This window comes from Apis florea, unplaced genomic scaffold, assembly GCF_048593485.1.
Source record: "Apis florea isolate Af1SG1 unplaced genomic scaffold, ASM4859348v1 contig_3774_pilon, whole genome shotgun sequence".
In the NCBI taxonomy this organism is placed as follows: domain Eukaryota; kingdom Metazoa; phylum Arthropoda; class Insecta; order Hymenoptera; family Apidae; genus Apis; species Apis florea.
In genome coordinates this window covers 1-271,856 of record NW_028256847.1, presented here as the reverse complement: position 1 = coordinate 271,856, position 271,856 = coordinate 1, and the positions used below count along the sequence as shown (strand labels likewise).

At 37.6% G+C, this 271,856-nt stretch overlaps 7 protein-coding genes, 1 long non-coding RNA gene and 1 other non-coding gene across 36 annotated transcripts; 6 read left to right on the top strand and 3 right to left on the bottom strand.

The window, feature by feature from the left end:
• The first annotated feature begins 36,722 nt into the window (after positions 1 to 36,722).
• Positions 36,723 to 48,243, top strand: hrg (poly(A) polymerase hiiragi). 4 transcript variants are annotated; one of them, XR_001112316.2, is made up of 12 exons: positions 36,723 to 37,229; positions 37,944 to 38,179; positions 38,271 to 38,514; positions 38,988 to 39,092; positions 39,420 to 39,570; positions 39,656 to 39,867; positions 39,954 to 40,251; positions 40,886 to 41,062; positions 41,186 to 41,307; positions 41,400 to 41,577; positions 41,654 to 41,755; positions 42,045 to 48,243. XR_001112316.2 is itself a non-coding variant. In XM_003694913.4 (12 exons), exons 2-12 carry the CDS (start codon positions 37,959 to 37,961, stop codon positions 42,096 to 42,098), a joined length of 1,860 nt encoding a protein of 619 aa, XP_003694961.1. In that variant the 5' UTR covers positions 36,723 to 37,229; positions 37,944 to 37,958; the 3' UTR covers positions 42,099 to 48,243. The 4 variants fall into 4 exon arrangements, 2 of the variants coding, with proteins under 2 accessions (XP_003694961.1, XP_012343763.1); XR_001112317.2 differs by having other exon boundaries at positions 41,654 to 41,805; XM_003694913.4 differs by having other exon boundaries at positions 41,400 to 41,573.
• Positions 48,244 to 48,712: 469 nt separating this feature from the next.
• Positions 48,713 to 51,679, bottom strand: LOC100866388 (odorant receptor 9a). Its single transcript, XM_003694915.4, has 6 exons — positions 51,211 to 51,679; positions 49,825 to 50,110; positions 49,632 to 49,731; positions 49,397 to 49,507; positions 48,935 to 49,090; positions 48,713 to 48,854 (listed from the first exon to the last, which is right to left on the bottom strand). Exons 1-6 carry the CDS (start codon positions 51,677 to 51,679, stop codon positions 48,804 to 48,806), a joined length of 1,173 nt encoding a protein of 390 aa, XP_003694963.1. The 3' UTR covers positions 48,713 to 48,803.
• Lgr3 (Leucine-rich repeat-containing G protein-coupled receptor 3) lies at positions 50,180 to 59,550 on the top strand. 5 transcript variants are annotated; one of them, XM_086915403.1, is made up of 21 exons: positions 50,180 to 50,629; positions 53,403 to 53,516; positions 53,797 to 53,868; positions 54,013 to 54,115; positions 54,217 to 54,288; positions 54,366 to 54,437; positions 54,509 to 54,652; positions 54,715 to 54,783; positions 54,853 to 54,918; positions 55,167 to 55,238; positions 55,354 to 55,425; positions 55,749 to 55,820; positions 55,949 to 56,020; positions 56,092 to 56,162; positions 56,639 to 56,800; positions 57,111 to 57,256; positions 57,555 to 57,705; positions 58,269 to 58,398; positions 58,517 to 58,707; positions 58,832 to 58,987; positions 59,067 to 59,550. In XM_086915403.1, the coding sequence occupies exons 2-21, from the start codon at positions 53,414 to 53,416 to the stop codon at positions 59,210 to 59,212; spliced, it is 2,142 nt and encodes a 713-aa protein (XP_086771529.1). In that variant the 5' UTR covers positions 50,180 to 50,629; positions 53,403 to 53,413; the 3' UTR covers positions 59,213 to 59,550. The 5 variants fall into 5 exon arrangements, with proteins under 5 accessions (XP_086771529.1, XP_012343761.2, XP_012343762.2 ...); XM_012488307.3 differs by lacking the exon at positions 50,180 to 50,629 and adding an exon at positions 51,886 to 53,063 and having other exon boundaries at positions 55,170 to 55,238; XM_012488308.3 differs by lacking the exon at positions 50,180 to 50,629 and adding an exon at positions 51,886 to 53,063 and having other exon boundaries at positions 56,687 to 56,800.
• A 67,558-nt stretch (positions 59,551 to 127,108) lies between these two features.
• Positions 127,109 to 128,298, top strand: LOC105735856 (uncharacterized). Of its 2 annotated transcripts, none has more exons than XM_086915401.1 (3): positions 127,109 to 127,314; positions 127,412 to 127,605; positions 127,863 to 128,298. In XM_086915401.1, exons 1-3 carry the CDS (start codon positions 127,284 to 127,286, stop codon positions 128,007 to 128,009), a joined length of 372 nt encoding a protein of 123 aa, XP_086771527.1. In that variant the 5' UTR covers positions 127,109 to 127,283; the 3' UTR covers positions 128,010 to 128,298. The 2 variants fall into 2 exon arrangements, with proteins under 2 accessions (XP_086771527.1, XP_086771528.1); XM_086915402.1 differs by having other exon boundaries at positions 127,120 to 127,289.
• A 5,306-nt stretch (positions 128,299 to 133,604) lies between these two features.
• On the bottom strand, positions 133,605 to 133,676 carry TRNAM-CAU (transfer RNA methionine (anticodon CAU)). Its single transcript has one exon. It is a non-coding gene; the product is annotated as a tRNA-Met (tRNA).
• Positions 133,677 to 142,965: 9,289 nt separating this feature from the next.
• On the top strand, positions 142,966 to 255,179 carry smash (smallish). Of its 15 annotated transcripts, none has more exons than XM_086915382.1 (18): positions 142,995 to 143,352; positions 223,294 to 223,359; positions 237,852 to 238,000; positions 239,009 to 239,197; positions 239,298 to 239,585; positions 239,838 to 241,223; positions 241,715 to 242,725; positions 248,280 to 248,561; positions 248,896 to 249,123; positions 249,845 to 250,206; positions 250,953 to 251,301; positions 251,657 to 251,713; positions 251,892 to 252,214; positions 252,760 to 253,003; positions 253,102 to 253,304; positions 253,383 to 253,555; positions 253,685 to 253,849; positions 254,136 to 255,179. In XM_086915382.1, the coding sequence occupies exons 3-18, from the start codon at positions 237,953 to 237,955 to the stop codon at positions 254,156 to 254,158; spliced, it is 5,331 nt and encodes a 1,776-aa protein (XP_086771508.1). In that variant the 5' UTR covers positions 142,995 to 143,352; positions 223,294 to 223,359; positions 237,852 to 237,952; the 3' UTR covers positions 254,159 to 255,179. The 15 variants fall into 15 exon arrangements, with proteins under 15 accessions (XP_012343754.2, XP_012343758.1, XP_012343756.2 ...); XM_086915387.1 differs by lacking the exon at positions 142,995 to 143,352 and adding an exon at positions 200,065 to 200,441 and having other exon boundaries at positions 239,298 to 239,546; XM_086915380.1 differs by lacking the exon at positions 142,995 to 143,352 and adding an exon at positions 200,065 to 200,441.
• Positions 255,180 to 255,358: 179 nt separating this feature from the next.
• Positions 255,359 to 266,153, top strand: LOC100865738 (fibroblast growth factor 1). 6 transcript variants are annotated; one of them, XM_086915395.1, is made up of 8 exons: positions 255,359 to 255,491; positions 257,488 to 257,617; positions 257,737 to 258,020; positions 258,379 to 259,239; positions 260,970 to 261,222; positions 264,789 to 264,976; positions 265,048 to 265,151; positions 265,279 to 266,153. In XM_086915395.1, the coding sequence occupies exons 5-8, from the start codon at positions 261,005 to 261,007 to the stop codon at positions 265,465 to 265,467; spliced, it is 699 nt and encodes a 232-aa protein (XP_086771521.1). In that variant the 5' UTR covers positions 255,359 to 255,491; positions 257,488 to 257,617; positions 257,737 to 258,020; positions 258,379 to 259,239; positions 260,970 to 261,004; the 3' UTR covers positions 265,468 to 266,153. The 6 variants fall into 6 exon arrangements, with proteins under 6 accessions (XP_086771521.1, XP_086771522.1, XP_086771523.1 ...); XM_086915396.1 differs by lacking the exon at positions 255,359 to 255,491 and adding an exon at positions 255,896 to 257,041; XM_086915397.1 differs by lacking the exon at positions 255,359 to 255,491 and adding an exon at positions 256,938 to 257,041 and having other exon boundaries at positions 257,494 to 257,617.
• On the bottom strand, positions 265,716 to 268,506 carry LOC100865623 (uncharacterized). The gene is made up of 4 exons (XM_003694910.3): positions 267,821 to 268,506; positions 267,233 to 267,352; positions 267,069 to 267,155; positions 265,716 to 266,983 (listed from the first exon to the last, which is right to left on the bottom strand). The coding sequence occupies exons 1-4, from the start codon at positions 267,891 to 267,893 to the stop codon at positions 266,841 to 266,843; spliced, it is 423 nt and encodes a 140-aa protein (XP_003694958.1). The 5' UTR covers positions 267,894 to 268,506; the 3' UTR covers positions 265,716 to 266,840.
• On the top strand, positions 267,541 to 268,099 carry LOC147656401 (uncharacterized). Its single transcript, XR_015294504.1, has 2 exons — positions 267,541 to 267,729; positions 267,791 to 268,099. It is a non-coding gene; the product is annotated as an uncharacterized LOC147656401 (long non-coding RNA).
• Positions 268,507 to 271,856: the final 3,350 nt, after the last annotated feature.

The window sequence follows — 271,856 nt, the reverse complement described above, 5'->3', positions numbered from 1 at the left end:
TTTTTTAAAAAGATATTTACATAAATTTGTTTATTTTTTAAACTATTGGTTTTTTGCTATATAAAGCTTAATACTTTTTTATAGAGAATGCCAAGAGACATCAAGAGGAGTGTTAAAAAATGTATGGTTCCATTTAAGAAAACGACGTTCCTTCTTATAAGTCCTTCACTTTTCGATTTATAAAAAAATAAATGGTATCAGGATGTTCCTCTCTCGAAACCACGTAACTTTTATTCCAAACATTTTTTAATATCTCCACAAATAAGCGAGATACATCGAATTTTCGGTAAAAAGTTTCGATCGACCTCCTATCGTATCATGTTCTCCTAATACAAAGTCGCATTTTTGGACAAAAATTTTTCTTCGTCCCCCGGAATTTCGATAATCGTCTTATTTGTTAAATATCTCGCTTATTATTAACAATATCGAAAAAAGTTTCGAATAAAAGTTGCATGGTTTCGAAAGGGCTATATCATGGTTCTACCATTTTTTTAGTATGTGATCCCATAAAAAACTTCCCATGCACAACTTTATTTTTTTAAATGGCACCATATATTTTTTAAGGCATCAGTCGATGTACGGTGGTATTTTCTATAAAAAAGTATTAGATCACTTATAATGAAAAACTGTTTTTTAAAAAGATATTTACATAAATTTGTTTATTTTTTAAACTATTGGTTTTTTGCTATATAAAGCTTAATACTTTTTTATAGAGAATGCCAAGAGACATCAAGTGGAGTGTTAAAAAATGTATGGTTCCATTTAAGAAAACGACGTTCCTTCTTATAAGTCCTTCACTTTTCGATTTATAAAAAAATAAATGGTATCAGGATGTTCCTCTCTCGAAACCACGTAACTTTTATTCCAAACATTTTTTAATATCTCCACAAATAAGCGAGATACATCGAATTTTCGGTAAAAAGTTTCGATCGACCTCCTATCGCATCATGTTCTCCTAATACAAAGTCGCATTTTTGGACAAAAATTTTTCTTCGTCCCCCGGAATTTCGATAATCGTCTTATTTGTTAAATATCTCGCTTATTATTAACAATATCGAAAAAAGTTTCGAATAAAAGTTGCATGGTTTCGAAAGGGCTATATCATGGTTCTACCATTTTTTTAGTATGTGATCCCATAAAAAACTTCCCATGCACAACTTTATTTTTTTAAATGGCACCATATATTTTTTAAGGCATCAGTCGATGTACGGTGGTATTTTCTATAAAAAAGTATTAGATCACTTATAATGAAAAACTGTTTTTTAAAAAGATATTTACATAAATTTGTGTATTTTTTAAACTATTGGTTTTTTGCTATATAAAGCTTAATACTTTTTTATAGAGAATGCCAAGAGACATCAAGAGGAGTGTTAAAAAATGTATGGTTCCATTTAAGAAAACGACGTTCCTTCTTATAAGTCCTTCACTTTTCGATTTATAAAAAAATAAATGGTATCAGGATGTTCCTCTCTCGAAACCACGTAACTTTTATTCCAAACATTTTTTAATATCTCCACAAATAAGCGAGATACATCGAATTTTCGGTAAAAAGTTTCGATCGACCTCCTATCGCATCATGTTCTCCTAATACAAAGTCGCATTTTTGGACAAATATTTTTCTTCGTCCCCCGGAATTTCGATAATCGTCTTATTTGTTAAATATCTCGCTTATTATTAACAATATCGAAAAAAGTTTCGAATAAAAGTTGCATGGTTTCGAAAGGGCTATATCATGGTTCTACCATTTTTTTAGTATGTGATCCCATAAAAAACTTCCCATGCACAACTTTATTTTTTTAAATGGCACCATATATTTTTTAAGGCATCAGTCGATGTACGGTGGTATTTTCTATAAAAAAGTATTAGATCACTTATAATGAAAAACTGTTTTTTAAAAAGATATTTACATAAATTTGTTTATTTTTTAAACTATTGGTTTTTTGCTATATAAAGCTTAATACTTTTTTATAGAGAATGCCAAGAGACATCAAGTGGAGTGTTAAAAAATGTATGGTTCCATTTAAGAAAACGACGTTCCTTCTTATAAGTCCTTCACTTTTCGATTTATAAAAAAATAAATGGTATCAGGATGTTCCTCTCTCGAAACCACGTAACTTTTATTCCAAACATTTTTTAATATCTCCACAAATAAGCGAGATACATCGAATTTTCGGTAAAAAGTTTCGATCGACCTCCTATCGCATCATGTTCTCCTAATACAAAGTCGCATTTTTGGACAAAAATTTTTCTTCGTCCCCCGGAATTTCGATAATCGTCTTATTTGTTAAATATCTCGCTTATTATTAACAATATCGATAAAAGTTTCGAATAAGAGTTGCATGGTTTCGAAAGGGCTATATCATGGTTCTACCATTTTTTTAGTATGTGATCCCATAAAAAACTTCCCATGCACAACTTTATTTTTTTAAATGGCACCATATATTTTTTAAGGCATCAGTCGATGTACGGTGGTATTTTCTATAAAAAAGTATTAGATCACTTATAATGAAAAACTGTTTTTTAAAAAGATATTTACATAAATTTGTTTATTTTTTAAACTATTGGTTTTTTGCTATATAAAGCTTAATACTTTTTTATAGAGAATGCCAAGAGACATCAAGAGGAGTGTTAAAAAATGTATGGTTCCATTTAAGAAAACGACGTTCCTTCTTATAAGTCCTTCACTTTTCGATTTATAAAAAAATAAATGGTATCAGGATGTTCCTCTCTCGAAACCACGTAACTTTTATTCCAAACATTTTTTAATATCTCCACAAATAAGCGAGATACATCGAATTTTCGGTAAAAAGTTTCGATCGACCTCCTATCGCATCATGTTCTCCTAATACAAAGTCGCATTTTTGGACAAAAATTTTTCTTCGTCCCCCGGAATTTCGATAATCGTCTTATTTGTTAAATATCTCGCTTATTATTAACAATATCGAAAAAAGTTTCGAATAAAAGTTGCATGGTTTCGAAAGGGCTATATCATGGTTCTACCATTTTTTTAGTATGTGATCCCATAAAAAACTTCCCATGCACAACTTTATTTTTTTAAATGGCACCATATATTTTTTAAGGCATCAGTCGATGTACGGTGGTATTTTCTATAAAAAAGTATTAGATCACTTATAATGAAAAACTGTTTTTTAAAAAGATATTTACATAAATTTGTTTATTTTTTAAACTATTGGTTTTTTGCTATATAAAGCTTAATACTTTTTTATAGAGAATGCCAAGAGACATCAAGAGGAGTGTTAAAAAATGTATGGTTCCATTTAAGAAAACGACGTTCCTTCTTATAAGTCCTTCACTTTTCGATTTATAAAAAAATAAATGGTATCAGGATGTTCCTCTCTCGAAACCACGTAACTTTTATTCCAAACATTTTTTAATATCTCCACAAATAAGCGAGATACATCGAATTTTCGGTAAAAAGTTTCGATCGACCTCCTATCGCATCATGTTCTCCTAATACAAAGTCGCATTTTTGGACAAATATTTTTCTTCGTCCCCCGGAATTTCGATAATCGTCTTATTTGTTAAATATCTCGCTTATTATTAACAATATCGAAAAAAGTTTCGAATAAAAGTTGCATGGTTTCGAAAGGGCTATATCATGGTTCTACCATTTTTTTAGTATGTGATCCCATAAAAAACTTCCCATGCACAACTTTATTTTTTTAAATGGCACCATATATTTTTTAAGGCATCAGTCGATGTACGGTGGTATTTTCTATAAAAAAGTATTAGATCACTTATAATGAAAAACTGTTTTTTAAAAAGATATTTACATAAATTTGTTTATTTTTTAAACTATTGGTTTTTTGCTATATAAAGCTTAATACTTTTTTATAGAGAATGCCAAGAGACATCAAGAGGAGTGTTAAAAAATGTATGGTTCCATTTAAGAAAACGACGTTCCTTCTTATAAGTCCTTCACTTTTCGATTTATAAAAAAATAAATGGTATCAGGATGTTCCTCTCTCGAAACCACGTAACTTTTATTCCAAACATTTTTTAATATCTCCACAAATAAGCGAGATACATCGAATTTTCGGTAAAAAGTTTCGATCGACCTCCTATCGCATCATGTTCTCCTAATACAAAGTCGCATTTTTGGACAAATATTTTTCTTCGTCCCCCGGAATTTCGATAATCGTCTTATTTGTTAAATATCTCGCTTATTATTAACAATATCGAAAAAAGTTTCGAATAAAAGTTGCATGGTTTCGAAAGGGCTATATCATGGTTCTACCATTTTTTTAGTATGTGATCCCATAAAAAACTTCCCATGCACAACTTTATTTTTTTAAATGGCACCATATATTTTTTAAGGCATCAGTCGATGTACGGTGGTATTTTCTATAAAAAAGTATTAGATCACTTGTAATGAAAAACTGTTTTTTAAAAAGATATTTACATAAATTTGTTTATTTTTTAAACTATTGGTTTTTTGCTATATAAAGCTTAATACTTTTTTATAGAGAATGCCAAGAGACATCAAGAGGAGTGTTAAAAAATGTATGGTTCCATTTAAGAAAACGACGTTCCTTCTTATAAGTCCTTCACTTTTCGATTTATAAAAAAATAAATGGTATCAGGATGTTCCTCTCTCGAAACCACGTAACTTTTATTCCAAACATTTTTTAATATCTCCACAAATAAGCGAGATACATCGAATTTTCGGTAAAAAGTTTCGATCGACCTCCTATCGTATCATGTTCTCCTAATACAAAGTCGCATTTTTGGACAAAAATTTTTCTTCGTCCCCCGGAATTTCGATAATCGTCTTATTTGTTAAATATCTCGCTTATTATTAACAATATCGAAAAAAGTTTCGAATAAAAGTTGCATGGTTTCGAAAGGGCTATATCATGGTTCTACCATTTTTTTAGTATGTGATCCCATAAAAAACTTCCCATGCACAACTTTATTTTTTTAAATGGCACCATATATTTTTTAAGGCATCAGTCGATGTACGGTGGTATTTTCTATAAAAAAGTATTAGATCACTTGTAATGAAAAACTGTTTTTTAAAAAGATATTTACATAAATTTGTTTATTTTTTAAACTATTGGTTTTTTGCTATATAAAGCTTAATACTTTTTTATAGAGAATGCCAAGAGACATCAAGAGGAGTGTTAAAAAATGTATGGTTCCATTTAAGAAAACGACGTTCCTTCTTATAAGTCCTTCACTTTTCGATTTATAAAAAAATAAATGGCATCAGGATGTTCCTCTCTCGAAACCACGTAACTTTTATTCCAAACATTTTTTAATATCTCCACAAATAAGCGAGATACATCGAATTTTCGGTAAAAAGTTTCGATCGACCTCCTATCGTATCATGTTCTCCTAATACAAAGTCGCATTTTTGGACAAAAATTTTTCTTCGTCCCCCGGAATTTCGATAATCGTCTTATTTGTTAAATATCTCGCTTATTATTAACAATATCGAAAAAAGTTTCGAATAAAAGTTGCATGGTTTCGAAAGGGCTATATCATGGTTCTACCATTTTTTTAGTATGTGATCCCATAAAAAACTTCCCATGCACAACTTTATTTTTTTAAATGGCACCATATATTTTTTAAGGCATCAGTCGATGTACGGTGGTATTTTCTATAAAAAAGTATTAGATCACTTGTAATGAAAAACTGTTTTTTAAAAAGATATTTACATAAATTTGTTTATTTTTTAAACTATTGGTTTTTTGCTATATAAAGCTTAATACTTTTTTATAGAGAATGCCAAGAGACATCAAGAGGAGTGTTAAAAAATGTATGGTTCCATTTAAGAAAACGACGTTCCTTCTTATAAGTCCTTCACTTTTCGATTTATAAAAAAATAAATGGCATCAGGATGTTCCTCTCTCGAAACCACGTAACTTTTATTCCAAACATTTTTTAATATCTCCACAAATAAGCGAGATACATCGAATTTTCGGTAAAAAGTTTCGATCGACCTCCTATCGTATCATGTTCTCCTAATACAAAGTCGCATTTTTGGACAAAAATTTTTCTTCGTCCCCCGGAATTTCGATAATCGTCTTATTTGTTAAATATCTCGCTTATTATTAACAATATCGAAAAAAGTTTCGAATAAAAGTTGCATGGTTTCGAAAGGGCTATATCATGGTTCTACCATTTTTTTAGTATGTGATCCCATAAAAAACTTCCCATGCACAACTTTATTTTTTTAAATGGCACCATATATTTTTTAAGGCATCAGTCGATGTACGGTGGTATTTTCTATAAAAAAGTATTAGATCACTTGTAATGAAAAACTGTTTTTTAAAAAGATATTTACATAAATTTGTTTATTTTTTAAACTATTGGTTTTTTGCTATATAAAGCTTAATACTTTTTTATAGAGAATGCCAAGAGACATCAAGAGGAGTGTTAAAAAATGTATGGTTCCATTTAAGAAAACGACGTTCCTTCTTATAAGTCCTTCACTTTTCGATTTATAAAAAAATAAATGGCATCAGGATGTTCCTCTCTCGAAACCACGTAACTTTTATTCCAAACATTTTTTAATATCTCCACAAATAAGCGAGATACATCGAATTTTCGGTAAAAAGTTTCGATCGACCTCCTATCGTATCATGTTCTCCTAATACAAAGTCGCATTTTTGGACAAAAATTTTTCTTCGTCCCCCGGAATTTCGATAATCGTCTTATTTGTTAAATATCTCGCTTATTATTAACAATATCGAAAAAAGTTTCGAATAAAAGTTGCATGGTTTCGAAAGGGCTATATCATGGTTCTACCATTTTTTTAGTATGTGATCCCATAAAAAACTTCCCATGCACAACTTTATTTTTTTAAATGGCACCATATATTTTTTAAGGCATCAGTCGATGTACGGTGGTATTTTCTATAAAAAAGTATTAGATCACTTGTAATGAAAAACTGTTTTTTAAAAAGATATTTACATAAATTTGTTTATTTTTTAAACTATTGGTTTTTTGCTATATAAAGCTTAATACTTTTTTATAGAGAATGCCAAGAGACATCAAGAGGAGTGTTAAAAAATGTATGGTTCCATTTAAGAAAACGACGTTCCTTCTTATAAGTCCTTCACTTTTCGATTTATAAAAAAATAAATGGCATCAGGATGTTCCTCTCTCGAAACCACGTAACTTTTATTCCAAACATTTTTTAATATCTCCACAAATAAGCGAGATACATCGAATTTTCGGTAAAAAGTTTCGATCGACCTCCTATCGTATCATGTTCTCCTAATACAAAGTCGCATTTTTGGACAAATATTTTTCTTCGTCCCCCGGAATTCCGATAATCGTCTTATTTGTTAAATATCTCGCTTATTATTAACAATATCGAAAAAAGTTTCGAATAAAAGTTGCATGGTTTCGAAAGGGCTATATCATGGTTCTACCATTTTTTTAGTATGTGATCCCATAAAAAACTTCCCATGCACAACTTTATTTTTTTAAATGGCACCATATATTTTTTAAGGCATCAGTCGATGTACGGTGGTATTTTCTATAAAAAAGTATTAGATCACTTGTAATGAAAAACTGTTTTTTAAAAAGATATTTACATAAATTTGTTTATTTTTTAAACTATTGGTTTTTTGCTATATAAAGCTTAATACTTTTTTATAGAGAATGCCAAGAGACATCAAGAGGAGTGTTAAAAAATGTATGGTTCCATTTAAGAAAACGACGTTCCTTCTTATAAGTCCTTCACTTTTCGATTTATAAAAAAATAAATGGCATCAGGATGTTCCTCTCTCGAAACCACGTAACTTTTATTCCAAACATTTTTTAATATCTCCACAAATAAGCGAGATACATCGAATTTTCGGTAAAAAGTTTCGATCGACCTCCTATCGTATCATGTTCTCCTAATACAAAGTCGCATTTTTGGACAAAAATTTTTCTTCGTCCCCCGGAATTTCGATAATCGTCTTATTTGTTAAATATCTCGCTTATTATTAACAATATCGAAAAAAGTTTCGAATAAAAGTTGCATGGTTTCGAAAGGGCTATATCATGGTTCTACCATTTTTTTAGTATGTGATCCCATAAAAAACTTCCCATGCACAACTTTATTTTTTTAAATGGCACCATATATTTTTTAAGGCATCAGTCGATGTACGGTGGTATTTTCTATAAAAAAGTATTAGATCACTTGTAATGAAAAACTGTTTTTTAAAAAGATATTTACATAAATTTGTTTATTTTTTAAACTATTGGTTTTTTGCTATATAAAGCTTAATACTTTTTTATAGAGAATGCCAAGAGACATCAAGAGGAGTGTTAAAAAATGTATGGTTCCATTTAAGAAAACGACGTTCCTTCTTATAAGTCCTTCACTTTTCGATTTATAAAAAAATAAATGGCATCAGGATGTTCCTCTCTCGAAACCACGTAACTTTTATTCCAAACATTTTTTAATATCTCCACAAATAAGCGAGATACATCGAATTTTCGGTAAAAAGTTTCGATCGACCTCCTATCGTATCATGTTCTCCTAATACAAAGTCGCATTTTTGGACAAATATTTTTCTTCGTCCCCCGGAATTTCGATAATCGTCTTATTTGTTAAATATCTCGCTTATTATTAACAATATCGAAAAAAGTTTCGAATAAAAGTTGCATGGTTTCGAATGGTCTATATTCTGCTTCTTTCAGTTTTTTTGCAGGTGGACTAGTAAAAATGTTATCAACGTCAATTTAATTTTTTTAAATGGAATCGTTTAAGTTTTAAAGTATCAGTCGATGTATCACTGCATTCTCTATAAAAAAAGTTTAAGCCATATATGGTATAAAACTAATAGTTTAAGAGATATTTAATTAAAATTAATTATTTTCTGAACTATAAATTTTCTATATAAAATTTATTATTTTTTTATAGAGGATATATCTGTTGAAACATTTTAAAACGTATGATTTTATTTAATGAATCGATATTTCCTCTCACAAATTCTTCTTGTCTGGGTATATGAAAAATTAGTGACGAATGTTTCTCTCGAAATCGATGAACTTTTTTCTGTAGACGTTGCTGTGAATTTTAATAATTCCAACCGCCAAGTCGGCTCGCTGATTTATTGGCGAAATTTTTTATTTAAACACAGTGAAGTTTCCTATCGAGATACATGGTCATGAAGAATTTATGTAGACGGAATTCGGTGAAATTTCCAGGTGAGAGCCTGTTTGGCGGAAGGAAAACCTCGTGGTATTCGCAAGAACGGAACTTTAAAACATACATATGTATATCGATTCATGATTTACGAGATCGTGTCAACGTGAATTTCGTTTTCCCTATCGCGATATCGCAAAAGAAGTGGATAAAATTAATCTAAAAATCAATTTCGCCCAGAGATTAATCGAACAATGAATGGAAAACGTGATGGTATCGAGTTAATATCCCTCCATATGAAATTCGAAAATACGAACTTGTTTTTGATGAAATGTAATTTAATTAGAAAAAACAAAATTCGAGATAAATGAACGTGAATTTGGTTTTATCCATTCGGCAATCATTACGTGTGGTAGCATATTTCGAACGATAAATTGCTTTCTTGGGAAGATTAAATATTTTAAAATTATCTGAAATTTTTATAAATTTTTATATGTTGCCTTATTTTTTAAATTATGAATTTCAAAAGATTTCTTTAAAATGTCTAGTAGAAACAATATCTAAAATTTGATAAATAGATCGATATGAATTATTGTTAGAAAGTTTTGAATAGATAATTGAAATTTATTATTTATTGCTGTTATTATATCAAATTGTTTTATATTTAAAAATAATTATTTAGTTGATTATTAATTTATATATTTTAGTAATGTTTTTAAATATACACTATTGCATATCGATCAAAATTGAATACTTAAATAAAACTGATAAAATTGATGTTTGAAGGATTATTTTAATAATTTTTGTTTAGATTATTTAAATTAAAATATAGTATTAAGAAAATTATTTAAATTATTTCGTGTCATGAATAGAAAATTTATGTTTAACATCGAAATAAAAATACATCAATAAATTTCTTTAATATTTTATTAATTTAATAAAATATTGTAAATACATGAAATATTATAAATACAAAAGAAAATACAGAAAGAAAATACAAAAGAAAATACAGAGATTTTAATATTATCATTTTAATATTTTCAAATATCAATTTATTAAAATTACAAGAAAATATTTTATACTTTTATTGTTCAGAGATATTTAATTATCACTGATTTTCACAATATTTTTTACAATAAAATATATAAAACTTATGTTCCTTGAGAGAGATTAAAAAGAAACCGGTATTTCCATGCTTCAACATGTGCTTTCATGAAATTTGTCAGAAGAGAAATTATAAATCATTGTATTGAATTATCGAAAACGAAGCTTTTTATATATAAAATGCGAAGGGCAATGAAACGATAATACTAATTTTCACTCGCGGCAGTGGATCGCTTTGATGTCAGTGTTGGCATCGCATGAACATCCTGGGGGAAGTGCGGTCCACCAGAATCCTGTCCTCTTGCAACGTGAAAAGGATCTGTCAACCGCATACTGGCAGTCTCCAAGGCAAATAGATTATACACATTGTGTGCTTTTCGGTTTCCCTTGATTGTGTATCGTTACACCACCCATTTTGTTGGAAAATTAACAGCAATTCACTCTAAAACAAACGAGATATTGCTAGATTAATACCTCGAATCACGTTTTGAATACGTGGTAAAAATTCGTAAAGAAAAATATCGAAGGAAAGGTAAAAGTAAAATGAGATGAATTGAAATAGCATTTATCCAATTTATAAAATGTTGTTTAATGCTGTGAAAAAAAATTTTGAAACATTACATGGAAATTATACTTACATGAATGGAAATTTATACTTACACGAATTATTAAAAACTAAAAAATTAAGAACGATAGCTCTGTTAAAATAAAACAAATATGAAAAAGATTATCTACGAACTTTGAAAAAAACCATTTCTCACGTGTGCAGATAATGATCTTCGTACATCATTGCGAAATTGAAAATTCAAATTTCACTGCTTGATGCTGAAATATCAAAGAATTCAAGATCTTCGAGAAATGATTAAAATTACCTCCAAACTAATATTTAATTAATTGCAACGTCAAGATCAAACTCGTATGAAGATCGAAGCAATAAGATAAGAGCTTCAAGCCTCCATCCTATCTCTCGTTTGTGATAGAGCAACAAATTGAGCAAATACGAAGTGAAAAAAAAAAAAAAAAAGAGTAATCATTGCGCCGATATCGAACTTTCGTTTCGTTTTCAACTGCAGTAGTGGCTGCACTCTGACGAAAAAAATATGGGGATAAAAGCGGGCGCGTTTTTTGCCCCGACGAAAAATGTTCGAAGGGTTGCAGAGGGGTTGCGAGACGATATCGATCTCGATGCGATTTTACAGGTTGAACATTTACGTTATTCGACGAAGCCGAGACGCGAGTGTTCCCCGCTGGTTGCAAATACCATTTCCCCATTATGCGGAAATCCAGTGGAATCCCGTGTCGTTTCGTTTTATCCGTGGCACGCTGCGGACATCGTTACGTTCGATTTGCTTGCTCAGGGACTCTGTCGTTCCACCCTCTATGAAACCCACCCCCTCCTCCCTCTCTTCAGGTATCGTGGAATGCGCACCAGCATGCCCTTGATTTCACGGATAATGATATCCGCAACGAACGTTTCCGGTATTGTCAACATTCCGATCGAATTCTTCTCCACGTCGATCGCTGACTCTATCCAATCGACCTGATTCTGATCGGTTCAAAAGAGAAAGAGAGAGAAAAGAAAAAGAGTTTTTTTTATTTCATAGACGAAACGGATTTTTATTTCAAGGATTTGGATGGATATGTATCACTTTATGAAACATGCGACATTACAAAGATGGTAAACAATTATATTTTCTTAATTAAACAGAATTGAGCAAGTGATCATTCTATTGTATAGTTTTAAAAAAAATTCGAAGAGGATTATCCGAGGATATAGAATAATTTAAGATATTCGATATATCGTTTATTATTAAATCACCAAAAACGCGCGTGTTTTAAATAACATCGGCAGATATTTCAATGGAATTCGCATTACCGAAACGAGGTTCAAATTTGTTTTCAACGAAACGTTGAAACGTTCCTTTGGAAGGGAAAAGAGAAAAGAAAGAGAGAAAGAGGAAAAAGAAATAGGCCAGGGATGAGGATTTTCATAAGAAGGGCAAAACGCATATTTGAGAGCAATAATCCGTCCCGTTTTTTTTATGAAATTCGGTATACTCTCGGCTCTGTGCGGCGCACATCTGAAGAATTCATCTCGGTGATATATTGCAGACCACTGATTATCAACCAGATCAAAGAGCGACCTGATAAAACTGGATTTAATCTCTGATCTCTCCTCGCGATAGCTTCTTTTCCCGATTTCCTTTTACGTCTATTTTCCATGTCAAAGAATCGAATGGCGATCATCGAGACGGTATGACCGGTCACCAACGTAATCATTATATCGAGGATCGATGAAAATTTCCTTTTATATTAGTCTTCTTCGGCCAAGGAATTAATCGTAAGTGACGAATAAAATGTTACTTTTATTTCCAGTATTAAATCAAGCATATTATGAGAGAAGTTATAACAAAATAACAAAATAATCAAATTTCAAAATTCAGAATCGTTAATCACGAAGAAAATTATCATCCACAATTTAACCACAAGAGAGAGGGATAAATCATGCATGCCTTAAACCAATCTTGCCAATTTTAAAGTAAGTACCATTCTTATCAAATTTTAATATAACTAATCATTAGTTACTAAACTTTCGTTTTCATTTAAACAGTTACGAGAAACACGATATATAAGGGATTAAATCGAGCCAAGTTTAAAGCTACTTTTAACGTTAGCTTACCAAAAAAAGAGAAACAGAATAATTTCATCACCTGTCGATAGTAATTATACCAAGAAAACTATTATCACGTGTCGTCTCAATTTAATTCGAAACCAGCTCGTCGACTTAATTTCGCGAAGACGTTCCCTACCGATCCTGTAAATATTTATGAAAGTCTCGTAACAATTTTTAATCCACTTGGCGGACGGTAGCATCATTCCACCGGAAAACTTCTCCCATCGGATAGGAAACAGAGAGAGAGAGAGAGAGAGAGAGAGAGAGAGAGAGAGAGAGAGAGAGAGAGAGAGAGAGAGAGAGAGAGAGAGAGAGAGAGAGAGAGAGAGAGAGAGAGAGGGAGAAGTGGAGGAAGTGGAGGAACGAAGAGAAGGCGTAGAAGGAGCGGTTGATGCATAATTTATCACGGCCGGAACAAGAAGAAGGTGTTTCGCAGCTCGGACTGACCGGGCCGGAGATGGAAATCGCGAGGCGGAATTTCATTCGTCCTCGTACATTTTCACGCACGAATAGAACTTTGCATTGTCATCTCGTGTTTCACACGATATTCGTTGTTCAGGGTGGGCGATAACAATTTGATTATTCTTATATTTTAATACTTTGATGGTTTCATTCTTTATCCACGGAGAACGAAATAAAAATTTGCAAAATTCGTTTAATTCTTCACTTATATCATTCGTCTATTCGATGTAAAATTATATCATTAGATGTAGAGAAAAAAGACATCTTTATTCAATAAAGATCCTCGGTTTCTACATTTTTAGAAAAATAAGAGTTGGTTGGCAAAACGAACGTTTGTTGCTAACTTCATTAATTTTGAAGATACAACAATAAAATTTACAAGGTATTTGTAAAAGAATGTAATTAATTATTTTACTGTTAACTATTTCATTATTTTATTTATCGATTCATAGGTATTATTATTACAAAAAGAATTAGATTGTACAATTGTACAATTTACGTTCAATTATGGCTGGAAATAATTCAAAATTCTTTTAAAACAGTTGATCATTTTTCTTCTTTTACACACGTGAGGTTTTGTCCGATGAAAATATGATGTATGTTTTTTTGTAATATACGAAGTGTGAGCTCGCAAAACTTTTCGAGAGTTTCGAAACTTTTTTAACTGTTCAGAAGTTTATTGCTTCTGAAAGAGTGGGACGGTCTAAAAAGGATCAAAAATACTGTCAGTAAAGACTACGTCTGTCGTTCCAGATTTATGACACATCATAGATACTGAAATTTGGGCGTCAACAGGATGTGGGTACGCGCGTGACAAAAACTTTTATCAATATTCCTCACCTATTCTATAAATTTATTTCTCGATATTTAAAATTTTATTAATCTTTCTTTCGACAATTATCAAATTCACAAAACTTCAATAAAATAATAAAAATCTATATAAATATTTTGCCAAACTTGTAATTTTACATTCTCTCATATCATTTTAGAGGATTTGCTGAACACCTGACTAATTCTCTAAAAATAATTTCAAACCCTTCGTTTCCTCAATTTTCCTCCAATAACAGAAGTTTATCGTTTCAAGATTATCGTTCAATTAAAGTAAAAACACGAAATGAATTCGAAAAGTTTACGAAGGATTCTCTTCATTACATGTTTCGAAATTACTACTGTTCGATGAAGATAGAAAATAGAAAAATTGTTGTTGTTTCGAAGTATTGGAAAAAACAAAAGATGAAAATTAATGACAGAATCTTAATTTGAATAGTTTTTTTTAATTGAAAACTTTTTACTTTTACTCTTCGTTATTCTGCTCTCGAACTAACCACGAAACTTTCGAAATAAATATTGCAAGGATTTTCATGATCACCGTTTGCGAGATGCAACTACGAAGAAGCGTTGCGTTGCATTTTTCGTATACAGCGGAATTTCCAGCGAAAATAACGCTGGCCAAAAACTGGCGTTTGCATTCGTGCGAATAAAGAATAAATGAAAGTGCACTGGAGATCCTCTTTGTTAAGAGTTATCTAATTGAATTCTTTAATCGCTGTGCACCTCGAGTTATCCAACTTCATTCTAATGTCGTCATTTTCAATTTACCAACAAAATTTCGTATAAAATATTTCTTTTTAATATTGCACAACCGGCAGAAATACAAATATTGCATCTTCTAAATATAATTTTGGAATAAATTTCTTCCTTTTTAAATAAATTTATCCAAATATCCTCACGAGTCTTTAAATAAATTTCTCTAAATGCACACATTTTCTAATATCTAAATATCTAATTTCTCAAATCTTCATACTTAAAATACTCTAAATACCTCGATCATCGATCGTTGTAAAACACAAACCACCATCTGGAAGAGTACAACAAACAAGCGATCGATGGAAAATTCGTTCGATATCGATATTCATAAATCCTTCACGCATCGCGAAGAGACACACGAGCGATTTATCAACTCGGTTACCGATGCGCCTCGTTAATCGCCAATTATACAAGCCTGCGTGACGTTACGATAGAGCCAGAGTAAATACGCCATTTATGCATCCCCCTATCTCGAGTTATTGGCTGAATAATGCATATTAACCGATCTGCCGACGAGCTAGAACCCGATTTCCCTCGGGAACAGAGCAGTAGTATCCCGTGGATTCGCCTTCTTTCGATTGTTGAATCGACGACGATTTCCCGATGCAGGATTTCCTCTGGAATGGAAACTTCGGCCGAAACAATGCGGCCTGTATAGCCATTTTTTGGCCTCCAACGTGCAAACGCGATCCGTTAAATCGCTTCTTGGATACGTGGAATCGATCTCCAATTTCTATTTTCCTCGCTGCGAATTTCTGAAAACGATCTGCTGGAGAATGAACTTTTATCCTCGTCGACTTTTTTTGTAAAGTTTTTCCAAGATTTAGCCATGATAAATCGAATATATATCGGAAAAATACAAGATTGGATATAATTGTAGCGTTGTGAAAATTAAATTGTATTGATTGAAGATAGCAAAGAAAAAGGAAGAGGATGAAAGTGCAACATTTTGGGAATGAAAAAGTACCACTTCAAATTTATAAGTCGTTTAATTTAAAAGTATTCTTCTTCGATGTGAACTAGATGATGTAATCTAGATATAAAAATAATATAATAAGATAAATTCTCTTCCTTAGTTTGAAATGTTAATTGTCTTTCTACAATAATTTGAAACTCGAAAGAATCAGTGGATAATGTAAATAACAAATTTCTTTTTGTAGTTTGATAGTTTGATCGAGCACGACAAGGGATACTGAATATTACGTCATAGGAATCTGTGTACACAGAATCTCTCGAGACAATATCCTTTTGTTGGACGTCTTTTAATTCTCAAACTTTCACGGTAATTGTTTAACGCTTTCTCTCGATGCAAACTTTCGGAACATGTCGTGACTTTTGACATGGCGGTTACCCCCGATCCTGTTTCTTGAACTCCTCGATAATAAGGATAAACGCCTGGTTTCCCCTCTAATAAAGCCGAGTTTATGCTCGAGAATAAATAAATAACATGCAATTTTACGCGTGTGACAAGTTTCACAATAATCAATATATATTTCTATTCGATTTTTGAAATTTGTTACTGAGAAAATCTTTGGAATGAATACGGTGAAGTTGGATTGAAATCTGATGTTTAAGTTTTTTCAACTGGATAATTGCTCGATTGAAAAAGATAGAAAAGTATCTTTCTTCAAAGAGTTTTAATCGAAAGGGAAAATTGTGTATAAAAGTTGCAAATAGTGTTCCATGAATAAAGAAAATTTTACAATTCTTCCGACATAATTTTCCAATTATCCTTTTCGTTAACCAAACTCTCTTAACCAACTTCTTAACTAATTTTCCCCCGATATTCCAAGACTTTCGAAAAATTTCGAAATTTACACTTACTAAACTATATACACACTTCTACATCTAATACATTTTTCAGATCGTTTTAACAAACGTTTAAATAATAACGAACAAAAGAAGAAGAACTTTCGGATATGAAAATAAAAGATTTAACGACACACATCTTTCCTCTTGGCGACAACCAATTAGCAGCAACGTAATTGCACAGCATACAACACACGCATGCACGATTTCCTCAAAAGTTGCCTCGTCAAAAATTAAAAAAACAGTGGAGGAGGGAAGAAGAGTAGTGTCCCGGTTAAGGCACAACCTGAACATTAGGCGGGCTTTTCATACGGAAAATAATAACTGGGCTAAAAGGTGGCAGTGAGGGGAGAGGAAGAGAGTCGAGAGTATAAAAGATACATGGATTTCTTGGTGCGCTCGACGGTCCGACGAACGGGAAGCCAGACGGGCGGAGAGCGCAGCTCTTGAAAGTCCTGGATAAAGAAGGGCTCTGCATAATGGATCCTCTGAACAAAGAGCAACGGATGAAGACCTTCGTGAGCGTTTACGAGCTCCCTCGGCTGGAACGCGTTGCTTACCAATTCGAATAGAAACAGTTTTTTAATTAACAGGCTAAGCTCTCCTTTCAAGTTCTCGCGCTGGAACACCTGCCCCGCCGCTTAGCGAATCTTCCTCGCCCTTTGGAATTAGGCATGGCTCGGTGAACGGATGTTACTGCTGATTAGATGCAGTTACAGCTAATTGCTCGTTCTTATTCCTCCTCTCAGAGAAGGATTTTAATGTACGAACGTGTGACAGGGGAGGAATTTAGGGCGAATGTGGATTAAAATTCAGGGGAGGAGATTATTTTGTGTTCGGAGGTTTAAGTTTTGTATTTGAGAGATTGAAGTGTGTGAATGTTCGTGCAATTAAAGAAACTTGTTTTATTTAGTAAATGTATGATTCTTTTCTTGCTATTTGTAAAAAGTAATAAAATTGAATCTATCCTGAAAGAAACATGCTTCTCATAAACAAAAGCTAATACAAATTCGAAAAGATCATCATTCAAAGAGTACTAGTTTCACGATGATTTCCTGTAATTTTTTCATATTCAACAACTTTTTCGTAGTAAATTCCAGTTGGTTTTCGAAAGAATCCGATCCTCTTCGGAGGAAATTTCATCGATTCATCGTGTCGAGTCAGTGTTCGCAAAAATTTCGCGAAGTTCCGTCATGAAACGCGCGGTTCCTATGGCTATAGTTTGTCGTTAGGTTGGAAAAGGGCGAGTCCAACTTCCCGACGAATCGACGAAGAAGTTTTTTGGACCGAATGCAACTTTTTAAACATCCAAGTAACTCCTGTGGCCGTGGCACACAACTTTTTGCCAAAGGACTTTATTTGTCCTCTGATCCGCGTCAAAATTTGTCGAGTTTCTAGAGATCACGATTTCCAAACTTCTTACTATCCTCTGTTCTTCGATCGGGGCCGGAAGTCTTTAACAACGAAGCTCAATTTTTACGAATTTTTCTTTCGACTTTTGAGATTTCCCGCCCCGATGTTTCTTCCGTGGGGGATAATTTAGGTTAGAAACGTGTAGAGAAAGTAGAGGAGAAGAAGAGGAAAAGTTGGGAGAAGAAAACTGAGAAGAAAGTTTGATAGAATTACCGTAAAAGGTATTAGCCTCGTGTGTTTCGTTTGTGTTGAAGGATGAATGGAAAAACGGTTTGATTAACGACAATGGAAAGACATTTGCAGTTTTATGATATCGTTCAATGAGAATCTTGAATTTTAAAATAATCGAGAGAAAATAATTACGAGAAAAGTATAGATATTGTTGTTCTCTTTCTGATCACTGTGATAAATGATTAACGAATTTGTATAGAACGAAAGTACTTTTAATTTGAAAGATAAGTTATAAGGAAAAGATAAAAAATTGGATATTAAGTTTCACTTAAATATCTTTCTCAGAACGAGAAACCAAAAAGAAGATGATATCGTATGTGAATTCTTCGTGTTTTGAAATTATAATGAAAAAGAAAATCAACAATGAAACGGTTTGTTATGTTATTTATTTTATTACACAGAATGGTGAAAGTCGCAGTACAAAAGAAGACAGAACAAATCTCGTTATGGTGACACGGATTCGAGTGCAACCGTGAATTCCTTGAAAGTAAGTTTTACTCGTTAAGATTTCCTTGTCCCTTTGGAAAACCTACTTTCTCTCGAGAATCTCCTATCGTTTCGAAAAACAATACCGTACAACAAGCAAAGGATTACGCTTGGAAATACGAAGAAAAAAAGAAAGAAGAGAAAATATTTCGAAACAACGAACAAACTAGAAGAGGTTTGCAGAAACCTCCAAAAAGATTACAGCATCGAATGCGAGAAATTCCATTGAATCGAGAAATACACTTTTTACTGATTTTTTTACACTTTTTGTAAACTGAAAAGTATAAAAAAAATCTATGCAAAGAATAGCAAATAAGAAAACATTTATAACTTAATCCTTTATAAATGGGTATCTCCGCAATCAAATGTTTTCCAATGATAACTGTTAATTTTTTTATATTAAAGAATATAAGAAATCTTATTTCTTATTTCTTTTTTTTTTTTTTATTTTTGGAATTATATGACACGAATGCATATCCGTGTTCAGATTTGCATTCGTTCCGTCCAAAAATGTTATTTTTTTTTTGTTTTTGTTTCGATCACTTGTCCGGGATTCGTTGTGCGGGTGAAAATAAAAATTTCACTTACGTATTGCACACTACTACCCAAACAAATGATAAAAAAAGCAATAGTGATAATAAACTATTGCTTAAAAGGTGCATAGAAGAATGTCAAATTTCACTGCACAATTTCTACACAAATCAAAATTGTAGAAACTTCTAAAGCCACTCTTCTCCCGACTATCTCCATATTATCCAATAAGAATAGAAAAACATTTCGAAACCCATTCCATAGTCTGTTACCTAGAAGTATGTACCAAGCCATGTTTAATCCAAATCGCTTTGATGATGAAAGGATCGGATAAGTCTGGCCTCGTGCGCGTCAAAAGGGAGAAAAGCAAATTCAACGGTTCGATCAGGTATATTTAAATATCGAAATTTAAAAATACTAACGAGAATCGAAGCCATCTAGCGACATAATCGGTAAAACAACTCGATGCGCTATCTGGTGATAATAATCTGCATTCGATCTGTTAGCGATCAGTTGCGGGATTCGTGACTTTACAACTATATATGAAGAATTCAAAAGCCAATCAGTGTAAATTATATTTTCTGAAAATGAATTAATTGTATAAGAATATTTTTTATTATTTAAATTTTTAATTAACAAATCAATTAAATGATAATTAAATTATTGAAATAATTTTTTAATCGATTTATCAACTAAAAATTTGAATTATGTATATTATTTGTGAACTCATACACGATGAATATACAAATTTATTATAACGTTAATCAAATTATATAATTTTTATAACATACTCTGTAAATATATATCGTTTGCTTGTCAAACGATTCTGTCCATAAAGAGTTGAAACATTCGTCGTGTAATCCAATTTATATTTTATAAACACAACGAAATACACGCGAATCGGTTAAATCGATCTTCGATAATCCTCTAGTTAACAATAATTAAATTTTACGCGGACTCTCTTTTCTGATGATATGGAAAGGATAAAAAAATCATTAAAAAATCGATCGGATATTCCATTTAGAATATCGTACATTCTCAATGCTTCGTTCTCCCCGACGACACGAATAAACGGTCGATAATAATAATAAATAAATTTGTTTCGCTTATAGAAATTTAAAGGTGACAATCGAGACACGAATCGAGCCATTATATCGTCGGCAATCACTGCGAACGCACGCACCGTATTATTATTCCATCAATCGTCGTTCGTTCGTCGAGGTAAAACGAATCTTTTTTTATCTTCGAAATTGTTTTTTATCTTTGATTTTGCTTCGATTCTTCGCATTCGTTCGTCGCATTATCCCATGCATCGAGTTTGCGAATTTCGAGACAAACAAGTATCGATAAAGGAAATATTATTTTATATTTTTTATACGACAATACGATGTTCGCGTATTAATGGCGATTCCGGTTTATTTATTCACGCGTGTTATAGAAGAAAAAAATAAAATAGGATTTAGATTTAAACGATCCGACGGTGGTGTAATTTTAAAATTCTTTTAAAATTTTTTATATTTTCGGATTGTTACGAGGAAAATGTTTTATCTTTCGTGGTTTTTTTTTCGGAGAATAGAATTAAAATAATCTGCGTATTTCCGTACATTTAAATTGTATTAAATATTGAATACAATTGTTAGATATTTAATAATATAACGATCATTGGTGTATCGGTATTTTGTTTAAACTTTAATAGAAAATGGTATATCAGATATAAAATTTATTTAAAATTTTTATACGTTTTACAATTACATTCGATATAACATAAATATTTTTTTTCCAAAACGATATAAGATTTACATTTTTATATGACTCGCAGTAATAAAATTAATTTTCCATTCCAATGATTTCAAAATCATGCAAAATTATTATTGAGCCTTAAAAATAGATCAAATCGCGTTATCAGACTGTCCATTTTACACGGAACAATTGAAAAAATTTTACACGAAACAATTGAAAAAGTTTTTCACGAATGATCGATATAAAAGCTGTCCTCTTATCTCCATTCTCCGCGCGATTTATCGGCAAAAGGTGGCTCCTTTTTCCAGCTTCTTGCCGTTTAAAGGACCGTGACGTAATGAGGGGGCCCGACAAAGAATCGATCGTAAACTTTGAAAACCGCGCGACGAAATACCCTGCAAGTACTTAGATTGGAAATCCTGGACGAGCAAAAAGAAGCAAATCCGGAGAAGAGAGGCGGGAATGTAATATCGAAAGATATTTTCGCGGTCCAGAAAGAGAGAATGAAGAAGATATAAGAAGATTATTAAAGTTTGTCGAAATATGGCATAATTTAAACGTGTAAAAGACTCGTTTTCTTAAAATAACGATTCGAAAGGGATATTGGATTTGATATTGAAAGTTTAAAATTTAATAATCGAAAGAAAAATATCGGAACAATAAGAGATGTAAAATTTAATACGAACAAACCGTAATATATATCAATTCGATTTTTTCATTTAACATTCAATTCTCGTATTAAAGTTCAGATTAACGGTTCAATAGAGAAAGCCTTTCTTTAGAACTGATAAAGAAATCAACGGCTTTCGTGCAATCGTTGATCGGATTTTCTTTCATCCAGGAAATTCATAAGTTATTTATTCGTTTCTTAGGAAGAAGTTTGTCGATTATTTCCGTATTATCGATCACGAAAATCATTCGTCTTTCTACGATAAAATTCACTTCAAACTCATTTGTTATCTATTTAGATGAAAATATCACTGAAATTTCGTTCGTTCGAACAAGAATTTGTTTTTTTTTTTCTTTTTTAGGAATAATTAGAAATTTTTAATTATTATGAACAAATCAACTGCTGTAGAATAAATAGTTCTGATTAAATTAAACGATATTGAATTATTATTGGATATCATGCACGTAATTGACAAGTCAAGCGAATAAATTTTTTAATACGAATGCACACAGAGGAATTTCATATCGTCTCTCTTGAGATCTACAATAATCAGTCGAATTATTGCTCTCCATCGTATTGCACGCTTATATAACAGGCGAATCGTGCTTTGTAGATTCGCGTTAATGGCGAGTCACTTTGCTTTTATGTCTGCTGGCCGATCATAAAATGCCAATTATATTCTATTCCGCCATTATAGCCAGCATCGCTAAGGGAACGCATGATATTTTTTTTCTTTCTCTCTCCTTAGAAATTAGATTTAATTACGAAATAATTGAAACATTCGTGGAAAAATGTTTTTTAAGTTAATTAACGAGGAAAAAATTCGCATTTCTCGTGGAAAATAACGAAAATCAAAACTATCAATAGAATATTTTATTGTTCTAAAATTATTCGATAGTAGTGAAGTAGAAATATTGAAAAGATTTGAACGATAAAAATCTATACATATACATATATATATATTATATAAAGAATAAAAATTTTTCATAGAATTTAAACGAATTATAAAAATTTAAAATTACATATTATTAGATTATAGATTTTATATCTACTTGCAATTATAATAAAAATCGATTTTATTCGAGATATAAAAGAATCGGTCAGAAATAGGGCGAAAGGGGAGAGAAAGCAGTTGTGCTCGCTTTTGCAAGTTGAAAAGAGAGAGGATATTTCTTTTTACTTTGTCGTAGTCCTCGTTGAAAGGAACTGAGACAAGTGAGAGAGAGAGAGAGAGAGAGAGAGAGAGAGAGAGAGAGAGAGAGAGAGAGAGAGAGAGAGAGAAAGCAAGGAAACGGAACTAAGTGTTTCCATTAAGCAGACTCCTTGTCCTCTCCTTTTCTTCTGTTTTTAGTCTCTTAAAAAAAATGAAACGGCTCGTGTTTTTCATATACTCGGAACTTATTCGTCTTAAGAGGGTTAGTAAGATGGAAAATGGAACGAATCGCGGATTTTCATTCAGATATCTAACCACTTTCTATCAAAGAAACATTTACCAGATATCCTTTTATCGATGATACAAGTAGGAAATTAAAAAGATTCTTAAGATTTCCATACAAATTAATTTTATCACCTTGACAATACGAAAAAGAAATGTTTTCTTTAAACAATTAATGATATTGTAAAACTTATTTCATTTTATTTAATCGAAATTAAAGAAAAATTAATTTTACGATCGTATAGAATTAAATTTTTCAATTAATATTGATATTTCCATTATAGCTTGAAATAATTAATTACTTATACCATGAAGTAATTTATCCCGAGACAATGGGGGATCAAAATTGTCAACTCATCTAAAAAAGATATGATAAATGATTCATGAAGTCTCGGAGACAATAAATTCATTCGGTTGAAATGGGACTAGTTTTTTAAACGGTGGAGGGGTCATCACTTTGCAATTATCGTGAGCTCGCAAGTAACTGTCGTGAAACGTTAATTTATCAAGAGGAAGAGGCGTGACGCTGCGTTTTAAACAATATTGATAACGATTGCTCCACCACAGGGATCCGTTACAACCGGGATTAAATCGCAAAAATTGAATATATACAGTGTAACATGACGTTTATCAATTGGCCAAACGATGAAACTGGGCGTACCGTCATAATTGTTAATTAATAGAAGATCGTTTTTTACCATCGAAAATATATATCGGTGTTTAAAACGAGTATTTGTAACAATTAAATTTATAAACGTAGAAATATTAAACAAATGTTAAACAAATTGAACAAATTATAATTAATTAGTTGCCAAATTGGCGCGCAATATATTTGATCGAAGTTCATAAAATTTGAATTTTCCCTCGCAGAGAAATTTTTTAGAATTCCTTTTTCTCTCTCGTAATATTCAAAATATTTTTTCCAATAGTAAAAAGTTATTTAAGTTATATTTTATTCATTTCAAATTGAAATAATGTTTAAAAGAAAAAGAAAAAAAAAGAGAGAAATTAGTTCTTGTAATATATTGAGAGGATATTTAAATTTTCGGCTTAATATCAAGAGCAAGGCTCGAAATTCAAGAAAATTATGCCTTCGCTCAAATTGTAAAGCACTTAACGCACATACACACGACGACAGTTTGCCGCTGTCATGTGAAATTTCGAGAGAGCTTTAGCCTGAAAGCTTTCGTCCTGGAGGATGCAACAAGTATGCAATCCTATTCAAAATATAGTAAGTCCATACAGCTACATAGATTGCATCACGTTGCAAGGGAAATTTTTTCCAAAATTGAAGAAATACCACATTTACAATGAAATCCCATCACACTTTTAAATTACATTCGATTATAATTTTTTTATTGATCCTAAATAATCCAAAGATATATTTTTGATAAACTGTCAATTAATTGTTTGATTGTTCATAAACGATCGAACGAATTAATTATATTCTGGTTAAAATATCGTATCACTGGCGAAATGGCTATAATAATATTCCAATCGTGCAGTTTTCAATTAACATGGTAATAGATATATTCGTTAACAAATTTCTGTAATTCTATATTCAAATCAGAGAGATTTTCAAGAATTAATATTCATCGATTCATTCTCGAATATCGTACGACAAGCATGCTTTCGACAAGTGGTCGCGATAATCGGTTTCAATAAAAATAACAAATTACTAAAAAAAAAAAAAAAAAAAAAAAAAAAGGAATTCTACAGGGTATTTTTCTTTGACGATGTAAAACGAGAGTGATTGAAGTTAACGAGCATCGACGCACTCGCGTATTTACCAATCCGAAAACTAGAACAATGTCCGACACCGTACGATAATGGATTTTGCATTCAAATTTTTCACGCGCAAGTTTTTAATCAGTCACTGGAACACCGTGTGCAATTTCGCTGGGGAGGGAAAAAAGGCAAATAATGTTTTTACGGGGGAACGATGTAAAAACTATTTTCGAGAATAGGCAATTGTAAAAATTTGCTTGGAAAAAAAAAACACATTGATTTACGTCATCTGATCCGAATGAATAAATCGACTCACTATGGCATGTAAAAATTTGGGAATTTCCATCGTGTTTTTAAATGACTTGGAATTAACGTTTTTCGTTTAAAAAGAATATTACTCGAAATGACGAAACGCGGTTTTGGATATGCCAGTACAATTAAATTTTATTCACACATGGAGACAATTATATCGATATATAACAATGCAACTGTTCAATATTTCACATAATACGATTAATAACTTAAATTATAGCTGAAATATTTGATTATAAATTGATTGTCATTTTTACGAAATTAATCTTAAATTAATTAAATCGTTTTAATTCAAAACATCCCAAATTAATTCAACCTGTCAATTGTACATTACTTCATTTCGAATTTAAACTCACTTCTGTCTTCCATAACAATCTATTTCAATTATTCCAGATATACATCTCTCCCTCCCCCTTCCCCCCTCCTTCTCGCCTCAAACTAATCGACAATATCCTACAACAATCCACGCGATCGTTCGTCAAAGCAGAACGACAAACATAAGCACAACGACGGGTTCGTCCACGCGGAAACACATCCACCTCGTGAAACCACCCCGTCAATCAGGCAACCACCTCGTTTCGTCCCGCGGGACGAGAGTTAAAACTCCGCCCATCCCGGTTCCAGGCAACAAATTCATCCGATCGAAATGATTTTTACTTTCGTAGAACGGTTTATCGCGTCTCTCCTCTGAACAGTAACGAAACGAGAGGTGGACGGGCAAAGTTAACGAGCATCGGCGAACGGTGGCGTGGTATTTATCAGCTGGAAGGCATGGAACGACGGCTGACCGTCCACGGGATGATGGATACCCTAAAATAGAGGAAGCTCGAAGCGTTTGCCTCGCGTTTTGGCCCATGGCCAGGGACCACTCGGTGCCTGACATTTATGCGTTATTAATGCATCGGAAACATTTCGCCTCGATTGCCGTGACAATGGATTTAATCGTATACCGGCGAGTTAACCTGCAGACGACGCGATTCCAACCATCGGAACCGCCACTCTTTCTCCCAAACTCGATGCCCCGCGCTCGTTGCGTCAGCTACTTTTTCCGTTGTCCGTCCATCCATCCACCCGAGCCTTCCCCTTTTCTCAACCCCGTTTTCTCCCCGTGTATCCGTTGCGCATCCCCCTCCTGCCGACTGGCCGACTGCCAGAATGTTTTTATTAACTGTTCTGTATAATTAGAGCGGAGCGGATATTTCGCCGGGTCGGCGAGCAACGACGGAACGGCTGTGTCGGCCTTCTGGGTCTCGTTCAATTTATTATAATTGAACAAGTTTCGGATACGTTCCCCTTTGAGGGATTCGTTTGAACCCCTTTCTGGGTTGTGCTTCGGGGGAAGGGAAGGAGGGGGTGTAGGATTAAGGGAGAGTGATTGAGAGATCGATGAGGATTGAATATGTGCGTTTGCACCTTTTTAAAAATGAAAGGATTTATTATATAATCATCACGCGCAATCGATCGAATTTAATTTATTTGTTGATGAAATCCCGCCATCATGGAAATCATGTAAATAAATTTAATTAGGGGCAGCGACGATGAATTTCATATCGAATTTCTTCCAAAACGTTCTCTTCGGATATTACAATGAATGTTGGGAGGGAGTGTGTCTCCAGTTCAAAGGATATTATCATTGGGGAGCTTAAGAGGCGAGGAAGAAAGCGTGTGGAAGTGGAAACGGGCTTCCATTCGCAAAAATTGAATATCATTCACCGCCATAACTCACGAAATGACGAGTGAAAGGGCGAGAGAGGGTGGCAAGATGGCAAGGGGGGAAGGATTTAAAAGTAAAATGCAATCTCAGCTATGCAAATGCAGCATAAATCGGTAGGAAATATGCGGTATATTGAATCGAAGACGTTCGATTTTCTGCATTTCTATCTACTTAATTGGCCTTAAAATAAACCCTTCTTTCTTATTTCAACTTATTTCTGGGCAACGGTGTTCCTTCAATGCGAGTCAATCTTCGCGATTATGTATAATATAACAGGCTCCTTCTTTTTATTTTTCATCGAATCGCGTTGAGAATATCAAAATAAATTTTGATCGTATTATTATATATCTGTGCGAAAATAGCAATGTTCGCGAAAATATTTTACCTCATTACACTTTATAAATATAATTTCTACCTTCAATGCCTATTAACTTATTGAAATAATTACAAAGAAATTAATATTAATCTTCAAGGGACAGGATTTATCGATGTTATGCCAATTAGCGAACTCGAATCGAATATCGAACGCATCGTTAACGAGATCGATCGAGAATTACAGTCTTTGATGTGCATTTTTCAAAGGCTTACAATTTGGAAAAAAAAAAAAAAAAGAAACGACGATAAGAAACGTTTCGGTGTTACTGGTTTCTCCTTCCTATTCCCAGAATAGATATCGAAAGAATCTCTTTGCGATCGACGAGGAGACAGGATTTTGTCCGGATTGAAAGGTACGGGAAGAAGGGATGAACATTCTTCCCGAAGAATCTTGCGTTACTTTGAGAAATTCGATGGTTTGCTCGACATCAAAGAGTTGGAAGATTAATAGTTCGTCACAGTCATTCCTGAATCTCGCCCCCCAATATCCTGATTCGACATGTGAAATTCATGGTTAGTATATCTACATCTAAGTATGTACATATATTTTAAACTACGTTTAACGAAGAAAATCATATACTTAAAAGTCGAAAATCAACCAAATACTATATCCAAGAAGAGATTCTTTATATCTATAATATTAATATTCGAAATCTAGGTTTATTAATTAAAAAATAATATGAAGAGAATAAAAGGCGAGAACTATTTAATAATGCAATGCACTCGAATATGTACTTGTGGAAAGAGTCAAAAGTTACGATATTAATTTTCAAAGAGAAATACAACTTTGATGTAGACGTAAGAGGGCGCATAAACGATAGGTAATTCGTTAGCCCTTAAGGCTTGTGGAATTAGATTCGTTTATATATCTGGTTGGATATTACAGCCATAAAATGGCAAAGTCTCGAGTAAATGAGAAATCCAGCTTAATGGAACTTCCCTTAAACGAACTTTCTGGTTTCAGAACAAGCTGGTAAGATTGGCAAGGCGAGTCGGAGCGGCTGAAGTTTTACTAATTATTTTATCAGTGCAACGGAGTATTTACTTTGAAGACACGAAACAATATAATTCGAACAATTAAATGACCAACTCGACTTGTGACTAATTCCCAAAGACTGGAGAACTTTTAAATTATCGTTATGAAAAAATCGATACGATACAATTGTATTATAAGTCATCCATTACACTCAAGACAAGAAAGAATAGGAGAAAATCAATAAATTATAACGTATGCACATAAATTTTTCAAAATCCTTCATTCGATTTCATCTTCATTTATTTTAAGAATCATCGATCAAATCTAAATAAAAACCTAAAAACAAAATCTCAAACGTGAACGTTAAAAGCCACAAGAATCGCAAATTTTCCATGATATCTTAACATCGCAAAAAAAAAAAGAAAAAAAAAAAGTTTTGAAACGATCAATTTCAAGAAACTTTCGCCAAGTATCTAGCCATTACGTATAAGCCAAACCGCAAGAGGGCGACACATTCTTCGTTCCCAGAGAGTTTGTTCGTTATTTGTTGGAACGGATAAGGACAAGTGCGATTTAGCTTGCAAAAAGTGTGACGGGTAAGATGTAAATGAGGGTAATTTATCGAAGAGCAGAACGCGAAACGTTGGCCGCGTCGAAGTTCGCTTCGCTTCGGGCATACTTATTCATAAACAGGGGGATTTCGAGCGAGTACCAGACCTCGTATTTCACGTAGCCCGATCCCCAAGTTCGCTGGAAGACGCACTTACGTACATCCCTCGTCTAGAGTTACGACGAGCATATTTGCAAGAACGATATTTCTCCATGGTAAAATCTGAGTTAATATCGAGCCGTGCAGATGTCCTCGCATTATTGCGAGTAATATTTGTAAGATGTTAATCACGAGTGGATTTTAGAGAGACTTTGTAACGAACGTGTTCGCCTATCCAAAATTTTGGATAGTTAAAAATTCATTGGGGTCATTCAATAATCTCTTTTTAGAATATTTTATGTTAGGAATAATATGTATTAAAACTTTGAAAAGAACTTCATATTTTAATGTTTTTATTTAAATACGGATACAATTTTAAATTATAATTTAATTTTTCTTTAATGATAATGCGCGATAACGAATGTATTTTTATAAAATTTGGATATCTGTTTTAGGAATATTGAATTTTGAAAAAAAATTCTTAATAAACATTTAGCAAAATTTAATTCGTAAATAACGAAAATTCTCATGGAGAACAAAAAATTTTTAACGAGATCTCATACTTTTTATTTCTCTGTTTTCTATATTTTTCCGCCACGTTTGTTAACACACTTTTAAATCTATTTTTCCACGTAGTTCCAACGACGTAAATACCACTACGATCCAAACTAAATTCTTAGACAACAAAAGCGGGAAAACTTTTCGAGATAGCACGAGTAACGGATTCAACCTGTTAACCCGATGGTCGTTCACCCTCAAATAAAATAACTCGAGTTTTTAACAAGCCAGAAAAAGGTAACCATAACTTTATAAGAAATTAAGATAATTATTTAGAAAAGAGAATGATTTCGAGCATTGCATTCTGACAATCCAACGAATTTCTATTTATAGTTTTAATAAAGAATGAATAAAATTTATTGAATTATTTTCATTTACAAAATTGTTAAATCATGAATAGATTGCAGATTTTTATGAAACGCGTTTGAATATTTGATTAATATATTCGATTTTTCATATAAAAGAAATATAAAAGAAACTATGAATATATACTTGAAGTCATTTTTTGATTTAATTCGAAATATAAAGATCTAAAGTGTTCATATACTTAACACGGCGCAGAGATTATGAATGGGCTCGCGACCCAGTGACCTATATTTTTTCATAGAAATGCGTACCGTTTTTCCTAGGAATCGCGTCTGTCGCTTGTCTAGAGTTTGGTCAGTGAGTCGAAGTGCAAAGAGAATTCGGAATAAGGACGAAGATGATAAACGATTAAAAAATTACCATTTTCTTTACACGATGATAACGACTTAAATTTTTCCTAATTTTAATAGAAAGTTTAATCGAAATGGAAAAAAAAAATTACATTTACAACGATCTTACTAATTATCGAAGATTCTAAATTAATTTAAAATATCCTCTGGTTGAATAAAACCTTTATCAACTTAAAAATCACTAACAAATACGAAACTTCCAAAATTTGTCTTCAAAAAGAAAAAAAAATGCAATAATCCCAAATCACAATCGAATTTTGCATCCTACATTTTTTCTCGCCGCAATACATTTATATAGTAACGATGAACTGCCAACGGTGCACAAAAAAGTAGGTAACGGAAAAATAAATGGAATTTTTAAAATGTCGTTGCGTCCATTGGATATCACGTAACGGTGCATCGATTCACACGTTTTTCCGATACTTTTGATTAGTTTTAATCGAGGCCTCTCTCTTCTCTTCCCCGCGTTTTTCCCATTTTCCCCGCACGTGCACACACAGAGAAACGAACTTATGTTCGCAAATTATCAGGAATCGTGTGCAATCACGATTTATGTCGAGATCGTTTACTCGTGGAAAGAAAAAGTTCATCGAGATCGTCTTACTTTGATGGCGATAAAATTTTACCCCCGACTCGATCGACAAACGTATTTCGAAAATGTTCGATCGAGTAACACGATCGTAACCCTGAAACGATTGAATTAATATGAGAGAAGCAGGATAACTTTACGATCGTTGGGTAATATCGGTTTAATAGCGACATATATCTGTCAGTTTCAGTAAAAAGGAAATGGCGGTAAAATTAGGTTCCGATTGAAAGAAGAAATTCATCGTCGTTAAATTACTTAATCCGTCCGTAATAAAATTTCGTTTTTTCTTTCTTCTTCTTCTTTTTCTTCAACTTTTATTCTTTCATAATGAATTACTGTTCGTTCGACGAACAATGATAAAAGAGTAAACTTCTTTTTGAGATAGAATATAATTTCTCACGATCTAATATATCCTTTTCTTTTTTAAACTCTAAAGATAAAAATGTTAATTTTGTTTTCTCTTAGATATAATTCGAAGACATTGGAACGCAGACTCGAAAGAAGAGGAGAAAAGTTGCATCCAGCTCAGGAATATCGACGTTAATGTTTATGGTATTATCCAAAGGAAAATGAGCTACTTTGAATTTCCTCGGTGGTCTCGAAACGTAGGAAGCTATAATCCCTCGCATTACTTCCTCATCTTATCTGACGTTCGACCAGCGAGCGTTCGGCTTCCGCTTTGCAGAAGCGCATAAATGAAGACAGACGGTATTGACGTCGGGAATGGTAACTCGGTCGGTGGAAAACGCGGCAACTCGCCCGCGGCTAAACGACTGCGACCAGGGAAAAATTCTCTATTTTTGCGAAATACACGATTAAAGTGTAAACGCGTAACGTTACACAAACATTACACGAAACGAACGATTCAAGAAACTTCTATTCTATTTTCTATTTTTGGCGATTTGACGATTCTTTTTCTAATCGTTTGCATACATGAATAGATGATTTTTTATTATTTTTTAAAGGAAACGTGTTCCTTTATTACGGTACAAAAAAATTCTCACTCGATGAAAATAAAATAAAACTATCTTAATAACACGAGTACCGGTATATGACGGTAAAGTTTAATAAAATGTTTAAGCACCGTTGTAGAATTCAGGTAGCGGAAACTTCGAATACCGTTAAATGGTAAGGTTAAATACAAGAAGTTTTCACGTTTGCGTGTCATAGTTCGTAAATAACTGTAATTTTGAACATGTGTGACTGTCGCGACAAGAAGCAGCCAAGCTCTGACAGTAGAATTCGCGTTCCATTTATCTGCCGCGAGTAGTAAAGGTAAGTAGTGTACGAAACCGTGAGGACGTTTCAACTTGCGAGCAACTTATAAACTTTAAAATTTCGTTATAATTTATATTTATATCCATTGTCAGTCAAAATGTTTCTCCTAATCCAGCATCTTATTATTATAATATCACGTAAAATATATACGTGGTGAATAATTTTTCAACGAAATCTAATCGTTCTCTCAAATATAAATAATCTATTGACTTATTTATCAGAAACTGGGCGTTGACAGTGTCAATTCTCCAAATGAATTATGCCACCACTAATCTCTCCGGTATCATAACGGCTATTATTGCACGGGCAATGCGACCTATTAATTTAGATTTAGATTGCACACTCGATTCTACCGGTTTCAATTATTCACGCCTCTGGAGTGAGTAAGCATCGAGAAGGGAATCAAAATTCGTTGCTATCATGTATTGTGTAATTATTGATCACGAGGCATATGTAGCCGCTGAGTTATGCATCCAGGAAATAGAGCCTGATTATTTACAGCTGTTTCATATCGATGCTCTAATAAGCAAGAGACATAATTCCTCCTATTAAATCGAACTCGTCAGTGAATCCATCGCGCAAAATGTTGTTTTTGAATATTTATATTTATGCCTTCCTCAAGAAAGCTAATCTTTAAACAAATTTAATTAAATTCACGCATTGTAGTAGATTCATAACTTGATTGAAATTAGAAAAAAATTTTCTTATGAAATCTTCATTTATTTATATATATCCACTGCGATACTTATTGCACGAAGATCTTTATTACACCCATCATACCGCATCGCCATATCATAATGAATAGAATTTTCATGTCGTTAAACATTTATTTATAATAAATACGAAGGATTATATCCATAAATCTTCCATAAATATCCTCTCTAGCGTAGCAATAAAAGAAGCAAAATTCTAGCATATAATTAGAAAAGTTTGGTTTCATGATGAAAATATATAAATTCTTCTTGTATATGGTAAGGCTCGCCTTTAAAATTATGACTAATCTGTCTTGTAATCCTTCTTTTTTCCTGATTCAACTACCTGAGAACGTTTTCCTTTATTTTCTTAGAAAATTAGATTTTTAAAATTTATTATTCTGCCAGAAAACTGCATTTTCAGCATTATTGTGTGCCTTTACTTTCTAAGATTAAGGACAAATGACTTTCAGTATGGATATTTATCTAATCTATTTTATTCTATATTATTGTATTATTATTATTACAGTTAGTTTATAAATTTAATACATATTTTATTTCAGTTTCAATTCAAAATTACTTTCAAAATCTGTAATAGCGATTCTTAACAATATTTATTCGAACAATTAAAAAAAAATATATATATAATTTTACAACGTATTTGTTACATTGCAAAATAATCTCTTCACAGAATTGTATTAATTTGAATTGTATCGACAAAAAATTTATAAAATATGGTTTCATTTAACTGATCAGATTCTTTAATCCAAATTCATCGTTTGCCTTGATCCCGTTGTAATCGTTCGATAGGCAAAGTTTCGCCTGAATTTCCACCGCCTGGACCTCGTTAAAAATATGTATCATCGAGCTAGCACATCGTTATTTCGCTTATCGGTCTGAATGCGGATACCGCGATGCAGCTGAATTATGCCGCGAATATTAATGACTGGAGCCAACTGTGTTCAGTTGAAAAATGCCGTATTTTCGATTTACATACATATACACCCGTGTTCTCTCCCAATCTATTCGCTAATAGTCCATAATTTCAACGCGTACTGTACTAATCCTTGGCAAAGCAAAAGTAATTGCAAAACGAAACAGCAAAATCGAAATTTTATCGTTCATTCCTCCAGTTTAAGCTTTACAATGAACCTAAAATATTCTCCTTTTGAATGTTCAATAATATTACGAGACAAATAATTATTATTAATATCGATGTGCTATTTTATAAATATATTATTTTATGTTCCATGTTGATTATATGTATAACAATTTTTATTATTAATTCACAATGAAATTAAATATTGTTCAAAAAAGTAACAACAAAAATAAAATATAAAACATCTTTGTATTTACATATAGAAGCGAAACATTGCAGGTTGAAAAATTTTACTGCAAATAATTTTAATGCAATTGTAAAAGCTCTGGCAAAACTATACAAAAGTAATATTCTTTATTTGGAAAATCTTTCCTTTACTTTCAAATGGAAAACAACCGGTGACACATAAAGCTGAATCATCAAAAATTCTATAGTAAAATATTCTGAAGGGTAACAAAAATATATTACACTAACTTCACACAAACTTAAATGCATTTATGACCTTCACAAAATCCATATTTCCCTTGTTCTCAAATTCATTTCACAACTAATTTTAGCATTCCACGAAATATCAGATAGCAGGTAGATTACCTAAAAATTGTAGAGAATTATTAAGGGTCGACAATGACGATGATGAACTCAGTTGACGTTAAGTCGGCAAGATAATCCAAGATTTACATCGTCTAAAGTCGATTTAAGTCGTCTAGGCCAGGATTTTCTCTCCCTCAACGTCACGTGCCTAAAACCATAAATATCGACGGCTTATTTAAGATTATTGAACTCTTTACCAAGCACAGGTTCGTTCACTCTTATAAAGCACATTTTTTTTTTTTTTTTAATTTTAATGAAAGAGTCATTTTAATTAAAAGTCGATTTTCTAACGTCGTGCGCCTGTTTTTGCAAAATTGATGGAAAATTAAAAGACGCGATCCGTTCTTAACGATTCGTTTTCCACTGGCCTAGAAAATAGCGAAGACGTGAAATCGTAGAAATGGAAACGAGAAAGGATAGAAGAGAAAAGAAAACGAGACGCTGACTTCGCGTCTTGATACGAATAGACCGAGACAAAGACTAGAATCGACTTGAATCGATGATAACATGGATGAAGATGCTGCCATCGTGTGTATTCATGGATATAAGCGTGAAAGTAAATCAATGAATAATATTTTAAACGATATTTTTGTACTGGAAAAAAAATAACCAAGCGATTAGAAATAAGGATGTTTTTGTATAGTGGAATAATGACTTTCATTATATCTAATTATGATATGTAATATATGATATACAATAATGATATAAAATAATGCATACGATTTCTTCCTCGAATATTTTCTTTTGCAAAAATCTTAGAAATATCTTGTTTGGAAGAATTATTTTCAACAGGTCATTGTACGGAAAAAGATAAAAATCTCGAAATCGCTTCTATAACTGATGCATAAAAAGAAAGGGTGAAAGTGCAAATTATTATATTCGTTGGAACGTTTAGCTTGTGGAGAGAACACGTAGATTAAATAGAATGCAAAAGTGGATGGAAATTAATTCTGGCGTTAATTTAGCAGCGGCTAGTAAATGTTCTGGCTCGAGCATTCTCGTGGGTATGATACAGCTTAATTCTCAGTTGCAAATAAAACTCCAGCAATGCAATGACTCGTTTTCATTTGCCTATACTGTCCTTGTTGTATTGGAGCTAACATATACCAGAAAGAAAATAGAATGAATAAAAAAGAAATTGAAACAAAGAGTAAATAAAAAAATTTCGCAATATAGTATAGCTTTAATACGATCGAGTCATGTGGCGCCATCATTCGAGAGGATCGAAACTAAAAAACCATGTTGCTAGGCGGTTTATATTTGAGAATAAAATTATAGATTTTTGGAGAAAGTTAAATTGAAATTGCATGTAATGTAACAGAATATATTTTACTAGAAATATTATGTAAAAGGAAATAATAAATATCAGTATGTACTAAAAATGTAATTAAAAATTCTTTAATTGATTTATTTTCTTTCTTTTTTTGATTCGGATAAAATTTATATGATACGTCTATATTGATATAATAAAATATTACAACTGATATAATTGAATATAAAAAAATAAATATAAAATAATTGAATTGAATATAAAAAGTATTAAATGCTACACAAAAAATATTTTTTAATGTAATAATATTTATCAATCTTGTAAATATTAGAAACTACTCTAATATTTATAATAAAAATTTTACATATATATTGATGCAAAATTAATGCATAAAAATATTTTATATTTTTGAAATATTTGTTTCGTAAATTTACATTAAAATATTTAAAATAAACAAATGAAATCAAGCTCCTTTTGTGATTCATATATAATAAAATTATATAGTATACGTTCTTTGGAATAAATAACAATTCAGCTCAATATATAACAATGAAAACATATATATTCTATATTAAGTCATAAGCAATGCATTTTAAAGAAATGTAATATCGAATACTGCGATATCTATAGTGCAATATTTGTACTTGTAACAATAGAACACTAATTTTTCATTCTATAATAAATAATTTATTAAATATATCTATTTAAAATACATTAAGTAGCAATAAAAATAAATCCGGATTATTAGAATCATAAAAGAATTTCTAAATAGTCAAAATTCAGGTATAAACCCTTTTTAGTTCTCAATAGTACGCTAGATGGCGATTGTGTCACCTACGATGGCAAAACTTACTTGAATACATCACTCTATCCATGTGCTTCTTCGTGATCACACTGATCCGTCAGAGAACGCCATGTTTATACTGTAGGTGGTTTGGTGCGGGTCTACGTGTTGTCTGTTATTTTCAAGTGATACGTTTACTTATTTATTTATATCGTAGTATAAAGTATCCTGTGCGTGAAGTAGATTTCGATCGATATTGTGACCGATTAATTTTCATTGGCGGTACATGGAATAATTTTGTAGACGTGAACGTTTTGGTGACTTATGGACCTACGTTTCTCGGAATTCTTTTGCTACTTCATAAATTGTTTACAAGTTGTTCATACTGCTTTGCGGCTAAGCAGAATCCTCAGAACGTGCTATTTGCGCTAGGAATACAATTTCCTTTTCAGGAATCAACTGCAAACGTTGGATGAACGTGATGCATCTTTACTAGAAGCATTTGCGCGTTTTATAACCTGACAACACGTCCAAAGTTTCTTCTCTTTTAACATGTTATTAAATCTTTGACGAAGTATTAAGCGGTAAGGATTCAACAAGTCTGCGACATCCATTCTTTTCTGTGTTTGTTATTCTATTACGCGTTTAATGTTTAAAGGAAAATCGCGCAATTAAGTTGATTATTACATACGTTTACATATATTGTAAAACATTCAATGTTTTGTGTAAATAAACGTATGAATTTTATTTTTTATCCAATTTGTGATCTATTCTTTTTCAAATTTATGAAGTATTACTATTTATTAATTGTATTTCTGAGAAATTTTCACGTATTTTTGTATTAGCTTTTTTAATGCTACACAGTATGTAAAAATTAATTATAAATATAAAAACATGAATTAAATTATACGAAATATCTTGAATTTTAAATGCATTGATTCTATGATAATATTTAATATATTTATATATAAATTTATATTATGTATTATGTGTATTATATTTAAATATATGTAAAAATAATATTTAATTTAAAAACATTTAGATATATTTTATTTATTTTATTGTGAAAATTAATTATTAATATATTTTTTTAATTTTATAGAGAGATATTTAATATCTCAATATATTTTGTGATAATATAATCAATTTTTTAATTACATAAAATGAAGTTACTCAGATTATCATTACAATATATTACAAATAATTTTTTATATAATCAATTTTTAACATATATGTCAATTTATAAAATTAATGTTATTTTATTTTTAAATCATTTTTAAATCATTTCTTTATTTTAGATCTGGAACAAACAAATGAATTTCAAGATGTGGTCATCACAAGGTAATAATTCTAATTCAAATAATTCATCCAAAGAAGAAAAAAATCTGCGTACATTGGGTATGACATCTGCTATTAGTGTAGCAGAACCAAAGCCCAGTGATTTTACTAGAACAAATGAATTAAAAGAAGCATTAAAGCCTTACAATGTATTTGAATCAGAAGAAGAATTAAATCATAGGATGGAAATTTTAAGGTAATACAATTCATATTTTCATGTACATGTATATTGTATAATAATAATAATATTTAATATTATTAACCATATATTAATTCTGTTTAATTAGTAAATTAAATGCATTAGTGAAACAATGGATAAGGGATACAAGTGTTGCCAGAAATATGCCACCCAATGTAGCTGAACAAGTTGGCGGTAAAATATATACTTTTGGTTCATACAGGTTAGGGGTACATCACAAAGGTGCTGATATAGATGCCTTATGTGTAGTACCACGTCATATTTATCGGTCAGATTATTTTACATCCTTCTTCGAGTTACTAAAAATGCAAGAAGAAGTTACCGATTTAAGGGTATGTATTTTAAATAATGACAATAGTTGTAGTAATTAATTGTCAATTTAATATGAATTGTTTTTTATATAGTTATAATACAGTAAGTATTACAATTCATATTTTGAATTATTATTAGTTAATAAGAAATAATGTTGCAATAAAAATTGAATAATTAATAATAATTATTAGATAATTTTTAATAAATGTTAAAATCAGGATTAAAGTTGGTTTTTAATGTTTTTTAAAATAAAATATAAATTAAAAAATAAAAAAAATATTTTTATGAGTTTTATATCAATAGAATTTATTATTTTTATTCACGAAATTATTCTAGCGATAGAGATGATTACGAACATGTATAAATCGTTATGTTTAATTATTCAATTTTTATTTGATTTGATATTAAAGATTTATTTTGTATAAAATATATTATCTACTTGTTGAAATATAAATTTTATAATTATTTAGTTATATTATTTAATATCTTTTAGGCAGTAGAAGAAGCATTTGTGCCAGTAATAAAAATGAATTTTGATGGCATAGAAATTGATATGTTGTTTGCTAAACTGGCTCTAAAAGAAATTCCAGATTCAATGGTTAGTAGTTTATTTATAAATTTTACATTTTAACTGGATTTTATCTTGCAAGCTGGTTGTTGTTATCTCCAAGTTTTTAGAAATGCATTTGCGAATGAAATCTATATTTATGGTTTCTAGTTTCTAAACATATTTAATATAAATATGAATATCATAGTACTTATTTTATCAAAATAGAATTTCTGTTGAAAAAAAATTTTCTCTAGAAGCTTTCTCATGCAAGTTAATTAAATTCAATAACCAGTGATCAAGATATAAGACACTATCATAATTTATAAATTCTTTTTTTTTTATTATTATTATATCTAATAAATTTTTATTATATAGGATCTCAGAGATGATATGTTATTAAAAAATCTTGATCAAAAATGTGTAAGAAGTCTTAATGGTTGCAGAGTCACAGATGAGATACTACGTTTAGTACCTAATATAGAAAATTTTAGATTGGCCTTAAGAGCCATTAAATTGTGGGCAAAACGTAAATTAATTTGTTTTTTAATTTTCTTATATCATAAAATAAAACGTTTATATTTTTTACTTATCGTTTTGGTTTTTATCTTTAGGACATGGCATATATAGTAATGTATTAGGATATTTAGGTGGTGTATCATGGGCTATGCTAGTAGCAAGAACGTGCCAACTTTATCCTAATGCTGTTGCAGCAACATTAATAGAAAAATTTTTCCTTGTATTTTCTCAATGGAAATGGCCACAACCAGTCCTTTTAAAGCAACCTGACAATGTTAATTTAGGATTTCCTGTTTGGGATCCAAGAGTAAGGATTCTTCCCATGCTTTAATTAATTTGATTAAAATTTCATGTTAATAAAAATTTTCTAACTCAATAAACTTTTTTTTAAAGGTAAATATATCGGATAGATATCATTTAATGCCAATAATTACGCCTGCATATCCTCAACAAAATTCTACCTTTAATGTTTCGGTATCAACGAGAACTATTATGCAAGAAGCATTTGAAAACGGTCTTTCAATAACGGAAGAGATTATTATGGGAAAAGCAACTTGGGATAAATTATTTGAACCTCCAAATTTCTTTGGAAAATACAAACATTATATTGTATTATTAGCAAGAAGCTTAACTGCTGAAGATCAGCTTGAATGGTGTGGACTTGTCGAATCAAAAATACGACACTTAATAGGTAAAATATCGAAAAATCTATTAAATATATTCAATTGGACTGTATGGATATGATAAAACCCGTCGATGAACAATGCAATTATAATCATCATTATAATATACAAAATGATATATACAAACATTAATTGAACAATCGAATAAATTGAACCATTTTTAATTTATCAACTCACAAAAAGATTTTAAACATGACCTAACTATTGCGCTTTTAAATATTTATAACTTGTACATCGTTTTGTTGTCCCATTAACAAAATGTTAATAACAAAATATCGGGTACCAATATTAGTTTATCATATCTGTTTTTTTTTCTTCCTTTTTTTTCTTTTTTTCCTTTTTTTTTTTTTTTTTTTTTTCTTTTTTTCATATGTGTTTTTCCAGTTAAATGACGTAGATTAAAACAGGTTTCTTTTTTTACAATATGAATTTTTAGAATTGTTTATAGGTTTTTATATCATAAACTTATGCATCTTTCGCAGGAGTAAGCAGCAATTATAAATTAGTTAATTATATAAGTTCTGTCTTAATCTGTGTCTATTTTAATTATGAAACTTTGACTTTGAATATTAATTTTATTGATATTACAATGCTAATAATCCGCGGATGCCAAAATGGCAAAATCCTAACTCTCAAAAACAGGTACACTGGAAAGGAATCCTCACATCACATTGGCACATGTAAATCCGGAGGCGTTTCCACCATTAGAACCAGAACCAGAAAGACACTGCTCTATGTGGTTCATAGGCTTGCTTTTTGCCAAAAGCGAAAATTTAAACGTTGATCTAACGTATGATATAAAGTCTTTTGTAGACTCAAGTAAGTATATTATATTATTTTCAAAAAATAAATAATATTTCACGATTGAATATCTAAATTAAATAATTTAAGTTCATTGTTATACCATAGTTTAATTACAATTGTTTTCATATAAAATTTTAGTCTTGAGACAGGCGGAACAATTAAGCATGTTGAAAGAAGGGATGTGGATTGAAGTAAAACACGTGAAAAAGAGGGATCTCCACACTTATGTATCTCCTAGTTTGCTCAAACGAGAAAGAAAGGTATGCATTAATTTTATTTTTCTTTTCTAATTTAATTTTCAATCTTTATATATAACGATTATTAATTTAAAAAAAAAAAAAATTCTTCCCAGGTTTCCGGTACTGTACATAAAAACGGAAATATTGCTGGAAACGGTAACAGTGGTAGCGTTTCGCCACGAAATCCAGGAAATACAACGAATAGAAAGAGATTATCAGATCAAAATCAAGATACAAGTATAAAAAAGCGAAAAGTCAACGATGGCGAACAGCCATCAGTGACACACGTAGGTATTGTAAATATAATCGTAACACAATTGGTTAAATATTAAAATAAATATGACTAATGAAAAATTATGTGTCTTAGCATGGAGAAGATGGATCGCTAGTTGTTCAGTCTTGCGGAGAAGATAGCAATTCCGGATTCAGCTTGGATGAATATAAACAAACGTTATCAGCTGCTAAGGATGTAAGACATTGTACATATAATGAACAGTAATCATCATATAACAGGATTAGGTAACTACATATAAAAATAGAGCATAGTAAGACAATTTTGGATTGATCGGAGAAGAAATTATTTTTTATAACATAAATCGGAATCATATGGAGGTAAGGAGCGGAGGATATAACAATATTGTTTATTTGCAACGTTCCGCTTCTTTCTCTTACTTTGGTTTCTTTAATTTCTTTTTTTTTCTCTCCCTTTTTTTTTCAAGAAATATATTCTAATTCTTTTATTATTTGAAATGTTTCAGGAAGGGCCTACTGGTGCATCAACAGTAGCACAGGAAGGATATGTTTGCACTTGACCGCTACAGGAGTACTACCTCACATCTATCCACAGATGCTCCTCTGGGCCATCTAGACTGTAATCACTTCTCATGCAACCATCCACTGCCCACTGTAAGTCCCCCGTTTCGTAAAAACAAAGCAACGTCATGCGTTGGAGAGAACTACCCGTTGGAGTCAATCGATGCACGACTGTGTGTGACGGACACTCTAATTTTAGTATTTATCAACATCTACAGTCAATGGGAACAACTATGTTATTGAATAATTGTGCCAGTGTCTGTGATGTTATTTTTTTATCGTAAATCGCGTTAGTAATTTTGAAAAGTTACGATCGAAAAACTATAGATAACAAAGCTTCAAAACCATCACTACGTGAATCTAAGATTCATAATTTTATTTTTATATTTCATTTTGTACATATCACTTATGATCATTTTTATCCACGAAATTATTAAAAAAGAAAAAAAAAAGAGAAATAAGAAAAAAAAAGATGATAAGAACATGGTGTCGGGTGTAAAATACAGTTCGATGTTGTCGCGTTGAAATGTGAATAGACAACGATATTTTGATTAAATGCTTGTATTAGGATTTTCAGTCAAATGAAAAAAAAAAAAAAAAAGGAAGGTAAAAAAAAGAAAAAAAAAAGAATGAAAGTTTCAGCGTTAATGAGATAGAACGTATTCTTGTATAAAACGCATTTCTTTAATGCATAAGTAGATAAAATATTTAAAAAAAAAAAAAAATGAAATATGTTTAAGTTGTAAATAATTCGTAAAACACGTCGTTATTCTCGTGTCAGTGTAAATTACACGAAATGATTTGTCTCTAAGTTCTTTCAAGTGTAATCGTATATAATATGATGATAAGTCTTAGTTTATTCATTTATTTTACAAGATATTTATATAACATTAATATTAATTTTATTTATATTATCTCTACTAAACGAATATCTCTAAATATCAATTGCTGTATGAGATCAATTCTAATACATATGATATCGTTTATATTTTCACGTAAAAAAGATCAAAAATTAATTTTTTTTGTTTTTTTGTTTTTTTTTTTCTCTCTCTCTTTCTCTCTCTTCTTGTAATCAATCGAATAACGAATAAAAATCACCGGCACTGGCATAAGAAATTGAATGTTTCATTTACGGAAAATAAACGTCGATAGCATTATTAGATTCGCATCGATGATCACTCATAGTAATTACTGTAAATGAAACATCTGTGAACAAGCCATTGACTTTGTTGACGATCGTGTTACATAGAAATGTTTTTGTACGGAGAGTCGCTTTTTAGTTTTTATTCACAGAAAACGAAGTTATAGCTTTAACAATGCAACATGGGACTGGCATCTGGATTATTCGAATCATCCACCACCTGATGGTGAGTGTTTTCAGGTGTTCGACTGCCTTCAGTTCCCCTTCAGTTAGATTTCTATCCTACAAATGATTCCGATTCTATCTTTTTATCGTAACCATACTTTCCTTTACGAATTACCATTGTGTTAAAGGCATGTCATTTATTAAGACACGTCTCGGGGTGTTTGATGTTCACTCTTTAATAATGATATTAATGATAATATACGTAATATAGATATCGATATGAACGATACATCGCAACGTATTATCTCAGGAACTAAGTATTTGCAGAATAATCTTCATGAGTGTATATTTGCATACGAATTACAACGTTTGTATAAATCCGCGAATTAACACTGATATCCGAAATACATGGTTTTTTTTTTTTTTTTTTCGAAAATTTATTCGATTAAGAATTATTATTGAGATAATCTGCGAATACTATAGTTAATTCGAGCGGTTAGGGACCATTTCGTTATTTGTACATATTGGTCGTAATCATGAGATCGTATTTCTTTTTCTTTTTTTTTTCTTTTTTTTTTTTTTTCTTCCGTTCTAAAGCTTCTCTGCTCGTATACGTCTTATGTTACGTTAATCAAAGTATAAATGTATAGTGCAGTATCAGCAAATTACATTATATATATATTTTTTTTTTCTTGCTTCTGTTATAGTCGAATTAGATTCATGTACGTAAGCATTATGTCACTATCTTTATACTGTATTCTGTCATTTTCTTACATTCACTTTAATTTTTGTTCGTGTGATACGAGCATTCGAGATTTTTACAGGTCTAGGTGAATGTACAAAGTAACTGACTTGGATGTAAATCGAGATATTCAAATCCTGAATAAAAAATTTTTCTTATAAAAGAATCTACTATGTTACCGTTACTAGAATATTTATTCTAAATATATATTCTTCCGTTTATTTTACTACTTATTTTATTTCATTTCGATTATAAAAATTTCGAATTTCAATTTAATCGAATTGAATTTCATTAAAATTAAAAATTTCATTAAGAAAACAAGAATTAGATTATTTCTTCAGAATATTATCGTTATTTTTTTCTACATAGGCAAAAATTTTATCTACTTCAGTTCGATTATAAAGTTACCACATTTTCTAAAGTAAAATTTATAAATTATAGCATTTTATGATTATACGATAAAATGTAATTTATAAATAAATAACACAATAAACTGTATAATAACTGTCAGTTCCTAATTCTTCAATTAGAATGAAAGTCTATATTTAATCATAATTATTTTCTCTTGAGCAATTAAATTAAACAATTATATTCTTGTTTTCTTTCAACGGAACAAAAAAAAAAAAAGAATTTTAGATTTTGTAGATTTTATAAGTTCTCTTCCTTTCTTTTTTCTCTTTCAATAAAACAGACTCAAAGAAGATTAGTGCAATATAAATATTTTTAGGAATTTTCGACTGATTTTTTTTTAGTTAATCATAGCGATAACTAATTAAAAACTTTAAACGTTCGAGAAAGGGAAAGTTACGATTATATAGAAACATTTTATTCGAAAAAATATACGTTTCGTGAAGCTAGGTGTACATTACGCGTGTAAATTAACATCTCGAAAAGACACTAAGCTTTGCTCGTATTTTTTCCAACAAAGTAAGTTTTGATCGTAATTTTTCCATTATTTATTTATTAATACTAATTCTTAAACCATTTGATTGAAGTTTGGATACAATTTTTCGAGTATCTCACGCGATACGATTAGAATTAAAAATAACAGCTTGTAATATGCTCGATAAAAATGCTTAGGAAAGAATTTTTTATAATTAAATCACAATATCAATGAATTCAACGGAATAATTAAAAATTTAACGCTGTTTATACTCGATGAAAATTTTCCAAATAATCCAAACTTTCCTCTTCAAATATCTTCAATTCAACTGTCAGTTTTTTTTTTTTTTTTTTTAATTTTATGACAGCCCAGAAATTAATCATTATTCCTTTATTCGTTAATTTCTTGATTCATTTCCCGTTATATCGGATAATAATCTTTCATTACTATATTTTCTGATATACCGGAGTAGCGTATATGCGAATAACATAATATAATACTTCAATGTTATCTAACAAAGAGAAAAAAAAAAAAAAAAAAAAAAACCACTATCGAAATGACGTATGAATATATATAGTATCGTGGAATTTTACACAATACTATCAGGCAGATCGATATAAACAGTGAACATCAATATTATCCTCGTGCGTATACAGTAACAATAAGTAATCATGCTTTTTTGTTACTTAGAAAAAAGTAAAAAATTAAAAAAAAAAAAAAAAAAAAAGAAAAAAAAAGAAAGAAAAGAAAAAAATCGTTATTAGAGAAGAAAAAGAAAAGAAGAAGAAACTGAATGAGATCGTGCACTCGGAACTCCATTCACGTATCTTTTCGTTCCGAAACGTCAGACATGTCTATAGCACATTCATGTGTCCTCGATCCATTCTCGAGAACATTGCGTCGTTCGTTTGTGTATCGGTGCGATGTTCTCGAGAGCCACCTAATATAAAGCAAATTAAAAGAAAAGAAAAAAAAAATCCCCCTCTAAAAAAAAAAAACGAACAAAACAAATCGAAAAAAAGATAAAGAAAAAACGCGAAACGGTGAACAACATCACTATCACCCGTAACACACGTACACACACACACACACACACACACACACACACACACACACACACACACACACACACACACACACACACACACACACACACACACACACACACACACACACACACACACACACACACACGTACACGTATCTTTCTCTTGTACAATAAAAATCGAATAAAAAATCAAGTGGAAAAAAAAAATAAAAAAAAAATAAATAAAAAAATAAAAAAAAATGAAAAATTCGAAAAAAAATTTTGCTGAAGGCAAGGTTAACTATCTAGGAACGAGTGTTTATAAGAGTGCGCGGAAAGTCCAAAATTTTGAAGGTTTCTCGATCGATCAATTCGTCTCTAGAATCCTTCTCGGACGTTCCTCCTTTATATTATAATCCTTTCTCTCTCTCTTTCTCTGTATCCCACCCTTTATCTTCAGCCCTTTTTCTCTCTTTCTCTCGAACACGATATTAAAAAAAAAAAAAAAAAAAAAAAAAAAAAAAGAATTTCAAAACGAACGAGACATTTAGTGAACACTCGCTTCCATTAATCCACGAACACATACAAGACAGCACAATATTAACACGTACATACACACAGAGTTAGAAAGACACGAGTAACACACTCTTAAAAATAAAAAATAAAAAAAAAAAAAGTGCATATTCATATACTGACAAGAGGACCCCGTGCACAAACAGACGCACGATTTTATATGGAACATAATTGTGGAGGTAAACTGCGAATGCATCTGCGAGGCTGCGTGTGTTTTAACAATATGAATGTGTGAGTCAATTTTGTCTGAATGAAAAGGGGGAAAAAAAAGAGAGAAAGAATGACGATAAAAATAAAGCAGCATCGAAATACATTATCATGTGTTTATGTGCTTATGTACAGCGTACACAGGCTGTCACGATACACCGACACGGCCCCGGCTTCCTAAATAAGAATGTGCGGGGAAGGGGAAAAAAAAAAAAAAAATAATGGTATGGATTCGATTTTTAGTCAACGAGAGAGTCGTACGTACTACACTCATGATCACACGACCCTGAATCGTGAACGAATCGTTGTAACCGTGACGAAATTCTTTTAGGTTCTCGGTACCGACGAAGAAGCCCCTTCCTCTGTGTCGATACGTGTCAACTTTGAGAAACGAAAAATGACCGCCGAAAAATGAGAGGAGAGGGTGAAACCGATTTCTCGATATAAGGTCGCCCCGCTGGGAAACGAAGCTTAACGAGAGCTTAAATTATTAATTACCAATTATCGCTTTACCACCAGAATATTTATCACTAGAACTACCTCCAAACGCATTGTATACCTTGAATACATTTAACACGTGTAATATCGATTTCCGTTGAAAATTATCTCTCAGCGTTTGGTAGTAGCGTTCTAGTGTTAAAAAAGAAAAACGATTGATTGACATATAATATTTATTATACCGTATTTTCATTCTTGTCTCCTTAATTCTCGTTTCTTTTTTTTCATATCTTTATAATCCCATCGTGCGAAAAAACGTTACAGCCCAGACGATTCGGCCACGATCGCTAAGAATTCGCTCCATACCATCGTGCATACCAGCAAGCAACAACAATTTCTTTCGAATCGATACGCTCGGCCGTATATCTCTCGTTGTAGAATTGAAACGCGTGCAAAGAAGCTCTCGTCTCTGTCTTATTTCCGCGTGCGAGTTGGAATCCATCCCGTGTCTCTCTCTCTCTCTCTCTCTCTCTCTCTCTCTCTCTCTCTCTCTCTCTCTCTCTCTCTCTCTCTCTCTCTCTCTCTCTCTCTCTCTCTCTCTCGACTCGGCTTTTGGAGAGGTGAACACGGGAGGATGCACCACTGTTATTGAAAGTTCCTGCCACTGAAAGTGTACACACGCTCTGCAACCGTGGAGACGGTGTAGTGCGGTGTAGCGAGAAAAGGGGATCGGTGTATCGTGAAGGCCGTATGCACGTTAGCTGTTACTCCATTCGTAGGATCGAGGTCGTTGTAAAGAGATAACGCACGACGGCAGGGTCCATGTGCTTCGACCTGGCAATAGGGACGATTATTTACCGTGAAGCACGAGTTATATGCATAATTTGTATCCTCCCTCGGCAGTTGTACATTCTGTATCTTTCTTGAATAAACCGAAATAAATTTTTCTTTTAATTCCTTCAGCCAAACACGAGCCGCTGCTCGGCGACGATTAGGTGGAATGACACATTCCGAGAAGCTGATATATCGGCGCGATGTTGCCCGCCACGAGGAAGTTCGTGGAAGTGGGCCTTCCAACGGGAAGAATATTGATTTCGACATTTCGGATTCTGTAGCCACTCCACCTTGTCGACGTTGACGTTTCTTCTTTTCCTGGCCCGACACCTTATCCCTCGGTTAATCATCGTCAATCGTGCATCATTTATCGTGGCGTGAAATAAAGCGGTCATGGCATGTGTACGAAAGGGGGGGAAAAAAGAAGAAAAAATTTTACGTGTAAAATTTTAGTGTAAAAAAAGTGTAGAGAGACGCGAGGATTAAAAGGGAGGGCAAAATTTTTAATTTTTTATCGTTAAAACGATAAGTAATTATTAGATTTAATATTTAATAAGTTTTTAAGATTTGATTGTCTTAAAGTTATTTTAATCGTTACTCGTGTATTCGTAGTTAATTGGAACAAGTCCTTTTTTTGTTTTTATTTTTATTATTATTTTTTTGATAAATTAAACTAATGTTCGGTGTTAATTGTTCAAATAATACTTTTTAGAACGGAGAGGTAGGCCATCGATGCTTTTACTATCTACAAATAAATCAAGCAAATGTAAGAGAAGAATTTAGACAATGATCGTTGGATGGTTTTATAATTGAGAGATAGCTTACAACGCCAAAAGTTTCTAAAGAAAACACGTAAAACTTGCCAGCTGTTAGGTATAACGGTTTCTGCGCTCGAGCGATACAAAATATTAAAGATCGCGTGTACTGCTCTGGTAAATCGTACCAATTAGTAAAGTAACAAGCCATTTGCACTTCGCTACTCTGAAAATAATAGCGATTTATAGTTTTATTAAAACTATCTAGATGTAAATTGTAATAAATATTCATAACACATTTTAAAGATATTTCGATTAAAATGTTCCTAGAAAATTATAACTTATCCAAAGAGTAATTAATACAATAAACAATTCAATAAAATATCTAATTAATTTAAAACTAGTTTAGAATTTGTTGAATTCCATTAATCAATTAAATTAAATCATTATATTTCGAAAATTGTAAGTTGAAGAAAAAAATTGAAATAAATAAACACATATTTCTCTCTAATGTAAGATTTTTGATAATTACCTCGTTAATGAGACACTCTCCCAAGAAACAATAGCAGAATGCTAACAGTATAACAGCGCAAGAGTAGATTATAAAATGTATCGTATTCATATCTTCTCCTGATTCGCTTGTCTAGAAAATATTATAATTGCATGATCTTCGTTGAATTTAAAAAAAAAAAGAAAAAAAAACGGATCAAGTGCTTTTTAATCAAGTGCAAAAATTATTATAAATATCTAAATAATTATAACATTACCATAAGTAATTGATAGACCACGATGCATAGTGAGAATATTAATCCTAACGTTTGTACAAACATCAGAGAACTAAATGTCTTCGCTAAAATATTTGCCAATCTACAATTAAATTGACAAGTTGAGTATCATTTCTGATGATAATCCTAATATTTTTATATCGAAATTTAGATTCATTTTAAACGAACGACTCACCGTAAAAGTTCGGTGTGCCGTTCAACAAGTGCCTTCATTTTCGGAAAATATATCTTCGGTTCGATATCGACGTTTCTCATGCGATATGCTACGATTGAAAGTTGACTACAAAGATGGAACGTTAGTGTCACCAGAAGGCTATCTGCCCCGGTTGCACCGATCGTTAACAATGTACTCGTCGGTATCAAATAGACGCAGAACAAGGCGTACGTTTGTAGTTTCGTTATTTCATAAACGTTATTCACTTTCATGGGTAATTCGAAAGGAAGGGTACAATTATTGTACTCTGTGAATTGATAAGATGCGTTATAATATAAATAATAATACGTTAAAAATAATTTTTTTTTCAAACGCGCATAAATTCATTTCACACGATTAAAAATAAAATAATTAAAGCCACGTTTATATTTCGCGCGAGATGAAAGGATTAAAAAAAACTCCAAAGATTTCTACGTTACGACGAAGAACGCGATATAATAACACGTGAAAGTTTTTACTCCACTCCATCTCGAAAAGAAAAAGGAAAAATCGGGAAAGCTAAAAATCCAGCTATCCACTCTCCGCTACTTATCCGCCACTTATCGAAAACGAAGAGAGGGAAGAACGTGGAAGCCCATCGAGTACATAAATTCGCGTTTGCCTGAGCGTTAGGAACTGTTGCGAAAAAGGGAATCCGAACAGTGCCGGTGGTCGTCGTGCAAAATCCTCGTCGAAGTGTGACAGCCTCGTAAAACGTGACCGTTTTGTATATCCGTGAAGGAAGTAATCGTCTCGCCACGAAACACCATAAACCTGCACACGCTAGGTAACTGTAAGCGCGATGTAATATGGATACAGATATCGAGTGCGTTTCCTGGATCCGAGCGATAAAGTTCGCATTAAAATCTTGATTTATCTTACCCGGTTATCCGTGACGCGTCGATAATGCCCGCTGGCTTAATAAAACCGCCACTTTTACCACTCTTTTCGCAACGAAGACCGGATCCAGAGACGTTCTTTCGCCTTTTAATGAAACGTCATTCTCGACACGCGGGTGTAAAATTAAGTTCTTGATGTTGAAATTCTCTTGATTGTTAATTTTTGCAATGTTATCGAATCGGTATATAAAATTCGAAACAATCTCTCTTTGCGATAATAAAAATTTGATAATTCGTGGATCGTCGTCATCGCGATAACGAATATATATATATTCTCTTTCGAAGTAAAATATATATGGAGAGCGTGTTAATTTTTAGTTAATTAAAAGAGATACGCGCGAATTCTTCTCTGCGAGGAGTATCGATCGAAGAAACATCATCATCGATGAAGTTATAAATAGATATACTTTATTTTCCAAAAAACTACATCGGGACGAAGAAATCGGGCCCGTCTCGCGATCGAACTTACTCGATAAAAGGCAGCCGATGATTGGCTTGGCGTAAAACAACGTGGGCACGAAGAATAAAGACAAGGCCGACGAGGTGGAAAATAAAGTGGCGGCCACGTTATACCAGACGACCGTCCGCCTTTCCTCCGGCGACCGATACAGGCCCTCGTTCACGTCCCTCTTGACGACCGTCAGCAACGGTAGGACGAGATGCATATTCATCCGGAACATCACGGCCTTCAGCACTATCAAGATGGTTGGGAACGATAGCGTGATATTTTTCAATGTCCTCTCAAGGTCGTGTATATTCTGGACCAGTGTCACGATCTCCAGCCAAGTGAAGATCACGACGTACGTAATGTAGAGAAAGAATCGAACGTCGTTGCGATTATCTGGCCACAGGCCGGATAAGCTCAACAGACGTTTGCTCCATGAAATCACGTTCTTGTCGTAGAACAGTTCTACGTACGACGATATCTGCCTCCTCATCGTGCGACAACTCGTCTCGAGAAATCGAATCGAAGACGTTAAGGTTTTTTTATTTCGTATATTAACGAATACGTATTGTAATTTAATAGTATCAAAAATCTTGCCGCGATCAGATTAAACTTCTCTTCGTGTCAACTTTGATCTGGTTTTCATCTTCGAGTAGAAGAGAACATATGTCGTAAGGATAACTGTTTGCTCTACAGTCTTCGAAAGAGAAGTAGTTTGTGGGGGAAGGAAAAGGGCATAATTTCTTTCGCATGGTCTCGTTAAATATTTATCTTCGATGCATTTGTTCGATTATGTAATCGTAAAATTCCGATTTATTGAATGAAAATTGCCCTCGTGCATTCGCTTTCGTTGTAAAAAGTTCAAAACTTTTCACGGGGGAAATTGAGGAGCGCAATTTTCATTGGAAAATCAGAAATTCTGGTCGGTTGGAATCGTGACAGTTGGTTCGATCGATACTAGTTCTCCATTAATGGGTAATTACACATTCCTCGATCGGTATTGTTTCGAGGCGAGTCACGCCATTGGCGCGAATTGCCTCGAATCGTGACTGCAACTTTGTCAGAGACGTATCTGCATACGTTATAGAGTTTCGCTTGGCGCGACGATCGTGAGTGAACTTTCCGAGCGTAATTGAGCAATTATTACTTCCTGCGCTATTTAACAATTTTTATTTTGCACGATCGAAAAACGATTATTTTCTTGCATCACTTTCCTCACGTTTAATCAAGGCGCGCGTTCGATTCGTATTGTTTCAAACTGTTCCATTCAATTTTCAACAACAATATTCTATTTCAATTTATCAGGCCAAAAATAAAAACTGGATAATAATCCTGTCAAATTTTGTCTAATTTCTTAAATGCCGCTTGAAACAACCTCGCCACCTGATTTTCCATCAATCTATCTATTCCACCGATAATGGGAAGGTTCAAGTAAAACAAACTTGAAGATAAACTTGAGAAGATACTCGTCGATTCAAGATTACGTCGATTTAAACATTTCTCGTTGCAATAGATTGTTTGCATGACGTTTGTAGATCGCGAAGGTTAATCGATCGACATATAATTCGGGGTAATAGAACCGCAAAAGACGGGCAAGAAATCCTGTTTCGAGAACGATGAAGAGCGCGTGTGCGTGGTGGCCGGAGCTTGCGACCGAGCCAGCGAGTGCAACCAGTGTCATGCAGTCGTTGCACCGAGTGCACGTGGGGAACGTTGTTCATGCGAGGGGAGACACGGAGCACAGGGGCGCTAGAACGGTTTAAGAAGGGAGGAGTTGGAGAGTTTCGAGATGAGGTACAAATATATCGGCACGATCGGCGCGTTCCTGATCGCGACCACGTGCCTTTTGTCGGGGTTGATGTATTATTTCAGCCAAGGTATCTTTATTATTCATCTTAATTATAATTTGATTTTTGATATCTTGATATAGATGAAAGATATTTAAGAACTATTAAGAAATTATCTCTCTGTGTTATTTAAATTATTATGATTATTAAAATGTTTCATTTATATTTATATTCCTGGGATTTTAAAATTACATTTCAGGTGTTATATGTAAGATTACTTTTTTTTTCGTAGCGATAATAATACGATTAAGAAATAAGGTGGAAATTAATGCAAAAAGAAACGAGGAAATTAACTTAACTTTTTCATTTATAAACGAACGATTGTTGGAAATGCATATATCCAATTCTAATTTTCTATTCTGATTCCAGATACTTGTCCTATGGGAACGTTCCTTTGTCAGAACACCAGCATATGCCTACCCCAGAAAAATTGGTGCAACCAAGAAATCCAATGTCCATATGGAGATGACGAGCAAAATTGCTGTCGGTTCATTGTATTTATTCTCATTTTTCACGCAAAAGAAAAGGAAAAGAAAAAAGAAATAATGATTTGTATATTTTATTATTTGCACGTGACACTTTTGTACTGGCCAATGGGTTCAAGGGTATCAAAGCCACCTCTTTCTCGGTCAAGAAACAAATTAAATTTAAAATTTAGTTACGATGTTATGACATTTTTATACGCCGCGCATCTTCTATATATAAATGCAAACCCCTCCCTCCTACGAGCGGAGCAAATATAAAAAGTTTACTTTGTATGCAGATGATTATCACGGTGTATTGGACTGGTTTGGCAGTGACAGAGATTCCAAAGCTGTGAAGGAGTTCGTTTGTGGTAAAGCAATATCCATAATTTATCGGGCAACGGAACACAATATCGTGTAACGGAAATAAAAATGCTACGATATAAGGAGAGATACGCAATGGACGAGATAAGAATTGTCAATTTACGTATTTTTTTCTCCCCCCTTTCTGCTAGATGCCACCGACGTTCCTGTCGGTTGTAAGTACGTGATGTGCCGTGCAACGTGTCAAGGATACTCGGAAATTCCACGAAACTTATCTTCTCAAACTACTTCCATGTACGAATTTTAAACGGGAATTCCACGTGAAGTGTATAATTTTTTTTAATTTTTACAACGTTAATAGACTACGCTTGTTTATCTTCGATGATTTCTTTTAGAACTTTGTACGATAGCTCGATCGAACGTGTCTCAGCGGGTGCTTTCGCACGATATTCCGAGATTCGTATACTGTAAGCTTTTCACAGTAAAATTTTCGAATTTTATTAAACCAATTTGAACATGGAAGAATGTTAATGCTACTTTTTAGGTATCTCGATTACAATAATATACACGAGCTAGAGAAAGAAGCTTTCGCCAATTTAACCAAATTGTTCTGGCTGTGAGTATATATAGAATTGTAATTTTAATAAAATTTTATAGAATTACGAATAAATTTTCCATTTTGAGCAGAGCTTTGGACAATAACGAAATTAGTGAATTTCTCCCTGGACATTTTACCGGTTTGATTAAATTGGAATCTTTGAAGGCCAATAAGAATCGACTCACTGTGGCAGATTTCTCAGACTTCAAAGGAAGCGTTTATTTGAAACTGATGTAAGATAATTATAATATCAATTATTCGTAATCTTAGAACTCATCAAATATCGTTATTATAGAAATCTGAACGAAAATCAATTGACTTCGAAAGGATTGAGGCTGTCGGAATTGCCAGCGCTTAGCGAGATGTGAGTTCAATCCTTTCTTCCTTTTTCTCTAAAAAAATTAAAACCGATTCACAAGAATCTAAATTTCAGATTCTTGGATGAAAATAATTTCGAATCGATTCCTTTATTCGCTGGATGTCCCTCGTTAAAATCCCTGTACGTACGTAAGTAAATAAGAGAATATGGAAAAATTAATCCCTTAAAAACAACGTGCCTCACAATTATTATCATCATCATACACCATTTTTCTAAAATTCTATTCAAACTAATTTTTAAAAACGCTCTTAACACTCGTTCAACTTTAAATTCTTCGCGCAAACAAGTATCACAGATAAATCCCTCCAAGAGGATTGTTGAAGCCTATCCTTTTCTTAACCGTTGTTATTTATGAACCACTGAACCAGAAGTATGCAAAGGAACAAGATAAAGGCGATCGGGGAGGACACGTTTCAAAATTTGGAGCAGCTGGTCGAACTGTAAGTTCCTCGCGTTACATCAATTTGCGTACGCTCCTTGTGGCAGTGTAACCAAGTTATGCCCGTCGTACATCATCCGTGTGTCGTGTGCAAAACGGATTTTTTTCCCTTTCAGTAATTTGGCGTTCAACGAAATAACGACCCTCCCGCTCAATGTATTCCAACCGTTAAAAAATCTGACGAGCCTGTAAGTATACGAGGCACCGGTATCCACATAAATTGTAACGCTACACGTCTTAAGCTACGCGCGTGCTTGCAACATGTTTACCTGATATTTACCGTCGTACACACGGCGTTAGAAAAGCAAACGAGAGGAACGTCACGTATGCCGGCGTTAAAACTTTTATTTATTGTACCGGCACGTACGCGCGGAAAATAAGGCCGATACGAGTTTTGCCGTGTCGTTTTAGCAAATTTTATGGCGGAATTAAAGCCCGTTTAAACGGGGATTATTATAAACCCCGTGGCTGGTGTACATGGAATAATTTTGAAAATTGTTATTCATTACAGACAATTAGGTTATAATCATTTGCATAATTTACCGATAACCGTTTTGAGCCCGTTGACGAGACTTCGCTCTCTGTAAGTTCTATTCAAATTTCTATATTTTACGACACGCGTACATCATTTATCGTATTTGCGATACGTGATTTGTGTGGAAATTTTTTTTTCAATCGTTTCTTAATCGATTTTCCTCCCCCGATTTTTAGGGACTTGGAGGGTATAAATTTGGATTCGTTGGATGCAAACACGTTCAACGTGTTCAAGCTGTTGGACTTCGTGTAAGTAGATTCTAAGTGTGTTACGTTTGTTTCGTGGGTAAATGAAAGTTTGACGAATATATATTTTACAGATACTTCAAGAAGTTTCATTATTGCGCGACATACACGCCTAACGTAAAACGATGTCGACCCACGAGCGATGGTAAAAGTTTTGAAAAAAATGATACGGCTAAATTCCTTTCGTATTGTTCGGTTATAAGATGTTAAATTAATTTAGACTTTATAACACTCGGTAATAACTCTGTACAAGCGTGCTCTTTCGGTTCATCCTTATAAATAATTGTGATTTACTACGTCCTATTAACTTATCCTACCCGCGGCTTTAATCACGAGCAACCCTCGCATAAAATAATCTGACGTTAATGGGTTATGGGGCTACTATTAGGCCCATTAAATACATTTCTCACAGAATTACAGCTACCATAACATTACTTAATGATTTTGATCACGCTTATAAAACATCTACTAGTTATTAATATAATAACCAATAATAATTGTAAAGTTTCCGATTAAACTTGTTATTAAACTTTTGAAAAACTCGTTCGAAAAAGAAAAAAAAGAAAAAATATTAAAATACAAATAATGGATTCATAATATTCGATGCAATATTCTACACAGGCGTATCGTCGTTATCTCACTTGCTCGATAAAACTTTGTTACGAGCAGCCGTATGGATAATTTCTGGTGTCACCTGTGTGGGCAATGTGCTTGTATTATGGGGAAGATTCACGGCCAAAGACGAGAACCGTGTATTAACTATCATTATTCGGAATTTAGCAGGTAAATTATATTTTAAATATTATTTAACGCACGTTAAATTTATGAAATTAAGAGGGGATCGTATTTAATTTCACGATTAACAAATATTGTTATCCCTTATTTTATAATAATATTTATAAGCAAAAATTATGCTAACGTTTTCGTTACTCTATACAACGCGTTATAAAATATGTGGGATGTATTCATTTGAAATTTTATTTAAAAAAAAAAAAAAATCGATCTCGTTTGTTGTTAACGTTGTAAAAATGACACATCTATCTCAATATTATGCATCGTAAATCATTCAAGGGATCGTATAATCTTTTTACAGTCTCCGATATGTTGATGGGATTGTATCTATTCATAGTCGCTCTTGCCGACATAATATTCCGCGGTAATTACTACCAAACTGCCAGCACATGGATGTCCTCCTGGTTTTGCACTTTCTTAGGAATTTTGGCAATGACGTCTTTAGAGGTATTTCGAATAAATCGCGAATTCGTTCTCAAATTTCATGTTCAAGTCTCGACAATTATTCGAGAAGAATATAGACGGAATATTATCAATATTAAAACTTTTGACTAATATTAAAACTTTTATACATATATATTTATTGAAAACTTATTCGCAATTTTTTTTTTGTAATTTAAAAGATTGAAATATCAGTTACACGGAACAGTTGTAGAGATTTTTTATTTTAATATCTATTAAACGTTCAAGTGTTTGTATAATGTAATCGAATGTTAATTTATTGAAATGAAATTGATTTATCAAGGTTTCTGTATTGATCCTGTCGTTCATGTCTATGGAACGATACGTGCTAATCGCAGCACCATTGAAAGGTCACCGCACCATGACACCCCAGACAGCGTCTACATCGGTGATCATCATTTGGATCATAGGAATTACGCTCGCCCTCGCGCCAGGTTCATTTTCATCTTTCTTATTTGCTTAAGAATCTTGATAATATCTGACCTATCGAGATGTCGGGCTGCCTTTTAATTCAATAGCTGTAATAACGTAATACGAGCCAGACGATGTGCATCTATTTCGTCGTTTTGTGAATCAATTACACGTCGTGTTGATCGTATTCGTTGATTGTGATGAAAGATAGTAAAATTTAATGATTTTAAATAGCGAGTAATAATTTAAAATTTAAAGAATTACCAATTTTCAATCGAATTTAAATCTATATCTTTTAATCTTTATCTCGATATTCGAATCTGTGAATTTTTATATCGATCTGTGATAATAAAATTACTTGCTAATTCAAGGAAAGATTTAAAGATTTTTCTAATTTTTACAGTAATTCGCACACCTTTCCAAAGAAGAGGAATCAAATTCCTTTACTGCGAAAAATTCACAAATCTCTCTTTATTCCTCGCACGAATATAATCGAATTATTTTATTCCAAACAATTATTCCGCTCTAACAATTATCCAGAGATTATAATAACATGTTTTCAAAGTAATCGTAATTCGTTCGAAAGTGGTGATCTGGCGAAGCAGCACGAGATTTTACGGAGTGAATGGAATGTGCTTCCCTCTGCACATCGACGATCCATTCTTAATCGGATGGGAATATTCGGCCTTCATCTTTCTAGGAATAAATCTTATGGGGTAAGCATACGACTATTTAAAAATACCGTAGAATTAAGAGTAGTTCATTGGCGTTTAATAAACGTATCTTCGTTTCGAAACGAGGAGTCGTAAAGTTAATGTTAATCGGCGATTACAGGCTGATCACGATCGGTTTCGCTTACTTCGGTATGTTCCTGAGCATTTGGAAAACGAGACACGCCTGTTCCTTGTCCGTCGGCGATTCTGAATTCGCCTTGCGATTTTTTCTCATCGTTTTAACGGATGCGGCCTGCTGGGTGCCGATCATCGTTCTGAAGATTAGAGCTTTGTTGAAGTATCCTATTCCAGGTAAACTAAATTTAAAATTGCACGAAATCGTTAATTCGATTTGCAGCGTGCAAGTTAAATTGCACGCTGCAATTTAAAAAAGGAATGGAGTTGGAAAATAATTTAATGGGATATTTTGTTACAGCCGATCTTCACGCATGGGTGGTAATTTTTATATTACCCGTGAATAGCGCGGTTAACCCGTTGTTATACACGTTTACCACTCCAAAGTTTCGAGAGAGATTGCACGATGAATGGCTTAGAAAAGTGCATAACTGCGTGACGCGAAAATCTTCGCAAGGTATTTCATTGTAATTTGAATATTGGGTTAAATTGAACTTACGAAAGAGTGGTTTTGAATTGACACAGGAATATTATAGATTCGCGGTTATCCACGACGATAAACAAGAAGAATATAACGTTGTCTTTGAACAATGAAATTAATAATTACGACAATAAAATTGCATCGTTGATACAATTGAATAAGAAGAAAATTGTGCCTGTGAAATGCGATCACGTTCTATGAACTTATTTATTATATCACGATTCATTCGGTAATCGCTCAGAATTTTACGAGGAAGACGCTTACCTTCTTGAAAAATTGATATCAAAATTGATATCGTATCAGTAAGCTTATAAGCCATCGATTAACAAATTCGAATTAATAATAATAATAATTTTATAAAGGATTATATACATTATCGTGTGAATATTCAACAAGGACAAAAACTCTGTCAAAAATAAAACATGGTTTCTGAAAATTATATGAAAGAAGGGAAAAAATTATTCTGCATCGATAAAACAAAAATAATTGTATTAAAATTTTGAACAAAGTAATAAGTTAATAAACCTATCCTAAGCGATTATTGTATTATCAATCAAAGTCAATGTCAAAGGAGATAAAATTATCTATATATATATATATATATATAGACAAAGTCGATCGAGGCGTAGGTGGTAAGTAGTCACATTGACATTAAACGTAATTCAATGCCACATTGTTCAGCGATTCACAATGATCAATCCCGTATTTTACGTCGTATTTTACCGGAATAAATTGAGGATCATTGACCGGCGAACCTCCTCCAAGCTTATTATCATCTTAAACGTTTAACTCGCAGTTTTTCTCGAGATAGAAGGAAGTTAATTTCACGGTGTCGTAAAATGACATTGTCCATCGGTTTTGCCATTATCTCTTGTAATTAGTTACAGTTGCCCTCCTATTCGACGCACCCACCCACGCTTTACCTCGTCGAACAGAATTAATAATTCCTTCGCGAGGACCTTGGAAACGTGGTATCCTTTATTAATTCAATCAAGGATCGAACATTGTATCCCCTTGATAGGCAGTTTAATCAATTACCTTCCGTTATTAGCCGACAGATGGGTGGATAAGATACAAATTATCTACATGGAAATATAAAATATTTCGTTAAAGATCGAAATTTCACCTCGTAATTAAACCTCCCCTTTTTTATCCCCTTATAAAATTCATAAATTGCGCGGTAACCGCAAAAATTATTTTCCAACGAAGCGTTTTCTTCTCCTTCCTTTTTTTTTTTTTTTTTTTTCAAACACATCGAAAATTGAGATACATTGACAAGTGTGATTGAGTTTTCGCGATTAATAAGCGTGACGAGAACCGATTACGCGCTCAAACAAGCGAAAATATTTGAAATATCGGGGCGCAAATTAAAAACGCAATCCCATATTGTGATTAAATACTTTTATCGAGAGGGGATCGAGCGCGTTACGACGGAGCATGAATTATTATACCGGCCGAAAAAAGACGCATCGCTGCGCTCTACGATTCGCCGCCACGTGGGCCGCCTCTTATACGATATAATGTATAATTTATGGTAGATGGCCAATGGGAGGATCCCGTTAAGGGGCCTCGATACTTCCTTGCAAAACACTTCGCCTTTTCGGACTGATTTTTCTTCCCTTCGTCCTCGCTTGTATTTCATCGTACCATCATTCTAATCAATTCGTGATCAATTCTATTCCCACTTATTAAAAATTTCGAGAAGTTTGTAAAAAAACGATTTTCGAATTAGAAAAATGTATTATTTCCTGAATATCGTATTCAATAATTATTAACACGATTAAATTTTTGAACGTTTGTGAACGTGTGAGATAACGAGATAATTGCAATTTCTCCAATCTAAACGGCAAAACGCGTGCTTCGATTTCCGTATCGAATAGAAACTACTTGATAAAGACGAAGGTCGCATTGCATCACGCGAGTACGTTTCACGCTTGATCAATAAAAGTTCGTTACACCGAGGTGCGAAATCTTGGTTGCATTTTAAAATCCCGTATAAACATGCAGGTGAGCGTGCACTGCGTCGTCCTTGATCCACAGTAGGTGGGTGTACATCGGTGCATGTAGCATGGGAAAATAAAGGAATCGTGCGCGATCGCGTTTGAGAAACAGCAATCAAGTGTACACAAGTGTATGTATACAACACCATGTATATATGGGATGATTCAATGATTCCATTTGGAAGTGAAATCGTTTTCCTCGCTTGGAAAATCAAGTTACGCGACCATACGAGACTCTCTCTCCTTAATTTCCTCCTCTTTTATCTCTATGATCCCTAATTATGCCTTTAAAATCGTCGGCTTCTTGCGATTCAATCGATTCGAAAACGAAACTTGTCTGAAATCTTTCTGAAAAAGAAATCCTTCCTCCTCTTTGAGAAGCAGACTCGGCTTTGACAGTGACGGCTACTCGTGCAAGGCTCTCAGGAAACAAAGGAAGAGGAGAGGAGAGGAATCGAGATGGCTTCGTTAAGTGGCTTCCTCCTCGATTCGCGAAACCTGGTCGTTTGAATTACGGATGAGATGATTCATAGAAACGCGTTTTCGTGCGTGGTGTTCGCTTTTCGAATCGATAATGGCCGGCCGGTGTACACGGAACGCGTGCTAGCTACATCGGCACGCTCATTATCTTGCAAATTAATTCCTTTCTAACCGCGCATGGAAAAATGCGTGTTACCTCAACCTGCCTCCCTCCCTCTCTCTCTCTCTCTCTCTCTCTCCCTCTCTGCGCGCGAGAGACGATCTGTAATTGTAAACGAGGGACCGTTTTTCCACGCTATTTTTCGGCTGCCGAGCACGGATGGAACACTGTGCATGCAACCACGTTAACCTTGGCGCAAAACACGGACGCGAATCGAAGGGGAGGCTTAACTTGTAATCACGAGTGATAATAACTTCACCAAGGCGGAAGGATGCACGTGTTGCACGAAGAAGAGGTATCCATTACGCGTTAAATGTCGTATGTGTGACGCGCTACTTGTTTTCCATATAACTGTATTTATATATATATATATATTTATATGGTGGATTGAGAATCGTATAAGGCCGATAGAAAATGAAATTACGCTTTAAATTGGCCGGTTGTTTCAATAAAATAGTTACGAACCTCTTGTGCCACTGCGATTCTCCGTACACGTGATGATGTTTAACTTTCTTTATGAAAGCGAGCTATCTCATTTATTTTTACCGAGAGACGTTTGCACGTATCATAAATAACAAGATTGTTTCCGTTTGAAAAATTGTGCGTATATGTCATTAGAATGAAAACTTTTGAACCTTATTAAATAGAGTAGTAGAAAAAAATAAGCGCAACAATTTGGATATTCTGATTGAAAAAAATCTGTCTCTTAAAAATGTAAAAAATGTGGAAAAACGTCCTCGGTTGGAAAGACGCTTCTGTAATTTCTTCGTAATTAGAAAAAGTTGGAGTTAATCTTGGGAGGAATGCAGGCGATCGAGCCGTATGAATGTCGGACATAGGATTTTTAACGAAATTTAGCGGTACGCCGGGACCGTTGTCGCGCGCCGACTTCCGCATTGCGCGCGGTTTTTCGAAACGGCTGGGAATCCTTTAAAGTTGCTTAACGAGATGATGATTCCTCGGATCGTGCGGCTGCGATCTCGAATAAATCTGCACCCGTGCCACGGAGTGGGACACGTTAATTAACCGCGCGCGCCTTTTCCTAGTTCACCGTGGAACCTTATGCAAATCGATCTCGAGCTGGATATATCGCTGTTATACACCACCAAAGGCGCAAAGATAAAATCGCCTCGCCTTTCTCCCGTGTGCATAAAGGAAAAGAAAAGAAGGAAAAACTCTCTCTTATTGTCCCCCGTGGAAAGAATCGACTTGACCGGTGATTAAACGGTTTTGCATCGTTTTGCCGCGCGAACTGTGAACGCGACGAAAAGTCGCTGAGTCGGCGTGACACGTTGTTGGCCGGGGAAAAAAGCTAATTCGTGCGAAAGTGAGAGGCGGAGATGATGATGTTGAATTGGCTGGTTTATTTTATTCTTGTTACCATTCGATGATTGATCGGTGTTGCGAATTAGTTTACAGGATCGTCCTCTGTCGTTTCGGTGGATGAATTTTGAACAGGTGAAAAAAAAAAAAAAAAAAGAAAAATTCGTTCAACCTCGTTTTTGTAAAGTTGTAAAGTTTCTTTGCAAATAGCGTGTTTACTCTCCCTGCAAGCCTCGTTCAATATCTTAGCGAAATATTCCGACGTGGGCTGTTCTGTATCGTTTTAATTATTGCGTTACATTTGTTTCGACATAAAATTCACTGTAATTAATTGAAAAGGAGATGAAATAGAAGGGTTTATGTTGTACGAACTTCTTTTATTGTTCATCCGTGTTAGATTCATCCATTGCAACGAGATAACTCGTATATATTTCTCAAAAGTATTTGTTTAGAACGTAAGAAAGGGATCTTTTTGTATTTTGTATTTATATTGAAGTAATCGAAGTTTTTTGTTGGTTCAAGTTGCAAATTAATTCACGTATAATACACAGAAACGAAATATTTCGTGATTGGGTTAAGAAACAAAAATTGCGTAATTCTTTATTCTTCGATAGTCATAAATCTTGATAAATATCTCGTATGTTTATCTCGATGTTAGCAAAAATAATACGAGTATCCGGGTGCCATTGGCCATCTGATTTCTAATACGAAAATTGAAACAAATGGATACGTTCGAACGAATCTATAAATCATATATTCTTCGTGGAAATTATTTTTTCGTTCGGAAGATTCGGTTCGGTAACCTTAATTACATTTTAGAAGATCTATTTAGTTTGTATGCAATGTGAAAGACGAGTGAAAGTATGCCCTTGCGGAAAAGTTGATTGACGGTGTGACACAGAATTTGAGAAAAGGTTGCAATTATTAGCAATAGTGGAAAGAACGACTTTGAGTAATGTTGTTTGTCACCACAATCGTCTTTCTTCACATTGTTTCTTCACTTTTTATTTGTTAGCAAACGTACGTTGACCGGCACACTTAAATTGTCTCTTCCTCGCATTTCACGCGATTTATCCGAAAATAAAAATTTGAATGAAAAGCTAGAATAGAGAAATAATTCTATATTAATATCAGTATATGCGATTTAACGATAATCCACTTAATAACATTCCAATATTTTCTCGCACGATTTTGATATTTATTAAATTCTATTTCTCTCTAATCATAGAAAGTAGACAATTTATCTTTAGAAAAATTCGGTGAAATTTTATTTCAACGCGCGTCAAATTAAATTTATATCAATATTCAAATTAATGACCACGGATGACGCTTCTTACCACTTTCTACTTACAGAAATTTTCACTTATTATTTACCCACGATCAAATAGGTATTCAGAGATTTAAAAACAAAACGTACAGATTGTTTTTAAAAAAAATATTCTGTCATTTTACTTCTATTTCTTCTACGACATTAAATCGATCGGAAGAAAATTAAACTTTATAAATCTTCTCAAGCATTTGTGACGAAATATTTTAAACAACTATATATATATATACCGAAATACACACATAATTCGTCGTGATATTTTTAAAACCTGCACCAAAAATCACGTTATTTTATAATAGCGTGTAATTCTTCACAATTTTCTATACCGCGCATCGATATTTATAAATTGGAATTAATTGGAATAATGATTTATCTACGCGTTTTTAGGACGCGTTGAAAGACACGCGAGGGAAGAGAAGAACAAGGATCCAATAGTTGTTTAGCCGCTCGTTTCTCCGTCTCTGCGAGGGCATCGAGAAATTTATCATCGCGGCCCAGGCTAACGAGAAATTTGTCTTGCTCTCTGTGGATATATCCGGAAAAATGAAGGGGCGGTTTACTGTTAGCCGACGTGGAACGGTATTCGAATGCATTTGGATAATTTAGCCGGGGAGAAGAGGGAGGGGGGAGGGGAGAGACAACAATAGGTTTTCAGGCAGGTTTATCGCGTCAGATCGGACAAGCCTCGCCACGGCTCCGCTTTATAAGACCTTACTAAACACGGCCCGGAGAAAGTCGCCGATTATATCGACTTAGAATCAACTATGACCTGAAACGGCAGCCTCCCAAGCACCGGAACGAAAATTGTTCTTATACGCGCGTACGTGATCCGATATTATCTTGAGAAAAGGAGGAGGAGGAGGAGGAGCTTTCTTACTCGATGAATTGGCAAGTTTGAGAAAATACGTGGAAGTGTTTTGCGGATCGAATTGCAAATGTTGTTTGCCGAGTTAGACTTGAATTTATTGTATCGTGTATTTGGAGTTGGTTCTCCTTTATTTTCGAGATTATTGGAGAATTAGCCGTTTTGACGGAAGAAAAAAAATTTGATGAACAATGCTGAAATATTGCAAAGTTATTTTGAAATTATTTGCACGTGAAATATGAATAATTGGAAATAATTTGAAATAATGGAATATCGAAAATTTTCAGAAGGGAAATCGTACGTTAAAGAAAATTGACCGCAGCAACTCGGTGGAATAAACGTTTTCCATAAATTTCTTTCTATCGTTTTCTCGTGTTGAATCCAGCTTCCGTATCGTAGCAACCCTACGATTTATGACGTATTATTCATCATTATCGAAAGCGAAACGTTTTCGCAAAGATTTATTAGTTAGCCTAAATATAAACAGAATTTATTAACGCATTTTCGAAGATAGAAGAAAGATTTGCAAAATGGCGTTTCAAATAACCGTACAATTTTTCGATAAGAATAAAAATAAAAATTGAAATAATTTCGAAGATTTTTACGTATTTCTGGATATTTCTATGTACACGTTTCAACTACGTGATCTCGTATCTTCGACCAAGTAGAAGCAAAGCTGGCGCCAGATATTGCGCAACGTTGAACTCACGATTCGAAATGGAAAAAGCCCAAAACCGTGTGTATGTATATATATATATATCTGGAAGAAAATCAACGGGAATGTTTTCGAGACAAAGGCCAAACTTGTATAAATTGGTCGAGCGCGATACGACAAGTTTATATACCGGATACACAACGAGTTCAGAAGTTCTAGTTCTGTCGTCATACCTTTTACCTCGTTGCTCGAGATCGATCCTCGGAATCGTGATCGTTCATCGACGACCTGGAATCTCGAGACCTCGTGCTTTTGCGTAATTAGGAATCGCTTAACCCACCCACCCCCGCTTCCTCCTCGCCTCTCGATTGATCGAGCCGCTCGATAAACTGGAATCGGAATAAAATCGAGGATAATTACGACTGGTCATCAGATCGATATCGAACGAATTCGATTTTGCGAAGGATTTTGCTGCGTTTTACGTAACATGGAGAAGAATCGAATCGATGGAAAGGTGTTAAACTTCTTGACTTTTAATTTATGACGAGTCAATAATACCGACGAGGCTGAAATGATTTCCCTGGCTGATTGATTACTGGTATAATAATGATGCAAGGTATAAATATTGCCTCTCGTTGGATGTGTTGGCGATTGGAATTTCTCGGGAGAATGTGTTTTCGAGGAAATAAATTTTTTTTTTAATAGAATCATCTGGAAATTAATCGCTCTCAGTCGAGTCGAAACTGTTCGATAATTATTGGATTTGTACGAAACGAAAGTGTAAATCAGCAGTGGTACAATGTGGTGGTAAAATGATACAAAAGCTAATAGACCGCGATTTATTTTTCCGGGCGATTTAATAATAAAAGGTAGGAGAATAAAACGTTATTAAAATTCCAAGAGGAATTAGAAAAATATAGGATAGGCACGGTTTTATTCCCGGTATTCAAACGTGTTTTTATTATAGGTTTTGGTTAAGTTTAAGTTAATAAAGTGTGAAAATTACGATAAGTGGAGGCATTTTAAATGACAATCGCATCGACTCGATACACACGATACACGTAGAAACGATAGAAAGTCGAAGTACCGTAACGAGTGAACGAGGTAAAGAATTATGGCAAATCTATCGATACAACGTTCACGATTATTTAAGATTTACCGTCACTCTTGTTGCACGTTTATCTCCGCGGGGTATGTAACCCGACACTGGCCCATAATAATCGATCTCGGAATGAAACTCGTGTCGTCATCATTGATCAACGCCTCGGAATTCTTCGTTCTCGATTCCAAGTAAAATCACAGCTCTCTGTGATTTTGCTCCTCTATCCTTCTTGCTTCAGCTTTGAAGACAAATTTCATTTGCGTCTCTACATTGCGAAACGTATAATTTTTAATTTCTCCATACATCAAGTGCAATTTTCTTTCAAGTTTCAGGTATTGAAAAAGAAAAAAAAAAAATTATAAATACTTCAGTTTGAACTTTATTCTTTCAGTTTGTCTACGATCGTCTAGAGATTAGAGGAAATTTAATCGATATAAAAATTTTAAATTTGTATAACGATCAGTATAATTGAATCATTATTCTTTTCAAACAAAAATAAAAATATGCTATAATCCTCATAATAACTTTCCCACAGTTTAAACTCTTCGTCTAAAAAAAAAGACGGTTGAATATACCCTCCAAACTCTGGATCACATTTTCACTGGATCCCGCTTCAGAAATTCCAGGCCAATCTTATTCACGAGAAGGGTTTATTACACTTCACCCAGAAAATAAGATCACAATTGCCGCAATAATTCAATAACCATCAAACTCGATGGAAGATATTCATCCCATTCCCCGACAATAACAATATTCCACCGTTGGACAGCGAACGAGCCACGTATACGCCATTCCAGGCTGGAAAGCGCAGCAACAACCGACGTTCAATATCCACTTTGGGCCCGGCCAATCATCATTTGAAATATGTAAATCGTCAATGTGTAATGATCCCGCCGCATAAATCAAAGGTTAGCGCGAAATCAAGTTAATCCTCGCTCGATCAATTTTCTAGTTATCCCTCGATTTTCGCCTGACACGAGTTACGATGACTGTATTTAACTCATCGTCGCCTTGACTCTTTAATTCTTTAATTTGCATTCGTTCGATTTCTCGACGAATTCAGTCAAGGAAGAAGAAAAAGGGAAGGGATTGAAAAGGAGTGGCGAATTTAAAGAAATGAACGTTCTATTTCTTTTTAGGTCATCCCGATTGGAATCAATGGTAATGGATTTTAATTTGCAGGAAACATTTTAATCGATCGAGATGGCGAAAAATCGACTCGAAAGAGCGATTCAGTGTTCAGCCTGACAGCGGGACTGACAACTTGCAAACGCGAATCAGACGTCTTGCTCGAGATCGATGCGAAACAGGCGCCACGAATCTTCCTTCCCACAATTACGAGGGATAAAAATTCTTTTGCTTTTCAGTCACGCGAGCCTGCACTCGGTCCACGAGAGAAGAATTCACGTATACGCGAATACTCTTCTCTTCCCTCGAATTCGATTTACACCGCCACGTTATTTTCTCTCCTTCTCCTATTTTACGATAAATTTAAATTGAAGAAAAAAAAAAAAGAAAATCGAATCCTCAAAATTATCTTACAAAGACAATTTTTTTCTCGTCGAAAACTTTTTCACCTCAACGAAAAAAATCTTACGATTCATTAAATGCGTGGCGAGATTGTAATAATCAGATTAATAAATTTTTCCTGCTCGCATTTTCCTCTCCGATTACTCGACAAAACCTACGATCCCGATAAATCATTCCGATGATTCATCGCCCTCCGAGAGAGGCCCGTTGAATGGCGCAATAATTCATTCATTAATACGATACTCTTTATGAAACGATTGAACTGGAGAAAAAGGAGGAATGAAAGGAAAGAAATCTACATAATGTCTCGTGCGACCGAGATTAGAAGCGGACAACAACAACACAACCGTTAGATCGACATTAGATCGGGCCTCGGCCGGAAAATTATTATAATTCCACGCTCGCCATGTCCGTGCATCTAATGACACACGGGACATGATCGCCAGGTTTTTGGGTGGATACCACTACTCTAATTACGTTTCTTCCTGGGTGAATGCCGTTTAATGCCGTGTAATGTGTTACGTGCATCGTGAGAAGACGGACTTTCATTCGAAACGAGGGGAGATTTATCCATCCGTATTTTTGCGAAATACGGTGGAAGCCACGCAATTAAACTCGAGCGTGTATAATAGATCCGGAAATCTTGTGAGATTTTTCGCGTTGGCCAAATTGCTCGCCGAGAAAACGACGTGATTTAACGAAACTGAACTATATATAAGAGGAAGTTATGTACAATAGCAGAATTTTCGAAAATGTTAAATTCTCGATGAGCGCAAAACTAGCTCTCCTTTGTTAAGCAATATCCAGTTATCTTGAATCTATCCACTTTATCAATCACGTTTATAAATCTCCGCGATAGTGAACAGATAAAGAAAGAAAAAAGAAGGGAAAAAAGAGACAGGAAATCGTGTCGTTGAATGAAAAATTTCATCTTTTCGAAGATCGAGTTATACGCAGTAGCAAGATTTGATTATATCGGAGATATATCAATCCGTAATCAAGCAGAGAGACGTCCAATCGAAAGTTAACTCTTAATTAAACAGCGAGCAGGTGTCAGGAAATAGTACGATTCTAAAATTGCGTATTTAAATTTTATTCCTTCCCCCGTGATATATATCAAACTCGTATATATTTTATTAACGTTTGCATTATCGGTTTGATCGTGTTCTTATCGAAACGCGTTCATCCGCAGCGCCCGGAGCTATCGTCGTTTAACCAACGATCAGCCAACGTTGAACACTCGTGTGGGCAAACACTAGCGTAATTTATTCGAAATGTCTCGATGATACGAGATCCGCCAAAATGATACATCATCGAGCGTAATTTATGAAGAAATGATTTCCGGCCGAGGAATCTCTCTTCCAATAACGGTCCACAATATGGAAGAATTAGTTGCTGGATTCAACTAAATAGATAAATTAATTACACCATCCCCGAACGATTTCCTCAGAGATCTTTAATTTCCAAGCTTTAATAACAGGAATCGATCGAGTGTGACATAAGCGTCGAAAGAAATTTGCATCGTTACAAAATCCCTTTTGTATCGAATCGAGACGACGACGTGTTCGTTCGTTGCGAAGGAAGAAGAAAAAAAGGAAAAAAAGAAAAAGGTTCACGATAACTCGTCGGGGAAAGGATAATAGTCGATAAAATGTTCTTCCTCGATCGGTTTTCTCGGTCAACTCGCGCATACACGTCCGGAGTGGAGTCTGGTCCAAGATCAAGGCAAGAGTTATAGACCAGGTATATGTCCACTCATTACGTTCTATTACGTTCCATTACGTTTCATTACTTCTCGGCAGGTAGACGTGGTGGAATAAGGCCGGAGAGATCGGCAGGAAATAGGTAATAAGAGGATCGCCCGGTATCCTGTGGCGTAATAATTATTTCTCCTCTCCTGGACTTATCGTCGTAAGTGTTCGACTAACTGCTAATTGCATCGGGAACGATTAACGCGCCAATTAACGTGGCTCGCGTGCCGCCTCTCCCATATTCTTTTGTCCGATTCTCTGTAAAAATGAACTCTGTCTTCTCGCGAAGATTCTGGGCTAGGAGAGCAGAATCTAAGATTTTTTTTTGAATTTTATATATACGTATATAAGAATGAAAGAGATATCGATGACGAGGATAGGAAGATGATCGATCGATTGTACGTGATAAATATTGAAAGCGTGTGGGTAATAAATTTATGCAGTTTGTACATAATTAATTATATATCGTTTGATAAATTGGTATTTAACGAGCGTGTAATTATCCGTTACAGGGTTTTATTCGATACAGTGGCGATGAAGAAAATCAGAAATGTCAGGCGGTAATGTATGAATGTATGTAAATTTATGCACCAAGTTCAATGGCAACCGTTGTTTATTAGGACTGAAAAATGGCTATTGTCACGATCGGCCAGGAAAGAACAATGACGCGCGAGCCGATTTGCGATTGCCGAAATTAGCATTTTCGTCAAGGAGATTAAACATCGAGGAAAGGATTCGAGCATCGTTCGTCCGAGGACAAACTTTCGAAATACTTTTCAACCCCCGAAATTCTTTACTCGGCGCCTCAATTTTCCGAAGGTCGATTTTCGAGAAAAATTCGTGGAAAAATAGATATTACGCCACGCTATTTCGATCGATTCGAGAGAAAAACTTTTGATCGATTTAACGAAAATCGGCCGGTTCGTATCCATCGCTCGATCTCCCACCCACGCGTCGTGATTTTGCATCAAAGGTAAGTCATAACGCTGCGCGGATATTGGAAGATCTCGGTTGCTTTGATCGACCGGTAACATGCTCGTGCGACCCACAACACGGCCGACACACATTAGCGGGCCTAAGTGAGACAATACAAGGCGTGGTTGGGTAGACAAGTCGAAGGGACCCTCTTTCGATCTGGCCCCTCTGAAATCGCAGGATGAGTCAGAAATCGGGGTCAACGACGCGCGCCAAACATTCGATCGAGCGTTGCCCCGACACGGCGATACCTGGACTAATTTTATTCGATTTTCTCGGCCGGGCCAACAGGTAACAAAGGACTTTCGTTTTAAATATGTAATTTCGTACGAAGATCGAGTACCAAAAACCGCGTGTTATTATTTAATAAAATTCTACAACCAGAATCATAATATTTCTCCAGAAGAAGAGAATAAAGGGGATTACGATTCTTTTTTTCTTCTTTGATGATAATACACGTGTAATTTATTTAATTTTACGTATTCCGCGATTTTTCTTTTTCTTTATTTAATTTTCTCGTAGTTTTAGCTACTTTCTATCCTTATGTTTAAATATTAACAAGCAGAGTTTATAATAAGTGTTGCGTAAATCGTGAGCGTTTTTGTGCGAAAGGATTATAAAATAAAATTTTATCTTACGAAACAATCTTATGCGGAAACTGGGTAGAAAAGCAAACGAGCTACGTGCGATGCTCTCATTTGAACATTAACCACCGTGACAGATCTCAAACTTGGAGAACTAATGACATCCAGAGAAATTATTCTTTGAAATGCAAAGAAAAGCCGTGGCATTAGGAATTATTATTTTTCAAAAATTATTAACCGGTAAAATAAATAAATTGTCTCGTTCTGCGTGATATTTTTGCGAAGATAAAATTACATCCACGTTAAATGCTTCTTTAACGATTTTTCTTCTTTTTTTTTTTCAAAGTAACGGTTGTAGAAAGTTTTGCTGCATAATAGACAAATTACGGAACAAAATAGCAAGTGGTTGAAAAATAATTACTTTGAAATAATTAAATGTCCATCTAAGTGGAATTATCTTAAACGATATTGTGAATAAATTTCGTTGATGATCCCATAAAACGTAGCCAGAACACAACTTTCTCCTCCTAAATGATAATTTGTTCCCCCTTTTTTTAATAATAAATACGGTCGATTACAGAAACTGCAATACTCTATTCGTTAATTTAGCGGATTACCGTGTAATTCTTTAATTAATATTGTACGTCGTATATGCATATCGAGCGTTGTGAATTCATTAGACGATTTCGTTTCTCTTTCAAAACGATTTGCTCCCATTTCCGGTGTGAAAAATTACAAAAGATTCTCTCCAACGTTTCCTCATATATATATATATAGCTAGTCCGTTGAAAAGTGAAAATAAAAATGGAAAAAGGATTGGAATAAGGTAGAACCAGGAAGCAAGAATAATACCACGAGGTAATATTCAATTACATTCGCTTTCGAGATGTTGCAGACAATTTTTATTCCTTTTTAATTGAAATGTAAAGCTTCGCTTTCGAAATTCTTTCCAAAGATAATGAATTCTACGAAATGTCTTCGTGACTTATTAACGATAGCATAATTATAGAAAATTTATTAATATAAAATACATTAATATCACGATTAAAATTCATTCAACAAAGCATCGAGTAACGAAATAGAAAGGCTTTCGATCATAAAGATATAATGAAGGATCGTATCGATAAAAGCGAAAACGAAAATCTTTCGCGATAATATTCAAGATAACATATTACATAATTTTCTATTTTCCTGGTTTAATTGAAATTATTCTTAGATTACCTATAAAATACATAATACCAGTCTTTCTCCTCGTAAAAGAAAATAAGCCTTTAACTTTTTTTAACTTCCCTTAAATACAATAGAAATTATCTGAAAAGAAACCAAACCCAAAGAAACGACAATTTCACAAAATAGTTATATCTTATTCATTTTACGAAATATTTAGAAGATATTAATCGTTTAATTTCTCTCGAATGGTATGAAATACTTGCATGCTTAGCGTTACATTTTTCTTCGATGAAACGGAACGACACATACAAATAATAAATTTTTTAATCACTTTCGTTATAGAAAAACTGCGCAGTGTTAATTATAACACGTGTATAAATCGAACGCTTGGAGGGCTCTCGTCCGGAATAAATTCATAATTACGAGCTTATTACAAATGATCGAGAACGATCTTTATTTGCTCTATGAGCGATGTTGTCGACTTGTTTGTCGTCTCTACGATCTCTACATAATTAACTGGCGTAATGACCGTCGTAATTATATCATAATTATTAAACCGCTCCAACATGTGACTCGACAAGCATACACGGTCAACTACGATTTACTATCCTGCCCTCGAGGACCTTTCCAGTCTACGAACGTCTTCTGCGACGTACGCATACCATTCACTTTAAAAAGGCAAAGTGTAAAAAAAGGGAAGGAGGAGATTTTCCAAATTCGCAATTTCAAATGGTTGTATGGATAATATCGAAAAATAAAATATCGAGGAAAAGCTTTATAATTATTTATAATTATTCAATAATTATTAGAAAGATTAAGCGATAATCGTAATATTAGAAAATATTTTAAAGAAAGAGTATTATTACAACGAAACGGCTTAGGAGAGGAATGGTTTCTCTACAGAATATAATTCATCCCTATCGAAGAGAAATAGAATACAAATATGATAACAGTGGTTCTTAACAATAGTATTCAACATAGACTGTATTGCTTTTAAACAATTTAATATCTCAGGATTTGGGAACAGGAATTAGGAATTGATCCTCTGATCCTCCTAATAATCTTTCTTCATTATTCGCAACAATCAAGAAAATAAACTCGATGCTTCAAAGTAAAATACTTTGTATAAATTATTATTCGTGACATTGTTTGCTTCGATTTTGCTCAAGGAATTGAATAGACAACTTCGCACCCGATTCTTCGATTAACTCGAATCCTTTCAACTTCTCCCTTCGAGCGTTTCTACAGCGTGCACAAAAAAAAAAAGAAAAGAAAAGAAAAAATAAAAAAAGAAAAACCTGGTTAATTACGTCGAGGAGAAGAGCGACAACCGGAAATCCTGCGATCCAGCCAATAAAAAAACCGCACCGTGAATGCGTTTAGCAACGTAAGCTCGACAATGGTGCGGCGAAGCGCCGCTCCTCTCCCCGTGGCAGAAAAGTGCGTCTCAGCAGGATGCGCCATATACCGCGTGGAAGGTGCATCATATAACACGCAGAAAGGAACAGGCTGTCACTAGGCGGTATCCTATTATCGTTGCCACGGTGTAAAGCCGAGAGAATACGGTATTTATGCCGATGCACAAACAATGGCCGCTCGATCTTCGATGGCAAGGCCACGCGACAAGAAGTTCGAGCCGCTTTTATACGGCGGGAATGTTAATTATCGGCTCTCCCGCGGGATCTATTAAGTGCACTGTTCCTCCCCTTTTTGTCTCTCTCTCTCTCTCTCTCTCGTCGAGCAAACACTTTCGACCGAGCGTTATTATCGTTGACAGCGGTTCTTTAATTAGCCGAAGACCGATATCGAGAGACCGAATAAGCGGGAGGGAAGCGATAGATTGGAAGAGAAGAAAGGAATCGAATGGACGAAGATCATATATATAGTGGATTTTGTGGTGAATCCGTTAGATGTTACGCGGGGCGGAGGAGTCGTTTAATGATGGGCTTATGTAACACGCGAGAGAAATTTACGATGGTACACCGGTATCGCGGATAATTGATTGTCCGTTATGTTGATATAACTGTTGAGGTAAAGTAGCCGCGGGTATTAGAGGGGGTTCTAAGCGGACGTGGTTTAAACCGAAGGTGATAACGAGCGTCTTGTTAAATTGGGAATTGTATGTGGATTTGGATAAGAACGTGATTCATTTTCGTACGAAGGAACGTGTCGTATAATTATTTGATAAAGTTCAAGTCTCTGTTATTGAGTTAAAATTTTGAGGAACAAAATTTCGAGTTGATTCTTATCGATTCTTGTATATTTATTTCTGCAATGTTACGTTTCGCATTGTTAATCGTTATTTTAATTAAAAGCAATTCGTAAATACGCGAAACATCGATAGAAAATAAGAGCATAGCGTTGGAGAAGTGCACTTCCCAGCTGTCGTGTCATTTTATACATTGATCCATCGTCCGAACAGGCTTCTTTTCTTCTTCCTTCTCCTTCTTCCATCCTCTCCACTCCTCTCTTTTCCCTTTAAAGCTAGATTTTCTTCTCCTAATCTAACTAAAGTTATTAATGAATCGTCGAGGCGAACCTTATCTTTAACGTTTCAATTTAAATTTCTTCAAATTTCTAAACTATCCTCTGCCTCGTTACCTTCGTTTTATTTTATTCGCGGTAACTTTAGAATCTCTTTCAATATTCATTCGAACGGTTCGAAATGAAATATTATTTTTCCCTCTTGCGTAGCCTACATTCCGTCCTTTTTAAAAATTCTTTTTTCGTTACACGTGCGTGTGCAAAATTTTATACACAGAGATTTGTACACATGAGTACCTCGATCGAGGTGGATAATATTTCGTAAACAGTGTCGGGTGTCCCGATCCCGATTTTATTCTTTCGCCATGTGGGTTTCTTCAAAACGATGGATCGAAGATACGAAAATACGACACTCCCGTTCTAAGTTTGTTCAATAATTCGGAATTCAATCCGTAATTCCCGCTCTCGTTTCCTTTTACCTCAATCAAATGCTCATGATAACTATCAAAGATCGATACAAACTTACGTTCTCTTACATTTCAGATCCGTGCAAAAGGGACATCTCCGTTCGACGAAGAAAATTGGACGACGCGCGACCTCGAGGTGGGCAAGGTTCACAGGAAGAGAATAAAAGAATGGGAGTGGAGGGAAACGAACCGTTATGGGCGATCGCGCACAAACATTAATTACGCGCGATCAAATTCCAAGTTAGGATCCAGCTAGGTGGAGCGACAGGATATAACCGCAGAGGGCCTTCGAGGATATATCTTGGAAGGTCCTGGCCGGGTATGCGCCACGTACTCGCGTAATCCTGCACAACAGCTGGGCCAACCAGTGTACCCAGATGCCTATCGACATTCCATCCACCCACGATCACCGTGGGGGAGGTGGAAGCGGAGGAAGGAAAAGAGAGAAGGCAAAGGCCGGCTCCCTAGGTGATTCGAGATTCATACTATTTAGCATAATGATCGTGGCGACGATCGTGATGATGATGATGATGATGATGATGATGATGATGATGACGACGACGACGATGATCGGAGTGCCTTCGATTAAAGGTGATTATATGCTAATAAATTCTCTCCTCGCCTTCCACGCTCATCCTCCCCCTTCCGTGCCTCGATTTCTGCCGCCATTAAGTCAACTGATTAGCTACGAACCGTCGTTCCGTTCGCTTTCCGATCGACTGGCCGGACGCGGTGCCCTGGTAATTGCTTAATCGCCAATCGCAACGAACAATGGGTCGAATCGACCCCTTCGATCGCCCAGTTTTTCAAATGCCTCGCCGTATACATCCGCGCCAAGATCGCGAATCGATCGAAATGGTGATTCGAAGCGTTTCCTTTCTTTTTTTAAATCGGCGATGCCTCCTCCTCTCTCTCTCTTTTTCTCTCGATTACGTCATGCAACGGACCCGGTTGCACGAAGTAACGGTGCCGGCCCAATACCTGACACTCTGTTTTCGGAAAGCGTGCACAGCCGATTCTTCAAACATGATGCAAATAATCAAACTTCATCGAAACGTCTCTTGAAAGAGCAGCACTCGTTCGAACGCGATTCGACAGTCCAAAGAATTCACAAGGATTTTTACTATATATCGTTCGTGAGATACAGAGTGAAAAAGAGAACAACTTTGGACAACAACAGGACAGTCGAAGGGTAGTTTTAAAAAAATGACCGGCGCAGCTGCGCTTTCTCGAACGCGGGCTACTGTATAAGGAGCAAATATGATATCGGTAAAACATCTGTATACGGCACACGTTGGTAAAGTGGTGTTTCGTCCCCCGGGGACGGTTGGTACGCGCCTCTATATCTGGAGCGGACCAAGGCGGTACCGAGAAGCCGAGTAGTAACAGCAGTCGGTTACAACTCTTTGACAGACTTATTAGCAAATATAAATCGTGGCCTTTGCGGCTACGCTTGTACTTCTTCACGACCGCTACTATACCGTGCACGTTTCTCGTAGGAGGGGAGAGAGAGAGAGAGAAGGGCACGTTTGGGTGGAAAAAAGGCGGCGAGGATGAAAAAGGGATCGGATCTTAATTAGCGCGAGGAACAAGAGCGCAAGTGATGGCGTAACGACTGCGTTAAATTTGATTTACAACCCCCCTTCTTTGTTCGTTAACTCTTCGAGTTGTCACTCGTATATACGCTTTTCCTTTCCTCCCCCATTTCCGCGGCTGCGTTCGAGGTTTCATTCGAGGATTTCATCGGGACAAGCGCTGTGGAATACGCGTAAAGATGTGGGATCGGGTTTCTGGAGCGTAAGTTTCGAATAAATATATATAATTTTCTAATTAACAGGAATTTATAATTCGCGTGGAAGGATTTCACGAAGTTAAGATGCATACAACCGAGTATTCTCGATGAATTAATTTTTGTTTTATTTATTTTATTACATCGCCCGGATGCAATCCACGTTTCTAATCGTGTTATATTATAAACACGTTGGCGTAAAAAAAAATGGACGCTCCGGTAATTCGGTTAATAAGAGATCAGTTGAAGTTTGTATAACCAAGCATTATGTAAAAATTTCGTTCGATAATTGTATTTTTCACTTATGTTATAGCATAACAGTTCGTTTTTCGAACTCGTTCGAGTAAAACTACAAATTTCGAACGAACATCCTTAAGAACGAAATTTTTCAAAAACTTTGCAAAAACATCGAAAAAGGATGTGTGCAGAAAAAGTCCGCAGATATTTAGCAGCATCGAGGAGGAAGGAAGGTAGGTGAACGGACGGCTCCGTTTTTCGCTGATCGGCCGAACGAAGGCCGTCGAATATAAAGTTTCATGCGGAACGCGAGTCTTGCACGCTGCACGCCGTGACGAGATGCAAAGTGATATTCGTCTTTGGGGATGGAGATTCTCTCTTTCTCTCTCTCTCTCTCTCTCGAGAAGGTTGAAGGGCAGTGGTGCGGGTGAGGAGGAAGCGTCCCGAGGGATAAGGGAACCGGAGGGGGATGCGAGTGCAGTGCACTGCTCGCGGTATCATGTTGCCGTACCTGCCAATTACGAAGCCGCTCTTGCGGTAGGTTCCTCGTCGATGAACAGAGCGGACACTTTGGACATGCCGTGACACGGTCATCGACTGCGCCGACTTCATAGCCAACCCCCGTGCTCCTCGCTCCTGTCTTTCGTTTTCCTTCGTGCGAGTATTCCGCTTGTTGCTGTTTGTCTGGTATTGGAATACTTTGTAAAAACTCGAGAATATCTCGAGTTTGGTGGTTGTATGATACAAGCGTAGGTAAATCTCTGATCCGATCTCCTTTGTCTTTGATTTCGAGAAGAATGAGTTGGAGAGTGTTCGATTTCGAGATGCGTAGATTATTGGAAAGTCGAATGTTTGTAATTCGATAGAAATTACAGGTTCCGCTTGAGAAACGTGAGAGATTCAAACGTGTTCTTCTCTTTTGGACTAGTGGAAATGCAAGTAGAAAATATTGTGTATAAGGAACGAATAAGATGAAACGGGGAATTGCGGTTTAATTTTGCCAACTGCGGTTTCTGACAAATGTGGATGATCCGTCTGTGTGGAATTCCAGACGCACGGTTGGCAAACGGTTTTTTCTCTCGAAGAAACTGTTCCTTTGTGTCTATACACACGCACACACATACCGTTTTCCCCAGTACGTTAATCACGCGTAATTCTCCCGACTGATACGAACAAGAGAAAGCGTATCTCTATTGTTCGAGGAGTACAAGAAAATTCCTGTATTTATTCACGTGTGTCTCCATAGATTTTCTTGCGTACGGAGGGAGAGAGAGAGAGAGATTGCCTTTTCTAGCGAAGGGACAAAGAATCTAGTTAGCGAGTAAGCAGAATGTTATATCAGAGCTCGTCGATCCTGCTTTCGTATCGTAGTTTCTTAGAGAAACTTTCTTGAACAGCTTTAATACCGTTTAGACGTGAAATTAATTGAATTGCAAATTTTTTAAATTACATTTCCTGCTTCGATCAATTTCACGAGCTTTCGAATAATTGATAATTTATCGATGTACGATAACTCTTCTCTAATTTAAAAAAATTTCCTTTTCTTACGGAATAAAAATTAATCATCAACTTTCCAATCTGATATCGGATTCCAATAAATTATCATCTTCGTCGAATGTGCGCACGTTCGACTAATTAGACTCGTGATTATCTACAATATCGAGAATTCATCTTTCTTCGTTCTCTCGTTTAATCAAAGACGAAGAGCAGCAATGAATTCCAAGTCTGTCTAATTCTATCTACGTCGTTTGACTCTTGACCCAGAAGAGCGTAATCGTAATTGCAACACGCGGCTTGCATCTTAGTCTTATTAATCTCGTGTCATCTTCCGCGTCATTTCTTATTTTTACAATCGTATCGTATCCTCTTGTTTATTCCTCTTATTGTTTCTCTTACTGACGGTACACTTTCTTACAGAGTCTGAATTTTGTGCTTCTATTTGCGCAAGAGAACGGTCACGGTTGGCTGGATCGAGAAATGGATTGCGAATATCGGGCCAAATCAATCCGCGGTTGGATAATTTTATAGGGAATAACGGGTGGAATTCATTTACACGTTGAGAAATGGAGGATTTAGGGATATTCGAGTTGATGATCGACCAATTAAGAGGAGTTTAAATTTGGAGGAAGGGAACGAATTGTTCGTCCCCGGATGAATTTGAATTTCTTAGGCGGCCAGATGGTAGATTATACGAATAAATCTTTCCTAAGCCCCTCGGTTGAAATAATTATTATTGAGCGTTTATCCTGTTTGACAAATGTTGGTATTCTAGGCTAGGTGCCAAACTAAACATTAAACATCGAAAATAAAATATAAAGGCGATGGGAAGGTGAGACTGTGCTTCTAAGAAATTGGAAACCAAGAGATCTTTACGACAGAACGTCAAATTAATTAGGGGAATTAAAATTTTTCTCTCAAATTGATTTCAAATAAATTCCATTTGTTGTGTTTAATTTAAAAAAAATATATATATATATATTATTATCGTCGAATCGTGTTAAAACGAACGTGTCAAACCTGTCAACCGCGATAATTGGTTGTCAACGAATCCGACTGGACAGGCAATAAAATTGAGAGGAACTAGCAGTACCACCGCATTTCGTTCGTTTATTTCCTTCCTCTATCCTCCAGTAAAGACCTGAATGATCGATGAAGCCTCGTCGCAAAATCAAATTTTCCGTCGAATAAAAAAATCCCGAATACACTTCCATCCTTTCTACGAGAGCCGTGCAAATACGATAATCCACTTTGTACGATAAACTTGGAGAGGGAAAATCCATTTCTTCCCCGTCAATGGTTTAATCGAGCAGAAAGAGGATGCACTGGAGGGGTTTGTAGTCGGTGACCGAAGGCGGAGATTCGCATAAACGAGCGCGGACGGAAATTAATGCGCTGCGGGCCGGCGCGAAATGCGGCGAAACTATCTGCCATTGCGGATAATTAGCCAAAGCGAGAACACTCCTCTCGGGTGTGGAACGACGCTTGCCAACGAAATGTACAGGAGGAAGGGTCTGTGCAAACGAAGCGCCCTCCGCACATCCACTCTTTCATAGAGCAGAGAGATTCTGTCTAGGATATGACGAAGGTTTGGCTGTTTCGTTCGATTTGTTGGAACGAGATGAGATTCGTATGTATAGACAGGGAAGAAGGATAGAATTAATTTCTTCGAGTGAAATAAAATTGTGCGAATCTTATATAACACGTAAGATAAATTGTTTCCCATACTTTGTCTTCGTTTTAGAATAGAACCAGTCGAGATAAGATTTATGTTATCCGCGATGAAACGTGTTAAGCTTAAGACAGTTTCTGATCTACTGTTTCATGGTATTTGCCTCTTTCGGCATATTGATATTGAAGAGCATAAGAAGGGAAAATATGTTTTTTTTACTTCATCGTGTTATTTTTCTTAACTGCTGCACCACGCTTCGCACGGACATTATTCAACGAAGGAACGATGGAACATTGTGAAAACTATGCACGCCGAATAATCGAAAATGTCATCGAATCTATAAGTTATCCCGCTCGAAGACAGCTTATGTAATTGACTATTCACGAATTTCCAATATTTGTTCCGTGTCCAGTTTAGACTAGTAATTTGAATACCGATCATTCCTCCATATCTCTGAAGATTTAAACGTAGAGGATACTCGCATACCTGTGATTTTACACATTTACTAGAATACATTTCAATGGAACGAAGAAATACAGAATTACCAAAATTTATTTAAATCATATAACACTATTCTTCGAATCAAAGTTTCTCGAAAGTCCGCGAAAAAGAATATTCAAAGCCTGAAGCCTGCTCGCGAAACACCGGCTCGAGCTTGACAATTCTCCCTCCAAAATAATTCTTCCCTCCTCACTTTCGATCTCCTTTCTCGCGTCTCGGGAAGCCGAGGCCGCGGCCTCATACTCTTTCGGTCATTAGCTCGGCCATATCTCTGCTCCCACCCCGCATACTATTTGCATCCGACGTAAGTCCCGACGGAATTCATAGCCTCTCGCGTTGCAGAATGCAGCCAGCGCAAGTGCATACTTCAAGGCGCCCGCCCTAATCATCCCTGGCCACCATCTCCTCTCTCGCTTGCTTAAGCCCGCGTATTTTCGATCCTCGAGATGTCGAACAGACGTAAAACTACTTACGCGAAACGATTCTAAACGCGCGCCACTCAAGGACGCGAATGCCAGCGATTTTAAGCGATCGAGATTCGCTTATCGAGGACCTTCTATTTTGCGAGTGCGGCTCGCGATAGTGATATCGGTGCTTAAGGTTTAATAACGATTTAAGGTAGCGCGAGTGGGATCTTTATTGGGATGAAAATGATACCGGATTGCTAATGGCCTGTTATTATAAGTATACTGTGATATTTAAAGTTTCACAGTCTCCAATACATTTGGTACATTTTTAATCGAACGAGAGATTCCTTAGAAATTGAATATTCTTCGACGATTTAAATTAAATTAAATTTTCATAAGAAGAAGAAGAGGCAATGGAAATTGTGAAAAAGTGATCAGTTTCTCGATTATGGCAAATTATAAAAGAAGGAAATCGTGGAGAAGCTCTGGTCGTTTGCCAGACCATACGTATACCTTCGATTCGATATTAAAAAAAAAGAAAAAGAAAGAAAACAATTCTCTTACGAAATATATGAAATGAAAATCCAACTGGAGCAATCGATCCTTGCAAATCCACGTTTCGAAAGTGAACTTTTTGAACGAATACGAAAAAAGAGTCGCAAGATTTGAATAAAAATGGAGTTTCGTTTGTAAAGTTCTGAATATTGCATGAAACAACGTTGTCCTCCCTACTGGAAACCGGTGGGTATTTTCAATGGCCATTTCTCGCTACTAGTGACGTCTCATCCTCGATATTACGGGAGCGCAATAAGCACCTACGCGGGCAAGCTGTGGCGTGGGTGCAATGTGGGAGTTTTTCCGAATATATCGTCCTGGATGTTTCTCTATGAATGCTCTCGTATGAAGTGCACTCGTCGTTGGGGGAGGACGTTTCGGGAAGAGGATGGAACGTCGAGATGTTACTTTCAATTCGGGCAAAATTCGTTATCAACGGGGCTATACTTGCAATTTATCGGCGAATAATTAAGCAATTCTTCGAGAGATTCGATCGAATTCGAATAAATTCGAGAAGGATGCGAGATTACAAGCTAGAGGATGTAACGAAAGTGGAAGGAGATTCTTCTAGTTCGATATCGAGAGCGTGGCCGATATCCCGACGATAAATAAAATTTCAGGATCACAGACGCGTGCAGATAGGTTTATCCTAAGCACGTGCACGGAAGTAATAATATACGCGTACGAGAAACATCTTGGAATTATACATTGCCTCGAGGGGTTGGGTTAGTGAGTCGAGACTGATCGAGCTGTACTTAAGACCGGATGTGGAAGTAGGTGGAGCTCGCGAGTAGGTACGTATACACCAGGGGAAAGAAATAAGGGTAATGGAATTTACCTGCACTATCTCCGTCAAGTCCTGCAATTACGTTATTTATAACTGGTGGCCGCATTGCAGATGTCTAGCCGGCCGACGTATTCGAACAAAAAGGAAACCGGAACTTTTCCTCCAAACCGAATATATATAAGCGAGGAATTATTGCGTTTCCTATGTTCTGAATATTTTAATTGTACAAAAAATGCGTACAACGAATCGTTCTCGAAGAAAGTACTGCAATTCCCTCTCTCTGTAGCACCTTGGAGGAAGTATTTCCCGTACAGCATTGTGTAAACGTGAATTGCTGACGTGCATTGAACTCGAATCTTTCACTTAGCAGCGGTTAACCGCTACGACCGCTTATATTTTCCAAATATAAGAAATTGTAACCAGAGTCGAGGAATTAAAAGTCATTTTAAAAAAAAAAAAGGATCTCGAACGCGATAGAATTTATTTTATTCTTGGATTAGGATTGAAGAAAGAGAGGAGATGGAGAAATTACTCAGACAGCACGGCTGAACATTCGTATAATATAAGGCGATAAGTAATTATATAGATGGATTTTAAAGTAAACGCGTGTACCGTAAGTTCGTTTACGAATGTACGGGCGAGCTCGATGCAATTTAATTCGCCAATCTTGGCCGTGGCTAGGTTAGAATTAGCGGATCCATCGAGCATGCCTGGCAAAATCATCAACCTGTAGCTAATTGGACGGCAGCCTACACCTGCGGGCGACTGTGTAACCAGTGCGCCACGTAGAAGATATAAGATTCTTTGCGAGCTTTGCCACGTCGATATTATTGAAGAAAATCATTAGAATGGAAGCGCAAGACGAGCTATCTTGCGAATTCAACTTAATTACGAACGAATATATCGATCAATCGACAATCGAGAAGTGATCGAGGATATTTGTAAATAACGTGACTTGAATATTTCGTTTTTTAATTTAACAAATTTTCAACGGGATAAAAAGGACAATGTTCTATATGTTCTATGTGCTTGGATTTCAACCTAATTACGAATATATCGATCAATCGAGAAGTGATCGAGAATATTTGTAATATAACGTTTTTTGATTTAATAAATTTTCAACAGGATAAAAAGAACAATGTCAATGTTCGATGGAAAGACGAGAAAAACGGTCGCGAATTTCCGCTTTCACCATAGTTTCGCGCATAGAAAATTATCCGTGATTCGCCAATTCGTAATTTCTCCGAACCTTGGTCACTTGGTCGTGATAAGATTCGGCTTTCGTTCAAAAGTGAACGTATTCTAAATCCGGAGCGTATATAAAACGTATTCCTCTTCTTCTTCTTTGAGAAAGTCGCGATAGAAGTCAATAAATTAAATTCATCGTGGATTTGGATAGAGACAAGCGTGTTTTATAGCCGTTTAAGAAAGGAATATCTACGCGAATGCAAGGAATTGTTTTTGCTCGGCGCAAAATTCTCGAAAATGCAGCAAATGTCAGCGTTTGCTGCCGCGCTAAAATTATTAGCTCAACAATAACTCTTCGCTAATCCTCAAGGAGGATTAGCCAGAAACTATCTGTCAGTTAAACGTAACGAGTAAGAATATTAGTCAACCAGTGACACGGATCCGAGTTGTACCATTCCGTATTCTGTTCCGTACACGCGTAAATATAACTTGAAATTCAATATCCGAACAATTTCTGTATAACAACGAATTCCGTAACACCGAAAATCGTATCTAGAAAGAATGGACATTCCTTTCCGTATAAATAAACCGCGCGCGCTATTACCACTTTTCCCGTGATCGTCAACAACAAGCAAAGCAATTTAAGAATCTTTGGGCTAATGCGTTTAATGCGTATTTCATATAGGTTAATGACAAACACGCGAATTCCCCGAGCCCCGATCTTTAATACCGGTTGACCGGTACGTATAAACGTATGTAAATTACAACTCTGACGAATTACAGTACAGCACAGACATAAATTTAACAAAGTACACGCTCAATTAAATTGCACGCTGTATTACTAACTGTACTTCTCCTCTCAAGTGTGTACAAACACGTGGAGGGGGCCTGTATGCACTTATACGCGCGGATATAATTCGTTATATATTTACCAAACAACCACCACGAATGATAAACTTCACGGCGATAACCGCACGGGTTGTGCAAACATCAAAAGGCTGTGACCAATTGCAAGCTTCTCGAGTGTCCGGCGAATGGCTAATAAACCACACCTGTCCGCTTTTCTCCGGGGGAGTCGACCGAATTATTCGATAATGGCCCCTCCGCTAATCCTTTTGCCTCTAAATTATTCGTCGAGTTATTCGTCATTCCTGTAAAGAATACCACGAGCGTGCAACGTATGTCTCGGACAGTTAAATTAACCCGCGATGCTAATAACGCTCTATCCCGGCCCATTGTCCTCCGCGTTATTTCCATTAACTCTCGCCACGATCAAAGATCGTCAAGGATTTTAATTGAGAGAAAAAAAAAAAAAAGAAGAAAAAAAAAGAAAAAAAAAGATTCTCTCAGAGGAATCCGAATCTATAAACCTATCTCGCATTAATGACGATAACGAGATAATTTAAATCGGCATTAAAAGCCCGAACGGGGAAAGCCGGCGGTAACAACAGTAATAAATTAATCGTGATCATTATAAAAAGATTTATTTAACGACGAAGGGAATATTTGAACGAGGTATAACGTGCATACGAGTCGAATTTAACTATCCGATTATTAATTTATCCAAAAAAAGAAATCATCTTTATTTCTTCCTTAGATCGTAGACGACACGACGAAATTATTATACAAAATTCTCTCGTCCAGAAAAGAAAAAAAAAAAAAAAAAAAGAAAAACAAAGTAAAAGCAAAGGAAAAAATCACACTTAACACCTGTCCACGTTCCCTCGACACCTAAATAATTTGATAATAGCGCCGCGCTAATCCCTCCCGCGGCAGATTAGTCGTGGCTATCCGTCAGTCGTGCGCGCCGGATAGGAGTATTAGTCCCTGTCACCGGTTCGCGACAGCGTGTGTAACGAACGAGGCCAGCCTATCCCCTCGTCTCTCTCTTTCTCTCATGTTCCTCCGGCGGTCGATATTTGCGGCCAAGCGTTACGCAACACCGATGAGAAATCAATTTTTAGCAGTCCAACGCAACAGGACACGGCCTGTTCGACGCCCCTCGAGAAACGTTCGATGCTGCGTCGTATAATACACACACGGGAAGATCAATTACGAGTTGATCGGCAATCATTAATCGTTAAATCGCGAGGAGATATTTCGTTGGACTGGCATGGAATTTGGATTGATTGGAAGAAGAAGATTGATATGAAATTTGGCGTGAATTTGAACGAGATAAGATTGTAATTTTTAAGAAGAGAGTAGAGTCTATGTTAATTGATGATAATCCCTGATTTGTGGATTGGTTCTAATCGTTTGTAAAAATACGATTTGATGTGATTTACCGATTAAAAATTGTGATCTTTTGATTTATGCGCGGATTATTTATTTTTTTACGCTGTTTTTACGGCAACTATGGGCCAATTAAAGCGGGAACCGTTCAAGTTTTATTATAACTTGGTGAAACGAGCTGAATTTACCACGAGCCTAATATTGGAGAATAAATACGATTTCCAAGGAGAAGAAACAATTATAACAAGACAGTTATTAACCACCGCACCGTAACGGCCGCCAATAAAACGAACGTTAAACAAATACCCAATCTAAAAACACATCCAGGAATAAACTGGCAGTAATAACGCGCGCGTCCCATTCCGCGCAACGAGCAATCCCAATCGACAATTAAGTTGTAATTTTAACTAGGCAAAAATTGATTTCATGCCGGCCGACGCGGATAACGGCGCCGTGTGTCTCCATAAAGTCGCGTGCCACGCACGAATGAGAAACGGACGTTTTCGTCGTTTCCCCCCAACAGGCGATGAGAGGAGAGCGAGGGGATCCACCACTATCCAACTTTTCTCGCGGAATCCGTAAATTGGCCTCGAAATAGTATCGCCCCGACACCTTGCGTAAATCTCTAAGCCGCGGGTCAGGGACCAAGGTTCCTCGAAGAGGTGCACCCTCTACTTATACCCCCTCTGCTCTCCAACAACAGTTGTCCACCCCTTGTTCGCAGCAGCCCCTTAACCTTCGTTATTCTTTCGGCCGCGTTGCATAAATTGCTCGCCACGCATCCGTCCGAGAAATTATAGGGCCTTAAATATATTTATGCGTTCACCGCGTATTTTACCACGGTCATCGGTCTGCCGCTTGACTTTTTGCGTTTGTCACCTTCCCTCCCTCCCCCCCCCGGCGGAAGGCAGCGCGCGTGCCTGTTTGCAAAATCTCGGGGTAGTTTATTTGAGATGCTTGCGGTGGGTGTTGGATTCTTGGAAGCCGGTGAATTGTGCGAATTCATATCGCGACGAGAGATATAAATCGGGGGCAAGTTGAAAAGTTTGTGCCGAAAAAATGGAGAGGAAATAAAAATATGGCAATGTCGTTTAATATAAATGTTAAATTGTCGTTAAAAACTGTATCTTTCGATGGTTATGGTTTCGAGTGTTCGAATTGAGAAAAAAAAAAAAAAAAAAAAAGGAGAAGGAATTGAAGGTGTGCGCGTATCCTTGTTGTAAAATTAAATCACGAGGCGATATCACGAGAAGGGGAGGAGTGTTTTCGAAGAAGCTTTGATTTACGAGCGAACGTATGTAAATTGGGAAACGTTACAATCCAACGTCACCAATTTATTTTGCAAAACGAAGACGGCGAGACGGGGACAGTTATGGGGAGAATCGGTTGAATTCTTACATTTCCTCGTATTAGTAATGCTGTTGGCGCATAATTATCTCTCACGACTCTGTTTAGCCGACGCGAGGTGAACAGAACTCGAGAGAATCCCGCTAACGGCCCGTACACGACAGATTTAACGCATCTGCCGAACTAATTGGCCGGTGTTGCCGATGAAGTGGCCATTTCCCTCTTCTCACTTTTCCAATCCTTCCCCCTCCCCCCCTCGCTATCTCGCCCGCTAATACGATTATTCTCATGCTTTTTCGCTCAACACCCTCCGGCCAACACGCTCGCAAATCTTTCTTCTTTGATTATCGAAATTGACCGGCTGCGCGGACATCGGCCGACTCTACTTCATCCCGTAACTAGTTGAACGAAAACGCTTTTCACTCCGTGCTCCGTTCAAAGTATCTTTCCAACCACTCTAAGCCATCTCCTCTCGTCGTTATTATTGCCATTGGTCCAAATATTTTTCCAAATATCTAGCGATTTTCTACTTTTTTCTCCTCCCTCCCTCTCCTTATACTTGATATTTCGTGGAAATTCTCTGCTCGAAGAGCACTCGTATTTCCATAGTTCGACGTCTATAAATCGATCGATAAATCACTCGATTCGATCATAAAACCCACGTTTCTACCCTATATCGCTCCCCCTTCCGTCTCTTCGAACAAGAAGAGATGTTTGGCCCTTGATCGTGAAATGCGGCGATCTGTCTGTCTGCCTGCCTCTGTATGAATACTACACCATACGATATCCATAGGAAGGCTGTGTGCTGTGGCGAGGAGGGGGGGGATACGAGAAACGAGGATGATAGAATTCGACGCGGATTCCAGTCCCGGACGGAAATAGAGGAGCCGCGCATCGAGAATGCCGCCGGTTCGCATCCACGAGAGGCGTGTTTGTGCGCCCTCCTGCGAAAAACACGGAAGGAAAGGGAAAAATGGTTATCGGAAATTCTTTACAGAAATTCGACGACTCGGTATTTATATCTACGGTTAGATAGATAGAGTAATCTTTCGGCTAGATTTATTTACGGATCTACAAATATTTAAAGAGCGATTCGAATAAAAGGGGGATGGTTTCATTTCGCCTTTCACGTAAGAAAGGAAAGGTTTTTCGAACGAAACGAAGAGGAAAGAAAGAGTTGGAACGGCAAAGAGGAGAAAGCAGAACAAATCGAACAATATTGGCCGCGTTTACAAATTTATGTACCCGTTTTAACAATGATCGCTTTTCTTACGATTACCATACTCCTCCCCGGAAGAGCTGTTTCGTTTCTTAAACATCGAGCGCGCATGTCGACTAAAATAGCAGTTGCCGCAATTACTGTTTTATGCAAATTGCTGCAAAATGTACGAGCATCGGTGTATATTCTTCAATTTCTCTTCGAACGGAAGAGCAACGATGAGGAGAGATTTCCATCGCCTCGGTTCGAGAATTTATCGAACGTTTTAAATTACCGTCTATCGGTATTTTAATATTCGGATATACAAAAAAAGAACTGTAAAAACAGCATCACTGTCTTCGAGTCTTTGACCAATTTTCGCGAAGAGGAAATTTCACGGCCGAACCTCGAATCGAGAAGGAGCGTAGGGGGACTCGAAGGGGCTTCGAGAAAAGGACGCGAAGACCAATTTGCATAGTTCCCTTCGACCTCTCCAGCGGTTCTGTGTACGAGGGCGACCCTGATGATTATCCCGCGAGCCGAAGGCTGCATCCATCGTAAACGTCCACGTCACGAAACAGACGCCACCCACTGACGATTCCCCCCTCGAGTTCTTTGTTCGCTTCGTCGAAAAGAAGGGAGGAGAGAGATGCATAAGCAGAACAACAATCGTACGCGTATAATTTGCCGTAATTGGGAGGGGGGCAGAGAGGGCGAAAAATCACTGTTATTCGAAACGGCGATCGTCGAAAATCGTACTCTATTCGTACTCTTATTAAATAAATTCCGCGAAACGAAGAAAAAAGAAAGGAGGGGGAAGAAATGATCGATCTCCATCATCGATTTCCAATTAGAGAATTAGAATATGTTTATACGTATATATATATATAAATATAGATGTATACAGAGATGCTGCAGAATTAAAAAGTACCGTTAACCGGTGACACGATGCTACGGATTTATCAGTAGTCCGGTCCTGGACAAATAAGCATGTACACAAGCGGGTTAGATCGGCGCCGATAAATCTTGGAGGAGGAACGACGACACTAACGACTGTCATTGATACAAACTATCGAGGCATAGCAGCCCGCTCGGACGTGACTATAAGCGAGAGGAGGCAGCGAGATGTGAAAGAATCAAAAGCGACACGACAAACAGCGAAGGAAGGACAGGAGCAAAACAAAGAGGCTGGCTGGCTGGCTGGCTGGCGCGGCTTGGTGAAATAACGATCGCGCCTCGCAGGATTTATACGTCGACATAGAGAAGCGGCCAGGCAAAAAGTGTCCGCTGTCAGTGACATTGCTTAGCGTCGTGTTATCGTCGTGGCCATGTAGACGCCGAGTATCGCGGGGCGAATCTTGATTCAACGCGATGTGGAATGATCGAGGCTCCGAGAATCGATGGATCATCGGCCCGGCCGCAAATTCTGGATACGAACGAGGCAAAAAAAAAAAAAAAATCGAGGAAGGCCTCGTCCACCGATGGCTTCTATCTTTTCTCTCGTTCGCGAACTTTGCAACGTTTCTTCTTTTTCTTATTTATCACAACTTTTCGTAACCGAATTTTACGATTCGATAATATTGAAGCGGATAAAGAAATTACTGGACTATAAAAGGATTAAAAACAATTGCTGCCGTTTAACCGAGGCGATTAATACGACGACGATTTACATTGGAAAAAGTGAGAGAATTTTACGCCCTGGGCTTATAATAAAATCACGATGCCCCGGGATGAATTGATGGTATTCGGGCTACCGAGATATTTCTGCTCTCCGTATGAAACATAGAAACCCATTAAACTTTTAACGCGACAGCCACTCAATTTATCCCAACATTTCACCTGCCAAAATTTTATCAACTGTTCGTCATAACCTGTCCTTTTTCCACCAAAAAAGAAACATGAAAGAGATAAATATGAAAAATATGTCTTGAATAAAAAAGAGAAAAGAAAAAATACGAAGGAGAATATCAAATCGATCACGATCGATTTTTCCCTAATTGCAGTATTATTACGTGACCCTAGCCACGAATCCCAGCCGCGGCAGGAGCTCTCGATCGCGATCTATGACGGCTGTATACGCTGGTGGACGCAGCGTAAGATCGTTTCGCCGATAAACGCGTAACGCGCGCGCTAAATCACAAAGCGACAATTTATAGTAGCACACCGTCACGACGATTCTATTTATAATTGCAGAGAAAACCGGAGGAAAAGAGAGCGCGGATAGAGCAACCTTGTGCATCGTCCGCTTCGAGATCGATGCCTTTCCGCCCACGATTCTTATCGATCTCGCCCCTCACCGGGCGGAGGAAATGACCCGGAAAGTTTCAAGCGATAAGGAATTTTTACACGCGGTACCCCGGGACAAATTAGACGATAATCGATCAGACTGGTTGTACAGATTGACGATATAATTTAGATAGCCTTATAGGAGCAGGCTAAGCACTGTGGCCAGGCCGTGTTTGCATACCGCATACCCCGAGTGGGAGCGTAGAAAATAGAAGAAATGGGAAGACGTGGGTGGTGTCGGATCGGAGAAATAAAAAACAGTTCTCTTCTATGATATATCGTTTAAAGCGTGTAATCATTTCGCGCTATAGATTTGGTGATTGGTCAATTGTCGAAAGGGTTTGGATATTTATTTGTGCAGCATTATGTTAGCCTGATAATTCGTAATTTGGGGATATTGTTGAGGAAAATTCAGAATTTAAGAAGGGAAATGGAACATTTGGAGAGTTGAATTAACTCAAGAAGTGTTCAAGAAAAGATTTCGTTAATATATTCGAAACGAATTTTCCACAATGACTCGAAGAAATTCGCGAGAGATACACGAGGATACTTTATCTTGGACAATTTGCATTAGATAGATGCGTCGTCCAAGCGTTCGTTGTCCAGGGACAACCCTGTTCCCTGCTACTAATTGGAAATCCTGTAGTCCTTTTCCTGCATTCAATGCGGGGGCCCATGATTTCTCATGATTTCCAAATAAGGTTTACACAATGGATAGTGCATAAAATAGAGGACAATAAGCGATAAAATATCAGGGCTGCACGCTCGTGTCACGTCAAGCAGGGAGGTCTACATTCCGCGAATCTTCGTGGTCGCGGATCTAACAAGCATAGTTTCGTGCATCGGCTTAATTTGCATATCATGCGTGTTCATAGGAAACACTTCCGTTCTGTGTACTATCGTACACGGTGATTTAATATCGCAGGAGGTTCCGCGGAAGTGAAAGGGTAATTGTATCGGGTATAAGGAAGTTTTCTAGTAGTCGAAAGAAATATTCGTTTATATATATATATATATTTCCTTCGTTTAAAACGATCGTCGATTTTCTAATTTATTCGATAATTGTATATGAATATACTTATTATTCAAAATTGTTAAAAAAGTTTATACAGTAAGATCTTTTTAACGCTACTTCAATTAACACTGATTCGATATAAAGTGCTTGCTAATTCTAAAAGATTTACAATTACATTCGTCGACACACAGAGATAAATTTTTTCTTTGTATCTAGATTTTATGGTTAAAATAAGATTAGCTTAAAATTAAAGTGAAAGTTTCCTTCTTCAATCACAGTTGTTTTTCTCATTCTTGTTTATGTACGCGTACAATAATTCATTTAACGCTATTTTATTTAATATATTTATCTTTTAAGAAATAAATGTTTGAAGCGTTAATCGGGATGGAAAAAAAATATAAAAATTGCAACAATTTTATGATTCTTTTCGCCGATCCGGAAAAAAAATTGAAATCGTATTTATTTCTTGATGTTGAATATTATTTTAATTATAATATTGTATTAGTAATAATTAGAAATATATATTTGTTAATAGAGAAATTTAAAGATATGATTATACTTTGTTCTCAAAATCACAAAATATTTCGTTATTTTAGTAATTCCGGATCAGAGATATTCATTTATATATTATATAATAATCATACCTGGTTCATTAGTCCTCTTCATACGTAGATTCTTCTTTTTAATTATTCCATAATATTATTTTACCTTACCTTGTTACCTTACTGAAACAAGTTCCTAAAATAACTTTCATTCTGTTATGTTTTAACGTTTGTAACGTCGCGACTTTAAAATTCAGTTCAGTAATTCGTGACTCGTGAAGCAAGTCGAAACAAATGGTTAAATTTGTCATAACACGCTCGTAACGGAACGAAAGTGAAGCTGGTGTTGCGTTATATCGACCGAATAGTAGATTAACTTTCTTTACTTTCCTCTAATTTGATAATCATCGCGTGGCCGCGCCTCATTTTGCGAATTTGTAATGTCACGTATCGACGTCGAGACAGAAAAAGTAAAAAAGCAAAACAATTCGCGGCTGCTTTGATTATTTAAATAACCGATCTAACTTTTCCAAGAAATAATTGTTAATCGTGAAACGTGTAGATCTCGAATCGTAAAAAACTAATGATCGAATTTCCTCCTTGAACGATTTTACTCGTTGATTAATCACAGATAACATAGGAATTTCTTTAAATTCGATACATAGAATAAATTAATAAATTATTTCAATTAAAGCGTGATAATATTGGCAACATCGATTATCAGTTTTAATTTTTAAATGTCATTGCGTGAAAGAGAAAGAAAAATATTTAAACTTTGTAAAAAATGTATTTAGAAAGAGATGGAAGGAATATTTTTTCTTCCAAGAGTTTCTTCCAAGAAATACAAGAAAACGGTTACTTAATTACAGCGAAAGATTAAAAATACACAGAGGTCTGCTGTCAAATAACTCACAAGGCTCAGGTTGATGGAAGAATATAGTAGCGAGGAGAGATTCGGTCTAGACGCATGCTTTAAAGTCATTAGCAGCTTGGAAGGAATACCATATCACTGTCATCTTGTCACCAACTCTGGCCTGTGATCTGTTGCCTTAATCAACATTCACTTTCTTTAGATTTCTTTTTCAAAACTAAATATTTAACGTGCCTTTCACCTTAATGATACAAGGTTTTGTGCACATTTTTATAATCCTGTTTCACCGTCTATTTATCGCGCATTGAAAAAGAAAAGAAAGGGAAAAAGGCAAAAGAAATTCTTCGATAATATACAATTATTTATTATTATTTTCTTGTTTCTTAATTTTACTCGGATTACTTCTCTCCAATTCAATGATAATTCGGTGCAAATAATTTATAAAACGTGATATTCCTTCCTTAGAATATTTTCATGCGCAAAAAGTTCGTTGACTGCTACTTGAGCATCTATTTAGAAAATAATCACTGTACAGGTGAGGTGTATCGGGAGGAAGTCACGGTAATTAGAGTTTGCTGCCCGTGACAAAGTAATAGAAATCGTTACCGTTACAAATGTCGATGAAAGACGCTCGTGCATTATCCGATCTTCCAATTTTTACAAATTACACACGGATGCAGATCATTGACCCTGGCAGCGATCGGTAAAATGAAGAGTGATTGATACACTTGATAATTGCTTTCAAATATACAATCTCTCTTCGCTGTACTTTTACTCGGTTATTTAATTGCCGTTGAATCGTATCGATTTTAGAAAGCAAATTTATTGTAAAAAAAAAAAAAAAGAAACGAACAGAAAACGAACTATTTCTTTTTCTTGATAAAATAAAATTATATATATATATATATATTTTCAATCTTCTCCATATAACTTTAAAGAAAGAATAAATTTATAGGATATTTAACCGTTGGTAAGAGATTCTACGACAACAACGGTGCATGCAATTTCCTGCAAACAGATTTACGATCCGCTCGTGCGATTTCTCGGCTCTCGAACGTATAACCAGGTCACAATCATGTCGACACTTCCTGCGGAACGCGTATACCCTTCGGATAATCTTGATGTAAATATCGCGTGCGGATTCGTCAACGAAATCGCTGTACGAACAACTCTTACGAACAATGCACGCCGGTTTCCAGTGTAATTCTTTTCTTTCTTAGTAATTATAAACACGCCAGCTCCGATTCTCCATTATCAACCACACTTTCAAGTGCAATTCTGGGTTTGAAACAGTTGTCTCTCTTCGAGAAGATACAAGATGCGCCCTTTTATTATTTGCGATTCTTAAGCGATAAACGAATGCGTATAATTTACGAAGTTTATACGAAGAGCATTGTACACCGTACAATAATGGCAAGAAAGTAATGTGAATCAGATCGTATCTAACGTCTATGCTTTCGGATTATCGCGAAGCCGGACAATGCTAGGTCTTTTCAATTAAGATTAATCACGGTATTTTTTTACGACTCTCACGAGGGATCGACGATAATTCTTTCAAACGTGATTATTATGCGAATTGTTTCTCTTCTTACGTACAAACGATAATTATTTTTTAATCTACACATATATCAATTACTTTGCAATTGAATATCGTTCTTTTCTAAACTTTTTCGATTCGATTTTGAAAAAAGATACGAAGAATAATATTTTCTTATTTATTGAATTGTTCATTGCTCACTTTACACGATGCGGATAAACAGAAGGATACTTGCACTTTCCGATTACAATACAGAGGTATGTGCAACGTGCTTGCGAAAAAATTGTGAAATTCCACGGTAATTGGTGCAGCCAGATGAAAGATGAAAAGAGAATTGTTTTCATTCAAATACCATGGAATGGGAACTGGAATGGGAACGAGATGCTTGGAAACATTTTTTTGTCATCTATTAACAGCTTTTACAGTTCGAGAAAATCCTTTGAATACACGGAGAAATATCGTAACTGATCTCGAAAAATATTATCGTTACGTATGAATTACTTTCAAAACTTCTTTCCTCGTAACGAGTTAACTCACTTTTCATTAGAGATGGTTTTTACGTCGTCATCGCGTTATCCAATATGTGAAAAGAATTTTCTCACGTTATTTCAGAGCCAAAAGGTACAAAGCCAAGCTTTTAATTGGTTCATTAATCCTGCGGAGGCCGTAATTGATCTTTCAGACAACATGGGAAATTTTTTTTTTATAAATATTTTTAAACGAACACATTGTAAAGTTTGTTGACAAAGAGTGGTTCGATTGCTCTAGGAATAGTATGCGAAAAATGGACGCAATATGTTGGATTGTTCCAAAAGGTTTTTTTCGTTATTTATATACACATGATTTTTTTTATTAAAGACATTAAATTTGAGAAGTGCATATTCTGATTTATATCCTTGTTGCTAAGTATTCTAAAAAACAATTAATAATCGTAGATCGTCCTTTTACAATTACGCGTCGAATAAAATAGTCAAATATATATCGATTCTCAATAAAAAATTATTTCTCTAAGTGATATTAAAAATCACTTTGAATACTTTTTAAACATCTAATCAGTTTACGAAGTTTTCATTTTGGAGAAGTAGAGTGATGAATATATTCGTTGATAAATGAAATAAAATCGTGAAGATTTTAGAAAAGGATACGTATGATAAAAAAACGAAACGAATCCCAACAATCTAATATACAAAGAATGCGTTCTTGAAAATGTTGTAATCCTAATTTAATCTTTCTCGAAACGATTTTTCATCGCGAGAAATTTGCATAAACTACTTACTTCTATCAATATAAACTCTAACATCATTAGCAATCCTTGCACGTTTTCTTTCGTGAAAGAACGTACGAGGAGCCACGACATTTGACACGAGATAGACTCGAAGACATGTCGGTTTATCTCGTGGAAATAAGTGGAATACCGAAGACCGAGAACCGGAAACGGTAAGAAAGAAAACGGTTATTCCGTTGAAGTCCAACTTCTCGTGATTCCTTCACCCGCACCCGCCCAACTTTCTCCATTGTCGAGTCGATCGATTATTGTTGCAGCGATCCGGATCCCAGATAAAACTTGTGCAACATACCGCGCGTTTCTAGCTTGTCGAGAGACCCTCTTATGTCGTTTACATTTTTTTCTCGAAACCGCGAAAATAATAGACTCCCGTTTTATACAAAGATTATACAGGCCAAACGCAGCAAAACTTTGTAAGAAGAATATTACGTAATTTACGAAACAATTGCTCGATGAAACAATGTTGAATTGCACGTACAATGTTACGTTTTACATGGAACGTTATTGTTTGTATAATTATTATTATAGATTTTGTATAATTTTTTTTCCAGAACTATTTTTTTTTTATACCTTGCCTTATGATTTAATCGAGAGACGTTCGAAATTAAGGAATAGATATTATTTGTCTAATCCCGATATTTTCAATAAAATACAATAAAATAATTTTCAAAACTATATGATCCAATCAAGAAATATTAGAAATCTATATGACGTCTCATTTATGAGGATCAATGATATTTACATATATTTTCTGAGAAATATTTTCTTAATTGAAGAGTTTAGGTAAAGATTAACTTTATGCAAAACATTTCAACTATCGTAAAGTTATGGGTGCGTGAAGAAATGTTTTCGATTTAGTGATTCCTCTTACAATTAATAGAAATCGTTGGTGACCGAGTTTTTGATAAAAGATAAAGGTTTCAATAATTGTTTTTATCCGTGTGGATATGTATAAGCCATTCTGGAGTACAAGTTGTGAGCGTGACACTCCGCCTTTGTTTTTAAGCACGATGTAAGATACGAGTGCCAACCACGTGCCCTTTTCATTCGTGCTTTCGAATCCACGGAAGCCTGACTTCTACACAGAACACCTCTGTGAAGTGGTTCGATAGAAAAACCTGGTAATTAATACCTTACAACTGAAACAAGGTACTCGAAACGATTCTAAAAAGTGTTGTTTTTGCAACACTATTATTTTACGCAAGCCGATAATTAATCGAAACATTATGTAACAGAAATTGAACAATAGATATAGCAAAATGATAGATCGATGTAACGAAACTTTGGCGTTTTTCGTTATTAATTGCATTTAATTTATCTCGAAGTGTAAAAATAATTCTGCCTAATAAGCCAGAACTAGAAAGTCTGTAAAATGCTTAAAAAAAAAAAAAATTATACCGTCACTCGATACGAATGTTTAGATCTCGAAGCGAGACAAGAAATTTATTTAATAGGAACCTTACACACGGTGTTGTCGATATTTTATTCCTGTATAACAACCAGATTCTGTTCGAGGCACGAATTAGTATCATTAACTTATGGAAGAAATTTTAAAGCAAACAAGGCTTTCCTTTTACAGCTTAATCCTTCAAAGCGTAAAAAAAAAAAAAAAAAAGAAAAAATCTCGCATAGATATTACATAGTGAATAAGCGTAACCGCTTACGTAAGATGAACATTCTCGATATTAAGATCGTATCTTAATTATCCCAACATTTTAATCGCGAATACGAGAAACATAATTAGAACGTTTAATGAACAATATGCACGCCTTAACCGCGCCTTAAATATTATCATCCACATTCGCGTTGATGAAAGTAAGCAAATGAGTCATCCTTTTTGCCGATCTCTTCGCAACAAATTCATACTTACTTCGTAAATATCCTGGAAACTTACGTAACACTCTTAAAAAGAAAGAACGAAAGAAAGAAGAAGAAAAAAAGAAGGAATTCACAAGTCTCGTTCGAGCAATCGCGAATTACCTGCCTGCGCCAGGATTATACACAGTATCTTCATTACACACGAACAAATTTGAATAGTAATCGCATTCTTGTTATTACGATCTCGCTTCTCCGTGTTCCTCGAGTGTGAAGTGAGCATCGTACAAGGCAACAAACGGCACACAAGGCAAACAGACGTATGGGCGTATCGCAATTGGACTCACGCCTCGTTCTGCCGCGATAATAATTCCGCGATTTTATCGTGGAACAGTATTAGGTATAACGGGGGTTATGCGATATAATTATATTTATTTTCGCGAGGAACGAGCGCTTTTTTTGCCGCCGGTGTTCTGGCGAAATAATGCGAGGTAAGAGGCCTCGTATACATTCCGACAGAGGATGATGAATCGTTCGCGGAGAGATCGATCGGCGTTATCGATCCACCAAGGACCACCAAGCAGTACGGGCTGGAACGAGAAACTTCCGGGTCGAAGCTTCTTATTCGTTGTTACGTGTCCGACTTTATCTATTTGACAAATGACGTTTAATCGTTTGTTAACGATTTTTTTTTTTTTTTTTTTTTTTTAAGAAAAGAGACGAGATGTATTCTGGCAAGAAGTGTCAATAATAAGGCAGGAAACAGTTATCTCGAACGACAAAAAAGGAAAAAGAATTTTGACATTGGTGGAAGTTTCGTTTCATAGAAGAGGAATATGAGAGTTGGAAAATTTTCACCATTGAATGATTGTTGTTTTTCTCAACTTGCTACGAGAAGAAGATCAAAATATTTAATCTTTCTCGACGCAGAAGCCTCGAATCTATAGTGTTCTCCTTTTCAATAGAAATTGAACATTATTAATCTATCTTATTCTCGGTTTCTCAAGAACAATCGAAGCATATACGCCTTGCAAGCATTCTCATCCATGTGCTCGACGAAATTTCCTTATTTTTCCAAGCATATCACTGTTTTTCCAACAGAGAAATCAAATCTACTGAGCGAAGCTTTCTCATCTTTCTGATATTTCAAGAGGATCATTTTAAAAAGGAGCGAATTTCTCTCTGAGAATTTCAAAGCAGACGTAATGCAGACGTCGAAGGAAACATTCTCCTTCTACAATAGCATAGTATCGTTAGGATTGCATAAACCTGTAGAGAGATTAGAGGAATGCAATAATTTCGAGTGTTTCGATTGTTGTGTCATCGAGCGATTACGATAAAACACCTTGCGCGTGTTAATTGCCTCTGAACCGCCTCGAAACACGCCGCTCGCATGTTTATTGCCGGCGTTCGCCATCGACGCGTTACAAATTAGATTTTCCATGGCGATATTACACGTCATTAGACTTGTGCGAGCCGAGCACAAAGATTTCTCTGTCTTACGTGTATCTCGGCCACGAGGCGGACACGTTACAATAGGAGAAACTCAGAAGCGTCGATGATGTTTCTGCAATTTGCCTGGAAAATGCGAATTCAATGATATAATTGGCATAATTGCCAGGCTGCTTGGCTTATTCCGCTCACCGACGCGCCATTCCGAAGCCGGAAAAATTCCTCTCGCTCGCGAGAGAACGATGACCGACGTTTTCATTAGAAAATGCACCGCGTATTATAACACAGACTCGATATAGAGTCTTTGCGAGGAAACAATTCGTTTATCCAAAACCGTCGCGTACCCTTTCTTTATTTTCTCTACAGAAACTTTTCCACGCGGCTTAAGACGCAACAAGTATTTCCGGGATACGAAACCAAGCCCATCGAAGGAGACAAAGGAGGGAATAAATCGTTCTCGTAGAGAGAAAATTATCCGTTTACACTCGTTTTAAACGGTCTAATTATCCTGCCATACGCGTCGCGATAACTGTTTCCTCGCTTCTCAATACGTCCCATTAGCCGATAACGCGAGCTCGATTTGTAAGTGAAACGGGGGGGAATGATTCATTGGAACACCGAATCCCCCCTTTCGCAACCTGTTCCCTCTCCCTCGAAAGAGTCTTCTCTTTATACGGAGGCGTGGAGTCTCAATTTCTCCACGCTGCGGGAACCGAAAAACCGGAAAAGCCGGGAGGAGGGGACACGCGACTGGTTGAAAAGACTCGTGGCGGCGAGAAAAAGAGAGAGAGAGAGAGAGAGAGAGAGAGAGAGAGAGAGAGAGAGAGAAGGAAAGAAGCGCGGCTAGGATTGCGTGCGAGGGCGTGACGTCGATAAAAGGTTATTTACAGCGCGTACGTAGTCCGGGCCTAGATACTCTTACTTGCAAGGGACACACCGGTGTGTCCTGAGTCGAAGCGCGCGTTATTCCCGCGGTTACTGGCGTAAATTATCCGGCAACTTACCGGGAATATTTCACGGCGTTGACGGTAAACCTTGCGTTAACGTCCGACTTGCTTGTCCGCGTGAATTTACGATCGGTGTCCGTCCGTGCACGATGCGCGCCGCTTTTTCGCGGCCCGCCTTTCAGATCTACTGGTACCTAAATAGGTACCAGCGCCACGAGAGCGCTTGTAATAGATTTTTTTCCAAGTTTTTTCCCCCGCGACGACCACGTGTCGCGCCGCTGGCGGTGCCCGAGAGAAGAAGTCGCAGATAGCCGATCCGCGATATTTAACGACCCACTCGAATTCACGAGTGTACGGACAATTTGGATGAAGTCGTTGAAAGCGAGAGCTAATGGCCGCCTATTCCCCGTGGCCTAAGTGGATCTGAAATAACACGAACTCCGGAAGATGGAACAGCGTGTTTTCAAATGCCTAGGGCTCGCTTATAATAGTAAGCAATCTAACGAATGCAAAAAAAGCGACCGAAATCGTCTGCGGGCTATATTTGCGGGAAAGTTTCGAAAGGGAGTGGTGGAAGATCGCGCGTGATTCGAGATCCTCAGCAGGAAGAAATATGCGACGACGTCGCCTGTCTTTTAACGCGAAAACATCAATAACGAAACGACAGAGTCGGTACGATGCCCATTCCATGTAGGAGGCATTCCCGCGAATGAAAATGCGCGTTAAAGTCGAACGGGAGGAATTGTTGTTGGTCGTGGATAGGATGAAAATGAAGTAGGATCATCCTCCTTGGATATCGATCGCAATGGAAACAGTAGAGGAATTAATTCTGGTGGCGTGTCGACGAATGAAATTTCGTCTGAGTATATATTCAAATCGAATTCCAAATACTATAAGCTTCTCGAAATTCATATAAATATACTAGAGAAGCGAAACTAGCGTCGAGGTAGGTTATGGCCCATGTGTTCGCAATTAAAACGTTAACTAAACTCGCGCGAATATTATTAGAATATCCGAATGCCGGGAATAGTTGGAACGGTAACAGCTCTCCTTTATCATTCTCTCTTCCTCTTTCTTCATCTTTCTACCCCGTTCGACGACGACTCTATCCTTATTAATCTCTCCCACCCCTAGGAGCCGCATCCTCCTCTCCTTCTCTTATTCTACACAATTCCTCCTCCTCGTTCCACCGTTACTTCACCCCCCCCTTCTCGTTCCTCTTCCTCTTTCTATTCTTCGCCACTATTCCCTATTTCCCTTCTTTGTCGCTCTGCCTGGCCGCGGTGACGATAGCTTAACGAGCGCCTTGTTAGCGCGAGCACGGTGGAACAAGCAGCGAAATGAATATTTCATCGCGATACACGGACGCCACGTGGGCGCCACGAAGCATCGATTCATACGTAATACCACGCCGCCCATGATTCCAGGGACAAAGGATTCGATATTTACGATGAAGACGTGATATTTCTAACTCCTAATACCGATAATAATCTAATCTACGCAATTATTGGATTGATAATCGCCCCCCTCCTCCTCCACCATTTTGTGTTACGATAAAATTTTAATTTTCATTGTAATTCATTGCGATCGAATATTTTATTCGCGAATTCGATCAATCCAATTCGAACTATATGATAATAATCATCGCTTCAAAGGATAATAAAGTCGAGCAGCTTAAGAGGATTGTTAACCTGTTATCCTGGTATACGTGTACGTTATAATAATTGATAAACAATGCGGAATGGAGCGTGGTGCAGGACGAACGATCGTTTCCTGGTCGCGTGGGCGGCGTGTAGTGTGCATTTACGTGCCAATAATGCGGATGCTACAATAATGCTCGCGATGCTTGCAGGGCCGCGGAAGCAGGGTGATGCCTAACCGCAATAATAAATCGGAGAACCGTGGACGATAGCGTACGGTAATGTGTAATACAATCTTCAGGCTTGTCGATACCTACTCTTTGTTTAAGAACGATTTACAGTTTGTAGTTACAGAGTGGGAAACTACGTTGAAATCTCGATGTTACGACGTATGTAAATGTTATAAAATGTCGAGTTTAGAAATTTCGTCGCGCGTTTCTTCTCTCTTTTTTTTTTTTTTTTTAAATTTCGAAGAAGAAAATTTTATTCTTTCCGTACGGTATCCCACAAATATATTTATATCATAAACGAGGAATCGACTTGATATGATTTATTTCAACGTCGGCGCAAAGTAGTAAAGAAAATTGAACGAAACGAAGAATGTAAAAGAGTTGAAATATCTCTCGAGATATGAGGAATAAGAATTAATTGATTTTTTTGTAGGGAATTAAAAGTTGATTCCGATAGTGCGTTTACTTGATACGGAGTGGCAGGTTTATATACGGTCGCATATGAGTCAGCCTGAAATCCGGAAGCAATGTGTGAACGGGTCACGTTACGTCATCGTTAATTAATGATGCTTTAAACCAGATTCAGACGTGGAGTAAGCGAAAAATAAATGTAACTGACACTTCTATCGTGTTTCGAAGCAACACTTTTTTATTTCACCGGATCCGAGTCTTCTGTCATTAGCGAAGATAGGCTGGATTAATAGCACGCCTTTCCCTTCATTTAACATGATAAATCAATACACTTACACGCGCCCCTTTTTAGAACATCCCGTCCAGTCAAACTGAATCATCTTTATCGAGACTATGTGTAACTCTATATAATTATGAGACTCGGTTAAATCAAAATTCTATTCATTTTCATTCGTTTCATTAATAACACCGTCGATAAAAATATCCCCTGTCGAACTGTTTCTTGATCAGATCCAACGATCTAAAAGATCGATTGAAAATAATTTTTTTCACAACTCTACTGCTATTACATATTTTAACTTGACTTAAAAAAGAAGTTCGTATTAATTTCCAGACACGCATACGATCCATCTCTCTCTCTCTCTCTCTCTCTACGCGTCTCTACCCATCCTTAATCCTTCTTAGATGCCTGAAAAGGTCTTCGTCGTTAATCTTGTCTCGGTCACAGTAATCACTGTCCAACGATAAGACGATATCGGAATGCCGAGGCGGCCCCACCCGATCGTGTAGCGATCTTAAAATACCGGCACGAGACGCATCGAGAGATACACGATACATCCTGCATCGAGTCCCTATTATCGAGACTTCTTCGCGTTTCTCTCGTTTCTCTCGTGGCCGGGCGCAGCAACCAGTCCTCCCCGGAACGACTTCGATCGGCTACCGAACCCAACTTCAAAAATCGTTCGCTCCTAGATAAGGAATAAACGAAACGAACACAGGCGCGCGCGCACGTGATATCTTAATATCCGTTTCCACGTTTCTTTATTTCCACGCTTGTTCCACAAAATCTCTATCTCCAACGCTCTACTCGAGATTAAACGAACTTCGACTTGGCGAGAGAGGGGGAGCTAGAGCCGAGAGCCACTCGATAGACGCTTCGAATGATATACAGGCCCGGTTGGATATACCTCGCGAAAGACCTATGGCTCAATCTACTCTCGCGATCTACTTGGACGCCGTTCCGTTCGTTATCGTCGGCCTGTTTATTCCATCTGCAATAACCTTGCCACTTGGACCGTGGCACGGAGGATCGGTATCGGTATACGGATTACCGACGTTGAAAACACTTGCCGTGAATTGTTCTGTAACTGATTGGACGAATTAAACGCGCGTATACGCGCACACACACATATATATGTGTACATACACATCCGGAAGATTGGATAGCACGGGTCGGTGTTATCGATCCGGTACGCCTACATCCGCGAGACAGAATTAAAGTGCGTCGCGGAACGGACGTCATAACTCGGGTTAAGTCTTGCACGAAAATACCTGCGGTTTCAATGTTGCGGTCACGCGTTACGGTGCACGTACGCGGCTCGAAGAGAATTTTGAAGAGAATCGAATTTTAAGCAGTTGGTTGGCTAGGCGAGATCGTTAAGTTACGTGTAAATACGCCGATTTTTTTATTCACGAACGGGGGAGGAGGATTGTGGAAATGTTCCGTTGGAAATTTTATTACCGGAGTGGTGTTTAAAACGCGAATGTAATAAAGAGAATGCGGTATTACATGAGATAATCACGTGGATGGAAACGAAATAAAAGCAATGATATTCGTGTTATATCGGTGAAAGGAAGCTATCTCATAGTATTCGATCAATGTGTATATATATATATATATATATATATATATATATATATATATTCGAATACTGTCAATTAATACTGGAATTTAGGAAAGAAAATGCAAAAGAAAATTGAAGCGAAAGGAAGGAATATCGTGGAGGTATTCGAGCTTGTTTACATGTATTCGAATGCCTCTGCATTCGAATAAATAAAAAATAAAGAAGCATTATATAGTAAGAAAGAAAGTACTCGATCTATGAGGTGTAATATTCGAGTACTTGTTGTAATTTGAGAAATGAAAAACAAAAAATAACGTGTAATTCTATGATACAATTCTATTTTTACACAGATTTTTTTTTAATAATTTAATTTATATATATATATATATTATATTTTTCATGTTATATATCTTTGTATCAAGAAATAATTCATATAATTTTTTAGTATTAAATTTATCTATGTTAAAATAGAATCGTATATTTTAAAATATCTACATATGAAACTAGTACATACAAATCAACCAACAAAGCAAATCGATCAAACTTAAAAGCAAATTAATTAAATAAATATAGATTATACATTGAACAAGAATTCGACGTGATTTTCTCTTGTAATATTTTCAATTTGTGGAATGTAGCCTCATTATTTGTATCAAAGAAATTAATGATAACACATTCGATACGTGTAACATATATATATATATATACAATTCTAAATCCCGTTTCATCAAGAGAAATGCGATTATTTTAAAATTTCATCGATCCGTCAATTGACACCAATTATAAAATTAGGAATAATATAATTATTTTCGAATGAAGATAGTCAGAGACACGAATACAGTTTTATCGAAATATCCATATTAAAATAATTTTTATTTGATTTTATTATTATCTACTATCTCTATCCTGGATGCACGAAACTAAATTTCTACATATTAATGTCGATTCGAACGATCGTATATAAAGTGGACGTTTATCTCGAAACTAGTTGCAAAGCTCGGTTCTGCTTGTCATAAGGTTGGCAGCAATAATCGTTATTTTACAGAAGTATAGTGGTGACATCAACAGTTATTTCTCTGCGTATCCTCTGCATCTAACATGACATTATCGATAACGAACAAGAATGTCTACATACATCTTCTTATTTTTACTTCTATCGCATATCGTCGATAATTTCGCTAATTTCGAATCGGAAGAGACATTATCCTTTTCGTTAATTCGAACTATATTTATTTCTTTTAGAAATAATGACTGAAATCGATACATTTTTCTTCTTTCTTCAATTTTATTTATATCGCCTCTTTCAAACTGTGATACTGTAATATCTCATTTTAAATCGTTTTATATTAATCCATTACCGTGTAATATATACTTCTTATCGATTTCTACGTCAGAAAAAAATTACGGCGAACTGTCGTCTTCCGAGCAAAATGAGAAATTGACGGGCATTAACATTTTACCATGGTCATTTCCAATAAACGTTATTGCAAATTCGAGTCAATGGCGCGATATGAAGATCACGAGCAAATTGATATTTGATCTTTCGATATAGATTACGCGAACGTGTCGAACCGTACACCTAAGAAAAATCTTTCGCGCGTGGTTGAGCTAATCGGTATCGTGTCGTAAAACGAGAGATATTGAAAGTAGGTGAACCAGCCATGACGACTGATATTCTCGATAGCGCTTGATATGCGGATGATCCAGTGCCGTTAGATCGTAGGTGTAGCTTTATCGGCGTGGCGGCCTTCCGTATCGTGTTCAACTTCACCGCGAATTTTTTACGTAAAAAGCATCGGTATCATTCGGTACGTTTGACATAGCGAAATACACTATTTATTATATTTGATCTCTTTGTTAACACCGTATTACATTATTTTTTTCCCTCTCTTCTATCGTGAATTGTGCAATTTGTGGTACGTGATGAAATTGCTAATTGATTTTTCTTAAATCAATGAACAATTAAGATCGAAAATTTAATTATCATTCTATCGTTATAATTTTAAAATATTGATATATCTAAGAGAAGGATTAAGGAATGATACGCTATTAAACAAGTCGTTATTAATTCAAGCAGTATTTTAATCTTTAAAGTGCAATAACTTTCCGCATCTTTTTCTGCCTCGATTCTATTTATCAATCTTATCAAGTAATCGTGCGTTACGTTTCCCAGTAGTATACGTCGACCACAAGTCGGACGCCAAAACTATATTTTACAACGTTTATTTTTCTTACAAGCAAACTACATTTATGCATGTTGACATTTCCTGCTTATTTAAACATCTTATAATGCATTTCCTTGTTCAAGTATTGACTTTAAAGATAAAGGGAAATTATAAGGATTAAATATCTCGTTTCTATTAGCATAAAACTTCCTTCATCTGAAATTACATCATTTAAGAAATTTTATTTGCAATTCTCAGGCTAGAGATTGTATCCTTTTTTTTTTTTCAAATTCGATCTACGATTAATTACACGTTATAAAATAGATATAAAATATATTCGTCTAATGTTACAGATTATCATTGAAAATAAATCATTGCAAATAATCAGATAGATATAGATATGTAAAAGCATGCGTATTCTCCAAGCTGGATGATCGCGTTTAAACTTGGTACACAAGTTTCTATCTATCTCAATTATTCCATATTTCGATTACCATAGTAATTCGAAAACATTATATTTATACGCCAATTTTCTATCTCATCTTCAAACACGAGACTCAAGTTTCAAAATACTATTATTTGCATTTAGACACATCAGATATTCGAAATATCTTCGTAATTTAATTAGCCATAGCGTTTCCTGATGCATAAGACTGTTATTACCACGCGATCTCGTTGCATCGAAGTTGTCTAGCGAAGTGGACCGTTTTTTAAAAATCAAAAAAAAAAAAAAAAAAAAAAACGGTCATCGCGGATATTCGTTGGATTGGAAATTTCGATCCTCTCTCGCCCTCGATCGATCGCGACAGTTCGATCGATCGTAAAAGTGCAGATTTATTCGTTCGTGTAAACGACGAGTCGAAAAAAAGAAGATAAACCAAAAAATAAACAAAAAACACTCTCCTCGACTCTACATAAATAATTCTCAACAATTTCTTCGATCTCTTTCGTCTTATTTACATTACGACTCGAACGACGACTCCACGCGAGCCCCGTATTTACAATACGTTTCCCCCCATCGATCGACCTCTATCATTTAACAAATTTCTATATACGAAATTAATCCACTTTCGATCCGACTCGAGACGCGTTCACACCGTCTACGAATATCGTAACCCATTCACTAATCAAGGGACGAGGAAATTCGAAGCTCGAAGCTCGAGCGTATTATCTGCTCCGAGTGTACCGATCCCATTTAACGAAACTCATCGTTGGAATCCGACTCGAGGTAAGAAGTATCGCGTTCCTTGTTTACAGGGGGAGGGGAGGGGGACGAGTACGCACACCCTTTTTTGCCGTTCGCGTTTCACGTACGGGCGAGCATGTGTTAAGAATCACCCTGGCATCGACCGCAATGATCTAGGCCTTGGCCGGCCCCGCAGAACTAGTTTCTCTCTATCCGTACAGAGGATCTCTCGGGGAATGGCACGTAGGACGGCGATTATTTAGTGGCAGTTGGGGTCTCGAGCGTGGACGACATTGTAACGGTTATAATAGGCGCGTATCGGTAATGTATGTACTATTATGTAGGGGCGCACGTGTACGTGCAGACATTGCCACGTGTGGAATGCGCGCAATGGTTGTGTACGACTGTTCTGTATCTCTCTCTCTCTCTCTCTTCGTGACAAACCTTGATGCGTTTACGAGGCTGAACTAGCTTGTTTAATGTGAATCGAAGGAAGGAAGGTTGGTTCGTTGGGTATAAGGCGATTCGAAGGGTTGATTTTAGAACGAAGTTGGCGAGAGCAATTTCTTCGGGCTGATTTACGCGTTGCACGATGTTCTTTCTAAAGATAAAATTAGGCCCGGTATAATTAGGATAAAATAGGAAAGTTTACGACGGTGCGTTGCGATTTCTTCGTAAATAACTTGGTTTCGTTTTAAACCCTTTAAGCGATAGGGGTTTAACGTATATTTAGTTTTTGGTATTCTCGTGTGTTGTGTTAGAGTGTGTTTTAATAATGAATGGACAAGGAAGGGGGGAGGAAATGAAAACGGGATTTTCTAAATCTATAAATAGCGGAGTAGTCTCGATGGATATTTTCTTCTTGGTTAATTTACATAATTCGATCGAATTTCACGCTCCTCGCTTTGTCTTATTTTTCATTCCTAGAATTCGAGTGCGTGAAATTGAGCAAGCCAAAAAGCCATCCACCATTTCCACGAATAAAATTAGTTCGAGCTAATTTAAATTTGAAACTCGTGCGATCGTTCGATTTATCTTCCTCTCTTTCCCTTTCTCTTTACCTCATATTAGTATACGTGTAACCCGATCTTATTATATTCAACGATATCGACATCAATTTTTGAAATTGTATTAAAACAGGAAGTTTCGTATCTCGTAACATTGAAAATTAATTTATCAAGAAACAAAGATATATATTTTATATAAAATATGACCGCCACGCAACATTATAAAATTAAGAGGAGGCGATGTATGGTTTAGGGGCACGTTACACGTATATCAGATATAAAACGTGTAAAGATTTGTTTCCAAATGTAACGAAAATTCATGCTCGGAGTACACAGTGTGTACTTAACGAGGTACGTGTTTCTGTCTTCGATGCAAACAAATGGTTCCGAGCACAGATAATGGAACTTAAAATTACACTTAGATATAGCGCATACCTAACGAGGCGCTTGTACCTATCCTCTACAGAAATTAATGTACTCCCCTACGATTTCTGGTGCGCGAAATTGTAATTAACGTATCGTCGTCCCGCTAATAACTCGTTAAAGGATATCAATAACAAGAATGATCTCAATATATAACAAATTTACACGGAAGAATTGTCGAAAAGTAAATTGTAACATGGGAAAAATTCGTTAGATCAGTTATTTTTATCTTAATTTATCAGATAATTCGATCGATCGAGAGAATCCTCATTTGCCGATCCACGCTGATCACCGGGTTATTGGCACGACAAACGAACGGCGATGCGTTCTAAAATTGATTTTAAATCAGGCACGCCCAAACTATTGACCGCAATGTTGCCGCGTAGGAGTGGCGTGACTTCTTGCCAGACCATTGAACGTCTTACCTAAAGACCACTCGGAATATGATGCAACGAGGAAACTTATACCTTCGCTTTTCGAATTACATATCGATAAATCTTATTCCAATTTCTCCCGATTTCGATTTCTCCTCGAATTATCCCAATTACGTTGTACGAAATTTTCTGGAAAAAGATATTCTCTAAAGCTAAGTGAAGAATTCGTTGTCTGAGAAAAAAAAAAAACGATTTAATTCATCGGCAATAGCTATAATTTCCCTCTGCAACGAGTTTCCTTCAACGAGACGAAACAACTACTATGTGCAAATTTCCCGCTAATCGTACGTGGAATTATGCGTGGCTAATAAATCACGAATGGCGCGAAACCGAATAGTTACATGGACGAGGACTGGAATTAGTGGGACGTTACGCGAGCCACGCTCACAAATTTCAATCGTGTGCAAACCGTATTCTTACAAGGATGGAGGAAATGATACGGTGTGGAGGATCTTTGGGCAGAAATTAGTGACCACGGTAACTAAAACTTAAGCTTTGAGCCGAGTCGTATTATAACTTGCCTCCGCACGATATATCATCTGTGCTCTTCGACAGGCCCCTTACGTAAAACGGGAGGATCTCGAGGTGCATGCGCGCTCGAAAATCAAGCGTAAATATTTTTGCGAAAAAGCCACGAGAGACCGATTTATTAACGCGTTATATCTTTGCGTTATTATTCTGTATCCCGTCCCGGGATTAAACGTGAAAAAGGTGCAAACGTTTACTCGTACAACCTGCTATTATTTCTACTTCACGGTTTGCCAAGAGTGTGCGAACGAAAGATACGATACGAACTTATTTAGTGTTGTTCGATGGAAGGCGTTTCTTCGGCAAGGAGAAAAATATCAGGCGAGCGATGATTTTGATGTATCGCACGCGGTTTACGCAATGAAATTCTTGCATTCCACAGAAATTATCCGTAGATTGTTGGAGTGTATCTCCGGTTAATAACGTTACATCGAAATCATTTTGAGAGCTCGTGCGCCGGAAAAAATTTATTTCTTTATAACAGCCGGTTGAAGAAATTTATGATATGTGTATATGTACGGCCTCGTGATCGTATCTTTAAGGAAAGAAAGAACCGGGGATGGAGAATAAGTGAAGACAGACGAAAAGAAATTTAATCCGTATTATTATTAGTATTTATTGAGAAATAGCGTTAAATATTTGATTCGCTGTGAAACTGTGCTCACCCATTATCGTGTAATATTTTATTAACACGAGGATAGATTAACGCGATGAGGAATAGAAATTCGACTTTACATAATAGAAATAACGAGATACTTTTCATTATCTGCGAAACGAAGATAGCTAGCAATCCGACTAATTTACACATATTATTTAAGATCGTATTAAAGATTAATCGTCATTAATTAAAGAATGAAACGAAACGGAAGATATAAAAGATATAAAAAATATATAATAGACGATAGTAATAAAAGAGAAATAAATATCGAGGTATTCGGACTAAGTAAATATATTCGAATATACCTCTGCTAAAAAAAAAGAAGCGTTATATGAAAAAAAACTGGATCAACGAATGAAACGAAACAGAAGATATAGAAGATATAGAAAATATATAATAGACGATAGTAATAAAAGAGAAATAAACATCGAGGTATTCGGACTAAGTAAATATATTCGAATATACCTCTGCTAAAATAAAAAAAAAGAAGCGTTATATGAAAAAAAAACTCGATCAACGAATGAAACGAAACGGAAGATATAGAAGATATATAATAGACGATAGTAATAAAAGAGAAATAAACATCGAGGTATTCGGACTAAATAAATATATTCGAATACCTCTGCTAAAATAAAAAAAAAAAGGAGCGTTATATGAAAAAAAAACTCGATCAACGAATGAAACGAAACGGAAGATATAGAAGATATATAATAGGCGATAGTAATAAAAAAGAAATAAACATCGAGGTATTCGGACTAAGTAAATATATTCGAATATACCTCTGCTAAAATAAAAAAAAAAAAGAAGCGTTATATGAAAAAAAAACTCGATCAACGTAACATATTCGAGTATTTTCATCATAATTGGAAACAAAAAAAAAAAAGAAAATACCCGAGCCATGTGAAATATTCGGGTATTATATATATATAAAATAAAATAAATAAACAAATAAGTATTAATTAAATACAAATATCTACAACTTGTGAAGAAAAACCGTTTAAGAAGCAAATACGTAGAATATTACAACCCTCTCTCTATTAATCCTCCAAAACAACGAGTCACGAAGCATCGAGCCGATTTCTTTTCCTCATTCTTTCCTTGCCAAACGAGGTGCGCAACCGTTACAAGAAAATTTATCGGGCGACATGATTTTGCGAGGGTTCGCGAGCCGGTGGACCAAAAGGAGGAGGCGGAAGCGTGGTCCCTGGAGGCAATCAAAGGGAGCATCTTTCGAAAAAGCACGAGGTCACCGTACCGAGCCATACGTCGCAATCACGCGTGAAAAAGAGTGCGCGGAGTGCAAGGTAAATGGCGATACAGGATTCGAGGACGAAGAAGAAGAAGAAGGAGAAGGAAGAAACGAATTGAACGCGAGAAGTACCGAAAAGGAATGAATATTCATGAACCCTCTGGTGTGCACACGAACAGTGATAGAAAGTGAAAAATGTTATCGTGAATGGGAATCGAGGAGGAGCCACTTTAAAATTGAGTGTATTAATCTTCCGTGTGTATCGAAGAGTGAGATTTCTTGAAGAGAGAAATCGGGTTTCCCCGATCTTTTCAATTATCGATAACGTCCAGAAAAAGTGAAATCTCGCTGTTATTGAAAATAGAAACCGTCTTGGAATCCTGAAAATATATATATTTCGACCATGCGACGATCGTTTGGTGGATCGTCGAGCCTATCACGGAGTCGAGAATGAGGAGGACTTCACCGAGGAGGAACCCACTTAGTATTCCAATCAATTTCACCGTGCAACCATGTAATGCAACTCGAAGTAATTCGATCGAGTAGCAAAAACCTCGGAGGGGAAGAGGGAGGCTGATGTAATTCGGCCCTCTGGCCGAGTATTTTTCGATCAACCTCCCGAGACGGCGCGCACGAGGAATCCGGAGTACCGTTTCTCCGGTTTGCAACGTTGTGTACACCGAAGCGTGCAAAAAGTTTGCTAATGTTGACAATCAGTCTTAAATTAGTACAAATGTCTCACAAATAAAGACGAGCAGCCGAGAGGAAGGGAGAAAGATAGACAGATATAGAGAGAAAAAGAGAGAGAGAGAGAGAGCTCGAAGAAGAGGATAAGAGAATAAAAGAGCGAAGCAAATGAACGAGCGCCAAGAAGAAAAGGGGATCGTCAAATGGCAAGAAGGGGGCAAGAAGAGGAATCATAAACTTATATGTTCTCTCCGCGCGGAATGGAACGAAAATGTAACGAAAGCGGGGAAGAGAGAGAGAGAGAAGAAAAAAGAAGGACCGGAGAACCAATTTCGACGAAGTTGACGAAGAAGAGAGGAGTTAAGAATAACGAGGAACGTTTAAAATTGTAAGGAAGGAGAAACGAGACGGTCGTATAAGGCCGAATAAGGGAAAGAAAGAAAAATCGAAGTGGAAGAAGAAAAGGAAGGCCAGGAGAAACACCGAGATGTGCGAGCGAAGCGCGCAAAGAAAGGCGGAGCTGGCCCATTCCGCAGCTTCGAAGAGGCCGTATTTCGAGATACCGTAAAACAGCCTCGAACCAAGATTTACTCTACGCATCGGAGTAAATTTCGTCTCTACGAACTTGGTCGCGCTCCATCCTCCGCGAAGAAAGAGGAGGAGGAGGAGAATAATGTCGCTGGGCGAGCGCGCTGGTGATGTAGCGATTATATCTGCTCACGGCGGCCGGAATAAACGATTACACGCGGCGCTGGTGAATATTTATCTCGGACGGTATCTACCATCTCGCGTCTGATCGCGTCGTCGGCCCTCTCTTGTCGTCACGTGTATACCAGGTGATCTTTGCAAGACGATCGCCCGTTTTTCACCGCGCGCGTAATATCTCGCTTGAAATAATGACTCGTGACGCGGTGGTAAAGATGGAAAAACGTATGTACGAGATACGTTTTTACGCGAAATATTTATTCTCGATCAAGCTGATGATCGAGTAATATTCGATCGAGGGAGAAAGAAAATTCTAACGAGGGGGAAAAAAATCAATGGATGTTGTCGATCGGACTCGATAGATTTAGAGATTTTCTGGGGATATTTTAACGAGAGAAATTCGACAAATTCAATATATTCGAAATTGTGACGATATAACCATTGATACAAAGGAAATGTGGAAATTATAGTTTCGCATAAGCGAGCTAATATTAACGACACGGAGAAGGCTAATGATTCCTAGGTGGAATTCTCGTTGAAAGTAATTCGTATCTCGTATTTAAAGGATATCGTGTCATTTCGTATTTAATACTCGTATGAAAAGAAAAAGTATATATAATAAATATGCGTGTTGAAACAATTCGTATCGACTGGAAACTCGACCACCGATCCTGAATAACTGGACGAGCTGGTTATACAAATTGACAAACCCCGCGAATTATTATATTCGCGGCATTTACATGGAAGTGAACGGTGCGACTAAGAATAATATTTTCCAATAATTACACGGTTGTTGAACAAACAATCTCCCGTTTGTGCCTACATCGATTGTGCAATTGCAATCGCGAAATAAAATCAATCCAAAGAAATAATTGGCCGAGGTTAACCATCCTCGAGATTCGATTCTATCTTACTGACACAGCGATTGTCTCTCGATTGCTGGCAAGTCGATAAAAGAGGATGATATCCTTATACGGATTACTTATCCTTAATCTAGGATCTCCGAGAGCTGGAAATAAATCTAGGAAGAACGGCAAGAGGTTCTTCGTAAGCGATAATGTGCAATACTAATTAGTCAACATTAAAATATTAGCCAATCTTTCTTTTTGAACGATAAATGAGCCGATAAGAAAGTAAGAAATTATAATACTTACTACTCGACTTATTGAAATTTTATCGACAATTACAAAGTATGTGCACGCATTTTAAATACGATATCAAGAATTTTATCGATTCGATAACTTTGCGCTATATAAGAACTTTATATACTTTACTTTGATGATATCCTCGCGTGTAATCCTCCAAATGTAACAGAATAAGTCGTGATCAAGCAAGAATTACCACGAAAGAAGGAATAAATTTTCCACGACGTTCCATTATATTCGTCTAATCCATTTTTTTTTTTCTTTATACGTTAAGTACGTATCATATAAGAGAAGATCGTTCATTCTGCGATATGAATTACACCACGAACTATTCATATTTATTTATTTAGAAGCGAGTAATCGAGTTCCCTCTCTCCGGCACTTTTAGTATCGGCTGTTTCAATAGAGACAGTATACAGTACACGTTTAGCGTTTAAGGTACAAAGCTGTTAAAGACATCGAAGTCCATCGGTATCCATAAATTCAAATGGAACTCGTAAATGTTGGACGTTGCTGGTCACTCGTAACGAGAAATTTCGTCCACGGGCGGCGATAAAAGTAAATAAATGCGATCTTGAACGACGCGAGCGAACGACGTGAGAATCTGGAATGCATTCGAATGTATCGTGACACAATACGCGGCATCGATTTGTACGTGAAATATCGTGAAACCGTTACGTACGGTATCGGTGATGGCCACTTAAAGACCGGCCACAAATCATCGCGCCCACGCCTCCCACGAAATGCATTAACTTACTCAATCATGGAAACGTTTTGACGCTAAATCACGTACACAGGGGACCCGGGCTCGTATTACGTGGGCGTAATACTTTCACTACGGAATTTCAAATGTCAAGGAATCTCCGTAAAATTCTTTCCCAAACACGCGATAACAACACCGTTGATTCGATCGGACGAAATAATATCGAGAATTAACATCTCCAGAAATTCTACTCCTCGACGAATATCTGTTTTTGTTAGTTTGTGAAAAGCAAAAAGATTGGTATTAGATTATTTCTCTAGTCGAAAAAGAAAGGAGAAGAAATCGAAGAAATGATCTTTTGTACGGTGGAAAAACGTACCAAACCCTGATCATTCCCACTGATTTTCTCGCACTTTCACGTACGCCCAGACTTTTTATCTCGCTTTGATCCACACGCCTGGTTGCACGTCTGGTTGCACAACGAATCAACAGTCGTACTTCCCACACGACGAATTCGACCCGGGAGGATGGGAAATCCAACGATTTCGATCTAAACTGTGGAAATTCTGCCCGCTTCGATTACGATGGCGTTCGAACAATCATGGGATAATTCGGGGAACGGGATGCAATTTTTTTTTTTTTTTTCCAATTCGATCCTCGAACTGGATCCTCGTTAGAAATAGAAAGTAGCATATCGCGCATTGTTAACTTGACAGTGATACCCCCCCGAGTCACAATTTCACGATATTTATTATCATAGTCATCGCGAAACGGCGTAATTTGCGACTTTCACTTTTCAACTATCTGTCGTTAACGGAACTATAATACGTTTTTACGAAAAAAAATAAATAAATAACTCGGTCTATTTCCTCTTCGAAGATTTTTTCCTTTCCTTTTTTTGATATTCTAAATTTCCATGCTCGAAACCAACTCGATTGCTTAGAGAAAGAAAAAAGAATAGGGTATAATATAATAGGATCACGAGTCCCTTCTTTATATTTCTCTCGGTAATATCGATCGGGATACGGAACGGTAAAGATGGTAACAGTCGAATGAATAAAACAATATGATAAACACGGAGAGTTCGATCGTTCGTCACATTCGAACGAATTCGTTCCAGATTCGAGTGCTATTTGTACGAGGAGAGGCGTACCAACTGAAACTGCGGCTGGCAAGAAACCTTACGATCCTTTCTTCCGATCGCGATTTCCACGCGAAACGACGATGGAGATAGATCCGCTGTGTTATTACCCCGGTAATAAAATTAGTTTCACAAACCTTCGAGTATTTTTCACGGTAACCCGCCGAATAAACGAGGCGCTCACGACTTTTCCAATTTTTTTCTTTTTTCTTTTTATCTCATTTTACGAGAATGAAACGAATAATGGCTGAAGACGTCGTAGAGGACGAGCGTAGAAGAGTGAACCGCGAGGTAAACCGTTTCTAATTAGCGGAGAAAAGAACCGCGGATGCGTGGATTCGTGGCGTTAACTTGGAACGTACAATGAGAGTAAGTTTCGAACAATCGTGTCCCATTTTCCCATTTGTTTAGTCACGAGGCAGGAACGAGAGAGACTTTTGCTCGGTTAAAAATTCGATTCGAGAGTTTTTCTTGCTCTGGGAGGGGAAAAGAATATTCCGAAATAGATAATTTTTAGATATTCTCGATGAGAATAGATATACTGAATGCATTAACGTAATAAATAAGAACGCCAATGATAGAATGTAGCACGAGACTATGCAATTAACATTAATCATTCTTGCTTTCTTGACACGAACGAGCGTACTTTATTACCGCTGTGGAAATCTGTAATTTTCCGATATCGAGAATGTTGAACATTTGAAGTATGTTTTTATCCAATTTCATAATTCGTTCCGAAGGAAAAGTTTCCTTTTTATGCACAATTAATAGGCTATTTAGGTTTGAACGATACACATAACTCGTTCGATGTTAAATTTAATAACTTTGTTCGATTCTAAATTGTCTGATAAATTAGCTCCTTTTTTTTCTTTTTCTTTTTTTTTTTTCATTAATTATTGCAAGAAAGGTTCGAGATATGCGATAATCGCAATACACATTTACATATGGAAATGCAAAGTGATTATTTCACTTTAGCAGAGATTCATTGCTAGATAACGCTATGTGCAAAACGTATCGTGTAAGGTGTTAAATTACTTAAAAATGGTATCAATAATTGCGAGATTAAATCGTATCTATAAATCGTTATTAATTTTTATTTTTACTCGATTATTTTCACGTCTACCGCGATTACGAAATCTTAGAATGTGTAAAACGGTGAGCACCTTTTTCCAAACATTTTCTCGTTATTTCTTACTTTAATTAATTCATTTTCAAACTACGATTTTTCGCTAAAAATAAAACCGTAAATTTCCCTTCAAATTTTTATAATTTATATCTCATGAAAATTCTCATAAAAAACATTTGTTTTTCCAACAAATATAGAAATTCCGGAAGTGATAAATCTTAAATAATCCATCAGCTATACCGTCTCATCGATCCATTTATCTTGCTTTAAACATCCTCTCGACTTTCTTAGAATTCCAGATACACGTTGCACCACGTGTCACGCCACCCGAGAAACGCGAAATACTTTAATTACCACGGGAAGTGTGCATTGTATCTAGTTAGCGGTGGCTGGCGCCAAGAGAGAATTTAGCTACAATAACCCCGTACCCTTTGAACGTGTAACGACGCGTCGCCGAGCAATCTGTCTAGCCGCTCGTCTACGGCGAATTGAGATCCCGGACAGTTGGAGATAAGTGGCGGGACGCCTGCTGTCCATGAGTACTACCGTGTTGCGTCGATACAGGTCCGATGCAAGGCCTTTTGATTTATTAGACCGCATTCTGTCTCATTCTCCCCTATTTATATTCCCTTTACGATGAGCATTCATCTCCAACTATTCGTCCCCGTCTATTAATCTTTTATGCGATATCGAGTGGAAAGAAACGAGTGGAGGGAGGGGTGAGAGAACAGGGGGCTTTAAATTTAATGCTTTCCAGATTCCACAGCGACGAGTTTTTAACGGTGGAGCTGCGTTTCCACCAGACTCGCGGACTGGTTCGAGAGGCGTATAAAAATGGTTTTTAACGCTTTGGAGAGGAAAGAAGGGGGAGAGGAGAGGGGGGGAGAGAGAGAGATGGATTTCGTGATTATACGCGTGCCACGGTCTGCGACGTGATTCGAATTTTGGATGGGAGGCAACGATATTTAACAGGAGGAAATCGAATTGCGTGATGTAACATGTATACGTGACTCCGTTCAAATTCGAATTGAATTTTATTATACAAATGCCGAAAGGAGGAGTCGATTCAATGAAAGTTAACGATATAATGGTTATGGGAGTGGTTTGATTCGAAATAACTCCTCCTCGAGAACGAGGGAAGTTACCTCGTCGAGATAATTCGCGCCAAGTTAGAGGGTTTATTTCCTTGAAACGGGACAATTATCCCGTGGATCGAATGCTACGCCGGAGTAATTATCGTTAAGCTGTTCGACCTCTTGGCCCCTTTAAGGACTTGAAAAGATTCCCGGTGACCTTCTCGCAAAGATCGGATCCTGCGATCTCGCCGCAGAATTTTTGTTCAAAACGAATTAAGGGGAAGAAATGGCGAAATCAGGACGGAGAATGTGTTCAAATTTCTTCAAAATTCAATCTTTTCACTGTATTATTCGTTTTCTCTCTCTTTTTCCTCGTATAATTATTAATTTTACGGGGGGAGGGACGCGAAAGACGATGGACGTTCGGCCAAAATTTGCTTGCGAATGCAATTACAAGCAATAAACGTCGCGCCGTTTTCTCACGTGAGCTGGAGACGTTCGGATCGAGAGGCCGATCGCAAACAACTCGCGGGCCGAGAGGAGGCGCGCGATCTAAAAGGAAAAGCAACGGTATACAAACAGCCCTAATTATGTAAATTGGATTCTTAAGCTAGATTTACAAGGAGATATCGTTGCCCCGGGGGCAACATCGCGTGGCTCGGTCGCGGTGGGGCACGTTTTGAACCCGTGGCTCGATAAAACACGGCCGTTGGATTAAGTTGCGGGCCTCCTTACGATCATTTTTCTCCCTACAGAATCGTAATTTTATCCGCGATGAAAAATTATTTTCGTGAAAACGATACGTTTCTAGGATATATATTCAGAAAAAGAATTTGTGTGTTTGAGAGCAAGTTTTTGTACTCGCTGTAAAATTACACACGATTTCAAACGTCGATACAAACGATTAATTTAGTAGAAAGTAGCCGATTAGTCATCCTCTGAAGAAAACAAGAGGAAATAATCGGCTCGCGTTAAACTAATTCGCGTAACGGTCCACAAGCAGTAAATTTATATCAGCCAGTTCGCCAGTTATCTTTCTCCCCGTGATCCATAATCCTTAACTAGTAGCTACGAAACAAATCGAAGAGGATAGATCAAAGACGGGATCCGCGCTCCTCCTCGTTTTTCTTTTTTCCCCTTTTAATCGGTCCGAAGAACCGGGCACAATATCCAGCGGCATCGATTCATCAGAGGTGTTCACGGAAATAAACTGTACGCGTGCGTGTAGGTAGCATTAAGCGATACGAATTACGACAAATTCGAATATCACGTTGATGCATAACGCTATTTCATCACTGCCTTCTGGTATGAAGACGTCGCCCAGGCCAATTTGCTTGTTTTCGTCGTTGTCACGGCCCTACACTACGTTGCCCCGACCAACGTTCTCTCTGTTATTTGCACGAGCAGGGACAGGAAACCGGTATTACCCCTGCGTTACTCGCCAATCTATCGCTACACGTCCTTCGGAATTCTACCGAATTGTACAATTGAAACAGGAAGCTGTGGTCCCAGGTCGGGAGAGGGGAACGAGAAAAATACGTTCGTCGCCACGAAAACGACACTTTCGTCTAAAGAATCATTCGATTGAAAAACGACGAGTCGAAGGAAGGAAGAATATTATCATCATTCTCATCCAATATCTACTATGCGACGATTCTTTAATTGATAAAAAAAAGAAAAAAAAAAGAAAAGAAAACAGCAATCCGTTATAATCGTCCGATCGATCGATAAAAACCGGATAAAATCGAAAGGAGAGAGCAACGAAACACCTGATATTTGATTTTATTTAGAGTATCATCGACCTCGTTACAGCCACCTCGCCCCCTCCCGCGATTCGTGGCTATTTTTATTCGCGACGAAACGCGTAAACGATCGGCGTAGAATCGAAGGAACGGAACGGTGGAAGAAGGAGGAGGGAGGGGGAGAGGGTAGGTGGATACGTTCCTCTTGGCACGGGCAAGGCGGATGCTGCAGGGGACGCGAGATTCTTGGCAACGGAACGGCTCGCCTCCGTGCCACCATAAGGATCGCGGTCGTCGGATGTTTATATTCGTGATAGTGCCTCTCTCTGTCCCCAAATAACCGGCCCGATGTCGGCCGATCCCCCCCCCCCCGGCATATCGGACGCCTCCAAATAGCGGCCGCCCTGGTCGTTGAGAGAAAGAAATATCGCCGCGTGTTCGTTTCGCACGGCGCGTGTTTAATATCGCCGCGTTTAGCGCGGGACAAATTGGCAGAGTCGAGGAAAGGATCGAACCGCGGGGATCTGTGAAAATGTTTCTTCTCCGTGAGAAAAGCTAATTTAATTGTATCGATGGGAGAGAAAGGAGAGAAAGGAGAGGGACGATGGCACTTTTTGCCAGTCTTTCTCTTCCCTTCTCTTAATAATCTATTTCCAGTTAAGCGAAATAGCCGGTGAGAGACTGTTTATCTCCGGGGTGGAAATGCCTCGCGCGGCTTTCGGCAACGCGATAAATCCTCTCGGACACATACTATAAATAGTTAAAGGTGGCACGATCGGTGGTTAAAACGTTCGAGACATCTTTGTACGGGCCCGAAAGTAATATAATTTCATTACTCGCCAACCCGTCCCGCCGAGAGGTGGCGAATGCATTAACGGCGAGACAAGCATTCTAGATGTGTACCTTCGCGAAATCTCATTAAACCGTGATGGCTAATTTTGCGCGAGGAATGCGAGGATGAAAATAAGATGTCGAGGGGAAAAAAGATCGTTGGAAGATTGTTCCCCTGAGAATCGAGCATTTCTCGTAATTGATAAGAGCGGTTATTGCAATGTACGGCAACGGAAATGATGTGGAAAACATTATTCGCGAAATTATTAGAAGCTTAATTTTCTTTCTTTTGGCACAGCGATACGTAATTGGCGCCATAAACACATTGTGCGACGACACAGGAAGTTCAGAAAGTTCAGCCGTAAAACTGGACCCTCTCTTGCTTATCTTTCATCTTTCTTCGCGGTTGCGAGATTTGTCACGATGAAACGTGGGATTAGGGTAAAAGCTCGATCCATTTCCTCGTATTGGAACGGGTACGGTCGAAAGCTTTTTAAATCTCTTAAACCGTTCTCCGAGATAAAAACTGGAATCGATCGGCGCGATTGTTGTGGAAGAATTCGAGGAATTTCCAAATACGAGCGCTTTCCAGCCCGGTGCTCGACACGGGGAAGCTTAAGGATTAAAAATAGCGGCGGAATCTTGGCGCCGTTGAAAGAATCTCGTAATGCTCCATTTTCCTCTGTTCGGGAAACGCTCGTTAAATCTATACGTTCCGCTGTGCAAATTGACACGAAGGCACGACACTTCTCACCAAGTTTTTTCTTTTACAGAAATATTTCAATTTCCCTTTCGTCGCCCAATTCCCAATAACAGATGATATCGTACAATTTTTCAATTCTTCGAAAATGATTAAAATGATCGGTCGTCGTTGTCTCTGAACAAATAAAGCATCGTGGATTTATCCTAGGGAAAAATATATATATATATATATATATATTTTCGGGGAGCATCTTCTTATCGATACAAATTATCGCGACGAAGAAATCGGAAAAAGGGCGAATATTTCTCTATTATTTTCAAATACTATATTTATTTCCGTCGAGGAGATGGCGTAACGAATGCTGTAACAGTAAATGACAAGAAACATCAAAGATCGGCGGAACTGTAACTTAATGCGAGAAGGAATAATAAATTGCCTCCCAGAGCGTTCGAGTAGCGAGTCTGACAAGGGTGGTTAGTACGGGAAAAAGAGGAGCAGAGGTAAAGGCTATCTAGGAATCTTGGCGCCTGCAATATAGACTTGCGTTGCTTCATTTTTCCAACCCGAGCTCCGCATTATGCAATGTCGCTATGAGCTATGATTGTTATTTCGGGATGCGTTTTATCGCGGGCCGCGATTAAACCGTTCGGTTGCTTGTAAAACATTCGACTCTAATATTTACCGTACTTTCGCGAGTTTTATCAACAAATCCCGAGACCTTGTCCAATTCGTTGCGGCAACAAATTTTAAATCACTCTTACAAAGAATCTGTATTTTTACGACGATATTCGCGCTCGTATAAATATTTATTACGCAGGGTATCGAGGAATCGTTTGAGAAAATAAATGGAAAAGTAATTTTATTATCGATCGTAATCTCTAACAATTTATTATTCCTGTAGGGAAGAACTGCCACGGTATCTCGTTGAAATGGAACGAATAAAAATTGTCTAACCGCTTCATTAAATCGCAATGGTAGAATATAATCGATACACGCAAGTTTTATAATCAAGATAATTTATAGCCCGATCGGAATACGAGCGCAACACAACTCGAGATGTTTCGAAGTTAATTTATTTTTGCGGCAACGACGCGGTTGCATAAAGGACAATTTAATAACAAATAGCCTCTGCTCGAGACTAATGGCGCAAGATTAGACGGAATGACATTTTATTCTTATAAATTATTCTCACTATCTCGTTTCCCCGTAATAATTCTATCTCCAATTAGATAGAACTATCGTTTATGCGCATATTAATGCGGTTAACTAAAGTTTACCAGATACAGTCATGACGTTGTATTTTCTTGCATAGTGATGCACGTGTTTACAACCCGATGTTATACACGGTTATCTGTTTCGGAATAACACGCGTGCCTGCTCCTAGCGTGCCTATCTAATATCGTTTCGCCGTAACGTCGACGGTACAATTACGATACAATTGTAGCCACTGTGTACTAATACCGTACGCCTTCATTTTATTAACCCTCGAAAGTTTTGTTTTATTTTTTTTTTTTTTCCTTTCATCCGAGACAGGAAGTAAACATTCATAATAACGTTTTAGATTAAATTAAAAGGCGTGTTCCGTATCGATCCCTGAGAGATTAAATAAGAAAATTGCGTGAAATATTGCGTTTCAAGCGTGATCAAATCGTTTAGAAATTACTCGGTTAACGCGGAATCGATGCACAAAGGAGTCGACGCACTCGAACGAAACTCGGGATTCCCGATCGCGATTTAAGAAAGAGCAACGAACGTGTTAAAATTCAAATCTGAAAACAGTTGTGTTTCCAGTAAATCTGGAAACATGTCGGTGGATGATTCAGCAGAGGAGGGGTAAGTAAGGAGATGAAAAATAAGTTTGCAGCGCGGCCCGGCAAGCCGCGATAAATCACTCTGTTCGGTGAAAGAAATCCCCATTTGGCAAAGTTGGCCGGAAAGAATGAGCGCGAGGCATTGATCGGGGAGATATCGGGCAGAAACTTTTGCCAAACGGGCTTCCTCGACCTCCCCGGAAGACTAGAATTCCAAAGCGGATCGCATTCCGAATGCGGAACATTAGTTTTCTACTTATCAGATTGCCGCGGCTCGCTTAAGAACGGACAGCTTTTGTAACGAACATCTGATTTTGGCAACGGCCGGCCGTCTTTTATTATCGCGCGTGATCGCGATACGAAACGAATCGAACACCCCTTAGATCCTTAATTTACGTCCCGTATATTCTTCGAACATTTCTACCCCATCTTAACCCGCATCGTCCGTTATCCTACTATCTTACGTACCCTCTGCAACTCGAATTACGTTCTTATTTAGTGGAAAATGGGATTTTATGGATTCTTCTTGGAGGAATTATTCTTATTATGCGCATATATATACAGAGACGAGTAATAGACTCGTTTTCGCGAATAATCGGCGCGACAGAGAGTTGAGGAAACGTCAGCAGGTGCACGTGGGTGCATATGTCAAACGTCGAAACGTGTTAGAACGTTTCGTCGCCAGATTCGACGGTGCATGTCGCGCCGAGCGTGGCCGAGCGAGCGCGCGTGGACCAGTTCCAAAGTAAAGCCGGTTGCCATTCATCACGTTTGGATTATTCGGCTAGGATCTTCTCCCTCTCTCTCGCCTCGTCTCCTCGCTAAATTTATGCGCGCGGCGATCATTATTACGCGCCTACTCCCGCTGCTCGTTCTATCGGTTAATTCGCCCGCCTCTCGCCTTCTATACCTGGATCCGCCGCGTTTATCGTTATCCGCCGCGAGATCGTCGTCGTAGGCCAGCTGCCGTTCCACGTTCTATTAAGCTCCCTGACTCCCGTAATTACGTGAAACCGGGGCTAAAGCGTGCCAGTGTTGCTGGCTCATTAAATAATAGCGCTGATTACGCGCGGCACCCTATAACGACACGAGATTTCGTGATTTATATATCAGAGAAAGACTTCTGAATGATATATACGGTATGAATATACGAGAGAAATAACGAATATCGAAATTTAGGTGATTCGTCATATCGATATTTCTCCCTTTTCTCGTCGAGCGAGAGAAATAAGAATTTTTTATAGGGCTTTGTTATCGAGACGCGTGTCGTGCACACATAGAGTATGTTGTTTTCTAATATCGCGGAAAACGCACGCGTGTCGAGAGCGTATAATATACGAGATAGATTTACGCTTTGATTTGTTGTGTTTCTTCTGCTTTCTCTGCTTTACATCCGACCGCAAGACATGCAATAACTTCGCCATCGTAATGCATTTTATTATATGGAAAAGACCGCAAATAGTGCGATCTGTTCAAAATAAAAGAAAAGAATATCTAGATATTTGTCTCGATCTACTATTTTATATATATATATCTGCTTTTTACTCGCTGCATTTTAATTAACTTCGCGTCTCACGATCAACAATGTTTGTCCAACACCATAAACCACCGTGTATATATCGTAAAGATATTATCTTTCGCATCGCAGATCCGCGATTTCCTTCCCGATCCTGCAATTACGTCTCGTTCTATGGACTCCATAAAACAGGTATCGTATCAATTAGAGGCCTCCAGGCCTCGTAATGATATCGATCTAATTCTACCAAACAGTTAATACCAACTCCGGTTGTGCTCGATGGATGGAACAAAGATACAGAGAATCGTAAACTTGGTGAATATAAGTATCACGGAAATTACGTTATAAAATAAAGTGGTGAAGTGTGTCGCGTCTTTGGCCGTTTATACGGCGAGGAGATATCGGTGGGCGCAAAAAACTCGAAATTCTAGTGAAAACTTCTCCGAGTAAAAATAGGAATAAATCGAGCACGCCTATCTCTCTCATAACGGTTGCCCCGATGGCGGAGATACGTTCTTCCGCGTATGAAATAGATTCCGATCGATCGGCGACGGAAAATAGATCATTACGAACAATGTCGTGTGCTTAGGCGAGCAACCTTGGAACAGGAAGCCGGGGGACTGTGGTGTCGTAAAATGTCTTCGGTTACCATCGACCACAGATCTCTGTTTATTCGTCTGATATCTGGTGTCTGATATTAGTTAACCCGGCGTCAACCCGGCCAGATAAATAAATGTTAACGTCACGCAACCGTGGCATAGGTAACACGATAGTAAATGCCACGGCGGCAAAAAGAACAATGTACTTCACGGAAGCACCGGATACCGCTCGTGTCCGCGCATCGCACAAGTATTAAAAGTATTCTTTGCACTTTCTCTGCGACTTAGGATAATATTTAAACGAATACTCGAGAAAATTTTAAATAAATACAAATTAAATACTCGTCGAAATTACGGGGTCAATTGTTGTCGTTTCAAAAGATTATTAAGATATAAGATAACGAAACGATACGGATTCGATTCTCATTCTCTAATCTCGAATTTAAATATTCGAGAATGGTTTGAATTATCCGTTGAGAATCCACATAGGCGGGTGGATATCGAGAAAAAAATTTGAATGTAGCGTATAAAACGTAGAATACTGAGATGTAGTTCAGTTCGTAAACAAAATATATCCGACGGAAACAAAAAGTATACGTTTTATATCTATTCAGTAAATGAGAACGTAACGATTGAGAGGAAATATTTTTCAATGTTTAAATTTTTGTGCAAATAAAGAATGGCTGTACGATTAACCACAAATACAATACGTTAGAAATGCGCTAATATTTTTTTCTCGTTTATATTCCAAATTTAATCGGGATTGGAAAATTTAATTGTTTGATTTATATATTTTCACGGTTTTAGGTACGTTATATGCCATTCAAAATTATTCAAAAGAAATGAAGCATCAATCGTACACACAATTAACAAATTATAACAATAATTCTCAAGAAACGTATAGATTAAATAAATTTAAACAAATAATACGAAATTCCTCCAAAACTTCAACTTCCTCTAATGATACATTAACTACAGAAAAGATGGAATCTGAGAAAGAGGTAAATTATATTTAAAATTTATTACTTTCGTTTAATAATTGCTTTTCTTTATTTTTTTTTTTTTTTTTTTTTTAGTTACTTTGAATTATAAATATATATCCTCCCTCGAGAAAGAAAATTATTTTTATCGTATAATCTTTTATAGTTAATTAATTTTAATTTCTTAAACTATTAGATAAACTGAATATTCTATCTGAATTAAACTTTCAGATGATATTGTTATTTTTTTTAATAAATTAATCTCACTTTTCATTAAGGTAAATAGCATATCGAGCGATAATGCACTGATCCATAAAATTCATCTAACCGATCATCCGCTACGCAACAATGTACCAGAACGAGAAAAGTGTACCGAACTCGACGACATATTGGCAAAATGGAATGTTTATAAGCCGAAAAAATGATATTCGTTAATATATTTTTATATTAATAATCGTGTATGGCAATCATGAGTTAAATTTTATGTCGACATAAATTATTAACTCTAAATTTGTTCAAATAATATGTAAATTATGTAAAATATTTTAGAAAATTAGATATAATTTTTCGTATAGATCTCATAATTAGAAAAATATTAAAAAATTCCCTGCAAGTATTTCAAGATGAGAGATCTATAGTAAAATATATTTTTAATTATATAAAATTATAAAATTAATGTAATTGTGAATAATACAATTATTACTTAATAAATGATTTAGTTTGTACAGTTCATTAACCACATGTAACTGAAATGAAGTTATATTTCGATACATAATTTTGATCAACCACAAACGATTCTCGTCATGGTAGTTTGCAAATTGGCAAACATTACTGAAGACTAACCTCAAACGTTGTCAAAGCAAACATAGTCTCTTAACGATACCTAAATTTTATGTTCATTAATCAAACTTGAAACTTATATTACTTGTACATTTCTAGAAACTATATTAACTAAAATATTAAGAAAAAAAAAAAACTTTGTTTCATATATTCTAATAAAGTTATTAATTATATTGCTTTAAAATTTTTTATCTTTTTTAATTTTTATAACATTTATTCTGTAGCTATTTCAAAAAAACTTGTTTAATTTATTAGAATTTTATATGAATTTCTATTTCTTGTAACAATTTTCCTTTCCAATAGAAAAAAGAAGAATAGAATCAAATAAAAGAATTTAAGTTTCAACAAAGAAAAAGAAAAATTATATTGATCAAAGCAAAAATTTACAAAGCAATTATATTTCCACGCAAAAGTAACAGAGTATCGAGAAGATAAAATAAAAGAAGTATACAAATAAATATAAAAATGGTGAAGATGAGACGCATCGTCGTCAACCAAAACAAAACATAAAAAGATAAAAACACAGAGTTCTAGACAACTTCTGTTAGATCGTGTGGTAGATTTACTTTTCCCTGTATCTAGGTCAAATATAGGGTCTTCGTGAAATACCTGAATTAATTGTTTGACCAAAGATCGGACAAAAGAAGCCTTAATTCTCAGAAACGATTTGGCCAATGAACTCTTTGCAATATCTGATTTTTTTAACCGTTATTTGACCTCATTTCATATTATATATATATATATTTGCAATTATTAAAATTTATCAATGAAACATATTTAAAATTATTTATTTGGAAATAAAATTTATCGATATTATTTATAGATTCAAGAAATTTATTTTACAACTTAAAATATTTAACTGATAATCGATGTTAATTGAGATTTATAACTACATAAATACTTTGAAAAATGTATATTCATATCATGCATTAACATCAAATTTAATTTAATTTAAATTTTATTGAACATCAATTCGATTTAAATTCATGCAAAAAATTATAAGCATGCATTGGCATCACTCACCCATACCGTTGCACCCAAAACTGCCAACTATTTCTTTATTCTGGTATAAAAGTAATGAAGCATGATGTAAGCAGTCCTTGTCACCACGTCACTGAATTTCGAAGATAGAGGTATTTATCGCTTCCTTCATTATTTGCAGCTTTCGTATGAAAGAGGAATTTGTTGTAATTGCTCAAGTGCAATCTAAATAAAATATAAAAAATAATAATTTATTGTGATAAATAATAACTTGAAAGAATCATAATATAAAAATAATTTAATTATTTTTATGAACCGTTTTTAATATTAAATACAAATATAATTTAATTTTCGAATTTAAATTGAATTTGAACATATCATATACACGATACGAATTTCAATTGACGCCATGACACCATGACGTATCAATTTTAAAACCGTTAACGGATTCTTATATCGACAATATGGCGTCTAATAATTGCTATCTAATAGCATAAATTTCATGAAATATTATTCGGATATTAAATATTCCTACCTATTATTTTTATTATAATTTACTAATATATGCATGATAGAACACATTTACAAATAAATATTAATGAATTTATTATTAATATCAAAGAAAATACCATTATAAATTGTCAAGAACAGATCGTTTACACTTTACCGGTTTGTTCTTTTATATAACAAATTATAGGAAAAAAAGATGAAATTAGCTTAAATTTCATTAAATTTTTAAAACTAAACATAATTTGGAATCATTTGATACTAATTTTTATTATTTTGCTTACCTTTATCTGCCAATTAATGTCTTTCGAAGACGGAGCACTCGAATCTTTTCACCACTTGTCACCACCGTTTGACTTCAAACTGAGCATTTAGATCGAAGCATCATGGCGACCAATAGCTAACGAACAATAATTTAAATTTCGTAAAATATCACTAATTTTTATTGAAATTTATAATTTTGAAATTTTTTGAACTATCAAATACACGAAACGTTGAAATTTAACAAATTATTATTATATATTTTATTATTCTATCAATTAATGTCGATTTTTCGAAGACGGAGCACTAGAATCTTTTCACCACTTGTCACCACCGTTTGACTGTTCAAACTGAACATTCAGATCGAAGCATCATGGCGACCAATAGCTAACGAATAATAATTTAAATTTCGTAAAATATCACTAATTTTTATTAAAATTTATAATTTTAAAATTTTTTGAACTATTAAATACACGAAACGTTAAAATCTAATAAACTTATTATTATATATTTTATTATTATGAAATTTGTATTTTTATTAAAAGAATAAATCATGCTATTGCTGTCTTTCAGTAGAATATTTTATAATATTATATTATACTAGAATGAATTTAATATTTATACATATTAAGTTTCTAAAAATAGCACGAAGCATAATCTTATATGCATTTATAATCTATACTTATCTTTACTTATTAAATTATTGCGAAAATTAAAAGAATATTTAAAATTTGAAACTATAATACTGATCACACACTGGTCACATAAAACTTTATTCAATATGGCTACCTGTCAAACGTCTATATTATTAAAGAAAATATAGATCGATTGATCGAATAGCATTTTAGTGATTGGAAGCAATATAGATGTATTTTTTCAAACAAAAATAACAACTAATTTACGTTTATTTCATTTTCAAAAACCAAATTATTACAATATTGCATCATTTTAAATATTTTCTTAAACAGAAAATTGAATAATATAGCCTTTTCGTAACCTTTTTAATAGGTTAATTTATAATATAATAAATATTGAATATATTCACATGAAATTTATACACTATAATCTTTGCTGTTATATTATTAGAATAAATAATATTAATTACATGTATGTCTTTATTACGATGTTATTTTCGTGAATCCAATAAAACAATCGATACACGCCACTTGTAAGTGAAGTACATACTAACGAACCTTCTATCGAAATGCTGCATGCTGATTGGTTACTCAAAATAACTAGTCAAAACAATATATTATGTAACTAGTTATGTAACTATTTACGATATTTTTATTTATAACATTATGAATTATTATTTTAATAATTTATTATGTATTATATTTGTATAAATAATTGAAAATTAAATGTCCACATAATATTTATTTTATATAATATAATTTTATATCATAAAGGTAAGAAGATAAATTTACTAGTTACACCATATATAAGAGTAAATAGTTATAATTTTTTTTAATACTTTTAATTATTTGAATTAATATTAAATATTCATGAATATAATTAAAAAATGAGAATATATTAAATTTTTAACACATAAGGATATTATAATCTTTGTTACTTGCTGTATCGATATATATCGAAATATATCATAGGGAACTCATCGAACACTAAAAAAAAGCGCGTATTCCTTAAAATTTGAATTTTTAATTACGAATAAAGTTATTTATAAAAGATATTATTATATCACAATTTTTATATTTGTATTATTATCAGTTATTATTTATTCTATTGCATAGAACAGTGACGTAAATGTTAAAATATATAAAATAATAATGTATAAGAATCTGTTGTGATATAAATTTTTTTTACTTTCTTATTATAATGTTACAAATTATATTATCATCATTAAATTTTTTTTTACTTTATAGGTTAATTTATAGTGAGTTATAAAGTTTTAATAGACGATCGTATAAATGCAAATTCTATAAATAGAAGTTTCATCTAGAATATAATAGAATAATCGAAGTTCTACCAAATTACAAAGCTCTTAATGCTCCGTTCGTGATTTATGAACGTACGTGGGTGTGTGCAAAGGAACGAGCACGTGCAAATTCGATGCTGTGCTTAACGGTAACGACACGCCACGCGACGCGACCCGTACCGATCCGGTCTTTTGGAGCCATGAAAGCTCATGTTTGTGCCTGTTTGACAAGCGGTCAAGCCACTTTGTCACGTGTACGACGTGCTCACGTTAAATAATGCCGACCCGGGGTTACGCGCCCGATCTCATTGATATTCCATTTATAAGGAGCGCGAGTAAATACCATCAATACTTGCGAGTAGGCGCCGAGCAGACAATGGTCATTACGTACTTTCTATTCCTTTTTTTTTAAATCCACAACTTTGTTACAATCTATTTTTACGTATCTTCACAACGACACGGGATCAATTGTTTCTATTACAAATGTTGATAACACATTCACATATAGTACGTAATATCATAAGTTTGAGTAAAAATTTTTAGGAAATATCAGGGAAGAATTCGGTATCAAAGAATTTCAGTTCAGAAAATAGATGATGCTTTGAATAAAGCATCAACACGGAACAGTTATGTAATAATAGGTCGTGAAATAACTGAAAGATAATTGCAAAACGGGAATCTTTTTTTCTAATTCTGCAATTAGACGGTTATATTTATTTTGTGTGACGCAGATATTTCCAAGTTTACACGCAATTTCGTAAATTCAATATTATTTTCTATCATTAAAATTTTACGAAACCTATCACCGCCTATATTCTATAAAATAGTACGATAGTAGTATTACGCTTATATAACATATTCTTTTATTCAAACAAATATATATATATATTTTACAAGAGAAAGTAAGAAATATATTAAACGATATGATATTTAAAATTGAAAATTACGATCAATAAATATTCTTTTATAAATATAACGTCGTGAATACTACTCGATAGTTTAAGTGTTTTTCTTCTTGAAGATATCTCGGTCAAAGCGAGTTCCTTTTAAAACTTCCTGAAGACATACTCCGCGAAGCGAATATGACACCCACCAAATTTACGTCTGTGAACTCTGGTGAACTCCTGAACTCGTTGTCTCATCTTTTCTTTACGGACAATGACAGAGGCATGGCATCCATCGTTGTGCGTGTCATTGCTCACCAGTTGTATCTTGAGCTTACGGGACTTTAGGACGCACTCCTGTCTTTTTTTGCATTGCAAATTACTCAACTCGCAATTTAAACGCCTTCGCAATTGAATTAAAATTCAGATAAAAAGTGGCGAGATGCTGTTTCCGTTATAAACTGAGTTTCGTTTACTTTGCGAAATAAATGAATTTTATAGAATATTATTATCTTTGGATAATTTTAAAATATCTATTTCATTTTTATTAAAAATATTTTTTGTAATAAATATATTTGTAATAAAGGAAAAAAAAAGAAATCCACACCACTTAGCAGAGCGTGGTTTCGATCCACGGACCTCTGGGTTATGGGCCCAGCACGCTTCCACTGCGCCACTCTGCTGTTGTGTAAAGTTCTCTTTAAGAAACTTGAAAAGTCAAAGGAGATACTAAATATAAAAAATATATTATAAATAAATTCGTAAATAATATAAATAAAATAATGAAAAATATTGAAAATTAATTATATAATTGTATTAATAAATACTTACTACTCAAAATACTTGACAATGGAATACTTCCTTTGAATTAATATTTAATAGAACAATAATTATCACGCTAACAATGATATATTTATTTTAAATAAAATATTCAAATTACTCGTTACAATTTCTGTGCCTCTATGGATTGCTATACAATAATACTATTTGCTCGAAAATTGTAAAAAACAATTGAGACAAATTTAGAAAGGAATGTCGGCGTGATTGGAAACAATTTTGTTACGATGCTACCTGTATATGCCCCGAAGCGAGTAATCTAGACGGTACAACGTGGATCAACCACCTGGGTCGAGGTAGGGAGATATAGTGGATGCAAATAAGTATCTTGGTCGATCCAGGTGCGCTCCCCTTTTAACATCGGCAATCTTAAACTAGCCCTCGTCTACATAGCACGTATCGTAGCCACGTGCTTCGCTCAACTCGCGTATCTACTACTTATACTACTTAAATCAACACCAATAAATTATTTTCCACGCGTACACGATTACACGCGATCCCCGTTCAATTTTTCTAATTAAAAGGAAACAAGATCGAATAAGTTCTGCCATATTAATTTCAAATACACGTTCAACCAATAAAATTGAGCAATCGAGAATGAGAATGGTACGTATAAAATTTACAAGAGCGAGATGAGATTTAACTAATCGCAGAATCTTTTATTAACTTTCAACGAACAAAGATCCACAAAGTGACAAAGTGTTCGCTCGTTCCATTCTTTCAGCGGTACGAGTGCAGCGCTCTCGATACTGGCATACAACTGGCGCACAAAGAAAGAGAGAGAAACGCTATCCAATTTCTCTTACTTTGCATGAGTCTCGCTAGAAGCTTACGTTAAGATAACTGTAGGTTCTCGCGAGCGGGCAATGGAAGGCATTCTATCGGCCGCGATAGGATCACGTTTTAATTTAATGTAACCCTGTCCGGGCAAAGCCTGTTATAACCGCGTCTCCGGCTGCATCTCGCTCAGACACGTTTCGATCCCGCTCAGATCGTTTCAAGCCTCTCTATAGATCGTTGGACAAGTACATAAAGCGTAACAAACTAAGACGCGCGCGTGCATGGCGAGCCGGTGACTCCCCCGAGTTGCAGTTCCTGGTGACGTCTGACTAAGCGTTCTATTTCGACGCACCCTCGGAGGCCGCGTGAGTAATCCCCGGACCGCATATATCCGCGCAGGTGGAACTCGTTCGAGGATTCTGCGAGTTTTGGATAGATGGCCGAAAACTCATGTTCGTGCGTGGCCCACCCTATAATTATCGTCCCGGTATTATTATTAACCACCTATCGCCGTCCCTATTTTGGCGTTACCACGTCTCTAACTGGTACATTAAACCGGAATTGGGGAATTGGGGGAAATATTCGTGTCAGGGATTATTATCACTTGGACAGATATATCATTTATCGGGAATAAATCGTGACGGATATTTCGGATTAATCTGTGGAAATTTGATCGGGATCTCCTTGACGATGAAATAATAGGCAGTCGAATTGTGTTTATCGATCATTCGATTGAACTTTTGATTTATCTAATTGCTAATTTTTTCTATTGGCGATTACAGTGGAGAATTGGATTGAGACTTTTTACACATTCGTTTCGATAACTTCGGGCAATTATACAACGATTATTCATCGAGGTTTTGAATTATCTTCCTGACTAAGGGTTTCAATCTTTAATCATTAATCATCCCGTAGAACAAGCGATTTGTAGAACAAGATCTAACACGATCTTCACGAGTACTTTCATATTTCGTGCAATTAATTTATCATTTCGTAAATCATGTGGGCGGTGATTTTTCGTGGCAGATCGTTAATATTATTATCCGCGAAGTGTTACGACCGGAGACAGCGGGTATTTGCGCCGGAACTAAAGTCCAGTTTCCAACTGGAACAGAGGAAAACGTTAATAAAGTCATTTTCCTTGGCAATTGCAAGAACAAATGATAACATATTAACGTTCATCATTTTTTCTACATTCGCTTCTAATTTCTATTTTCTTTCCACAAACGATTTCGCGTAAGAAATCGTCAAACTGTTCTCCTTTCGCTTCCCTACTCGTGACATAAAACCAATTATTCGTCGTCTCGAGGTGAAGATCGAAGGATAAGAGAGTCGCGAAGCAATGTCTCTTCATTCGAGAGATAAATTACCAATATTTAATTCCGACACTTTGTCTCTGAAGTTTAATAAACATCTCTCAACAATCCTCTTAATAATCTAGCAGGCAGGCAGCGTTTAATCAAGATCTCTCGTCCAAACAAGCGTATCTATTCCATCCAATGCGAGCACAATGCTCGATTACTGGCGCGACCTTGCCCGCCACTATGATGCTCGAACATTCGTATTATCCCGGAAAAAAGTCGACCTATCTTGCTCTTGCAAGAATACGCAGTTGGGCGTGATTCGCACTTAACAAGTCGCCCACGTGGCTCGCATCGATCCTCTTGGCGGATGCACTTGTGCGAGCGCGTGGCCACGCGAAATGGCGTGCATTAGAAGAGTGGGTGTGCGTAACACGCTGCTTCAATGCAAATTCGAGCCGTGACGGAAAAACGAATCATCCACGTGGACGAGCAAACATTGATGGACGCCGTAAATGGAAAATTGTAAAAATGCTCGTCACAGCGAACAACAACAACAACAACAACAACAACAACAGCTGGCAGAAGAGATTGCGCGATATGGAGAAAGTTCCTCGAAACGAATTAACATTCCGTTTCCATTCGGGTTTTTTGCCCGATTCGCACGTTTGGAAAACGGAGGTTCCGTTTCTCTCGTGGAAAAACACTGGTTGATTCGATCGATTGGAAACACGGATAAGATATAATTACGATTACCATTTTCAATCGGATTATTAATCGTCGTACAATTTTGTACGTGCGCAATTCAGGTAATAATCGTAGACACATTACGGCATCGCATCGATGATTGCACAAACGTATTACGATGTTACATCGTCTTACTCATTTCGGTGTTACGCGTGTGTGTAAGAAACTTATTTGCAATTTCAGCATTTACACGTACGGATCATAGTCGATTTAAGCTGCTCGAGAAACTCGTTATGCGTGGTATTTGACCGATATTGGTTATTTCATAATAATATTTCTTTCGACGAAGAGTAAGAAACAGAGACAACGCCAGTTTTCGTCACATCGATGACACTCGTTAATATCCCGAATATGCGAGAGCGTTAACGATCCAGCCTTCGCTTTTTTTCGATCGAGTTACTTCGAAAAGCGGCAAAAAGTAGCGGCTCGATTAAAACGGTAGGTGGAACGGTCAACCTGTCGGGCGTGCGCGTTTTTCCACGCTTTACGTAGAAACTTCTCCGGCGTAAAAACTGTTTCCACGGCGGGGAATTCGCGCTTCGGTTAACGAATTAACAAAGTGTTAAAAGTTTTCGGAAGAACTCCTCCTCCTCCTCCTCTCGCACATGTGAATTTAACATATCTTCCTCCAAATTCTTCTCGATCCTCGATTAAGCGTGTCTCGAATCGTTGCATCATAAGATCCTTCTATCGAGGTTCCAGCAAGAAACCGCGAATATGCAAATTTCGTGACGCTTAACGAGATGCGAGGAATGTGCTCGCCGGATCGCTTTCATCGACAATGCGACGGGAATAAAGCCCGTGTCCACGTTAGCCCGTGTTACGAGATCACTTTCGTTGGACTTTCTTCGCTTTTGTCGAGACAATTTTTTCCGGCCGAGGTTACAAACCAGCAGCGATATATATATATATATATATATACACCGTCGCTATCATCATATCCTTTCCACGGTAGAAAGTCTGAATCCAAAATCACGTTGTATTACGATGCCGCGTGCGTTGAGGCTGCTCGTCGGCCGAGCAAACGCGAGGATCGAGGAGGAGAAAGAGGAGGACGATCGCCATTTATCGAACTGCCGGTTCGTTAGTCCTTTCTCCCCCCCCCCTTCCCCTCCCTCCTCCCCCTCGAGATCAGAATGCGCGAGGCGAGGCGAGCGATTCGTTTAGAATGACAAATGGATTCGGTGGATCGCGCAAATGCGTGGCACGGCGGAGGGACGTGATTTTAAACGGGCGAGCCGCCGTTTTCTTTCCTTCCTTTCGACAGATTGGGAAATTGAGAAGATCCGTCCCTTCTCGAACGGCGGCTTTCTTCTTTTTTTTTTTTCCAGAAGAAAGATCGCGAGATTACGCCATTCTTTCGGGATAACGGGACCGACGGCTACGTACGCACGCTGCTTCCATTAAGCTTAATGAGCATCTAGCTGTAAACACTCAACACTAACGCGATTACGTTTGTGTTCTTAATAACAGGAATCCAATCGGCGAAGTGGTGGTGGTTTCTGGAAACTCGACTCGATTCCTCGCCTCTGGGATAATGAAACGGCGTGCGTTGAAATAACGAATCAGTGACGGAAAGTGAACGAATTCAGCCCGAGGATCAGAATAAAATATAAGTATATTAACGAACTGGCTTACTTTTCCACTTTGAATCGTTAATAATTACATCCCCTTCTGCAGGAGTTTCTGTGAAAACCGTTAGCCTTATCCCGGATTATTGTTTCTCGTGGTAAAAACCCAAGCTCCTTTTCGAGCGGGGACGCTGATATTTCGGAAACCTGAAAGGTTTCGCAGGTACACGATCCAGAGCGGGAAGCGCAAGATCTTTTTGCCAGGTCAGAACTTTAAGATCCCATTCTACGTGGCGTGGTTACATTCCCCTTGCAATTAAAGCAATTAGCGTGGCCGTGGGCAAGAAAGGGTTGAAAAATCCTAGTAGGTACACGACGCTCAACATTCTCGTCTTTCTTCCTGTCGTTCCAGCCGACTGTTCCATGCTCCAAGAATCTTCTTTCCCCCGGCAAAGAGCGGAATACGCGCCTTTATTTTTCAGTTTGCCAGAGAAATTCTGAAGGAGTGCGTACGTATCGCGTGCCTTGGGGAAGGACGAAGCGAAACAAAGGATCCAGATGGAAGGAGGGAGGCATCATCTTCCTGGTTGTAATTTAAAACCCGACCGTGCGCTCTTTCCTCGGGGATAATTTCGACCCTGCTCCGCTATACCGCGCCTATATATACATCTGCCTCGCCTTTCTCACCCCTGTCTTTCTCCTCCACGCGTATATATATATATACACGCTGTTTGTATACACGTGACTTTCGATATTTTCCACTGTTTCCTGACTGTTTGCAGAGACGCGTCCAAACGATGGATAAAACTAGCCGGTATATTTTCATTCGCATCCCAGAAGGCTCGAAAGAAGTTACGAGTTATTTCACCTTTAACGGGTATTCCCGGAAAAAGGGATGCTTGTGTATCGATGAAAGCTTGGCGAAGAAATCTCTCTTTGATGTCGATCTTCCTTTCTTTCTCCAACGTTTCGATCGTGTAAACGTTTATCCATTTTTAGAATTAAAATCTCCTTGAGAGAACGAAACGAGGTATATATCATAATGGTAATACAATGAAAGTAGCGGTCGTGAATCTCTCGGTTCGATGAGAGAGCTCGCTCATTGTGAATTGGCACGATAATAAAAGTTTCGAAAAGCATCGAACGAGGGTATGTAAATTCGTGCAGAACGAAATCTGTAATCTTTGAAAACGGCGTTAAATCCTTTATGACCGGCTCGAAAATTTTCGACACGAAGGAATCGAAGTAACGGGAAGATTTAATGCCCGTGATCGATTTCGTGACTCGCGGGAAACGTTCGAATATAAAGTAGCGTCGAATTATATTTTGCGGCCACACAAAAGGGAGGACGAAAGGAAGGAAGGAAGTCCCCGGCTGGGGATAATGATCGGCGCGGTACAGAATCTGGTGAATATATATTGATGCACGTCCTTTTTTTCCCTCCCCTCCTCGTGTAGATAATAGCTGGGTTTGGGCGTCGGAGAGAAAAAAGAAAAGTTGGATGGCTCGGAACACGGGAGCTCTGTCGGGCTAAACGGCCGGCGGGGAAAAAATTTTTAATTGCCTCGTGGCGAGAGAAATTACAGGCGGTGAGCCGACGGGTGCAACAGCGATCCCCTTTCGGCTCTTATCTCGAATACCGTGGACGTCTAGGAGGAGGAGGAGGAGGAGGAGAAGGACCACCTTTATCGGGCTTGTGTGTTTACCAGGCCACAAAATATCCACCTGTTAAGCAAACGACCAGATAACCCGATTCCACGCATTCCCCTGGTGCACCCTCCTTGTCTGGTTTACATTGGCGCGTAGATCCGTGACGATACCGAGACACAGAGTACACTGGAGCCGCATTAAAATCTCTCTCTTCGTTATTTCGCTCGAAATAACGCTCGAGCTGGGCCACCGCCGATATTCTCTTACTGTTGTTCACTTTTCATTCGGCGAGAAATTGGACGGATCGGGTGGATTAACGATGAGTTTGGGGAGGATAAGCGCGGATAATACGCATGCGCAAAGTGGAAAGGGGCGATCGATGCTGCATCGAACGAGATGGGATCTCTTTTCATTATCAGAAGGAGCAATAAACACGTACTAATGTTAAGAGATTAACGCCGTGTCTTCGTTTCAATGCCTTTCTCGCCAACGTTTAAATGTTTGTCATAAACAGACCGCGCTTCCGTTCCGTGACAAATAAGAGACGTTAAGGCTTTTAATAGGGTAATAACGCGACTCGACAAAGATGTAGAGACGTTGTCGGGATGAATGCTATACGCTGCAATGAGTTTTCCAGAAGCCGTTTAATTGCCACGGTCCTCGTAATGGATCGTCAAAGAGATTCCTGACCGATGCATAATGTCTTTGAGCCATCTATCACCGGTTTCTTGCGTGTAACATGTTGTAAAGGATAGTATTATCTATAAGCGGATGGTTATTGACCATTTCGTTGCATATTCCCCGTATCCTTTTGTTTTGCGATAAATTTTCAGTAACCGTATATAAGATCGTATAGCTGGCTAGAAGAGCCCCGAAGAAACGTTATGGAACGTTGGAAGTGGTCGTATTCAATGCGAATTTGCCTTTGGTTAAAATCAAATTTCGTTGTGTTAACTGCACGGTCGGTTAAATGGCCAATTTACCTTTTGGTATTACCTTGTGCCACGATTGTTTCTATAGAAAGTAATATTAAAACATTTAGTTTAATTGCTGGTTTAATTAGGAAAATGAACACGAAAGAAGACATTGATAAAATTGTACAGTTGTTGTAAATTACATAGTTTTTGCCATTGGTAATTGCTAACGAATTTTTGCTCTTTCCGCAGCGCAAGGTTGGAAAAACAAAAAGACGAAGAAACATGATAATGAAGTTCATAAAAAGTTATTTTAACTTTGGTGATTTGGAAGATACCTACTGGTTTACCCTTTCTTGTCTAAATGTGGCACCGACCAAACGCGTGGTCATTAAAGCCAACGATGATACAAGACAGACTGAGATTCACACCAGTAAAAATATTTAGGTTTTATTTCGTTCCTATCCCTCTGTTCGGTTGATTTATCCAGACGTTTTAAACGGTATCTTATAGATCTATCTTTCGTTCTTCTCGGCCAATAGCGTGTTCGAAAATTTATACAATGTTTAATTTAGAAAAAGGTAGCACCATCATAAAACCATTAACTATGATTTCTTAAAAACCAGTTGAACATTACGACTGAGTAAAATTACAGACACACAGAACTACATATACTCGATAACATTGACATTAAATATTAAAAATCCATCAATCATATCCCATTCCGCGCTAATCATGCACGCAATTTCGACATTTTCGTCGGAAAATTCTTTATGGTTCACGAGTCGAATGCACGTGCAATGCCTCGTGTCTTCGTCCACGTTTCACCGATAAACCAGGAGGACAACGATGGTATTACGTACTTTCTATTTCCCATCGACTTTCGATAGGCAACTTGTCCACCAGCACGAACGTCTATACCTTGTCAGGATGTGCGCTCGTTCCTCATTTCCCTTTCCCGTACAAGGAACGCCCTAAATCGGTGCGCGGAATCGGTAATAAATCGATCGTTCAATCCCGAGAACAACGTCTTGACCTTGCCTGTTCCTCAGGTCCTAGACGGCATTTAATCTGGAAGCAACGCACCGCCTCGTCTACTCTATTATTAGAGAAACGGAGAAGTGTATAGCTTTATTTTGCTACCGGTTTCTTCCGATGTAATTTCGTAGCCTTCGAACCGACGTGAGTTCGTGATGCGAATACAAACGTCTTCGGGAAGGAAGTCTCGCTAATTTTGTGAAAACGTTAACTTTCTTTGATATTTTCTCAGTTTTTTTAATCAACGGACGTTGAAAAATTTAACGTAATATATATTCACGTAAATATATTCTGATAAATTTGTTTGATATTTGGAATTCTCTTTGATACGTAAATTTTACTACGTATACACGTAAATTCTTAAAAAATTAACGATAAATTTTCTTCTTGCAAGTTGAAAGATCAAAAATTATATTTTTTAATAATACATTTACAATATTATTAAAATATATTTATTTAAATAATGCATTCTTATAAATTAAGAAATGCAATAAACGTTTGATACGTTGATATAATATTTTATATCTAAGAAAAATTAGAAATTGAATGAAAATAAGAAATTGGTAAAATAAAACAAGTCATTGCATCTGCCAATCGAATTGGAGAGTTAAAAAAAATAAAATTTTAAGTCCTTTCTTGATAAAATTATTTCCTAATCAATTTATCAAATTATAAAGTATATATTATCAATGCACTTCTACTACCAATATCAATATTAAATTTCTGTTATATGTACAAATATTTACACGACCCTTTATCGAGGCGATCTCGGTCACACTGGTTCGGAGTAGCGGGTTTTCAAAGCTACCAGAGAATTCGATTGCTTGCGTAATACTAGTCAGATGCATTCTGCGTTATCATCGAGACCGATCCTGAGGGAGGCTCTTTAATTCCAACACGAAAACAGAAACGCTCATACGGCCTCGACCCAAGCAAAAGTTCGTCGAGGTTGCCAAGCCTGAGGCCAGCCTCCTATCATTATTTCTTTCTCTTTCGCTCCCTTTCTTCTCCCTCTCCGTCCTCCATTGAAGTTCGACTCAGGACTCGAGAAAGGTCGAAACTAGCCGGAGGTAGTCGATTGGTGTCGAACGCTAGCGTCGAGAGCCGAGCGCAGAGCCTGCGCAACGAGCAGCCAGCAATCGAAGAGCATCGTCAGTCCTTCACGGTGAGCCGGTTCAGTCGGTCTTCTTCTTCGCTCGTCCCCGTTGTTTGCAACAATCGTCCTCGTAAGTGGCTGCGTATTCAAATTCTTCTCTTTCTCTCTCTTTTCTACCTTTGTTTCTTTCGTTCGATCGTGTCGAACAAAACTATCACGGTAGTGTTATATATATATATACGGTTTGAAAAGCCCGCGCGTGCATAACCTTACCCACGCGTACTCGCTGACGAACAATTAGTGCGTACGATTTTGTTGGTGGACAAGCTTCTCCTCGAGCTCGGGGCTGTTCTGTTTGTGGATTTCTACCCTCTCTGCCTTCCTGTGGATTACTCAACATCCCGCAACGGGAATTTCTCTCAAAGGTATGACTATTTCCGTATGATTGATATACTTGAAACGTGCTTCGTCGAGAATTTCCGTTTCAATTCTGTGTATTCTAAATAACGATAGAGAACGAGAATCGTTTTCTCTCGACGGTTTCGCTGTTGAAACCGTAAGTAAAATGTCGCAAGTAAGTAAAATCGTTACGTGAGATTGATCAACGAGTGTTGATGAAACGTCGTGTCCGAGAATGAAACACAGTAGGCCGGCGAAGACCTTGAATTAAACGTGTTTCGTTTCTCACCTAACCCATCGCGTCGCTTCGATACGTGCGCACGTAATCGAGGTTACTAAGATCGTTTTTCTAAAACAGCATAATTACGACACGAACAATCTTCAATGCGACCGGTCGAGTCAGCTCTTGGCGAATCATAGAAATGGAACTTCTCGACGCAGTAATTGATCGTACATTACGTTAGAGTTAAAATTGCGTGCTAGTTCTTCTCGTATAATTCGACTTACATCTTGAAATCATTGCTCGACGAGCATTCCGAAACCAGTTTAAACCTGATTTAAACCGATAAATTCCCACGTACGTTTTTCAAATATACGCATATACACAAATTCTTGTTCGAGGCATCGTCATTTACGTAGGAACGAATTAGATTTTCTTGGCGTAAAATAAAACGACTCGATGCGTTGCTAATGGATTAGTGATTTAGAGGCGCAGAGAAGGTTAACGCTTTTGTGCGATGCCGGAAATAGAAGTTATATTTATCGATCAGTCGTGTGCTAGGTATTTCGTACAGCTAACGCACTGATGGCCGATTACGGTCTGTGATCTATAATTGATGATCGTTTAAATCGCTACGCAAGACGTTTTCGGCCCTGGTTAAACGCGTAAATACTCGCCTCCTCTAAGCTCGTCGTCCTTTGTCGGGTCGGCTCGAATCATACGAAATTTTCTGCCGAAAGTACGTGTTGACACATAAACGACGACTTCCTTCAGATTCGAAATTACGCGAAACGTTAGACCCAGCCAAATCGCGTTCACATTACATTTAGTTCTTGGAAACTTTTCAACGAAGTATTGTTTATATTTTCCTACGGTTATCCGTGTAATTTAGACGGACAGTTATGCGTATTGTTTGCACTTCGGCGGTCGATAGTATTTATTCCGTTATTTCGAGAAGGAAAATGAGGAAAATGTTTTCGGTACACAGACAGTGGTTTATTGGCGTTCGTTTCGACTCGTGTCACCTTCTATTTCATCCATGATAAATTGTCCCTCCGATTATTTTCTTCTGCAGCTGTTCGAATCGACACCCGGAAGTGAGCTCTCACAACATTGTTTCGATGTTTACTTCGATTTATTACCATCTGGATAAATTTACGTTGAAAATCCTTGTTTACGATTCTGACCTGTCTCCCGGGAACAAAAAATTTTCGAGAGACAGTGTCTATTGAAAATAGCAACCGTAATTTGTGGCTATGACTCATTTATAAGCGGTGATGAAATTCTATGTTTATAGAGATAGTTGTATTCTAATTTTATACGCAGCTGGTACAGGATAATTTGATTTTCGTGCTTGAAAAACAATAGTTTAAATTTTACTCACCTCGTGTTCAGATAGAATTACGAATCAAATATTCTTCGTTCAATTTTAAAAATCATATAAATTTGTGAAAAGAAAAGAATATTCGATTCATTTTAAATTCCTTCTTGAAACCAGAAATGTTACAAGCCAAAGATCGATCCTGTTATTGATTTAGTCACGAGTACAAATTCCTCGCGTTATTTTTATCACAACACAAATTGATACAGTGGTAGACGCTCATCGATAAGTTATCGAAACGTGTTCTCTCGGTGCAATGCCCTAATGGCGTACATTTAAATTCATCCGTTTGTCGGTGTAAACAAAACCGCGCAACAACAGTTACTTATTTGACCGAGTCTTGCATATCCACTTGTTGTAGGCACGAGTGTGTCGCGTAGTAAACACCATTCGAATCGTTGGCACGAGCGCATCCCCATGGGAGGCAACCGTCTAAAACTAGTAAAATGAAAACTCTGGGCGAATGATTCAGAAGATGTTTCGTAGGGCACCCCACGTAGTCACCCTCTGACTAATCGCGCAAATAAAACGCGAGAAACATCCCTGCAATTAAAAGGGTTTGTCGGATCATCATTCGTAAATCATAATGCATTCGACGTTACCTTGCCAACTATAAATTTAACTCGGTTGGTCGGATGCACATTTTTTTTTTTAAATATATTCTCGAAATTATCCGATCGTTCGACCGTAGGAAGATTTATTAGACGAGGATCCGTATGCGGAGGCCAATAACAATGTTTTTGCCAATATATTTTCTGCGGGCGTTGCGACCGGTTTGAAATTTTCTAGTTTAAAAATGGATCGTGACTAGCCTGTGGAAATAATTATTTAACCGAGAGACTCGGTCGAGATACCGTTCGGATCGACTAATTTTAAGCGGAGTACCGGCATTTTTTAATCGTCTATTCCGTACGATTCATTGGCAATCTTGCAATCGGATTGCGGTTTTCAGGAGTTGCCTCTCATTAAACTTTAATCCAACGAAACGCTTTTGTAATCTGCTCGCCTTGCTCGTGAATATTCTTCCTCGATCGGAATAATACCGTTTGTCGGTCGCGAGCGAGATAGATTCGAGTGCAAGTGTTACGTAAAATCCTGCGTATCCGCGTTTCCTTGCTTCTTTTGAAACTCGTCGAACGAAATTAACTTTCTTAATCGCACATCCACGCATCTTTCATTGATCCAACTCGTGTAATTAAATCTTCCTGTTCTGTTAATTTACAGATTAGATAATTATCGTTCCTGACACATTCCTTTCAGTGTAACGTTTAAAAACAACGAATATTACAAAAACAATCCTATTTGGCGTCGATCCATTAGCAAGAAACTTAATTTACGGTTAACCGATAAACCGTTCGACCGTTTGCAAATACACGCAAGAATGTTGCAGAGCATTCTACTCTCTCTCTCTTTCTCTCTCTCTCTCCATAAATTCACGACTGTCTTCCCTCATCCTATCTTTAGAAAAAAAAAAAGAAATTTTTCCTTTCCACACCGAAAATTCGCGTTTACTCTTCCCTCCGCTATTCTTCCACGGTTGCGAGCCTGCACCCGGCGCAGGATAATAAACAACTTGTTCTCCCCCGAATTTCACCGTGGAATAATTTAAAAACTCGGCGTGGCCCGCCTCGTAAATTTGCACGGGGCTGGTTGGACGAGGAGAGGGTTGTTGGAAAAAGCGTGGAGGGATGCGAGAAAGAGAGGGGTCCGGTTGTGTACCGTTGTCGTGTGTTTGTTTGGACGGAAACCGGTCGCCGGCGTGGCGCGCGTGTAGGTGTGCGCGTAGAGATGTGGGGGAGAGCCTTGCCGGAGGAGATGAAACGTAGGGAGACGCGCAGCAACGACGCGCGTTTCGAGTGCCGTTACAACGTCCGAGAGAACTCTCGATAAACCGCGCCACGCTGCATCTCGCATTAGGGTGAAGCCCGGATGGATGGAAAACAGGATTCCTCGTGACGCGAGGAGAGTAAGGAAGGAGGGGGGCTTCGCTCTTCCAAGAGCACTTGCGTCTCTCCTCCTTGTCGGACGAGATGATTCGAACGTGCGAGGTTCGCGTGATTAATTGCCGTTTCCACGCTTTCCACCGCGTTGAGGCCGTGTTTCGAGGGGTTTCGGTTCGGTTGGAATGCACCCGGCCACTTCGGGTTGGACTCGCGTGAGGGGACTCTAATGCGAGTTGATTAGCGAGTGTGTACGGTATTGTGAAAGTTGGAGGGTAAACACGCTTGTGTTTCCTGGTAAAGTGTCGAGTGGAATTTTCTACGGATGGTCTAGGGCTTGGAAGACCCTAGAGGTCTCCTTAAGACCCGGATTATCTCGATCTTTAATGCGCTTTTAATTCGAGGAATTTAGCGTAATGGTGGCCCTTGGCCGTGGATGATGCGTCTCGCGGTACGAGGAGCGCGTTGTTGCTCAGCGATATGTTTGCTCCTTTGGTCACGAACGATTAAATATTGTTGGTTTAAGAGACGTGACTTTGCGTAGAAAGCACGATTGTTTATAGTTTCTTCAGGAGAATGTTTAGGATCGTTTGAATGTAAATTGTATTATTTAATTCTTTCCTTTCTTTTTCGCAAATTTTACAAAATATCATCCGATTTAATATTTAAACGAGATCGCAGGACGGTGACTCGAGAGATGTAGAGAGATTCGTTGATCTGCCTCGGAAGTTTCGAAACTGCTGGGGGAACGATCTTGATGTAAAAACTACAAAGAACGTAATTTCGCATATTTATAGACGCTTGGAATAACCTGGCTAGTTACCAGCGTGAAAAGAATTCTCGTGAATGAATAGAATATTCCTCTCTGACTAATGATTTACAATAATTCAGACGAATCGAATCACGCGTGTTCCGCGAAAACTCATCATTATTCATTCATTCATAGCTTTAATCCGTACCTTTTAACAGTTCTTGTACTCGACATTATTACTTATTATCTTTACATAATTTTTCCAAAGATTATCTCACGAGTCTTCGAGACAATCGTCGACGCGTTGTATAACGTTGTTGAGTTGTCCTGGTATGCGGGGTGAGCCGTGATTACGAAACACCTTGATATCAGAAATCGGATTGGTTTTAATCCTCGTTGTTAAGGGGGGAGAACAATACTCGTGAATCCTTGCCAATGTTTGATAGATCGAAACGACACGTCGATCCGCCACGAGGCTATTGCGAAAAATCATCGATCATGCTGCGTTTTCTCTAACGGGTAACCAATAGGTTGCATCCCGCGATTTATCGATCATCGTGGTGAAAGTGACGCCGTTTGATACAAATTTAGAAAGCCGGTCGTGTCGTTTCTACAGTTCGCTCTGCTCGCGACGTGTACGTGTTTTTGATCGTGTGCGACTTATAGAAACGAAAAATGCATAATACTTAATTAAATCGAATCTAATCCTTTTATCCTCGGCCGTGTCTTTCCTGCCACTTTCTAATCTAAACCTGAACTATGTTGAATGAATTGGGCGGCGACAATCGGTGGGGAACGGCTATCTTGCGAGTTGGGGAAAATGAATAAAAGGCATAATAAAGAATCGAAATCTAAATCTTCCGAATCTTCGTGCCAAACTTTCATGCTTTCACTCGAGGCCTTGACCCGTCCTCCTCGCTGAAAATATTCATTTTACAACAACAATAGACACCATGCCAACTACTACTCCGGTTTCCTCGAGGTGAACAAACGAACAGAGAAATCGATTGCCTTTTGCAACCAGTCATTAAGAGTGACTAAGAGGTCACCGGTTCCAATGCTTTTATGGCCATTACACTTTCTTCCAGTCCTATCGGCTTAATAAATTTACTTAACCTCTTCTAAGTGGACCAGAAGAGGTCGACGCACCACGATGACCGTAACGCTAGACAAGAACACGTCGTTTCTTTCAGAATCTATATATATATATATATTCGTATAAAAAAAAGGTCTCGGATAACAAATTAATCGGGGGACAACAACAGGAATCGGTTCCGATCGGTGCACAATTTCCTTTCCTCGTTATTCATCTAACCTTCTTATCTTTCTCTACACTCTTCCTGATCGAATTTGCGGAAGATTTATTCCGTCGATTTTAAAAGTGATCCTCCAGATCGGTTACCATTTTTCGAACATGCTCGAGGGAAGGATTTATCGATAATTTCTAAAGGATATCGAATTAAATTCACGAATAATATCTTTCGTACGATCGCATAGAATTATCAAGAATTCATTCCTCGTCCAAGTTGGATCGTTATTTCGCGAGCAGACAAAGAGAATGAGAGGCCATTGAAGGAGGCACGAAGCGTTTATATATATATATATAAGATTTGTCACGAGGGCTATAGATTGATGTGACGTGAAAGATGTCCATTGTTTTCGCCTTAGGCGCCACCGTAGATTTACACCGAAGTCGAAGGTCTGGAAGCCTACGCGGAAAGGTTGTCTGGAACATCTATTACGAGTCCAATATTCGCCAGTCGGAGTATCTCGCCTCTTTTTGTCCCGGCTTACAAATTGAACGATAATGAAATCGCGGAACGTGAAAGTCTCTTTTGCTATCCTGCCTTGAATGATGCAACCCGTAAACGCGTCTGCGTATCCGTCTCGCGATTTATTATCCATCCAACGACAATGCTTCCTTTTCCTTCTCGAATAACTGATAATCGGGATAGCGAATTGATTTCTTGCTCGCGCGATTTCGGATCCTTTTCTTTCGTGAAAAATTGAGAAACGAATCGCGACGAATACTTTTCCTCTCTCTTAACCCCTTCCCGTGCCATTTAGCTCGACGAAATCTGGGCGGTAAACAGATCAGATGCAATACGAAATGTGAATATAGAGATAAATGGAATATAGTCATTTGTTTTACAATACAACTCTTGTAGACGTTTTTAATAAGCAACAGTTTCAAAACTATATTTCATGAATAACGATACTTTAATAGAAATTACAGTCTTCTGAGCATCTTCAAGCGTGCCTTTGTTCCAAGGAGTGTATAATAATACTTAAAAATAAATAGTATATTATAAACGAAAAGTTTAATTACAAGGAATGCTCACTTTGAAACGATATCTAATAGGGAAATACTTGCTCTAAAAATTATATATAAATAATAGTCCTGCATGGTATGATATTTCATTCTAATGTAAATGTAAAGCCACCTCGTGATGTTTACGATTTTCAGTACTGGAAGGGGTTAATTGAGAGTGTAAATACCGATTTGATCGATTATCGTAAGAATGGAATTAAGGATCGAAATATCGAGGAAACAAAGAGACGAAGAGGGGATAGCCGCGGAAACGTTGAAATTTTCCTACGGTCTATTAAATCGCGCGGTAGTAGTTGCTCGATCTACCGTGACTTTCTCTCGAGCATTTCAAATGAACCGCGAATTCGATGGACGCACCTGACTGCATCTGTAACTTCGAGAACCGGGAAACGGAGTGGAAGTTTGATCGATCGATCATATTCGTTCTGTTTGTCCATATTTGTGTTTCCAACTTTCTTCAAACTTAATGTCTTCCTCGTCTTCGTTACGTAAAAGAAAAAAAAAAAAAAAAAATCTCATTTGTTTGATTCTTCTTGTTCGTGCCGAATTTCGCGCACGTTTTATTTCGCGTTGGATTTGAATTATTTCTGTATATATTTCTTCTTATGTTGCTCGCCGTTTGAATCGCCGTTACACGAGAGTTTCTTCTCTCGGACGAAAAACTCGGATGATAATTGAACTAAAACACGGATCGTCGAGTAATTTCCATGGGCGTGACGAAAAAGGAAAGAGACACATAGAAGATTAACAGGGAAACCTTGGATAAAGGAGGCGTCTCATCTTGTCCTCGTTGCCGTATTATTGCGAGTATTTTTTTCTCTCTCGGCATTTCTCGCGCGGATAGTCTCCTCTCGCGTTTCTTTTCCACTCGGCGTTTCTTATTGCATTCTTTTGCTGTATCTTCCGGAACGAATGGCATCGAGACGGCCATTCTCTGAAATTCGCGCTTCGATATTCGCAGTCGAATATTCTCTGCTGGTAGCCAATGAAAAGAGTGAATTGTGATAATTGAAGTAACCATCGGTTTTCGATATTTCTTCCTTTCTTTTTTTCAAATAAGAGAAAATAAAGTTGGTAGAATATTCTACGCGATATTAATAAAACGTAATTTCAATGATTTTTGCGCGCCTCGGATTGCGGCCTTTTCCACAGCTTTAATTAACCTACTTTTCGATTACCAGCGTGTATGTAATTAATATCGATGTTATGAAAAAAAAAAAAAAGGAAAGAAAATAGTCGAGCAACGTATCCAGCAATTTAAACGAGAATCTATATTTATTCGATATTTCGATCATCCGCGTTGTTTTAATTATTTAAATTTTCGTCATTTTATTCAGAAAATTATCACGACGCTTGAAAGAGAGATGTTAAACGCTTGCAACGTTATCATACCTGTCTATTCGACTCTCTTTTTCTCTGTTTCGTGCAAACAGCCTTCTCATCTCGTTTCACACCTGCAAGTAGCAGCCACTTTTCCTTCGTATTTCCTTTTCATTCATCCCGTTTTCAAAGCCTCTTATTCACTGACCGCTTTTCTTTGAAAACGACTTAACCTAAGGTGTCGAATTAACTACTCGAGGTCTTTAGAAATCTATCTAACTCGAAGACCCTGTCCTGTTTATTAAAATTTCGTTTGTTGAGTAACAATTTTAAAGGAAAACTTTAGATAAATATTGCATAAGCGCTCGAGGAATTCGAGGATCGAAGTATTTATGTTATCACGAAAATTTTCTAGTTCTTCCTGTTTCCTATGTGTTTTACACACACCGCGGAAATAATTCAAATACCATCGAAGATTCTTCGATCTTTTTCAAATTCTCGTACAATTTTGCGGAGACACATTTCACACCGGCACGCCTTATTTTTTACACGCGTGGAAATATCGATGTGACGTAAAGAGAGAAAGAGAGAGAGAGAGAAATTCTCACGCCTCGCGTGTACCACACTCGAAGAATTTCCTTTTCGTAAGTGTTCGAGCGTGCAGCGTGAGAAGTAAGGCTCGAACATAATAAACCGCTAACAAAATCTTAGATCTCCTTCGAGATTCCCCGTGGAAAAATGCTAATGAGAGAAATTATACGGAGACGTAGCAGCAACCATTTTAGAAAACTTCGCAAAGATTGCGTTGAAAACGTTTTATTCGTAAATCCAAAAGAACGTTCAAGTAGCAAAATTTTTTTAACATTGAACGATGTTGAAGAATAATGCGAAAAATTGTTGGATATTACTCCCTCGTTACGTAATACCACCCTTCGTGTAGCTCTGCGTAGCTCGCTTAGGTTGGCAAAGGTGAAGGGTGGAAATTCACCGATGCCAGATACGAAACAGCATCGCGATCAATACTCGAGCTATGCTCGAGAAAATTATTAAGCGCAAAATTATTGTACCTTTTTTTTTCACTACGTTCCAGCTAAAAGTAAACACACCTTATCTTTTCCATTATCGACATCGAGTTATTTTGTATTACAGGTTTGTTTAATTCGATGTAATAACGCGAGGAATATTACCAGCCGCAAGAATATTAGATTATGCTATATTTGCACGGTTTTTCGCCGAGCTTGGTTCAACCGTCGCATAGGGTGAATCCCCTGCAGGGGCGTCGAAGCAGTGGGGAGGGGGGAGAGTATTTCAATCAATAGCAGGGAGACGGCCGTTGGGGTGCTTCTCGACGCATTCCTCGGAAATTCCGTGGCGCGTAAATTCCGCCATCGAAACGGCGGAACGAATAATTTATCAGAGTAACAGGTGCTCGCCTTGACTTTATCACGATACGTGGCACGATCGCGTGTATGATTGCGGGCGATGGTAAATCGGTGGAACAGCAGCCGTGTGCTCGCGTTGGTGTTAAATTTAGTTCAACGCTCGAGCAATGCTCCGCCCGTCTAAAATGCATATTAGCGTTAATGCGTTCGGCGACGTGATAAACGAGGCGAACGGGGCGGGTTCGATTAAATCGAGGAAATTGCGGAACGAAGAAAATGTCGCTCGAGTTTCCAGAAACCGATCGCAAATGTTGAATATTTCTTTATCGCTTTATCGATCGAAGTTATTCGTTTTAATTGCGATAAAATTCTTTTCGTTGAACCGATTCAAGCGGTTCGTTGATTTTCCAAAGTATTTTTCCAAAGTGTTGGAAAGATTATTTGTGGACAAGTTGTGAAATTGACGCGGTGGAAAAAGTTGGCGGTTTCGTTATCGAGTTTCGTTTCGAGCGAATGTCGCGTGTTGGCTTTTCAGGATAGTAGGACAATGAATTGTATGGGATTCTGCATGAAACGTCGGATATCCGGTGACAATAGATCACAATAGAGGCTGCTCCGTCACGTAATGGAGCTGGAATGAATTGGATTTCAACGAGCTAGGCTGGCTACTCGATTCTCGCGTTTGAAACACACGCTCGATTCAATACACGTTAGAAAAATTTCATTCGAAATTCGACTCGAAAGAGAATCGAATTATAAAGGAAAAGAATTATAAAATTAATTATTTGAATAAATTTTTCGGTAATATTTTTTTTTCTCTTTTTTTTTTTTTTTTTTTGTTAAAACGTATATAACTCGTCGAAAGGAAATCATAATCGTTTAGTATTTCGATAATTTCGATTCATTCGTCGCAGTCGATTAAAAACTCATTAGATAATGGGACAAACGGGAATAATTGCGTAAATCGTACGACTCGAACGTGCAACACGGATATTTAACTTTAGCATATACAACTTCCTCGCGGCATTCCGACATTTTAGAAAGGCAGTACAGTGTATACACCATTCCTATATAACTTGAATATGCTTATTAGGATTGCAGGATGCTGGAATCGAGAATGATTTCTCGTTATTTTCTTGTCGACACTGATTAAAAAATCGGTCGGTTGGAAATGTGTTGGACCCGATTTGTGGAACGTGCGAACGGTTACGTTAGAAATTTATTATAAACTGGAGAGGAAGCTAGTAGTGATACGTGTCATCGAAAGTATTCGCGGAATAAGCGAAGAAATTTTCATCGATGCTGAACGAACAGATATTAAAATTATTTTTATTGAAAATCTTATTACACCGGCGATTAATTCGATCGTATTACCATATAATTTTACCACTCTCCCGAGTCTTTTACCGAGTACTTTGACATCATAACTGAACCGTTGCAACGTTGCAACACACCCGACTGAACTACTTTCACTGTTGATATTTTTCTTGGTTTCGCCTCTCCCGCTTAAAAGCACGAGATAACGCGTAAACCCCTAAAATTAATAACCACCGATTCGTCAGAGGTCTTATAAATACTCGAAGCAACTTGTGGGATTCAGCAGATTCGACAGATAACCAGGTTTCCGCCTATTTCCAACCGCTGACCTGCTTAGCTGTTCGAGCACGTAGCTCCTAGGCTACCTAGGTAGCTTCTCGAATCTTGTTTTCACCCATTTCAGCTGGCAAGGTTTCCACCTACCTTCCTGCTCATTCAAAATACTTCCTGCCACGTTGCCACGCCACGCTCTGCATTTTTTATCGATCCATCCAACCAACGTGTACGAATAAAAATATATTCCTTTGTCGGTGTTTGATATCTAATAACGTTCGTTTCGTCAGAGAATTGTACAAGGCAAGGAATTGTTCGAACAATCCTCGAATTTGTTCGCTCGACCAGGCAACAAATATAAATTCAATTCGTCGAAAGAGGAAACGTTGACGAACGACGTTTTCGTCTCGGTTGCTAAATCGGCAACGAACAGAATTGCAACGAAGGAGGCTGTCGAGTTGACGAGTAACGTTGATTCGATTTTAGAAAATAATAGATTCGTTGGGGGCGCGAGTTGCGTCGATCCGTCGGAGGAAAAAAGATGCGGGAGTTGATCGCCGTTCATCGTTCAGTGTCGGCCGAGTTGACAAAAACGTAACACTGTTCGCGCGATTAATGTTGTTGGCGGGCCAATAAATCGCGTTGATGCCTCGCGGAAGCATCAAAACGTTGAAAATTAGCCAGTGGCAAATGAGGACAGGTGGAATAACCGATGTGGAACATGATGTACTCGCCGCGTAAATGCGCTCCTTGCGTGCGCAACCAATTATCATCGATCCTTGTTCTCGAATATGTGTCGGGATGATGGGATATCGGTATTGGATTTTTCCGCCACTTTGCACGTTCGTTTATCAAAGTGAAGAGCAACGTCGTATTAACACCGATTGGCGATGATTAAAAGAGGGATCGGCGGTGTTAAAAACCTACAAATAATATTTATCTATGTAATATCTTGATAAAACGGATAATCTGGATTAATAAACGTTCCGATAATGAACGTGACAATGTAGAATTATTTTACGAACAACGCAAATAAATTAATATATATATATACTCGTAGAATTATTAAACTCCGTTTCACAGAGAGCTAAAAATTAATCAAACTCGCCATTGGTGCTCCATTGCTCGAATTTCGACGAAATTCTATCTTTTCTCAACGCTTGAGAAAAATATGGAAATAATATTCCCGTAAACGGAAAGAGCGGGATCCGGTGGCCCAGAAAGCGGCGAGAGGGGCGCTCGATCGGATGGAATAATCGGTCCAGCTGTCGATACGTGTCGTCATCGTCCGCAAAGGTGTCGTTGACCCCATCCTCGAGCTTCTCGAAGCGCAAAAACACACACGCGCGATACCGTTGGCACGAGACCACGACACGACGCGTGCACCTGCTTTGCCAGGGCCCTTGCAGTCACCCCTCTATGCGCCTCTCTTTCCTCTCCTCTCGTCGAGAAATCCTCGTGGGGAGAAGAGGAATCCTTCTGTTTCGTTTTCCTCGACGTAAATTACGCAACCGAAAGAAAAATGACAATGCAATGCAGGGGAACAGTTGATTTCCACGTAATACGTAAGTTCACAGGCACAGTTAGAGTAACTGCCGCGACTCGTGCTTCTCAATGTCGCGTTTCTTTTGATCCGGGTTGGACAGGGATGGACGATGGTTCGATGACACGTCGTTTCACGAATCTGGGAACAAGAAGCTGGAGAATTGGAGATGGTTGGAAAGATGGGGGTGGAGGAATTTTTCATGTTCGATGTCTTTTACGAACCGATGTTGTTGCGAGAAGAGCCGAGGAATTTTCCGTAAACGGAATTGAGAGATTCGAACGGACTCTGTTCTCTCCGCGTGTATAAGGAATTCCTTATAGCTTTATGTAACAGCTCGCATTGGATGGAAGGAATTCGAATCGATCGAAGGCAGAATCCTTGAGAGATTTGCATCTCCTCTATGAAGCGATGTATGAAAAACAAGTTAGTTTACGTAAGTGACGAATATATAAAACGCATCGTAAACTTTTATCCCTGTGGTTCGGGACAACACCATATTCTCAAACTATCCTTTCACTTCTTTTCGCATTCCGCGCGGGTAAATACGCGTATTTGCATTTTCCAATTCAGAAATTTTCATGGCCAGTTTTAGCTTTTCAGAGAAACCATTTGAAATCGTCGGATAACTATGCGATAACGGTACTCGGTTGCCTCCGTGTATTACGTATAATCGGGAACGTGCATACAGTCGCAGTTACATTTTACGGGACACGCCTAAAAACACGCGGTTATCCCTTCCTCCATCGGCCGCGTAAGAATGAAGGCTGTCGCCACCTTCGATGACAGATCTCGTTTTAGGCGTCCATTCAGCCGCATCTTGCCCCGTTCACTATTACTTTTGAAGGATAGTTAAGCCATTACACACCGGTTGGGTAGCTCTTTGCGCCAATGTACCGCTACACGCGATGATTATGCAACTTGGCGCCATTTCTACTGCCGCGAATAAGCGGCTTTCCAACAGCGGCGATTTAACCCTTCTTCTCTCTCTTCTTCTGGGATTATAGAGGAGAGCTACGAGTTTTAATTTTGCCAGATGGGTGGGATTAATTTGTATTTATAAACGTTTCGAGAACGCGGTAATTGCATAAATTTTCACGTAATTACGTTAATGGGTTGGAGGAGGATAAGAGGTTGATGGATTTTTATCTCGAAGATGGAGATTTAAGATTCAGAGTTGTACCTGTTATATGAAAGGATCTCTTAGGATCGTATCACGGTTAATTCGACATCTTTTCTTCGTTTTCTGGGTAAATATTCCTAATATTCGAGAATATAAGGTTAATAATGGTTTAAATTACGAGTTTAAGCAAGGTGCAGGTTCAATGAGATTTGAAGTACAGGTTTGAATCAAAGGAGGATCAAAGTGCAGCCATTTTACTGCCTGTTGTCATTATATTTTATAACTATGCTATCGTTTCTTTTAATATATTTACCTACTTACACTTTTTTCGACGACAAATGAGGGGATATACGGTTATAAACGGTTCGACGAGATGCTTCGACTATTTTTTTAAACGATTAAAAGCGAGAAGAATAGGCGAGAGAAGGATATAAAAGTGAAATTGAAGAGAGGGCCGATATCACGCTTTTATTGTCAATTTCAAAGACGCGGGGCGACGAGAGAGAGGAGAATTTCTTATCCCACGTTTCGAACGAAGAGATTAAAGACCCTGTTTTCTAACACGGTTTTATTTACTAACAAGAAATACATTACTCGTCGTGGCGTTTTTACAACCACACCTGCTTATATCTTATTAACCTCGCAGTTTCAAGAAAACAGAAACATTGGAAATTATACTCGGCTCGAAAATCACCGTGACCAATATTCCTCTCTCCTGCTCAATAAAATCGATCGTAATTAAAATTATATTTTTTTCCGTGAAACAACATCCTCGATTCGCCTTCTCTCGAGCCGTTTCTCCACCACCGTAAAAATCGAACGATCGAAAGATCCGCTTTTTCGCCTCGAGCTCTGCCACCAACGCTGAAGAAAGCGAAAGAAAGGAAGGCGTTAGACAGATGCTTGCTCGCGATAAAACCGAACCGAGCTTGACGTCGAATTGCATAACGCAATGCCCGACCTCGTGACTGGACACTGTTGCCCGAAACATTCTTCGTTTGAAAGATCCGTCTAAGGCGTTGCGCAACCCTGAATTCGTCTCTCGATGCGTTTGCAGATCGTCTTCGTTAATTTTGCATCGACGTAAGGATATATTTCAGACGAGACGAGGCTCGTGTTCGCGATCTTTTTACTTTGACGATGAAGAAGGGAAGGAGGATAGTCGGTTCGAGTTGGCAAATCGTTACAGCCGCTTCGCATCTGTAAGATTGATGACGGTGAAAATAGAATCTTTCGTTGATTCGAGTTGATCGATCAATTATCGGGGAGCGTTGGGGATCTTTTGATTTACGACGAAGATCGGGCGGCAGGTCGGTTGAACGTGTTAATAATCTCACTCGTGTTCTTTTTTTTTTCTTTCTTTTTCAATAATTTCAGGTTGAAAAGGAAAATCCACGCGCTTTCGAGCTCGTGAACTCGTGACGTCGAAACGTTCGCGAACGGTCGAGGATGAGTTGAAGAAGAAAAATTCCTAGATAAATTACACGTTACACGTATTATTTCCTGCAATTATTTTTAATCACATTGTCAGTTCTGGCGAAAAATAAACGGCACGACGCGGTATTACGAAGCCCGCTACTCACCGTTACTCCTTGTTCTCAGCCAATACGTACTTTTTACAGTCTATCCGACTAATGGAAATAACCAATCAAATTTAATATACCTTTCCCACAACAACAACCCTCTTTCGCTCGTACAAACTCAACCTCCCTTAATCTTTAATTTCTCCAATCGTGAAATAATTAAGTTGAATTAATATTCCGTTTCAATAGGCTCAACAACAACCCTCTTTCGCTCGTACAAACTCAACCTAATTTATCGTGAAACAGGATTGATATTCCGTTCCAACAACAACAACAACCTTCTTTCGCTCATACAAACTCAAGCTCCAAACTTAACTTCTACTTTATCGTAAAACAGTTAGGATTGATATTCCGTTCCTACAACAACAACAACAACTCGTACAAACTCAACCTCTCTTAATCTCTAATTTTCTCAATCGTGAAACAATTAGGAGATTCAATTAATATTCTGTTTCAGTGGATTGTTAACAATAACAACAACAACCCTCTTTTGCTCGTACAAACTCAACCTAATTTATCGTGAAACAGTTAGGATTGATATTCCGTTCCAACAACAACAACAACAAGCCTCTTTCGCTCGTACAAGCTCAAGCTCCAAACTTAACTTCTACTTTATCGTGAAACAGTTAGGATTGATATTCCGTTCCTACAACAACAACAACAACAACTCGTACAAACTCAACCTCTCTTAATCTCTAATTTTCTCAATCGTGAAACAATTAGGAGATTCAATTAATATTCTGTTTCAGTGGATTGTTAACAATAACAACAACAACCCTCTTTTGCTCGTACAAACTCAACCTAATTTATCGTGAAACAGTTAGGATTGATATTCCGTTCCAACAACAACAACAACTTGTCCAACAACTCTTTCGCTCGTACAAACTCAACCTCCCTTAACCCCTAATTTCCCGAATGGTGAAACAGTTAGGAGGTCGAATTAATATTCCGTTGGAGTGAGCGCAACAACAAGAAGAAGCGCATTCTTATGCAACGTTGGTTGGTCGGAAAGAAAGGCGCGAGCGAAAAGTCAGCGTTTGCGTGGCGCACGTTCCCGTGCGTGCGCGTGACCGTTATGCAATTGCGCGAGAGAGCGCCGACCGAAAGCATGAAAATAAAACCCGGCCGACCGTCGGCAGGGGGCTTTACTCCCCTCTATCTCGAGGTGAAGGACGCGCGAGAATGCCGCGACACTTCTTGCACACCACTCTTGCCAGATACTCCTCTGGAAAGAATCTGGAACGCGCATTGCGGAATTGCATTCGGCCTGGACGCGCCGCTGTTTTCCTCCCCGTGCGATCCGTTACATCTCGCCACCTCTCCTCTCCTCTCCTCCGTTCCTTCGAACCTTGGAAGATGGAAGAAAGAAACACAGCACGATGATAATTTCTTTATAACGTAATTGGAGCAACGTGTTTTGGAAAAGGCGAGAAACAATCGTTCCATGCTGAAATGGTATGGCATAAAAAGAAGGAGGGAGGGGGAATGACGCAACAACGGCTGTGCAACGTGTTATTAATGACATTTAGAGGCGTGGAAGCCGTCTAACGATTACTCGGCCGTCCCTGTTCGCGTGTGTGTTTCTTTATTACACCGGGCCCAACGTGCACCACCTTGTGTAAGAGGTTGACTTACACGGGACGACCTTTATGTACTCTCAATTCCGCGGAGAAGTCGTACTACGGCCGTTAATGCTAGAAAATATTTCCCCCTATATATTTCCCTCCCTTCCCGCTTCGTTCCGGATTTATCGAGATGATATTTTCGTTGATTCTCGACCCCGTTTCCCGTGATTAACATCAGATCCTCGGGAGAAGAAAAACACGATAGAACGCGGCCGATATTTTAATGGAAACTTGTCTACATATCGTCGAAATAGAGTCGCGATTCTATGGCTCGAGTATCGATAAAACATATCGCGTTATACAGTTATATCGGGCGGAAAAATCATCGAGCTCTGCTTATTTAAATATTTTTCATCCTGTAGAAAGATAGTGGCCGAGCCGTTGACATTTAATCGTGAAAAGTTGCGTCGTCTCGCGGAAATCGTCATCGTCGTTAATATTGTTTCGCCATTGGTCGCGACACCGGTTCGTGGAACGTTTCCTCTCTCTCCTCCTCCGTGTCCAGTTCGTTTCCTTTCAGCAGGCAATAACGGGTTAATTTTTTAACGTTTTACGAGCAGGGCAGAAAACTATGTGGAAACTGGAGGATTGGATAGGAAGAGAGTGGCACCTGTCCTTTATTGCTTGAATCGAATACGCCGCAGTATTTCCATTCTCTCCCGCACGACCCACCTTGTTCCAGATATTCGATACTCTTCCTTTCTCCTCCCCGTTTTCCAGACACCGTGACGAAACACGCTGCGCCTTGTAATGCTGGTGCACGCCTTTATAACGCTGCTGCCTTACGGTATTGTGTCGCGGACGTGGTGGCGACGCGAGGCATGAAAGGTACGGCCACGACGTTCTTCAAGGACGTCGAAGATGCCCGCCTCGAATCTAGATTATCTTGGAGGGACGGCACATCCTTGGCAATGAGCGATTTCTTTTATGAATTGTGCGTGATTTGTAGTTGAGAATAATTCGAAAATATTCGAATGTAACAGTGAGAACGAATCGTTTTTGGAAACGGTTGCTTCAAGAAAGTTATTCCAGAAAATGTTTCGAATCACTTTGAAATTCTGATTCGAAACGAGATAAAGAAGGAAGGAGACGTTAGAGAAAAGGATAGAAGATAGAAAATCGTATATCGTATATTTTCGCTCGAACGATAATAACGCGCGAGGAAAAACTTTCCTACGAGCCCACTTCCCACGGCTCGTTTCAGGCCACGTATTCGCTTCGTATGCGCTTCCTGCGTGCAATGCACCGTTCGAACGGTAAGAATATGACTCTCTTAAAAGAAGAAACAGCACCGTATAAATTCGATAATAACGATCGCTGAGAAAATTTGTGTCGCTCGAAGATATTTAATTACATTTCGTCGGAAGAAGTTGGAAAAATCCATAATCTTTTATAATCGCAACAGATATTCCTCCACAAATGTATTCCTCGTAATACGTGTAAAATATGTTATATTCCTCTGTAACGTGTTTAATTAGTTAGGGTCTTTCTAATGACTTATAAGTACAGAGGCCAGGTTCAGAGCTGTCTCGGTCAAAGGGATCCCTCCTGATCTTGGTAACGAAACGGTAATTTCGTCCGGACGATAAATCTCTGGAAGAGCTAATGCGGCCATTTTTCTTCGTCCCACGGTAGCCGTTGAAAAAAGAGCGCATCGTGGCGCCGGCCTACTCTGAATTTACATAACGCATCTGTGCGATACGGATGCTTTCACGGATGCACCTCTTTGCTCGCCGGTTTTTTTAAATGCGTTCATTTTTTTCCCTCGCTCAGCTCAGAAATACTCTTTTTTAAAAACCTTAATCGTTCCTAATCGCGGTTAATTTGTTTTATTTGACCGTTCGTATCAAAATTCCTGTATTCCGTTGATTTTTCGAGACGAAAGATATACATTGGGATAACTCGTCCGCTGATTAAGACGCTTTTATCTCGACTTAATATTTATAATATCGCGTGATCACTGTGCTTTCCTATTAGTCACGAGCCGGTGAGCCTCTAAGCTGATAATTTCCCTTCACCAATTACCTTCCGCAATATTATTCACTTCAATACCTGAATTGATCGAGGATTAACGTCAACCTCGCTAAATACCCCGATAATCCTCGTTATCTCATTTATTATTGATCTTATTTACGTTTCTATATATATTTAATGATAAATAATATTTAGAAATCTGCATTTTTCGGATTCACCTTGGACGTAATCAATCATCTTCGATTCGTAAAAAGATTCGTGGTTGTGGGAACGCTCGATAAAATTTATCGTGCACGAGTTGTAAACGAAATGTTGGGCGATATGACTAATAAGCATTTGGGATACCAAATGAAGGAAGGAGCGAGTTCTACCTAGGGAATTGGAACGTCTTCAAGATTTCTAACCGGTACTACACTTTGGCGCCGTGTCTCCGCAAAGATAACAAACTGCCCCCCTGATTCACGATTATTTCGGTATTACTCAAGTTGGGAAATAATACGTGGCGTAGCAATTAAAGAGACACGGGACTACAGGGGACCCGCTATCGAGACTAATTCCCTACAAAACGTTCCCTCGTAACTCCAAAAGCGAATTTTAACGTTCTAACGGGAATTGCAGGAAATGTGTGTATATATATATATATTCTATCAATTACTCGACCGAGCCAAGTAATTACCAACGATTTATTATCCTCATTAAAAGAAACAATTTTCGAATGAATTTATACATAGCGAGAATTAATTGGAAGAAACAGTTTGGAGAGTTAATTAAGTTGATGTTGAATTCGTAATAATCGGTGTATTATCGGGGATAACAACGAGCTGAAATTTAGAATTTTTCGCGTAGAAAAAGGAATCAGCTTCGTTGCTGGCTTATTATTAAATTCGAATGAAATTAATCTTCTTTCTCGAACTACAACGCTTCACTTCGAAATTAACTCGAGGTAGCGACGAGGCTTTCCGTCTACGGTTCGAACGCGTTAAAAGAGTCTTGGGTTTCGCAAGAGTTCGAAACGAAGCACAATATAATTATCTTCCCCTGTGGCTGAATCGTCGTAAAGGTCGTCGTCACGATGAGCACGATCGTATGGAGTATCGCCAAAGAGAGGGCTCTGACGCGATGTATCTGGCATCTCTGATCTATATTTACAGGGAGAACGACCGATAGAATATGCGATCGATTGTGTCCGCTGCCAAATACCTTCCTCTCCTCTCTCTCTCTCTCTCTCTCTTTCAACATCCCCTTAAAGTAACCCAACAAAAGTTTGTGCCAGCCTCGCTACTTTCTTCCGACAGACGGATTATCTTTCCTCTCATCTTCGTAGATCGGCGTAGAAATCGAGAAAACTTTCCACGATAGAAACGTCGAATAACAAGGGATGAAAAGCGATTCGGCTCGCCTTCTAATCGAACGGAAGTGGCGATAGGTATTCCACGAGACCTCCCTTACAGCTGTTGACACAATTCGATCGAAACGACGTTTCGCAGAAATCTTTAAAATAGACCGAGCGAGGTGCCAATTCCTCGGTAATTGCCGTTCGACAGACGAGCTTTGTCAGCGTGCCGTTTCCCGTGCTATTCGTGCCAGTAACCTCTTCCGTATTTCTCACCGTAAAAACCAATTTAATCCGAGAGAAAATAGATAGATCTTCCCTTAGCACTCGCGAGTTAATTCATTAATTCTTTCCGCTCGAGAAAGAATCGTCAGCGTTTACGCCTCACAATTCTTGAGTTGCTTTGTTGATGTTTATTGAAAAAGAATTGACGAAAAGAACGAAATATCTACGTTTCCAGATGCACATTCGATGCGCAATCACTCCAATCACTCGTCAGATCCATCCGAAATGTAAACACGAAGAAGGATAATCTTCGGCTGCGTTTGACGGATTCTCAAAAATAGTTGACGATAAGAACGAAATATCTACGGTGCTACGTTTACTCGATCAAGTTGAAATCCATGCAGAACGTAAACACGAAGAAGAATAGTTGAGAATAAAAGATCGTCTTCGGTTGCGTTTACGCCTTTGACGGATTTTTATCGTCAAAAATAGTTGACGATAAGAACGAAATATCGATGCTACGTTTCCAGAGGAAGATACTCGATGTGCGACGTCTTGTGCAGAGCGATTATAATCCTCTCTTCTTCGTTTAAAACCGATTCCTTTCGATCGTTCGGTCGCCAGTATCCATCCACCGCCCACCTGTTCGCTCGGCTCGCGCCACCGTTTCAAGAAATTATTCTAATTAACCGTCCGATCGATCGGGCAGACTCTGTTTTTCCAAAGACCGACCAATCATCGAGCTTCCCTTTCCCCGGCCAAGGACGAATCAATGCCGGCTTTGTTCGGTTTTTCGCTCGACGTTTATTTATGATTTAAAAAAAAAAAAAAAGTGTTACAGGTGCCAGCTCGCATAAATCAGTCTGGGATTATTTAACCGTGGCTGCGTTAACGAACTCTCTCTCTCTCTCTCTCTCTCGCCATTCAACAGAGAGTCAGTTTAGCCAGTTCTCTTCTTGTTTTCTGGTCGTCGTCCGGATAGAAAAACGAGCGGATTCCTTTCTCTCCTTTTTCAGAACGGAATAAAAGTGCGAGCGAGAGTAAGAGGATTAAGAGAAGCTTGCAATCTGTGTATCCGTGGGCGTAAATATAATGGGAAGGGGAAGATAATGGAATAACGTGCGGTATTTCCTCGTGTTTCCACTCGTAAGGATAAGGGCGTTGCTGCGCACGGCCTTGCCGCTGTTTAGCTATGCATACGCGGGAATTGATTTCGATCATCTATGCCTCTCGAATGAATGAATTTTATCAGTTTCGATTCGTTTCTTTCGAGCGAACTACGTTTCATTAAACTTTACACATTCGCCATTTTATAACATATAATATCATCACATTCTAGGCAACCTTCTTAACCTTCTCTTTCCACTTTTCCTCCCTCAAGCTTGAGAAAAGTTCCAACGATGTTTATTGAAAAGAAATTGATGAGATTGATAAATGCGCAATAATTTCATCATCAGCTCGTCATATCGTACGATACGCGGCATCTTGTGCACAGCCTGGACTATAGTAGCGAAAGGGTTAAATATAAATACGAGCGCAAAGAAGATTAAGACGAATTCTGAACGATAGACAGAACCTTCTATCTACCACCTTTTTCTCATCGTCTATATTCGTCGATCGCAAAAGAAATCGCCGCTCCCTGCTTTTTCCGCTGCTGATCGTTATTAATTTCTAAAAATATAACGAAGGAAACGTTCCTCAGAGACCCCTTCCCTCTTCTTTCAACCACTAAATATGAGACGAGTCGAGATTGAGTCATTCTCCATAGCTTGACCAGCAGCTTATAATCGGGAGAATATAAAAGGCGAGGAGAGGAATCGGTTCGTCGACTCCATCCCTCCACGGATGCACACACGCGGAATGCGCCACCAACGTGCGCATTACGGTTCGATTGCGTGGGGTGCGGGCAAGGACGAGCCGTGTACGCCACTTGTCGCGCTCGTTGGAATTTTCTCGGCTCGAAGCGGGCAGACGCGACAAATAACGATGTTATGCAAATTCGTTTCGTTTTCTTTTTCCTTTTCCTCTCTCTCTCTCTCTCTGAATCGAGCTGATTCACCTAGGGAAAAAAAAAGGACGGGATTTTTTTCGGCCGGGACCGGACTGGTCCCAAATATGGCCGACCTTTCGAAGGACGCGAGACTTGAAGGCGAAATATGTTGCGACCCTTTTAATTTTTTTGGAAAGGAGAGAAAGATTTTATATTGGAATCGAAACGATGTTAATCGTTAATTGTTGTCGGTAATTGTACTGTTTTTGCTCGAAGGAGATTTCGATAGAGTAGAAAATTTCTATCAAGGTGAAAGTATATTCGGTGTTGTGATAAGAGACAGGAGATATTCGATCGATGGCGATATAATAAAGCGTACGTCGTGGGATAAACGATGCTAACTTAGCACAAAAATAAATTGTTTGTCTAATCGAGCGATTATGACTTGACGCTGTTTTTGTAACCTATTTCACTCGTCAAAAGTTTTCTTCGATATCGTGCGAAATTTCTCTGTTTCATTTGATTTTTTTTTTTTTTTTTTTATACCATTCTATTACTACTCTTATTTGAAACGAACATCCTCTCTATCTCGTTTCACTTTATGTTCTTTACACGTACAAGAATAGACTCAACGTTTATATAACTATTTTTCAATCATCGGATATAAATAAAAGATTCATTGCGATCAAAGTGCAGATAAACAAGATTTTTCTCGTTCTCAAGTAATTACCTAATTAATCACTTAATCGCCATTATCTATGTTTATTCTCTCCGATTTTTCCTTTTTTTAAAACTACGCCAATTTATCTATCCGATTCGTTGTTTTATCCGAGAGTATCTCTTCAATATCTTGTCGACTTCTATTCGAATTACGAATCTTTCATTCTCTCCTCAACTCGTATATGAGAAACACAGAGATATAATAACTGTTCCACGATCATCTCTCGTTGTTCCATTAGAAATCCGTCATCGCGAAGTATCCACGACGCGCATATGATAAATTAATAGAATCGAGTTGAAATAAAGAAAAAGCAAGAAAAGAAACACGGATCGGTGTTTAATCGCGAATAACCCGAGTCGACAACTGGTTACGCTAATGAAACCAGGCGAAATTTTCGCAATCGACACCTGTAACAGGCGATCATTATCGCGTCGAGAAGGTATACGCAAATGCAACGTGACGATGGATAAAACTGACGCAACTCGGGATTCCAGTTGTATAACGCTCGAGTCGAATGTGCTCGCTCGTTGCCAAAGTGGTTACGTTGTTGCCACGCCTCGAAACGCGTGTTTCCCTCGTTTGCGTCGAATCCTTGCTAATTAAAAGCACTTTTTCTTTCACTCACTATTCGTGATCGCTTTATTCTCGAAATCGTTTTACAGCCCTTGGAGCCTATCCTCGATGGTGAAACAATCTTCCTTTCGATGTATCGCTTATCCTTTCGTCGTATTCTCGAGATATTATCCAGATCTAATCTAGAAGAGGCACGGCTCTCGAGTTTACTTTGTAAATTCATCGTTAAACATTGCTCGATTCCGCAGAGTAATAATGACTCGCACCAAAGAGATGTAAAGCTTTTACCATTATTATTATTATTACTATTATTGGAACAACACCTCGTCGTCCCTCTACGAAATACCGTGTGCTCTTCTCCCGTGAGAAGAGCAATCATTGCTAACCGCTCGACTTATCTTTATGTTTCAGGTAAGCGTTCGGCCAACAACCGTATAAATCGGGCGTAATTAGCGCGACGAGGGGATGTCACGGATTTCGCGGATACCGTAAAACTTGCAGTTTAAACTCCATTAAGTTTCCACATCCGCGTGAGCAACGTTTAACGTCAGATCGCTCGGCCGATACAGCTTTAATTGCTCGCCGGTAAGTCCGTTGGGGAAGAGTAATAGCCTTAGACACGTTTGATCGGATCTTTGGAGAAACTTCGTTTGACCCGAATTTCGCCCCCTTTCGACCCGAATATCTGTATAGATAATTATATCAAATATTTAATCAGATTCAAGATTTTATAACCAGTCTTTTTTATGGATTCGTGGAAATAGGAGAAATATTTCAATTCAAATTCAATTCAAAAATTGTTCCTCGTCCAGCTTACCAAGATTGAGGTAAGAGATAAAGGAAGAGGATTGTATATCGGGAAATCGATTTGAAAATGGATATATAACTCGAGGATAAGTGGTATGAAGTATGGATTGATTTTATTGCCAAATTATTCGACTTCTCTTCAAGATAAAATCCATTGATTCAGATTAATCACGTACACGAGAACGATAGAAATTTATTCCCGATGAACCTGTATCGGGAAAATTCTGTTACTCTGTCAAACGCAAGAATTAGGATTGTTTATATTATGCGATTATGATAATCACGAGCGTTATAAATCGAGAATCGAAACAGAATTGAATTAAACAGGAATACGGAGAGCTTTTTCTTCTCGTAAACAGATCAGAGCGATGCTCGAAAACAGTTGCGATACGAAATATAGAAATATAGAAATAAATGGGATGTAGTCATTCGCTTTACGCAGCTCTTTAATAAATAACAAATAACAGTTTCAAAACCATATCTCATAAATAACAATACTTTAACAGAAATTACCAAGCGTCTTCTATTATTAAAAATAAACAGTATGTTATAAACAAGAAATTTAATTACAAGAAATGCTTGAATCTAATAGAAAAATACTTGCTCTAGAAATTAATAGTCCAGCATGATACGATATTATCGAAAATAGATCATTCTGCTAGATGTAAAGCTACTTCATTATGTTTGATATTCAGTTCTTCCTGTTATTCATGTTTGGGCGAAATCTTCATCACGAGTCGTTAGAGAACGGATTAATCCGGATGGAAAAACATTTCGTGTTTGAATCGCGATACGACACACTGCACTACATACGATGGATTATGATAAATAGTTGTACATACATCGTAAAATTTGATCGACGAAACTGTCAGACTACCGTGCTGAGAAAGCAGGTAGCCTGTTAAGTCTTAATTGTGGAGGAGGAGGAGGAAGACAATGAAAAAAAGGAGCGCGAAAGACGTGTATCATCCTCCTGGCTCCCAGCTAATTATCCTAACGAATGGAAATCGGCGCGTGTTAGCTCGTGTATCCTCATTAATTAACTCGAGCCCTCGTTCACGCGAAAATTGGGTCGAAGAGTGGTTCGAGCGAGTGCAACGCGAATGCTTTATGCCCATGGGAGTAGGTGCGCTTACTCTGTACGATCCGTGGCGGGAGTGACTAATTACTTTCATATTTCTTCCAGGGTTTAAATTAATTTTCGAACGGAGAAGAAACACCCGACGCGTCAAACTGTATGCTTTTCCTCCACGTCTCGCCTCTAAGATAATTTATGCATTCTCGAACGGTGTTTAACGTCTACGAGGTTAATTATTAACCCTTTCCCAATGACAATTTATCGTTTGATCCTTTTAAAATATCACGAGGATTTTTCTTTTTACACGTATACCATCGAATGGCTGGATTTTTTTGTCTCAAATTCGGCTTTTGAGTTTCGCGAGCATGGAATGCGATTAGGCAATGAGATTAGTTCCAAATTGTTAAATAACGAAATTATTTCTATTTCATCAAGAAAGAGGAAATCGACGATAGAGGGAAGGAAAATGTGCGATATTTGTCATAAATATATAATATCATAGCGGAATTCGATCGAGTTAAACGCGTCACTCTTCCTTTTTATATATCCATACACCGTGAAATAATAAAAAAGCACACGTATACTTTATCGATCACGAGAATCCACAAATTCTCTCGAACCTTCTCTCAGCGAGATTTCCGCTGCATCCCCCGCAGCTGCATCGAGCTTTAAGGCATATCCTTCTTCCCACGTCGGCTTCGAGATAACGACTTTGCCGGAAACCTTAGAATTCCTCGCAGCACCGAAATTATCCAATTACCTGGAATCTTTTTCCTTCCGGTATTGCTTCGACGGGGGAAGGGAAATATATAAGCTCGCTCGAAACGCAAATAAATATATCTGTTCTTTTGAAACTTGAACACTTTCGAGAGAGGAGAGAAAAGAGAAGAGACCCGCTTCCTTCGAACAATTACAAACGGTTGCTCGATTTCCAAGCTTGGCGAGCCGAGCTTTCACCAAATCCTCCCCCGCGACACACGCGTACGAGATCCGTGCAGGTGCAGGACGCGCACACTCGACCTCGGGTGTAGTGTTTCCCGTTCACGGATATCCCGAGCCGCGTATGATGTTACCTCCTCGAGTTCTCTATTTTCCTTTCGAAACCCGGCTCTCTCTCTCTCTCTCTCTCTCTCTCTCTCTACGAGGATCTCTACTACGTGAAACGGAACCTCTCCACGGTTTCTTCTCTGGATTTCCTCCTCCTCCAACCACGTTCGTGCTCGTATCGTGGAAACAGTTACGGGGAAAGAAGAACGGTGGCTGTGAAATTTGACGGGGGAACATCGGAATTCTCACGGTGTTTTCTTGGTGTTCATTTGTTGATCGGGTGTTGTAATAAAGTTCTCTTCGATATATTGTTGTTGTGAACGAAAATTGGCGCAAAATTTTGGGGATTTAATGCAAGAATAACGATTGAATGAAATGGATTGATTTAAGCGTTGGATATTTTTGTAGGAATGCGAACGTGATTTGAATTGGTGGTGTTTGTTAAAGATGAGAAAGAAAGTAAAACACTAGCGTTATTTTGCTATTTGGTTGTTATTAGATTTAATATTCAACTTAGAATTGCGATAGGATAAGTTGAGGACAAGTTTATATTTGATTGCAGAGAAAGGTTTGAAGAAGAAGAAGAAGAAGAAGGAGAATTTTTGAAACGAATTTTTAATACGACTTACGTCAGTGTTACGTGATTAACGAGCTACGAAGAATTATAAATGATATGCGGCCTTATTAGTACAGGAATGCATAATGACATTTCAACTATGCGCCGCGTTTTCTTCTTGCATTTAAAAATAGTTTAGAACGGAGCACATGCTCCCCCAAAATAATCGTCACTTTCACGACCGTCCTCGCGTCGTATCGTTAAATTTGACCCAGTTTGAACAGTGGGACAAAATATCCCTGTTATTTCGAACAATTAAGAGCAAAAAATATTATAAAAGAATGTCGTAATATTAGCTTTAACCTCACCGTGTAAGTACATTTTGTTTGATGATTATATATAAATTATAATTTAGACATAAATTTTATTGCCACCCGGTATACGAATATTTAAAGGATTGTTATTCTCGCGCGTATATGGATGACACACTTACGATTAAATAGTTGCTACGTAATACACGTGTCTCTCTTTTAACCATGAAACAAATCTGCATCACAATCGTCCGTTACTTGAATCTCATGAATATGCAAAAATTCGTGATATTTTTCTCGCGACTTTCAAGTAATATGTAAATATTTAATAACGTAATCACGTTAATCTATCATATTTGTATAAATTTACGATAATTAAATCTTCCTCGACAATTCCCGTCCCAGGATTGTGCGTCCTCGCACATGATGCAAATGGACTAATTCAATTATCCAACTGGTTGGTCCCGTTCAGTCGTGTTTGATCTTAAAAAAATATTCGCTCTCGAGGATGAAAACAATGGAACGAAACTCTGGTTTCTGGTAATTAAGCCGAAGATAACTCTTGCCGAAAAGACCGTTCACCGTTATTGTCTCCGCGATCTTCAATTTCCGCCCTTCCTGCCTCGAAACCCTCTCCTTTGTCGCCGGCCTCTCTTGTGAGAAGTCAGCAACCGTGAGACGTTGGACGGGTCAGAAAAAAGAAAGGAGCACTTTGTTACGAGGAAACGCCTCGTGGAACGCACTCGAGACATTCTTGTTCCGCTGAAACGCGATCCACTTCCTCCGAGACCGAATCTAAAATACCACTCTGTTTGAATAACTTGTCTGGCGAAAACGTTAAATCCAATAACGCGAAGAGAAGTCGATCGAACAGTATCCTTTCTCCTCGATTATCAAGATCAACGCATCGAAACGATTAATCCCAATTAATCGTTTAAAATTATCAGAGCAGCGCGGTTATTTTCTCTCGCAGGATGAATTCACGTTCACGTTGTTGATCTTGGAGAGAAGACCGCGATCGAATCGATGGACGAGGATTATAAAATATTCGCGTTGCGTTTCGGAAAAATCGGTTGGTTGAGGCGGTTAATAAAGGGGAGGGTTGGCCGTTCCGTGGCTGTGTGCCTACAATTATCGCGGTTTTCTATTATGGTACCCGGGCCACCGGTTCAGACCAGGCTGTGATGAACGCGCGCTGCGTGCTCTCTTTGCATTTCTACGTTCCCACGTGCCTCCGCGAATACCTCCACACTCTATACACGACCGATGCCCGGCCTTTCTGGCCTCCGCCTGACTTTTCCTCGGACTAATAGTCGCCTACCTTGGCTCATCCGAACGATATTTCGGTGGCACGAAACTAATAAGTGGCCGGGCGAAAATAGAAGCGGCCACTCTCCTCTCTCAGGCAGGGAGAGATTCGGGTTTTCTGGCAACCCAACAGGTCTCTCTCCCCTCGGGTATTAAACCCACCGTGATACGAAATTAGTTGCAATTAGCAGAAACCAGCCCCTGTTTCGAAGCATTTGGGACGGCCTCGAAAACGTTGTTTTCCTCCTCGCTCGATGGAACCGCTCGTTTGGGGAGAAGGGGAGATGATCGTCTTCGCGGTTAGTTGGAGGATCGCGTGGAAACGCGGTGATAAATTCGACGGAATTTCTTCCGCTATGCCTCCTTTGAGAGCCGCGTTCCGGGCTAATAGACGAAACGGCTATAATCGTTGCGAACGAGTCGGCGAAAAGCGTTATTGTCCATCACCGTTTCGCACTCACTTCGAGTTACGAGACAGCGTAAAACCACTAAACTCGATTCCCTTGTCGTATCTCCAAGTCGCTTAGAGAACATATATCCCCGCTATTTCTGTCTTTCCACGATTTACGTTCGAATTGAAAAACTAGTTCTTTTTGTTTTTTTTTTTTTTTTTTTCGAAACGAAACTTTTCTTTCTCGCTTACTTAAAATTTCTGATCCGATAATCCTGATCGAATAAACGATTTTGATGGAAATTTCGGAAGGAGTGTCATTGCTCCACGACACGAAATTGCACGAAATTCCGTGCATTCGCAACGAGAAAACAACATAGGGTTCGGTATTTTCGGGAGGAGACAAGGACAAAAACGGATCTTGCGAAAGTGGTGTACGAGGAGGAGGAGGAGATATTCGAGCGGGCAGGGGACAATGACCAAAGAATATATTCGGGAAGCGAAGTCGGCTCGATCCCGCTCGATCGAGACGCAAGCCGAATAAATTGGGCGGACGATGATCCGGACTTGACCATCGCAAAAATTGCTTCCTGTTGGGGGATCTTTTGTGCTGCTCGAATTGGACGATTTATACGGAGATGTTTTAATAGCCGGTCGGACATAGGATATAACATAAACGTCGTAGACGCGGTTTATTTATTCAAACGAATCGAAACTTCTGACGTTGTGTATCGATCGATAGAAAGATGTAAATAGATTGTATATCCGTAGATTTTTGGAAAAATGATTCTTTCTTTTTTTTTTTAAAGGGGAAAATGGCGCGTCGCAAGGACGTATTTTCACAGGCATCGATTCGTAAAACGATATGTTTTCGGAGCAGGCTTAAATCTCTTCTAAGCGAACACGATACTTGTTTCGTGTCAGAACTTAATATTTAATAAACCTCTCGGATGTTGGGCGAGACGTGGACTAACGTTTCTCCGTGATCGATATCGGGGCGGTTGTGTCGTCGGTGTCGATGCCTCGCGAAGAAATATAATCTGAAAGGAAGAAACTGTGCGATTCGAGGCGCGGTGAAATCGGCCGGAATATAGTCCTGTTCCAACCGCTTTTATCCGCGTCGCGAGGAATATTGGTTCGAGAAAGTTGGCCGGGACAACCAACCGTAATCGAGAAAGGGAATTTTTAATTACCATCGAGTAATTACGTAATCAGCCGCATACCAATCGTAAACGCAATTACTTTCGTTTAATAAAAGTACATTCGTTCGTACTCTCGAGGAAATATATTTATCACTTTCATACTTTCATACGAATTGCTTCTCGGATGAAATTACACGTTCCTCCTTCTTCCTGGTTCCGAAGGAAGAAACCACTTTCGAGAAATATCGTTAAAAACGATTGTTCGAAAGATAGGAAAAGGAAATATTTTAAGATTACATCTCCTCCACTTGCAAACAGATATCGCTGCTCGTAATATTCGAGACAAGAATCCTTCGAAAGAGGAGATTGAAAAGATCGAGAAAGGACTTGCTGTTCTCGTGGACAGGACATGGTCGACATCGTAACGGTGCCCGGATAGATTTTCCGAGAAGATCGGTTTAAGGAAAGGCAGGAGGCCGGTCGTTGGAGGAAGAACTGGACGTTGGACGACGCGTCGACATTCCAGAATAGGCCGATGCCGCGAAATGCGGGTTATACGCGACTCTGGGACGGGTTCTGTGTCGCGGGTTTCCTCGAAACGCGCGGAGGCCAGAGATTCTCGCGCGGCTCTCCCGTTCGAGTCGATAAAAATCGCTGCTCGGATAATTGATCCCGCGGCGTTTCGACGACGCCGTGAGAAAGAACGAAGTAACGGTGGCGATTGTGTCGATGCTCGGCCAGAAGATTTGTTGTCGAGATACGTTGCTGAGATTGGATTTTCGATTTTCGATTTTCGACTCGATGGAGCCGCGTTGCTCCAGCAAAAAAAGGGCCAATTTTATCGAGATTCTACGATTAGACGACCGTTTCATATTATTTTAACTCTTTGCAGTGTCATCACTCGGTTTGATCAACTCGAGATGCATCACTTGGATCGACGCGTGCAATATTTATTTATGTTCGATTTTTTTTAAATCGTCGCTTCACGAACAAATTGGACTCGAATGGTTGATTGGATTTTTTTATCTCGAATTCGGCGTTAAGTCCGAGTTAATTTAAATGAAATGGAATGAAAAACGAGAGAAGGAAAATAGTGTTAGAAATAGAGCTATAGTATGAGAAATACCATGCAAAGCAAGAATATAGACTTTAATATTCGACAAATTTTCCTTCCTCACGTATAAAGATTAATTTATTGGGTGAAATCATTTTAAATTAGCTAAGAAATTCAGCGAATAGATATAATGGAAATGGAGTTGTTGATCCCAAAAGGTATCCTCTTGATTAATTTCAACTGGAAATTATTCGTCGTTTTCGAACGGATCCCTTTGAAAACTTGGCCTCGATTCAAAACGATGACCAGAAAGCGAAAGGACGACGCTGGAATCGATTGGGAGCTCGTAAAAGGCTCGACGATCTCGATCGATTGCGAAACCGTGGCCGCCAACTAATTATTTTTCCCCGCGGCCAATTACTCGCGACTTATATACACGCGCTCGAGTGTTGCGTCCGTGTAACAGCCTTGGCGCGCGCAATTGCGGCCGAACAATTGAATTTAATTAGCGTAATGGACAACGATCGGAATGCTAATTACTCGCGTGGACTTTGAGTTATTATAGCGCGCATTCCGCCGCTATAATACCTTTCCGCGGATAATCGCCTCTCACCAAACGAACGTCCTCGAATTTCGCTGCCACCCGAATCTCATTCCTCCGCATACCTGCTGCTCGCTACAATCTAGCGATAAGTTAACCCCGTTGGGAGCAAACAGTTTGTGGCTCTCTCTCTCTCTCTCTCTCTCTCTGCCCTGCCCCCAAGGCGGTGTGGCTATTTCAGGATCTCATTTTTTTCTTTTCTTTTCTTCGTTCCCCCGTCGATTATTCTTCGAAACGAGGATACATTTAAAATATAAATAACTTCTTGGATAACGTATGGAGCTTTCTATTCTGATTCTGATGCGGCTTCTTTGTTTTGAATTTTGGGAGAGGATCGAAGGAGATTTTTAATGGGATTTGGGCAGTTGTTCGTTAACGTTTTCTAGTAATTTCGAGCAGTTTGAAAAAATCGTGAATCGTTGGAAAGAAACTGGAGCGGGAATATTTCGTAATATTCTTCTTTATTATTGGCAAAAAATTCTGGGAACAATCGACAATTCTTCGAGGGAGAAAAGGTAGGAAGGGGATGGGAAGGGAAAAAGGAGGTTCGTGAAAACGTTCTTCCATCGTGTGCAGAATTGTGCAACGCGTTGTTTACAACTAGAAGGGGTACCAGTGCAAAACGCTCGTTCCCGGAGATACGTGATTGCCCCCAGGCTACTTCCCATGTCACGCGTACGCTAACTTTTGTACAACCACCTTGCTAGAGCGTGCACGGTTAATGCTTCCGTTAATAGAAAAACAATGCGTGTCTTTTTAGGAATCGTGTTACCAGGTATCGCTTGAATAATACGAAGATCATTCGCATTTTATTTTTTACACTTGTGTTTAGCCAAGTTTCTTTTTTTCCTTTTAAATATATATATATATAGGTGACGCTATGTGAGAAAAGCTATAGTAATAATAGAATCTTTAGTGTTATAGGGTATATAAAAGTTCACTGAAATTCTATCTATAATTTTATTATTAAACGTTGTTAGCAGTGTCACTATTCTGTAGTTGGCATCCTTTTGTTTGTCTTCGATACGCGATCGTCAATTGTTCAGTTACTGTTCTGTAGTCCGACACGTGCACTCACGTATAACCAAAATATATCCATTCAGCTAAATCAGTATATTTCTTATTTATTGTTCACCATTGCATAACCAACCAACATTTAGATATTTTTAAAAAGGGAGACGTTTGGATCCATCGAGGATCGTGTGGAAAAATTGCATTAGAAAATAATAATTCAATTTTTTTCGAGGCTTGTCCTTTTCTGGCTTCGATACTCGAGAAATTTACGTAATCGTAAAGGACAGGCTGTGCTTCCGCGTCACGGTCTTGGAGATTGACGATAGCGATTGTTACCAGTCCAGTCGAATCGGTATTCCTCGCAATGTCGTTCGATTATCGGCGTCGTAAGGCCGGCAGTAAGTGTCGTTTTCCCACGGTTGTGTGTGGAAATGCGTGCCTTTCGTAAGGACGCACTCCTTGTTGGCCCCAATAATCCCAGATCGTGCCGTGTGTTGAGCCACGATCTTATCGATTTATTTTACTCTAAATCGTCGTTACTCCCCACCCTGCTTCGAATTTTCCCAACCTTCGCAACGTATATTTATATTTAAAAAGGTTACCAAATAACAAAAGTCCCTAGAATGTTAGAATTATTCATGTAAATAGGATCAAAGATATCGTGAAATTTTGTCACGTATTTCACGATGCCTTCCCTCTGTTTCCGTTAAACAACGCGATTTTCCAATTCAGGGAGACTTAATTTCCTCGCGAGCAAGCGTGAAATCGAAGAATATAATCCCTTTTCCACGATTATATTGCTTGGAACACCTGCCGACCCATTGAAACGGCAGTGATCGGTTCGTTGGATCGTCGATTTCTTGCCCCGGTATGCGCGCTGCTTCGAAACGCGTGGGGCCTGTGCACGTGCACGTCCTTCGAGCGCCGCTTGGCGCCAGCCCCGGCTCGCGTAATTGCCGCATTATGCGCGAGTTCCGCGGGAAACGTTCCTCGTCGACGTCGATTTTTCCGATTCTTTCGCCGGCTGCGTTTAATGTAAATCTCGATCGCATTTTTACCTCGAGTTTCCCCTTTTCTGTATGCGATTTAACGCCTCTACGTGGAAAGAAAGAGAGAATTTTTCAATCTTTATCGATCTGTCGATTTGATAAAATTCGGGAAAGTTTTAAACGAAACGAAAGTGTTTTTTTTTTTTTTTAAATTTCTTTTTTTTGAAATTTTATCTCTTCAGCTTGGTTTAATTAATTCCCTTTTGATCGTGGATTAAACCCTCCGGATTTTTATTAATTCTATAATTTTATAATTCTCGCGAGTTGCCGTGTCATTTTGATAGGAGATACATTTTACGCGCAGTAGGGGAAAACCAGTAGCTTTTAACAGTCTGTCGGGATAAAGCAGGCGCGCGAATACCGCAACAAATTTGAGATACACCTACGAAATGTCAACTAGTTTTCAAGCGAGTCGCTCCATCGTTTAATTACCATGCGGAAAGTTGCTCGACTCGATCGTTAGCAGCTGAGAGATCACCTTTTTTCTCCCCCCCATTCTTGCAAGAAACGATTGCGATATATAACAACTTGTCATAAATTATCAAAGGGGGTCCATTGAACAAACGATATCACTTTATTTATCTACCACTCGAGTGAATATCATATTTCGAAATTGCGAATTCATCCACATATTTTTATTCTTCCCGCGAGAATCTTCTTCAACGTGCCTCTGCTCGTACCGGAAACGCAATTCTGTAGACACGCATGGAACGTTACAACGTCCTTGCGTTTCCTCTCGCCACTCCTCTTTCGTCCACTCGCTGATCACGTTCACTCTCTTCCCTCACCGCATATCCCAACGATCACTGACACGCGTGTGCATCTTTCCTCGGATAGTCAACTCTCTCTCTCTCTCTTTCGATCACGGGAGGGACGATCCTCTTTCGTCGAAAATTCAATTTAGAGAAGAATTTGAAGGAATCACAATGATAATTTTCTGTAAACGACGGGAGAGGTTTGACGAATAAGCGTATCTATGAATGTTCGTTTCACAAGAGCCGTTATTTCTAAAGGTGAAAAACCTTACGTACGAAAGAGATTCCGCAACCTCGATATTTCCGAACTGTTGAATCGTGAACGATTGTCTAAGCTTAAAAAGATTACAATTGGAATTGTTCATCATCCTGGATGATGCCCCCTCAATTATAACGGGTTACTCGGGGGGAGAGAGAGAGAGAGAGAGAGAGGGAGGGAGGGAGGGAGGGGAAGAGTTCCAGTTACCTGATGCAACGCATGCGAGACGTCAGCTTACTTTTTCCCATGTCTCATGTTCATTAAGAAACAATCGGCGCATCAACGAGGCCGATCGTTCTCAATCATTCTCAATCTGTGCATTTATTGCTTTCTTGCTTCTCTAATACGATTCTGATCGATCGATGATTGTATGAAATATCGAAAATCTCGACTTTGAGGAAGAAACTTTGTTGCCTCGAAAAAAGAAGAAAAAGAATGCGTAAAATACAGGTAATTGGCGTGGAAATTTATCGGCTCGAGCCAGGTGTTCGAGGAAGGTATATATCGGATCGAGAAAGTGCCGCTCGCGACCCTCGAAGATTGTGATAAGATCGTGGCGCGATCGAGCTTCCAGAATCGCGAAATTCTCGGGTTTAATGGTTCTCGATGCGATTTATTAAAGCATGCCTCGCCGCGCTCTTTACGAGGCAAGCAAGCGCGCCCAATAAGGGACGAGAAGAGGAGAATCTGTGGTATAACAGGCGTGCGGGAAATTTACGACAGAATCGAGCAGACGAAACGAAACGAAAGGAAAGGAAACGAAACGTGCGGAGTTATCGACGATGATACGATCTTTGTGAAATTTACTTTTCACGGTGTAGAGAACATACGGAATATACAGAGAATAGAAATTAGGCGTTGTTTCGTGTATGCATTATTACGAATTTTATTACCCGCACAAGATGTGTTTATGATTACACTTAATGATCGAATAATTTCTTTAATCTCCGTTTCAATAATTTTTCCATTTCGCGGAACCGAACAGTCACGCGATATTTTTTGCGACTAGATTCAGGAATTCTATTAACTGCTCATTATTCATGCCTGTTTTCGACAAACGTCTGTTGGCGAACGAACGATCGAGTCGAATCGTGTCAAGAGGAAACGAGGACTGATCAAACGATATTTTTACTCGTCTCGATTCAGGATGATTTGATCGATCTCGACAGGGAGGGTTCGTTTGGAAATGTGATATCATAGTTGCGCTAATAACAAGTCTCGCTCGAGGATCGTCTTGGAAATAATGCGGATCGAGGTGGGTCACGCGGAACGAACGACCTTTCGACCGGCGGATGTCTTGGCGACGATATGCAAATCGCCGCCAGGGATAATTAAAATGTCATCCTTAATCACATCGCCGCTCGAAAATTAAAACAAATTCCCGTTAACCGAGCGCGAAGGGGACACGATACTCGTCTTACTGCCAGCCTCGTCGATCTATCGATGTCAAGGTGATTTCGCCGTGATGATCCGCCGGCCAAACTCTCTTCGATCCTCTGCAATTGCACAAGTGTCGTCATAGCTCGTCGTCGCTTCCTCCAAATTGGCCCGGAACAATCGGCGCTCCCGATCGGGAATTTATCGGCGCTCCACGTTTCGTGGAAACAATGCGATGGATCGTCGAAGGGAGAAATCCGCTGCCGCTGTTCACTCGTTAATTCGATCCGCCTCTGTAATTGGATTCCACCTTTGAGGGGGGATCGGTTTAATTAGTTACGGTGGTTGTGAAAACTGGATGATTTTCTGAGAAAAATGAAGAAATTAAAGCTCGATGAATTTTTGATCCAGTCTTTGTTTTTATAATGGGATACGATTGTTATTGCGATATTGTTGTTACGTATCGAAGTGTGTGGGATAATTTCGTTAACTGTTGTGTACAGGATGTTCGATTTAATCATTGTTGGAGTAATTGGCACAAGGTAGCTAGCCAAGAGTCTCGAGGTGTTACGCGGTCTTTAAAATTAATCTCACGATTAAACGTTTTTAATTTCATTTTATTCGAGAGAGAGAGAGAGAGAGAGAGAGAGAGAGAGAGAGAGAGAGAGAGAGAGAGAGAGAAACTGTCGAAACAGGAAGAGCATTTAATATTTTATTTTTTTTTTTTTTTGTTCCAGGTGAGTAACACGATAACCATTCGACTGTAAAAAAACTGTAAAAAAAAAAGAAAAGAAAAGAAAAGAAAAGAAAATTTTCCACGAAGAATAGCGGCGGTAAGTAATAAAACAATCGTGTCGTATATTATCTTCTCGCTCGTTGGCTCTCGCGCGATGTGTCAAGGGAATTATCATCGCGCCGATAACTATTCTCCTCCGAGCGAGGAGCAACGGTTTTGCAACGGATCGTGCGTGAAAACGTTGGAGTAGAATCCGCGAAAAGCATTCCTCCTCTCGACGTATTATTTCGCAAAAGGGAAAGACACGTCGTCGTGAACTTTTGACGAAGCAGACGAAAGGAAAAATTGCTCGCATACACACGCGCACGCAACGGGCGAAAGGTCGAATAGTGGAGAGATAGAAGGACGTGGAAGTGAACGTCTCTGGACGTTTCTGAGGAGAGGCGGAGTAAGGAGAAGAGAGAGAGAGAGAGAGAGAGACGAGGGATTGGGTGTGATCGAGAAAAGTATCCCTCCCCCCTTCTCGAACAAATTCCTTCTTCGATCTTACTTTGTACTTACTTTGTGTCGGAGAGAGAAGGTAATAATAGATACGTAATCGATGATTACGATCAGATGGTTCGAATGTCGCGGATCGATAATTTCTGCTTGCGCTACGCCGGAAGACAATTGTGGAAAATGGCGAGGCTCCGCGATTCGGACGTGAACAGAGAGAAATTATTAATGATTATAATTTCGAAGAATCGATTCGTGATCGCTATGCATCGGCCGGGTTAATCGACGTTGCGACGGGAGAAGCGGGAAAGATGCGTTCGTTTCGGTTTGATGATTGATCGTCGTTTGATGACAATGACGCGGTGGTGGCGCGTTGATTAAAACAACGAGGCTCGAAGTATTGTGGAAAGTAATTATGTTAACGAAGAGAGCGATGAATTCGAAAGCGGTGATTGATTTATTATTATTCTCTGTGAATTTCTTTTTTTCTCTCTTTTTTAAAAATCGACGTTCCCGTTGATTAATGTTATTAACCTCCCCCTTCGTTCTCAAATCGGCGACGAAAGCTTTTGCAAAAGCTTTCTGACAATTTTCTTAAAATCGAACGAGCTTTCGAACGAGCTTTCGAAAATTTCTTTTCTTAGCCGAATAATCGTCTTGGCTTCTGTTAGACAGTTTTTGATGGAGAGAGAGAAAAAAAAAAGAAACCTGGATCAAGATCAAGGCTTATTCGGGCGTAAGAAGAATCGCAGATGTTATCTATCCGAGGACACGTGTATGCACTTTTGTAACGTCCCAGATGCTCGTTTCCAAGTTATGCCATATGGCGGAGCGAGCGTTATCGGTGATCTCGATGATTTCTCTGGATCCAGAATAGCAGGATCCTGCGCACAAGGAGGGAGGATCTGTACTCGGTGACTCGCCTCGTCCTTGAACTCGTCCTCAACAAGGCCTGCCTTCCTTTCTACGGTATTCGAGCCTCTTGTTCTTTCTCGCCTCTCTCCAATCTTATCTCCGCGTTCATTTGCATTCGAATAAGCGCGCCCCTCGTGTCTAACAACGGGTAGCTATATAATTGCTCCTTTCGAGATGGTTTTTTTTTTCTTTTTTTTTTTTTGAACAAAGAATAGTTTCTTTTCAAAAGAATAATTGGTTAATTAATACAACGATGGGATGCGATTTCTTTTTCCATCTAACATTTAATTTCTCTCGAAGAACGAGAATTTTTAGAAAGAAGAATTATTTACTTTTCCACTTAAATCGATAACGAAGAATTAATTAAGCGATTATTCGTAACGTTATGTGAATAATATCGCGATAGAAAAAAAAAAAAGAAAAAAAGATCGTAAGAAGTATATGAGCGGTGCATTCCTGCCGACCCTTCGAGACGTTTAATCGAGTTGCAGCTGCGTTAAATCCAGACCTACCGGAATAAGCCAATTATTATAGCGTACATGGGAGAATTTAAGTCGTTGCTCGAGTTAAATACTTTACAAGAGTCACGCCGCGCTCGTGAAACCGGTGAAATCGTTTAATAAACGCAAGGAAAGGAGCGCCGTTTCATCGAATGAAACCTCGCGCGTATAAATTCTCCGATTAATTATCGGCTTAAGATTATTTCCACAACTTGATAAATGAACTTGACAAAGAGACTAAAAGAATAATACAAATTATGCATCATTCAACTTTCGCTATTTCCTGAATACGGAGAAAAATTCTTTGTCCTTGCCTCGTCGAATGTTTCATCATTCCTGTCTCACGCGTTCCACTCGCCTCGAATTTGAATAGGCGAACCAGGTGCGAACAATCGAAGCCACGATCAATTAGCGGGCAGGTTGCGAAATCCAGATACGAATTATAACAGTCTGAGCCGGCTCTCCCCCAATTAAATGCCAACACACGTGCGAAAGGTTGAAACCAAACCTTAAACCCGTGGAAATGGAATTTCCAACCGTTCGAACCCGGGCTCCCGTTAATAATCGCGAAGGTAAGAAAATGCAGAAAAATTCGATTCGAGCAGCGCGTCCGTACGCGTAAAAATACGGCCGAGGAATTTCTGTGCGCCGGCAAGGACGGCGATAAATCATATAATATCTGTAAACGGTGCTTGTAAGACGCGAGAGGGGTCCGCCTCTCTTTGCTCTTTCGTGTATAATACGCGAGAGGAGCGGAACACGAGCGGTCGTATGTCCGATCCTAACCACGTATTACGTGGAACACGTGTACTCGAGGAGGAGGCGAGGGAGAGGAGAGGAGAGGAGTCGTGAGGCGCTACCGGATGTGCAGCAACTACTGGCGGAGGATGGTTGGAATAATGCGAGTTTGGATCGTTCGAGACGAAAGTAGGGTTGTTTTTTCCACGTAAGAAGCAGGTCGAAGAAATTTTGTGATTAAATGAAAAGGTTGGTTTCTTTTTGAAACAATTTTTAATTTTTAGCTATTTCTTCTCCATCTTGTTTCACTCTTGAAACGCGGCTTTCAATTATCAATATTCGACAAGATTGGATGCTCGTGCGAGCAAATAAATTCAGAAAAAAACGAGAACGTTTGAAATTTATGTATACGTTTGGCCTGCAATTATCGTGGATTATTTTGTATTGAGGATATAAGAGATGGAAAGAAGGAACTTTTGATATATACTCGATCGACATAGGATAGAAACTTGGAGGCAGGTAAACGCGGCCGAGGCGGGTTCAGAAGGAAGAGCTGGCAACTGGTCATTAACAGGTTTCACGAGCGAGGATGTGGCTAGACAAGCCGTGCATTTTTTTCCCCTCCTTTCGATCCTTTTTTCCTTTTCTTTTCTTTTTCAAATTGAGAGGAAAAAGGAAACGAACTCGTTTCCTCCTCGTGGCTGCCACTCGCTGCCACCCCATATACGTATATAGTTAAATGAAAATTTCACTCGACGGATAATCGAAGTTGCGTTAAGAAGATGGACAGAGAAACGAAAATTACCGCCTGAAATCTAAACGTCTTAAGATATTTCGAAAGTATATTCGATTTATCGCGAAATTCTCGAACGAGGCTATTAAGCGTCTTTACCGCAAGCGTGTTACCATCTTTCCTTGTTAAAACAGGCGATATTCGTCTTACACGCATGACGTGGAAAAATGAAACTCACTATAATTACACAAAATAATTTATATATCGTATAAATATCAATCTCACGGCTCGAGTTAAGATGAAACGTAGCTTTATCGATATTTATTAGAAATCGCTCTCTGCTAAATTTAATTTCTCGAATCGAAATAACATCTCCTTCGATCTCCTCGTCCTCGTCCCCTTTATTAAACAAAGATTAAACATTCCCTCCACGGTAAATGATTGGATACATTTCATCCTATCCGACTCGTTATTATATAAATAAATAAAAAAAAAAACACGTGTCTTGAACTGGTTCGACACTCGAGCGAACAAAAGTTGGCAAGAAAACCGTGCCTCGTCCCGTGGCGCGCGTCGAAACGAGTTTTCGCGTGATGGGAAACGCTCACCTTGCGGATCCTCCTCCTCCTCCTCCTCCTCCTCGAGGACCTCACAGACGCGGCGTGGCTGGAATCCTCCCGGCGAGGAACGACACGAGTGCCCGCTCCCAGAGACGTGAAAACGTGAGCGGAAAGCCCGTTGCTGTGTTCTGGAAGAAGGGGGCGCAGAACGAAACGGCTAATGGCCGCACCGTGAGAAGCGATCGATCGATCGATCCGAGATTGAGGCAAGAAATGATTTATTAAGTCGGATGGCGTGTAAACAACAAGGAGGAGGACTCGCTTGAGGGCGCAGGTGAAGGCAGACGATAATTGCCACGCTGTTTGCCGAATCCATTAACCGTCTTTGCTTAATCGCGTATTTTTGCATAGCCGATTCTCGACCAGCTGATGACGGTGGTGAGATGTCGATTATTCGAGGAAAACGAATACCGTCAAAAATTCAGATGTAGAGATCTTTAAGATCTCGGAAATATCCCTTCTCTTATTTTCCTTGTCCAATGATAAATCTTTCTTGTTAAGGCGCAGAGAGAGAGAGAGAGAGAAATTAAAAATTGTCGCCGAAAATAATGTTATAAATCGAGGGAGTTTGGTAATAATGCAAACGAACGAGGAGGGGGCTCGTCCTCTCCCTTTAATCCTTTTTTTCTCTCGGCCAATTTATCGGGCGCCCCTGTTGAACGGCCTTGCCGGAGTGGAAGGACGATCGAAACGACTCCCGGAATGCATCCGCTCGTGACCTTCTTCTCGGATGCACCGGTACCGAGGCGGTGATGCATACATGCACCTGCAACGGGTTTCGGCGTAACCGGTCGTAGACTTTAGGACTTTCACCCGGTCGATCGACGTGCAACGATCCCGGCAAAAGCAAACTGACGTCTTAACGGGACGATAACGCGCGCCAACTCGTCCACGAAATGGTGGATGTTGCGATGATCCTGTGATGGAACGACAGCGAGGAGAGAAAACGGGAAGATGTCTTTATTCTTATTTCGGATAATCGGCAGATTGGCTGGTTTTAGCATGTGAACGTAGGTAAAGAAGAAAAGCTAGAAATCGTGTCTCTGTGTACGTAACGTGGTTGAGGATTGTGTGATAAATTTGGCTTGGATCGGGGTGTAGTTACATTCGTTAAGTGTTTATTTGTATGGCGATACGTTAGTTAAAAATGGTTAAATGGATATATTGCAGTATCTCTACGTAACGTTCTTTTTTTTTTTTATAGTATATTCGTGAAAACGAGAAGGTAAAAGGTATTTTTAAAGGAATTACGGAATTATTCAAGGGTTGGAAAAAATTCTTTCAAGCGCATTTTCACATCGGTTGAAAACTTTATTCCTAACAGATAGACGTGAACTAGCTTAACTCAACCGGCTGTGAGTCGATACCTTATACGTGCAGCTGACGCGATTACTGGATTTTCTCCTAATACGGATTTCTACGCTTAGCATCGTCTCGTAAACTCCCACTGGTGTTGTGGCCGCAGTCACAGCTGGTCGGGAAAGATCTGGTTTCTCCGCGGTTGAGAAAACGAAAAACTTCCAGGAAGGAAGGTTCATACATTTTCATACAAAAATGATCTTTTTTAACGATTATATATTCGGATTCGTACGAAACGAATTCGCGAATCAATCACCAAACGTGTAAAATATTCCGTCCTGATGATGCACACAATTTCTCTGACGATGGTAAATTATTCGAATTGCAAGAATGGAATTCGTTACATCAATGCGAATTGAAAACATAAACACGCGATTTGCAGATTCCAAACAATGTTCTTTTCCCCAAATTCGATCCCGAAGCGAAAGATTATTTTTCCGCCAAATATAACGATCCCTCCCCTGAAATTCCTGAGGTTTACCACGATTCAATTGCCTCGAGAAATATTCGGCTAAGGTTTATTTTGAAAGCACTCGCCGATGGCAGTAACTGTCCATGGCGACTATTTGGTGAAGCCCACGGTTCTATTTCGGGGAATTCCAAAACTTTGGTATTCGCGTGTTCCCGGATACAGAGGGAAAACGGGCTCGCAGCTGTCACGGTCAATGCGGTAGGTCAGTTGTTAAAAATATCATTCGTAAATACGCGTGTCAATCCATTTTTAAAAGATTCGAGACGTTTCTTTTTTGTTTCACTATTTCAATCGATCCGTTACTTTGTTTTCTTTACCAGCCAAATATTGAAACAATCGTAAAACAAAATGTTATCCATACTATTATTATTCATCATTTATTATTCATCCTTTCACGTTTATCTCGAGAAATTCTCGAATTCTCAACTAATACAAGTCATTTTTCGATAAATTAACCGGTTAAACGTAATTCTTTCAAAAATGGGAACAATGTCACTTCGAATAAAATCGTTTATTCTATCTGTATCGATTTTGCGCGTCAAATCAGTTCGAAGGTGATCTGAGAAGCAATTCGCGCATTGTCACGCGTGAATTCGTTTAATTTCGGCCCGGAAATCCCGCATGGCTGGTCTCGACCATATTCAAAAGGCCCAACAGCTTGAGCAGCTGATGGGTCACGGTACGAGAATAGTCGGGCGATAGTTATTTCGGGTCCCTTTATTCCTCTACCGTGGTTGCTCAGGCGGGATCGTTACTGGGGAGCTTCGGTTTAGACGAGGATTTGTTGTTTCTCGCCTACACGCGAGAGTTTTCACGGAAAAGGCCGCTTTGAAAGGCTTCGATCCGCCGTTATAAAACGCCACCCGGCACCTCTTCAAAGCTCGACCCATTTTCCGTGGAATGGAAAGCCGGCCGGAAACTTAACTCCTTTGCCGCCCACCCTATCTGTTTATTCGATTATAATCGAAGCCTCGTCGTGGATCGGACGCATCTGCGCATCCGTGTTGCTGTTGATTATTGTGCGCGTTTCTTCTCGTGGCCCCTTTTTTCGAATGAATGGATATAATAATGGAAGATCGATTATAGATATTTCAAGGTGAAAAATCGAGAGAGAGTAAATAATATATATTGGATATATTCGTCTCTCTAGCTCTTCTCGATCTATTTGTTCGCCGATAAATGTACGAGCACTTTCGAATCTGTGTCGTCTCTTGCCGAGGCCCTTCTCGAGACTTCATAGAAACGCTGCTTTTGAAACGCATTCGATGAATAGAAGAAGGAGCGCCTTGGTACAATTCTTGTGTACAAAAGGCGTGTACGAGGCGGCTCTTTTCAGGTACACGTTTTCTGGTACCAGGTTCAAACCTGGTTCTGGAAGGATCATCCTTCCGTATTATTTTCTATTCTCGTGGCGTGCTTTGTCCGCCGTTGAAGAGGAAGTACATTTTCCACGCTTGATCCATCCAGTAATATCGTGCGAGCAAGTCGTTCACGATGATTTCCATCGAGCGAAATACAATTCGTTCTCGCGTTATTTCCTTTTCTCTTACTTAACAATTATTTCCAATATTATAGAAGAGTCGAAAGTTGTGCGAGGAAAAAGATTTATCTTCTAAAGTATTGTCTTTATCAAGTATTATAAATCGTAATATTTTTGAGAATAATTCGTTTCGTATTCTATTTTTATATTACTTTAGTTTCGGTTTGAATTATAACAATGAAGTATTGAAGTAGATGAAACAAATAGTTAATATACTTTCATTTTACTTACATTGCATCGCGTTATGATTCTCAATTTTTTTCATGTTTTACGTTTTAATTTTTAATTTAATGTCACGCGATATCGCGTAACGAAATTAATTAAAATTCCACGGGGAGGAGGGCTGAAATCACGGAAGTGGAAGGTATTTCCGTCACCTAGCACGCACATGCGATTACGCTCGCACGCCCCTTCTCAGTCGAAATTATATTAATCCGTGGAAATTCACCAGCGCCTCGATCGATTTGCCACTCCCTTCTATCCGTTCCATGAGAACCCATCTTGAAAATTCGTGTTTTTTAAAAAAAATCCCGAAAGCTGGTCGCGAACAACCTTTCATTAAAAGAAGATGGACGTGCGCGAGCCGATCGAAGAAAATTATTAGACGCCGACATTTAATCCCATTTCCGAGCCATATTATAATCTCGATCATTAAGACTCGATTTCACGCGGAATATGTTACGCTTCCACGATTCTTATTTTTTTTTTTTTTCCTCATTAAAATCGCGAAAGTGAAACTTCCTTCGTTTCCTTTAATTCAACCTTTCGTATTCCATTTATCGATCGATTAAACTCACACTCTTGCCAAAATAAAATCCCAAATTCAACAAATTCCATTCGTAATCGTCGTTCGAATCGATCAAATTAATCGTCTAAAACGAGTGATGAGCGATGACCTGTTATCCGAGGACACGATCGGAAAAATCAAGATTCGTATACGAAAATTTTAATCTAACCTTTCATATTCCATTTATCGATCGATCCTTAAATCATCCTTCCCATAAAATAAAATCCCAAATTCAACAAATTCCATTCGTAACCATCGTTCGAATCGATTAAATTAATCGTCTAAACGACTGATGAGCTTCCGCGATCGATCGTTCGTGAGATCGGCCACCACGTGGGTGTGTTGTTGGAGAAATCGGCAGCAAAGGTGCAAACCGATTGCATCGATCCACGTTAATAGCGGCACGTAACGCGTCCATTCGCGCACACATCCCCGGTGTGGATAAGGCCATTATCGTGGCCGGCCTCTCCTTGCGAGTCGTTAGAAAGTCGGTTTGTTGCCGTTAATGAAATAATCGATAATAAATCGTGCGCCCGTTTTATCCGGCGCGCTTTTAGAAGAATTTTATCGATCAACATTTCCACCTTCGAACGAGAATTAAGAATGAATTAGATGTGTTGCAAACATCGAAACACCATTTTTTGCCGAAACTGGTGGATGCTTGTTGCGCCAAATTAATAATAAATTGGAATTTGAATAACTATTTGAACCACACTTTTTTTTACATACGCGACTATTTTTGATATCATATCTTCTAATCGAGTTTTATCGTTTCCGCTCACGAAGTTTCAAGTTTACGATATTATTTCCACCGATTTTTCTCGAGGTATCGAGGCGAGGCGATCGACACGAAATCGATTTCAATTTCTATAAAGGCGAGCCGCGATGCTCGACGGCCGTTTCACCGAGATTCGCCAAGAAGATGTTTCCCATCGGTCTGCCGGGATGCAATCACAATATCTGACGCGGCTAAACTGCAATTTCGTGATCGTTGGAATAATTCACGGCGTGTTGTTGTGTATGCGTGTGCAGCCACCAAAGGGAGGATACCTCGTTTCGCATCGTATACACATATCGAAACATGCATAATAAGACGTGGGCTGCAGTCTCTCACGTGTTGGAGGGGCTTCCGTGGATCGACACGATCCAGCCTTTCGCGATTCGTTGCTTCGTGTCGATCGAAGATCTATGTATATTATCAGTATGTACAACGTGAATATGATAATTCGAATTGCCTCTTTGTTGCACGGGAAAAATGTTTCGATGTTCGCGATATATCTAATTCGTAATTTATACATTTTCTTCGAATTATAGATTTTACACTTGTATCCTTCTTTTCTTTCATCTTTATTTCGTAATTTCGTTCATCTCTCGTTCTTTCTCGCGATCTTGGTGAATCCGAAATCTTATCTTTACAGAGAATCGTGTAATATAATGTGATGGGATATCTTGGAGGGTCGGCTGGACCAAGGATTATATTTGTACATGGAAACACAATTTTAAGGAATAATAAAGCCATTATGAGGCCTGGATATAGTGCGTGACAGGTGTAACATTGGTGGGCGTGTATAAGAGGGAATATTTTCACGCGAAAATACGATTTAACAGGATGGAGGCGTTAGCCACTTACTTAGATAGCAATACGGAAGCGGCTAATTATATAATACTATTTCGAATGTGAGTTTAACTGAGTTCTTTTTTTTCTTTCTCCAACAAGATTTAAGATTACATAAAAATGTATATATATATATATATATATATATATTGTATTTTTCTAATCCTAACTTTAAATTTTTAATCACTCGTACACAATAACTTTTAACGCGATTATCGAGATTAATCGAAGCGAAGAAAGAAATCAATTTTCCTTTTTTTTTTTATTTACAATCAGATTGCGTTCGCGTTTAAAAATAAACGGGTATACACTTTCGATCGGTATTTTACAGACTTTCCAAGCCCCCCCCCCCCCCCTCATTTCTCATTCGAACGCGCAGGTTGCACGAATGTTGCGCAACGAGTTGAATTAATTAACAGGATATGTAAGTTCCCTTGAACGTTAAATGCACGCGTCATCGCGGTTTGATACGAGCGAATTGGCGAACTTGGTCGGTCTTCTGCGGACGGGTGGAGAAATCGGTACACATAGGCGAACAACGGTGAAAGCGGCTTAATTAACGGCATAGGTCGCGCAAAACAAAATTCGCCTAGAAAGCGAAAGATGACACGCTTTATTTTCACGGGACGCTACCCTGAATTTCCTTCCGGCGCCGCTTCTTTTGCATAAACCGTGATTAGAGATAGATTCAGACCGAAGATTCTCGTTTCCCTCGATTTGGTTTACTTTCTACTAGTTTTTTTCAAGCTTTTTCTCGCTCTCAACGCGTTCTCGAAAATTTAAAAGAGAGAACGTTTCGTGAGAGAAGCGATAGCGATCGAAGTTTCGATTTTGAGGTTAAATTTGGCGGCATCTTTTTACACGTAAAATTAAAATAGATTTTTGGTAACACGGTTGAAAAATAGTTGAAACGGTTGCGAAACTTCGTTCAAACTGGGCTCGTCGGCCTATCTCGGTCGAATTACGTTAATTATACACGTCAACCGCGCCTTTCTGGAATCAGGAACTGTTTAAAAACCGTCAGAAAATTACGCGATAATTAAAGAGCCTCCTTTTCCAGATACCCGTCGTGCATACTTTCTCCAATAAAAGTGTTGACTATGCTCGTTCACTACGATCGTTAACTCGATCTAGTTACTTATTTCAGACAAATTAAGTTGTAGGTCAATTTTATCGATTCGGACTACTTTTGTGGAAACGATCTTATTCGTTCGTGACAAACGTCTATTAAACAGTGAAATTTAAAGAAATGCTTGTACAAGTAATTGGAGGAGATATCGGTTTCCATTTCGAGTTGAACTTTCAACTGTGTGTGATCGATTTCAAGATATTGCTACATTTACTCGATTAACATTATTGCACAACGTTGATCAACCCTTCTGCCTGTTCATGGCCCAAAATTTTCATCGATGCAACGGAAAACAATGCATAGAAGCATCTCACCGTTGAAAGTAAACAATACATCATTGTTCCAAACAAATTCAAACGTCGGAGTGTCTCGAAAACCCTTAATTATCAGGCTTATTTGCAACAAGCTCTCCTTGAGGCCAATCCTTGTTGTGCGCGACTCCGAGCACCGAATTCCTCCCTCAGCCTGCTTTGCCTCGATGTCTTGTTTACTCTTGCTTCGAGATCACGGCCCCTGGAAGAAGAACGGAATGAAAAAGCGAGTCAACGACATCGGGGAACGGAGGTTGCCGCTCCGATCGTAAAAGGATTTAGTGCCGGTTCTGGGACGAGGTCGTTCCCGGAGATGACGTAGTAAAATTTACAGCGGGCGTACGGCCGTGAAGGCCTTCTTCCGATCTCCTTGCCTCTGATACCTTTCCGCTCTCTGGAACCAGATCTGGAAAAATGGCTTCGTTGCCTGCGAGACGTGTACGGCGAGCGTTTAAATTTGATTTATCATCCCTGGAAGTTTCGAGATTAAAATTGTTACGTACAGTTGAAGTGTGTTTTTGTAATCGGATCACGCATAAAGTAGAAACGATTTCTATTGCGACTATAGTCGTCTCTGCACACGAAGATCGGAGCTATCTTTCTCTGGAAACAGCGTAGCATCGATATTTTTTTTTTCAACAAACATGGTAAACGCGGATAGAATCGATATTCTTAAAACGAGATTTTATATTTCAATAATTGCATGGTGGCGACGAGGGAAACGGAATGGAAGAATCTAAAAGGATCGTTTTCACTTTCGCGAATGATAAGTTGGGTTTTTTTTATTTGAGAAAAAAGAAGAAAGGAAACGATGGAGGAGAGATAAGAAATCGGTAGCCGCCCTCGAACAAGTCTGCCTTGCCCTCGGCCTGCAACTGCAACCACGGCGGCAGACGCGGTCGTTACGGCATTAACGCGTAAGTGCATAAGTGTGGACCGTGGTCGAGATAGAGCCGCTCGTTCCACCAGAGGAGTCTAGAAAACCGGGAGAGAGAAGGTTGCAGAGAAGGCTGTAAAACGATGCAAACGGCCGGGGTGAATGCACTTCTTCTCCTCTTCTCTCTCTCAACTTGGATGCGCCGTGACTCCGAGCCGGAACGAATGTCGCAGCCGGTGTCGAAGCCTCGATGTAACGTGGATACCCCCGAGGCTTTTAGGAAGCCCCTTTGACACTCCTTTCGTCACGATTTTTCCCCTCTTCTTCCCATTCCAGAATTACACTCCCCGTTTCCTCCTCCGTTTCCACGCGATAATATTACGAACCTGATTAAGTTTCGATACGATCTCGGCCGATTGTTTTTCTTTTTCCAGACTTCAATTAAGAGATTTTGAAGAGATGTAATCGGATTGAAACGGATTCCGAGAAGTTGCGAGACGTTAGAAGTCGATAGTCGATAAATGCGAGGCTCGCGCGTGTTGGCCTATTCGATTGATGTTAAATTCCGTGTAAGCCATAAGTGAGAGCAGTAAGCGCGGATACACTTTGGATGATAAAATTTATCTCGCACGTTTAGAAATTGAACGTTTAGTGCGATGGCGAACGTATACTTTGAGGCGAAGTACAATTCGAAATAGCAGTGTGTTACAGCATCATATTTCACAGGGATTTACGCGATATTCACTATTTGGTCGCTCGTATCAACGGTTTACACGTTGATGGGATTTGTTCCTTTTCATTCCTCGGCGCCGTGATTTTGTGGTTTACAGCTTAATGGCACGATAAACGAGCATTAAAGGGATCCGCGCAATATTTGGACAGATAAATTACGCATTACGCGCGTAATTTTTTTTTTTTTTTTTTTTCAAAGGCGCATCGACTCCACCTTAATGTAGTTGTGCAACAAGCTACTCTATCCCCCGTAATCCGTAATAAGCGAATCGAAGTCGATAAAGATTGCGCGTAACACACTCTTGTCGAATAAACTTGCCGGCTGTTTTCTACTCGCGATAATCGTAAAATTGTCAAGCAATTCTATCGATATTTCTTCTAATTAATGGATAGATAAATCGATAAAACGAATCGTGTAACACGGATAATATCGTTCCATAATTTAGTTCAATAATTGATTGGAGCGTCAGCGAGGAAGGGAATAGAAAGTTGTGGAAAACAATTGTAGAAAATGAGGGAAAATGGATCCTGGCTTGATCTCAATTTGATCTTCTGGCTTAAAGGATCGCTTAAAAGAAACTCGCGCTCGTGGGAAATGGAAAAAAATTATTCGCGATCTACGATCTGATCCGTGGGAGTAAAAAGTAAAGTAAAAAGATAAAAATTTGCGGGATAGGATAAAGAATACTCTACAATCCCCAAACAATCGACTTTGCTTGTCAGCATCACGATTTACAAATCGCATCTATCTCGTAAATTGTATAATTGAAAACAAAAATTGGATGTCCATATTGAAACGTCATCGTCGACGATTCAACGTAAAATAATTACAACAACAACGATCCTCCAGGCTATCGAGCGAGGAAAATAAAATCGCAGGCAATAAAGAAGTCGTCACGTCGTCTGGGGATTGGATTTAAAGCTGGGAATTTGCATTTCGCGATTCCCAAGGAAACTCGGTTGGAGATAATTAAGATTCCCGCGGCGCCGCGTTAATTTTCGACAACAACATCCGCGTGATTCGTTCGCTATGATGCAAATTTCGGAAAGACGAGACTCTCTCTCTCTCTCTCTTGTGACACGAACTTTACTGAGAGAGAGACACTGGTTCCACTCGCGTCTTCTCACGAGGCTCGCCGCATATCTTATCCAACGAGCAAGGTGAACGAGGTAAATTTACGATCTTCTATCCGTTTCTATTGAAAGAACGCAGGCTGCACGAGGCCGAGCGCGCTCAACCACGTTGTGCTTTCTGATTTCTGAGGTGAGTAGAGACGGATGGTGATCGCAGAGTTACCATTCTTTTCAACGCGTTGGTGTCGATCGTTGCTACGAATAGGTGAAGAATTTCAAATTGTGTCGTACTTTCGAGCGGATCGAATTCCAATTACGGTAAAGCAAACGTTGAAACGAACAGAGATGAAGGATACTCGCATCTTTTCAATTCACCAAACATCGCAATAATCTCGAAATAATCCGACGAATAATTCCACGAAATTCGTAAAGGCGTATAAATCGCTCACAGTGTGCCATTCAGTGTGATCCGTCGAAAGGCTCCTTAAGTTCTCGACAATGAAACTCGCCTGTTCAACGATAATATCCGCACGAAAATCGGTGGAAACAATGCCCTCGTTGACGATCGATCTTTCGTTTCCCTTGCAAACGAGGCGTGTAAAATTCTTGTCCGGAACGTGTGCAAGGTGTTTGGAGACACGCGAACAATGGGAGGCGCAGAGTCTGGTTGCGCAACAGAAGAGGGAGGGAGGAGAGAGGCGGGTTATTTCGTGGCATTCCTCGCGGTTCCGCGACAATGGAGCGTTACGTTGTCACCGGGTCACGAGACGACGTCCTGTCTCATGAGCACAATGACGAGCCGAGGAATTCGACGAGGAGCAAATAGACGCGGCTCCCTGGCGGATCTCCCACGAGAGAGCGGCCACCTCGAATATCTCCCTGCAACTGACGGATGACACTGCCGTTATTTTTCACTCTGTTGCAAATTTTCAAGCTGTTTTCCTTTTTTTTTTTCTTTTTTTTTTTTGGATGATCACGATTTTTCGTTCATTCCTTTTATTAATTCATTGTGCGCGAGTATCGATCCTGAAAAATCACGACGATGCCTGACAATTTCTGCTGTCGAGCGCTAAGACAGTCGGTGAACAGTAATAATAATCCAGAGTCCAGGTCGAGTCGCAATTGCGCGATTAACCTCTGCGTCCCACGCGGGAAAAAAGGCGGTTTCCAAAGCGGTAGAAAGGGGATTCAATCGTACTCCTCTCCGCCGTTGATCGGCCGTAATTGAGTAATCGTCGTCTCCTACGCGTCGCACGCCCACCAAGGCGACGAGGGCAAAGGAAAGTGTTTCGAAAGAGGGCATAATTGCGAGCGGCGCGTTAATTGGATCGCCGCGATTGCCACCTGGTCATCGGCCCGCTTTGTCGGCGGTGTAATAACGCGTAACAGATGTCGGATAAGGGTTGCTATTCCCACTGATTCGTGTGTTTCCATCTTTTTCTATCTTCTCCTCCTTCCTGGAGAAAATCGGACGACGCCGTTTGATAATAGATCAGATTTAACAATGGCGGGTGGATCCCATCGAGTTGGATATTCAAAATTTTTACAATCATACAGACGAACGTGTATCGTGTATCAAGTCTGGAATAAATAGATGGCCAACTTTATTTATTCACGGATACACTCGAGAGAATGTTCACGTGGACGTTTTACCAAACAAAGCGATATACGATAACGCGGTATGAAAGCAGCACTTCACTGGCCACTTCAACCTCTCCAGAACCACCTCTTCCCATAAACCCGCAACAACATAAACAACCGTATTTCTTAACCCGTATTTCAACGACATCGCTTCTCTCTATCGCAATATCCACTTAACATCGTCGTCGTAGCATTCGCCCTCTCCACTTAGAAGGGAGATTAGAAGCGAAGCGTAAACGCCTCGGTCGGTATCGCCGAGCAGAGGAAACGTTAATTTCCCCCAAATAGTTTGGCGAGTGTGCCAGATGACGGCCGTATACATGCACGCGTATATACACGCGGAATTCCACGGGCCACCACGATTTCCTGGTTCAAGTGCAACTGTCGAATATACGCGTGTATATATACATTCCACGGGCTTCCAAGGAATTTAGACGACACGGAAAACGAGCCGACGTTTCGTTGCATATCGTTGCCGCGTATTTATGCGCGGCGCATTTATTACGCGCGCCGACGTTCCTCCATCTAATAACCCCGCAATACACGCTCGTGCGCATGCGCCCGTGGCCCGTTACTCTTCTCCCCACTCCTCGTGCGTTTCGCGCCCGTGTCACGTGTTTCTCATTTTCAATTGTGGCCGCCCTCCACGATCCTCTCCACTTCCTCGATTCGAAACAGTTCCACGTCCGTGTAATTAATGCCACGGGTGACTGTCACGCGCGGGGGAGAGGGAAATTGAACTCGCGAAAGATTGGCCGCCGGCAGCGGGGATCATTTGTTGTAACTCGAGCGTGTAACGCCACGGGATATTGATTGCGATCCCGTATTTTATTCGCTCGAAGAGAGAGAGAGAGAGGAGGAGGAGAGAATCGTTTCGAGGTGCACCATGTTCGGAGGATACGTCTTTCAGGGTGCTCGATTAAAACGTTAGAAATTAGGACGGAAGTAAGGCGGGCGAGGCGAGATTGATAATGAGTTGGTTGAAAAAGTGGCTCGATTCGAGGAATGCTTATCGAGAGTACTAAGCACTAATTCACCAGTCATAAATCATCGAGCTGATTACTTGCGCAGACGGTTTGCCGCCGAGCATATCTAATTTCCAAGTATTTCTAAGTCTTCTTAGAATTCTTGGAATCGATATTCATCGATATTTCGTCCACGCCCAAGAAATGGAAGATTTATCGAAGATTTCGCGGTATTATATATATATATTTGAAAAACGAAAAAAAGAACATCATCGTCATCGTTCGAAATCCTCGTTCGATCGTTTGAGAATCGTGTCGCGCTTTGTATACCGTTAAAATTCTCATATATATATATATATATATGCACATATATCGTTTCATGAAACAGCTTGAAATAGCTAAACCCGGTATTTAAAAATCGAACGGTATTCCCGCAGCCGTGTACTCATTAACCGTACAATGCTCGCTCGTGGAAGTGCACAATGATGTCGACAGGTAACGTTTTCACATCATTTCTCTCCTTGCTTCTCTATTTTCCTCCCCGTGCACCACTCTCGTGTCGCTCGCCTTGTTCCACCGTCGTTAATTGTTGTCGCGGATGTCGGTCGGACATGGATTTCGCATAACGAGATTTCGCCGCGTGCAACGAACGGATGGATCCGATCGCTACGAAATAATAGCGAAAATATCCGTTTGGCGAGGAGCAGTTGTTGTCGCTGCATCGATCACGTTAAGGTTAATTATTAAAATTTAATATCGGGATTATTAAATTAGGCTGGCGTACACAATCGGAGGGAGAAACGTGAAACCGTTTCTGACACACGAGCCAACTAACGGCACTTGTTTCGTTACATATTGTACGCAATTTCTCTTCTCCGCCCGTCTCTTTTCCACTCTCGTCCCGAGTGTCACGAGTCTCTCGCCTCCTCTCTCTCCCTTGAGAGAGGAACGCATCTCGTTTCCTCCCAAGCTTGTCACCTCTAATTATTACAAAGGAGATATCGCTCGCCCAGAGAGTTTACCGTTGCGCGGGGGGACGATTTATGCGTTTCGTGAATTTTCAAATAATAAGATAAAAAGCTCGCGAAATATTCGACGAGATTCGTCGAATCGGAGAAATCATAAGGTCTGGAATGTTGTGTCTCGGAAGTTCGATTTCGCAACTCGGAGAACGGCGGGGAATTTTCGTCCATGAATTTAAAATTCCAGCATCGTTCTCGGTTTCCGCTTCCTCCCAAAATCAAAATGGACGATATATATTTCGTATTACGCGCGTGCGTGTTACACGTTTTGTTCCTGCAACAAGGATATTGGCTCGGATTTCAGGTCGTTTCAATCGACTCAATTCGCGGCGATTTTGATTTATCGAAAAATCGAACGTTCGATCGTGCATTCGATTCGTTTTTACAATATTAGCTTCGAGAAGTTTTCTGTCGTACGAAACTCGTTGAAACTCGGTTCGACCGGTCGCTCGGTTTCGTGGCGCATAATAAAACGAAGCGGCCAGGTATTGAGTAACGGTGTAATCGAAAGAAAATTGTACGGGTTTGGTTTTGTACAAACGTGTGCGTGGATGTACGTGGAGTTATTTCGTAAATGGTTGATAACGTTGAATGTTGTTCAAGTAAAAGTTGTCTTACGAAGAGAAATTTTAATGTTCGAGAGAAATCTAATCATCATTTACATTTTTTTTCTTTTCTTTCTTTTTTTTTTTTCGTTATACAGCGTCGATATACGTAATTACGTGTTACTTACTTCTCTCTATACCCAGTGGCTCGCGTTTAATGAAGGTTGGATGGCGTTGCTTTTTCCAACCGAGCGTATTCTTTTCGAGCGAATTTTTAATGCTTCGCAACAATTTTGCTCGATTTTATCGTTCGCTCCATATTTCGATTCGTCCACAAATACCGGCGAAATAAAATCTCCAACGCGAATGGACCGATAAATTGAAACGCGATTCCATCCTCGAAATTACGCGGCACGCTTGCGTAACGGCGATCCCGCGATTAATTCGTTCCACGGGATCGTCGAAAGATTTGGAAACTTTAATCGCGCAGTTTGATCCGGTTTACATCGTCCTCGATCACGATCGCGATCCTTTTATCCTATATATATATAATTCCCCGACAGTGTCTGGTTTCTGTAACACGCGTGCATCACGTGGAAAATATTTTTCAACGTCATCTTTCACGATATCGTCGTTTATTCTGTCGCTTCCTGTTCTTTTCACCAATTTGCTCGCACTCGCGTCACTCGTCGACGCGAGTTCCACGCGCTCGTTTATTTATTGGGCGATTTATTGGGCGTTGTTTCTTCTCTCTCTCTCTCTCTCTCTCTCTCTCTCTCTCTCTCTCTCTCTCTCTCTCTCGTGGAGAAGAAGAGAAGACAGGTTGCTCGAACGTGGTGGATGGAAGACGGCCGTTTTCACGGGAATATAAGTATAAAGTAGTAGGTTTCGTAAGTTTTGCGAGATTATGGAAGATGAGGTAAATCTTGGAGACGGTTTCGGGATGATTATCTTGGAACGGAATCACGGGGAGGGGAGCGGGTGTTGACGATGAGTCGTGAACAACGGGGGTGTTGTACGTGCATATTTTATGCCCGTCGGGATTTATCGTTCGGAGAAAGTGTACGGGATGTGTGTTTCACGGGTAGTTTGTCGGCTGTGAGTTAGGGTACGAGGCTAAGGTACGATCGGTGGCATTAAATTTTAAACGGCGACATTGACACGCGTGGAAATTAATTTGGCCAGCTGATGATATACAAAGCTTCTTATGTTGAAATTTCGATTTCGAATGTTGCGAATTTACTTACGGACAGTTGAAGTTGAATTAAACAAAATTGTCAAAGTAATTATCGAGGTGTGTGTTCGAGTGAAATCTAAAAGAAAAAAAAAAAAAAAAAGTCTAGGATTGAATATTATTAAAAAATTCAGTGACAAATTTTTTTCTCTCGAATTGTAAAGAAAAATCGACGTGAATAAAAGTGATAATGTTAATCGCGTGACACGTAGCAAATATTTACACGTAGAATTGATGAAATCGTCGAGTGAAGGTTCGTGCTATAGTAACCGTCACTGCGCAGTCGCGAGCCTGGAAGAGAGGGGAGAAATACGTGAAATACGAAATACATAATTAATTCCTCAGTCATCGGCCGTCCTTTGTCGGTGTAGTATCGTCGCCGTTGTCGTTTTGTTTTCGCTCGCGTTCGCGCGCCATCGAAACATTCTATCTTTTGCGCGCGTGTGTATATATATATATATATCGAAAAATAATATCAGTGCGATCGTTGACTCGATTTCAAATATTGATTATGATCGAAAAAAAATTTCATTTCGATAAGTGTTTTTAAGTAAAACGCGCGCTTATCTCGTGGAAATTTTTTAAATTTTTGAACGTGAACGTGATAGAAGAAGAAAGAAATTTTTGGAAATTTTCGATCCTGGTGTTGAAAGTGGTGTTCGTTTTTTGGAGTTTGGAGCGCGATACGAGGAAAGCGTGGACACGTAGAGTGTTAGAAACGTGAGTATTCGTCGAATATTAAATATTCCCGATATATGTCGATATATACTTTGTAATTGTTTTAAAATTTGATCCATTTCGAAATTATTATTATTATCATTATTATTATCATCATCATCATCATCATCATCATTTATCTTAATTACAACGAATAAACGAACAAATTTATTTTCCATCGCATAATCAAATGCGAGTCAAATTGCGTGCTTATCTCTGGAAATACAGTAACGCGCAATTACAATATACGACCACAAGCACAATTATCTGAAACGAATATTTTTCAAACGAACGTAACATGCCGAACGTAATTAAACAAAGTATACGAAAACAAATAAGAAAATTATTACCTTACAAATTCGATAACAACGTAATACATTTCGTACATACAAAACCCTATAAATTATCATTTCCTTGTGTTCTTTACAATTTAATTTCCCCATCAAATTTATATTTCGATTACTCTCTCCTTCTACAATTCATTCTCACCGCGCCGAATTTTTCCCATCTTATACGCTGAAATATCTCGATTTCGATCCAATTTCAATTTTCTCTCCGTCGTATATCATTACGCCTCTTATCTAATCTCCCATACCTGTTCCGAATATATGCCCGGAGATAAAGGAATCGAGAAAAACCAGTTGGGGTTCAATATTTAAAATCGCAGCTGGGATCATTAATCGTTATATTCGCATAAAATTAACGCCTACCACGAGAAACGAACGACGAAAATGTCGTGATACGGTATTTCTTTATTTCTTTCTTTCTTTCTTTCTTTCTGGTCAATCGCCATTCATTTATTCTCACGCAATGCTCGGCTCTCGCAGTTGTTTGATCGAGAAACAACTATCCCCTGGTTTCTGCACGTTACATTAGACTCGAGCGTACAAGCACGGCCTTTCCACCCGCTATTAACCGCGATACACACTCCTTTTCGTCGCACGCGCCGCGTGTGGTACGCTCGTGACCGGCTATTTCGTAAATTGGATTAACGGTCGTGCAGCTCGGATAATTGACCCGGCTCGTAATTCGTACCTTCGTTTCTCCTCGCCCTTTGCTCTTATCCTTCGTCATTCCGGAATATTCCATTCCGTTTTTGGAACGGTGGAGGAAATATTTCGCTTTTAAACACCCGATGGATCGAGTGAGTAGTTGTCGGAGAGATCACGACTTCAATTCGATCGTTATTGTATACGTAAAAATCTTGTATCAAAAATGGATCGTTTAAGAGCGTTTCATTGGTTAAACGAATCGAAACCTTCTTCTTCACTCGCGATTTTTCGTACACGAAAAACAGGATAGAAATTCGCGGTGATTGATACCCGGTTGTTTAAAATTCGGCGGCTGCCTTTCAGATCCCGTTTCGCCTGGCGCTACCCGATGACGCAGCTCAACCGTGCCGCGTTTCGAAAGGTCGAAAGGTATCCGAGTATTTATCCGGTGAACGCTTGTCCAGCCTAATAATTCGCTCGAGAATTGATAGATCGAATTCGCGCTCACTTTTGTCAAGTATTGCGACACTTTTCTTCTCGAAATCCTCCCGAAATTTTCCAATAAATTTTAATGCATCGGATGAATAAATTTCCAAGAATAAATTTATGATTTAATCAAAGTGGTTAGAAATTTTCGACGCTGCCCATTAAAATCGGCGGTAATTAAAATCTCCGTGGATTGTGAGATGCAAATGGGAAATTATTACCGTCTGCAGAGAGTATAAGTGTAAATGTTTTAATATATCCATGGTATTATTTAGAGAATCGTAGAGGATAAGGCGCAAAAGTTGATACGTAAAAATAACGAGCTTGTTTATGTTATTGAAAAAGAAGAGGGAGATTATCTTTGTTATTATACTCTCGTAACTTTTAAATTGCTTACAACGTAACATTTAAATAAACCTTAATTTTTGTTCAGAATCTTGGAAAAGATTCGGATTATTATCGAGGGATAAATCTACTGGATTAAGTAAAAAATATATATACGCATTTCTAATCAGTTTTCGATTCGTATCTTGTGTCGAAACACTGCACAAAAGTCCAGTTACTACGAATTGCGCAACCGATATTTCCCTTTCCGTATAGAGAATAAAAATTCCTCCTCCCCGTTTTGAATTACAACACGTCGGCGGAGAAACGGTGTTAATATTGACAGAGCCAGTTTCGACCGAGAATACAGCTCGTTACGTGACTCTAATAAAGGGATTCTGTCACGTAGATTCCTGTCTACACGTTCCTGTTTCTTTTCCACAACTATCGCACCGAACGAACCAACCTTTTCGATTCATTGTTACGCGGTATACTTTTTTCTTTTTTTCACTGTGTTATTAAAAAACTCGGTGGAAATAATTGTAGTGTCGGTTACGTAAGATCATTGACAGACCGAACACCGTCCTCGCGGTATAAATTGTTTTGATTTCCTTCGAATATCGTGTAAAAGGAGAATGAAGAAAATTACGTTTTCAAATATAAAAATCACAATGCGTCTCTTCGACGTTCGACATTCGATAAGTGTTTTTTTTTTTGTTTGTCTTTGAATTCACAGCTGATTCATAGCTGGATTTTGAAATCGTGATCGTAGAGACAGTTGAATCGGGGAGGGATACGCTTGTATCGTAGGCAAAATACACGGTTAACAACGTGTCTTTTCGTCTAGTCGGTGTTTACGTAACAACCGGTTGCGATTTCTTTTCCGGGTGCCAGCCAGCTGACCGAATCGTGGACGTCACTGGTCCCAGAGGAAATGTCGTAACGGTGGCTTTGTCAACATTTCAATGCTGGATAAATAAATCGATGAATAATCGGCTCAAAATTCGAATCGACCGGCGACAAAGATATTCTGAGAGTAAGTTTCTTTGTTCTTACGAACACGATAAATCGAACTTTATTTCGTCGCGCGTTTGACCTTGTAGAAATGCAAATTTTTCACGAAATACGCGTTATTCATCGAGGTCGTCAAGTTGGACGATGATTCACTTGCAATCTCGCGAGAGACATTATATGGAATATGTGTCCTTTTTTATTTGAAACACGATTGCAAGCCGTTATATAATCTTATTTGTTGTTTTCAACAAGTGAAATAATAGGTGGCAAGCTACAATCGTTATTAGTTACGTGAACCCATGACGTTGCCCTTTTCAACCACCGACGACACTTTTATTCTTCTATAAAATTAATGAAAAGTCATTCGTTTTATATAATAAAGTGATTCCGCAATAATCGGAAGATTGTTAAAAAATTTGGCAAGAGAAAGTGTAGATAGGGATAAAGATGTTGATAATTGTTGCAGCACGATTATCTTGCATCGCTCTTTACATGCATTTAATTTAATAATAAAAAATTGACTGCATCGCAACAAATCATCGTAATGAAACTGTAACGAAAGTGCGGCAAGAAAAGAGACGAATCAGAGAGGTTAAGATCGTAAGACGACGTAGCAGGATCTCGACTCCTCGCAGCCGGTCGTCCTTGCATCGTGAATGAAAGATGCAAGAGCTCCACCTACGTCTGTTTTCTTGCCTGTGAAATGTCACGCGGAGAAAGGCCAAGATACGTCGACCCGCACCTGTCTACGACTCAACATTCGACCCCCTTCTTCGATACTTTTTTTATTTATACCCGAATTTAAATTACCTACTGTCATTAACAAGGGCTATTTGGATTTTCAAAGTTGCAAGCAGTCCAGTCGATCGCAAGTGAAACGTACCGCGATAAAATTTGCACGAAATCCTCCCATTTTCTATTTTCTTACCATGTTTTCTAACTGTCCGTCGTTGAAAGATAATAAAAGTGATGTCATCGATCTATACCTATGCAAATCTCTTTGTCCCTGTTCCAAGGTCGTTTCGTCGTAATGCGACGTTGGCAAGGCACGTGCACTTGCCACGTGTGTGGATTTTTTAACAACGTGTAAGAGATTTCAAATTTTTGCATCGTTCAATTCTCTGACCGACTTTTTATTCATTTCTTTTTCGCTCGTAAAACGGATCTCGGCCATTCCTTTCATACCCTTCGAATACCTTGAACACGAAATTATCCACGCACGAATCGAATATCCTTTCGACGTAATGACGTCATACGTTTCTCCCGCGATGACTTAATTGTTTGATTGATATCGCGTTCGGGATGATGGAGTTGGCCTGAATTATAATCGACGTTTCAAAGTATCGCGCAAATATTTACATTAGAAGCGTCGATAGCGAATAAAGAACGATCCGCAGAATGTAATGTCGTCTCGGAAATTCGACCGAGGCAAGAATGTGCGCGTAAGTTGAACAATTGTAACTCATCGAAAATGTATATATTGTTTCGATACATTCTTACGATAATTTCGTTGTTACTTTAAAACGCGAAGGATCGTTAGATCGTTAGTGTCCTAATAGAGTAACGGAATGGATGGTGAGGTTTATTTTTATCTTTGCCAACAGTGGCGACGGTAATATGAATGAAATGAGACGATAGGCAGTCTGCCAAAGTCGGCGGCTAATTATAGCCAACGGGGGTGGAGCTGGAAGGGTTCGATCGTGGAAAGTCCCCGCCCAGGGAACGTCGTTTCCAACGTTCCGCTCGATTAATTGAAATTTATCACGAACGTCTTAATTTGCCTCATATTTTCGTGTAATTATCGGTCACGTGTGAAGCGTGTGTAACATTTTCGGCTTTTCAAATATAAATTTCCCAGCCCTGTCCCGGGCCTTAAATTTCACGTACCATGCGGCAGGCGATATGTTCATTTTCATCGATGGTTAACGAGGAAATTTATCAAATATTCTTCTCTATATATATATCGGTCAAAAGTTTGATCCATAATTATTATTATTATCGGGCAGCAATAAGGGATGTTCGAGATCAAAGATTTTCATGTTATCAAGTAGTAATTGACAAGGAAATTTAACAAATATTCCTTCGATATATCGATCAAAATTATTGTATCATTGAGTAATAATAAGGAATGTTTGCAATTCGAGATTAAAGATTTTCATGTTATCAATATTAACAAGGAAATTTATCAAATATCCTTTCGATATATCGATCAAAATTATTGTATCATTGAGTAATAATAAGGAATGTTTGCAATTCGAGATTAAAGATTTTCATGTTATATAATAATAATTGAGGAAATTTATCAAATATCCCTTCGACATATCGATCAAAATTATTATTATTATGCAATAATAAGGGATGTTATCAATAATAATAAACAAGGAAATTTCGATATATCGATTCGAATCGTTGGAATTCTTCCCTTACTACACTGCTCGATAATAATCCTCCAACAAGCCGTTGTACGTCAGTTTCACACGATGAGTGAACGGAGAAGAAAGACGGCCTCGTCTCGAGCTTAAAAAGCATTATCTCGACGCGACACCGGTTTTGATCCGGATGAATTCGTCTCTGCTCGATCCGTGACACGTTCTCAAGGTCCGGGTCGCGCGGAAAAAATGGCGGGACGAGGAGGACGAGGCGAAGAGGTTGGCATATGGCGAGCACGTGTTTCCGTGCATTACCCTAGACCGAAATACGGGTATAAGAGGATCGTGTGCGCGTACGCACGATGTATTTCTGGCGTGTTAGCACGCGTGTTCCACCCTGAATCCTCGAACCTTCGCCTCGAACCTGAGGGGGGTCGTAAAGATGGTTGATATTTCTCTTCGGGAATATCCTTTGTGGCCACCGGCGAGCTCGAGCTCGCTGCGATCGCCACTCACCGGATAAATGGATCTCTGTCTTCTATAATTATCATTGGCTTCTTCTCTGGGGGGGATTTCGACACGGGGCCGAAATTCGAGAAGGATTATTTTTCTCGCTTCTTTCCCTACTTTTAGACCCTCCTCGTCGATCGATCTTTTTCCTTTTCTTTTAATTTTGGAGAGAGAGAGAGAGAGAGAGAGAGTTAATCGTTGGAGGGGTCGTAGATTCGAGTGAAGTGAAGAGTTGTAAATAAATTCGAGAAATGGAGAAACTTTGGAAAGTTTAAGAAATGTGATGTGCTATAAGTTGTTGCTATAAGTAGACGAATATTATCGGTCAATTAATGCGCGATGTTACGATGAATAACTCACGGATTTGAAGGGAATTGCACGATATGCCGATATTACACCGTGGTGGCGTCCAGTTCAACTTAGATTTTCACAAGATAATCCCCGATAATTTGAATTGCAAAAGTGTATCAAGTTTAATAAAATGTTTTGCTTGTATATAAATAGACGGAATTGTACAAGATGCAAATTAAATCTTGCAAACAATCTAAAAGCGAAATCTTGGAAGATTACGATCAACGAATCAGCGAGGATATTTAATTGTTTCAAGACACTTTTGAAAGTCGATCGATGCGAGAAGAACGGGTCACGTTTGAACAAGGTAACGAAACAATCGATCGTCGGTGTTTTTTCCTTTCCCCCTTAATTACGCGTATACAAAGATGGTAGAATAGGAGGCGGAATTCCATAAATGTCGCGTATTCCGTCGAGACAATTGGGCAATTATATAGAACAATGTGGCGTGCGTTTAATTGATAGTAATTTCACTCGAACAAGTTGGGATCGGTTTAAAATATCTTTTCAACCGTGGAAAGAAAAAACTATTTTCTAGGCAATTCGAAAGTCCGTTGTCGGTCCAAGTTTCTCCTAATTGAGAAGTTCGGTTTGGAAAAAGAAAAAAAGTGAACACGGTTTCAGGATTATTCCTCGGTGAAATTCGATCGAAGCGAAAGTGCAACTTTTCGTGCTTAGATAACGATTACGCGGAATAATAATGTTATGCGACGAAGAGATAGATGATTTTCAAATATTCTTCCAATATTTTCTCGCCCCATATTTATTGTTTTTGCAAATATTGTTAATTGGATGACTTTTCTCGAAAAGAAAAATGCATATGTATTGTGTTCAATCAAAACATTAAGAAAACGGGATCTCTCTCTCTTTTATCCAATCGTTCAATCTTGAACACTCTACTTCTTCTTTCTTTTACTTCTCGAAACTTATTATTAAGAAACGTGTCGTTTTTAAATATCTGAAAGAAAGAAAAAACGAAATCAAAACGACGCATAAAAATTGCAACCTCGCGAAACGCTCAATCGAGCCTTTTTCGTTCGAGGCGGCCAATTAATATCTCGTAGAAAAAGAAAAAAAGGAAAAAAAAAAAAAATATCCCCAGATAATTGTGATGATAATGGTAAAAATGATCGGTGAAAACAGGGACGGGGATCCGGAGGTGGTTGACGTCTTGACACCGATACAAACGATGAAAATTTTCTACTTGGCTCGCATCGTTCGATCGCGCACGCATCGCGCGCTGCCATTTCTTCGCCGCCGACGACCCACTTCACCGCCAAAGATCGGCGGCGTCGCGGCGGTTTTCTCTCCTCGACTGTGGACCGACTCGCGCGGCAAGTGCAAGTGACACACTTTGATCGCGATTCGCCTCGTGTCGCTTTCGAACGCTTCCGAAAAATGAGGTGGAAAAGAATTTGATTAACGGCCTTCGATCGCTTCTCCTTCTCAATTTTTCGCGCGAATTGAATTAACTCTTTGCACTCGTGTTATATATTCAAGAAGATTGTCAATTATATTACGATTCAACGTTTCAGCCGAAAGAAATTTGAAAAGTGCATAAATTTTATCTGCATCTCAATCAGTGATCTTTCGTTTTATTTTATATATACACACACACACATTTAACTAAAAGAAAACGTCGCAACAAGAGTCCCTGGAACGTGATATTAACGTAAATATATGTATTTATAATAGTAAAATAATAAGATAGCGACAAAATTTGCGGATTCAACGACGAATCGTTCATGTTTTTTCTCTCTTTCTCGATTTATTTTTGAGAATCCTACCTGACCTTTTCACGAAAAAATCGGCAAAGGATATCCCAGCGTTTCCACTCGATCGATCAAAGATCCCTTCTTCTCTGTTGCACTTTGTTCGGTAGCCGATTATCGTGGAAAGATCGAAGGATTCTCACCGTTGGGAAAGCCGTCGATGATTTCGATGATTCGACGATTTCTTCGACCCTCTGGCGCGAACCCCGCCCGACGTGTACGCGAGCTGGCACGCGAAACACGCGGAAACGCGAGACCACGGCATTACATAAGATTTATCTGGCGTTAGTTCAACGAGTCGTGGTGTCCGCTCCTTCTTTTGGGGAACGTTTAGGGACGCCACTCCATCCTCCGCCTAATTAATATCCGCGAATTAATCGCGATTTAATCCCCATGGACGGCCGGTATTTCGATCTTTTGGACGAATGCTTGTTTTCTTCTTTTTCTTTATTCAACCAGATTCCGTTTGATAATGCAGATTTTCACGGATATTTAGAGTGATTTAGATGGGCGAACGCTTTCGACCAGTTGGAGCAATTCTCCAAGTATTCGAGTAACTTGTTGGGAATCGATATATCAGAATACTATATCGAATCGTTTAGTGATGAACGTTTAGTAGGAATGGAAGAAGATCGCATTCGATATGACGAATTGGAGAAACAAGATAAGATCAAAGATCCTTTCCAAGTAATGTATATAATGCGAGAGAGTAACTCAAAATTCATCGAATTATCGAAGTGCAGAGAAAACCATTGTCGCTTCGTTTCATTTAGATGAATTTCCATACTTTCTAATTCGATAACAAGATTCTTTTTATCATCGATTCGAGAATATGACAGAATCGTATCGTGTGCTTAAAATATCATTTTATATTCTTCGAATCAATATTGAATCGATCGTGTTCGTTCTTTCTTGGTCGAAAAAGGTCGGTTAATGGAAATTGTAAAGTTTTTCGTAGGAAGGATTGATTGAAACGCGTGATTGGAACGTGTCGTATAAAGGAATTCCCGGTTTAATTGAAATACAATTATAATTCAACGAAGATTGTCGTGTATAGTAAAGGAATTCCCGGTTAATTGAAATACAATTATAATTCAACACGAGATTGTGAATCTTCAAATTGGTAATTATATGGTGGATTAATTCTTTTTAGGTTGGAACAGTGCACAAGAATCCGTGAATTCGACTTTCTTCTCGATAGTTAGCCGGGGGGGGAGAGAGAGAGAGAGAGGGGGGGGGCGGGGGAAGGGGTACGGCTTACAACGAACGGGTTTTTTGCTTGATGATAGACCGAGCGGAAAAGTTAGGAAGAAAGTTAAAAGATACCGATAATTTAAAGATGATTGGTGTCGTTGATCAACGAAGAGAGGGAGATGAATAATAATGGTGTCGTCGGGGAAATGAATAATACGAGAATTTGCTTGAACTTGTAACAGTTTGTAAAACTGGCTGCGCTTTTCTTGCTACGTTATCGCGTTATACTTTCCGTTCTGAGAAAAGTTAACGTTGAATAACGTTATTATATGCATCTTATATAACGCTGCTACGTATATATAATAGTCGTGAATCATTTCCGATATGCGAATCTCGTATTCGTTTACCATCTCTAAAAAATTTCGTCCAACTCCAATTCGATTACAATGAAATATCCGAAGCAAATATTCGAGATGGACCTGTGATTCAAACGTTAATTTCTATCAATTGTCATTTTCGAACAGATTCACCGCTCTATAAATTTCATTCGAAAAAGAAGGAGGATTATTTTCAACAACGTGTTTTTTCACAAGCTTCATTCTCGAAGAAAGAACGAAGCAAACCTTCCTTTTTGAAATTTCAAAATTTTTTTTTTCTATCTCATCTCGATTACGAAGAATCGTGTTGTATCCTGTGTTCGAAGAGCGAACGATCGGCCGATTGTAGGAAACGCTTTTACGGGATGCGCTAAAAAAGACGTGCAAAGCCGTCCTCTGACACTATCGTGAACCGTAAATCACTTAGTAACCAGAAACCCTTTAGGCACGTGCGTCACGTACACGCGTAGCGACAACGTCAAGCAATTAGTTGCTGTCCTTCGTGGTGACGTGTAATGGTATATCGCGAGTAATTTCGAATTTCTGGATAACTTTTCTTTTTCCACTTGGAATAATTCACTTTTAAGTATCACAGAACTTTGTGAAGATAGATTTTCGTGAATTTTAGAATCAATATAATCACGCACGTATGATTGTTCCGAATATCTCGAATTTTCAAGCTTGAAACAAGTTGATTAAGTATCTCACGAACGTGTATACGAAGACTGCAAATACTAATATCAATCGTATAGCGTTTGTTTTCTCATTGTTACATGCAAATGTTGCGTTTACGAGAGTCATTCGTTTGCCGATTGGCACATCAGTGACTGGCAATTTGCCGCATCACGTGAAGAAAAACGGGAACGAAACGATACAGAGGATAATAACAAAGAGAGGAAATTCAATGAAAAGAAGTATTTGTGTAAAGGATCCTCGAGTTGTGTTATATATTATCTCAAAAATTGATCCAAGCATGATCCAAACTCGATCTTTTCTCGAGTAATGGACTGTGAATCACTGTGAAAATCACGATACGTTACGATGGAAAGAATCTAGAAGCTAGACCACATTCGAGAGTATATTGACGCGGAAGAATAGATGAAGATTTATTGAAAAGTTATCATAAATATGGAAGGAAAGAAGTATTGGTGGGAAGGAGCGAAATTGGTTCCATGTACAACAACGATTTTTATGATGAAATATACGAGATGGAAAATCGAATCGTCACGAGTGGAACATCACGCGGTCATAAATATTTTTTACTACGTATTCCTTCCTGTTATCCTGGCCTGTACTTACCGCCATTATTCTTTACGCAACAGCTATATAACGGGGAACAGAAATTAAATTCAATATACAATAATAAATACAATACGGTCCAATATCGGTCGTTTTCCTGCAAGCGTCTACTTGTTTATCCTTTTCTTCCTTTTCTCTTCTATACGTATCGATATTTCCCTTTCCTCCTTTAAAATCTCCGCCGGCTAATTTAACAGCGGCCGATCATCGCGCGTAAAAACCATCTTCGTTCCGCGAAGATTGTCCTTCTGCCGCTAATGAGATGCGAGACACGACGCTTCCACGAAGTTGGATAATACGAAGCCATTCGAAGCAATTGGATAATACGTGAGGATTTTTGTAACAGTTCCTTCTTTCAGTTTGTTGTTGGCGCGTGAAGAAATGTTGGTCGCTCGCGTGCGAAGGATACGAAATGGTTAACGTCGAGAAAATCGAGGCTGTAATTTCGACTTCCGTTCGACATCGATAGGAAAAATGAGGAAATTACGCGGGGCGAGAAAATAATGGTGGATTTTTTTTTTATAAAGATTCTTATAACTAAAATTCCAGACGATGATTCCAAGAAATTTGAGATGCATATTAATTATTATTTTGTCGTTAATTTTATTAGAGATATCTTTGGAGTAAAAAAGATGACCGAAAGGGAATTGCATTTTCTTTCTTTCTTTCTTTTCTTTTTTTTTTTTTTTGATCTTGAAATGGAATTTATATTAGCGTCCAAGTTTATTGCCGCTTGATTTATAGAAGTGTCCTTATCAGGTTGCAACGCGTTCATATTGAAATGAACGAGTGACGTATGCGACAATAAACGCCACGTACTGTACACCATGTTGAATAACAGACACTCTGTATTATAGCGAATAGTAACGAGAAATGCGTACGGTTACATGGAAGCTTTGGCAAATCCTTTGGCGCGGTGACGGGTGCAGAAGCAATTCAGATTGGAATTTTCTTCCATTTGTCACGTGTGTATAAGGTTTTAAATTTAACGATGAATAATGGAGGTTGTAACGGTGCCCTTGTCGCCGTTGATAAGTCGAAAGTAAAAGTAGGAAGCTTGGCGGTATATACACTCAGAAATTCATAATTTTTATCGAGAATAAAAAAAAAAAAAAATATTGCATCGTGAAGTTGAAATAACACAAATACGGCCACGGAATTTCTTCACTTTGATTTACGAAAGTGATGATAGTTTATCGATACCGGAGGGAACGTTAAATCATAGCAAATTGAGTTGGTTTATCGAACGGCAGAGTTGTATATCTTATACCAGGCATTATAATTTCAACGAAGCAAATTAATTTTTTCGATGACGTCATCCGACGAATACTTCCATCGGAATATTTACTTTCCGCTCGTCGTCATTTTAAACCTGAAACTCCCACATACCTTGTTTATTATCTTTGCACTATCCTTCTCGAATGAAAGTAACATTTAAAAAACCTACGAGCAACACTGTTTATCTATCTTAAACCGCAGATATCTCCGAGATACCAAGAAAGATATAAAATCTCCAAGGCAAATTCTACCATTACTTCCCTGTGCGAAATTACACAAAAATAAAAGGGAAACCTTTTGTTCCAGCGTTTCTCGAACGACCTCCCACATGCTTTCGTGTCTCGAAAGAAAAGAAGAATCGAGCAAGAAAAACGCAAAAAAGCAAACTCTGCTCGTCAAGGATCAATGTTATTCCGTGTTATAATATCACAACCTAATTAATTATTGCTCCCAAATTCCTTTCATTTCATCAACTGGTGGCCACGGGGACGAGGAAATGCAGCCTCGTTTCAACGTGATTTACTCGTGTCTCTTTATTGGCCGTCGATACACGTGTGGCTGCAAACGAGGCGAACGATGGCGCCCCGCCGAGCGAGAAAGTCCCGATCGCGGAACGACTGACGAAATGGCAAAAAAGTTGGAAGATTTTAACGATCGCACGTGCAGCGTGCAATACGATGCAACGCAGTTTAACGATGTTCCCGTTAATCCGCTCCTTTCGACCATGGTATTCGACCATTTTTCTCCGAGTGAGAAAACCGATTTAAGGTTAAGCAAGGATGAACGAATTTCTCAAAAAAGAGTTACTTACTTTGTCCCCGGGTTTCTCAATTTTTCTTCGCGAAATGGTACTGAAGAAATTTAGGCAACAAGAAGATATTGCGAAACACATTTTTTCGCGCGGTAAATGTAATATTGAATTTGATAAGAAGAGTATTTATTTTTGTTCGATTTTTATCGACGTTTTTTACAATTTCTTTTTTATTATTCGCACGAAAGGAAATACATTAGTATGTTTGCAAGATCTTGACGATACAAAAATCATCGAATATTTCATCTAAAATCGTGTAAGTATCGAATCTTCGATTTTGATGATTACCTCTTAAATTTCGAATCAACAAATCCTCGTTGCAGAGCGGAGCATTATTTTAAATCGCGTTCGATTAAACCAATCTCGAGGATAGGAATAATTTTAGTGGAAGGAATATTAATTGGAAATTGTCGAGAGGACAGCTGTCTCGAAACCGTTAGCGAGTTTTATGCGAAAGTGATATTATAATTCGAGGCTGACTCGCGCCGGAAAGATCCCCTTTGTTACCCTTGCGTCCAATTTTACGACGTCCGCCCACGGAATACATTAACATTCGCATTACGTCGTCATTATCTCTGTCATTCCGCAGTGCCATTACCATTATTACTTGGATCCTTGTCGGATCATTATCAAGTATTACAAGGCGCGCGCGTTCCTCTCGTGGGAAGAATAGATTGTAAAGTTGTATTCCCTCGATCTCGTGTCCACGCTGATTTACTTTATGCCCGCTGCCTTTCACTGTCGTCGAAATCTCGAGTCAAATTAGCGGGCGACCGAGGCACAAGGAAAACGATTTTTTTCTCCCCGTTCCGATGGATCATTGTGATCCAAAGCAATCTCTCCGGATTAGAAAGTTGAAAAATAATAAAAGCTAAACTTTTAAAACGTAATCTAATTTTTTAAAAAATACTTGTATATCTGATAGGTGTTTGGAATAATTCCTTCTTCTATATTTCCAAGCATGAATAATTCCACGAATAATCAACTCGTGAGGTATTCACTGTGCGGGTGATGAAGCGATTCAATCGATGGAATGGCGGACAGATCGCGAAAAGTTGCATAAAAATGGTTATTGAGTGGAGCAGCCTTGAGTGCTAACATTTGACCTTCTTCGATGAATTCAAGGCCAGGAATGTTGAGAAGGCCGCGTCTCGTTCCACGAGAGAGATGATATTCACGGGTTCGGTAGGTAGATTCACCCAGATGAACTTTTAAACCTCGACACTCAAGAAAACTCCTCTCCCTGGTATCGCCGTCCTTTCCACGAGGTGGAATATCTTCCAGTCACGTAGAACTTATGTAACGTGGACGCTTATATGCGCGTATCGCCTCTTCTCCCAGCTACTCGAATAATTAATAGCCCGAGCAATTCTCTCTCTAAAAGCCTCTCTCCAACTTTGCTTCCTTTCACGTTCCCTTCGTTCCTTTTTCGTCCATTTTTGGCGACCTTTCTTTCTTCGACCCCTCCATTCTCTTCTTCCTTTTATTCCTATATTTTACGTACGCTTTTTTCCCAATTCGGTGATGCATTTTCGTCGAAGAGAGAGAGAGAGAGAGAGACACAATCCAATTGCATTCGCCTGGTAATTGAATCGAAGACATCCTCACGATCTGTAATTTACGAGTCGTTGATAGATCGTGATCTTAGAACGAGGGGAGAGAGGAGCGAATATGAGGATTACCCGCGTGGAATGTCCTTGTAAGGCTCTAAATCATCGAGTCGTGGCTTCTTAATCGATTCCGCCGAGGGTAACGCCGAGAGGTTACTCTTTGCCTTTTTGTTTCGTCTGGTCGTGTTTTTCGTGTTGTTTGTGTGTATGCAACGTGTGTGTGTGTATGGAATGGAAATTGCGGCTATACGGCAACCGCGATGATTGCTGGGATAATCGATAATTGATTTTAATCAAAGGTATGGAGATATCGGAGGGAAGTTTTAAATGTAGCGATGGATTGTATTGTATCATCACTTTTTATTCGAGATTATTCTTCTCTATTGAAATAATGTTTAAAGTTTCGTTTCATGGCGCGAAGTAAGGAAATAAGCAGTTTAGATTAGCAAGTTTTCTGCGATTAATCGTAATTAAACGTAATAATCGTTGGAACGGTATCATTTTCAATAATCGTGTTTGACATTCAATCGACGTCCAAGGTTTCGATTTCTGCATAGAAACGCCATTTTTTATCGCTTTTTTATCGATTAAACTTCTGACCTTCTTCCACTGGTAAAAACCTGATTAACTTTTTGGTTTTTTTTTTTTTTTGATTTATCTTAAATCATCGTTTTGAAAGTAATACGTATCGTAAATTGAATCGAATCAAATTTGTTCATTTTATCGAGTACGATGTCCGTAATTTTAATCAGTCTAATGGACTCTTCGAATTGCATCGAATTGCTCGTATTTTTCTTCCCTACCACGATTTCTAGAACAAGATTAGAATTAACGGAACAGGCGTTCACCTTTTAACAAATTGGATTGAGATCAAAATCATCCTTTTCAAAAATTCGACTCAACGAAAGATAAACAAATTAACAGAGAATAATTCTTCAACACGGTTTCTTTTCGTTGAAGAAAAAAAACCATCTTCGTTTCGTCCATCGGCGAAATTCATATATAATCAAGCTGATCAAGCTGGTCAAGGTATAACCCCCTTATTTCTTTTTTTTCTTTTCTATTTTCTCTTCAACGTTCACGTCACGTAAAATTACTTCATGCAGAAAAGAAGACTTGGAAAGGGGCGTGTCGAGTCGATCGCTATGCAAAGTAACAGGGCTATTGGACTCGTACGCAAAGCGAATGTACGCGTTTACGTTTCTTCGATGCGCAAAAAAGGAAAAAAAAGGGAGGAAAAAATACGGATGCCAGAAATTGAGTGACGTGCGGCTCGATTACGTCCTTGCAAAGACGCTTCGGAGGCTGGTTTATCCTTTTTTTCACGCCAGCCAGCCGGTTTCTTCTTTCTCGGCCGAGCTGTTAAGCCGATTAACCCAGATTTGTTGTACCTACGGCACGCGTAGGATTATCACGTTACGTTCAATATTGCTAATGCAACAGTGGACAGTTTTTTCTTTTTCATCGGGAAATCAGCCTGACAAGAGTGCCACCTTTTCCCTCCCACTTGTGCACGTTGGTACGCTACGATGGTAGGAGGGAAAATATTTGTGAAAAAACGGATGAATCATCGCTTATTAATTACATCCTTTCCAATTAATCCGAATGCATTCGAATTTTATAGCCTGCTCGTAAAATCAACGTGTCTTCATCATGATTCCATTCGTTTTACGATTTCCATAAATTCTCGACCAATCCCCTGCAAAGAGACTCTCTCTCTCTCTCTCTCTCTTTTTCAAGATCAGTTGACATTCTTCTTGTCTTCTCGACGAATGGTATTATCTCTTCTTGGATGACGAGTTGGAAGAAGGATGGATTCGATCGAAACGTGGCAATTCCCTAACGAGCGGTTGCGCAATCGGTTGTGTCGTGGCACGCCATTGGTCACGATCGAGTCTCGCTACCGAGTTGTGCGGCGGAGGACATAAAGCTGTCCTTTGCCGGCGAGATACGGCCTCCTATCTGATCGTCACGCTGTTATTCCGTTCGTAGATTTCGCTCACCGAGTATCAAAGCCGCGCCTCCATAAACCCTTCCTTTCGTACGTAAGATAATTCCCTGAAACCGCTCGTTCTTTGCTCGTGCCCGATGAACGCGAGGCTCCCTCCCCTCCCTCACCGTACGTGATGGTTGCTCGTTGGTTCCACTCGTTGAAATCTGGTCTAGGCGGGATTATAAGCGGCAGTTTTGTTGGAATTCTTCTACGGATAGATTTTCACAGATTTTATTATTTACGTTTCGAAAGGTAGTTCTTTCGCGTTTCTTTCGCGCGTTTTAATTCTGTCCGAATTAATTATCAATCTCTTTCGAGATTAATGGGAGACTTTGTATTATGGGGAGATACGTATTACGCGAGGTAATATTTAAGACGGATTTTCAAGAATTCATCAACAAAATTCCTAGAAAGTTAATGAAAAATAAATTAGCGAAATCGGCCGGCCGATCATTAAAGAATTAAAGAAAATTAATTCCCCGTAATTACGCGTATCAACGAGCCGTATCAAATATTTTAAAATGTCACCTAAGGACTTTCACCTAGCTTCCGAAAACCTGCTTATCCAACCGTGCAAAAGGAATTCGCTTGCGGCTCGAAATATATGCAGATCCAGCGATCGAATAGAATCCAAATACGCGCATGCATCGACTCTTTGCTAATTTATCGTCGAGGCGATGTATCAGTCTGTCCGTCTTCTTTCTTTCTCGTAATCATGATAATAATAACAACTGCATTTCGATTAACAGATCCGTATTTCGCGGCTTATTAACGCAACGATTGTAACATTCTATTAAAGTCGTGGCAATAAATATCGGCCGGGTATCGCCATTAATTCACGCGATTCTTTTTTCAGAGACACGACAGAAAATACGAGTTTGTGCGGTGGTGGTGATGCCGTTTGATCGGTTCATTTAACTGTGAATGGCTGACACGCACACCGATTAACGCATTGCCTGCGTCTATCCTCGTTCGAGAAGAAGCTTTTATCCTTTCCACTTTCATCTTCGACCAATGAATATGGATTTGTTTCGATGAGAGGGAATAGAATTTGTGAAATCTGATTATATAAGATTGTTAATTTTGAAGAATCAGATCAGTTTTTATCCATTATTGATCCGTACAGAAAAGATTTTAACAATCTTTTGCCAATTTTTCTTAATTTAGATGTCAATCCTTTCTGTCGCGATAATTTTTGGGAGAAAGAGAGAGATATATCTTCCAAATTTTCCAAATGTCAAGAGATACGATCCTATCCGCGATATACTTTCCCTGTCTGCACGGGCATGAATTTAGGAAGATGCGACAGTCGTAAATCTGTTTGGAAGCTGCATCCTGAACAACCGTTCAATGAGAGAAGCTAATCCGAGAAGTTCTGCTGGTTCTTATAAATCACGGGTATAAACGTATTATTGTCGGCTCAAGTGGATCATTAATATTCCCAACATCCGTGAGAACGAGCCATTAAAGGTAGATCAGCGACACTGTTTCGTGCGAAAAAACAACGAGATCTTATCTCATCCGTTCATCGGCATTCTTTTCGATTTGATTTATTTTTTGTCGCGCAGCTCGAACGAACGAAAGAAAGAAAGAAACATTTAACATTACTCGTTCGATCGTATTTATCGCTTATTTATCCGAAGGAATTTCACTCGGTTTATATTCCCTTTCCCTCGCCGACTATTTTATTATAACGTGGGTCGTGCAAAGAATCCTCGTGGCATCGCAAATAAGTTATAAAACGAGGTAGGAACAACGGATCGCGACAATCTATGCGATACTTACACTCTGTTGCAGAGTGTCGAGTCGTCGGGTGCACTGGAATTTTAATAGGATCTTTGATGCATCGTTCCAAGCCGATTCATTGTGCCGAGGATAATGAAATTATTAAGCCCAATAGGATTCCCATTATATGATACAAAAGAACGAGGAGAATGAACGTTTTCTCTTCGATTAAATTTAATTATTTAAATCGCATCTCTTATGGTGTCTTCGTGTATGTGTGTGTGTGTGTGTGTGTGTGTGTATCTTTCGTGTTTAACAAAGGACAATTATTTTTAATATTTTTTTTAGCACGGATCGTGTTTGATGACGGAAATTTACTCGATTACTTTGACACATTTTCGTCGAAGGAATTCTCTTCCCCTGTCTTTGTCTTCCCCTCCCCATCTTGAGAAATCGAAATAAATAAATTGCATCCAATTTATTTTTTTCACCTGTTATTATATTATTTCTCTATCGAGATAAGATTTTTCGCTCTAAAAAAGCTTTACGCTTCGAAGAAGCGACGAATTAGAAAGAAAAACTCTGTTTCTAATTGTTCAATTTTTGATATTGATTAAATGGACGGACGAGATGTATTTTTCCTATTCGACAAACGAGTCTTATTATTGCGCGTGTATTATTTTCGTGTCGATCTGTGCAACAAGAGGTGCACGACGAGTCATCGCCGCGAACCGAAATAACTCGGAAGAACGAGCACGCACAATAATCCAGAGGAATCATCGTAACGCGAGGCGAATTATGATCGTAAATCTAGCAAGTTTTACGAGCCTCGCATTTTTACGATTATTGTTCGCCGTAAAGCTGCGGGTTGCCGCGTGTCGATGCGCCAACAAGTATTCATCCTAGACGCGCGTCCAATGTACGAATTTGTTCGAGTTTCCGGTAGCTGGGACACAGTCGTTAAAACGGTCAGAAACCGGCCTCCTTCCTATGCGTTTCCACCGTGAAATATTGGATCGGATAATGAGAAACAATTTAATATCGAGCAGGAAAATCAATTTGGGAAACGTACACGTTATACACGCGTTTTATCCTAATTTAATAATTTCTGATAAATTGTTTTCTCTTTTGTAAATGCGCGAATTTAACTCATTTCTTTTTTTTTTTTTTCTCAGATTCAAAAACCAAGAAAAAAAAGTAGAACACATCTCTCTTCGTTCGCGAATAATTCTACGTAAATGGAATGATATGCGTATATACATCTTTCTAGAATCTTTTTGTTCTCGTAATTGACGAGGCTCGATAAGTGGGTAGAAAGTAAAATTACGTTTCGAGTCGTTTTAATTAATGAGTGTCACGATCCTTTGACTACGTTTCAACAAGGCAACGAACATATTATTCAGAAAGTATACGTACCTCGGGCCACTCGGTTAACCAACCTTTAACCTTAACCTTCTTATTTAGAGGAGCAAGGCAGCGAGGAACTTTTAACATTTCTCCTCTTTGGAAGCCAGCTTTCTAAACAATCTTGACCGCGTTCGACAGGAGTGTATACGCGCTCCTGGAGTAACGTAAAATTCATTTTTCGCACGCGTTTTGCAATTCCTCCGGTGATTTCGTTCATTTCTCTTGATTTTAACCCTTTGCACTCGTCGAATTTATATTTAAGAAAGTTATCGATCAAATTAAAACATTTTCCTGGGAAAACTTATTATATTACTTGCCGTTTCAGTAAAAGAAATTTGAAATATACGTAAATTTTATCTTCATCTCAATCTCTTTGATCAGTGAAAATCTATATATATATACTATTATATTTATACTATTAAATTAAAAGAAAACATCGTAGCAAAAATCGATAGAATGTAATATAATATTAATTAATATAAATATATGTATTTATAATGATAAAATGTAGGATAGCGAGACACGAGTGTCAGAACGTTGCTAGAACGTACAAGGAATCCGAATTACGTTGTGGTGAAAGTGGCTCGAATCGCGAAATCACACCGTTTGAAAACTTCTCTCTGATGCTGCTCGCCAGCTAACGCGGAATCGTCGTTTTCCCACCGAGTTTTCGAAGGAGGAAGTTGAAGGAAATATCGAGGCGTATTTTTGAAGCGTTCTAGTTGAGTTCTCGTTTTTTGCTCGTTTAACGGGGGTGTTTACGTAACGAATAATCAGCGTTAAAGTAGGCACGATCGATTACGGCCGGATTGGGCGCTCGTTCCATCTTGAACAATGGAATTCAGAGTTGGAGAAAGTGGCTCGGATCACGAGACGATTTTTAACTTTGTTGTGAGGTGACGCGATACATTTCTCACGGAAGTTTTGTGAATGGATTACTTATTACGTTGAAGAATAATGCAATTGTGATAAAATATTGCGAATAATAATTCGGATGTATTCGATCGAAGTTGAACAGCCAGCTATATTTCATTGCAATTTGTATCATTGCGGTTGTAAAACTTCTCGAAAGATCGAGAAATAATTTCATAAGAACGAGGAGATTAATCGTGCAAAACAAATTTTGTGATAATGCAACGCGTGATTAAAAATTCTCCGATCTCTTTATCTTAATTAGTGTTTCACCACTTTTAAAATTGCTAGGAATACGTGATACGGTGGCTCTACGATAAGACGGCGTAAGCTGAAAGCTGACAGGGCGGATAAATAAAATATATTCACAATACTTTACATCGTGTGAACAAATTCGAAACACGCGCCAATAGCAAATAACAAGTTTCAGAATTTTTTCTGAATTAAACTTTCATGAGCTATATCTATTAAACACGAAGAAAAAAATAACACGATCCGATTTAAAGAATCCGCTCCCGATATCAGCGCGGCAAGTTTCGCTGGAAACGTCCAAGAATTTCGTCACGCGGCGAAAATAAACGGGCTCGAGCGAATGCCCATGGAGAATTTGAGTTACGTCGCGGAGAAAGTGACGATAATCGAGCCGATGCACGGAACCATTCTCACGGATATGACGATAATAAATCGTCGCTACGATTTATGCTCGAGAATGCATAACCGAATATATATATATACACATAAGCGTCTTCGTAGTTTGCTTGAAAATCTTGCTAGTGTGCTCTCTCATTGGATGAACAGTACATACGTAAGAATATTATATATATAAGTGTGCCTTTAATCGTGAGAGAAGGGCGGAGGGTGCATATATATATGTGTGTGTGTGTGCATAACACGAAGCATTGAGAGTCGCTACGATTCATGCTCGAGAATGCATAACCGAATATATATATACACATAAGCGTCTTCGTAGTTTGCTTGAAAATCTTGCTAGTGTGCTCTCTCATTGGATGAACAGTACATACGTAAGAATATTATATATATATGTGTGCCTTTAATCGTGAGAGAAGGGCGGAGGGTGCATATATATATATATGTGTGTGTGTGTGCATAACACGAAGCATTGAGAGTCGCCTTGGATCAGAGACAAAGAGAGAGAGAGGGGGAGGGCAGGAAGAGATGGGTGATTCGAGATGCCCCACTTTCTCGCGATGCAATTAACGTGGCCCGCCGCGCCGCTGCGATAACTGCATTATACGCGCGAGAGCGCAGCTCAGGGGCTTCCCCCGTCTGGTTTCGCGATCGCATACGCTGATACGCTCACGTCTCACGGACGATATGTACCCGTGAATAAGAGCAACCGTGCGCGATAGATAGATTCTTGGAATCGTGCAAATGCAAAAGTTGAATTGGTCCCATGATGAGGAACGGGTTCGAGCAGCTATCGAGGTATATTCTTTCGAGAGAAGAAGAATATTCTTAGATTAATAGAAATTGAAACGAGATAAAGGAAATTTGCGAACGATTTTTGAAGTTTGTCTCTTCAAAAAACTTTTGTATAATCCTTTCGAGATAAGATCAAAGTGTATGGATAGAAAAATTTCCAATAACCTCTTCTTACGGTACAGTACAACTTTCCCCTTTCCCCTCTTTGACGTCGTATAGTAATTCGAGACAAATACAACAATAGACGAGAGAATTCGCGTTCCTTTCCCGCTCGAGTCGTGGCACGTCGAACGTTCGAATTGTCGAAACGTACGATCTCCGCATACCGCTCGATCCGATGAAACGAACCCTTTGATACACGGTGGAACCGCTTAGAAAGCTCTCGACTCTCTGCCTCGCTCTGGGTGGTTAATAGCCGGCGTTCCGTGGCGTGCATGATTAGCGAGAAATTATATTTACGAGTACACGTGGGCGGCTTGGAATAAAGTCGATCACTCGGCGAGAGGACTTCCGCGATGATCTTTCTGCGAGGGTGTGACGGCCCTCTCGCTCGCTCTGTTATCGATGATTTCCATCGCGGGTCTCGACAAGGATCGCTAGGAAACCCGAGTGGGCCAGGCTGGCCGATAAATTACAGCGCGAGACACCGGCGCGTGGACGAATCCCGGCGCGTAACGCAATAGTTCAGCGAGAAGAGGAATTGATGGACGAGCCGATTTATCGTGGCCGCCGGAAACGAACTGTACTTCGAGCCGTGGTTAATTTGTTTACCATCGAGTGTGATATATTCTCTACGCTTAATAATAGGGTTTTACATGTTTTAATTTCCGAGTACTTTAGAATTTAGGAATTTAATTTTTTTTTTTTTTTTCGTAGGATAAAAGTTTTGAATTAAAGGATGTTCGATGTTGAAGAATATAAGAAAGAAAAATCGAAGTTGTTTCTTCATCATCGATACTAATATTTTTTTTGTTATTTTATGTTTCAGGTGAGTTTCGCGAACGTTGTCATGATACTCGAGACAACGAGCATCATTTAAAAAATCATCCATTCAGTAAGTAACGATAAATGTATATCAACTTTTTTAAAAATCATTCCGTTTAATTTACAATTTTAGGAGAAAGAGGGAGGAAATTAAATATATATATACGATTTTCAATTGCATAACTGACTGAATACCGCGTCAATTAATTTTAAAACTAAATCACTTGCATCAATCAAGCCTGTACGAGGAACGAGGCGTAAAAACCAACCCCTGTCCTTTCCAAGAGTCAAAAATCGATTATCCAACGAGGGATAAATACACACGCGGTGGCTGTCACGTAAATAACACGATCGTGGTGTACGCAGAGCGTGCAACGCGTCTAAAAACGGCGCCTCGATTCACAAAAAGGGCCGACCTAACCGAGGCGGATAGCCCGCGCGGCGAGAGATACGCTCGAACGGATGCGTGGATCATCCGAGAGGAGACTTTCAGCATGATCCAACGGAGGAAAAGAAGGGGGAGGAGGGGGAGGGGAAGCGGAGGAGAGCCGACGCAAAGTCTCTCTCTCTCTCTCTCTCTCTCTCTCTCTCTCTCTCTCTCTCTCTCTCTCTCTCTCTCTTCTCTGTTCCGAAGGAAGAGGGCATCGCCCTGACCGTGACCTAGCCACCGCTCCTCGGGCGAACGCACACACGAACGTATCGACACACGTGTTGAGAGGCGGCTACGTAGCTTAGTCTAGGGTACAAACACGTTTTCCTTTCGATCGCTTGGATTCGCGTTTGGAAATTTTGTGCCGGGTCGAATCGTTGCCTCGGAATTTTTCGCGTCTGTTTCCCCTAGCGTTTGTCGATGAATAAAATTCTGGTGGAAGACGAGTTTAAAGGCTGGCAACGTTATTAGAATTGATGGATTTTGCCAGCAGTGGTGGTATTCTCTCGATTGCAATTTTGAAATGTTTAGGAGGAAGAGGAGGGGAAGAAAGATCGTTGAATTATGCATTTTCTTTTGTGCATTTTAATAAGAATGGATTACCCAAGAGACGATCGAATGTAATAATATTTTTAAATACTATTTCCATAACAAAGGATCTTCTAAATTTTTATTTCTTCTTTATTTACGCACCTATTATTCGTGCATCTTGAAATATTCCACGTTAATATTTAAAAAATTAAATATTTATAATTGAACGTATCAGAAAGAGGAGGGATAGACTCTGAGAAGTTCGATTTAATCGAGAGAAAGAAATTATTTTATCGAATATCCCCGTACTTGTAAATGCCCCGACTCGTCGTTAAGGTAAAATTTTTTCCCTCAAGAATTTCTGATAGCTCCAGACGTTTTATGCCCATCAGTGCATCCACGAAGAATAGCGTACACACGTGATCACGCGAATCGTGACGGGGAGCGTGTCTATCGTTGCGTCTCGGGGCAACGTTGTTCGCGTGTGTTGGCCATCAGCGTGATTCCGCCGGCAGCGAAATCAAGCTTCCTCCGATACCTTTGTCATTTTCCCTTCGAAGGGAGAGAATAATCTATGATTCGTGATGGACGTTACCGTACAACGTGTGTTCCACGTTGTTGTATCTTCTTCTAAACGATACTCGATAATAATCTCAGGAAGTGTCCGTATAATACGACTTATTCCTTAGTGTACGTGGCAAAAAAGAATTCTCTCTCTCTCTCTCAGTGGAATGTGCCCGTGTATAGTCAGACACGTGTGGATTACACGTGTGTTGGGAATTGCTGCACACCTCGGGGAGGGAAGAGATAAAAAGGAATATTTTGCGTTCAAATGATTCGAGATGATTATTATAGAGATTATAGAGTTTCTGGAAAATGAGTGTGTGTCAAGGTGGATGATACATTCGAAGTAGAATACGTTCGTAACTGGTCGGACATAACGCGAGCATTGTTATACCGCGCTGTAATTGTGACAAAGCTGGGGAGATATAATAATAATGATGATGCGACTATAATCGCAAATATCGTTCTTTTCAACGATACACCCGCTCTGTTATACTAGATTTCTCGACGTATTACGTGAAAATTTTACAATTTTCGAGTTCCCGAATAATATTTCAACTTTTCGAAAAACAAAAAAAGGAAAAGAAAAAAGATTTTTGTCGTAATTAATAACGAAATTTTTCTCCACCGTCGACAATTTAATCAGCGTAAATTCACTGATCCAATTAAATCCATTCGATATATCTTCCCTGGTCCGGTATAACTGGATTCGTTCCTCCTGGATCCGTCCCTTCCAGCGGAGGATGCAACCTCTGGACCGTTTCATTAATTCAACGTATCATTTCGTGGCGGAGCAACCACCAAGAATTCGAATTTCCTCGGCCGGGGAGATTCTTCGCCCATATTTTACGATCCAAGGGAGCGACGACGATGTCTACTTGTATACACCTTGGAGGGAATTGCGAGGGGTGCGTGCATTCAACGGTGCATGATTTCGTGGCTTTTCTTGCCTCGCGTGCAACGCTTAAATTGTAACGAACGAAATAGCGGAGCGCATAAAGAAAGGGAATTGAAACGCATGCGAGAATTTATGGTACATATATCTTTTCATTAAGGCGGTATTCGATGAACCCGAACACGAGGGCGTAACGCCAAGGCAACGATAACTCGCGCGAGATAAACTTTGTTGCACACGTAGCTCGGTGTTGCAAACATTTTATGGTATATACGCGATATATTTACGATTCCTTGGTCACTTTGAGCGATAATTCTTTTGCAAAATTGTTGAAAATTTATTTATTTTTTTTTCCCCCTTCTCCTCCTCCTCTTCCTCCCCCTCCTTCCCTCCCCTTCTCGATAACTTTACCGTAAATGTTATCCGTTGTGTATGGATACGTACGTTTGAACGACAATAATAAATAACTTCGGTTTGATATTTCTATTTGGTTATTATTTATGCAACAACAACTATTGCTAGATTTATAGACTCGTGCACGTAAACACATACACACATATTTCCTTGAAGTGTTTGCGATATTTAATACTTATATGACATTTTGAAAGTAGTACGTATTCTTTTTACGATCAACACAACTCGCGAAGACACTCACTAATTAACAACCGACAGTTGTAATTCCTTTTTTTTTTCCTTTTCTTTTCTATTCTCCTTCTCTCGGTCTTTTTTCATCGACCGTCCATGTTATTTAAATTTAAAAAAAGAAGGAAAAAGAAAAATGTCGTGTAACAAAATCCCCCCCTCTTCCTTTGTTTCATTGCTTTTAAAAGAGTTTCTAAAATCATCCCCTGTTATATTTTATAATCATCGTCCGATTATTAAATCCTTCTTCATCCACTTCCTCTGTTCATAAAGAACAGCTCTGTTCATCGATATATTTAATAATATATGAACGCAAAAATTTTCTCGCTCGTTATTCAACAGTCAGTAATTCGTAAAGGTTATATTTCCGGTAAATTTTATCGGTGAAATGAGAAAAAAAAAAAAAAAATTACACCGAGGATACTGCTGCCTCTCTCACGATGTAATTTGCACCGTGCACGCGTATCGATGATTGGTACGCGGTAGAATAGTATCCATCGGTAAACACGCGGTACGCCATAACTATTAATATTTGCACGATATACCGACCAGGTCTCGAGGCCATATCGAGAGTAACTTTCGCCTCCTGCGATCTGGAACGTAGAATTCCACCAATTAACCGATGGAACTTAATGTAACTTAACATATGAGAGCTTCTGTGTTGACCGACTTGATTAATCGATTTAATTAACCGTTTTTAATTCGACATAATCTGTATGACATACGTTACGAAGAATCGCGGCTTCGTTGTTCCACAGACACGCTTACCTTACGAGACGAAAATAATAGAAAGATTGGTGGATCGATTCTTCTCATTGTCAGCTTTTTTTCAGAAGTTAATTAAGGGGTGAATAGAAGGGTAAAGAGATTGGACAAAGTTTCGAATAGCTTAATAACGATGGTTGAATCGAATTTTCCATAAATTTCGATTACTGTGACAATTATTACGAATTCAAGTGGCGCGTAAACGAAATCCGTGGGGACGGTTAAAAATCGAATAGAGATAAGTCGGGTGCAAGAGCACTGTTGTGGATAGATTACGAAATAAACATTAATTTTTGTTAAACAGCAAACGATTTAACGAGTTTCTTAAGCCTCTACTTAAATTCGACGACGGTGCAAGTTAGATAGTTGTGTGATAATCGTAAAACGGTATGACGTAGATTAATAAAAGACCCACTTGAGACCGTGAATTGTGTTAGCATAAAGTCACCGTTTTATGCACCATAAAATGTTACGGCATTTCTTCCAGGGGCACGTTTGCACGGCTGGCGAAAAAAAAGGAAGGAAGGAAGAAAGAAAGAAAAAAGAAAGAAAAAAAAGGAAAAACGAAGAGGAAAATGGGAACACGGATACATTAGTAGTTTTCTTGTGGCATAGATCAGATCGGCGATCTCTTCAACATTCAAACTTACTCTGCAACGTTTCCTCGAAATTGGGTAAAAAGTTTGGGCGAATTGTTACCGCGAATCTCAAAGTATATTTGAGCCAAGTTCTTAGAATGGGCAGCAATTCGAAGCGAACTACTTTTTTTTTTAATCATTGTTATTGAATTGCTATCTTCTTTTTTACATTTGAATTCCAAAATTCTTTCAACAGCATGTTTCTATCTATGTTTTATTCAATTTGTAAGAATGTAACAGATTTATCCTTAAATACTTTGCACAAATTATACATTTCAGTCAATTAGAGGGGTAAAAACATGGTGATCGAGGAAGATTTTAAAAATTCTGATGGATTCTACTGTGTAAAACGCAACTCATTCATCACGTTAGAAGAACAAGAGTATGATTATTCGATCGATCGTATTATTATCAGATCCTCTTTATCCTCGAATTTAGAAATTTCTTCTCGATTTTTCAAGCAATATATGTATATATATATATATTTTAAACAATTTAAACGAAACGTCGTTACGTTTCAAAGTCGTTTCAGCTTAACGATCCTCGAGAGAACACTCCACTTGGCTTCATTGTGAAGTTAATCCGAGCAGAGACGCGTGTAAATATTCTCATTAGAGGGGGCGTAAAAGCTTGGACGTTCCCCGGACCGTGACGAGTTCAAAGAGAGAGAGTTTCCAGATCGGTGATGTTCGCCACTTTGATTTCTTGTTGTTTCTTGACCTCTCTCGCTGCGTTGGCCTACATTGTCGACCGTTTTCTATTTAAAGATGAGCACCGAGTAGCTGTATATCGCTATTTCACACGAATACCTCTTATGTTAATTATTTCAATTTTCAAGAGGATTCGTATCTGCTTTGGGCAGAGCAATCGAGAGGAGACACTATTTTCAATTGCTCAATAGCATCACTTTAATCGAAGGAAGAAAGAGACCAAACTGTATAATTTATTAAGTATCTTAATATATAATGTCTTCTTTCCTCTTCTTCCGTTCCTAAAAAGGAGTTAAAAACATTTCTCCGTTTCGATAAGCATCGTGCAAGATAGTAAATCAACGATCGACACGATAGAGAAAATTTTACGATGGCGAAGTATCCTCGATCTAGGAAAAAAAAAGAAAAAAAGTCGGATGGAAGCTCGTTGCTCGTTTTTCTTGTCCCTCCGCATCGTCTACGAATCTCCCGTAGATTTCTTCCTCTCTTCCCTCTCCTTACTCTTCTTCTTTTTGCTCGATGTATCCCCTCGGATTCGTGGCGTATCTTAATGCACGGTACGTGTGCAATATGGCAATGTCGGCCCGTATATCGAGGGTTCATCGTGGGGCCGAAGGGGTCACGACCCAATCGCCAGAAATTCCTTTATCTTCATTCCTGCGTTTTTATTACACCCTCGCCGCCATCTCGCTACGTCGTCCGTTCGATGAACCTTAATTGCGAGTTGCCAGCGTCTTTTGTTGCGTCGGGGCAAGAATCCTCTTCGAAAAACGATCGCGAACCCCTTTCACGACCGTGTCACGAACCGGTGAAGAATTTGAATTTCAAAAAGGAAATTTCGATAACTATATGGCCTCTGGCTTTGGCGAGCTTGGTTGGATAACGAGCGATCTTTCGTAATCGGTTTAACATTTTAAGAGAAAAATATCTGGATGGTATTTTATTAAAGTTGGGGAAAACGATAGTTTTTAGCAAAAAATATTCTTTGAAATTTAAATGATATTTTTGTATTATTATTGTTGCTTTCAATAACATTTTAACATTTTTTTCAAGTTAATTCAAATATCTTTTTTTTTTTTTAATTTAATAACCAAATTGTAGATCTTTATGAAAATATTTTTACTTTATATATTTATGTTTTACATAAATGAATACGTTATCCTTTTTTTTTTCTTTTTATAATTTATTTATTATATATTCCGAACAACACGATATATTTTAATCAAATAATTGAATCCATATTCCGTTAATATTAATAAAATGAAATTCATCAAAATCTACGATCTTCATCCATAATTTTCAGACTCGGATTAAATTATAATCCCCCAATTATCGTCCGACTTTTTATCCTCTCTTCCCGTTGCGAGATTTCCTCAATTTTCAATTTCCTGTCAGAAATTGTAATGACATTTCAATCTCATCGCACGATTGAATTCCGCGGACTCTCCAAGTGGATTTCCGAGCTTGGGGGCCTTTTCATAATCGCGTATCGAGCCGTTTAATCTTTACGGGGCGGGGTGATGAATTCGTAATGCAAAAAGGTTTCCCACAGGAATTAAATGGACGGAGCTAGAGCGGAGTATCGAGATTCTTGAGATTAGGAACGCGGAACGATACCGAGATTGAAAGACGGCGGAACGATAACTCGACTACCGTTAAAAACAACGCGGTTTGCGTTACCCTCGGCGAATAGGAAAAGACGAATACTGTTACTTCGCCAAGGTTTGACGAATTAAAAAACGCATTCGAGGCGCATCGTTGATCGAATGTTCGAATTGTTTTGTTCCAGGAATAAAATTGCGAGTGATGAAATTTTTGAATGGGTGGATCGCTCTTCTTCTTTTTTTAATTCTCCAAAGAATATTAGGCAACTTTATTAACAAACATTAATTCAAAATTATTCGCGATGGTTGCGAGATATTAAAAAGATATAAAAAAAGAAAAGTAAAAATTAACATATATATTATAAGAAGAAGCAGTAATAATCGTTTTAAAAAAAAATTGCAAACAATTAATTTAAAAATAACGTAAGTTTAACAATAGCATAAGTTTCAAGATTTAATTATTATGTCTAATAATAGTTATAAGATTTATTATTATTCAATTATGAAGCTTGAATATTCAATTACCAAATATAAAATTCTCGTACTACTTAAATGATGTGAAAGAATTGAAATGTTACAAGTTGATGTCTAAAAGTCCTAACACGAATTTTTTTTTTATTTCTTTCATTTATCGCGTTCAATAACTGTGACTACATATGCATTGCTTGTTACCTCAATGGAAATTACATTTATTCTTCAACAGGCGTGAAACAAGATATTTCACGTGGATTAACAGTTAGATCGTTAAATTCAAAGAAATTCTGAGGGCTATCGATGTTTATTGAAATCGAGGATTATAAAACGATCGTGATCAAAAAAGAAGATCAAACGATCAACCAAGTTTTGACGTTACTTACAAATATACAACGATTCGAAGAAAAATATTTGAACGTTATCTTAACAAGAGATTCGATCCGATTTAAAAATTTAAAATGATTTAAATCTCTTTGAGAGTATCTTCAAAACTTCACCAATGTTTTCGTCATCGTGTTGAATATAATTTTTCCTGGAAATATTTTTTCACCGCTAAATTCCAAACATTTTGTAATTCAAAATTTCTCTTACTTCATAATTACGAGATTACAAGACACATTTAAAAAATGAAAAATGCACTGGAATTTTGAGGATCGATTTCGAAATAAAAAATTGATTATTATAACGTTTTGTTAATTCTAATTAGGATCTCGTTTCAATAAATTTTAATAATGAATTCTTAGATCTCTTCAAAGATCCGCACAATTGGTGAAAAACGATCTATCGATCTTCGAATTCCTACGACATTTTATCACATAGAATTAACGACGCGTTTGCACCGGTACAAATAACGATCGTACGATTAGATAAATGATCGTAGGTGTAATTAAGGTTAGCTACGTGGCAATTAAAGAAGATCGCGATTGTGTGCTCGTACCGATGTTAACGTTTCTCGTCTCGAAACGATCGTTTAGTCGACTCTTGTGACAGTTTATGAAATTAATAATGCTCCTTATAATGATTGTACAGGATGCATAAAAGTGATAGACAATCCGAATTATCGTTTGTTTTCTTCTTTGCACCGATCTCGTTTTCTGATTCTTCTTGAAGGGGATGATGGATCGGCAAAGAAACGCGGGAAGGAAAAATTGTATGATTATACGATCATTTATATAACATCATTAGAATTATACTTAAATAAAATTGTGTTTGGAATTTGAAATTTATAAATTTAACTTAAAGAAAGAAAAATAAGTCGCAAATTTTTTTCGATTTCTTAAAATATTATCATTTTATTTGATTAAAACCTTGATACACGTGATAAATGTGATTTACAGAACAAATTCAGTGAGGAATAAAATACTTTGAAACATGAAAAATATGTAGATATCATTGCTCAAAATTTCGACAATTACGAGGATAGTCTCAAAATAGTCTTATTCTTATAATGAATCAAGAAATATATTTATTAATATTGATATCTCTGCTCCAATTATTATGCAAAACGAATTAGCAAGAGATTCGCAAGAAATGCAATTAAACTTTCAATCGTATCGTGATAATTTCGATAATCGAAATAAGGAAAACACGTTCGATTCACGCAACACCATAAATTTGAAAAAGAAATATTGAGAATAAAATACGAATATCATGATTTCTTGAACTGTCCCATAAAATCTCGTATTCAGTCACAGTAGGTGTCTATAAAAACACTGATTTTTCCCAAGCGGAATACCAGAATAGATCGTAGCCCATTGGTATCGCGTGCATTGAACTGCGATTTAAAGCAGCCCGGTGCAAAGTACGCGCGAAACGATATAACTCGCGCTAAGTCGACTCTCGGTAGCTTTCATGTTTAGGCATGAGTTAAGATCCTTACCCCCTACCCTTTCATCTTCTTAAGGCCGCGCAATACCTCCTTCTATTCCTCCCTCGCGATATCTCGCCACCACCGCCATTAATATCGAAACGTTAAACGCAAATCTGCGTAATCTTCTTAGCCGGTATTCGCCACCAGGGCATTAACACCTCGTCGAGCTCTAACGAATATTCGCGCGCACCAATCCCTTAATTCTATCTTTCCTTATCCCCGTTTTCCACCGTCACGTTTTATCGTTTTCGATTCGAGTGAATTACGTACCACGTATATCGTGCATTTCAAACGATTTCTATGAGAAATCGTATACGAAACTTTGTCACTTTTTAATTTCTGATCGAGGATTCATTCCATTTTTTCGAAGTTGAACGAAAAGTTGAATTTTCGTCGCATTTCTTGAATTAAAAATCTTCAATCTTCTGTATCTATTCTAATATATATAACGGTCCAGTGTCAAATAATAAAAGCTCGTTCAGCCGACAAGAAACGAGGCGTTCTCCATTTTCCCTCGGCTTCGTTATCTCCATTGTGCACGTCGGTCTAGTTAAAATATCGAGGTTGCTTTCAGCGATCGAGAAAGATTAATGGCTATTTTGGACGATTTGTTTTATGACGGTGGAACGAGAATTTTCGTTCGATAGAGCGTTTTCACGCGGAAAAGAAACCGGCAATCTCTGATAGCCACCGATTTCGTTTGCTCGTTGGCGCGTGGAGAACATTGTCCAATGGAATTGGTTGGTAATCATGAGGGGACGATAATCAGGTTAGGAAATTTCCAATACGTTATACTTGCTATTAAAGACGAATATGGTTTCTCTTCTGTTATCGGGATCAAGGTAATTCTGAACTTTATTCGCTCTAACGAGTTTAACAATTGGACAACGTTGGCTCTCGCCCTGCTGTATCATTTTTTTTTTTTTTGAAACCAGCTTTCACTGTACTTTCTATTCCAAAAAAAAAAAAAAAAAAAAATTTCAAAAAACCATCGATACATTTATACAATTACAATCGTCAAAAATTGACAGACAACGAAAACAATCAATTTATCCAATCTCTGTAGCGAGATCATCGTACGATCATCGAGAAATATATTCATAGACGAAGGATAAAAATTGGAAAAGGAATTTTCGAAAGAGGTATTCGACTCGAAGCGGCAAAGGTGCACGCGTATACGAGGACACGTCATTTTTATAGCCCGTAGATAGATATACAGTTGCGTTGACCCGCAATGTCGTACTCCATACGATCTACGCGAAAACGATCGCAAGAACGATCACAGTTATACGAGTGGTCGCGGAACGCTTTTCCGTGACTCGTTTACGAGCACATTGTACCCGGCATTCCGGGCGTACGCTCGCGGAAGAAACGTGTTCTCGGACGAGTCACTGCTCAGGAATCCCTTGGAGGCAAGTAAAACCGGCCTTGGACCTCCTTGAGGTCTCTTGTGTCAATATGCTGCGCTTGCCGGCCCTCCCTCCTCTTTGACATGCAGATCAGCCCTGCCAGAAGAAACAAACGTGCCTTGCCTTTCACGAGGCGGGGACGTACAGGCGTTGCAGGTCGTCTCGGTGCTTACTGATTATTATTCCACTGTTTCGATCCTCATCCTTTTCATTATTTATCTCTATTTTTGTATTTAAACATCCTTTTTCCTTCTTTCTGGAGAATATTGTGTAAACATATTAACTTTCATTTCTGTTAATCGTAAAATTTTCAAATCTTGTGCAAATTTAATAACTCTCTTAACTTAAAAAATTCTTTACGGAAGACGACGTAACCGTCAAACAACAGTCATAAATCATCACGAATTTCACGATCCATCTTTTTCGAAACATTCGTTCGAAATAATGTGAAGCGACTGCCATGATCGCCGGAAATCGACGAGGTTAGCACGCAGGAAATATAAATTTCCGAAAGTTGCACCGTTTCGAGAACGAGCGCGCATCCAATTAACGGCGAGGAAATGACCTCGAAGATATACTAAGATCACAGGAGGAGTTTCAGGATCGATAATATCTTTGCATCCAAGTCAAGATTTACGAGCATATCAAGGTGTACATGCAACTCGTTCCACGGCGAAATGTATATCCACGCCGCCATATCGATATATCCTGATTTCCGGCGACGTTCCCGCTGCCTTTGATCCGTTCCTCCTCGACTCTCTGTCCTCGTGTGCCATCACGGTCCGGGGATACAGAGCGTGTCGGCATCATCGTGGTCGCAGACCTGTCGCCGGTTCTTCACCATTCTTCGCCAGTTTCGAATGTTGCTATCCGGCGTTAGGGAGAAGTTTCTACTCGAGAAACGTGGAATATATCGATTCGAGCCGTGAAGTGAGTCGAGCTTGAAATATAATATATCCGTGGTTTCTGTGCATTGGTTTGTTCGTTTGCGATTTCCTTCGAGATGGAGGAATATCGGGCGAGATTAGGCAAATGAAAATTAGGATTAGGATGGAAAATTGAGACGTACGAATATTCGAAACGAGGCGAACGCTATATTTTCTTATTGCATGTAGTCGATAGTTACCAAACAGTTATTTCAACGCAACACGTGACTTAACCTATACTTCGAACATAACCTTTTTCAAGAAACAGGAAACGCGCCGAGAGGAAAATTCTCGCTTAAAAAGTAAACATCTATAAACTTGGTTGGCGTTGTTTAAAAATACTTCTGCATGGATTACGATTCTTGTTAACGACTTGTGAAAAGGTAAATGTGTTTTTCTTAGTTTTTGCGTACTTTTTCCTTTTTTTTTCTTACCTCGAAAGTGATTAACCCGATGTTTCCATTTCCGTAACTTTATCGGTGTTGCGAGAATCTTGGGTTTTCATCGTGAAACACAAAGGGATTTATTCTCTGTTAACATTGAATTTTATGGTACAGTAGCTACGCGCGATACCTTGAAACTTTTACGAACAACGGAGTCATCCATGCATTCAACGAATTGGATGCATTGGCTCGTGAAGAGCGAATCGATAGAGTGATCATCTTTCTCGGAGTAATACATAAATTTCTAATGGAAGATAAAACTTTTGTTGAAGAATTGTCGAGCAAATCAAGGGAAGTCATCAATTTGGAAATAATTGAATATTTCGTTGTGCTACTTTGAGGTTTTCCTTTTTTTTTTTTTTTTTAAGTTATTATATCATAGGAAATATTTATATATGTAAATTTATTTACGTATTTAATTATTAGATTTATTTGGCGGAAAATGTAGTTCGTAGAGGAATGAAACGATTAAAATAGTGTAATGCCATTTTTTTCGTTCCCACGACGCACGCCTCTCGTATATAATAACCATTTCTTTCCATGAATAAACAAGCTCGCATGCAATTACACATGATTTTGCATATTCTCGTTCTCAACGATTAGCAAGCTTGGAGGCTATTACCGATTATTCATGCTATGCCTAAGCTTTCTTAGTTTCCTGTTTATTATGCACAGGTCACCTGTTTTTCTAATTTTCCGGCAAACATAATTTGTCGAATTAATAGAACGAAAGACACTTTCCTCCGCGTCATTGATACTACTATTATTTTTCTCTCGATATTATTTTGCGTCATTACGAAAAATCTCTTTGAATTTTCAAAAAAAAAAAAAAAAAAAGAAAAAGGATAAATACGATATTTCCTAGGTTTTTGCACGATTGTTCAAGGAATTAAATCAACTCGAAAAATCAACAGCCTTGAGATGCTTTCAGCTGATCACCGAGAGTTGAGGTTATACGTCCGAAATAGAACGTTCGCAACGGATGCATCGTGCAAACATAGCCGTTCTGTAATAATATTTACTCGACGAACGATATATGCCCAGCGAAATAAAGACCGGAAGAAATATATCGATGAAAGAAGTTGCTCCGTTATAGAAACTTTGTGTTACCTTCAATTGTACAACATTACGAAATCTTAGTCTCGACTTTGATTGTTTAAACTTAGAAATTTAAAAACTTATTAATTATTTGAGAACTTATTGAAGAAGGATAAGCGAAATGGAAAACGGGAAGCGAGGTGGATAATTAATTACACATCCCGCAAAATAAGTAATAGAATATGGATGTATTTCGCGAGAAATCATTAAAATGTATCATAAATCACTCGTATTAGTCTCGCTTCATTTTCTTCCACTGTTAACAATATTGGCCAACTATTACAAGGCCGGTGTAGCAGCACAATCATTAAAATTGCCTTTCTTAATTATCGTTTCGATATTTCGTCGCGTGGATGCATCGTAAATTAGTCAGTTCATTAGTGGTAGCGAGCAAAAGTCGATTCTCTGCCCTGTTCTGATAAAATAATCGTTTCTCTTGCTCCATTTTCCCCGAACGAATTTTTAAAATCGTTCTATCCGAACCAGTTTAATACCATCTTTCGTGCTCTTCTCTTTCGTCTACTCGGTTTATCTTTTCCACCGAAAGAATTCTGCAACATGGTGATCTTCGTTTATCTCGATAAGAAGTTAAAAAAATTTGCTCCCAAGATATTTGATATTTTTATAATTTGAACACTCTCCTTTTATCTCTATCTTCTTCTTGTTTGCTCCCTTGTCGTTGTTATCTTTGGATAATTAATTGGATAATTATTATAATAATATAAGAGTAATATTGGAAACATTGATTTATTCTATTATATTGATTTTCACAGAAAAAAATGTTATTAAATTTCCATCAGACTTGTTTCTTTCTTCTTCATCGTCTATTTTCATACCGGTCTGCTTTTTTGTGCCAAGTCTTTTCTCTCATTGTAAAGGATCTCCTTTCAATTTCCATTGTCCACGGTTTCGATATCTTTCCCTCTCTCAAGTTTTCAAGTCTCTACCCTCCTCTAGATTGCTCGGTTTTCCTTCAAGATTAATTGCTCCCTTTGTCGTGTCCTCCCTTTTCAAGATATTCCCCTTTCCATTCATTTCCCTTCTAATTTCGAAGTCTAGAAAGATCATTAAAAGAAACTAATTGATAGAAACAGTCTTTCCATTTAATAATAGAAATATGTAATTGACAAACCACATATAAACTTCACATCCACGTCTATCTTAAAAAAAAAAAAAAACATCAATTATTTCCCAGAAAAGAAAAATCACACTCGAATTCGATTAACGAATGATTCCTCTCACCTTATTTTAAAACCAACATCGTGGTTTTCCACAGAGAATCAACGTTCAAAAAATCGACTTTTTTACTCGTCTCTTTCGTCCAACTTCGCTCGATATATCGTCTTCAAAATCGACATCGACGATTTTTCATACGGGAAGGAATCACATTGAAAAATCAAGCAAATGCACGGTATACACATCGATTCCACCCTTCGACAACGTGTTGAACAGCTCGATTCATACGAAATCGGATAGCCTCCTCATAGACAGCCTCGATTTCTCTCGAGATATCGACCGACGTTCGGTTCGTCAAGTTTGTAATAAGATTTCCTGTTGTTCCAGGGACGAGGCGTAGGATGGGCCCGACCGCGCGAGCTGTCGTGCTACACTGAAGAGGAGGAGCTCCCCCGAAGAAGAGAGAGAGAAGGAGGAAGGAACGAAGGATGCCCGCCTCGCAGACCGCCGCCACGGAGCGGCGAAACGAGAGGATGGTGGGTATATATCCTTTCCACGGTTGTCGTTTCCGCAGGAAGCCGGCCGACAGAGGAACGTTAAAGGGGGTGCGAGATGAATGCCTCGGGAAATAGCGTCCCATTTTCCCGATGGAAGGCGCGAATGGAGAAGAGGCGAGCCGTTTTTGCAGCGAGTTTGGACGTCGGATAGTCGGAAGTTGTAGATTTAGTAGCGAACGTATTCATCGGTATTCTCGTTTTCACGAATATTCACGTGGAATTGAAAGGGATCTTTGTTTAACTGTTCGCGTTTTGCGTCTCGAAAATGAACGCAAAATGTGAACAAGTGAGATATTTAGACGAATATAGAGATTTTCTTTTTTTAAACGATTTATTTACTCGATTAACGATAATGATATATATTTTTGAGAAAGTTATTACTATGAGAGAATGTAAAATATAGTTTGATTTTCTTTTTTTTTTTTTTTTTGCAAAAGAACAAAGTCTTTACTAGAGCGTATGAAAGATTGAAAAGGGATTAATTAAAATGTCGCCCGTCATCAGTGACGCTTGTTTCGGTATGACAGTTAAAGGAAGAAAGAAACACAATTTTCCAGAGAGTCTGGACGACAATCGTCGTTAACTACCGCTCAACGATTCGCAACGATGTTCGCTTTTGAAAAGGCTTAGTACCGTAGGAGCGTGATTCCGCTTCCGGCTAGTCAGCGATGCCGTAACACAACAGTTTTTACTCGGTTATCGACGTTAAACTAGAATCTGATTACTTTTTTTTCCCTCACCTTTCCGTTCTCTGTGTTCTTATTTCGATTCTCATCGCACACTTAGTTCCACTCCCTTTTTGTTACGCTTCTTGTTCCATATATTTTTAACGAAACATTTTCAATTTATATTCGGAGCAAAAAAAAAAAAAATCGTATTACGGATAATTTAAAATTTCTGAAATCAACGTTAAATTATTCACGACAAGATTTTATCTCCAGATCATTTTAAACGTGTCTTTCTAATATGATTTCCTTACTGTTTCAGATCACACACGAACCGCCAAAATTAAAAACGACGTTGAAAACGCCTCCCAAACAAGCGACCAATCCTCTTCAGTTCGTCAAAGTAGGGCCGTGCTCTTTGTATCGCACGGCTCAGGAACAATTGCAAAAAGTTCAGGAGGTGAAGAAAATAAAGCAAGAAGTCCGCGATGATCCCGAGGATTGGCAATCGGTAAGATTCGACGCTATTTTCCGATAATGAAATTAAATTAGCCTTTTCTAAAAATAAAAAACGAAAAATGACGAGTAATTGTTTTCCTTTTCCTGTTCAGAATTTAGACAACTGGAAGAGCAGTCGAAGGAAGCGCCAGGAGCACATCATCGAGCGAGTGGTCGAGGTGAAGAAACTGGAGCTGGAGGAGCACGATCGGCAGCGTCGTCGGAGCAAAACTTTCTCGGAGATGATGGAGGAGAGGGGCAACAGGGGTCGGAAATTAAGCATCAGCCTGGCCATGTACCACGAGGAGGACGCCAACGATCTGAGCGATCTTGGTATAGGCACCAGCAGTGGGAAGAGTTCGGTTAGTGGAGATACACATGACGACACACATAGCGTTTTGGTAATAATTATATTATTGATATTTTATCACGATGCGTTGTTTAATTTTTTGCCAACGAAGCTTTCAACTTCAAATCCTAAATATATATTTTCTCGAGTCGTCTTCCCTAACATTCTTCCATACTAGATAAAGAAAGAGTGATAAGATCGAGTCGCGCATTTCACTTTGACTACTGATACTGTACTGCTGTATTAGCACTGCTAATTACCGTTATAATTGCGATGGAATAAAAACTGGACAAACTTCTTCCAGAGCGATAGAGACAGCGAAATAGAGAAAAATCACTCGGACGTGGACAACGTACAAAGCGAGAGCGTGATCCACAGCGATATCACGGCATCGTCGGCGACCACGACTGCAACCACGACGAAGAAATCTTTCGGTAACGGGTTTCACACCAGCCACAGTCACAACAACAATCAAGAATACGATTCGGCGACCACGGCGACGACCAGCTCCCCGGAGCCCGAGGAGTACACGTACGAGGGCGCGATTCGAGGTTACGTGTCGCGAGTGTCTCAAAACATACCGAGGCGATCGTTGGCCAATCTGGATTCGAAACTTGAGAGCGCGAAATCGACGAACGGCTCGAAGCTGAGCTTGGCCGACGAGGCGAAATCCACGATACCTGTGGTGAAGGTCGATATCCTGAAGAGGCGGGAGATATTCGAGAAAGCATCGCAGAAGAGCAACGAGACGAAGGCGAACAACAGGCTCTCCGGCGATTTCACCGGGACGAAATCGATCAAGGAGCGGCTCTCGAATCTGGAGAAGCAGAAGCACGAGGCGGAGAGCGGCGAGAAGGCGGGGAGTAAGGCGTTGAACAGATTATCGGGCGACATGAGCTCGATCCGCGAAAGATTGTCCCATCTGGAGAAGCAGGCGTTGGAGCGGGAGAAGAGCTCCGCTCATCGTAAACTGAGCGCCGAGGAGTTGGAGACGGTGAGACCGTTGCGGGACAGATTGTCCACCCTGGAGAAATACAGCAGCAGCGACGAGTCGTCGGCGCCTGGCGCGGCTCACGAGTCGCGGCACACGAACGGCGAGCTGTCGGCCAGATCGATAAAGGATCGTCTGAGCGCTTTGGACGCGGCCAGGAACAAGGAAACGGCCGACAAGAGATCGTCGGTGGGCAAGCACTCGCTCTGCTTCCGGGATCAAGAGAACAGAATCGACACGTCGACTCCTAGCGAGAGAAGCTCGTCCCCCGACTCGGAGTATCGCGTGCCGAGAGCGGCTTTCCACAGAAGCCTCGACTCCCTGGACGCGGACGCTTCCAGCGGCCCCGACACGTTCGAGCGCGTGCAAAGCTTGGAGGAATTGGATTACGGAAGGCGTTACCCGGCGTCCTCGTCGTCCGCCGAACTGTTGAACGACACCGACCGCGAGGATTCGGGTATTCACACGGCCGACGTGAGTTGCTCCGTCAGCCAGGCCGACGAGCCGGTCGACGAGGATATCGTGCACGCCAACACGATCGTAGAGAGGCAGGAGGTGATCGAGGAGAAGGCCGAGGAGCCACGCGAGGAGACGGCGAGCGGCGAGAAGGTCGGTGAACAAGAGCAGAGCACCGCTGTATCCGTGAACGAGATCTCGACGACTTCTGCCAGCCAACCGGACGCAGTAACGGCAAAGAAGGTAAGGCGTAACGACGGTGTTGCATGGCGATTTCTCTACTGGGCAAATCTACTGTTAGTTGTCGTTATATCGATTTGGCTGGCGTATGTAAAGAAAGCGAATCCATTGAGTGGGATATAATAAGTTCTGTTTGCTTTGTCGTTCGCGTACGTTCTCTTTTCCTATTATATTCGGAGTATATTACCGGAGTAATTATGTTATGTTGATCGTGTTATGTATTAAGTATCCGGTTCGAGTTTGTTTTGCGAAGGACGGTCGTCAAGTAATGTTAATTTTGATCGTCGTTGTAATGTTTATAAAAAAAAAAAAATATGACTCGCAATTCTATCTGTAACGTAAAAGATCATCAACGAAAACGTCGGTGTTACTTTACGACTGCACCTGAAACACATTTTAATCGATCGCGAGTGATAATCTACTATTCTTGTTGTTCTTGGCAACGGGATTTGGGCAGGTAGTACGATCTATCCAATAACTCTTTGGTTCTCTAGGGTACTGCTGACACTTCTGGGGAACTGTCGACTAACAAATCACAATCGCAGGCACACATAGAGGTTACTAACTCTAGTACACTTCGCTCCTGCCCTGCCACGAGCCGCCCGATCATATATCAAAGTCCCAAAGTACCTCCCCGACGTTCACCTCCCGAAACGCTTCCCAAACCGAAGCCTCCTGTTCCCAAAGAGCACACCGAGGCCAAAGTAGATTCTTCATCCTTCGTTGAAACGAACACCGCCACGATGTCGAATATCAAACTCTTCGCGGACGAGCAGGGGTCCGATCTCGGTGGCGAGGAAAAGGTTCAGAGCGTCTCGAAACAGGACTCGGCCCCCAAAATCACGAGCTCGTCCTCGGTGTCGTTAGACCCCGCTGTCGCGGACAGCTCTTCTCTGTCGCCCGCAAGGGTGGCAACCGTTCCAACGAACCTTCAACTAGAGTCTACCTCGAACTGTACCGCGAAAGAAGTTCAGAAGAGCACGCCAGTCACGTCTCCAAGAGCGGCATCCAAAATCCCCACCCCCCTTCCTCGTAAAACGATAGGCGCGAAATCCTCCCCGACCAGTTCCACGTCCTCTCTGAGCCCGCCCACCTCGCCATCCTCGCCCAAGACACCGTCACTCAAATCGAGAACGGCAAACGCGAAGAGCCCAACCGGTCAATCGTCGTCCTCTCCCCAATTCCCAAAAGCGTCAGAGATACCGATCCCCGTCGGTTCCAACGTGTCGTCTACGAACACGAGCATCCCTGTCGTATCTTCGAACCTGGAATCACAACAATCACATCCTCTGAACACATCCTCGAAACACATCTCGCACCCCACGTTCAGCACGAAACACCAGGTGACGGTGGGTGAAGAGGCACTGCCTGCGGAAAGACGACGAACGGTGGTGGAAATTTGCGAAAAGGTGGTGGTACCTCAGGGCAAGATACCTACAACGCCTCCTGTGACGCCATTCATCACCGTGGATCGCGTCAATGAGAAGCAGAGCTCACCGACCGAGGTTAGGAATCACGATCAGCAATCTAGCACCCCTTTGAGAAAGTCTTAAGGGGAGGGGAGAGCGAGAAATTCGTTCGTCTTCTTCTTCTTCTTCTTTTTTTTTTTTTTTTTTTTTTGGGCTATCCTCGCGTAGCACATTGTCCCCCGCCCCTGTCGTTAGACCTAGCTTCGTCTAACTTCCATTTAGATCTTGTACATAAGAATGGGCTTTAGAAACGGGGCGTCCAAGTGGCGGGATTTCTTGTTACTTGATCATGTATCCGTTTCGATAAAAAGAGATCAAAGAGTCGAGAGAATTTTAGAATTTTATCGCAAATAGTTTTTGAAATGAACTAGAAGAAGAGGAGAATAGAATTTTAGAACGAAAGTTACGGTAATTTCGTTAACTGGCCGTTAATGATAATGATATCGTACAAAATGATACAATCCCTCGAGAATGATATCGTAATCGCGTATATATAATAGAATAATTTATTAAGTTATTCCCCTTAACTTTCTTTCTTCTTCGAGCGAATGTTCATTAAAATAAATCCTTTTTTTTTTTCTTATTATATATCTTCTAATTATTTGAATATAACACGAAATTTTGATACGCGAATCGATAGTCGAATGTTGACAATCTCAGCCAGTTAATGAAACTCTATCGATCTATTCACGAGCTTATATCGAATCTATCTGAATAAATTTCTCATTGTCGTGCCTAGTCGATCGTCTCTCTACGATAATTATCGAATAACGAAGGATTTTCGAAGAAATCCTTGAAAATGAAATATCCGTATATCTGCCAGATCAGGAAAACGAATCTCGCCACTTAGGATTTCCGGATAATATAACCCGTCTTCGCCTATCGCTTCCACACGTATTTATTATCCGCCATTACGCACAAATCTCGCTGGAAACGAAGGTGTGAGACCATAGCTAACGATGTAAATAGACGACGCAGGAGCAAAACGTACATAATAATAATAATAATAATAATATTAATAATAATAATGATAATAATGATAATAATGATAATAATAATAATAATAATAATAACGATGATAATGATAATGATAATAATAATAATAATAATAACCCCAAGTATCGATTAGTAAGATTAGAATCAGGTAACCGGAAATAACGTGTATCAACCGGAGGTAAATGTAATATCAATTTCGTAAGAACATCGATAATCGTGGAAACGTAGTGGCCTAATCAAACAGGGAAATACGATTTTGGACTTAAGACACCGATGCTTAATACCGATTGATTGTTGCCTGATATAAAAAAGAAAGGGAGGGAAAAAAAAAGAAAGAAAAAAAAAAGGAAAAAAAAAGGGAAAAAAAAATCGAAAAATAATATTGTGATAAAAAAATTCATGAACATCGTGTGTGACATTTGATGAACAACGTTAATGATATTCTTAATAATATGATTATATTATTACACCGATTATATATTCTGAGCTATATATATATATATATATATTATGAAAACCAAAGAAAGGGCCAATTAGATGAAAGATAAAGAATCGTAAATATCATCTCAATTATAAAATAATCTGAATTTCATTTTAGATTAACTTGTAACCGATCTTAAAACAACCTGTCAACACTTGGCGCGCATCTAATGAATAATTAATCGATTGTAGTGTTTGGGAGAGAAAGAGAAAGAGAAAGAGAGAGAGAGAGAGAGAGAGAGAGAGAGAGAGAGAGAGAGAGAGAGAGAGAGAGAGAGAGAGAGAGAGAGAGAATGAAAAGAAAGAGAGAGAGAGAGGGGGAGAAATTGAATTGATAAAATATAAAATTCACTGAGATGAGAAATTTTCTCGTGTTATATTTTCATCGTGAACATTGAAATTTCATTGAGAATGAGATTTTTTGAAGCACGAATGAATCGAGGTTTCCCTCAAGATCAATAATCATTTCATTTCGGTACAATAAAATTTCTTTTATGAAAATTTCATACGAAGAACGAGAAGAGTTGGATAGACATAGGGTTCACTTTTGCTTCAAAGAATCTTGATTTCGCTTCAACGAATACACGAATAATCGCTATCGAATCGCTATCGCCTTTCAAATGAAACACTGCCGAGAAATTAAATATCGAGTTTAAAGTTTCAACACACCGATCACCATTGTCTTCGTCACCCTGAATTGTTCGAAATAAATGATGGAAATTCTGCTGGAGTATGTTCGAAACGCCTGAATCTCAAATAAAGGGGAAACGGTATAAATTTTCTGTCTTCCTTTTCTGATTTGTGACACGAGACAACCCGAGCCATCGTGAATCTAGATTTGTAATTTTTTACCGATTATCGAGTTAAAGTTAAACCAATCGTAAATATTTATCTTTATCTATTTTTACGATACAACGTCATCGCAAAAGCTCACGACTCGACACACAATTGCAGTCTATCGACGAATGTGTTCAAAGTGTCGTCCCCGTGAACCACGGATCAAAAGTCAGAGCGACATTTAATTATTACGAAAGATGCTCGTAACCGATAAAAATCGTTCTAAATCGTTACGATTAATCGTTCCAGTATCGCGTTTCTTATTTTATCGACGTACGATGCAATGAAGGAGGTAAGAGAATCGTGTGACGTTTCATCTGGTTTTAAATTAATTTTTTTAAAAAGTTTTTTTTTTTTATTTTGTTGATCGATTATATCTGGCTTGGTCCCCTCCCTTGCATTATTTTTCATTATTATTAATATCAATAATTTCATTAATATCGAGACTCCATTGACTTTGTAGAGCAATAAGAAAATCTTTTCTATTTGCATTACAATTTTTTTTTATCATTGTTATTATTTTTTTTTCTTTAATTTTAATTTTTTCCCTCTTCGCGTAAGATTTATATTGGTTGCTTGATTTCTCAAAAACGTTGGACGTTGTCATTTCCTATTGTTTCCTCGAGAAGAGTAATTATTCTACCAGCGGTAGAAATTTGGTTCGATCTTTTACCAGCTTGTCTGCTGTAGCATCGTCAATGATCATCGTCAATTTCGAGCAACTGTCATGAACCTAAGCTCTGCTAACGTGAAGAGGTAAGACGGTGCTTTCGATTGTTGAAGTTAGCGATAAAAGCCCCACGGTCATGCGTCTCCTTTACAACCGGATATTTAGTTATCCCGCTTATCGCTAGTTTTATATTTGCTATCGATCCGATGCATGGCTCTAGCTTAATTGATTTTATCAGTTTACCAGCCTTATATCGATTTTCTTAGTTTTCATTTCAATGCACAAACTTTCCTATTTTTTTTTTTTTTTTTTTTTTTTAAATAATTTTACACATTAGATTGCAGCATACACTTGAATGCATTATATAATAATGAATTGACGAAAAAATAATGGAATTATTTAAAATTTTATTTCCAACTCGAGTTATTTCCATTTCGACAAGAATTGATAACCCATCGGGTCATAGCGAAATCATGCAGAAAGTAATTAAACGATTGGCGATCAGTCTTCTGAGGTTGCCAAACATGTTCTTCTTACAGTGACGTTAAACTCTTCCATTCGCCGTAAACCCGGCGATCTTTGCACTTTGAATTATTAATTATCTTCTCTTAGCACCGTTTCAAATAGTCATAAATCGGTAGTTTCTCGTGATAACATCTTTATCGCAGCATCCGGTTCAGAGTAAATCGCAGAACAGATGATTTTTTTTTTAAATCATTTGCATTGTTTTTTGAATAAGATTAAATTTTTACGAAAACTTTGGAAGTATAATACAAGTATTTACATTCTTCGTTGTTTTATTTATGTTTGATTATTTCGAAATGAAAAGATAAATGGAATTAATACAATTGATGGCAAATTTTCGAACAGCTTTATATTATTTCTTATATATATATATATATATTTCATTTTCGATATCTAAATTCTCTTCTATTCTAATCTATTTTAATGATATTTGTATTAAACACCTCAAGAATTATATTTATTTCCGATAAAGAGATATATTATTTTTCTTCTTTACTTTAAAGTTTATTCGATCCATTTATCTTGAATTGGATTATAAAAGATTATAAAAAATGATACGAAAAAGATTTTATCTTTTTCTTATATTATTTTTTCTATTATCATTTCTCTTATATAATTATTAATATATGTATTAAATTTTTATTCTGGAAAGAATAAAAATAAATCATATTGAAAATATCTTCGTTGAAAAGTTTATTCATTGAACTTTTTAATCCAGAATAGGGAATACAGGATTTATATAGTCACACTCTTTTATCAATTACACTCTACCTATGAAGATTTAGATAAACGTTATCGTTATTGCCGAAAGATCTTATCATTTATTTGCTCGCACTTTAGTTGACGACATTTATATGATATTTGCACGAAAACTTACGAAATAGTAAGTCCGATGCATGATGGAAGACGAGTGCTTCTTGCGGCTGATGCATGTAATTATTGTGACTAAACGTCTTTCTAATTACAAAATAGCACAATTAATATTAATTATGGAAACTTACACAGTTAACACAAAAATTCTTCAGTTCATTTGATTCTTTTTATGCGTTCATTTTGAGAAAAATTTTATTCGAATTATTTGATTAGCCAAATTAATACCTGTTGTTTATTAGTGTGAATAAGTTTAATTTCGGATTTTTATACATTTCAAAGTGAAATTAAAACTGTTTTTATTTTATAACTTGGTTATCTGGTTTGATGTGAATAAGTTTAATTGATATTGATTAGTTTAATTGTCAATTTTCATAGATTAATTATTCTTGTCTCGTGTTTATCTTTGCACGTGGAAAAAAAAATCATAATAGTTATGCATGAACACCAGTACATCTGCGTCTATAGAATATAAAAAAGCAAAACGAGGCCCAAACGAGAATGCAAAATAATCTTCCATCCGAAACCACAGTTGCCTCTCAACTTATTGCTCGAAATCCAGTGTTTCTCAAGCTTCGTTTTACACTTATTCTTCTTAATATCTTCGCAACACTAATCGAAATAAACAAACTTAACATAAATTTAAACATCGTACGTATAAAACAATTTTTCATTTCCACTATAATACATTTTAATAAATTGAAATTCATAACCAGAAACCAAAAGCCAAGCCTTCCCTTCTTGCCACTACTTATAATCATTAATAAAAAAATAGAAAAATCAAATAACCAATCTAAACTAAAACCCAGAATTCACGAAGAAAAAATCACAAAATTAACGGAATAGTTATCAAATGTCAACAAATCTTATCGAATCTGGTTCGACGATTATACAAATAACATCGTTCAAGTCAAAACAGAAAATTCCCAGAAAAATTTTTACAAAGAAATTCGCGGCCATCGTCGAATAATATTTACACGATACATCTCCAACAATAATTTCGACTCGAATCTATGATAATAACAACCAAGTGTAATCAAGAAAAGAAAGGGAAAAGGATGGCCACAGATCGCGAAAGTTTGAGAAACCCTGGTCCACGGGCGTAGCGCGTCGATTTGCATAGAATGTGGCGTTGCAAAATTCGTGGCCTAGCCGCGAGCCCGTTTCGGTATACACGAGAAATACGAATAACGCGGTGCCGCGTCTCTTCAGGAACCGATCGTTATCGAGAAAGCGGACGACGAGGAGGCGGCGGTGATTTGCCAGCCGAGCCAGCCAGTCGAACACGAGGAGCACGAGGAAAAGGAAGCGGCGATGAACGTGAAGATCGAGACGTACGAGCCACGGATCGAGGAGGCGATCGACGTGCACGATGCACCTGAGAACGTCTCCGCGCCTGAAAGACCGACGACCTTGACCTTTGGCAAACAGGAAATGGCGAACACGGTGGACACGATCAGCCTGCTCAGCCCCGTATCGCCCATCTCGAAACAGGTAAGGTGGAGAACGATGCTTCCTTCCACCCTCAATTCGAATCGGATTGAAAGTTTGGCCATTTGCATTCAATGGTTCTTTATTCGTCCCTTGTTTCTGTTTTTCCCTTTCTAAACAGGTTGCATCGCTAATGAAGATTGTTTTGTAATGGAAATGATGAAAAAGTGTAATATAAATCTGTAGATAATTCGTTTCAATTTTTAATTATCTAAGGAAGAGGAATCTTGAAATTAAAAAAGTGACAATAAATGATCGTGTGAAATTTTCTAAAGAAGTTATTGTGACAATTTCGATAAATTTTCATTTCTCTAAGGATTTTGTTTTGTTTCGACAGATTTTGCCATTGAATCTATCCAGTGACGAGGAAATAGTGACAGGGTTGGCGTTTCCTCTGGGACCACCGACCAGCGTGGAACCACCAAAGGAGAAACCACCGCCGCCTCCGGTAGACGTCAGTGACGAAGAGAATCTTCCGGTGGAACCTCTCAAGAGATTGAACTCCACCCGCAGAATAAAGAAGGAACTACGCACAAGACGCTCTGATTTCCTTGGAATCGAAGGGGTACAGTTTTGTTTTTAATTCTCGCTTTGAATTATTCTCGACTTCGATGTAAATTGAAATATTCGAACGCGAAAAAGTGTGTACGAGAGTTGAAATTTTTTTTTTTCCACGACAGAAATGTCGACACTTGGATCGTAACTTTCGTTTCTTCTCACGAGTTTCCACCTCCTTCTGGTTGGATGGCTTTCACTTGTTTCCGGAAGTTGGTGTGTTTCGTTGGCGCACCCACGTTTCAAAAGATCATATCGCGGGCGTAACATCGTTTAATGATATTAATTGAAGCACGTGAATGGATTTACGTAATTCACAATCGTAATTATGCGCTGATGAGATTCCGCATGCTCGTTCATCGACCGCGATATGTTATAAGCATGAATTTTCCACGAACGAAAATTTTAGATTTTCAAGCTTCCTTATCGTAATCATAAAACGTGATATAAAATAAGAAACTGGTGAGAGAATAACAATTTTAACGTTGATCGCATATCTTTGGCAGATAAAAAATATTTTAAAATTAAAAAAAAAAAAATTATAAAAATTAAACTTTTAAAGAATTGAGATTAAATAAGTGACCATCATTCTGATATCAAAATGATATGACATTTGAAAATGAATATTTACACCTTTGCTTCATAATCATTGTAACAATCGAGAAAAGCATATTTGGAATCTCTTCGACAAACTTTCCATCACGAGCATCATCATCACCTTCAATTTCCAGGTAAACGATGACGAGCTGGAACGCGAGTTGACCCTGACAAAACCGCCAGACATGGCGGCGATCCTTGCGGAGGAGAGACGCATCGAGCAGCTTCATCGTCGCTCTTACGACACGGACAGCAATTACGAGCAAGACTCCAGCCACGAGAGAGATTCGGGCGTGGAATTGGGCCACGCCGAGGATTGGACTAAACAGCCTGTCAGCCCCGATATGTCTCAACACAGTCGCCAAAGTAGCGAACCGTTCGGGGCGAGTGTCACGTCTTCCGAAGAGGACGAGATCACGAAGAAAGAAAAGGAGATCATCGAAGTCCTCGAGAAAGAGGAGCAGTGGCGGTACGAGAACAATCGTGAGATGAACAGGTAGGAATTCCCCGAAACTATTTGTACGATGTGGGTGTAATTTTAAATCACGGAGGATGGTTGGAGTACAATCCATTAGATCGACCGTAGCTTCTCTATAGACGAATAGTATATCTCTTCTCCCTGTCCCTTGAGAACGGTTCAGGTGCAATTTTTCTGAATATCTTGCCGTAGGTAGACGATTCTTATCTTCCTTTTCTCTTTAATTTTTTAAATTAAGTAACAGGTGCTTGACATGGTGGGCACTCTTTCTTCGTATCTCTCCTTGGATATTTGCACGAAAATTTTTGTTGTAATTTCTTGTAGTTCTTGGAAGCATGTCGATGAGACCGAAGTTGCCAATAACATGATTATTTCTCAGACAAGTGTTTCACTTCTTACAATAACTTTTCAAACAAATAAACCGATAAAAATAATAACCGGCCTCTTCGGTGATCACCACGTATATATATATATCGATATTTCTATAAGAGTGAATTGTGTATGTAAATAATGAAACTACAATGAATTTGTATCACGGGATCAATAATGTACAATACGGTGATGAATAAAATAAACACTTTTATTATGAATTTTGGTCTTTTCCTGACTATCGCTTGACTATCGCTATCGCTATTATCGTTGTTGCTGGCTCTCCACGTTTTCTCAAACCTTACAAGCATTGTATACTACGTAGACAATTTTTGCGATGGGCAAGCCCATCAACAATTGAGTTGTTAATCAAGTTGAAATTCATGACGAAACAGTGACTTGGGCGAAAAATTGGCGCACAAGCTGCGCGAGCTCGAAGAGGAGAAGATGCAGTTGGAGAGGGAGCGCGCCCAGGAAGCGGCTCTGCGCCGACAGGAGGAGACGCTGCGCAAAAACGAGGACAACATACGGAAACAGGAGGAGACCGCGAGACAACAGGAGGTGGCGCGGGCTGAGGCCGAGGCGAAACGCGCCGAGGAGAAGAGGCAGGAAGAGGAGCTGAGGGCGCAAGCAGAAAAGCTGAGGATTCAGAATGAAATCGAGGAGGAGAGAAGGGTTGCCGATGCGCGACGTATCGAGGAGAAACGTATCAGGGATATGGAAAACCAAATTCGAGAACAAGAGGTATGGATTTTTCTTTTTTTTAATTTCTCTTCTTTTGATTATCCTTTTTTTTTGAGGGGTTTTGTTATGTGGGTGCGGATGCTTTGGAATGTTGTTCATTTGGAGTGAGATGTATAATTTGGTTTATGGTATGAGAGATTTGAATTTTAAATATTTTTTTTCTTTTTTTTAAATTTTCAAGATAAGCAAACGAATTTTCTCATTTATTATTATTGTGAAAAATATGTTGTTTCATTTCTTATTTTAAAAATTCATTTTCGCTGAAAAATAAATGCTAACTATTCTTCTAATATTGCATGCTGTAAATTAAATATATCGCACTGTTAACGGGAGAATCGTTGATAATTATTCGCAGAACACGTCATACGTTGGTGCTGGTACGAACGATGAAGAAGACGAGTTTGCTTACGGGGTAAGGGAACGTTTACCATTTTCTCTCGATGCTTGCTTCTAACAAAGACGAGGCAACCTGGCAAAAATTATACATTTTATTTTCCAAGCTTTATAAAAAAACCAAGATAAATATTAAAACATGTATACGTTTCTTAAAATAAATAAAATATAATCAGTTTTTTTTTTCTTTGGAATAGGAAGTCCTCAGAGTGAAAAGGGAACTGCTGCAGTTGCAGCAGGAAGAGTTGAAACGTCAACGAAACAATTTGGCGTATCGTGAACAAGAGCAGCTTAAGTTGGCAGAACAATTGCAAGAGCAGTGGAAATCCTTGCAGGATGTTGCGCACAGCTCCGCGAACAATATCCAACAGTTCAAGAATCAACCACCTGTAAATTATAGATCGTCTATGCCGAATCTTCAGCTTCAAGACGTGCAAAGAAGAAGACCTCCACCTCCTCCTATACCACCGGCTAAACCATTGCGTTTGATCGAGCAGAGACAAAGAGATGTAACTATCAGGTAAGAATCATACCATGTATATTTATCCATCATGTCGCATTCTGTTAATTTCAATGGTTGAGGTATTGAATTACATAGAACAGATGCAATGCTATGCAGTTCACGAAATTGCAATAGCGCATTGTTATGTCAGCGTTTAAACAGATCGCGACTAACAGGAAATGTAAATTAGAGACGGAATGGTACCACTAATCGTGTCACTTAATTTCCTGTTAAAACTTTCCGCTTTGTTGCGTCTGATGTAATCTTCTGGGCGACATACTGTTTGCAATTTCTGATTAACGAGGGCAGTCATTGGTAATCTTTGAACAGTCAATATACCAGTTGCATCACAATTTTTCTTTTTTTTTAACGAATAAGCAACGATTATAATATAATAATCAAAAAAATTCGATATTACAATGATATTTTAATAATATCAATAAAACATGATGATTAAAAATTGTACAAGAATTTTTCCAATCGAGTAAAATTTTAAATAACAACGAAACAACGATGAAAATGTGTAATCGTCTAACAAGTGGATAATTTTATAAAATGTACAGGAGCAGCAGGATTCCTTCGGCTGATTCGATTCCTCAGCAAATGGATACACCTTTGAGACACAGTGCATCAGTTACGACTTTATCGAGCCATGCTGGACAACAGATGAGCAAGCAAACGTTGCAGGCGCTCAGTGCAGTTCCTCGGCCACGAATCGTTCAAAGCGATCAATGGGTGCAACGGAGGAAGAGCGACGTGCCACGAGGTGCTCACGATCTGAATTATCACCATCATTGGCTCATTCAGGTAAATATCTTAAAATTTAATAATTGTGCAAAATCATTCTTCGAATTTGTATACGATTTTTTTTTTTTTAAATTATGACGTTTCGATATTATGTACAGGAAGCGGAACAAAGAAGGATCAATGAAAAGAATCAACGATCGCCAGGGCGAAAACCTCAAATGCACATAACAGGAACGTCGGTTCCTTATGTGACTGCTCCTACAAGGACAGACAGTAAACCATTACCCGATTCTATCATACAGACTCTTACGCAAAGAGTGCAAAACAGAGCGCAGGAAAAGCCTCTTCCACCTAGAAGAAGGTTAATATTCAAAAAGAAATTTGTGTCTGAAATGAAAGCATCAAAACGAAATAAATAAATTTTCATTTAATTTTACAGATTGGAACATAGTACTAGCCAGGAACATTTGTCCGCGTTGCAACATCAATCGCAGCAACATGTTATGCAACCACAGAAACCTCAACAATCACCGCCGATGAATAATGAGAACCAGGAGAAAATGTTAAGTGTTAGCGGGAAAAAGAAATGCTCTCATTGTGGAGATGAATTAGGTATGTAAAAAATCTTTTAATAAAATAGTAATTTATATTGAAATATTGTGAATATTATTTAAATTCTCGTTATTCTTTTAATTCTGTTCAGGAAAATAAAATAAAACAATTAATTTTATTATTCGTCAGGTCGAGGTGCCGCGATGATTATCGAGAGTCTACGATTGTTCTATCATATGGAATGTTTCAAATGCTGCGTGTGTCACGTTCGACTTGGTGATGGATTAATGGGAACAGACGTTCGCGTTAGAAATCAAAAATTACACTGCCATAACTGCTACTCCAGTGACGACGGTATCCGCATTTAGCTTACACTATTTATACGTATGATTATAATTAGGTAAACGTCAATAATTTCTCGACAATTTTCCATCTTTCATAAATTTTATTAAGCGTCTAATTGTTTTTCAGATTAATATTGGTAAAAAAAGAGAAAAAAATTATAATTTTATAGATTATATATTTTAAAATTAAGAAAAAAAAAAAGATAAATTCAATGAAATTTTTCTTAATAATTTTATTTACATTATTTTGTCATCTCTTAATTCTCAATCTAACGATTAAAATTATAATGTTTCAGGTGTCAAGTTCAGTTGCGTGTGAAACCAAAATGGGGAAGTGGCTAATGGGACCACATTGACTAACTTGAATATAGCATCTCTCGGCTATATTTTATAAGTTATAGTTGACCAATTAGCTACCGGTGACACGCGACCGTGACACTAAATCCCCCTCTTTTCTGTATATAAAACTGACAAATGGTACAATCGAAAATGGACGTATTAGTCCTTATTTTGCATAAGATTATCTCTTCGTGCGCTTTAATTTAAAAATCAAGATATTTTTCTCAAGTAACGCCGATATATTTCCAATCGACTACTAACCGTAGAACGTACAGAGAGGAATGTGTAAATAAACGTGTATTTATGTAATTAGCATAATGATAGGAAAAATTCAATGAAATGAAAAGTCGCAAGAAAACAGCTGTTTCTATCGACCATTGATAAAAAATAACGTCGAATTTCCATAAGCTCTGTGAAATATCGACGAACGATTCACATGTATATTTTTGTAATATAGTTATCCCGTGCTATTTATGAGAAAAATTCCTCTGATGTGACGGCTATAATAACTTTTCTTTTCCTCATTTCTAATTCCCTTGCTACATTTGTATCTTTTCTTTAATTTTTTCTTTGTTCTTTCTTTATTTCATTGTTCGTCTAAATATTTACAAATCAGTAGATGATTTTAATCAAATTAAATAACACCTCTATATTTCAAGAGCGATCGTTTAGATTCTAGTTGATTATTACGGTAGTACAATCATTAACTGTAGCTGCATAACGAGATGCAATTACAAAGCTCGAGTTTTGTGTTCTTTTCTTTTCTTTTTTTTTTTTCTCTATTGAATTAATGAAAAAAATAAAAATTAGATGCGTTCGAAGATTCGATGACGATGACTTTCATTGCCCGCACGGATTAATGATAATAGTCGTCTTTGCGCAACCGTCGTATCGTATCGAATACGCATATTTGTTATTGTGAAATATTGTATGATATGTGTCTCATGTTAACTGCAAACATGTAATTTTATATTATCAAGAATAAATGTTTATTATAGTGATTGTGATGTTTATATTTTGCTTTAATTTCCTGCCAACTTTAATGTTCTATTGTTGGAAAATTCATAAATTAATTATATGGTTATTTAATCTGTCTGTGAGGAATGAAGAGGATCTTTTTTCGTAGTAAAAACTCGATGATAGCTAGGGTATATTTAGCAGCTTTGATGTGCGTAAAAGAGAGAATCTTACTAAGCAGATAAAAAGAGTTTGATGACGTCGAAGACTGTCGAGAAGCCAAAGATCGAGAAGTCTAAACTTAAAGCGATACGTTTGAAGAATTTTATCAACGATTTTCTTTGATTGTTTTTATCGTAAGTACTATAATAATAATAATAAATAAAAATTATATCAAAGAATTCATTCATATATCAATAACTTCTTTTTATTTATAACAAAAATTCATTTAAGATATTATATCATATTATATAGACGTTATTCAAGAATTATTTTTCAGTTACAAAATTTCGAGTCACAAGTATTGGCATCTAAAAATATAAATTGTATAAAAACAGCATACTTTTCACTTGACAAACTTTCACGAAACTTTCACATTAGAAAACACGTCAAACGCTATCGATAGCATCGGAATCCGTGAGAATTAGACGATCGAGACGTAGATTAATAAACCGCGAACAAATAGAGCATAATGCACGTGGTATCCGGCGCACCCCACTTCCATGGAAACAATTAATTCTAGGTCGGGTTGCGTATCAAGGTGAAAAACCGGCGTTGAAGGGAGACGAATCGGTGGAACTACGTTGCAAACTCGTCACAGAGAATTGAATTACTCAGTTACCTCTCGACAAGCTTTATCAGTTTCAGTAATTCGAGCAACGTCCCCTCTATTAATAGACGGGCGTGTGCTCGTGCATCGTGCGGTCATGGGGGATGAATCGCGACTTTTCACGATTTTAATAAATCATACGTCATGTTTCGAGTCGTGTTACTGGCCAATTCGGATTGAAGATTTGTCGTTTTCAATATTTGATTTATGGTTTTATGGGAACAAAAATAGAAGCGAGATTGTAGGAATTGAATATAATAAAAATTAAATTTAAATTGTTACAATGAATTATAAATTCATTTTATTAAAAAAAAGATATTTCAAAGTAGAAAAAGAAAATATCAGATTAATAAGAGGAATTTAATTCAAACAAATATTATTCAATTTATGAATGGAAGAATTTATTTGCATAAATAGGTAATTTATATTTATAATCTATTCATTGGAATATATATGCAAATTAGAAAGTTAATTTGCTTAAGTAAAAATTCGAATTAAAATGCAAATAATTAATTGAAATACATATCGTTTGTAACAATAAATTTGTATTCCTCTGTACTCTTCATTGATAAATGAATAAAATTGATTTCTTCCCGTATTCTTCGAATACCGTTATAAAATACACGTGTTCATCCTCACTTCGTTACACACGAACAATACGAATTTCGAATTGGAGCGTAGCATCTCAAACTATCTATATCGAGCATAAAATTATAAACTCTTTGAATAGATAATCGATTCGATATGATACTCGCACGCGACCATAAATCAGTCAATTCCTTTCCAGTAACCCACAAACCATCTTTCGACCCTCGACAATACGAGGATTGTCCTTAATTTTCGCAAAATTGTGGTTTCTGCCGTTTCTTTCTATTTTCTCCGAACAAAATAAACGAACAACAGCACGCGAAGCTTAGATTAGGAAACAGGAGAAATACCATGAAATTTCCTGTGTAATTTTCGACTTTGTCAGTGATCGAGAAATTCCAAACGACCATCTGTTTGTCCAACAATACTATCTTACCAGAATGATTCTGTTTGACACGAGATTAATCAACCTGTCCAATCATTTAATCGGTAAGTTAAATTTAAGTACTCTCTATTAATAGACGCGCACCTGTGTATGTACCATTACGTCAAACAGTGATTGAATGATCAGGAACAAAATTATTAAAATACCGAAACTTTTGGATAACATTTCGTGAATTGGATTGTAATTGATAGAGTTATTAAACTATATTTGATTGCTTGATTATTAATTGCGTTAATTTAACTAATGAATTTTCTTTTAATCTATTTCAAGCTTTTCCTAAATTTTTTAATTCTGTAAAATATGAATTGTTATTAATCGTTTGTTGTTTTTTATTTTTTTAGTGAAATTGAAAAAGAGAGACAAATATAAAATTGCAAGATCTTAATAACGTATCATTTTTACACTTTATTTATATCGCATATATACGTATATATCATTATAGAAATCATGCATATACATATTACAGATACATTAGATTCTAAAATATCAGTTACAGATGAAGAACGATTCTAAGAATGCACATGCAGATTGGGATTCGTGGTTTCACGCGATGCATTAATCAAGAGGACGTTTACTATTAGGAAGAGCAAGAGTTACAAGAATTGTTGAATAAACATCCTGTAAATTCTTTTCTTCAAAAAAAAAAAAAAATTTGCATTTCTTTAAAAAACACAAGCGATTAAATCAGATTTGAATCATTAGCAACTAATGTTTCTCCGTAATTATATTCAATTTTCAGAGAAAAAAGCGTGAAGCTTCGTGTATCACGACTGGTAATTCAGGATCGACCCGAAACGAACAATGCGAAAGTATCGAGTACAGAATAACGATACTTTCATCCTAGACGAGTCTACGTACTACTCTTGAACTTTGGTCATCGATAATCCAGTTTGAACTTTTTAAGGAAGATGAGTAGTGGTCGTCTATATATATATTAACCACAACCGTTGTTACATGTCAAAGAACCACGGACATGTCCCATAGTGGTTGACGATGGAGACCAGACTTGGCCACATTATAAAGGTAACGTTATCCAACTATAAGAGATGCACATGAGATGGAACAAATATTAATTTTGCATTCCATGTATTCATTGGCACGTATTCAACAAACTATTTTTTTCCTTACTATTCTCTCATTGTTCGATAATTAGTACGTTTGCATATATTAATTACCGATGTAAATTACCTCCTCATTCATCATCACGATTGTTCTAAATTCATGGTATGTAATAGAATAACGTAAGGATAATGTAAAATTTCACTTATTAGAAAAAATTGTAAAAAAGATCTTCGTCGATGTATTAAGACACAATAATAATATAAAAATATTTAAACGAATTTAATTATATTTCAAATAAAACTTCTGATTTCTTTTTCAGCTCAAAATCGCAAGAAAATCTATCCACTGTTATATTTTATATAAATAAATCTATATAATAAAATTATATTCAACATTTTGCATAGAATATTGCATAGTTCAACATATATTTTCATGTAAGAAGACAATATTTCCCGTCGAAAAATATCCGATCAGCCGCGATTAAATCCTCCAATAGTAATGGCTAGAAAATTTAAAACCTGTTTCACTTAAAAAAAAGTTATATTCGGTTACTGGGTAATTAACCAAAGTGCCGTGTCACGTATATACGCAAGTTCGAGCGTGAAAGGGTTGAAAGACCATGTTGACGTTCCACATATGAAATCTCGAAATGTCTGTACTCGACTGGCATCATTACTCGGACGAGTGGCGTCGCCGTCTCGTTTACAGAATTCCGCGAGTCCGCGCGCGCGCTGACAAAAGATCTTTCGTTCCGTCGAGTTCTCGCGTTTCGCCTCCCGTGTACCCGTTTTTAATTTAGTCTACCTCGAATTGCTGACCACCGCTGACTACTACGCCGTCTAACCAATAGGCCGGCGTCATATCCAGTATTATCCAACGTGTAGCCACGACGTGTAGCCGGAGCCGGCTCAGTCGTGTGATAAACGCGGAGGCACCTGGGTAGGCTGTGGCGCACATCCGTCGACCGCCGATGAATCGTCCGCGAACAATGGATCCGTGAACTCCGTGAAACGGAACCGCGGACAGCTGATCAATTGGCCAATTGTTGCTTGACCGTAGTGTTTCGAAAACTGTCGATCGATCGTTCTGTTTTTGTTTCCTTCGAATCTTGATCACCGTGAGAATCACTAGTGGAAATTGGAATATTGGATATTTGGCACGATCCAGAAAATTGAGAAAGGTGAGGAAACGCTCGTTCTTTTTTATTTGAATCGTGGTATACGGAGTGAGTTTCATGTTTGAAGAGTGGACTTTTTTTTTTGTAGATCTTCGCGAGAATGGAATTTGAGATTTTGTGTAATCGTGGAATCGATATTTTGAGATACGGTATTGTTATTTTTAAAATTCTTTTTTCGAGTGATTTTGTGGCCTAGGATGAGTTAGGTAATTTAAATTCCTTGCGTAATTGCGAGGGTTTTTTTGCAAATAAGAATAAGAATTGCTTAGATCTCTGCGTTTTTCAATAGTGTTCAATAATAGTGTAATTTTTCCAAGAAGTAGAATCTATTTGATATATTTGTTTTGTTTAATTATCGTTAAAATAATTTGCATAAAAAAAATAAGAATTGTTTGAATTCTTTGTCTTATCTTTAATGGTTTTCCCGTGAATGTTATTGTGCATTCCTGAAGTAGAATTTGTTTTTAAATTTCTTTAAGTAGTAAGATGTTTAAGATGTTTTTTTTAAAAAATGTGAAACTTTTTATGAATTATTTTATATAAGTGTTGCAAAGTTGGAAAGTGAATTTTTTATTTAAAGAAAGGCGGGCGATTTCAAAATTTTAGATAATAAGTGAAAAGTGCACTTATTAATATTCTTCGATTCGAAGAAATCATCGATTTCACAAATTTGATAAATTAAACTAGATATTTTTTTCAAGAACACAAAGTGAATAGATATTAAATATTAAATAGATTTTTTTTTTTATTTCCATGTTAATAGTTTATATTACGAGAAAAAATTTTAAAATTCATGATATTATATCGATCAGTGCACAAGACGTAGTATTATTTCTATATCACTATAATTAAACATTAACAGACCGGAACCACCGTTAGTTTTCTATTTGTTACACCAGAAACAGTTCTTTTTTACAATATAGCATACATAAAAAATTCAATATAACACAAATAAACTTTTCATAGTTCTATTTTTATTTATTGATATGACGTAATATTGATTTGAACAAAGTATTAAATAAATTGAAAACTGTATTTGCATTGCTTCATTTATTCGATTTCAACAGTACAATTATATTCTCCTGGGATGCTGTTAATAGGTGTGCATTACGTAAAATCTCGATTACTTTTTTTTATTATCCACGTTTGCTTTTTATATCGAATTGTTTTTATAGCTTATTTCCGAACCGTACATTTAATTCCGTATAAGTTCTAATTTTATTTTTTCGCGCTTTTTCTACACAAAATTTGTAAAATTTGATTTCAAACTTGAAATTTAAAATCTTAAGTCAAATATTCTATAATTTTTCAAACATAAATTATTGGAATCATACATTTCTACTGTAGTTTTTTATATATATAAATATCTTTTATACAATTCGTATAATATCGAATCTAATATTAATATTAAAATAATAGTTAAATTCCAATTATTCGTCCTGATAAAATTTATCTTAAAAGTATCAAGAGTGCACCGTAATCTTTAGAAACGTTTTATCGTGTAATTTTTAAAAAATGAATTAATAGATCGTTACTGTAAGTGTTCTATACTGTAAATTTTAAAAAGTGTTTTCGCCATCATCAATTTATGAAAAAAATATCTTTTGTATGATAAAATTCAAAAAAAGAATCACATAGGATACAAATATCAAAATAATATTAAATTTTCTAATTGAAGAAAATTCATCAAGAAATCATTCGTCCTATATATAATATTTATCTTAAATATCAAGGTATCAACTTGGTAGAAGATCATTATCATAAGAGAATGAGTCTTCGTTGGATTCACGAGAACTTAGAGGCACCGACATGCGACGAGGAATGCAGCGACATCGATGACAGTTGTAGCGACGATAGCTACGATTCCGATCTATCGATCGGCGAGGAGAAAGGGCCGGCTAGCGAAAAGGAGATCAATGGGGATCGTAGGAGGAAAAGGGAGACCAGGAGGCATCCGACCACTACAGTGAAGTTCGACGAGAACGGGTATTTTGCCGATAATTACGAGCTGTCGATAGCCGAGAATAAGATCGAATCTTCGTTACGTTGTTCGGGCATTAATCAAGTTACGATTCGATGATAAACTTTAATTGATAATCTGGCCTCGTTTAGAAAAAAAAAGGATTTTCCAATTAAAATTCTATTTGATATTTAAATTGCTGGAAATTAACTTGTTGCTCTGCGGGAAATCTGGTATCTAATAATTAATTACGCCAAGTATCGAAATTTAGCTATTCTCTTCCTGTCTCTGAGTTTAGACCATTTTCATTTATGAATAAGATTCAATCTTGCTTCGTTGTTCCTGCCATTTTCGATTCAATTGTGTATTGTATTTAAAGAATTTTTTAAAAATTAACAAACGTTTTCATTTTCGAATATTTTATATTACAATATCAGACTATTGAATTATTCGCCTTTGAGAGTGCGAATATTTGAGAGTAAAATATTTACGAGTTGTTCTCGAAAATCGTTTTAATTATTGAATATTTCACGAGTAACTCATTGTGAAAGCCCTATTATCAAATTTTTACATTCTTAAAAATAATCATAAAGTATTTCTGGTTTAAGAAATTGATGCAAGAACGAATCTATTGTTTAACAAAATTATATTTGTTTTTTTATTTTTTGTACATTGCCGGTTCGTTTAAGAACTAGACAAATCCAATGCGTTCGTATAACAACTGTTCAACTTGTTCAATGTGATTTTTCAGAAAAAAATCGGCCATTACCAAGGTTTAATTGATTATAATGATCTAATTGGAAAATGAGGTGAAACAAATATAACAAGATAAAATCTATTAAGTCAACGTATATTAAAAAATGTTTTAAACAATATTCTGCTCATAAGATAAGAAGGCTGTTTAATTATCCGTTCGATTAATCCCCGGTTAACGATCTATAAATTAAAACGTCACGAAGATTGATAAATTTAAAGCGACTTTACGACGGTGTACGAGGCAGAAAATAAATCTAGTTAGATGATCGATGAACTCGTTACAGTTCCTTGTGCAACACCGTCCACGTCTCCGAGCTTTTGTTTACCATATAATAATTATCCTTTAACCATTCGTTTCTCTTTTAGAAACTTGAAAGCTTTGTCCATTGACCCTTTTACAATGTACGACATACATTGATTAATTTCACCTTCGAGATTCGATAGGAGCGTAGGGGACTAGATATGAATAATAGGAAATTTAAAACTGTTAACTTCTTGCGGTACGCTAGATGGAGAATTAATTCAAGTGATTAATGAACGCTTATTGCAGGAACACGTTAGAGGGAAATTACATCTGCGAAGTTATTGTTCGGTTCGTTCATGTAGAGGTAAATTGCGTTTTATTCTTCTGCCAATGTTTAAAATTCGGTACGATGTTTCGCAGATTTTCGTGTCAATTGTGGATAATTAAATGGATCAAAACGTTTGATCGCGATTCAATCAGTTTTGATTGATTCGTTAGAAACAGTCTCAAGTAAATGTATGTGAAAATACATTTGTTCAAAAAATGTTTCTATCTTTGTGTTCCAATATCGTTGACTTTCGACTTTCTTTTTGTTTTCGATAAACCGATGTAAAATTGGAATCCAAGAAGTGCCAACTAAATGTTTTTCTCAAAATTCTCAGACAGACAGAAGTTGTAAGTGAACGATAAAATATGATAGCGTATTATTTCTCTCGACGTGTTGTCATATTTCATTCAATTCTGTTTGCAGCATGGAAATGAAAAAGTAATATAGAATGGAGAAGAAAAGAATCGTACTTCTTTCGCAAACAAATATTTCAAGATGTCAAGATGTTTTCCTTGTAAAATTCAATCCGAAAGTTTAAAAGTATCTGATCAATTTTATTTTCCAAATAATTTCCAACAATAATACAATAATAGAATAATACAATTTCCCAATATTTTACGCAATTTTTACGTGATGCTTTGTTTGAAAAAAGACGCAAAATACCGTGACACCTTGAAATTACAAAATTGACGAAGAGCCATCAGCCACCCCACGCAACGATATGGGATATGCATTCATTGATCACTTGATTCGATTAACTTTCTGCTCTATATTGTTGCAGGGTCACTAGGTGTAGGGAGTAGGTACGGTTCACGTTATATTATTACCGGCATTCGAGCACCGTGGCAACCGACGAGGCTGCAATTCCGCGCGAATTGCATTAAAGTACGCACGCACGACGTGCAACACAAAATTAGGATCGACGTTTATGACCGTGTATGCTCGAGTTTCAACAAATAGATCGTAGCACGTTCAACGCGTAATTAACGGGGGCGTATTTGCGCAATGTCAAGACGTAATCATTTTTAAACTCGGTGAATTTTAAACTGGAATATTGTGCTTCGTTGAGAAAAATCTTTACTTTGTATTCGATCGCGCTTCCGTTAAAATATACGCAGGATTTTGGACACTTTTCATTCGAAAGGGAGAAGTAATTACTGCAAATAAGATAATAAATAAACTTATTTAGAAATGGAGGAATTTTTGCAAATAGATTTTACTAAAATTTACCACTCGTGACACAGTATATCCTTTGCGATAAATATTACTTAATTTTCGTGAAATTTTATTGTATCCAATGAAGACGATCATGCATATTATTCGTTATATTTTGTTTATATTGTTCAGAATCAATAGAATCAAAATATTTCTCTTTAAATCGATCGATAGAGAATGGTTAAAATCTTAGAAAAATATTGTTACTTGCTTATAATTTGTTTTGATAAATTTTCAATTATTTTGAATAGTGAATAGAGTGTAAAAATAATCAAATTTCATGTTTCAGATTAAAAAGGTGTTGAAGATATGAAAGATATTTGGATGAAGGAAGGATTATAATGTAATTCGATATCTTTCAATTTTAAAAATTATATCAATCTTCCATAAAGTGCTCTCCCTTGAATTCAAGAAAATTATTAATATACTTTTTACATCTCGATTGATTGATACCATTAGCTTGATTATCGTTGGTTGATGCGCACCGCTTGTCGAATAAAGTCTGTCGGCATTGCGTTCCTTCCCCTCAAGCATCTGTTTAAAATTAACGGGGTTGGAAAACGTCTACGGTGTAACGAAGCACGCTTCATTCACGAAGCTTGCTGACCTGAAAAGTCGATCGGCCCATTTTTCCAAACGTAATGATATGTTATAAATAGCATGCCTCCTGTCACTTCGTATCAGATTCGTGTTCTACTACACCGTATCCTGTCTTCGCCACCATTGTTTGGTCAAGAACAATATTCTATCGTTTAAATATGAATTCACCATTGTGAAAATGGAAATTTTTTAATTTATCGAATAATAAAATTGAAAGTACGAGTAAATAAATCAAGTTTTTCGTTCTTTTTAAAATAATATACGCCATTTTTCTTTTTTTTTTTTAAGAGAGAGAAAAATTTAAACGAATTGTCATGTAATGGTTTAAAAAGTTTCTCTCTTTAAGAGAGTATTGTTAAAATTAAGTGTATATTTGTGGACTTGGTATTTACGTTTATAGACGTCAGGTGCGTGTTTGAAGACTCTAAATATTGAATTCTCTCTTACAGAACTTCGCATTACATCACGGCGGAATCGGTTAAACGCTCGCCTTGCGTAATATGGGATCCTAGGAAACCGGCACAAAATCCTGTGTACAATTGTTTGGTAATCAAATTGTTCTGTCGAACCGGATATCATCTCGGTGTGTCGGAGTCCGGTCGTGTTCGAGGCTTGAGTGCTACGAATGAGCCACATGGTAAAATTAACGGGAAATATTGAAGTATTTGAGTTTTAATTTTTTTAAAAAGATTCGTATCTAATTTGCAGCTTTGCTTCATATTATACCGGTATCATTTGGAGTGGTACGAATACAAAATATCGAGACCAGTCTTTATCTGGCTTTCAACAAGAAAGGTCGTTTGTATGGAGAGGTAAGGCAAATAATGTAAGATTTCTATACGAATTGAATGTATTTTAATAAAATATGAATAAAAAAATTTTCTTTCGTGTCAATTAAATTAATGAATATTCATATACGTTAATTTTATTTTTTTCTAGTTAAATGGAAATAAAGATAATACTGAATGGGAACAATGGAACGTTGGTTCTTACGATGCTTTTCGATCACGAAAGTATGCGAATTACGGATGGTGGATAGGAATAAAGAAGAATGGTCGTGCGAAACCAGGACCAAGAACTAGTTGGGGCCAAAAATCGATACAATTTTTAGCTATACGACAAGAATAATTTCTATGAATATTTTATACATATTTACATATTAAATTATATAGAGTTATTTGAATTCTTGACCAAGAAAAATAAAAAAAATAAAAATTTAAATGAAATAAATTATAGTCAAACGACAAATCAAACGCATAATACGAATTAATATAAAACTTTGTAATAAATATAATTTTTTACTAACAACGAAAATCAAATGTTCTCAACAGGAAAAATATAAAAATTCGTTATTTTCTATGAGAAATAAATAATTGTTTTCCAATAGAATATAATGTTTATTATAACACTGTGTTACTCAACAATAGATTGTGCATTCTGCTTGTGCCCTTCAACTGAAACTTCAAGTTGCAGTTTTAAAATTGCAATACATTTCTTTTTTTTTATCAATTACAATCGTTGATCGATCATGCTGCAGGCAAAGTGTCAATGGAATTTTTATTCAGTCAGTTAAGTGAATTAATTTAAAGTTTACACTGTGCTTGCAGCATTTATATCGTAATTTATATAGAACGCTAATATATGTCGTAATATATTATATAATTATATGTAATATATTTATATTTATATGTAATTGTGTATATATATATATAATTATTTCTTATCTCTTTTGTACATCTACATACATTGCATACACGTATATCGAAACTCTTAAGCGAAAGCTTCAATTAAAAAAATGTTGATGTTTGATTAAATATCGTAATTACAAACATTTATTACCCTTATTTCTTATTTATTAATATGTCAAAGAGCGATAATTAACTTCAACAAATATGATTTAATATTGGAAACGAATCATACACCTGTAAATATCAAGAAATCGATAATTATGAATCTTAACAAGTATTAATTTTATCTTTTAATATTACATAAGTCGTATATTTTATTCTTTATAAAACTTTATATTAAATCATAACTGAAATTCTTTATATGTTTAAATTCTTTTTACGACATTTAATTGCATAAATACAAAATGGAATTCTTTGGCAAATAAATAACAATCATAAGCGTTTTATAAGTAAAAAGCATTTGACTAAAAAATAAAAATTAAACAATGATTTTTTTCTGATACACACATTTGAATTGTAAAGTTGAATGAATTCGAATATGTGTTTCAAAAGAAATATGTGTAATTCTTTTCTTTCAAATAAGCATGAAAAGTACGTACACAAATTAATGAAACATATAAATACAAAATAAACGATATATTAAACGAAATTTTGAGATTTCTATATATCTATAATAATTTTATTCTTTTCTAATTAAATAAGAAGCAATTATAATCAAAAATATGTACGTACTATTCATTCAAGGATTAAAGATCACATTATTTTAAGATTTCTGTTTCATTAACATCTATCATCTAATATAACAACGTGAATTCACTTTTTTTTAGTGTTGGGACTTGTAGATTGAAAAACACTTGATGCAGACATTAAATTTTCAATGTATTGACTTAGCACTTGATTTTCGCTTCTCAACTTCAAATTTTCTTCCTTTACGCTGTCCACTCTTTGAGATAAATCTGACAAATAAAAAAATATTTTAAGTAAAATATTTTATAAACAAAATATAATAATTATATTAATATAATTTAAAAATATATTCACCATCTAATGTATTTTGAAGTTCAAGCACTTGAGCAATCAATCTAGCTTTCTCTTCCTGTTCATCTGGGCTTATATCAGGATCTAAACCTATAATTATAAAATATTAAAGATATAAAATATTTTAACTCTTTCATGAAATTATAAAATTAAAACTTTTGACTTACTATTAGGACTACAACTTCCATTTGTGAATGTAGATGGTATAGAATCCATGCTATGTCCACTACCAAGAGCATCTGATATGTGGCAACTATTATCCAGAACTTCTTCTTCAGGTATTATCACTATATATAATAATTTATTAATATTCATAAGAATCATATATTTCAAACAAAATTCCAAACAAAAATTTTTAAGAAATCATTTATAATATATGAAATTATTTATAAAAAATAAAAATTTTTAAATATTTTTCAAATAATTCTTTATTCTCTATATCCAAAAATTGAAAAACATTAAAAAAATATTCGTTGCGATTTAATTGATAGAGTTAATTACATTAATCTCAAATATATTAATAAATATAATAAAAAACATAAACATGTAATATATAACAAATATATTCATTTTTTTTTTAAATTAATTTTTCATTAAAATCATGATTTAATAATTCATGCAGCGAAATTTGATCTAAAGCAAATATTAAATATTTCTCAGAAAAGTAAGAAATATCTAAGAATAGGTTATAATGAAATATGCGATACTGAAATTATGAAAAGTAGGTCAGAAACGTGGTACACAAGTTTTCCTACCTTGTGGATCATCGTCTGCCAACGGTATGCTGTTCATATCATCTAGAAGCTTGTCTGTCACCGACGTGGACATTTTGACGCGTAGATCCTTTACGAGAGAAATAACACTTCAAGAGAAACCTGCGCGCAAGTTCGACGTTTGACCCTTGAAATTTATCGATTTTTACGAGAAATTCATACGAAAGTGTTGCTACATTTATAAGAAAAATACGAAATATGAGTGATTGTTATACAGTAAATATCAGCATAATAAAAAATTAATAAGAAAAATTCTTAAAATTAGATTTCGTTTATTTGATAATTCAATGTTCCTTTGACAGTATTCGCCATTTGCTTTGTTGCTGACACCTAAAGATATACAAATTTACTATCGTCTATGATTATATTGAGGGAATTTCAATTATTTTGATTTAATATGATTTGAATAATAGAAATTATGAAAATAATGAAAAAAAATATTGAATAAGTATTTCATGTAATGTTCTTTTTATATAAAATAAAATTTAAATATGAAGTTAATAAATTTAAAAAATTAATTAATTATATAAATTAAATATTCCAAATATATTTATATGCATATGTAGAATTAGGACGTTATAGTTTTTAAAAAAAGAAATTATAAAAGTACATTGACGTTTTTATAATTTATCTGTAATCAAACGTCATTATAGATAGACAAGGAAAGGAAATAGTAAGATAAGGACAGAGATAGAGTAAAAATTATGGAATCAGCGCCATCTTCAGAGTGCCGCAAATGAAACACAGTATGCAAGGACAGAAAATAAAAGAAAAGAGATAGATATAAAATAAGAATTAACTATCAATGCCATCTCTCAAGTATCAAAGGAAATTGGTAGTTCTATGGTAAGAAAAAATTAAAATTAACTACTAGCGTCATCTTTTCAATACTTCATGAAGTTTGTCAATGAAGAAATGTTTTCAGAAGTTAAGAGATGGAGACAATAGTCACTTCTCGCTCTCTTCTACTATTGAACAACTAGTTTCCTTTAATATTAAAAAGATGGCAACGGTAGTTAATTCTTAATATATATCTATCTTTTTTTTTCTATTTTCTGTCCTTACATACTGTGTTTCATTTGCGGCACTCTGAAGATGGCGCTGAATCACAATTTTTACTCTATCTCTATCTTTCTCACACAATTTAATCTCCTTGTCTATACAAAGTTTGACATGTAACCAAAAATAGAGACGTTCTGATAATAATAACTAAATATATTTTCATTTTAACATTGTCAAGAGTTGACATTTTATTAATAAAATTTGATAATATAAATCATGATATATATGAAAACAATAAATTTAAAAGTAATACTTATATAATTATCATATATTTATAGTACTTAATTTCTTATTATTTTTTTTAATGTTGTCATTTTTTCAAAGATTTAAAACATTTTTTTTTCACAATTTAATCATAATATCAGAATACTTACTTTTTGCTTCTATCAGTCATTAAGTGAAAACAGTCATTCTTAGTGCGTTTTTTTATAATTTTTAATGTTTTTGAATAATTTAAAACAGAGCATTGTATTTTTATTATTTGAAATATCTCGTTTGTTTTTAATATGAAAATATAACCGATTATATAATATAATATACTGAGTGTCTCAAGAGTATTTTCTAATATATTAGGCTTTTTTCTTTCTTATATTAAAAAATATTTCAAATAAAAGTTAAGTAGTTTTAAAAGGGATATAATACTATGTAATTATTTTTTCCCTCGGATAACACAAAGGACAAAGGACAAAGGCAGTATAAAGATTAATTTGTTGTATTTAAATAAAATTATCTATTTTTTTATGTATAAATAAAAACAGAATTCTGTATAAATAAACTGCTAAAATATGTATAGCTAAAATTTATTGGTTTAAGAAATAATCAATTAAATTTAATTATCTACAGAATTAAAGATTTTTTCAATATACATGATTAGATATCTTTTTAAAAGAAATATCATTATATCGACTGATGGATTAATAAGAAATAATCATTCAGGGTCTATATAGAGCGGGCAAGAGAAGCATACGAACCCGGATTTTCGAATACACGAGTCGGATTTAGTTATAACATTAACTCTTGACGGCTGGGAGTTTCATGGTGTTCCTTAGTTTTATTAGCAGGGACCGTAGGACCGCCATCGTCACGGGTGGGGGCCCGTGTCGATAAAATGGCAGTCCGAGGTGGTGGCGCCGGTGTGGCCCCGGCGTCACTAATAGCATAATTTGAGGGGCATTTTAATCTGCTCCTCTAAGAAGTACCGTTAACAGGCAACGCACAGGGAGCATCGGAAATATTCGATAAGAATACCCGATGCTCCCTGGAGCTGCCAGAATAGGCCACCGTGGGGGTTTTAGCCGGTAAGAGTCCGGCACTATCCCGGCTTTCCCCCCCCAGGGAGACCGGGATGTCCTATGAGGATTTCCCCCACGTAAAAAAAAAAAAAAAAAAAAAAAAAATGCATTAAAATTACAAGATCTTATTTTAAAAATAAGATTTAAATTGATAAAATGTATATAAGTACATTTACGAAAGAAATAAGAGTATAAAAATATAACCCTTTCAAAACCGTTCGATTTTTAATGCATTTTTTACTTTTTTCAAAAACAATTTAACAGAACACATTTAACAAAAAAGATTATTACCGAAAATCTTCAAACAAATAAAATTTTCGATCGAAAATTAGATTTTGTATTAGGAGAACATAATATGATAGAAAGTTATTCAAGAAATTATATCAGGAATATTCCCAAATTCTTGGAAATGACATCAAATTCTTGGAATTTATAAAATGCTTGGAAATGACGTCAAATTCACAGAAACTTTAAAATTCTGGGAACTGAAAATAAATTCTGGGAAATTTTGAAATGATGAAATGAATAAAAATTTTGTCCAAAAATCTGATTTTGTATTAGGAGAACATGATACGATAGGAGCTCGATCGAAAAATTTTTCCAAGAAATGACGCCAAATTCTCGGAATCTCTGAAATTCTTGGAAATGACGTCAAATTCTTGGAATCTCTAAAATTCTTGGAAATGACGTAAAATTCTTGGAAATTTCGAAATGATGGAAGGAATGAAAATTTTGTCCAAAAATGCGACTTTGTATTAGGAGAACATGATACGATAGGAGGTCGATCGAAACTTTTTGACAAAAATTCGATGTATCTCGCTTGTTTGTGGAGATATTAAAAAATGTTTCGAATAAAAGTTACGTGGTTTCGAGGGAGGAACATCCTGGTACCATTTATTTTTTTATAAATCGAAGGGTGAACGATTTATAAGGAGGAAGATTGTTTTTTTAAATGGAACTATACATTTTTTATCACTCCAGTTGATGTCTCTTGGCATTCTCTATAAAAAAGTATTAAGCTTTATATAGCAAAAAACCAATAGTTTAAAAAATAAACGAAATTATGTAAATATCTTTTTAAAAAATAGTTTTTCACTATAAACGGTCAAGTACTTTTTTATATAAAACACTATCGTACATCGATTGATGCCTTAAAAAGTATATGATGCCATATAAAAAAATAAAGTTGTGCTTGTGAATTTTTTTATCGAGCCACCTACGAAAAAAATGAGAGCTCGAGAATATAGCCCATTCGAAACCATGCAACTTTTGTTCGAAACTTTTTTCGATATTGTAAATAATAAGGGAGATATGTAACAAAAAAGACGAACGTCGAAATTCCTGGGAACGAAGAAAAATTTTTGTCCAAAAATGCGACTTTGTATTAGGAGAACATGATACGATAGGAGGTCGATCGAAACTTTTTGACAAAAATTCGATGTATCTCGCTTGTTTGTGGAGATATTAAAAAATGTTTCGAATAAAAGTTACGTGGTTTCGAGGGAGGAACATCCTGGTACCATTTATTTTTTTATAAATCGAAGGGTGAAGGATTTATAAGGAGGAAGGTTGTTTTTTTAAATGGAACTATACATTTTTTATCACTCCAGTTGATGTCTCTTGGCATTCTCTATAAAAAAGTATTAAGCTTTATATAGCAAAAA

Excerpts from the sequence above, each read along its gene's own strand:
- hrg (XM_003694913.4), top strand. The coding sequence starts at position 37,959 with ATGAATTTCAAGATGTGGTCATCACAAGGTAATAATTCTAATTCAAAT. Across the intron at positions 38,515-38,987 it reads AAGAAGTTACCGATTTAAGG|GCAGTAGAAGAAGCATTTGT; the intron begins GTATGTATTTTA and ends AATATCTTTTAG. Across the intron at positions 41,574-41,653 it reads AACAGCCATCAGTGACACAC|CATGGAGAAGATGGATCGCT; the intron begins GTAGGTATTGTA and ends TATGTGTCTTAG.
- LOC100866388 (XM_003694915.4), bottom strand. The coding sequence starts at position 51,679 with ATGAGGAGGCAGATATCGTCGTACGTAGAACTGTTCTACGACAAGAAC. Across the intron at positions 49,732-49,824 it reads CGGCACACCGAACTTTTACG|ATTGGCAAATATTTTAGCGA; the intron begins GTGAGTCGTTCG and ends ATTTAATTGTAG. Across the intron at positions 48,855-48,934 it reads CTTTAGAAACTTTTGGCGTT|ATAGTAAAAGCATCGATGGC; the intron begins GTAAGCTATCTC and ends ATTTATTTGTAG.
- Lgr3 (XM_012488306.3), top strand. The coding sequence starts at position 52,976 with ATGAGGTACAAATATATCGGCACGATCGGCGCGTTCCTGATCGCGACC. Across the intron at positions 54,438-54,508 it reads TTAACCAAATTGTTCTGGCT|AGCTTTGGACAATAACGAAA; the intron begins GTGAGTATATAT and ends CATTTTGAGCAG. Across the intron at positions 56,163-56,638 it reads ATGTCGACCCACGAGCGATG|GCGTATCGTCGTTATCTCAC; the intron begins GTAAAAGTTTTG and ends TATTCTACACAG.
- LOC105735856 (XM_086915401.1), top strand. The coding sequence starts at position 127,284 with ATGGCTGTACGATTAACCACAAATACAATAC. Across the intron at positions 127,315-127,411 it reads ATTAACCACAAATACAATAC|GTACGTTATATGCCATTCAA; the intron begins GTTAGAAATGCG and ends TCACGGTTTTAG. Across the intron at positions 127,606-127,862 it reads AGATGGAATCTGAGAAAGAG|GTAAATAGCATATCGAGCGA; the intron begins GTAAATTATATT and ends CTTTTCATTAAG.
- smash (XM_012488300.3), top strand. The coding sequence starts at position 237,953 with ATGCCCGCCTCGCAGACCGCCGCCACGGAGCGGCGAAACGAGAGGATG. Across the intron at positions 241,224-241,714 it reads ACGCAGTAACGGCAAAGAAG|GGTACTGCTGACACTTCTGG; the intron begins GTAAGGCGTAAC and ends TTGGTTCTCTAG. Across the intron at positions 248,562-248,895 it reads TATCGCCCATCTCGAAACAG|ATTTTGCCATTGAATCTATC; the intron begins GTAAGGTGGAGA and ends TTGTTTCGACAG.
- LOC100865738 (XM_086915394.1), top strand. The coding sequence starts at position 259,337 with ATGGAATTTGAGATTTTGTGTAATCGTGGAATCGATATTTTGAGATAC. Across the intron at positions 259,386-260,969 it reads AATCGATATTTTGAGATACG|GTATCAACTTGGTAGAAGAT; the intron begins GTATTGTTATTT and ends TTAAATATCAAG. Across the intron at positions 261,223-264,788 it reads GTGAAGTTCGACGAGAACGG|AACTTCGCATTACATCACGG; the intron begins GTATTTTGCCGA and ends TCTCTCTTACAG.
- LOC100865623 (XM_003694910.3), bottom strand. The coding sequence starts at position 267,893 with ATGTCCACGTCGGTGACAGACAAGCTTCTAGATGATATGAACAGCATA. Across the intron at positions 267,353-267,820 it reads GGCAGACGATGATCCACAAG|TGATAATACCTGAAGAAGAA; the intron begins GTAGGAAAACTT and ends TATTATATATAG. Across the intron at positions 266,984-267,068 it reads ACTTCAAAATACATTAGATG|ATTTATCTCAAAGAGTGGAC; the intron begins GTGAATATATTT and ends TTTATTTGTCAG.